A 243,793-nucleotide genomic window follows, 5' to 3' on the forward strand; every position below is an offset into this window, starting at 1 on the left:
TCTTTTTGATACTTCTTGATATTGTTAGATATGACATTTTGAAATGTAAACAAAATTGTTCATTGGTTTTCTGTTATTACTGTATTACTATATTAATAATATTGGTTGTTCTAATAATATCAGTGCGTTTGACTTCTAATATTGCATTTCTCCTATTGCAGGGGGAGAGATATAAACATATAATCTTTTTCTTTCATTATTGCTGTTTGTCATGACCAAACACTTTTTAAATAGATTTTCTAAAAATCTGTATAATAAATATCACTTTTTGATATTGTTAGCTATGACGTTTTGAAATGTAAACAAAATTGTGCATTAGTTTTATATTATTACTATATTAATAATCTTGATTATTCTAATAATATCAGTGCATTCTACTTCTAATAGTGGCCAATATTGCATTTCTCCTATTGCAGGGTAGAGATATAAACATATAATCTTTTCTTTCATTATTGCTGTTTGTTGTATATAATAACACCCACATCCAGTACATTACAGCTACTATTGCAGTTATCATATTGCACGGCAGTGTCCTTTGACTGCTAATATTGCATTTCTCAACCATCAGTACCCTTTCTTTTTTTCAATATCACTTTGGTCGTGGGCTTTATGACAGTGGAATTTCTAGTAATATATACCTATATGTTACAATTTATCTTCATTATATGTCATGGTTTTTTCCTGCGACATTTATTTTTAGTTGTTCACCATAATGCATGTTTTCCAGAAGCACCCACTCATTTCCATCAACTTTTACTGTCATTGGGATCAAGAGGCTGCGTCAACAATGATTCAAAACTAATCACCTTAAAGACCAGCATATACACTGTTCTTTGCAAAACAAAAGCACCGTTGCTGACGCCCATTAAGCACAGGCATACCCTGGCTGAGATACAGGACAAGTTTCCCTTGGCCTACAAAAATCCAATTTGACTGTCCTGGTCTTCACTGACCTTTTTAGAGCAAAGCTAATGCGACTGGTGAAAGTCTAGTCAGTTCCTTTCTCAACCCTTTTCATAGCCGCTGTCTGCTACCATTAGAGTGCAACTCTCATTTGTTTAACAATGGATAAAAAGTTGTGAGTGTTAGTTTTTGTTTAGTAATTTTGTGGTCAGAGACATACTTACTAAAACATTAATATACATAAATTCAATGACATCCGAGGAATTTCATTGCTAAGGAAATCATTAGGTGCCACAAATAATTACAATAAGTCTCACTTATCACAAACAGTTTAATATATAAAAGATCAATTTGTTATGTTATACCTCGTTGGTTGTTTAGTTCATAGCACAAGTTATCTGACTTGCCAACACCTGTTCCATTGTATAACATGGTACACTGTGAGCTATGACTGTTGCACTTGCCACCATAGCAGTAGGCCTCTCCTTGGTTGTAGCAGGAAGTGCCATCATGTTTGTGTTTATCTTTTGGACACCACTCTGAGCTGCCATCACATAACTCTTCCAAATCACACTCGCTGTCTTGTGAGGAGCGGCACAAAGTGGATGCTTGTTTAATGGTGCAAGTGTGTAAATTGCAGCAAGCTCCTGTTGATCATAGTGTAGAATTTAATAGACAGACTAGCTTGTCAAAACGATGTATATCATACTTAAAAAATAACCACAAATAAACTAATATACGTCTAGGTACATATAATATATAATTCTAGCAATATATACAGTTAAATAAATATACATGTATTTTATATACATGTATATTTAGAGTTGTGCGTACATGAATTTTATACATGTAAGCACAACTCTTGGTGAATCAAATTTTCCTTTTAGTTATGCCTGCACACAAACAAGCAGGCAAATGCATACTGTCTAGCTAGAATGCTAACTTAAATCTTTCTGATGTAACAAAACATAGCCTGGTACATAGCACACAATGTAACATAATATATAACATGGTACATAGCACACAAGGTAGCATAAAACCTAACATGTGACATAGCACACAAGGTAGCATAATATATAGCATGTGACATAGCACATGGCCACAATGATAAAATTGACCAGGCAAAAAGCACAGTATTACATGGGATTTCAGATAATGCAGATTAATAGAGGCATTCTTTCAGGGTAGTTAAGAAAGAGAGGAGCTTGCGTTTAAACAACAGAGCTAGTTTTGATTAACAAGTAATGGCCTCTGCTACAAGTCTTCAGACAGCTCAGTTTTTGAAATTCATCTGACAACTCTCCACATCCAGTTGATATTTCAAAGCTTCATTATTATCAATAGCATACATCTATAATAGTTGACATATCATCCTTTTGTCTATAACTATCACTACTGGAGAGGTTGACTATAAAAGGCGTGTCAACTCAAAGCTGTACCGACTATCCCACAAATTACACTATTATAATTTTATAATGCTATAAGATAGCTAGCAGTTTTGAGTTTGGTACCATGGTGAGAAAGAAGAAAACTCAATTAAAATATCTCTGCTACCTGTGAACGCAGATTTCAGTTCCAACCTTATTATATTAGTTAGACGATTCATTAGTTTTTTCATTTTGTACACAGCTTTTTATTTAGTTTACTTGTTGTGGTACCTTGTGGAAAGCATATAGTAAAGTATGACTATTGATTACCACAATAAATATTACTCATACATAAAAAACAAATTTCTCAAGAGTTGTCTTTCCATGCCACACGAATTCTCAAAAAGATTTTTAATGTTACCTGTAGCACAAGTAGCATTTGCAAAGAGATGACAAGTTTTTGCATCACAACATTTGCTCTGACACGAAACAGCTGGTCCGCAGTCACATTCTTCACCTAAACATGGCAAGCACCAAAACTGAGCCAAATAAGCGACCATGCTGATTTTTTCAAGATACGAAACTGAACAAAACGACCTGTTACAATTATTTGAATAACGTTACAATGGTGTTATCAATTCTTTAGGGCATGCAAGTAAGATGTTTAATATAAGACTATGGAAGATGTAACAATAGTTATTAGCCAGTAAGATCATAATTAAGCTTTTTAATGTACCAGAGTTCATACTAAAGCTGAAGATGCACCTTGTTTGGTTTCATAATTCTACAAGTTTGGAAACGCATTTGACCTCAACTGGTGAGTTAAACTTATTTCCTTACTACATTCTGGAGATCTCAGGGCAAGATAGGCTCAGAGTCATTTGCAAGTTAATAAAATGTATCAACCTATGCTGTGCAGGTTACTTTACCAACAGTATTTTGTTTGCTAGCGATGCTTAATGAGGCGTTCCAAAGCCTACCTGGTTCAACAAAGTAGTTGCCACAGCGTGTTTCTTCTCTATACATCTGTTCAAAATGTGTAGGCTTATTTTTGAGGCAGGAGTCTCGACCTCTAGCAAACTCTTGTGCGAGTATTTCACGAGAACACTCAGACCATTCTGTCGGAAAATTAGAACCTACAAACACAGTAATGGTAAAATGGGCGAGAATGAAATATCTTATTAGCATGTGGCTAGACAAACATAATGTTCTAAAATACTAAAAGTTTGAATAAGCGCATCAGATTATACAGTCCTAGAACAGCATAGTATTGTACCCTGAAGTCTGACAATACAGTCACTCACTTTGCTAACATAATACCTGAATTGGTATTGCAGATATAGCACAGACAGTAGGCATCGTTCTCTGTTCATTTATTACCAATAACTAAAGCGGTTAACTGTCTTAATAAACTGAGAGAAGGGCTTAAAACTTGGCAGTGAGAGTCATATTCAATTGGCATGAACAACTCTCCTAGTTTTAATATATAATCACTTATCAAATGCTAGCTGTATTTCGCTGACAGTTTAGTCAAGCAAGAATTAATAAGAAAAACCCCTCTGACCATGATGTAATTGAATATGACAATACTATTTTTATTCCCTGTTTAGTGTGACATTTTTTTAAAACTGTAATTTTATTTAGAGGTGGACTTGCAACAAAATTTACATTACAGTTATTTGATATCAAAAGATTCACCATGTCTTACTCTGTTGTGTTGTAGGTGCAAAATATGTGGAAAGGTGATTACAAGCTCTTAAAAGCTCAAAAACGAACAGTTAATCGCAGCCACACGAGACCCCCGTAGTTTGGAATCTCTTTCCAAAATGGCTCAAATGTGACGTAGTTGTGGGAGATGGTTTCTGTTTACACTTTCATGTAATCTCATTCGTCGAAATATTTTCACAAATAACTTCACGCATTCAATAAAACCATGTCTATTATTCTTACTTTCAGCACTGATATCTTTTAACTTACCGTAAAAATTCATTTAATTTTTTAACCTTACCTCGAAGGAGTACATATCACTGTCTGATAATCAAGACGAGTCTGTTGGTCACCTGTGATAATCAAAAAGTGCTGCAAAAATTTTTTGCGAAGTATTGAGCCACATGATCAGATTACGACTTGACGATTAGATCAAGCCAAAACAAAACTGTAAAGTAGCGAGCATTTATATTTGATATGGGGTTTTTGGTAAAACCCGAAGTGTTTGTCATAAACTAGTGTTACGATAGGTTTTATATTGAGCTTTTTATTGACCTTTCAATTCACGTGAGAACATCACGTGACAAGACCAAAACCAAACTGTCTACATCAGCGAAATAATAAGATTCCAATCTACGGCGGCTGTACATCTTTGAGCTTTTAAGAGCTTGTAATCACATTTCCACATATTTGGCACTTACAACACAACACAGTAAGACATGGTGAATCTTTCGATACCAAATAACTGTAATGTGAATTTTGTTGCAAGTCAACCTTTAATTAAAGTCTCTTTTCACCGAAACTATTGTTTTAATTCATACTTGGACTGTCCTTTAAAAATATGAGAAAGTTGCCAAATGTTTTCCCCTCATATCAAGTGTTTGAATTTAATATTTTTATGTAGCATTGGAAATATTTAGAGTATTTCTACTGACTAGAGTCTGCTCGTATACCAACACACCTCTCACTTCATATCACGCTGATAAAATTATATCTATAATGTTTGCTAGGAAGTTGTTTTCCCTTTATAAAAGTCAACTAAGGCATCATCAGTTCAGCAAGACAACTATGAGCAAGTGAGACAAAATGGTATACATAGCAGAGTACAGAAAATGCATGTGTCACTACATGGCTAGATAAGATAGAGAGAAATATATACTTACGAGTTGTGTATTCTCGCATGATGCAATCATGGAATCCTGGTCTGTCAGAATAAGTACAGCCGCAGCTTGGTGTACTATATGGGTCAACATGCTGCATTCCTAAGCTATGCCCAACTTCATGGGTAAAAACGGCTGAAACCCAGTCAACTAGATTATTATCTAAATCATGAATGATCACACTGCTGTCTGGCCGTGTGCAAATTCCAATTGCTTGGCCTACAACCCCATTACTGAAATTTCGAGCAGAAAATAATATAGATAGGTCATTCGCAGTATTGGAGAGTATTTCATTAGAACGATAATTATTGAAGGCGTCATGAACTAACGATATTGGTGACGTTCTATCACCAAATCCGCCCATCTCTTCATGATACTGTATTTTATCAACATCTGTCCAAATTTCAATGCCAACTAAAGCAAAGAATATGTTGAGTCTTTCATATAAAGGGCCTGCATAGTTTAGGATATTCATGACTCTCATTACTGTGTCATCTTCAGAACCAATACGTGTATATAGACTTTTGTCTATTACAACATACAACTCTATGTAACGGGTGCTTACATTGTGCCCCGTAGCCTGATATGTTGCTCTAGGAACCCGCTTGTTTTTGTGCGGACAAGTGTAATGCCCTGATATAGTCTCTCCTCCATCTTTCTTTGCCTCATAAGATTCTAAATGAAGTACATCAACAAGCCTATGCGTAACACTGTTTCCTTTTATTACAGGTTCTATTGAATATTTCTTTTTTTTACTACTCCAAGTGCCCCTAACTCCACTGCATAGATTTACTGACACAGAAAAGCCTTCCTTCGGAGTTCCTGCTGAAGATGAGTAATAACATTTTGGATTTATTTGTCTGTATGTAGCTTTAGGATTAAATCGCTTTATCATCACCATTTTATTGCCAATTCCCATAGCAGGTGCCAGTTGAACTGATGCTATAGTTATGTTTTGCTGCCTAACCAGCAAAACAATATGTCCAGAAAAACTTTGAAGAAATGTTTGTAGCTGGTCAAGTTGTTGTTTCGTATCCAACGGTAAGTCAACAGTTTGATTGTATTTCAGAGCTTTTAGTAATATTTGTACGCTATGATTTTGTACCTGACTCTCAATCCAAGGTTCCAATGATGCACTAGAGCTCATAGTCAATAACAGAAAGACTGGACCTGCCAGCCAACCGACACTCATGTTTTGGTATGACAGCATGTAACAGGTGTTAGCAGGTCTTAGATGTTAGTTATTTATCTTTCACTAGACTTACCATGTTACGTATCTGATATATTGAGCTTTCTAACGTAAGGATAACACAGTCATGAAATGTTTGAAACAGAAGAGAAATGATTGGCATGCTCATACAATCAAAATAGCTTAAAGTGAAAAGTGATTGAATAGTTACTATCAATTGGTGGGCGGTTTAGACCTGCTTTGTAAGTAGACGAGGATTCCTACTAGGAATGTGTGCATGCGTGTGTTTGTATGTTAACAGCGGAAAAACTATTAGCTATTAAAATATCGGTCCGGTATTGCATTAATTCGGCATATCGGAGTTGTATTGCCTCTTTTACTTCTAACCACAACTGCAGGATACAAGCTAAGTCTGTACTTTTAATCATTAATAAATATTGCATATGTTTGTTTGTTTTTCATTTAAATGTTTTAAAGCTTTATAATCATTACCTTTTTTATTTGCTATTTTTAAATGTGCTGTTTTAATTTACATGCCTTAGACTTTAAGTTCGACTTTTATTTGCATTGACCAGCAACGAATTCCGAGGTCAATCAAAATACTGTCAAAATTCACCTTCTAACATTTTGCTTATTGCATCATCAGTCGTATGTTGCATTATCTCAAATAGGAATGAACTCATAATCTTCCTCTGCTTGATGAGACAAAGAACATTGTTTACCCTCCTGCGCTTTTGTAAAGCATTTGATTGCGATATCTCATTTTTTATGTTTGTACCAATATCGTTGTATTCCAAATTTTGATGGATATTTTTTTCTGCGACAGTAACCTTTTTATTCATACAATTCTATGTATTCATTCTGATTGTAAATTGAACACATTCATGGCTTCATTTTATTTTTGTCAGTTGGCCTGATTGTATCAGTGTGAAATAATTTTTGATCGTAACTGTTGTAGTAGAACAGGCTTTATCTAGTCATTACTTGCGAGTTATTTCACATTTAAACACCTTTACAGCTGTTTCATTTTTTTCTAATTCTGGTTGAACTCCACAAAAACTTTTCTTTTGATTCGAAGTTTTAGAGGATTTGCATATTGATTTTCATATAATCAACTTTGTGCACAACAATCAAATTTTTCAGATATTACACATTGTTTAAAATTTCGGTGGTTGATATACCTATATTGGAAAACCCACCACTCTAAAAGTGGACAATGTGCAATTTGTCTATCTTCTAAGTGGTGCGGAAATGACTAAAGTATGTGTCAGCCAGCTCAAACATGCTAGCAAAACATTTAAAAAATCAAATGTATAAGTAAAGTAATAGAACTGACAAGCACTTCATTGCATATACAAATGTATGCAGACTAACTTAAAGGTTGACTCACAACAAAATTCACATTACAGTTATTTGGTATCAAAAGATTCACTGTGTTTTACTCTGCTGTGTTGTAGGTGCAAAATATGTGGAAATGTGATTACAAACTCTTAAAAGCTCAAAAACGATCAGTTAATCGCAGCCATCACGAAATCGTCGTAGTTTAGAATCCTTTTCCAAAATGGCTCAAATGGGACGTAGCTGAACAAAATGGCTTCTGTTTACACTTTCATGCAACCTCATTCGTCTAAATATTTTCACAAATATACTTCACACATTCCATAAAACCGTGTCTATTGTCCTTACGTGTCTATTGCATCATCATTGTAATACTGTCATTTTGAGCAATGATATTTCAAAACCTATCATAAAAATGTGTTTAATTTTTTAACCTTAGCTCGAAGGAGTGCATATCATCCATTGACAAACATGATGAGCCTGTTGGTCACCTGTGATAGTCGAAAAATCCTGCAGAAATTGTTCGCACTGTTTGGCAGAAAGTATGGGTCACATGATCAGATTACGACTAGATGATTAGACCAAGCTGAAACGAAACTGTAAAGTAGCAATCATCTACATGTATATTTGATACGGGCTTTTTGGTAACAATCGAAGTGTTTGTCATAAACTAGGGATACGAAGAGTTTTATATTGAGCCTTTTATTGGCCTTTCAATTGATGTGATAATATCACGCGTCAAAACAATAATCACAGTTCTTGAGTGTCTCAGAGAAATAAATTGATTCCAACCTACGGCATTTTCGTGAGAGCAGAGATTAACTTTTCGTTTTTTAGCTTTTAAGAGCTGTAATCACATTTTCACATATTTTGCACCTACAACACAGCAGAGTAAGACATGGTGAATCTTTTGATACCAAATAACTGTAATGTGAAGGTTGTTGCAAGTCAACCTTTAAGTTACTCAAATTCATTGAGTAAAGAAACTTAGCCAATATAGTATATTACCAGTATATTACCTGCTACTGTTTATCAGCTGTTTCAAATCTTGAGCAAACGTGTAGCGTAAGAAGAAAGAAATATTTTCCAGCAATCTGTTTTAGTATGCCTCGAGTTTTTAAATATTTGAATCGTGCATTGGTCGAACACTCACAGAAATAAACAAGTAGTGTACTTTGATTCAAAAATTAAAATGGTAAATGTTGTCAAAGTTAAATAAGAATAATTTTTTTATGCTAAAGATATCTTAGTATCCGTGCAATATGGGAAATTCATCTAGTAGCCTTCACCACAACTAGTATGAATACCAGATGTTGCTCTGGTCATTTTTATGAAATGAAATTTGCATGTGGTTTACTTTTCTACTTTATTCACCGATCCCATCATATTCTAGAATAATTTCTTACACAATCAACAATTTAACCTGACTATAAAATCATATTTTCTAATGCTATAACATTTTAAATAATATTTCAAATGTAAATCTAAGACAGTGATTTCTTATGGACAATACTTTGTTCCTATAGTGCTTAAGTAAATAGATACAATACAGCCCCGATGTCTACCAAATATAAACATACTTTTGCTGGTTGCGTACACTTGGCTTTATTCAACTCCTTTTTCAAGACTAACTTGCTACGTGACATACAAATGTTGCTGCTAAGTAGCTACAAAGCTGTAATAGCTACAAGCTGAATTCGGAACAAAAAAGGTATTAAAAAAGTACAAAAGACTGCATAAAGTAAACACCGAACACTGAGATATGCATACAAAAAGTTATTCTTTCAACACTCATTAATTTACTGTGAGTGAAAGCAACATTTACAGGTACATGTGAATGTTACTTTGTTAGATTGTTGGTGTATGTACCTATACAACAATATTATATAACAAAAGGTAATATTGGTCAATATTTTAAGGTCGTTTTATGATTGTGTGTAATCGTTTAACTCAGGTCAGCGTCATATAATCAACTAGAGCAAATGGCTATTATAACACATTGTCTGTGATGGTATTCAATTCTGTACTTGTTACGGTCAATTGTAGCACACAAACCTCCAGCAACTATCACTTCTTCAATGCTCAATAAATATTTTTAGATTTAGTACAAGAAGCATGTTAAAAACTTTTATCATCTCACACTTGATGCAAGGTTTTGTCATTTTATGTGTTCTGGCAACCAAAACTCTTCATATCCAACAGTTACACTCACTGGCTTTCTTGGTCTTTCAGAGTAGTAAACTCTGATGCTGCTCTATTCATGTGGTAAGTAGCACCTGATTCCATCACCAATGTGTGTAGATCTATCCTTAACCTTTTATTTAGACTTGGTTTTTCTTACATTTGATAGAGGTGTAGCTAGAGAGCAATTTTGTATAAAATGTTTCAGGCTGTCACAATGAAAACCTCCATTAGATTGCTGTTTGCTTCAACAAAGCCCTTCTCTCCAAAAATGCTGCTATTCTCATTTGTAAGCTTTGTTTCATATTGCCTCAGCCTCTTTGTAGTGACATACATTGTTGGTACATTTTCATTTTTATACAAGTTTTTTTATAAGTGAGCCGTAAGAGCTAAGAAAACTAGCAAAAAGCATAATAATTTGGTTCTCTGTTTCTAAATCTGCACTAATCAATGCCAACTCGTTAAACGTCCATGTTATATTTTTTAGACAATCATTCAGTCATCCTCTTTTATCAGTCTCAAGCTGTTTAAGTTCCTTCTCAAATTAATTCGTTAGTTCATGTAGCTGTCTGAAATTAATACTGAAGTATTTTCCACACAACTACTTGATCAACCGAATCACCAAGGGAATGCAGTAGCCTAGAAAAAACAGAATCGCCAAGGGAATGCAGTAGCCTAGAAAAAACAGAATCACCAAGGGAATGCAGTAGCCTAGAAAAAACAGAATCGCCAAGGGAATGCAGTAGCCTAGAAAAAACAGAATCACCAAGAGAATGCAGTAGCCTAGAAAAAACAGAATCATTAAGGGAATGCAGTAGCCTATAAAAAACAGAATGACCAAAGGATTGCAGTAGCCTAAAAAAAGCTGCAAGCACAATAATTGACAAATCTCTATCTGTTTAACAAAATACTTTGTCTGCTTCTTGCTAGATAGTCATAGTGATGCAATTAGTTTATGGCCAAGCTTCTGGCAACCAGAAAGTTAATAAGTGGTCTGAAAAAACATTGTTGTTCCCTTGAAAGTTGAAAGAACTGTCCCAGTTCTTTCAACTTTCGAGGGAACAACACCGTTCAACTCTGCTTTATATTTTCTTTAGCTTTATTTTCTCTCCTGAAAGCAGTTCTTCTAACATTTATATGTTGAAAAAAGTTTTTTCAACATATAAATAATGCATATGTTGAACAAAATTAATTTTCTGTACAAAAACCTTTTTATTACTCAAGCAATTCCAAGTGTTCACCTAGTATATGTATATATGCTATTGATTTGCCGGCGTTGCACGCGTAATAAAAAGGTTTTTGCACAGAAAATTTAATTTTAATCAACATATACAACATCTACCATTCTAACCTTTAAATTAAGGTGTTTGTTTATTTCTGTGTGCTGTGCTTATTTCTGTTGTAATTCATACTGTAGCAGCTTCAGTGCCTACTACAGCTCTATATTTATTGTAATAGTCTTGCTGCCCATGTGAGTTTATACATATTTCTTCTGATCAACAATTCTATGATATGCTAGCGGAAACAATTAGCGTGAAGCTATAAAAATATTGGCATGTCTAATAAGTATGTGCACAGTTTATTGAATAGTATAACCAGTTAGACATGCATTGTATTGGATAAATGCCTGTCTGCAGAACTGGAGGGTCCAAGTTCAAATCCAGTGCACAGTGGATTTTTCAATCCTGAAACTTTTTTGCTATAACCCGACAGACAGACAGACAGACTAACAAAAGACAAACACTGAGATCTATATATATAGATGAACGATGAATATCTATACTTACTACGGTTGTTGAACTCTTCATAGCATTTCTCATTGGCATTTTCAGCAGTTTCGCCCAATCCTAGCTTACATTAATATTTGTGGCTTCTACACTTGCCATTATAGCAGTACCCATGATCTTTGTTATAACATCTCTCTTCGTCGAGCTTGTGCGCATCTGGTGGACACAATTCTGAGATAACATCACAATATTCATGTATTTCGCAATGCCCATAATTATAGTCATCATAACTTCTGCGTACATTTCCTTGTTTCCGTAATGCGCATGAGTACATATCACAACAGGAGCCTATAGAACAGAAAGTATAGCACAGCAGCATAATATACAAAATCTTGACCACGGACTTGGTTGAACTAGAAGAAGACTGGTGGCTAAACCAGTTGATGACATCACTACAAATTTACCATAAAACTTCTATTTGACTACTGTGGTGCTGTAGTTTTCAATCCTTATTTTATTATCGTGTTCTATTGTTTATCTATCTATCATTTTTGCTAAACAGGTTTTCAGGTACGATCAAAAATTTAAAACCGAGTTTAAAGAAGGAACTACTTTGAGCAAAACATATTAGAAAGATACAGTTATTACTTACTTTGAAAGTGTTGCTTTCAACGTTTTAAGGAAAGAATGAAAAGCTTTGGAGTTGAAATGCAGACTTTGATACGCCGTAGTAATGGCTGCTATTACATTTTACAATGCTCCCGAAGAGTGTTTTCATAATTTATCAAATTTTTTGTAAGCTTTCAGATCGGATTGTGAACTACCATATGGACGAATCTGAAGACAATGAATCGGATTTAGACCATAGTAACTTTGAATCAGTGTGTAGTTCTGGTGATTGTGACAATCGATCTTCTCAGGTACACCATCACTAAAACCATGGCAACCACCACAGCGGCAATGAAGGAAATAATTGTTATTGATGTTAGCATAATAATACAGAGTCATAATTAGTACCATTTTGTAAACTATTATGGGTTCATAAATATCAAACACAATGAATGTCAAAGTGGCGGTCTAATAGAGGCGACGCTCAACTAAAGGGTGGTGCTGCATTTTTCGAACCCTTCTCTATATGGTGTTCCATGAGAGGTGGCGTTCTAATAGAGGTTTTATGGTACATACCTTTGTTATGATACATAGTAAAAGTGCCATACCTTTGCTTATGGTACATATTTTGTATGATTCAAAAGATATGTCATGAATAGATAGTTAGGTCTTTTTACGTTAGATGAAATTTTTGTACAATAGAATCTAACATAAATAGGTGTTTAGTTGTAGTTTATGTATCCTGTGAAACTGATGAAACTGACAGTATATGCAGTCCTCAGTTTTCACTAGCCAATATACTTCACTACAGATCATAAGTTCTGTAGGTGCTGTTGCATGTAGCAACTCGAGCTCCTAATTGCCTTACGCATGTTTTCAAAGTTATTTTCTGTTTGTCCTGTTTACATAGCCACCTGTCACTATTGTTCATGTATCATGTATGAGATGCAGAACTAGTAAAATTAACAAGTAGAAAAAGTTTAATGACTTTATTTATGGTTGCAGCTTTCCAATGTGATGAGCCTGAAGAAACCATGCTAGCAGCAGTAGCAAATGGAAGTTTTCCTTACATCTTTCGATCCGTGAGAACCTCTGAGTGCACATCGGGCTACAAGGCAGCACCTGGCAGCAGCCTGACAGCTATGTGTGGGGTCACATGTGAGTGGTCATCAGGGACAACCACATGTGAAGTTGGTGCGTCACAGTTTCTTTATTCTTTTAGTCTTTTATCATCTGTTGCCTTTCTCTTGAATGAAACAATATTTGAAATCATTCATGTGTTTCTACAGCTATTAATTCAAATTCTATTTATAGATCTGTGCACGAGCGGTTTTACCGTGGCTCTCTTGGAAGACCAGAGACTTGATAAAGGCAATGACATCAAACCAATAGATGACAACTACAACTGCGATGAAGAGTTGCTTGGCAGTGGTGCTTGGTTCATGTAATTCCATTACTAGCGCTAGTGAGATCTGAACACGTAATTCATTGAATTGAAATTGCAAACTCAACTTTTTTAATTTTTCGTAGAGTGCAAATTTTATTTTTCATATAATCCTTACACTAATTATTTAATCATTGATTTTACAATAATAATAAACACTAATCATCTGGGAGTTCCATCACCATGCAATATGAAATAATAACTCAGCTGTTACAAACTAAAGCTCTAGACAGAAATGCTATTTCCTATTTGTTGTTTGCTAGTTTTGAACTCGTTGCTCAAGAGGTTTCAAATTGAGAGTTATCGTAACAATACAGTGTACTTGGTAAAATGAGTTATTTGTTTGCTGTTGAGTTTATTTAGATTTTAGCTTAAAGAAAATTAATTGGTTAGTTGAAAATAAAAGGCAGTGTTGTTAAAGACAATGATCAAAAAAATTTCTTTGAACAAACTAATCTGGGGCGGAACAAATTTGCCCTAACGAAAAAAAGACAAAGACGCTCGTGTTGCATATACTTAGTTCCTAAAGTATTTCCTAACAGAGGCATCATAACCGTAGCATGTGGTCCCAATGCTAAAATAATAGTTATAGCTGAACAATCGCAACAATGAACAAAAATTCGATTACACGAATACACGCACAAACTTTGAGAAATATATATAGATTAAATAAATTTCATCTGTGTTCGGTTAACTGTCGAGAATGCTAGTTCAACTTGCTCAGGCTCACACAAAGTTGTTTAAAATTGTCATGTATCCTCTTTGATAGACTTTTTAATAAAAACAATAATAACGATTAATATATTAACATAACAAAATAATTTTCAAGTGGCATTATTTCCGACAAACACAAATATAACATGGGTTTTTTTTAATTTCAAGACAACCTTGATGATTTTTTTGTATCAAACTTGCGTATAAGTTTGCCTTAAAAGGTAATGTAAATGCAAATACCTTTGTTGACATTATATACACGCACTATATGACAACTTTTTGTGAATGCGTCATGATTCAACTCTGTTTACTTAATACCTGGTTTGCAATATTTAAGACTGATCTCTTTGATCTTAGGTAAACTCAACTTGAGTCTCATAGCTTCCGCCGTGTTTCATAACTTTAGGTATTTAAATCTTAAGAGAAACTTTAATGATTTTATAAGCTGATGGCCTTAGTTGACAAGCCTAGAGTTTCATTGATTAAGCGCGTAGAATCAGTCTACTCTCAATACCTCCTTAATCTGAAGTATTCTCGCTGAGTTGGGGTTGCTATGTAAAGTAATTCTATGCTCTACATACAATACTACTAGTTGTACCTACTTCTAACTCAGCTGGTGTCATCAGCAGTTTAACATTTATGTAGCCTATTTGATGGATACGTGCAAACTGGATTGAGCCAGACCCTTTAAATTTTATAAGATTTGGTGACGGAGATCAGGTCTACAAAATACATGAGCTACACTTTTGTCCGCTTAGTGTTTGTGGACTGGAAATATAACTGGTGTACTCCAACTCAAAACTACTCTCCCACTTCTTATTAGATTTCTAGTAAAACTTGTTCACTGATCTGAAATTGTATTCTATTGTTAGGCTTTGTTCACAATCATGAGAGTAGTAATTAAGTTTATTTTCAAATAAACTCTTTTAGCCGGTTATGTGTATATTTTAGGATGGGCCAATTTACTTATCTAAGTAGTTGCTGTAACAACTTGCAGTTAGCTTTAAAATAATATTATTTTCCTCAGACAAACTATAATTACCTGTGAACAAATTTTGAAACTAGTTCTCTCCTTTTAGGAGATCTATTCTAAATAGTTTGAAGGACCAACTTGTGCTAGTTAAGAGGGTCAACAGGATAGTTCAGAGGATCAGCCTAGGGTAGTTAAGAGGATCGAGCTAGGGTAGTTAAGAGGATCGACCTAGGGTAGTTAAGAGGATCGACTTATGGTAGTGTATATAGGATCAACCTATGGTAGTTCAGAGGATCAACCTAGGGTAGTTAAGCAGATCGACTTGGGTAGTTAAAAAGATCTACCTATGGTAGTCTGCAGGATCAACCTCGGCTAGTTCAGATGATTGACCTAGGGTCGTTAGGAGGATTGATTTATGGCAATTTATAAAATCTATCTATTGTAGTTCAGAAGATCGATCTATGTAAGGTAGTTCAGAGGATCGACCTAGGGTAGTTCGGACGATCTACTTATTTACATAATAGCAAATATTTGATAGCAATGAGCGTTATTTTGAAAAAAGGTTTTTTCAAAATGTTAAATTTATAGTTGATAAGTTTGTCAGATACTAAAGCAACAAAGAACTTGAACAATGTTGTTTTTAACAATACTTTAGCCTGTAACTAGTGTAATATACAGATATATAATTCACGCTTTCCTTTTTAGAATCTATTGGAAAGTAACCAGTGTTGAACTAAAGTTTTACTACTTAGTTAATTTTAAAGTTGTGAGAGTTTTGTTTTTGGCTCACTCTTATAGCTGAGTCTTAAATCATTGAGTTCATAATGCAATAAAGACTTGTGCAGTAGCAGACCCTAGGTGGTCATATCATTTTCATGGTTTGTGTTAGAGCAATCTTTAATTGGGCTGTCAGGCTTTTAGAGACAGTCTATTGAGTGACCTTTGGTTTGCTTCCGTAAGTAGTTAGTCCAGGATCATGTCGGTGATTTGATGTAAACCTCATGCACTTTAGAAGTGCAGTGCCACGACTGTTAATTGCAGCTAGCAACAGTTGCGAGTAGAGGTAGCCATAGGACCTTGACAGCAATGCTACAAGGAGGGAGAGATTTCCTCTAGTCACATCAGTTAGGATTGCCAACAGGCCCGTATTCCCTGGGGGGCTGGCCGGCTGAGCAACCCAACTTTTTAGAAATTTTCCACGGCTAAGTACAATCAAACTCAGATAACTCGCCCTGGGATAAAATGTAACATTTCATCTCGAACACGAGGTTAACTCGAACGGATTTGTTTGGTCCGTTCTCATGCAATGATGAATTGCTTCAAATAACTCGACCTCAACATCATTTACTCAACAGTTATTTGCCCAATGGCTTTGGAGACGGTTTTTATCACTGTAGAATATCACTTTATTCCAAGCCATAAAAACAAACATCAACTTTTAGTAGTTCTTAGGCATCATTATTATCATCAGCGGCAAAAGATTCTTGTTAACGACTTTTATAAAGGTTTGCAAAATGTCAAGTTTTACCAAACATCTGCTTGGCCGTGTTCCTTCAAAAGCGGTAAAACCTCGGGATGAACTTTTGCCTATTTTGATCTAAAAACGTCCGGGCAGTCACATAACCTAAAACAAAACAAATCTCACAAACTAGAAAAATGTTGATACTTTCCGATAATTTTTTTTAAAACTTCACACGAGAGGCCCGGCTAGAGGCCCTACATGAGAGAAACCTGTTGGGGGGGCTTATACCGCCCCCTCCACACCCCAGGTGTTCGTAACTAGTTGTCTAACATCAGCCACCCCAACTTGCGACTAGTGAATACATGCAGGCCTGATTGCCAAGACTGTTTGTTGAAACTTTTTATTTAGATTGTGGTTTATTCACTGTTAATAATGCAAGCAGGTATTTGGACAGCCAAGATCAACAACTGAAAAAATTTAATTTTTGAAAGTCATTGGGAAAAGCTACATAGTTCACGAAGTTTTGAAGAACAATAAGCTTTTTGTGTGGTTTTAAATTTGCACTTTAAATAACAAGAGCACACAACTACTCAAAATTCCAAACTACCTTTTCCACTTCAACTTTCACTAGCAGCTTTAGCAAACCTTGATGAGCTTCAAGTCTCATTTGGAACTGAAGGCAATTGGAAATAAATGAAACTTGGTAATTGAGTCTAATCACATATTGAGTTTAATCACTTGAGGCGCTTATTAAGTGTAAGCCTTGCTGAGAGAGCTTAAGCTATTACCTCTTTACCTCATGTAATATTCTATAATAATTCTAAACAAAGAACACTGTATACCCTTGTGAGCTGCAATGATGTATTTAATTCCGATATCTCATTTTTACCTTTTACTAGTATCGCTGTATTTAAAATTTTGATGGATGGTTTTTTCTGCAACACTAACCTTTTTATACACACTTTTATGTACTTATTTTTATTATTAATTCAGCAAATTCATTATTTTTATTTTGTTTTCTCAGTTTGTATTAATTGTATCAGTATCAAATCTTTTTTTGTGGTAATCATTGTAGTAGAACAGACTTTATCTAGCCAATACTTGCTAATTATTTCATATTTAATCACTTTTTGTTGCTTTATTTCTTTCTAAATCTACTTGAACTGCAGAAAACCATTTGCTTATAATGTGAAGTTTTAAAAGTTTTGAATTATATTTTCATATAATAAATTTCTGGTTTTTTTAACTAAACTTCAACTTTACTAAATTTCCAAATTCTTAATATATCACACTTAATATTAATATATTAATATATTACAAATTGTATATAATGTTTGTAGTTGATATATTTATTGAGGAACCCACCAGACTATTGGCCATCCCTCGGCCAAATATAAAAAATCAAATATATAAATAACAAACTACAAATGACAAACACTTTATTATATATATTTAGACTAGGTTAAGTCTAGCTCAAATTAATTTGGTAAAGAAAATTGGTCAATGTCAACTACATTACCTGTCACTGTTTATAAGCTGTTTTAAATCTTGAGCCAATGTGTACCATAAGATGTACAATATATGTTTTTTCAACAATCTGTTTAAGCTATGCTTCGAGCATTGAAATATTTGAATTATTTATTGACCGGACACACACAGAAATAAACAAACGTTTTCATATAAAAGTTAGAATGGAAAATGTTGTATATTTTGATGAAAAGCAAATTTACTGTGCAAAACTTTTTCTATTTTCTGTGCAATGTCAGGTATTCTATTCAGCTAACATAATAAATATGACAGTAGGTTAACATAAAAAAAAATGTGTACATGTGTGATAACAATAAATATACAGAATAAAACTAATTTGTATAATTTATAATACATTTTTAAAGTAGCAAAAGAAAACCAACGTTAATGAATTAATTTTTAGCAGAACAAGATGCAGCCTCTTTGCTGAAATCTTGTACATTAGAAAGACAATTCACAATTTGTAAATGAATATGTATGTAACACAATGTTTAATGTTTTATTTTTTAGAGTCATTTTAACCTATATTTTAAAGAAAAAGTTTGAAGTAAATGTTTGTAATTGCTAGTTTTTGCTAGATGTTATAATCAATCTCTCACCAGTGTCATCTTCCATCTTCATTGCATAAAGCAAAACAAATTACTATATATACCTATAACCATCAATGAAGGTCAGCTACAAAGAGTCCCCTGCAGTTTTACTTACTAGTATTCCTCATGAAGGTATGTTACTAGTGTATTCTTCATGAAGGTATGTTACAAGTGTATTCTTCATGAAGGTATGTTGCTAGTGCATTCCTCATGAAGGTATGTTACTAGTGTATTCCTCATGAAGGTATGTTACAAGTGTATTCTTCATGAAAGTATGTTACTATAGTGTATTCCTCATGAAGGTATTTTACTAGTGCATTCCTCATGAAGGTATGTTACTAGTGCATTCCTCATGAAGGTATTTTACTAGTGCATTCCTCATGAAGGTATGTTACAAGTGTGTTCCTCATGAAAGTATGTTACTAATGTATTCCTCGTGAAGGTATTTTACTAGTGCATTCCTCATGAAGCTATGTTACTAGTGTATTCCTCATGAAGCTATGTTACTAGTGCATTCCTCATGAAGGTATGTTACTAGTGTATTCCTCATGAAGGTATGTTACTAGTGTATTCCTCACGAAGGTATGTTACTAGTGTATTCCTCATGAAGGTATGTTACTAGTGTATTCCTCATGAAGCTATGTTACTAGTGTATTCCTCATGAAGGTATGTTACTAGTGCATTCCTCACGAAGGTATGTTACTAGTGTATTCCTCATGAAGGTATGTTACAAGTGTATTCCTCATGAAGGTATTTTACTAGTGCATTCCTCACAAAGGTATGTTACTCATGTATTCCTCATGAAGGTATGTTGCAAGTGTATTCCTCATGAAGGTATGTTGCTAGTGCATTCCTCATGAAGGTATGTTACTAGTGTATTCCTCATGAAGGTATGTTGCTAGTGTATTCCTCATGAAGGTATGTTACAAGTGTATTCCTCATGAAGGTATGTTGCTAGTGCATTCCTCATGAAGGTATGTTACTAGTGTATTCCTCATGAAGGTATGTTACTAGTGCATTTCTCATGAAGGTATTTTACAAGTGCATTCCTCACGAAGGTATGTTACTGGTGTATTCCTCATGAAGGTATGTTACTAGTGCATTCCTCATGAAGGTATGTTACTAGTGCATTTTTCATGAAGGTATGTTACTAGTGTATTCCTCATGAAGGTATGTGACTACTGCATTCCTCATGAATGTATGTTACTACTGCATTCCTCATTAAGGTATGTTACCAGTGTATTCCTTATGAAAGTATGTTACTAGTGCATTCCTCAAGAAAGTATGTTACTAGTGCATACCTCATGAAAGTATGTTACTCGTGCATTCCTCATGAAGGTATGTTACTCGTGCATTCCTCATGAAGGTATATTAATAGTGCATACTTCATGAAGGTATATTAATAGTGCATACCTCATGAAGGTATATTAATAGTGGATTCCTCATGAAGGTATATTAATAGTGCATACCTCATGAAGGTATATTAATAGTGCATACCTCATGAAGGTATATTAATAGTGCATACCTCATGAAGGTATATTAATAGTGGATTCCTCATGAAGGTATATTAATAGTGGATTCCTCATGAAGGTATATTAATAGTGCATACCTCATGAAGGTATATTAATAGTGGATTCCTCATGAAGGTATATTAATAGTGGATTCCTCATGAAGGTATATTAATCGTGCATTCCTCATGAAGGTATATTAATAGTGCACTCAAATAAAGCAATTTTTTACCTTAAATAAACTTTTGAGTAAAATATAAATTGTAGTAAAATAATATAGTTGGCATTTCAATTCAAGACAAACATAAGATGACATATAATTTTATCTTTAGAACGCATACAAATGGGTACACATTGACAGTTCTTATATCGTCGCTGTATAGTACATCCTTCAATCCTTATGGTGCAGGACAACCACTGATAGTAGCTGATGTCAATTCTGATGCTGTCCCTCAGGGCATCTCAGCAGACTGTTCCCTTCACCTTTCTCTAACACAGCAGTAGCTACATGTGGGCACAGTAATGTTAGCAAGCCACACGTATATATAGTAACTGGGTACCATTGATAATACTTGTATTTACTGGAAGGCCCTTACAGCCACCTACATTTTATTCCAGCCTCCTCAAGCTTTGTCTTTGCAAACTCTATTTTCTTTCTGTGAAAAAGTAAAATAAATTGAATTTAGCTAAAGTCAAAGTAAATATACGACAACAAGTAAATCTCAAATGGCTGTACAGTAGTTGGAAGCTTTTATCGTCATTGGCAGTAACTATCACAAATGGTCAACTTTGCACACACACCTTGATTTTCATTCAAAGTAATATACTTTTTATTATTTTTATTATTCATAAAATTATTTCTATAATATTTAGTTGTTTTTAATATTTATGCTTATGATTGGGGTTGCAATCTGGTGACAGGTCAGCCAGCAAATGTTTTAAAATAGCAAAGCAAAACGCTTTCGCTATAATTCACTGTTTTTATAGAGTTGTTGGCACCCGTATAAACTACATCAAAAGTTAGAGTTGTCATCACCTGTATGAAATACATCAGAGATTAGGGTGGTTGGCACCTGTTTAAGAAACATTTGAGAACAGTGTTGTTGGCGGCTGCTTAAAATACACAAGTGATTAGATACCTGTATAAACAGAGAAGAATATCTTTTGAAAGACCATCATTCTGTGTCTCCTTCAACTCGGAGTCAATAGAGCTGTTTAGATTTTCATATACTGAGTAATTATCCCGCCCTTGTCGAGTTCTGGTATTTGTAGATAGTAGAGTTTGGGCAGGGTATGAACCGAACAAACCAACACTTCTACCGAAGCCTGTGGTTTTATTGTCAATATAGCTATTTTGCTCTTTTTTTTCTGCATATCGGGGTAGCAGTTCTGTCTTGTAATACTGCCGAGCATAAACTCTAGGTTCATCACTCAGAGGCAAGGTTGCAGCGCAGTGGTTCAAAGCTGTCTCTAGGAGTGAGCTCAAGCCATACTTATCAGCCAGTGTAATTATTTCTAGTCGCGGGTTTTGCTGCTTCATCAACACATCAATGCACTTTGTCTTCAGGCCATCAATTTGGTACTCATCAGCTAAAGGTAGAAGTTTGGTAGCCATCTCATCTACAAATCATTGTTAAAATACAGCTCGTTATATGTTATATATAACAACTATACATTCAGCTTAGCAGCTCATTTGTTGGAAACTTTCGCTAAGTGTTTTAAAATATCATTGATCAGTTTAGTGATGCTATTTTATGATCATTTTCTGAATTATTTAACTTTTAATAGTTGGCTAATATGGTTACTATGACACCCTGCAGCTCACTATGTACTTTACTAGCTGTGCTATCCGGCATTGCCCTGGTAATAAAAAAGTCTTTAGACAGAAAATTTATTTGTATTTAACATATAACAACATTTGCCATTCTGACTTTTGAACTACATATCATGAAAAAAGTGTTTTGCGTAATTGCAACAAATTAAGAGAGAAAATATAAAACAACTGTAAAAGTTTTCAAACTTTGTCAAACAATTTTTAAACTTCCTATCATAAGGAAAGTGTTTTGTGCAAGTCAAATAAGTTATAAAAAATAACACGACTGTAAAAAGGTTTAGATGTAAATGTGAAATAATTAACAAGTAATAGCTAAATTAAGTCTGTTTTGCTACGATTACAATAATTGATGATTCGGTAATAATACAATTAATATGAACTGACAAAACAAAGTAAAAATCCTGATTATGCAGAATCAATAATAGCAATTTTTGCATAGAAGTGTGTGTATAAAAGAGGTACTGTTCCACCAGAAGCTATTCATCAAAACTTTGAATACGACAATACTGGTACTTCTCAATACCGATACCAATGTAAAAATGAGATATTGTACTGCTTTTGTCTGATCGAACGGAGAGATAATGTTGAGGCTTTTCCCTCGGAGACAATATAATTGTCCGAGTGATAAGAATTGGCCTTAACCCCAGATATAGTAATTGAACCTTACGAAAAATATTTTTAAACAGGGGCATCGTAACACGTGGCTGCAGCGGTAAAATAATCAGTGTGCGCTATAGCTACAGCTATAGCGCACACTGATTATTCCGTGGATCTGTGTGTCATTCCGGCTATAGCTACAGCTATAGCCGGAATGACACACAGATCCACATACTTTGAGAAATATATGTATACTAGATGAATGCAATGAATGCTAATAAAAAAGGTTTTTGCGCTGAAAATTTCTTTACTTAATGAATTTGAGTAATTTAAGCTACAGTAGTTAGTTAACTGAAGTTAGTACACTTAACTCGTTACTATAAGATAATCATCAGTCTGAAGCCAACTTGTGCTTATGGTTGTGTTTATAATCGTTACATTACGGATTATGATCTCTCACGCAACCATGATCTTCAAGCATACTAATAGTAACCAATAATATTTTCGAAAGTGGTTTAAGCATGCGTATTTTGACTGGTGTGATAAGTATGAGCACAATTCTTCATTAGTATGGCCAGGTGGATGGATAGTGTAATAGACAGTACGCTTGTCTGCAGAACTGGAGGTTTCGAGTTAAACAGTTAGCATATTTTCCATTCCTAAAACTTCTTCACTATAGCTGGACAGACAAACAATGACAGACACTTAAATTTTTATATACATACTAACTGTGCAACCCGGTGTTGCCTGGGTATGAAAAATCAGCTTATAAACAATGAGAAGGGATGAGAGTTGCCTACAACTTGCTATTAGCCTGGCACATTGTCAATGGAAAATGGTATTAAAAATCAGCTTATAAACAATGAAGAGTGATGAGAGTTGCTTACCACTTGCTTATTTGCTCACCTACCACTATTAGCCAGGCACATTGCCGTTGGAAAATTCCATTAAGCTAGTGAATAAGCGCTAGGCTTATAATGGTGGTAAGCCATGGCGTTGTGTAAGCATTGTCCAGCTAAGCTATTTTAATAATAGCAATAGCTGGAGGGATACACACCCACACATACCTTGAGAAATATATATAGATAGATTAAACATTTCTTTTTAATTTTATTCATACTAAGCATTCACAAAGCCTACTCCTCTGTATAACAATGTGATATGATATAAAGTAATGTAACATAGTATAATATGGTTGCCTATTATAATAATAGTAATTATATATTATGGTATACTACGATATGATTATGATTATGATATGATTATGATATGCACTATAATAATAATAATATAAAATGGTAAACTATGATATGATATAGTATGCTATGATACAATATGATACGATATTATACAACGTGATAAAATACGATACGATTTAAAATGATACGATAAAATGTGTTACGATATAATACGATTCGATATAATACAATATGATGCAAAACGAAATGATATAATATGATACAATATAATACAATAAGAAGTAATACGATATGATATAATACAATGTGATATAATACAATATGATATGATATAATACGATACGATATAATGCGGTACAATATTAATCGAAAAAATATAATACGATACGATTTAAAATGATATGATATAATACGAAACTATATAATACGTTATAATATAATGCAATGTGTTATAATATGATGCGATATATTGTGGCTTGTGGCTAATATGATATGATATAATACGATATGATATAATATGATATAATACGAAATGACATAATACGATTTGACACTAGACGATATGATATAAAATGAAATTATATAATAAGATATAATACGATACGATATAATATAATAGGATATAATATGACTCCATACGATACGACACAATTGAATGTGACACGATATAATACGATAGGATATAATGTAATACGACACGATAAAATATGATACGGTATGATAGGGTACAATATAATACGATACATTCTAATACGATACTACATAATACGATATGATATAATACGATACAATGTAATACGATACGATATCATAATATGACATAATACGACATGATAGGATACAATACGACACGATATATTACGATATAATACTACACGATGTAATACGATACTGTAAAGGTTTCGTGCCACCCTTACTTGCTCCACCAGTATAAGACTCGATGCATAAGTTTATACATATATTTTCTGCTGTTTTCATAAGAGTACAATATTAGTCAAGCACATGCAATGAACAGGCCCAGAGCACCTCTGCTCTCTAGCACAAATGTTCAGGCTTATATAGCGGGTAGGCCCTGTCTCTCGTTTTACTTGGCTGGGCTTGACCTGGCCCGGCTTTGGCTTGGCTCTACTCAGCTTGGCTTGGCTCTTTTCAGCTCAGCTCGACTTGGCTCTGACTGGCTTAAATCACTCTCACCCCGTTATTCTGCCTGAGTACAACCCGACTCGGCTTAGCTCAGCCCTAGGCTTAGCTCTCAGTGGATCACATTTCACAACAATCTCCCCTTCATTGGTGACCACGGTCTCCAATCTAGACCTTGGGAGAGAGCTTTTGGTAGCCACCTGGCAGACCTCCTCCTCTCCTGTCAGAGTTCTGTCCAAGTCGTCTGCATCCACGTCTAAGGCAGCTGCTCCTGGGCAGCTCATGCCGGCCTCGCTCGTTGCCTTCTCTCATTTCTGATCTCCCTTGGGTGCTGCCACACCTACTGGTTTCGGTGCATCTAGTGCTTCCTTGGCTTCTTTCAAGCTCCTGGTGACCAAAGCCAATAGTTTTGGTAAGGACATATCACACGCGTTATCCAGATTCTCCAGCAAACTGAGGGTGTCTATAGTGAGCGCGTGCTCCAACAGGAAAGCCCTGGTAGTGGACGAGGGAGGGTCGTTTGGCTGTTTTCTTTTTCCGCCTCTAGTTTGTTTGCCGGCGACTCTATCGAGTAACACACTCCGTTTCTATACCGGTTCAGCCTTCTAGTAGTCCGGGCCGGCCTTGGGTTGTGTTGGACAGGTTCCGATAAGGGTTCCGGTGTCGGAGCCGCTTCGTTTTCCTCCGGGTTTGATTCCAGTTCTCCCGGAACTTCTCTGGGTGTGACCGGCTCAGTTATTACTGAGCTCGGTCGTTGATTATCCTCTCCTCCTGGTCCGGCCGAAGTTCCTACAGGAATTGTCTTTTGCCCTTGGATTTTGTGGCTTCCATCAGTAGTTTTTTCCAACTGGGGAGCGGCATTACTGGCAAGGGGTTATCTCGGACTGCCGGATTTTTCTTTGGTCTGCTGTGTCGGGCTCCCTTCATGTTAGGGCTTCTTCTTGGCTGCAGAGTGACTGGGGCTTGTCCCAGTCTTTCTAGACAAGCGTGCTAAGGCTTCAGTCTCGCTTCGCTCTGGATTGAATACTAGCCCTGTCTCTCTACCAGATAAGTGTGGTTGCCCCAGGTCTTTAGGACTTGGTACGGTCCCACAAACTTTGTCTGTAGCTTGGAGTTTCTCCCCCTCCCGCCTCCGGCATTTGTTTGTGAGCTACACCCAGTTGCCTGAGGCATACAGCGGTGGCTCCTCTCAGTCATCCTGTCTCACCTTTATCTGGTTTCGCCGCAGTATTTTGTGCACGGTTTGCAACCTTCACTGCACTCTGAGTGCATGCTCGTGATTAGAAAAAAAACTTGGTGGGTGGGGCTGACTCTCCAGTGTGTCTGGCAACCCCAACTCCTGTCCCTACATCAGCATATTGGCGGTTTCTCTGGTTGCGGATTGGGGGGTGCCTTGGTATGCCCTCATTAGCTAGGGCAGTAACAGGTCCCACTCATTCTGTCTTCAGGCTAACAGTAACGCCCTCAGGGAATTCCCAAGTCCGTGGTTGTTCCGGTCCACCATTCCGTTGGCCTGTGGCTGGTACGGAGGGGTATGCGTCTTCTCCACGTTTCAGAGTTGGTACAGTTTGGTCATTAGTTGGCTTTCAAATTGCGCCCCCTGGTGTGAATCTGCTCCGGTAATCCCAGGTAACAGAACACTCGTTCGTCCAGAGTGTTCGTGACCAACGGTGTCGTGGCGTCGGGCAGTGCCAGTGTGTCCTGCCATCTGGTGAAGTGGTCTGGGAAGACCAGCACAGACTTGTACCCCCTTGGAAGTGCTGGCAGTTGCTCGAACAAGTCCACGGCCACCTTCTGCCAGGGTCTCCTGGCGTAGAGCCTTCTCTTTTCTTCAGCCGCCTTCGTCCCTCTATTCTTCACAGCTTGGCACACCTCACCACTCTTTACGAGCCGTCTGATCATGGATGTTAGTTCGGGTCAGTACCAGGTCAAATGGAGGAGGCTCATTCCGTCAGGTTCATACAGCGAGTGACGTCCGCTATATCTTGGGTTAGCTGTACCCAAGGTACAACAGACCTGTCCCTTGGGTCTCGGCTGATTCAGGCTACTCGCCACTGAGAGTCCGTTGGGGAACTTTACAATTAGCCCCATGGGGCAGTAATTTCGTGTAGTGATGCGACAATGTATTGCCATTTCTGTCTGGGTTGGTACCACCACTCCCCTGATCACCTGCACTTTATTCTGCAACAGTTGTCCATGCCTGTCCATACAGATGAGCTGCCTGCCATCCACTTGGACCATTGGTTGTCCAAACTCGAGAGAACATTGATGTGCCATGAAGAATGGCATTTCCAGTATGGCATTTTCATATGACGACTGACTACAAAAACTTCCTCTGTCCTTATGCCCCTCAGCCGAATCGGCAACCGGATTATCCTGTAAAAGAGAGCCGCGTCTCATCAGCCAACAAGCCGTGGCTGTTTTTTCAAGCCGGTCTCGTATGGCTCCCGGTAGTCAGTCAAAGACCTATTTATATATCATGTTTGTAGTGCACCCTGTATCTAAGAGAAACTGGATGGGCCGCCTCTTCACTTTTCCTGGAATAAAATAGCTGGTGAAGTAAGGTCGACTAAGGGCTTGCGCCATAGTGGTGTCTTCCAAAGCATCTTTCGTGAGGCCTAGAAGAGTCTCTTTCCGTGACAGGGTGAAGTCAGTCCTTTGGGCCGCTCCATGTTTGTAATAGACCCCTGGTTCCTGAGATTGCCACACCCAAAGCGGGGAAGGGGCGGGTCCTGCCGCTTTTAAGGCAAGCTTTCAACTGTCTCGTCTTGTGGGGGTGTTCCTCGGTGTCTTGGGTGGAGGAGATTTGATAGCCACCCTCCTTCATTTTGGGTTACATCCTTGCCACTCAAACAGAGGGTTGTAGGCGGTATCTGGAATCGTAAAAGCGTCGGGGTTGGCCTCACTCAAGGACTGATAGTAATTTTGTGTCTCTATAGGCCCTTCACGTGCATAAAATTCCCTCGGTCTAATCCTTGCCACCTAACGTGGGTGCTGAGATTCCCACTGGCTGATCAACATCTGTACAGCCACCAATAACAAAGAGCAAGACAATTTTATGAGGACAGCTGCCACTGGCCGGAGTTGGCCATGCATACCTTTAAACTGATCCGGGCAAGTAGGCTGGGATATTCCAACCAAGCTTTTGCTGAGCTGGAAGTCTGTCACCTCAAGTACGGGGCCTGACAGCATCGATTCTGGGCCCAGTTGATCTCTCTTTTTAAAGGTCAGTAGGTGGTTCTCAAGGACCTCCACTAGATAGAAGAGTATTGTGGCGGATCATTGGGCTCAGGCTGAGGGAAAAAGGACTGGCAAGAAAAGAGTAGCAAAGCAGACCGATGTTTCCAAGCCGAGCCTTGATTTAGTCAAAAGTATGGTCCTTGGTAAGGCCACCAAGTCGGCCATCAGGAGAGCTACTGAGTCAATCCTTATAACCAAAATACAAAGCTTACTGCCTCATAAAAGATATATAAAGAGGGAAAAGAGCAATGAAGAAGCAGAGATCCCCAGCGGTGTCCTGCAAGCAGCTGTTTGCATGCGCATATTGAATTGTCCTGTATTATATTATAATACATATTTCTGCTTTGTAATTGGCTTTGTGTTCTGCTTTGTGGTTTGGCTCTTGTAGAGCAGTAAAAAACAAGGCAGCTTTCTTTTTTAATTTTTTTCTAGCCATTACTTGTTAATTACTTTAAAGTTAAACTCATTTACAGTAGTGTTATAGTTTGCTTAATTTATTTGAACAGCACAACACACTATTCTCATGATATGAATTTTAAAAGTTACAATGGTAGAAGTTATATACCGTGAAACCTCTAATTGAACGCAATGGTGCTCTATTTTTTAACCCTAAATTTATAGTGGCGGTCAAATAAAGGTACTGTTCTAACGGAGATTGGTGTTGTAATTTTCAAATGGCCCATTAGAATTTTGATAAGATAAATTTAGCCCATTTTATGTGCAAAGCAAACGTCACCTATATTTTGCACTCTCTTTCCGATAGAACGACATTAACTCTTTTGGATGTAATAAATCTGATGATTCCTCTTCAACTTGTCAAAGATCTTTTAATAAATATGCATTCAGAAGCCAAGAAATATCTTAACTAGTTAATATATATTGCCTGCAATTAACCAGCAATGATATTATAGCTTGTGTCCTGCTTAGCAATTTGTTAGAGCTTTCAATTTTAGTTTCATTTTGAATTTGAAAACATTTTTTATATTATATCTATGTTTAAAATTGTTGCAAAAAAGCTCATTGCATTCATTGATATATTTGCTACAGTTTGCAGACAAAACTAGCTTTTTATGTAAAATAGAAGAGTAGTTGTAAGATCAGATTACCGTAAAGGATGCTATCAAATAATATGCAATAAAATAGCAAATTTATAAGTTATATAACAATAACCTATCAAATACTACAAAGATATATTTATGAACAGGTGACATAAACAAACCATACTCATATTACATGCAAAAACAAAAGTTAACATCTTTGAAACAAAAATATTTGCATCGTTTGCTCAGCCAATGTCATTGTGATTGTTGCTTTTGACGTTGTTCAATATTTTTCATGTCTTCTAACCTGAACTTTGCTTCTGCACTTCTCAACTAGTCAATTTGAGTGTTGAACTAATGAACACTCCACTATGAATACAATTTTGTCGACACTTTTTTACTGATCACTTGCTGTTATGGGTTCGTAAAGATTAAAGAATTTCACAGTGGTAGTCCAATTGTCATATTGAGGTGGCGTTCAATTCAAGGGTGGCGCTCTATTTTTCAACCGTTTTGCCATAGTGGTGGTCAAATAGAGGTCGCCTTCAAATAGAAGTGGTGTTCAATTAAAGGTTTTACGGTATGCCAAATAAAAATGATTTTTTTTGTACAAAGACTTTTTTATTACTCGGGCAACACTGGTAGGGAAATTCTGGGCAACTCGGGCAATTCAGGTAGGATATATATAAAAAGTGATATTATATAAAATGTTGACTCAACTTTGGGTCTTCTCCTAAAGACCTGGAAGTTTGAGTAGACCCTCAAACTCTTAGCCCTTCCTTATAGCGCACTGATCTACAACTGATTTTTGTTTATCGTTACTGTTAATTAGGCAAACCATATCTAATTTACAGGTGTACCCAATGCTCCAATTACTACTATAGTTCCAGTTGTTTTTGAATGCCAGCATGTTTCATCCTCTTCTTTAAGTGGGAGACATTTCTTCATTTATTCCTTTGCTGTTCTGGCGTAGTCATCAGGTACTGCTATATCTATTACACTAGCCACCTTGTGACCTTGCCGCCTTCCCACCTTGCTGCTTATTAATCTCTTTAAAAAAACTGATCAAGATTCCAAGCTTGTTACCTAGTTTTACTTTTTATGACAACTGTAACCTGATATTTTTTTAATGCATGCTCTATGAAAGTACTAACTTGTTTCAGTATCTAAGTAACCTTTGCTACACAAATTGTTTGATGTAAGCATATACCTGTAACTGTAAAATTGGTATTTGGGTAAAAGTAATCAAGCATCCATTCTATCTCAGTCAGTTTCTTTTCAGGAAGGCTTACTCTTGAGTCTTGTCTTTCTTTAAAGTTCCCTTCAAACATGGCTTTAAATACAGGAGACTGCATGCTCAGCAGCTGAAATAAACATAGTATGTATATTTTATAAAGCTATAAACAATTCATATAACAATATACATGTAAATAACAATGTATATAACAATATATAACAGTACATACATATATATATGCATATACATATACATATATATACATATACATATATACACACATATATATATAAATTTGGTAAGAAATTTATTAAAATTTGACTAAGCAAAAAATTACTAAAAGTTTCGTATTACACAAAAGGTGTGTAACACTCATCAGATAAAATGCTTAGTGAGGACTATACACAAGATTCTGCATTAGCTGGTAAGCTGAAATAAAAGCTCAGGTATTAAAAGCTAGATGGATAAGATCTATTATGTAATGCTATTTCGTAAAAGGTGTTTCTTAGCATGTCTACATGTAGATATAAGTTCACTACGTTTGTTAAGAGTTGCCTTCTCAGGTCTGTAAATGATGAAATATTTTTCTAATGTACATAATCTGCACTTTCCGGTGCTTTTAGAGTATGGCTTGGCGTGTGATAAAATCTTCCAGGCTATGTTGTAGTCAGCGCCGCTTTCCTTGAGTTCACATATATATATATATATATATATATATATATATATATATATATATATATAAATTGTTTCCTCACCCCGGATACTCCGTATGGGTGGTAAATTCTGCTCTAACTCGGGTCTCCTACCAGAGACCTGGGAGTTTGAGCACTCGCCTCAAGATCTTAGCTGTTCCCAATAGCGCACTTTTCTGCAACTCACATGAGTTGATTGATGTTGGTATTTGGGCAAGCCACATTTTATGCGCCGGTGTTATTGCGCCCAGTGCCCCAATGACTACTGGGATTACAGTTGTTCTTACATTCCAGCATTTTTCAATCTCTTCTCCAAAAGGGAGATATTTCTCTACCTTTCCTTTTTCTTTGCTGGCTATATTGTAGTCATTGGGTACTGCTATATCTATTATAGTAGCCCTCTTGTTCTCCTTGTCTACCACCACTATATCTGGTTGGTTTGCTAGGACATGCTTGTCAGTTCAGATGTAGAAGTCCCAGAGGATCTTAGCGCGGTCATTTTCATTGACCTTACCAGGAGCTTCCCACCAGTGTTGTGGTTTATTAAGGCCATACTCATCACATAGACTTCTATACACAACACTTGCGACATGATTATGCCGCTCAGTGTATGCGTTTCCTGCTAGCTGTTTGCATCCACTAATGATGTGTTGGATGGTCTCAGGTGCATCTTTGCACAGTCTGCATCTAGGATCATCTCTAGTGTGATAGATTTTCGTTTGGAGTTGCCTTGTTGGGAGCACTTGCTCCTGGGCTGCCATGATTAGCGACTCTGTATTGGCCGTTAGGTTTCCTTTGTTCAGCCACATATATGTCTGGTGAAGATTGCCAATCTTAGATATTTGTTGGTGGTAAGCACCATGAAGAGGTTTCGTGTGCCAGTCAATTTCCTCATCATCAGGGCGTAGGTCCGTTGTAAGAGCAGCCGATTGAAATTCAGCTAGCAACTTATTTGAAATGGCCATGGAGGCTGCATATGCTTTGATGCTTTGCTCCTCTTCTTTCACTGTCTGCTGTACACTTTTGAGTCCCCTACCGCCATCTTTCCTATCAAGATACAATCTAGTAGTGTCAGATTTTTGGTGGAGTGCTCCATGCATGGTCAGCAGTTTACGAGTTGCTATATCTGTTTCTTTGATGGCTTCCTCAGTCCACTTTATTATGCCTGATGGATATTTTATTACTGGCAGTGCGTAGGTATTTATTGCCATGACTTGGTTCTTGACATTGAGCTGGCTCCATAAGACCTGCCGAAGGCGTTTCTTGTATTCGGTAATGGCTTTGTGACATATCTCGGCTTCGTGGTTGATGTTGCTTTGCATAATCCCCAAGTACTTGTACCCTTCTTCTATATCTTTGATGGTACCATTTGGCATTCTTAGGCCATCTGTGAGCATAGAATGGCCTTTCTTAAGAATTAGCCTTCCACATTTCTCAATGCCGAAGGTCATTCCGATGTCCTTGCTGTATACCTGAGTGAGGTGTATTAGCGAATCAATGTCCCATTCTTTGTTAGCGTACAGCTTGATGTCATCCATGTAGAAGAGGTGGTTTATCTTAGTGCCACTATTAAACTGGCACCCACATTGAGTCTCCTCCAGCATATTGCTTAGAGGGTTTAGGCATATGCAGAAGAGCAGCGGTGATAAGGAGTCACCTTGATAGATGCCTCGCTTAATTTTGACACTCGCCAGCTTTTTGCCATTAGCCTCCAGTTCCGTCTTCCATTTGGTCATTGACATCTTGATGAATGCCACAAGAGCGGGGTGAACATTGTACATACTGAAACACTCAAGTTTCCAACTATGGGGAATTGAGTCATAGGCCTTTTTGTAGTCAATCCAAGCCATATCAAGATTGGTTTGCCTTTTCCTGCTGTCTTGACAGACCGTCCGATCCACCAGTAACTGATGTTTGGCTCCTCGGGTGTTGCGCCCAATTCCTTTCTGGGCACTGGTCATATAGTGACTCATGTGCTCTTCCAGTTTGTCTGCAACTATTCCTGAGAGCAGTTTCCAAGTGGTGGGCAAGCACGTTATTGGTCGATAGTTTTTGGGAATCGGCCCCTGCTTTGGATCTTTTATCAGAAGTACAGTTCGTCCTTTGGTCAGCCATTCTGGATGGTCACCTTGTTCTATTAGGCATTCCATCTGCTTAGCCATTCTAGTGTGAAGTGATGTCAATTTCTTTAACCAGAAGGCTTGAATCATGTCATGGCCAGGTGCTGCCCAGTTCTTCATACGCTGCACTCTGCACTTGATGTCCTCTTTGCTGATGGTGAGTCCTTGCTGAGCCACAGTGTGTTGATGGCTCTCTTTAAGTCTCTTCAGCCAATTTGCAGTGGTGTTATGAGTAGTCTCTTTCTCCCAGATGTCCTTCCAGAACTTTGAAGTGCTAGATTGGGGAGGCTCAGACATTAGCCTCTGCAGTTCACCTTTGAACTGGGAATACACTCTAGATGGATTATTGATGAACAGTTTGTTCATTCTCTTGTTATCCCGTTCTTTGGTGTACCGCTTCAGTCGTGCCGAGAGTGCTACTAGCAGCTGTTTGGCAGATTCTAGAGCTTCTATTGTGGCTTCCCTTTTTGGACGCTCTAAACTGTGGTTAGATCTTTCACTGAGCCTACTAACTTTCTTGCGCAAGTCCTTGATCTCATTTTGTAGCCTCAGCTGCCAGGATGGAATGGCTTGAAGCCTTGTTGGCAGTGGCTTAATATCCATCTCCTCCAAGATGACGGTTGCTGTACTGTAGATTAAGGCATTAGTCTCACTGATTGATTCAGTTGAGATCGACTCCAGTGCCAAGTTAATGTCTTCTAACAGCTTCTTAGGTATGGCCTTGCTAACTCTTCGTAGTGGTACCCTGCTTCCATAATCTTTAGCAGCTGACATTTTGTTGATGATATTTTCCGCAAGCTCTCTCACCCTTGGGTCAAGGTCTAAGTGCATGTCTTCTGCAACCTGTGAGTCAACACATGATCGTGTATGCGTGACAGTGTGTGTTGACATGCACTCCTCGTTGGTTGAGGTTACTTGGGTGAACTGTTCCCTAATTTCATCTACCTCAAGTTCCGATATGAGGGGCCGCTTGATTATGTTACTCCTCTGAGCTACAAGTTGCTTAGCGGTTAGTGGCAATTCAGGGCGCATGTTTATCCACAGTTGACGCATCCTTCCTATGTAGCCCCACTTTTGAGGTTCACTCATAAAGTAGCACTGCATAAGGTCCGTGTTATCAGTCCGAGTCCATTTCATCCGTCTTGAACCAGTAGCCCATTTTTCACTGCCTTGTCCTGGTTCAGCTACAGGCAGCGCGGACCTTGTTTGACCGGGCAACGTCCGAGCTGGCATGGCTTTGGTTATTGCACTCATCATAGAGGTTGTAGACGTTATACAAGCAAGAGTCTTGTTTAGGGACCACCAGAAAAGTGCAGTTGTTGGGGTTTGGACCGAGGACCTAATGATCACGGTCCCGATACCTTACCAACTGCGCTATCTGTCCTGTATATATATCACTCCCTGGGAGGGATATATATCACTCCCAGGTCTCTGGTAAGAGACCCGAGTTAGAGCAGAAACTACCACCTATACGGGTTAACCGGGGTGAGGAAACAATTTTATATATACATATATAAAAATTGTTTCCTCACCTCGGATACTCCGTATGGGTGGTAAATTCTGCTCTAACTCGGGTCTCCTACCAGAGACCTGGAAGTTTGAGCACTTGCCTCAAGATCTAAGTTGTTCCCAATAGCGCACTTTTCTGCAACTCACCTGAGTTGATTGTTGTTGGTATTTGGGCAAGCCACATTTTATGCGCCGGTGTTATTGCACCCAGTGCCCCAATGACCACTGGGATTACAGTTGTTCTTACATTCCAGCATTTTTTAATCTCTTCTCCAAGAGGGGGATATTTCTCTACCTATTCTTTTTCTTTGCTGGCTATATTGTATTCATTGGGTACTGCTATATCTATTATAGTAGCCCTCTTGTTCTCCTTGTCTACCACCACTATATCTGGTTGGTTTGCTAGGACATGCTTGTCAGTTCGGATGTAGAAGTCCCAGAGGATCTTAGCGTGGTCATTTTCATTGACCTTACCAGAAGCTTCCCACCAGTGTTGTGGTTTATTAAGGCCATACTCATCACATAGACTTCTGTACACAACACCTGCGACATGATTATGCCGCTCAGTGTATGCGTTTCCTGCTAGCTGCTTGCATCCACTGATGATGTGTTGGATGGTCTCAGGTGCATCTTTGCACAGTCTGCATCTAGGATCGTCTCTAGTGTGATAGATTTTCGTTTGGAGTTGCCTTGTTGGGAGCACTTGCTCCTGGGCTGCCATGATTAGCGACTCTGTATTGGCAGTTAGGTCTCCTGTGTTCAGCCACATACATCTCTGATCATGGCAAGCCATAACTGCCTAAGGGCAGCACTGCTGTTCACCTTTCAGCAAGCTCTTGCACGAGTATCCTGAAGAATGAGACATCCCTGACCACAGTGAGCAACAACTGCCCAAGAGAAATTCCGCTCCCCACCAATTGACGAGCTTTTCTAATGGCTGCTTTAAGATGAACGCCAGATAAACAGAGGTACCGACCATTTTGCGGAGGTATTTGAGAGAATGATGTAAGTGCCCTAGGCCTCAGCCCCAGGTAGTCAGAAGTGATAGAGGCTTGTCTGAGTAGACCTCTGTTTTCTGCCAGTTTTAACCGGCCTGAGTCAAACGGAAGCGTTGTCACATGGTGCTACAACCTCACGGACCAAATCCTTCACCTTCAAGTCATCATCATAGTTGGCACTTACACAAAAGTAAAGGACCATCAGATGGATGAAGAACCATCCTTCTCGACCATCCTTCCATCCTGGCTCGAGTGTTGCACATAAAAGTGTCAGTACACCAGCTGTAGGGCTGCTAACCCACATTAAAAACCACTGTTTACAGGGAAGTGTAAACAGTGGGCTGCCGAAAAAGGAAGCCGAGACCGAGCATCAAGTCTACGAGCTGTTGAGCAAGATACTCATCAGGTGGGCTGGTGGTGTCTGGAACTTTCTGGTGCTGTTGGTCTAACAGAAGGATGGCAAGTAGCGGCTCATTGTTGACTACTGGTGGCTAAATTCCGTCACTGAGCAGAATGCTTTTTCTAGACCACTGACAGTCTCAATGCCTTGTCCGGCAGCAGGTACACTAGACCTGGTCAATGGTTACTGGCAAGTACCCTTGAACATTAATGCACAATAGAAATTGGAGTTTGCTACCCATTATGGTCTGTAGAAATGGAAATTTTTGCCCTTAGGTCTTACCGCAGTGCCAGCCACCTTCCACAGACTAATGGAGCTGGTGCTACACATCTTGCATTTAAAGATGTTGCTGCTCTGCCCGGATGTCATTATTGTCGTCGCACTGACTTCAAATCCCACCTACAACAATTGAAGGAAGTGTTCCAGCATCTGAAAAAGCCGGGCTAAAGCTGAAGCTCTCTAAACGGGAGCTGTTCCAGTCGCAAGTGCATTAGTTATGTGGTTAGTGCTGAGGGTGTACCTATTGACCCAAAGAAATCACCGGCGGTACGAGAATGGTCGACCTCCAGAGGGCTGGGGGAGTTGAAAGGCTTCCTGGGAATGGTAGGCTACTACTGGCAGTATACACCTAACTTTGCTACCACATCACAGCCTTTGCACTGGTTGACTGGAAAAGGCGAGATGGGGACTTGAGCAAAGAAGAGCCGACTGCCTTGAAGTCGCTAAAGGAGCACCTATCCTCGACCCCTGTACTGGTTTACCCTGATTCAATGTAGCCATTTATCCTAAATACAGTTGCCAGGTGCTGTGGAGTGGGTGCTGTGCTGTCACAAGTACAGGAAGGGGAGGTACAGAAGGTGATCGCTTTTTTCAGCAAAACTCTAGAACCTGCAGAGAGGAATTACTGGGTAACCCGGAAGTAGCTGCTTGCTGCAGTAAAAACCATAAATAATTCCGGCCCCACTTTTACCATCGACTATTCTTTTTGCATACAGATCACACTTCCCTTTAATGGATATTCTTGAAAAACAAGTTTCTAAACCAGGTAGCCATGCAGCTAGAGATCTTATCGGAGTTTCAGTAGACATTGGAACACCAAGTTGAACTATGTCATAGGAGTGTATATGGGCTCAGCCGACAGACCTGTGAAGACTGCCATGCGAGTTCATCGAGCTTAAAAATGGAAAACCGACTCATAAGGAGCTTGCCATCAAAGGCAAGATTGCATTGGAGGGACTCTAAGAAAGCCTAACAGTTGTGACAGGGATTGTCAGGCCCGCGAGCAAGACCGACGATTGCATGGGGCCCATTCCATCAGGCTTTTCTTGCTGCTCGGCAGCAGGAAAAGCTGGCTCAGGAACAAACGAGGCCACTTTCAGAATCTGTGACACCGCTTGGGTGATGACTTAAAGAGACACTGAAAAGGAACATGCTCGGGTTTACACTGCTGGCTAGAGACCGGTTGCCACCATGTACCATGCCATCGCTCGAGCATAAAAATTGACACAGGATCAGCTGAAGCTGAGAGAACAGAATCTCAAGCAGCTACACAAGATCTAGTTATTCTTCAAGCAATGACCAAATAGAGTACTGAAGGATTAAACTTACTCCTATAGCCCGCCTCAGTTGTGCACAATCTATCCACCAGCCATCAGGAAAACAACTGTTTGGCAGACTCACACTCCTGTTCACTCTGGAGTGGGTAGGACAATCAGCCTACTGCGACTCACTTGATATTGGCCAGAAATGACAGCCATGGTGAAAAGACTGATCAAGAGCAGAGTGATCTGTCAAGTGAAGAAGCCTGGTGGCACCAAAACAGCCAGCGGTAAGCATAGACTCTGTGTCGAGGACCCCTGGCAGAAGGTGGTTGTAGACTTGAAAGGACCGATGCCAAAAACACTGATAGAAAACAAGTAGATCATGGCGCTCATGGACCACCTCAAAAAATAGCAAGATGCCCTGACTCTTTCGGAGGCCATCGCTCCAGTGGTTGCAAATGTGTTAGATGAACCGGGATTCTGCAATATAGACCTTATAGAGCAGATCCATACCAATCAGAGGGAGCACAGTTTGAGAGTCAGATGATGGCCGAGCTGTGTTAATTTTGGTGGTTAGAGAATACTCACACCACACCCTACTACTCACAAGCCAATGGTGTAGGCGAACCACTTTTTGCAAGCACTGCTGCCGACCCAGTCAGAAGGAATGGGACAGGTTCTTTCCTCAGCTGATAAGAGCTTTGGCAAAATAAAAGACAGCAGGTCTGTTAATGCTGGGAGGAGAGCTGCGCCTGCCTGACTTGCTGGAGTTCAGCCCACCATCCCAGAGACCCAGTTGTTGCACAAATACATGGTAGAGATGCTGAAGAAGCTGGAAGAGGTACATGCAGCCCTTTGAGAGAAAAAGATGGCCATCTGGCAGGAGAACTAAAAAAAACCTCCACTTTATGCACCAAGAGATCGGGTTTGGTTCCTGGATACAAAAAGGAAGAGAGGAGACAACAGCTTAAAACTCTATACCATGTTTGTGAGGTTGTATCAGATCATTAAGGCCTGGCGCGAACACACTTGTCTGATAGAGTGCCAAGGCCAGTATTTTGTGCAGAATGAGAAAATGCTGAAGCCCTTTCATGTTTGCCCGGAGAAGCTAAGGAAAGCACTGGTTACTATGGACACTTCAGAGAGGCCCTAGTATGAAACCATACAGGGTCAAAAAGCAAGAGGTTCAAGCTGAGTTAAGGGTCAAGTTGAAGTTGGCAAAACGTAGGGTCGAAGTTACCGCTGGCCCTGAGTTTAGTCAAGAACTCGAGGCCGGGCTAAAAAAACTCTGAAGGCAGATGGAAAGACAAAAGTGCAATGTTTCGGAAGAGTCAGCTGGTCCACGAGTCTTTTGCCAGCCCGTTATTGAGCTCGCAACAAAGAGCACGTGAAGTTACTTACACAACCCTTGGCCAGCTCAGCTCAGTCAGCAGCCAGATCGGTATGGAGAGTGAGTGTGGCTATCAGCAGTGGCACCCAATCCAGTCAGCCTCCAATGTACATGTAGTTATACAGAGGATGAGAAATTGGGTTTTCTCAGAAAATTAGTGAGCCAGGGCCATTTGCTTATGTTCCTTACAGTGACCAAGTTATTTCTTTGAGATACAGTGATATACACATCACAGCCACAGATACCGATCTACTTTCCAACAAGCCTGTTAACATTACTCAACCACGTGAGACAGTAAATTCTCTTGCAGATATGTTAAGCCTGTTAGTGTCTATAGAGACAAAAGAAGAAAAACATTTGGCGAGCTTGCTAGGCTCAGATGAGGAGTCTGCGCTCATGTGTCAGAGCATGGGCCCTGCTAGCTTGGACAAGGTAATGAGCTTCTCTAGTGAATAAGAAGTAGAAAGCTCTGGCCAGGCTGTCTCTATGAGTAAATCTGTCTCCCCCAGAGACGCTCATGGCGAGGTACACCTGGTTGAAACTCTGTTTGTGACAGGCCAGCCGATACCTGCTCAGATTATTCAATTTAAGTAGATTTTGAACAGCCAGCTAAATGAACCGAGTGAAGCACCCTTTAAGATATTAGAGCGTTTCGACTGAGCAAAGGAAGTGGAGAAAGCCGAGTTGTCCAAGCCGGCCCAAATATTTTGCTTAACAGAGGCCGGGCTCGTTGGGACAACAGCCTTTACTAAAACACCGACCCAGTGGTCTTCAGAGGTCTTTGGGCGCATCCAGATGTACAGGTTGTCTGCTAAGCCAAAGAGAAAGATCATTCCTGCAGGACGATACGTCAATGATGACACATGTACACGAGTGACCGAGGCGTTACGGGAGCCCGGTACTTGTGGCTTGTGTGACATTACAACTAGTGCCTTCAGAAACTGACAGGATGTCATCCAGCCCTTCACATTCTACATGAGTCTCTGCCATTAGCAGCATGTCTCTCATGATCAGGTTATGTCACATCGGAGGGCGTGTGGGGACATCGGGTGTAGAGACCTGGTCTACTTGATAGATGAGGCCAAGTGGCATCTTTTTCAACAGGCCATGAAAAGGCTGACCCACCTCCTTATAGTTGTGTACCTCCATGCTGATCTTGGCTGATCATTCCCTAAAGGCGGCAGCTAAGTCAGTCAGTGTAGACAGACATGTACCCAAGGGAGGCCGCCCAAAGAAGAGAGTGGACTACTGGAGCCCAAGCCGATTCAGATTTCGCAGGTTGTTTCTGTATGACCGAACCAACCTAGATCTCCTGAGTATCGTGCTGCAAGTCTACCTCCCAAAAAGAAGAAGACAACGGACTGGCTCCAGTGTCACCTTGTTAGACCAAAGGACCAAAAGGAGGGGCTCTAACAAAGGCCGAGTCTTGCACCAAGAGGTTGACATGTCTCTTAGGAGTGCCAACAGCTGATGAGCTTCCTATCACCGGCAGGAGAAGAGAGCCCGTTAGCTGTTGGAAAATATTCGCCGCTGGTAGAAGCTGGTTTTTTGCACTGCCGGTTTTTAGATGAGCCAGGAGGATGATAAAAGATGACTGAGCCTTTGCGGAGTCCGAGGTGCAGCGACTAGAGTTCAAAGTGCAACAACATTGGTTCTGGTCGCAGCTATTCTTTTGCTACTACACATGTATTTATATACATATTCATGAAATACATGCTTGTTTTATTGCTTGCAATTGGTTAGTGGAATTTTCTGAAAAAGTAAAAAGAGCCGGCAGTTTTCTTTACACCTGTTCATACTATTCTGTTCAATTAAGGGCAAGTCTGGTTAATTTGCGACAACATACCAATTTGTCAGATGAGTAAATGACAATTTTTGTAGCTTAGAAAGTTACTCTTCAAACTAATGCCCTATACTTCATAAACAGAGAAATTTGGTGATAGACTACTTCCACACCTTCAAAAGTTGGCAAAAGTCCCCCCATGTGATTTGTGGGTGAAAACACTAATCGTAAGTTGATGAGGATTAAAGAACATAGCTGAGTGTTCTTTTTATGTTTTCACTTACCTGGTGTATTGTGGTATATATAAAAAAAGTTGCTGCGATCAGCTAGGTTTATGGACTACCCTGAGATTAGTAATTATACACTCAATACACTGCACATTAACTCTAAACACAACCTTAATCCCTTAAAGGCAGCAAGAGAATCGTCAAATCAGCTGACATAAAGCATTATGCTTTTGTGTATTTGGCAAATTTGAACTGCCTTTTGTTCAGCAGTAAAAATAAATTTTTTGTATTTCAAGCATTTCAATGCATTCTCTATTAGAAATGTTACTGAACTGTTATGTTCATCTAGTCTTTCAAGTTCTAGCTCTACATATGGTTACACAAAAGGATACATATCTGATACATCCTTTAAACATACCGCTTTGATAACATGAAGTTCTTGTTCTTCTACAATCAGCACTGCATCAGTTAAATCATCAGCCACTGAATAAGCATTCATTTTCTCGGCTGCCATGACAGTTTAGAATTAGTAGTGATGGCTTGGTTGTCTTGAGCTGAGTGAAGAGTTAAAAAGACCAGAAATCAGTTATGTTATTAAGTGGGCTGATAATGTTACTGCAACATAAAACTGATACACAAAGAAGTGAACATGAGCCAACGAAAGTAAATAAATTTTGTTAAATCAGAAGTTTCTAACCTGAAGGTTATGATTCCCAAGGAGATTGTGTCCATAAGCTACCTTTAGGTTTTCAAAACGGTTTTTAGGCTATTCTTGTGTGATGGGAATGCACATAAACACATAATAAATTATTTTTTCCTCTGTATGTTATGTGTACTATAAAAAAGTCTAATCAAATATATAGCCGTGCAAGTTCATGTGTATCAAAATGCATTTTAATTTTATCAGAGCATTCTGGTGCGGACTCTGCTTAGCTTTTGAATTTGGATAACATTGTTTTGTAACCTTATTGAAGATATGCTATATTACTCTATTAGCAATAATTTCATTCCACATAACGAAAATTTCAAATTATGTCATACAAGAATTATAAAACAGAAAAAAGACAACATTTTAACCACTAAAATCATATAATGAAACAAATCAAATGATATGAACATCATCATGCAATTTCTTTTCTCGATCCAGTGATAAGAAGTAGTAGTACGAGAAAGTAGTACAAAGTAGTATGAAGTAGTAGTATGAAGTAGTAGTATGAGGTAGTAGTATGAAGTAGTGGTATGAAGTAGTGGTACGAAGTAGTAGTATGAAGTAGTGGTACAAAGTAGTGGTACAAAGTAGTAGTATGAAGTAGTGGTACGAAGTAGTGGTATGAAGTAGTGGTACGAAGTAGTAGTATGAAGTAGTGGTACAAAGTAGTAGTATGAAGTAGTGGTACGAAGTAGTGGTACAAAGTAGTAGTATGAAGTAGTGGTACGAAGTAGTAGTACGAAGTAGTGGTACAAAGTAGTAGTATGAAGTAGTGGTACGAAGTAGTGGTACGAAGTAGTAGTACGAAGTAGTGGTACGAAGTAGTGGTACGAAGTAGTAGTATGAAGTAGTGGTACGAAGTAGTGGTACAAAGTAGTAGTATGAAGTAGTGGTACAAAGTAGTAGTATGAAGTAGTGGTACGAAGTAGTAGTATGAAGTAGTAGTATGAAGTAGTAGTACGAAGTAGTGGTACAAAGTAGTAGTATGAAGTAGTGGTACGAAGTAGTAGTATGAAGTAGTGGTACGAAGTAGTGGTACGAAGTAGTAGTACGAAGTAGTAGTATGAAGTAGCAGTATGAAGTAGTAGTATGAAGTAGTAGTATGAAGTAGTAGTAAGAAGTAGTAGTATGAAGTAGTAGTACGAAGTAGTGGTACAAAGTAGTAGTATGAAGTAGTGGTACGAAGTAGTAGTATGAAGTAGTGGTACGAAGTAGTGGTACGAAGTAGTAGTACGAAGTAGTAGTATGAAGTAGCAGTATGAAGTAGTAGTATGAAGTAGTAGTACGAAGTAGTAGTATGAAGTAGTAGTACGAAGTAGTAGTACGAAGTAGTGGTACAAAGTAGCAGTATGAAGTAGTAGTATGAAGTAGTAGTACGAAGTAGTAGTACGAAGTAGTAGTACGAAGTAGTAGTATGAAGTAGTAGTATGAAGTAGCAGTATGAAGTAGTAGTATGAAGTAGCAGTATGAAGTAGTAGTATGAAGTAGTAGTACGAAGTAGTAGTATGAACTAGTAGTATGAAGTAGTAGTACGAAGTAGAAGTATGAACTAGCAGTATGAAGTAGTAGTACGAAGTAGAAGTATGAACTAGCAGTATGAAGTAGAAGTACGAAGTAGAAGTATGAACTAGTAGTATATGAAGTAGTATTAAGTAGAAGCTAACTATATTTGATCTACTAAAAAAGGCAAACTTTCAGAAGGATTTCGTAAATTAGCATTCAAGTTCAATTATTAATGATTGCTTAAAGCAACCACTAGTATAAAACATATTAGTTTATTTAACTTCATTTAACAAACTATAAAGCTGTCAGAGCAAAGAAACAAATGCAAAAAAATTAAAATCAAAGTTTTGTTTTCTGTTGTATTTAAAGCAGAGTCAATGAATCTATCAAACATAAAGCATCATAGAAACATAGTGTATCACTATGTTTCCATGGTGCGCAGTACTGCGAAGCCAGCCCCCTCCGAAGTCGAGGGGATTGTACGTTTCCATACTGCGCAGTGGATTTCAGCAAATACCGCAAATTAGCCAGAGAAGAGAAATTGTATAAATCGAATCGCCTGATGGAGAAATAGAAATGATCACGGATACCGAACATCATAAACGGTCTTTTTATGATTCTGTCGTCATTATACTTTTATTTACAATACACATTCACAAGGTTTTACAAATCTTAACACACTTTTTACCTAGTATTATATTTTAATAAGTATTTTTAAGTAATATATTATTTAAACGTTAATTTAGGACTTGCCACCTATTTTTCGAAAAGTGTTGGCATCGATAACAAAGTCCAGGAAAGTAATCACCTCATCATCGTCGTGAATGCAGATCATAATTAAATTTAGGTGAAAGAAGATCGAAAGAATAGTAAAAAACAAGATTAGCAGGACAACCTTTGTACTAGTTTATGGCTCTCGAAGAATCCGTCTCCACGACATTACAGCTATGCGCAGCCACTGCGCAGTCGCTGTTTCCTTGCTGCGAATTTGCACTGGCTTCGCACTGAGGTCAGATCTAAAAAAGATAACGATTTGTGAGTTTCTAGCTGCAATTCCTAACTCGGTTGCGGAATGTACACAGAAATAAATTTTGGCGCCTACAATATAACTGCACGTTGACAAGGTCGTTTCTACGGAACTGCAAAACTGCTAATGCTAGTTGTACTGCGTAGTTGTAGTAGGCCGTTGTTGTAAATGGTTTTTAGTATATTCTTGAATAGAGCTTGTACATTGATAATATTATTACAAACTATTACGTATGTACTACATTGCAAAGCAGTTATTTTATATGACTACAGCAGGTTTTGGCTTGCCCACAAAACAGTTATACTTTTTCTTCTAATTACAATACAGATTAGAACCTGACTTTTCAGCAATTATAAGCCTAGCTACAAAACAGTTATATTTCTATTAAATACATATTGGAACCTGACTTTTCAGCAAATATTAGCCTAGCTACAAAACAGTTATTTTTCTATTAAATACATGCTAGAACCTGACTTTTCAGCAATTATTAGCCCAGCTACAAAACAGTTATATTTCTATTAAATACATGTTAAAACCTGACTTTTCAGCAATTATTAGCCCAGCTACAAAACAGTTATATTTCTATTAAATACATATTGGAACCTGACTTTTCAGCAAATTTTAGCCTAACTACAAAACAGTTATATTTCTATTAAATACATGTTAAAACCTGACTTTTCAGCAATATTAGCCCAGCTACAAAACAGTTATATTTCTATTAAATACATATTGGAACCTGACTTTTCAGCAAATATTAGCCCAGCTACAAAACAGTTATATTTCTATTAAATACATGTTAGAACCTGACTTTTCAGCAAATATTAGCCCAGCTACAAAACAGTTATATTTCTATTAAATACATGTTAAAACCTGACTTTTCAGCAATTATTAGCCCAGCTACAAAACAGTTATATTTCTATTAAATACATATTGGAACCTGACTTTTCAGCAAATTTTAGCCTAACTACAAAACAGTTATATTTCTATTAAATACATGTTAAAACCTGACTTTTCAGCAATATTAGCCCAGCTACAAAACAGTTATATTTCTATTAAATACATATTGGAACCTGACTTTTCAGCAAATATTAGTCCAGCTACAAAACAGTTATATTTCTATTAAATACATGTTAGAACCTGACTTTTCAGCAAATATTAGCCTAGCTACAAAACAGTTATATTTCTATTAAATACATATTGGAACCTGACTTTTCAGCAAATTTTAGCCTAACTACAAAACAGTTATATTTCTATTAAATACATGTTAAAACCTGACTTTTCAGCAATATTAGCCCAGCTACAAAACAGTTATATTTCTATTAAATACATATTGGAACCTGACTTTTCAGCAAATATTAGCCCAGCTACAAAACAGTTATTTTTCTATTAAATACATGCTAGAACCTGACTTTTCAGCAATTATTAGCCCAGCTACAAAACAGTTATATTTCTATTAAATACATGTTAAAACCTGACTTTTCAGCAATTATTAGCCCAGCTACAAAACAGTTATATTTCTATTAAATACATATTGGAACCTGACTTTTCAGCAAATTTTAGCCTAACTACAAAACAGTTATATTTCTATTAAATACATGTTAAAACCTGACTTTTCAGCAATATTAGCCCAGCTACAAAACAGTTATATTTCTATTAAATACATATTGGAACCTGACTTTTCAGCAAATATTAGCCCAGCTACAAAACAGTTATATTTCTATTAAATACATGTTAGAACCTGACTTTTCAGCAAATATTAGCCCAGCTACAAAACAGTTATATTTCTATTAAATACATGTTAAAACCTGACTTTTCAGCAATTATTAGCCCAGCTACAAAACAGTTATATTTCTATTAAATACATATTGGAACCTGACTTTTCAGCAAATTTTAGCCTAACTACAAAACAGTTATATTTCTATTAAATACATGTTAAAACCTGACTTTTCAGCAATATTAGCCCAGCTACAAAACAGTTATATTTCTATTAAATACATATTGGAACCTGACTTTTCAGCAAATTTTAGCCTAACTACAAAACAGTTATATTTCTATTAAATACATGTTAAAACCTGACTTTTCAGCAATATTAGCCCAGCTACAAAACAGTTATATTTCTATTAAATACATATTGGAACCTGACTTTTCAGCAAATATTAGTCCAGCTACAAAACAGTTATATTTCTATTAAATACATGTTAGAACCTGACTTTTCAGCAAATATTAGCCTAGCTACAAAACAGTTATATTTCTATTAAATACATATTGGAACCTGACTTTTCAGCAAATTTTAGCCTAACTACAAAACAGTTATATTTCTATTAAATACATGTTAAAACCTGACTTTTCAGCAATATTAGCCCAGCTACAAAACAGTTATATTTCTATTAAATACATGTTAAAACCTGACTTTTCAGCAATATTAGCCCAGCTACAAAACAGTTATATTTCTATTAAATACATATTGGAACCTGACTTTTCAGCAAATATTAGTCCAGCTACAAAACAGTTATATTTCTATTAAATACATGTTAAAACCTGACTTTTCAGCAAATATTAGCCCAGCTACAAAACAGTTATATTTCTATTAAATACATGTTAAAACCTGACTTTTCAGCAATTATTAGCCCAGCTACAAAACAGTTATATTTCTATTAAATACATATTGGAACCTGACTTTTCAGCAAATTTTAGCCTAGCTACAAAACAGTTATCTTATTTCAACTTCGTGGACTTGAACAGCAAGTATTAGCCTGGCTACATAAAAGTTTTATGACTTCATACAAACTCAAGCTTAGAGTTATGAGAAGGCATTATCATTGTATGTTGTATGTAAAAGTTATATATTATTTAGGTTTACATAGCATCTCTCAACGAAATCTAATATGTACCAAATAGAAAAACCGTTGAAAAAGTTGAATACACCAAGTTGCAAAATTGTATAAAGAAAAAGTACACACTGAGTACAGCTGAGTACACACTGCCTTGATGCACATTCCGCTAATGCAAACAAACTGACTAGAAATACAGGATGGCTAAACTATATAAATGTATGCAACATAAAAGTTAATAAAACAGTAGTTACTACTGAATCAGGGCATCAGATAACAGGTAATACACGATAATAGTCCGGTGTGAACAAACAATAAAATTTTGTTTTAAAACATATTGAAGATATGCCAGTTATCCGCATACATGTGTACATTGGAAAGCATACCAAGAAAACGTATGTTTAGCTATGCGCAATGGATTTTTCCATACCATAATATGCTGGAGATGGCCTACTATTGTCATCTTCTGGAGTCAACTTCTTACACCATGACTCGTAAGCTTCTAGTACAGCTGGACTCAGTCTAATAAGTTGCCGACTAACGACCTGATAGTCAGAGCTACTCTCTTTAAGATAATATTAAATGGTCTCATTTACCACCTGAATATCATCATACATTCCAGATATATGCTCCTGTCGACAATGTTCGTAATCTTCGGCTGGAACTACATTAAATACACCATACCCTAGGACACTTATGTATTCGCGGCATCTAACTTTCGCGTTTTCGCGGTGTAATCCTTTCGCGAAAATTTAATGAGCGAAACTAAACTATCATAATGAACGAGCGAAAACGCGAAGTTAAATAGCTTTGTTCATTGATATCCACAATAAAATCGTAATATTAGAAATGCAGGCAACTTTCGTCTGTGGTTAGGATAAATGGGAAATTTCTGGTAAACTCATTATAGCTAATACACCAACTGAGCAGCATGGCAAAGCAATATCAGTTTAGTCACCGAATTTGTAACTGGTGAGAATGAAAGTCTGGTAGGTGAAGTCGTAAAATTGAAGAATAATTATTGAAGTGATGAATTTTATTACCATTCAAAAACAATATCAACCCTCATCAGGTCCAACCACATTATCTCTTTCACTGCCAATCATGTACAAATTCGTTACCGGCCTAGTGCCAGCCATTTTACCGAAATTGCCGATATTGCTTCATGATATGTATACAGTATTTTTCAAGTTCTACTTTAATTATCTGTATAATTACGAAAATCTAAACTGGCTATTATGTCATCAACAACTAATTACCTGTTTTATGACTCGCACGGGGTAGTTAATGAACTCACAGAAAAATGTTCGTTTTTAGATTAGAAATTCTCAAACAAAAGTTTAAAATTGCTTCGTTGTTTTAGGCTGATTTTATAGAGAAATCTTCGGACAACACAGTCAATTTCATAAAACACTTAAAGACCGTGGGTTATGTGGTCAACAAATAATAAAATCAGGTTACCAGACAATTGCTGAGAAAGTCAGAAAATGCGTTTGTGTCAGTGACCCCTAGAAAACGCATAAATACGTTTATGGCAACGTAAGGGTTATACAGTTTTGGTTGTGAAGTTGGTTGTTACCTATCTATTTTCTTCTTCTTGGGATTAGAGTGTGAAAGTCACGGCAGGAGGGACCTAGACGTCATTGATAGTCTAAGAAACAATTGGCAGCAAGTGATCAAATTGAATTGCCGATCTCACCCACACATTTCAACCTGTGGTTTACAAATACGAACTATTCCCGAATTGAATTTTTTTCTTATTAGTGAACTGGACCTGAGGAATGTAATGTTTTTCTACTGCATTTATTTTCACACCACTATATTTTCGCACTCATCAGAGCCACGAAATTAAGTTGCAGCGAAATTTTACTCTGTGTGCTACTCACGAAACTAAATACTAGCGAAATATAAGTGTCCTAGGGTAACTAGTATGGTGTGTTTTATAGCGCTTCAGGTACTTGATTTTATAATACATAAGCTGAGCATCTAGTGAGACAGCAGGAAATTCCACAGGGTTTTCTGTAAGCTCCTTGCCATTCCAGTTGGTAGCTTCATGATCTTCTGTTGTCGTGAAACACTTCACCGCTCCTTCTCTGGGGGATTCTTCCTTGGCTATTACACAAATAAATAAATAGAAACATTACAGACTACTTCACAAAGTTTTGACAAAGAGGAGCTGACTTACAACAACAAAAAATTACATTTTGCTGACAGCTTGGCAGGAGTAAGTTCGAATTTTTAAACAGATAAGTATTTTTAATATTAAAGCTTTTTATAACATCGGCCATTATAAATGTTATATTTAACGAAACGAATAAATATGGCCTCCAAAAAAATCGCGAAGCTTCGGAGCCTGTGGATGGTAAAGATATTTGGCGAGTTATTTATTTAGTTTTGCATATAAGTATTTTCAAAAAGCCTACCCTGTTGTCTTACTGGTCCACAATCCTTTATTATCTACACTGATTTTTAATAAAATTAAAAATAGAAAGAAAAATAGAAGCAAGTTTACTTTCTACTGTGCATTTTGCTGACAATTTTGAACAGCCTGCTAGCAATAGATTTTTCAAGTTAGATGTTTTTGTCATGATATGCGGCCAATTATATTCTGTTTTACTGCCTGGTAAATTCATATCTATAGATGAAAGCTTGCTGGCTTGGAAAGGACGACTTGGACAACCAGTTTCTTTACAAACTCTTGCAAACATATGACACCGTGCAGATGCTTATCATAAACCATTTTCACAGAGTTATTGCTTCCAAAAATGTATTTGTTATCGATGTTTTATGATAGAAAGGTGGCACCATTGACACATCACAATGTTGATAGAAATATTCACAGACGAATAACTTTGCAGGGACGATTTACAGGGAATAAATAGCTGCCTGTTGAGAAATTTCTAAGCTTTCAAATGCATATTCATTTATAGCTCTATTCCAATTTGCATGTAAGTTATAGCGAAGTTTAGGTGACATTGTCAGGCCTCCATTTTTCGCTGGTCTTTTGGGTCATGCACTGAGAATTTCGAGTGGCGCTCCCGCAATGCATCGGAGTTCATATTTCCACTTTCTATGCTCTCTGACGACCAATTTTTTTTGCAAATTGTTGAGAACCTATGAATCCGTGCAAGCATTATTTATACAACATTGTCAATTACCTTTATCAATTAGGAAAATACAATTGAAAATGGTGTATAAAAAATTAATAGCTTCAACAAATTAAGACTTGCTGGAAAGCATTTGCAAGCTATCTGCATAGAAAAAATATCAGCTTGTAGAGAAATTTCTCAGCTTTCCTATGCATATTAATTTATGTAACTATCAGAATTGTGATGTAAGTTACTGCAGTTTTTATGCAGTCATGTCGAAGGCTCAAATCGCCCTAGTAATTGCCTCCGTACCCTGGTATTTTCCCGGCTGTAAGCGCGTCGTAGCCAAAGGGTTAAGAACATGCATTAGATATATATAAAGCAGGTAATGTCTGTAGATGCCAACACTATACTATTTAAAGATATCAGAATAGTATTCTCATGCTCTAGATTGGTGAACACAGTAAAATAGGTTTTATGTATTAACATGATACAAATACACAACTTGTTAGCCTGTATGTGGCTTACATCTTCAACCTACCTGCTTCAATAGAGAGCTTGATATCCGCCAATGCTCGACCATCTTCCTAACATAAATAAAGACAACTGGTTAAAAACGAAATTCAATGCAAAAATGTTAAAAAGTTGTTAGTTCAGGTTGAAAAAATTAAACCAAATAAGTGAGGAAGTATCTTAACATCTATTTACATACAAGATATACAGATGTGCTAAATCTGCTGGGAATAGTTATTGTTTCACATACCTTTATACTTGCCAATAATTCTTTACGGTATGTGGAAGGATTTAAAGACATATCACCATCTTTTCTATTTTCTAGCTCAAACGATTCAACATATCGTTGTGCATGCTGAAAATATTAATAACATTGTAAAAATGGAGATTCTTAGAATTATTCTTTAATAAGTTAACAACAACAAAAATGTGCCTAATATCTAGAAAGTTCAAGATTATTGCATAACCCCCTACAAGGAATCACACTAATTTTGCTGAAAAAACATTGTGGTTAACAGTGAAAATTGACAGAATAGGACTAGGTTCCTTAGTAATAGTTAATGTGTAGATAAATAATTCAACTAGACGTTTCCTACTGATAATTGTTGAAGTCTTAAGACCTCTTCGAATGAGAGCGTCACTCACCTTGATAACATACAGTCCAAAGCTTACACAATCTTTCTGTGGCATAGCCGCCATCTCACTATCTGTCAAAGCATAATCAGCAAACCTCTCAACAGAAACAAGCTTCCTGCAAATATTGTTGCTAACAGTGAGTTTTTGGATTAAACCATTTATGCTAGAATGCAAAGGCAATAACTGTTGCTTTTTGTAAGATTTACCGACAAACCTAGTGAAGAATTTCATGCTCACCTTTTTTCAAAGGTCTGTTGTCCTTTGTAAGAAAGAGAGTCCATTGAATGAAGATTTCTAAGTTTCCTATCTACTAGCTGCAAACAAAGTACCATATACAACTTGGATATAAAGCTATGCAAGCTAATGCAAGTTGCATGTTATAGATACACGCAGAGCAAGTATTCCCGTGCCTACAAAACAGTTATATTATTCAAGTTACACGCTATATAAAAGATGTGCTGTTTTAAAATTTTAAAACAGTTATAATAACTACGCACAGCCATGCAACACTAATTGTTCTCAAAATTAATATCTTGACATAGTCTTTTAGTATAAAAGTGCAGCATAAGAATACTAACCATTAGAGAGTAGTGACTTCGCTCAGAATCATGTCTTGGTACTATAACAATGTCAGCAGGCTGGTCTAATCCGTTAGTGAGACTATCATGGATTAGTAGAGCATGAAACTGAAAATAAACATTTGATAAAGATAAAAAAAGTTAACGAATAATACAATATGGCAAAATCTGTTCTGCTCCATTAAGCGTTGCATAATATGTTTATAAAATATATATTTTGTTGATGTAGCAAAAATTATGATAAAATTAATTCCATGAGGAACTTTTACCGCTGATTAAATGAAATAGAGATATTTTGACTTTGATCAACTTTAGATCACAACCTCAAAAAGACATACCTTGATTGTTGATTTCGACTTGGAAATCGCCAGTTTTATGCCAACATCTACCACCTAAAATAAGTAAAATAAAATCTAAAACTTAGTCCAATATTTCGAAGGAAAATTACAATTAGAAATTTAACAGACTGCACTAAAAGATACTGTTGCAACACAAACTGTCATCAAGAACATAGTTGCTTATAAAACATATGTCTAGGATCTATTTTTAGCAGCGTAACATTTTAATAAGAGCAGTAAACCTTTGTGGTATTTTTCCAATGCATTGTTTTTATCACTCTTTTATATATATACCTTATATTTCTAGTATCTAGAATAAATCTAAGCATTTCCAGCACCAGCAAAGCACCAGTAACCATTCTTTAATGCCAGTAATCATTCTTAATTTTCAAGAAGAGTTTTGACTGCAAGCGTGCAGCACCATGCTGGCTCCACGATGCAGCTCGCTTTAGAAATGCAAAAAAGAAACAAATATTGCCCGCTAGAGCAGGACGTTTAACATTGATGTCAAAGGTTCTTTTTAAAGCTATACAAAACTATTTTCTTACGTCCATGGTACTACTGATCAAATATAATCGCCAACACAGCTACACAGTTTTCAAACCGAGTTAGGAACTGCGGTCTAGAAACTCACAAATCGTTATCTTTTTTAGATCTGACCTCGCAACTGATCAGTGCGCAGTGATTTCAGTGCGAAGACGCTGTTTCCATGATTCGGAGATAGCGCAACTCCGAAGCACTGCGCATCATGGAAACATAGTGTTACTGACTTAAGCTTTGCTAAGCGTCACCAAATAGGCCTCAAACATCAAACGGATTAGATTTTTTAGAAGTTTTAAACAGAATAGCTTTATCCTCCGGTGGTTTTTTATGAAACACACTTATAAAGTATTAAATAAAAAGCTGTTCATGATTGTTGAAACGTTACATAATGTACATTAATTATTCTAAAGCAGAAGATTTCGCTTGTTGTAGTTGGGTAGTAAAAATACAGCCGATATTGTTTTCAAATACTACAGTAAAACATAAATTTCTCTGTATGTCAAATAGTTGTTAACGAAATCAAATTTTATCAGAGTTTTCTATTTAACTTGAGTATTGTGTGTTCATTACGCTAGTTCATTTTAGTTCGTGTTAGTTCATCTTAGTTTGTGTTGGCTCGTGTTGGTTCATGTTAGTTTATAAGGTTAGTTCATGCTTCCACCTAATTTGTTAAGTAAACTATATTTTTGGAGATGACTTGAAAGAGGAATTTTTTTTACAAGCCACCATGAATGCAGATGATATTATGAAAAAGGAGTGCTTATATTTAGCACAGAATCTTTAGAATAGGCAAAGGTGTACTATGTGTGCTCTGATGGAGTTACAAAAACTATGGGTTTAAATTCTAGTTACCAAATCAAAGCAATGGAAATTGCTAGTCAGGAAAGTGAGCAACATTCATCCCACTAATCCAATGACACAAGGTCAGTAATTATAATAACGGAACTACAGTGAATACAGGAGGTACATGTAGGTTTATTCCATACCCATGTTTTGAGACGCTTTTTTACTTTATCACATATCCCCATGAACATATCACCTGAGCCAAAACTTGTCCACCTTAGAAGAACCAACCAATTAGTTTGGTTTGTCAGATCTACGATTCACAATCATTAAAATGGCTTCAAGATAAGATGTCAACCAACCTTCAACCTGGGATTATATGCTCCTTTGCAGCTTCCTTTGCAGAATCTCCTATCTAATGAGTTACCTCGCTAAGTATGTTACCTGCTGTTATTGATCACCTCTAGGTGATCAATAATATGATGCGCTTGAAATTACAAAGTGTTTTCAGGTGAGTTTTCATAAATAATAGCTTTAGCATAACAATGTATAAAAGCAAAGGCGGCAAAAAGATTTTCCTTTGTAACACTAATCTGTATGGTATATTCATATCAAGAGGGTATTGTGATTATGGCTAATGTGAACATGCCTTTATTAGCTATGCATTGTGTTCGCTGCTAAGAAACTTTGGTTTGTGTCATAATAACACAAAAACAATTATTACAGAAAATGCTGCATTTGTCATATCTAAAATGCTGCCTTTTTGCAGACCTAAAAAGGCTACTTTGCCGGTGCAGATTATGTAATTCAAAAGGTTGGTCAGTAAAGTTAGTATCAACTAATACTTCTTGTGTCATCATTATGAGTGCCTCTTCAATTGGCAGGGTGTGGATATTAATTTGTTTGCGGGACTAGCATTATACACCCTCAAACACGCGTGTCTAGAGTATAATTATCATTTACTAGTTTCTATAACTCTAAAAACGTAGAGAAAATCTTTATCATTAACTAAGTCTACTTATAAACTTGTATCAAAATTATAGGCTGTCGCAAGTATGTTTGAAGAACAACTTACAGAAGCTTTCCTAAATTATTGTACTTCCACTGTTTATGTGAGAATCGTTCGACCAAACAAGATCGAAGCGATTGATTGGGAGATTTATGATAAATGCACATGTGCACACAACTTCCGAAAAATTATCCGTCAACGGCCGTCACCAAACCCTTGTTACCAAATCCTATCAACAAATTTAACTAATTTTCAGTAAAGTCGTTTAAGTATAATAATGATACAAAATGCATATAAACCTATTAAAATATGTTACCAAGCCTGTGAAAGGTTACGGCAAGTTCCTAAAACTAACCCATCTGATCGGATTATACATAAATAGACAGATTAGTTCTGCCAAAAATCGCCACAAAACGCTTGAACAGCTTGGTTTATTAATAGTTTCGACCGACCTACGAAACACCAATAACGCCGTGTGACAGATAGTAGAACTATTTAGCAGTGCGCAATTCAGCACGCGAAAAACGTGCTCATTTCACCAGTCTATGGCATTGTTTAATTGCCAAGAAGGTTTGTGTAATTAACGTAGACTGTTTGAGGCATAGACCGGATTTACAGGTACGAAAATGTGGTACACAGTTTATCAGCCTACGTTTTTGTCCAATTACCGAAGGTTTTTCAAATTATCTAGAACATCAGCCAGATTTCTTTACATCTTATCTACAAGGTAGGGCGTTACTACAACGCCCTTTTATGACAAGAATATTTCTTTATTTCACTCCAGTTTGCATAAAACTTCTAGACGCGTAAATGCCAACGCTTGCTCTCTGTTACATATCGCTGTCAAAACCATTCTACATTCACAACACAACTAACTTTCAAACTGTATATTTCCCATCAGTTTGCCGTCTAACTTTTAATATTGCATTTCAGAGATATAATAAACATATTTCTTTATTGTTGTTGGTAATTAAATTATGTAGAGTAGGTTAGGTCTACAGCTTGAATTAATATTTATTTTATTATAGTAAAACATAAGTTTGAGATAGTTAAATATTTATTTTATTAATATTTATTTCTGTTACATATCGCTGTCAAAACCATTCTACATTCAACACAACCAACTTTCAAACTGTATATTACAATATATTTTACTTTTAATATTGCATTTCAGAGATATAATAAACATGTTTCATTTTTGCTGTTGTTAATTAAATTACGTACAGTAGTTTAGGTCTAGGTGCTTACAGTCTACAGGTCTAAGTCTCATTTACATTATACTCTTCAATTCCTGCTGAGAACTACTTTTTCAACAACCAACAGTACCCTTTCTTTTTTCCATTATTACTTTGGTCGTGGGCTGTATGACAGTGGAATTTCTAGATTTTCCTTTGTAACACTAATCTGTATGATATTGTAAAGGTTTTGCCCCGGTAGCTGAGCCAGCCTTACTTTCCTAACAAGCCTGTGCAGTCTGAACACTGGGCCTTCCCCTCGTCGGCCTGCCTGACACACCTAGTGGTCTGATCAGGCCGTGGCTGGTTGCCCTCAGTTCAGGCTCACTTGGAAAACTAACATAGCCTGCTCTCTGAGACGCTATCTTGGCTAGTCTAGGTCCCGGCTAGCTTACTGTAGGGCCTGATCTCTAATTCAATCGCATTTCTGATCAGGTCCGGTTGTAGCGTAGCCAACCTTTAGCCTTCCTTAGGTATCTCCCAAGCAGTTCGTACTTGAAACCTGCCTATATTAGCTACGCATTGTGTTCGCTGCTAAGAAACTTTTGTTTGTGTCATAATAACACGAAAACAATTACTACAGAAAATGCTGCCTTTGTCGTATCTAAAATGCTGCCTTTTTGCAGACCTAAAAAGGCTACTTTGCCGGTGCAGATTATGTATTTCAAAAGGTTGGTCAGTAAAGTTAGTATCAACTGATACTTCTTGTGTCATCATTATGAGTGCCTCTTCAATTGGCAGAGTGTGGATATTAATTTGTTTGCGGGACTAGCATTATACACCCTCAAACATGCATTTCTAGAGTATAATTATCATTTACTAGTTTCTATAACTCTAAAAACATTGAAATCATATTTACCATTAACTGAGTCTATTTATAAACTTATATCAAAATTATAGGCCGTCACAAGTATGTTTGAAAAACAACTTACAGAAGCTTTCCTAAATTATTGTACTTCCACTGTTCATGTGAGAATCGTTCTCTCATGATGAGGATCAATAACTCTAAACAAAGAAATATCACTTTATATTGAGCTCATTGATAAGGAAAGCTTTAGCATATTCTGCCACATACACCTACAGCAATTAAATGTAGGGCGCGTACCACATTGGCTTACAGTAGATAAGTCTCCTGCATGTGTAACATTGACTAACAGTACATAGGTCTTGTGTGTGTACAATGTTGACCTACATTAACTTAGTATTTTGAACAATCCATTTTACATGGCTAGTTGCTCTGCATCAGTGACAAACATTAAAATTTTTAGCCTGCAAAAACTAATATTTACTAGCTGGTTGCATTTATTTGATGGCTGCATGTATCTAATGCATGTGCAATAATAAAAGAACCACTGGGTATTGACTCAGTTTTGAGCTAGCAGGTATTTTTAGATTATCAAATGAATCTGTACTACTTTTATTATTACTATTCAATTAAACGCAGATAAACTTCATGTCAATAAAGATTACTGCTTTTATAGCGTTAATAGAATGATAGACCGGGCTCTTTCACTCACACTCATCTGTTTTGCTTGCTTGTCACATGCTCATCACTTGTCTATCACTTGCCTGTTTCTGGCTTGTTTGTTGCTTGTCACTTGCTTGTCATTTTCTTTTTACTTGTCTGTCACTTGCCTGTCACTTGTCTCCTCTTGTCGCAGAGAGTGTTTCGCTGTTTTCTATGCACCAGTATTTTATCTCATATTTGTTTTTCTAGTAAAATTAAATAATGCTGCTCCAAGGATATTAGCAAGAAATATATGTGAGTGAGGCTTAGATCAAATCAACCAAACGATATGGAATCACATAGCATTTACACCCACTGACAAGCCCACTGACAGAAGACCCACAGACATACACACAGACACACAGACAGACAAACACACAATAGGATTTATAAATAGAAATAAGACACTACAAACAAATTGCACACACAGACAAACACACAATAGGATTAATAAATAGAAATAAGACACTACAAACAAATTGCACACACAGACCGGCAAACACACAGACAGACAAACACACAGACAGACAGGCAGACGCACAATAGGATTTATAAATAGAAATAAGACACTACAAACAAATTGCACTAGTTTTTCTCATGACCACACACAATCTTCTAAAGATGATTTTGAATGATTTTATTAAACTTTAAAAATGCTTTAATTTTATAAAGTTGTCTGTAAGATGGGTATTGTGAAGCTGTGAAGGTATTAAAGAATAACCTTGGGTATTCTGAAGATGACTTCAACCCAAGCAGCTCGATTGGCAAGTTAATAATAAAGGCTAGCATAACATTGCCAAGAGGTTGCCTGACCTTAATGGTGCAGTCATATTACTACACTCAAGAAGATATCTTACTATGGGCTGATAACCCTAGCTTCTACCGTGTGAACTTATTATAGTAAAAGTGAGACTGAGTCTAAGACTGCTCCTAGTTTGGTTTGAAAGGATTTCGAGTTGAAATAACCTTTCTGTTTAAGCTTGGATCTGACCTCAGCCAGTTTTACAATTTTCTTGCTATAATTACATTCACAACCAAACAATCTTTAAACTGGTGTAGTGGCTGCTACAAATGTTATCAGCTAATCATGGTCTATCTCCTTTCACTATTTCTGTGTCTTTTTCTGGGTCGTGTGTTTTATATTTTATCAAACAAGATTTGACCAGCTAAAATAAAGAACCAGTTAATCATGTGCTGTCACTTCTGTCGTGAAAGATAACACAGTGTAATCTCTGATTCCCCAGCTAGCGAAAGGGCATATGCTCTCGTCATACTGCTCTCGCAACTTTGATAAGGTAACATCATATGATCATGGAATCATGTGAGCCTGATTCAATAGAAAGGAGATAAGTGGAAAGGTTAGCACACTTCATCAAACGATTGTCTGCAGTGCAGGTATGTTGTCCAGGTCTATCTTATACAGCTTTGGTTATAGCATCACAGAATCATAGCATTTGTCAACTTAAATTTAAGTTGTTTAGGGTAAAACAAGTGTTTTTATTGGTTACCTAATGTAAAATGAGCACTTAACTTAAAGCGCATATTATACTGTAAATAAATTTGCTCTGACAGTATAGAACTACTTCTAATATCATGAAAAAATGTTTAACAGGTTGTCATAACAACAACTAAACAAATTATCTTTCCTTTTTTGATATGGTTTCTCTCTGTGCTTTCTAGAAGCTTTTGATCTGAAGATGATTCAAAAGGCAGCATTTCCCATACTGCTGCTAGCGCTCATAGCTTGTAGCAATGCGCTGACTCAGTCAGCATACCTAGACGGACAAGAAAGGTTCTACATAGAATGGGAGTATAGTGATACCAATATCACAATCTTAACAAGAGTCAACACGACTGGCTGGTTTGGCATCGGTTTCAGCTCCAACGGAGGAATGGCCGGAGCAGATATAATTACCGCGTCTGTCGTCAACGGCACAGCCCTTCTTCAGGTTTGTACTCTAAGAACTTGTTTACTAAATTCTGTGGTCAATGTAGAAATAAATCACTTATTTTGACAAATTTCAGTTTTGTTAACACCAAGTTAAAACTGACACCATATAGGACAGGTATGCTGAGAAAAACGGATATCCAGCAGTAGACAACTCCCAAGATGTAGAACTTCTCTTTGGATCTGAAGTGGACGGAGTCACCACCATAAAGTTTACAAGGAAACACAACACCTGTGATAACAAAGACAGGATTGTTGGAGTAAGTATCAAAAATGCACATACCTACTATAAATCGTGTGTGTAATGCTATAGTGTGTCTATGAGTGTTGCCTAGCAGTACTATCATAAGCCAATATTATTACTGTAGTATGATTATGAATCACTGGTGTCACTTGACAATAATGTTGAGTCATTTTGTTGTATCATGACATTACCGATATGACAGCCACTTATCTTACCTTAAAATATTATTACATGATAATCTCAGCATATGTCCCATAACATCACCGCGCAGAGTCATGAGCTTCCCATTCGAATTTTTTTGTTACTTTCATAATTTGTAAACTGCCTGGCTAAACAATTTTTATGAAACCAAATCTTTTATCCTGATAGTAGATGATCTAATAATGTATTTAACTCATTATCAGCTAGATTAAAATAAGTTGGTGTTCTTATTTTATGCATGGCTTTTATACAACTGCAATATAGTAGAGGCTACAGACTAAATGGTTATGTAATGAATCATATAAACATGCCCAACTTTACTAATGTGACATAGTATTATGATATATCAACATTAGGTGGTAATATAGTATAATATTATTTTATAATGATATGATACAAAATATATTAATATGGTATAATATTATAATACAATGAACAAATGTTATCATACCTTAAAGTATGTAACTAGTTCATTGTACAGCTATTATAATATTATGTTATATTATATATTAATCTATTACAATGTAGTTTCTGCTGTAATTTAATTTATAAACACATTAAATCATGTTTCAGTTAAATATAATACAGTACTACTGTTTATAGCTATGAACATCGGGGAAAATGTAAAGATATGTAATAGTAATTAATTAATTAACATTAATCTATGAAATGCAACATGCAGCAGTGTCATGATAGTGCATGTAGTACAACTGATTCTCTACAACAGGCCACAAACACAATACAATTAGTTATACTAGTACTCGTGATGCCTGGTATCTGTTCCATGGTAAGGTTGACTTTACTTCTAGACAGACACTATGAGAGTAATCTATGCCATATCTCCAGATGGTACAGACAACCTTAGCTACCACACACCATACAGCAGAGGAGCTAAGAGCATCTACCTCAGGAGAAAGTTTGTCGCAAAGCCTGCGATGCCGGATGATGCGTTTACTTATGAGATAAAGGCTAATGACGTAGGTTACAGTCGCCGGCACTACATAGTTGATGATTATAGCGGTATAACAGCATGTATATGTTTTCTTAATATCTCCATGAAGTATGCGTTACAATCATCAATTGCTCTGACATATCCTCCACAGTTTGTATCATGTTTCATTTAAAACCTTTATGAGAAGTTTGAGTAACATAAGGATTTTAGCAGCTAGGTACAGTACTGTACTCATCACAAAAAGATGGTAAACTATTGTCCACCATTTGAACTGCAGATGGCTGCCTTTTTAATATCATTAAGATGTGATCAACAAGTAGGGTCAGCTGCTTCTTGTTTATGTCATTGTATTTTGTGTTTGAAAAATGGGAGACCTTGGCTGCTTGAGCTAATTTTTTACATTCCTTGCTTTAGATTTGCCCACCGGACACTCTTCATTGACTGATACAAGCTTTTTCTATTTAATCTGCTCGCAAAATTCTTTCTAATAATATTTTTATAACAGCTAGCTAGTGGCACTTCAAAAGTTAGAACCATTCATGAGGTAGTGTAGTTCTATAGATTTATATCCTGTATATTGATAGCTTTGTATGCACGTCTTGCAGGTAGAAATAGATGCTTACCATACCATGTACCACTGTCAGCTGAAGAGAGCCCCTAAATTTTCTACCAAGCATCATTTGATCAAGGTATATGTATACGTAACAGTCACCTTGTTACTCCACATCACTGTAACAGTCACCTTGTTACTCCACATCACTGTAACAGTCACCTTGTTACTCCACATCACTGTAACAGTCACCTTGTTACTCCACATCACTGTAACAGTCACCTTGTTACTCCACATCACTGTAACAGTCACCTTGTTACTCCACATCACTGTAACAGTCACCTTGTTACTCCACATCACTGTAACAGTCACCTTGTTACTCCACATCACTGTAACAGTCACCTTGTTACTCCACATCACTGTAACAGTCACCTTGTTACTCCACATCACTGTAACAATCACCTTGTTACTCTACATCACTGTAACAGTCACCTTCACTCTTCTACTACATACTTTTCCGATTAAAGATGGTTCTCGCTATGAAGATTTATCACTTGTTCACAAACCATTTTCACTAAACTATTTTTAGAATATTGCTTCAGACATGTCGTCAAACCAGTTCAGTGGCGAGTTAAACGATATAACTTGATGAATTGTATAATTTAATTCTAATTTTTTGTTAAAAGGGAAGAGAAAACAATTATTAATTTTGTGTTTTTGACTTTTGGAGTTACTCAAGCTTTTATTTTTTAAAAGCCATTGCTGAATATTCTAGGAACAAGAAAAGCTTTTTTGATTTTTACTGTACGAAAATAAATTGAAGTCAAAAAGTTAAGATTATTTAATACTTATTTATTGTTTAGTTTCTTGAGTTGATTTATAAAGTTATAATTTCCATCAGGTTGATCCATTAATAGAAGAGGAGAATAAAGGCTTGGTGCACCATGTGGTCATCTATGCTTGCTATGATGCTGTCGACAGAGAGCACTACTTTGATGGCAACAACACAAGCTTTGACTGTCTCGTGCAGGCAAACATGCCACCTGATGTCTACAGCTGTAAAACTCCCATCACGGTTTGGGGTGTTGGAGGAGGGGTAAGTTAGCTCTACCGGGCTCATAATGGTGGACATCTGTGTTGGCTTCACGGTAGAGAGCAGCAGGCATGGTGATATAGTTCAGTCTATAGAGTAGTATGAGGGCATTTGCAACTATCCGTTCCATCACCTCTGGCCATCCTTGCCGGCTTTAATCAATTTCGTAAACAATTGATCAAAATTTTCATATTCCATGTATCAGTTCTCAAATGAATATACTATAATGTAAATTAGCTGACAAAACAATAAAACTTGAAAAATTTCTGATCACATCTGATACTTTAGGATACATGTTTTCTTACTCACTAGTAGCAGTATTGAGGCTTATACTTTGCCCGCTTTTAAAACTTTCAAGATGCAAGTATAAGTTGATAGAATAATATTAAGAATGACAAAGACATTTTTAGTGAGCTCTGACAAGACAATATGCAGTATATATACAGTAGTTTTTATTGAACCTGGCTGACAGAACCAAATTATCATGTTGAATCAGTCAGCTCAACTTACAGACTGTCTTATCTTTTATAATAGTTGTCACAGTCATTAAGAGAGTGAATTCTAATTAAAGAGTAGGTCTGATGCATACACTTGTACATAGCCATAGTGTTGTGTATTATAAACTATGCCTACTACACTGTGGTATGTATATACATGTATGGTATTGAGTTTACACCTGTATATATTAGTGTACTTTGAAGAATAGCTCATGTATCATGGGTTTTATATACATGTACTTGTATAGCACTGAGTGTACATCTGTATAGGTTAGTGTATCACGGTGAATATCACATATAGCGTGTATTTTATATACTTGTATGGCACTGAGTGTATACATGTATAGTATAGTATATTATACAGAACATCTCATTAATCATACACTTCACACACTTTTATAGCATTGAGTGTACACTTGTGTAGTGTATTGAGGAGAATATCTGATGTATCGTGTAATGTGTACAGTTCATCTCTGTAGTGTATAGTAATACAGACTGTACTTAGTGTATGGTGTAATCAATATAGAGTTTGTTATGAAATGTACCTTTTCTTCAGGGTCGACCATGCATTCAGCTGAGCATGCTCCGGTAGTGGTTTCATGAGAAGTGCTGTGTTTTATTTAGAGCACTATATAGAATTCTTCTTGTGTATTTATTAGCCTTGTTACCTAGTTGTTAGTAGCGTACGCCACTATCTTATTGCGATTTTCAGTAGCTACTGTCAAACTAATTTGGAAACTCAACCTACAAACTTGGCTACATGAGTGAGTTATGGATGAAACATAACAATTTGGTTTCAAATGGATTTTACAGCCCATGTACTATCCTGAGGAAGCTGGTTTTCCATTTGGAGATGAAGATTCCCCCGACTACATTGTAATGGAGATGCACTATGACAATCCACAACTTTTATCCGGCCGAAGAGACAGCTCCGGTTAGTCTGAATGCCATCTAGTGTTTCTGTTAAACCATAGGCTATATAGAATAAAGGAAAATAGGTGATAGAATTATGGGCTAGCCTGTGATTCACAGCTTTTTTCTCTTATAATGATAATACAAAATTCCAATCAGTGATTCTCCCTAAATAACCACGTTACCAGCATGCCATGAAGAGGTAAGGCTCGCTAATTTTTTTTAAATGCACTTGTTTGTGTAATATAAAACCATACTTCAACTTGTGGCGTATTCATAATAGTCTTGTTCAGTCAATCAGTTTCAATAATAGAAAACAAATCAATGGTTGAAGTCATGTGGACACAAGTCATTTACAATAATCACTGAGAGCCCAGGTCGTATGGTTACAGGATTCCGGCTGACATTCACACCGACTCTGAGAAAGTATGATGCAGGAATTCTAACATTGGGTGCTGTGCATGGCATTGCCATTCCACCTAAGGTCAAAGATTTTACCAGCTCTGGTTTCTGTACCAACACCTGTACTCAGAGGGTAGGTATGAGCAAAGCTATAGTCAGTATTGGAGTAGCTGCAGCTGGCACATTTATAAAAACACAAGTTTCATCCTTAAAACTATTTTAGACTACAGTGAGACATTTCGTTTTAATTGTAATTTCTTTTCACGGTAATGAAGGTAGTGAATTATTTGCGCAAAGAGAAGCAGCCATATAACTTTTTAAAGATGTGGTTGCGTCAAATTTGAGTTGATTTTAAAAGAAAGTATCTTTCTTTGTCTATCAGTTGATATGTTGATTATGTTCTTTGTTGTGTTAGGCGATTTCATTGTCAAGATATTTGAAGATTAAAATCGAAAAAATTCGATCGCGGGAAAAACGCTCAGGAAAAAAACATGCCCAGACTTGACCAAAATGATGTACCACGTGATGCAACCTGTCTCTATCTCTCGTATTCACATCGGCTATTGCGATAAAAGTCTAGTCCTACGCGGCTCTATTGGCATATATTTTATCTTGTATTTGCTCGTGTTGACTAAAATGAAATTTTAAATCCGGCTACAGATAAATTATTACCAATGTTTCGAAGACCTCAAACAAGGAAAATTAAAAACTTGTCATATTAGCTTCTTCTAAATGCTGTGTAAACATCTTAGTACCGACTACTAATTCTACCGGTCTGTGGTAATTCTGTCAAGCAAAAAAATTACGCAGGAAATTGCGCAGGAAATTACATTATAACCTCAAACAGGGAAATATAATCTGAATGTAAACTCAACAGTATATCTGTAGGAGACTCGAAGTAAAAAATAAACATTATGCATTATATGCATATATGCATTTACCTCTAATCTCCTATCTTCCTCCATAGCACTTTAACCACCTGATGCCCAGAAAACTCGGAGTCACCTTCGCAGTAACTTTACAGTAATTTTTACAATTTTGTTGTTCGTCAATAAAATGTGTCGATCGAGTAATTCATGTTTTACATGTGTACTAATTGAATACTCGACATTGCACTAGTAGTAAAAAAGTTTATTACTTTTTTATTACTCAGAAAGTTCATTTTTGTTCAACATGCATTTACCATTCTAACTTTTGAATGAAAGCGTTTATTTATTTATAATTTAATTATTTTTGTATTCAGCCAGTGTGTTTAAGCTAGCTGACACCTTCTATTGTAATTTCAACACCACCAGAAGGTAGACAACTGTTGCATAACACATTTCTTGAGGTGGCCGGCTCCCCAGTAGTCATATTAACTACCGAAATGTTATACAATTTGTAATATCTAAAAGATTTAGCTGCTGTACACAAAGTTTATTATGTGTAAACGGAACAAAAATCTTATAATTCTTCATGTGATGGGAAATATTTTTGGTGCAGTTCAAAAAAAATTTACAAAACAATTAGACAACAGTAATGGTGCCTAAATGTGAAATAATTAGCAAGCAATGGTTAGATAAAGTCTGTACTACTATGATGATTGCAATAAAAATATTTGATACTGATACAATTAATGCAAACTGAGAAAACAAAATAAAAATTATGAGTATGTTGAATTAATAATAACAACTAGTACATAAAAGTGTGTGTATAAAAAGATTATTGGTGCTGTAGAAACTATTCAGCCAAATTTTGAATGCAGAGATGCTGGTACAAATGTAAAAGGAGGTATTGGCATTAAATACATCACTGAAGTGTGCGAGTATAAGCGATGTTCTTTAAGAGAGAACGTAGATGACGCAGGCGTTGTAGATAGCGTAGAAAACGTAGATAATGTAGATAGCATAGATATATAAATATATAGATAAATATATAAATACATGCATTGCTATAGAGATATAGATATATCTATGTATATTATATAAATTAACACTGTCTCTAAATGAGCAAAAATGAATCCAATTTTAGCAGTTGTTTGACTGCCATTGTTGCCACTATGTAGAATGTATGTCTTAGTTACACCATCGTTGTCGTTAAGCTACCCTTAATGTTATCCTTAACATTAACAGATTGCATTGAATACACATGAGAGCAAATTTGGTGAGTAGTTAAGCTTATTCACAGCCACCCTCACTTTACTTTTGCCTTTTAGAATCTAAAGACTGACTTGAACGTGTTTGGATCCTTTCTCCACTCCCATCTTACAGCCACTCAAGTTATAACCAGACACTTCCGGAACAACGAGGAGCTTGATATTATAGATGAAGACAGGCACTATGACTTCAACTACCAGCAGTATAAGACTTTCGAGGACCCAGTTGTCATCAAACCTGTGAGTATCTCAGACTTCCCAAACTGTAATAAACCAGTAATTAGGTAATTGACCAGTTGAGATTAGCTGTAGGGGAGAGCTTCTCTCATGTGTGTTTGTGTTACAGGGAGATGATATGCTGGTTCAGTGCCACCACAATACAGAGAAGAGAGTCAACATGACATATGTAAGTACACAATACAGATAACAGAGACAGTATAACATATGTACATGTAAGTACATAATGCAGAAAGCATAGCCAATGTATATGTAAGTACATAGTTAAGAGAATATGGTCAGTGTGTAGGTACATACTGGCTATACAGAGAATAGAGTCAGTGTGACATATATAAGTACACAATACAGAGAACATAGTCAATATGACATATGTAAGTTGTTGATTAGGGTGAAACATTCCAAATATTTCGTTGACAAAAAAGTTTTCGTCTGAAATTAGTGTATGGACGCCATGAAGAAGCAACTTTTGAAAACTTAAATTTCGCGTTACATGAAAACCTTGAATACTTTTTAACTCAAACTCTTCTATAACTATTTTATCTGCTAGTGTGAAGCACTGAAGAAAACACTTAGATCTCATGTAGGAATCCAGTAATTCAATCAATATAAACTGATTCTTTTGACATCGGGCTCAGAGAGACCTGGCCAAGTTCACAAATCGTCACATTGAAACGGGATCTTTATGCTTAACTTATGCTTGCTGCAAAAAAGTTAAGAGATTGCATACAAATATGCTGTTTTTTATTTGAGGCTCAAACACTACAAACTGCCTCAACATGCTTGACTGTTTGTTTAGTAAAATGTTATATGAGATGGAATATTAGAAAATCTCTTAAATTCAGGCTTAAATCGTAAATCTTACAACTCTGTTACGATTATCATGATTAAGGGTGACCTGCCTTCTACTTCCGAGATGTGCAATACTTTCTTGTCCTACTACCCTGCCAGCAAACTCGACTACTGCTACTCGATGCCAGGCTGGGTTTCTTTCACCCCGTATGATCCTGCAACAGAAATTTTCTTCAAGGACAATATGCAGTTCAAAGGAAAGCTGAAAAGGTACTGACATGCAGGCTATAAGTTAATACAATCTATAATCATGACCTCTTTACTGATCAATAGAGGATTTTTATGGAAGTCTTTTTGAATGTTTTCTAAATTGTGCAGTACTTAATGGGTGTGAGCTTGGTTTGCTAGTAATTGTTGATTGATAACAGAAACGGGAGACCTACTTGAATGGCTAAACAATTGTCTTCTTTCTGGTCACTGCAGGTTTAGACAGTCACAGGCTATTATTTAAGTTTAATAGTTTAAAGTTTGGTCTTAACAATATTTGGAGCAAAATTATCAAATCGTTTTAGTAAAAACAGCTGGAGGAACGGGTTTGACCAGATCACAAACTCTAACCTCTGGACGGAAGAGAGAATAGAAAATTTAGAAAAAGGCTACCTTGATGCCCCTCACACGGAGCTCTGCCTACGTAGGAACTTTGCTACATCGCCACAGGTGATCTTTTCATTGTTAGATATATATACCATTTGATAAAATTTATTCCGGCCTACTGCTAACATCTGTATGACTCACATCTGTATGACCAACATCTGTATGATTCACATATGTATGGCTCATATCTGTATGACTCACATCTGTATGACTAACGCCTGAATCACTCACATCTGTATGACTCACATCTGTATGACTCCCAGCTGTATGACTCTCTCCTGTATGACTCACATCTGTATGACTCACATCTGTATGACTCACATCTGTATGACTCATGCCTGAATCCCTCACATCTGTATGACTCACGTCTGAATCCCTCACATCTGTATGACTCACATATGTATGACTCATGTCTGAATCACTCACATCTGTATGACTCACATCTGTATGACTCCCAGCTGTATGACTCTCATCTGTATGACTCACATCTGTATGACTCACGTCTGAATCACTCACATCTGTATGACTCACGTCTGAATCCCTCACATCTGTATGAATCACATCTGTATGGCTCACATATGAATGAATCACATCTGTATGACTCACACCTGTATGACTCACATCTGTATGACTCATCTGTATGACTCACATCTGTATGACTCACATATGAATGAATCACACCTGTATCACTCACATCTGTATGACTCTCATCTGTATGAATCACATCTGTATGACTCCCACCTGTATGACTCACATCTGTATGACTCACGTCTGAATCACTCACCTGTATGACTCACATCTGTATTACTCCCAGCTGTATGACTCTCATCTGTATGACTCACATCTGTATAACTCACATCTGTATGACTCACATCTGTATGACTCACATCTGAATTACTCACATCTGTATGACTCATGTCTGAATCCCTCACATCTGTATGACTCACATCTGTATGACTCACATCTGTATGAATCACATCTGTTTGACTCACATCTGTATGACTCTCATTTGTAGGACAGCTAGTCAGAACTTAGCAATAAATATATATACCAAATCTTGACTTTATAATTTGACATTGTATCGTTCAATGGCGTAGGTGCCACTCTCAAGGAACTCTTGCTAATAAGAATAGCAGGTTGACTGGTAGTGAGATGCAAACTGTCTCATGAGTTTATGGAACTTTTATATGTGTAATAGGTCGTACGTAAGGCTAAGATATTAAACAAATAGAAATATTAAAAAAGGATTAAGGGTAGGTTGAGGCTAGGTTGCATTGGTGTCAAAAAAATTGAAACATTCGCAACCAAAAGATCAAGCAACATCAGCGGAGAGACCTATCTTTGTGTTGTGCATTGGTTTATCATATGCATTCTATAGTTTTTGTCAATCAACAGAAAAATTCGCTTTATAATAAACGTACTGGCAAATATTTTGCATGAATATCTCTTATAGTGGGCCAAAGAGAGGTATACGCCACCCAGCGCTAGCAAGGCTTCACCAGCGCTGAGAGGATATGAGAAAGAGTGCTTGACTCCAAGCGATCAACCAAATGTTGTGATTGGTTAAAGGATGCCAGGCTACCTTGAACTGTTTGCATTACTGCTGGAGTACCCAGTAATGGGACTGTTCCCTGGGCCAGTCGTCAAGGGAACATAACCATCACCTGAATCATTATTAGCTTTGTTTATTATTCTTTCTTTGTTTTGATTTGATTTGATTTGATTTGATTTTTATTGCGTAATAATAACATGACAATATGAGTAAAAAAATACACAGAGTAGCAATAGGACATGCCAGATAGCCAGAGGCTAGAGTCAAGGCAGCCCCAGCAAGCAGTAGGAAAAGAAACAGAATCAGCGATAAGCGCACACTCCGGAGCACCAGAGTCAGGAAGGACAGTCCCAGGACGCCCACAGGCGCTCTACCAACTTCGCCTTCAGCTGACCCGGAGCAGAGCCCGCACAATCACTCAAAAATTTATTATATAATTTCATTGCACTAAAAAATATCGATCTCTGTCCCTTAGAAGACAAACACTTTTTCAACTTTAATTGATTTTTACTTTTTAAACGGGTATCTTGACAATGATCTATCATAAAATCTTGCAACTCTTCCATGGGGAAAGAATTTGTTAAAAACATTAGCAGGCGATACTGGAATAAAATTTCAATTGGCATTATTTTTAAAATTTTAAAATTTTTGGAAACTGATTGATTTGGTTTAAAATTGAGTATTATTCTGATTGCCTTTTTTTGCATGATTAAAAGTTTGTTTAAATCAGTTTTGTTGCCGTGGCCCCAAAACTCGATTCCATAAATTAAAAGAGAATAGAAAAAACTGTAGTACAAATTGATCATGGTTGATTTGTCTAGGTAGGGGCGAATGAAACGTAATATTAGTAATATGTAATTAAGTTTTTTGATGAGACTTTGGATGTGTTTTTTAAAAGTCAAGTTGTTGTCTAACGTGATACCTAAAAATTGAGTCGAATCTTTGATTTGTAGTTGAGAATTGTTTAAAGAAAGGCTTAGATTATAATTTTGAGTGTTTTTAGACGGATTTTTGAAAACTACTTGAAATGTTTTACTGTTGTTTAAAATGAGTCTGTTTGATAGGCACCATTCATTAATAATATTTAATTCCTCTTGGAGTTTAGAATTATCTGTTGAAAATATATTGGTGTCATCTGCGAATAAAATACAATCCAAAGCAGGTGCAGCATTTACTAAGTCATTTATAAAAATTAAAAATAAGAGGGGTCCTAAAATTGATCCTTGTGGGACACCAATCGTAATTGCCCTCATTTGCGAACAATCAGTATCTGTTTTGGTAAATTGAAATCTATTATGGAGATAACTTTGAATAAGAGAGGAAGACTTTACACTAAAATTGTAGTAAAAAAGTTTGTCAATTTGTTCTTCTTGTCCAAACCGTATAATCTTTCCTTGTTTCTGTTTAACATCTTTGGCTACTTTATTCAACAACTGAGCAAGATAATTTGTCCTAAATTTAGGTTCGGCATTGTTAAATTACGTGATACAATAAATTACAAACGCACATCTGCTTTGAGCATGAAATATGCTGTCGAGTTGCTAAACAAAGCTATAGGCTGTTGGAGTGTTGGAGGCCTAAAGGTAAACGCTACAGATTTCAAAACATAGCCATTTATTAAATTACCATCTACTAATATTCAACTAGTCAACAATTGTTCATATTGATGATTTAGTTTAACATAAAAATGATTGTCAACATTCGCTTCATTGAACTCGGGCTTTTGTCAAAAGAAAAAAAAGATATGCCTCTGTTAATAACACAACGGTTACAACTAATTTTGTTAAACTTATTGTGAGAGTTTTGAGGCTTTCTAAAATTATGGCTTTATATAGAGATTAACTAAACATTGACCATAAATATGGAACAACAGAGAATGGCTGCACAAAAAAATGGTGGCATCTTTTTTTACGAAAATATGCCACACATTCGTTGTGAAACTAGAAAGTTATCTGCTAATTGTGTTTGCTTATCAACAATTTCAGATTAACAACTGTAGGTTTGTCACCTTTCAGATTATTAACACAGTGTGTGAAAGCCTCAAGCGGTCTCTTCGATTAATCTGCTGGGATCAGCTATGGAGATAGAACCTTTAGTTATTAGTTGGCTAGCCAACACGCCTGACAGTCTCCTTTTACGGTATTATACTTGTCATGCTGATTGAGAAGTCTCGCTGACTGAGTCTCACAATGAATTTAGATTAGGAAGGTTTTTTCAATTGCAGTTTAAGCCAGTCATTTTCATTACTGATTAAATAGCTTTGAAAATAACGTCTACATGTACAAAAAAACTGGAATTGTTTCTACATGTGAAGTTTCCTCCGCATGTATAGAAAGCTCGCAAAACCAATACAATAAGTAGAGACATAGGAGCAAGAACTATGAATGTTGGAGATGCATTATTGTTAAAAGTTAAAATCAATCAACACTTGAGTTGGCATCTACAATCGGAATCATCAGCTAGTTACATTGTAGAGTCTCTAGTGGCTCTTCTCTACATGATGTCTTCGTCTAATCACCTCATTAGCTTGCTCAGCTGCTTGTAGACATACTTTCTCATGAGGTCTCAGAACTGGGAGGTTCTTGCTGATACTTGTTGGACTGTACTTTTTAGTCTAGTACTGTAACAGTCGTGTTTTATATATCAAAAACCATCAAATCAAAAATACCATGAATGTGTATCTAACTACAAGTTCTTGACTTTCTCTGTATACAGTATTTGAAAAATATATTTTATTTATTGCAAAACAATTATGAAATGAGCGTAACAGAGTGAAAGCTAAAGCTTTTGCCTAGAGTGAGACAAATCCTGAATATATGTTTTAGTTTGTATTTTAGTTATATTATACCTTAAGATTTGTTGCAAAGTTTCTGAAGAGGCAGGTTTCTGTATGAGGGAAATCATCATAGGCAGACAATAATCGTTTCACTCATTCTGTAATCCAATGATTGATTTTAGTAAGTTGGAGGTTCTTGGTAGTTGGAGGTACTAAAATGATCAGCCATCTTCTGGATATATATTGTATAATGCAAAAACCATGGCATGGCAGCAGTAATATTTCATATTGAATTAATTAATTGAAAAGATAAGGATGTTAATCACACTATAAGGTGGAAATAAATAAAACTAAATAAAACTCATTGTTTATACTGACAACGGATGTAGCATATAATAATCACAAGCTATTGAGAACATTGTATCAGAGTAATATATAGCATAATAACATTTTATAATAATTATACAATGAACTAGTTGCATATTTTAAAGTAAGATAACGTTAGTTCATTTTATTATTATAATGTTGTACAATACTAATATATTTTTATATTATATCATTATACGATAAAATTATACCACATTATTATATCGTATTATATTAAAATATCGTATAATATTGTTATACCATGTTGTTATGTTACAGTAGTTCAACTATTTATATTGAGTTTGTGGCCTGTTTTTTGCACTACATGCACTATAATTATATTGTGTGCATTATAATCGTTACAATGCGCAATTCATTGTAATTAAGAGACATTTTTATCTGTATAAAAACTCAAGCTAATAAGATAAGTGTTTTTTTCTGAATGAGACTGTGGTCCAGCCAATAGATAAGGGTATTGTTAAGAATTTACACAAGTGACAAAACATGTTCCAACAACGATGGAATGACTCATAGTTTCTCAAGCTATTACCAGCAAATACATCAGCTAAGGAACCAATAAACTCCTATTGCTCCACCTGGTTAGTCAATAAGTCTACGTCCTTGTTACCATTACAAGCAGCCGAACCTCGCTGACTTTATTGCTACAAATATGAATATATCGGGGACCTAGTGATGAGTTATATATACATGTATACATAACGCATGTTATATATATATATACCTGTGTTATATACATTATTATGGTTGAGCATTGTATACATTATACATCTAAATACTGGTGAACTTGCATGTGTTGTGGGTCGACAAGTTGGTATTGAGAGTACCTCTTCTATTTCGTCAGCTTTATCAATCTACACCTCTGCCACCATCAACTAATTTTGATATAGTTCGGATTAAGAGAAGATAAACTGTACTTTGTCATCACAGCTGTTGTGTTTCCTTGTGAACTTTATGATTGTAACTTCATCCACTTGAGATCCAAAGAGAAGTTTTACATCTTGGGAGTTATTTGCTGCTAAACATCCGGTCTTTTCAGAGTACCTGTAATATGGTGTTAGTTTTAACTTGTTGTTTACAAAACTGAAGTTTCTCAAAATAACTGATTTATTTCTAAATAGACCACAAAATTTAGTAGACAATTTCTTAGAGTACAAACCTGAAGAAGAGCTGTGCCGTTGACAACAGACGCGGTAATTATACCTGCTCCGGCCATTCCTCTGCTGGGACTGAAACCGATGCCAAACCAGCTAGTCGTGTTGACTCTTGCTAAGATTGTGGTATTGGCATCTATATACTCTCATTCTATGTAGAACCTTTCTTGTCTGTCTAAGTATGCTGACTGAGTCAGCGCATTGCTACAAGCTATAAGTGCTAGTAACAGTATAGGAGATGCTGCCTTTCGAATCATTGCCTAAATATACAAAATGGTATTAAATGCGGTAATCAAAAGAATCCATAAAATGTTCACAAACCTTTGTCAAACCATTTTCAAGCAAATTTTGACATAAGTTTGATGAACAAATTGTAGATATGTCATCAATAGCTCTTAATTACAAACCACAAAAAAAAATTAAATAAAACTTGTTGTCTCACTTTTCCAAATAAATAGGAAGAATGAATAATTCTTTGTATCTCGGAGTCCAACTTTATTGTTGTTTGTTGAATGCTTGTACAACCAATACTATAACTAGGTTATTCAAACATTAGGTAAATAAAGCAAAAATATTCCTATTTATTAAATTTGAGTTCTATTCAGCATCGTTTTACAAAAACTTGTCAGGAAGATGTTATGACCTCAATTCATAAGGGAGGAGTTTAAACATTCCATCGGTTGTGAGACATGAAAGATGCTTGTTTGTTGAATGGTGTTTTCAAAATTCAATCCAATGACCCAAGAACCCTGTTGTCTTACCTGGTGCTTTAGCTGTGTTCAAGTGCGTTCAATTGTAACAATCTTTACTTTAATAAGAGCAGTGTCTGTTCAACTGTCCAAAGCTACGCTGAGAGCGTTAGAAGAAAAATTGTTTCCCATAGGAGTCGAACCCACAGCATCAGATTCAAAAAGCAAGTGCGCTGCAATTTTACTACTCAATCACTTCACCTTTTTATGTGATAATTATGCATATAGTGATTACTCATGACGATCTCTCACACCACACAGGACTGGCAAATGTACTAATGTGCATAATAGGGGTAGCAATAGAAGCTTCTAGAAGATCTTCCAGAATGTTCGATGTCATGCGATGTGAGACTAAGTCCACATGGTTTAGCAACTTTATAGAAACAAAAAAAGAGCAAGGGTACCATTTTCTCTTCACCTGTGGTTAACTCTTTTGCTGTTAAGACAGTGTATGTTCATTCTCAAAGGTCACTGTAAAGTTCTGCTGTCTGTTAAATTTCCTAATTTCATAGTGCACTGCAATGTCTAGTTACCCTGTATGATTCACTGCTCCTGTCCAGAATAAATGCCAATCGTTCTGTTGATCTAGGGTGGTCTAATGGTCTTGTGTGGTCTGTCTGACTTGCCACAGTCCCATACGTTTGATTAAGTGTGCTTAAAGTCGTTGTTTTGTCAGCCTTTGAGCCAACAACATGTAGTTTTTAAGCCTCATTTTTTTATGCTGATACTTTCTTTTATCTGTATTAAGTTTCATCATTACCGCAATATCTATCGCATACACATATAATCAAGAATTAAACAGAAGGAGAATCACATACTATTTAGCAATCTCCTGGATGTGTTATTAAGGTAAATATTATATCTTTCATTTTATGTGTTTTATTTTATATGTTTCCAAATGGTTTTGCAGATGACTACTTGTATAATTAGCACACTTTCAATAACCTTTATCGACAATCGAGTTATTGTTTTATTGTAGTTTCACGGTGTTGACAAGCATATATAATAAACTTTTAATAGAATATACACTATGCCTCATCACCCGTATGTGACAATATAACTATGAACCAGGGGATTCTCTACAGTCACTATTTTGCCTACACAACCTTTCGCAAGTTCTCTTTCTCAGGATAGTTATCATCAGTTTCTCAGACATATCTTAGAGCTCCAAGGTAGCTAGTAGCAAAACCTAAACTGCTAGCCAGCTGCAAACAAAGGTCTTTTTTATTCACTACTCTTTAGACATAGTTTAGTGCATATTGCGCATTAGCAAATAGGACTAAATGTTTTTAGGAGATTAGTCTACGCAAAAACTACCGGCTTCACTTTATAAAAAACTTGTATAATGACATCATGTACAAATAATTATACGTAGAAGTATTATTATCTGGCAGCTATGTAGTCACAACTCCCTATTGTTGCATCCACCATGTTTGAATTCTTGTAATGTTTGATTTACCGACGTACATGTACAATCTGTTTTGTTCAAGATTCCACATATTAGTTGGTCTAACAAATGTATCCCATAACCTTCCAACATCTGTTCGCACGTCCGCAGAGCAGCATGCTCGCCTAGAAAAAGGTAAACAAAGAGAGGAGTAGAAAGGGAAAAAAGAGAGAAAGAGAGAGGAATGAAAGGAGTAAAAAAGGAAAAAAAGAAGAGAGAAGGAAGAGAGAAATGTTAGAAAAAAAGAGAATGAAAAAAAGGAAAGAGAGGGTAGAAGGAGAGAGAGGGTAGAAGGAGAGAGAGAAAAAGCAAAGCGAGGGGGTAGAAAAAAACAAAAAGATAGGAAGAGAGATGGGGAGAGCAGGAGAGAGGGGAGAGAAAGGGGGAGAGAGGGAAAAGAGAACTGCTACATATTGTGTTTTTTTAATTTAAGCAATGAAACATTACACGCAGGACTGTCAACTTCCTTGTTTTTGGCATGGTTTTAGATTTTTTATCATCTGTACACTCTTCTTTCTCTAGCTTGGTTTCTTTCATGGCTTTTCTCGCTTATTTTTTTCTTCACGTTCACTTTATAGACCAAATAGCTCTACTGCCACTAGATAGCTCTACTGCCACTAGATAGCTCTACTGCCACTAGATAGCTCCACTGCCACTAGATAGCTCTACTGCCACTAGATCGCTCTACTGCCACTAAATATCTCTACTGCCACTAGGTATCTCTACTGCCACTAGATATCTCTACTGCCACTAGATATCTCTACTGCCACTAGATATCTCTACTGCCACTAGATATTTCTACTGCCACTAGATAGCTCTACTGCCACTAGATATCTCTACTGTCACTAGATATCTCTACTGCCACTAGATATCTCTACTGCCACTAGATATCTCTACTGCCACTAGATATCTCTACTGCCACTAGATAGCTCTACTGCCACTAGATATCTCTACTGCCACTAGATATCTCTACTGCCACTAGATAGCTCTACTGCCACTAGATATCTCTACTGCCACTAGATAGCTCTATCGGTGGAGTTAGAGGCGACACGTAGAGGCGACTAGGTCGGCTTACTCTACCGGTCTGCATTCACCCTCCACAGGGGCCGTGTAAGTATTGCTCGTAGACCAACACGCGGAGGCGACTAGGTCGACTTACACCACCGGCCAATCACAACTACCTACACCAGGAATTGCTCCCTGGGAGATATAATGCTCGTACGACAAGGTCGACCTGAGGTCGACGCGGGTCGACAGTGTATTTCTAACCCTACTCCCAAAGCACAGTCCGAAGGACTTAGGCTTGGAGTACGTAAGTGCTCAGTGTGTTTCTGTATTGCGCAAGGAAACAGAAGAGTGTGGGTCCAACTGCAAAGCATGTATTGAACAACTTCTAGGCCGATAGACACGGCCTTATATATAACAAAATATGTAAATGAGGTGGCTAGGGCCAACCTCCTCTAGGGGCGTGACTATATAAAATAACCAAGAGCACACAACTCTAATAATAATAACTAAAAAGGAGATGGTACGGCAAGTTTCCATCACACACGCCGCCCCTATAGACGGCTATCGGCTATATACAAAAAAAACAAAAGAAAAGAAAAAAATACAAGAAATATAGGAACACACCAACTAGCTACAACAAAACAAACAAAGAAAAGGGAATACAATAATATAAGAGACCGCAATTACTAAATACCAAGGGAAATACGGATAGTTATGTCGACCGGGTCGTCTGGGATGTCGACATACGATTTGCCAGATCCTCCAGGCGACGAGCCGCCCGTCGGAGGTTGGAGGCCTCTTCTCGTAAGGTATCCACTGTGACCCGGGGTCGTACGTCCCCCAGCCGGCTCTGGATGCTGCCTATTGTCGTCGACCTCCTAGGAGCTGGGACGGGTCGTTCCAGCTTAGGTGGGCTTTTCCACTTCTTCTTCGGGGGAGAGGGGAGAGGTGCCGGGGGTCCTCTTCGTATAGGTAGCTTAGTTTTAATAGGCCCGTAGGGTGTAGGCTTTTCAAAGGCCGGAGGATTGTTTAATCGTATCTTTTGGCTCCAGGCCGGGTAGCTGTCTCTGTCGACCTCATATATAGCAATCCCCTTTCCCCCGTGTGCCTTCCGTACTTCGGTATCCTTGATCCGAGCCTGGTGTTTGGCAATCGTATCTCGAGATGTGGAGTTCCTCCCACATTTGCAGAAAAATCGCGTAAAGTGCTGGGCGATATGGATTCTGCGTCGCCGAGGGGTAGAGATTAATTGTTGGCACAATGGACAGTTAGTACCTTTTTCTCGACATAGTTTCGAGATCGTTTTGGCTGTCTCTGCCGCAATCCATTTAGTTGGTAGTGGGGGGTGTGGAACGTGATTATCTAAAGACTCCGTTTCTGAGTCGTCCAGGGTTTCACCCGGTGCTGGGTGGAGCTCCAGTGGCAGAATCTTCACCTCTGGCAACAGGAAAAAGCTCCGATAATTGGTGCCGGCTTCTTTACGGTTTCTTTGGTGATCTCCATGTTGGGAAAAGATATGGGTGTGTGCGTCTCGAGGTTGTAACAAGTAATGAGCGCGTTCTGTCTGGGACCCAAAATGGCCGCCTTCTGGCCTTGAACTCCGAGGGTCCCTCCCGATTGGATGGTGTTAGTGTCGTAATCGGCCAAGTACGCGGGAGGCCTCCTGATTCGCTGGGGCCGTGGTGCATCTCCAGCCCCGGTATCCCTAGCCTGGGCTCCCATATTTTCTGTGGCGCTTTCTTCCTCGAGTATCGACTCGTCGCCAGGGTCGGGGTCAATCATCAAGGTAGGATTGTGCTCCCCTGGGGGAACCAAGGGGTCCCTCCCGGGAATCCGAAGGGCTTCTGGCCTTCCTGGCGACTGAGGTATTCGCAACTCCGTTAGTTGGCTAGGCAGGGGCAACTCTGAAATAACTACTTCTGGGTTATCGTTTCCTCGTGCGATTTGCCTTCTGGGTCGGCCCCTCATGTTGGGACGGCGAGCAGGCTCGACTTCCACTGGGGCTCGTCCTTGTTGCACCGGACTGGGGCGACAGAGTCGTAATCTTCCCTCCGCTTGGATAGATCGCTGTCCATACCTCTCGATCTCGTAAGTGTGGTTTTCGTGACTCCTCAACACGCGATAGGGCCCCAAGTACTTGGCCGCTAGCTTCGGGTTTTCCCCTCTTCTCCGCCGCTTGCTCAACAACCACACGAGGTCACCCTCATTGAATAACGGAGGCTCTCTCGTGTCGGTTGACACAATTTCTTTTTGCCTATCTCTGAGGAGAGTATGAGCTTGTACCAACCGGTCGTGGACCGTCTGCACATACTCATGTATGCTTGCGAATGATTCTAGTCTATTCCCATACTGCAATTGGTCAGGAAGACGTAGTTCCCGACCCAACATCAGATAATTGGGTGTTTCTTTAGTTGCGGAGTGTGGTAACCCTCGCAGCGTCCTCATGATTTGTGGCAGTAGCTGGTCCCAATCTTCCTGTCCTCTACCCAGCAAGAGAGCTCGCAGGGAGTCACCCAACACGCGATTGTTTCTTTCGACCACCCCATTCCCTTCGGGGTGGTACGGGGTGGTCCGAGACTTATCGACTCCCCACAAGTCGCATAGCTCCTGGAATAATGAGGATTCAAATTGGCTCCCCTGGTCGGTATGGATAATCTCGGGTAGCCCGAAGTAACTAAATACCCTTTCGTCTAGGATCTGGGCTACCGTTGGGGCTGTAGCGTCGGGGATGGCTAACGCATCTGACCACCTAGTGAAGTGATCAGTGAGCACCATCACCCAACTATTTCCCCGAGGAGTTGGAGGCAGGGGCCCCACCAAGTCTACGGCCAGGCGTTGCCACGGCCTCCCGGCGTACAGCCGTTGTCTGTTCCCGGAGATCCGCCCCTTTCCTATTTTGGCCCTCTGGCAAACCTCGCAAGAGAGGACTGCTCTCCGGATATCTCCGGCCATACCCGGCCAGTACCAGTCCAATTGGACGCGCTTCAAGGTCTTCTCCACCCCGCAGTGTGTTTGCTCGTGGGCTTTCCACAGGATCTCCTGTCTCAATGTTTTCGGGCATACCACCACTACCTTTTCTCGCCCATTCTGGGTAAGATGGAGAGTCAACACGCCCGACTCGTCGAGCTGGAGCTGGTGGAACATCCGGGCCAATCGTTGCAGCTCGGGGCTGCCCACTCGTAGCACTGCTTCTTCCACTCCTTTCCGGTCCCTGACGGCTTGGTAAACGACCCCTAGGTCGGTAGTGGCCCTCTGTTGAAGTGCCCGTACTTCGTCCAGCGGGGTTTGTACCACCGTCAGTTGTTCTGGAACCTTTTTGGCTACACCTTCACCAGTTCCATCCAAATTTTTGGTTTCGCCAGTTATCTTGACGGCCTGTGACTGAGGATCCTGAGGTCTTCTGGGAGGGTGGTCCAACACTCTAGGTGTTCCTGCCCCGCTCGGCAGCCGTACTGGGACCGGACTGGTTGGTATGGGAGTCGGGAGGCCGCGCCCTAAAACAGGTCTGTTGCCCGGTAGTCGAGGCCACTCAGCCTCGTCCAACTGGCGGGGGTTGGGACTGGATGTTCCGGTGCCTCTTGGCGGCTGTACCGGAACTTGGTCCACTGGCACCGCAGTTTCCCAATTCGTTCCTGGGGTTACTAGCGAGTCGCATACTTGCGACCTCGTTGGCCCTTGGTCCCGCCTCTCAATAGCAGCACACTGCCGGCAGTCGACGCACTGTCGTCGACTCAATCCATCGGCGTTCCCGTGTTTATCGCCTTTTCGATGGATGATTCGGTACTTGTGCTCGGCCAGACTCTCCAGCCACCGGGCCACCTGGCAAGAGGGTTCCTTCCTCCGGTGCAGCCAAACCAAGGAGGCATGGTCGGTTCGGATGGTGAACTCTCTGCCATATAGGTAGGGCCGGAAATGCCGGACAGCTTGTACCACTGCTAGTAACTCCCTTCTGGTTACGCAGTAATTGCGTTCGGCGGAGGAGAGGGTCTTGCTATAGTAGGCTATGGGTCGCTCCGTGCCCTGCTGGACCTGGGATAACACAGCCCCAGTCCCTACATTACTAGCATCAGTATCTAGTACGTAGGGCAAGGAGGGGTCGGGATATGCCAGTACTGGAGCGTGTGTCAGCGACCATTTGAGCCTAAGAAAAGCTTCCTGCTCCTCTTCTCCCCATTTCCAGGGGACCCCTTCGCTGGTCAACAAGGTGAGAGGTTTGGCGACCGAGGCATAGTCCGGCACATATCTGTGATAGTACCCAGTGGTACCCAAGTATGACCTTAGCTGCGTCACATCTTGGGGTGCTGCCCATCCACTTATAGCCTGAATCTTTTCAGGGTCGGTAGCCACCCCTGTGTTGCTGACTATGTGGCCCAGGTATTTGACTTGGGTCTGGAACAAGCTGCATTTGGAGGGCTTTAATTTCAGCCCGGCCTGCCTCAGTCGCTCCAACACCTCGGCCAGCCTAGTGACATGACTGGAGAAGTCGGCTGACATGACGATGATGTCATCGAGGTATAGCAGCAGGGTTTTCCAGTGTAGCCCTTGGAGGACACGTTCCATCAGCCGCTGGAAGGTAGCTGGGGCGGAGGTCAGTCCAAAGGGGAGCACCTTCCACCTCCACAACCCACTGCGTGTGGCGAACGCCGACCGCTCCTGGGCCTCGGCGGAGAGGGGTACCTGCCAGTACCCGCTCATCATGTCCAAGGTACTGAAGAACCTACTGCCAGACAAGGCGTCCAAGCTCTCATCAATCCGGGGGAGGGGGTAGGCGTCCTGGCGAGTGACACTATTAAGTTTCCTGTAGTCTACACACAATCGCCACGCCCCGTCCTTCTTCCTTACCAAGACCACCGGAGAGCTCCAGGCCCCGTGAGCGGGCTCAATCATGCCTTGCTTTTCCAGGGCCGAAACCTGTCGTTCGACCTCGGCCTCCTTCTCGTGTCCTACACGGTATGGGTGTTGACGGATGGGTTGTGCCTCTGGAAGGAGGGGGATCTCGTGTTGTACCAGGGTGGTACGCCCCATGTCCTCGCTCCCTTGGCTGAATACATCCGCATAGCGGGTCAAGAGGTCTTTCATTCTTCGGTGCTCGGTAGGGGACGAGCAATGTGGTGCCGCCTGTTGGAGCAGGTCCAGCATGTGGGGTGGTACATTTGAGACAGAAGGGGGAGTTTCTTTGGAAACCTCGGCTTCTCCCTTCGCTGTCCAGGGGGCCCCTATTTCGTCCGGCCCGACCCCAGTGTATTGCCCCACGACCGTTCCTGCCGTCACGCTGACGGGATGGTCGGTGGGGTTCATACAACGGATGGCCACTCTCCCCTTCTCACCGGGTTGGTGTAGGCTGGCGGCCACCATATATCCATCCTTCGTTCCCTCAATTAACCCGACTGGTTGATAGGAGGAGGACGTGAGACGTCCGGCAACCAGGACCTCGGTTCGAGGGGGAAGCGTTGTGGCTCGCATTATCTGCACGCTGCTTGTCAGAGGTCGACCCTCTCGGTCAGTGCACGTCAACTTCTGTCCATTTAACACCAACGTGGGTTGCTGGAAGTTCATCTCGCAGTGGTGGTCGACCAGGAAAGGCATGCCCAGGATGGCATCCTCCTTCAGGGCACACACCACGAGAGACACAGTAACCTGGACACTCCTGACTCTGACCGGGAGAGTGATGAGTCCGTGGAACTGTAGCCGGGTGCCATCTGCCATTCGCCCATAGTCCTCCCGGACCTCCAATTTGCTCTTGACGTCTTTGGGTAACCGCTCAAAGACATGTCGTCCCAACAAATTAGAGGTACACCCGGTGTCCACGAGGAATTGGACGGACTGACCTCCGATGCGTCCTGGCAAGAAGTAGCTGCTATTATGCGGCTTCCATGCTTCGTCTCCGTGGGTCCGTCTGGCTTTGCTAGTCCTCTGGGGGCCCTTCTTGGGAGGCCGAGACGGCTTAGGCCAGACGTAGGCTTCGTCCTTGGCTTCTGAGAGTGGGAGACCTGCACACTCAGGTAAGGGTTGATATTGGTTATGCAAGGGGACCGGTGGCGAGCAGGGGGGGAGCCTGCGTCGCCTAGTCCGTCGTGGCTGTTGCCACTGTCCTTGCGAGGGTAGATTTGATCCACAGTCAGTACTTCCCCCTACTGCTGTGGATGGTAACCGTTTCCCGGCCTCGTGACTTGAGGCTGTTGTCCTTGGGGGGCTTGGGGGCACCGGCGTTGGATGTGCCCTGCCTGGCCGCAACCCCAACAATTTGGTCCCCTTTTGTCCACTCCCCGTTGTCCCAACAGCTTCCCTTCCCTCAGTCCCTCTGCTAACCCCTTTATAGCCATCAGGACGTCGTTCAAGGTGGCTGATGGGGGTTCCGAATGGACGGGGGCGACTGTAGCGGGGGTAACTTCTTCCTCCTCCACCGTCATTATTAGGGGTCGGGCACCAGGTCGAGGAAGAGTGGGCTGGATTTGCAGGAACTCGTTCCCCGCCTGCACTGCTTCCTCCAAGTTCCGTGCCTTCATCGCTAACAGGTGGCGTTGGAGGGGCGTATTTCCCAGTGTCAGGGAAAACGCATCCATGGCCATACTGGACTGGTAGGATTCTGGGAGGTCAGCGTATGCTATTTTCACCAGACGCTCCATCTCTGTGGCATGCTCTTGGAGACTTGTCTTGGGTTCTCTTTTTAGGTGGAGTTTACTCCTAGCCTCTCTCGGGGAGAGCCCGTACTTCATGCGTAAAGCCGAGAAGATGGAGGCAGGTGAGTCCCCTCGACTGCATCCTCTGGCTCCCTCCTTCAGAGTCTCCCGCAGGTGGAGGAGCGTGGCCTTCTCACTCCACTCATTTGCTTCCGCGACCTCTTCGAACTGGGAGATGAATAGCTCTACATCCTCACTCCCATCGAACTTCGGAGGCTTGAAGTTGGCTCCCCCTCGGGGTATCTGTAAGGCTCTAGTGATAGCCTCTGTCAGTTGACCAATCTGGTCGACCTGGTGTAACTCTGCCTCAGCCAGATCTCTGGTAGCACTCCGTCGGCTGCTTGGCATGGTTACAAAGTTTATCTTAGAAGTTCGTGGTCAATCCCACTGCTGCCACCAGTGTGTTGGATCCTGCGACCAACACGTAGAGGCGACTAGGTCGGCTTACTCTACCGGTCTGCATTCACCCTCCACAGGGGCCGTGTAAGTATTGCTCGTAGACCAACACGCGGAGGCGACTAGGTCGACTTACACCACCGGCCAATCACAACTACCTACACCAGGAATTGCTCCCTGGGAGATATAATGCTCGTACGACAAGGTCGACCTGAGGTCGACGCGGGTCGACAGTGTATTTCTAACCCTACTCCCAAAGCACAGTCCGAAGGACTTAGGCTTGGAGTACGTAAGTGCTCAGTGTGTTTCTGTATTGCGCAAGGAAACAGAAGAGTGTGGGTCCAACTGCAAAGCATGTATTGAACAACTTCTAGGCCGATAGACACGGCCTTATATATAACAAAATATGTAAATGAGGTGGCTAGGGCCAACCTCCTCTAGGGGCGTGACTATATAAAATAACCAAGAGCACACAACTCTAATAATAATAACTAAAAAGGAGATGGTACGGCAAGTTTCCATCACACATAACAATGTATAAAAGTGAAGGCAGAGAAAAGATTTTCTTTTGTAACACTACTATGTATCGTATATCCATATCGAGAGGGTATTGTGATCATGGCAAAAGTAAACATTCCTATGTTAGCTACGCATTGCTAAGAAACTTTTGTTTGTTTCATAATAACACGAAAACAATTACTACAGAACATACTGCCTTTGTCAGATTTAAAAACGCTGCCTTTGTTAGACTTAAAAAAGGTCACATTGCCTGAGCAGATTAGGCATTTCCAAAGGTAGGATTGGTAAAGTTAGTATCAAATAATACTTCTCGTGTCACCATTATGAGTGCCTCTTCAATTGGCAGAGTGTGGATATTTAACTGTTTACGGGACTAGCACTAAACACCTTCATACATGTGCGTCTAGAATATAATTATCATTTACTGTTTTATGTAACTCTAAAGAGATTTTTTATTAAAAACATAAATAACATCTTTATCATTAACCAAGTCTACTTATAAACTTACATCAAAATTATTAGTTGATGCAATTATTAGTATTATTATTATTATTAGTATTATTAGTATTATTAGTATTATTATTATTAGTATTATTAGTATTATTATTATTATTAGTATTATTAGTATTATTATTATTAGTATTATTAGTATTATTATTATTAGTATTATTATTATTAGTATTATTAGTATTATTATTATTAGTATTATTAGTATTATTATTATTATTAGTATTATTATTATTATTATTAGTATTATTATTATTATTATTATTAGTATTATTAGTATTATTATTATTATTAGTATTATTAGTATTATTATTATTAGTATTATTAGTATTATTAGTATTATTATTATTATTAGTATTATTAGTATTATTATTATTATTAGTATTATTATTATTAGTATTATTAGTATTATTAGTATTATTATTATTATTAGTATTATTAGTATTATTATTAGTATTATTATTATTATTATTAGTATTATTAGTATTATTATTATTAGTATTATTATTATTATTAGTATTATTAGTATTATTATTATTAGTATTATTAGTATTATTATTATTATTAGTATTATTAGTATCATTATTATTAGTATTATTAATCTTTAAACAATCTTTAAACTGGTGTAGTGGCTGCTACAAATGTTACCAGCTAATCATGGTTTATCTCCTTTCACTATTTCTGTGTCTTTTTCTGGGTCGTGTGTGTTATATTTTATCAAACAAGATATGACTGGCTGAGACAAACAACCAGTTGATCCTGCGCTGTCACTTCTGCCGGGAATGATAAGACAGTGTAATCTTTGATTACACAACTAGCGAAAGGGCATATGCTCTCGCCATACTTCTCTCGCAACTTTGATAAGGTAACATCATATGATCATGGCATCATGTGAGTCTGATTCAATAAAAAGGAGATTAGTGGAAGGGTTAGCACACTTCATCAAACGACTGTCTGCAGTCCAGGTATGTTGTCCAAGTCTATTTGATACAGCTTTGGTTATAGCATCACAGAATCATATCATTTGTCAACTTAAATTTAAGCTGTTTAGGGTAAAACAAGTGTTTTTATTGGTTACCTAATGTAAAATAAACACTTAACTTAAAGCGCATATTATACTGTAAATAAATTTGCTCTGAAAGTACAGAACTATTTCTAATATCATGAAAAAATGTTTAACAGGTTGTCATAACAACAACTATACAAATTATTTTTCCTTTTTTATGTGGTTTCTCTCTGTTCGTTCTAGAAGCTTTTGATCTGAAGATGATTCGAAAGGCAGCATCTCTCATACTGCTGCTAGCGCTAATAGCTTGTAGCAATGCGCTGACTCAGTCAGCATACCTAGACGGACAAGAAAGGTTTTACATAGAATGGGAGTATACAGATACCAATATCACAATCTTAGCAAGAGTCAACACGACTGGCTGGTTTGGCATCGGGTTTAGTTCCAACGGAGGAATGGCCGGAGCAGATATAATTACCGCGTCTGTTGTCAATGGCACAGCCCTTCTTCAGGTTTGTACTCTAAGAACTTGTCTACTAAATTCTGTGATCAATGTAGAAATAAATCACTTATTTTGACAAATTTCAGTTTTGTTAACACCAAGTTAAAACTGACACCATAGGACAGGTATGCTGAGAAAAACGGATATCCAGCAGTAGACAACTCCCAAGATGTAGAACTTCTTTTTGGATCTGAAGTGGACGGAGTCACCACCATAAAGTTTACAAGGAAACACAACACCTGTGATGACAAAGACAGGATTGTTGGAGTAAGTATCAAAAATGCATGTTCCTACTATAAATCGTGTGTGTAATGCTATAGTGTGTCTATGAGTGTTGCCTAGCAGTACTATCATAAGCCAATATTATTACTGTAGTATGATTATGAATCACTGGTGTCACTTGACAATAATGTTGAGTCATTTTGTTGTATCATGACATTACCGATATGACAGCCACTTATCTTACCTTAAAATATTATTACATGATAATCTCAGCATATGTCCCATAACATCACCGCGCAGAGTCATGAGCTTCCCATTCGAATTTTTTTGTTACTTTCATAATTTGTAAACTGCCTGGCTAAACAATTTTTATGAAACCAAATCTTTTATCCTGATAGTAGATGATCTAATAATGTATTTAACTCATTATCAGCTAGATTAAAATAAGTTGGTGTTCTTATTTTATGCATGGCTTTTATACAACTGCAATATAGTAGAGGCTACAGACTAAATGGTTATGTAATGAATCATATAAACATGCCCAACTTTACTAATGTGACATAGTATTATGATATATCAACATTAGGTGGTAATATAGTATAATATTATTTTATAATGATATGATACAAAATATATTAATATGGTATAATATTATAATACAATGAACAAATGTTATCATACCTTAAAGTATGTAACTAGTTCATTGTACAGCTATTATAATATTATGTTATATTATATATTAATCTATTACAATGTAGTTTCTGCTGTAATTTAATTTATAAACACATTAAATCATGTTTCAGTTAAATATAATACAGTACTACTGTTTATAGCTATGAACATCGGGGAAAATGTAAAGATATGTAATAGTAATTAATTAATTAACATTAATCTATGAAATGCAACATGCAGCAGTGTCATGATAGTGCATGTAGTACAACTGATTCTCTACAACAGGCCACAAACACAATACAATTAGTTATACTAGTACTCGTGATGCCTGGTATCTGTTCCATGGTAAGGTTGACTTTACTTCTAGACAGACACTATGAGAGTAATCTATGCCATATCTCCAGATGGTACAGACAACCTTAGCTACCACACACCATACAGCAGAGGAGCTAAGAGCATCTACCTCAGGAGAAAGTTTGTCGCAAAGCCTGCGATGCCGGATGATGCGTTTACTTATGAGATAAAGGCTAATGACGTAGGTTACAGTCGCCGGCACTACATAGTTGATGATTATAGCGGTATAACAGCATGTATATGTTTTCTTAATATCTCCATGAAGTATGCGTTACAATCATCAATTGCTCTGACATATCCTCCACAGTTTGTATCATGTTTCATTTAAAACCTTTATGAGAAGTTTGAGTAACATAAGGATTTTAGCAGCTAGGTACAGTACTGTACTCATCACAAAAAGATGGTAAACTATTGTCCACCATTTGAACTGCAGATGGCTGCCTTTTTAATATCATTAAGATGTGATCAACAAGTAGGGTCAGCTGCTTCTTGTTTATGTCATTGTATTTTGTGTTTGAAAAATGGGAGACCTTGGCTGCTTGAGCTAATTTTTTACATTCCTTGCTTTAGATTTGCCCACCGGACACTCTTCATTGACTGATACAAGCTTTTTCTATTTAATCTGCTCGCAAAATTCTTTCTAATAATATTTTTATAACAGCTAGCTAGTGGCACTTCAAAAGTTAGAACCATTCATGAGGTAGTGTAGTTCTATAGATTTATATCCTGTATATTGATAGCTTTGTATGCACGTCTTGCAGGTAGAAATAGATGCTTACCATACCATGTACCACTGTCAGCTGAAGAGAGCCCCTAAATTTTCTACCAAGCATCATTTGATCAAGGTATATGTATACGTAACAGTCACCTTGTTACTCCACATCACTGTAACAGTCACCTTGTTACTCCACATCACTGTAACAGTCACCTTGTTACTCCACATCACTGTAACAGTCACCTTGTTACTCCACATCACTGTAACAGTCACCTTGTTACTCCACATCACTGTAACAGTCACCTTGTTACTCCACATCACTGTAACAGTCACCTTGTTACTCCACATCACTGTAACAGTCACCTTGTTACTCCACATCACTGTAACAGTCACCTTGTTACTCCACATCACTGTAACAGTCACCTTGTTACTCCACATCACTGTAACAATCACCTTGTTACTCTACATCACTGTAACAGTCACCTTCACTCTTCTACTACATACTTTTCCGATTAAAGATGGTTCTCGCTATGAAGATTTATCACTTGTTCACAAACCATTTTCACTAAACTATTTTTAGAATATTGCTTCAGACATGTCGTCAAACCAGTTCAGTGGCGAGTTAAACGATATAACTTGATGAATTGTATAATTTAATTCTAATTTTTTGTTAAAAGGGAAGAGAAAACAATTATTAATTTTGTGTTTTTGACTTTTGGAGTTACTCAAGCTTTTATTTTTTAAAAGCCATTGCTGAATATTCTAGGAACAAGAAAAGCTTTTTTGATTTTTACTGTACGAAAATAAATTGAAGTCAAAAAGTTAAGATTATTTAATACTTATTTATTGTTTAGTTTCTTGAGTTGATTTATAAAGTTATAATTTCCATCAGGTTGAGCCATTAATAGAAGAGGAGAATAAAGGCTTGGTGCACCATGTGGTCATCTATGCTTGCTATGATGCTGTCGACAGAGAGCACTACTTTGATGGCAACAACACAAGCTTTGACTGTCTCGTGCAGGCAAACATGCCACCTGATGTCTACAGCTGTAAAACTCCCATCACGGTTTGGGGTGTTGGAGGAGGGGTAAGTTAGCTCTACCGGGCTCATAATGGTGGACATCTGTGTTGGCTTCACGGTAGAGAGCAGCAGGCATGGTGATATAGTTCAGTCTATAGAGTAGTATGAGGGCATTTGCAACTATCCGTTCCATCACCTCTGGCCATCCTTGCCGGCTTTAATCAATTTCGTAAACAATTGATCAAAATTTTCATATTCCATGTATCAGTTCTCAAATGAATATACTATAATGTAAATTAGCTGACAAAACAATAAAACTTGAAAAATTTCTGATCACATCTGATACTTTAGGATACATGTTTTCTTACTCACTAGTAGCAGTATTGAGGCTTATACTTTGCCCGCTTTTAAAACTTTCAAGATGCAAGTATAAGTTGATAGAATAATATTAAGAATGACAAAGACATTTTTAGTGAGCTCTGACAAGACAATATGCAGTATATATACAGTAGTTTTTATTGAACCTGGCTGACAGAACCAAATTATCATGTTGAATCAGTCAGCTCAACTTACAGACTGTCTTATCTTTTATAATAGTTGTCACAGTCATTAAGAGAGTGAATTCTAATTAAAGAGTAGGTCTGATGCATACACTTGTACATAGCCATAGTGTTGTGTATTATAAACTATGCCTACTACACTGTGGTATGTATATACATGTATGGTATTGAGTTTACACCTGTATATATTAGTGTACTTTGAAGAATAGCTCATGTATCATGGGTTTTATATACATGTACTTGTATAGCACTGAGTGTACATCTGTATAGGTTAGTGTATCACGGTGAATATCACATATAGCGTGTATTTTATATACTTGTATGGCACTGAGTGTATACATGTATAGTATAGTATATTATACAGAACATCTCATTAATCATACACTTCACACACTTTTATAGCATTGAGTGTACACTTGTGTAGTGTATTGAGGAGAATATCTGATGTATCGTGTAATGTGTACAGTTCATCTCTGTAGTGTATAGTAATACAGACTGTACTTAGTGTATGGTGTAATCAATATAGAGTTTGTTATGAAATGTACCTTTTCTTCAGGGTCGACCATGCATTCAGCTGAGCATGCTCCGGTAGTGGTTTCATGAGAAGTGCTGTGTTTTATTTAGAGCACTATATAGAATTCTTCTTGTGTATTTATTAGCCTTGTTACCTAGTTGTTAGTAGCGTACGCCACTATCTTATTGCGATTTTCAGTAGCTACTGTCAAACTAATTTGGAAACTCAACCTACAAACTTGGCTACATGAGTGAGTTATGGATGAAACATAACAATTTGGTTTCAAATGGATTTTACAGCCCATGTACTATCCTGAGGAAGCTGGTTTTCCATTTGGAGATGAAGATTCCCCCGACTACATTGTAATGGAGATGCACTATGACAATCCACAACTTTTATCCGGCCGAAGAGACAGCTCCGGTTAGTCTGAATGCCATCTAGTGTTTCTGTTAAACCATAGGCTATATAGAATAAAGGAAAATAGGTGATAGAATTATGGGCTAGCCTGTGATTCACAGCTTTTTTCTCTTATAATGATAATACAAAATTCCAATCAGTGATTCTCCCTAAATAACCACGTTACCAGCATGCCATGAAGAGGTAAGGCTCGCTAATTTTTTTTAAATGCACTTGTTTGTGTAATATAAAACCATACTTCAACTTGTGGCGTATTCATAATAGTCTTGTTCAGTCAATCAGTTTCAATAATAGAAAACAAATCAATGGTTGAAGTCATGTGGACACAAGTCATTTACAATAATCACTGAGAGCCCAGGTCGTATGGTTACAGGATTCCGGCTGACATTCACACCGACTCTGAGAAAGTATGATGCAGGAATTCTAACATTGGGTGCTGTGCATGGCATTGCCATTCCACCTAAGGTCAAAGATTTTACCAGCTCTGGTTTCTGTACCAACACCTGTACTCAGAGGGTAGGTATGAGCAAAGCTATAGTCAGTATTGGAGTAGCTGCAGCTGGCACATTTATAAAAACACAAGTTTCATCCTTAAAACTATTTTAGACTACAGTGAGACATTTCGTTTTAATTGTAATTTCTTTTCACGGTAATGAAGGTAGTGAATTATTTGCGCAAAGAGAAGCAGCCATATAACTTTTTAAAGATGTGGTTGCGTCAAATTTGAGTTGATTTTAAAAGAAAGTATCTTTCTTTGTCTATCAGTTGATATGTTGATTATGTTCTTTGTTGTGTTAGGCGATTTCATTGTCAAGATATTTGAAGATTAAAATCGAAAAAATTCGATCGCGGGAAAAACGCTCAGGAAAAAAACATGCCCAGACTTGACCAAAATGATGTACCACGTGATGCAACCTGTCTCTATCTCTCGTATTCACATCGGCTATTGCGATAAAAGTCTAGTCCTACGCGGCTCTATTGGCATATATTTTATCTTGTATTTGCTCGTGTTGACTAAAATGAAATTTTAAATCCGGCTACAGATAAATTATTACCAATGTTTCGAAGACCTCAAACAAGGAAAATTAAAAACTTGTCATATTAGCTTCTTCTAAATGCTGTGTAAACATCTTAGTACCGACTACTAATTCTACCGGTCTGTGGTAATTCTGTCAAGCAAAAAAATTACGCAGGAAATTGCGCAGGAAATTACATTATAACCTCAAACAGGGAAATATAATCTGAATGTAAACTCAACAGTATATCTGTAGGAGACTCGAAGTAAAAAATAAACATTATGCATTATATGCATATATGCATTTACCTCTATTCTCCTATCTTCCTCCATAGCACTTTAACCACCTGATGCCCAGAAAACTCGGAGTCACCTTCGCAGTAACTTTACAGTAATTTTTACAATTTTGTTGTTCGTCAATAAAATGTGTCGATCGAGTAATTCATGTTTTACATGTGTACTAATTGAATACTCGACATTGCACTAGTAGTAAAAAAGTTTATTACTTTTTTATTACTCAGAAAGTTCATTTTTGTTCAACATGCATTTACCATTCTAACTTTTGAATGAAAGCGTTTATTTATTTATAATTTAATTATTTTTGTATTCAGCCAGTGTGTTTAAGCTAGCTGACACCTTCTATTGTAATTTCAACACCACCAGAAGGTAGACAACTGTTGCATAACACATTTCTTGAGGTGGCCGGCTCCCCAGTAGTCATATTAACTACCGAAATGTTATACAATTTGTAATATCTAAAAGATTTAGCTGCTGTACACAAAGTTTATTATGTGTAAACGGAACAAAAATCTTATAATTCTTCATGTGATGGGAAATATTTTTGGTGCAGTTCAAAAAAAATTTACAAAACAATTCGACAACAGTAATGGTGCCTAAATGTGAAATAATTAGCAAGCAATGGTTAGATAAAGTCTGTACTACTATGATGATTGCAATAAAAATATTTGATACTGATACAATTAATGCAAACTGAGAAAACAAAATAAAAATTATGAGTATGTTGAATTAATAATAACAACTAGTACATAAAAGTGTGTGTATAAAAAGATTATTGGTGCTGTAGAAACTATTCAGCCAAATTTTGAATGCAGAGATGCTGGTACAAATGTAAAAGGAGGTATTGGCATTAAATACATCACTGAAGTGTGCGAGTATAAGCGATGTTCTTTAAGAGAGAACGTAGATGACGCAGGCGTTGTAGATAGCGTAGAAAACGTAGATAATGTAGATAGCATAGATATATAAATATATAGATAAATATATAAATACATGCATTGCTATAGAGATATAGATATATCTATGTATATTATATAAATTAACACTGTCTCTAAATGAGCAAAAATGAATCCAATTTTAGCAGTTGTTTGACTGCCATTGTTGCCACTATGTAGAATGTATGTCTTAGTTACACCATCGTTGTCGTTAAGCTACCCTTAATGTTATCCTTAACATTAACAGATTGCATTGAATACACATGAGAGCAAATTTGGTGAGTAGTTAAGCTTATTCACAGCCACCCTCACTTTACTTTTGCCTTTTAGAATCTAAAGACTGACTTGAACGTGTTTGGATCCTTTCTCCACTCCCATCTTACAGCCACTCAAGTTATAACCAGACACTTCCGGAACAACGAGGAGCTTGATATTATAGATGAAGACAGGCACTATGACTTCAACTACCAGCAGTATAAGACTTTCGAGGACCCAGTTGTCATCAAACCTGTGAGTATCTCAGACTTCCCAAACTGTAATAAACCAGTAATTAGGTAATTGACCAGTTGAGATTAGCTGTAGGGGAGAGCTTCTCTCATGTGTGTTTGTGTTACAGGGAGATGATATGCTGGTTCAGTGCCACCACAATACAGAGAAGAGAGTCAACATGACATATGTAAGTACACAATACAGATAACAGAGACAGTATAACATATGTACATGTAAGTACATAATGCAGAAAGCATAGCCAATGTATATGTAAGTACATAGTTAAGAGAATATGGTCAGTGTGTAGGTACATACTGGCTATACAGAGAATAGAGTCAGTGTGACATATATAAGTACACAATACAGAGAACATAGTCAATATGACATATGTAAGTTGTTGATTAGGGTGAAACATTCCAAATATTTCGTTGACAAAAAAGTTTTCGTCTGAAATTAGTGTATGGACGCCATGAAGAAGCAACTTTTGAAAACTTAAATTTCGCGTTACATGAAAACCTTGAATACTTTTTAACTCAAACTCTTCTATAACTATTTTATCTGCTAGTGTGAAGCACTGAAGAAAACACTTAGATCTCATGTAGGAATCCAGTAATTCAATCAATATAAACTGATTCTTTTGACATCGGGCTCAGAGAGACCTGGCCAAGTTCACAAATCGTCACATTGAAACGGGATCTTTATGCTTAACTTATGCTTGCTGCAAAAAAGTTAAGAGATTGCATACAAATATGCTGTTTTTTATTTGAGGCTCAAACACTACAAACTGCCTCAACATGCTTGACTGTTTGTTTAGTAAAATGTTATATGAGATGGAATATTAGAAAATCTCTTAAATTCAGGCTTAAATCGTAAATCTTACAACTCTGTTACGATTATCATGATTAAGGGTGACCTGCCTTCTACTTCCGAGATGTGCAATACTTTCTTGTCCTACTACCCTGCCAGCAAACTCGACTACTGCTACTCGATGCCAGGCTGGGTTTCTTTCACCCCGTATGATCCTGCAACAGAAATTTTCTTCAAGGACAATATGCAGTTCAAAGGAAAGCTGAAAAGGTACTGACATGCAGGCTATAAGTTAATACAATCTATAATCATGACCTCTTTACTGATCAATAGAGGATTTTTATGGAAGTCTTTTTGAATGTTTTCTAAATTGTGCAGTACTTAATGGGTGTGAGCTTGGTTTGCTAGTAATTGTTGATTGATAACAGAAACGGGAGACCTACTTGAATGGCTAAACAATTGTCTTCTTTCTGGTCACTGCAGGTTTAGACAGTCACAGGCTATTATTTAAGTTTAATAGTTTAAAGTTTGGTCTTAACAATATTTGGAGCAAAATTATCAAATCGTTTTAGTAAAAACAGCTGGAGGAACGGGTTTGACCAGATCACAAACTCTAACCTCTGGACGGAAGAGAGAATAGAAAATTTAGAAAAAGGCTACCTTGATGCCCCTCACACGGAGCTCTGCCTACGTAGGAACTTTGCTACATCGCCACAGGTGATCTTTTCATTGTTAGATATATATACCATTTGATAAAATTTATTCCGGCCTACTGCTAACATCTGTATGACTCACATCTGTATGACCAACATCTGTATGATTCACATATGTATGGCTCATATCTGTATGACTCACATCTGTATGACTAACGCCTGAATCACTCACATCTGTATGACTCACATCTGTATGACTCCCAGCTGTATGACTCTCTCCTGTATGACTCACATCTGTATGACTCACATCTGTATGACTCACATCTGTATGACTCATGCCTGAATCCCTCACATCTGTATGACTCACGTCTGAATCCCTCACATCTGTATGACTCACATATGTATGACTCATGTCTGAATCACTCACATCTGTATGACTCACATCTGTATGACTCCCAGCTGTATGACTCTCATCTGTATGACTCACATCTGTATGACTCACGTCTGAATCACTCACATCTGTATGACTCACGTCTGAATCCCTCACATCTGTATGAATCACATCTGTATGGCTCACATATGAATGAATCACATCTGTATGACTCACACCTGTATGACTCACATCTGTATGACTCATCTGTATGACTCACATCTGTATGACTCACATATGAATGAATCACACCTGTATCACTCACATCTGTATGACTCTCATCTGTATGAATCACATCTGTATGACTCCCACCTGTATGACTCACATCTGTATGACTCACGTCTGAATCACTCACCTGTATGACTCACATCTGTATTACTCCCAGCTGTATGACTCTCATCTGTATGACTCACATCTGTATAACTCACATCTGTATGACTCACATCTGTATGACTCACATCTGAATTACTCACATCTGTATGACTCATGTCTGAATCCCTCACATCTGTATGACTCACATCTGTATGACTCACATCTGTATGAATCACATCTGTTTGACTCACATCTGTATGACTCTCATTTGTAGGACAGCTAGTCAGAACTTAGCAATAAATATATATACCAAATCTTGACTTTATAATTTGACATTGTATCGTTCAATGGCGTAGGTGCCACTCTCAAGGAACTCTTGCTAATAAGAATAGCAGGTTGACTGGTAGTGAGATGCAAACTGTCTCATGAGTTTATGGAACTTTTATATGTGTAATAGGTCGTACGTAAGGCTAAGATATTAAACAAATAGAAATATTAAAAAAGGATTAAGGGTAGGTTGAGGCTAGGTTGCATTGGTGTCAAAAAAATTGAAACATTCGCAACCAAAAGATCAAGCAACATCAGCGGAGAGACCTATCTTTGTGTTGTGCATTGGTTTATCATATGCATTCTATAGTTTTTGTCAATCAACAGAAAAATTCGCTTTATAATAAACGTACTGGCAAATATTTTGCATGAATATCTCTTATAGTGGGCCAAAGAGAGGTATACGCCACCCAGCGCTAGCAAGGCTTCACCAGCGCTGAGAGGATATGAGAAAGAGTGCTTGACTCCAAGCGATCAACCAAATGTTGTGATTGGTTAAAGGATGCCAGGCTACCTTGAACTGTTTGCATTACTGCTGGAGTACCCAGTAATCGGACTGTTCCCTGGGCCAGTCGTCAAGGGAACATAACCATCACCTGAATCATTATTAGCTTTGTTTATTATTCTTTCTTTGTTTTGATTTGATTTGATTTGATTTTTATTGCGTAATAATAACATGACAATATGAGTAAAAAAATACACAGAGTAGCAATAGGACATGCCAGATAGCCAGAGGCTAGAGTCAAGGCAGCCCCAGCAAGCAGTAGGAAAAGAAACAGAATCAGCGATAAGCGCACACTCCGGAGCACCAGAGTCAGGAAGGACAGTCCCAGGACGCCCACAGGCGCTCTACCAACTTCGCCTTCAGCTGACCCGGAGCAGAGCCCGCACAATCACTCAAAAATTTATTATATAATTTCATTGCACTAAAAAATATCGATCTCTGTCCCTTAGAAGACAAACACTTTTTCAACTTTAATTGATTTTTACTTTTTAAACGGGTATCTTGACAATGATCTATCATAAAATCTTGCAACTCTTCCATGGGGAAAGAATTTGTTAAAAACATTAGCAGGCGATACTGGAATAAAATTTCAATTGGCATTATTTTTAAAATTTTAAAATTTTTGGAAACTGATTGATTTGGTTTAAAATTGAGTATTATTCTGATTGCCTTTTTTTGCATGATTAAAAGTTTGTTTAAATCAGTTTTGTTGCCGTGGCCCCAAAACTCGATTCCATAAATTAAAAGAGAATAGAAAAAACTGTAGTACAAATTGATCATGGTTGATTTGTCTAGGTAGGGGCGAATGAAACGTAATATTAGTAATATGTAATTAAGTTTTTTGATGAGACTTTGGATGTGTTTTTTAAAAGTCAAGTTGTTGTCTAACGTGATACCTAAAAATTGAGTCGAATCTTTGATTTGTAGTTGAGAATTGTTTAAAGAAAGGCTTAGATTATAATTTTGAGTGTTTTTAGACGGATTTTTGAAAACTACTTGAAATGTTTTACTGTTGTTTAAAATGAGTCTGTTTGATAGGCACCATTCATTAATAATATTTAATTCCTCTTGGAGTTTAGAATTATCTGTTGAAAATATATTGGTGTCATCTGCGAATAAAATACAATCCAAAGCAGGTGCAGCATTTACTAAGTCATTTATAAAAATTAAAAATAAGAGGGGTCCTAAAATTGATCCTTGTGGGACACCAATCGTAATTGCCCTCATTTGCGAACAATCAGTATCTGTTTTGGTAAATTGAAATCTATTATGGAGATAACTTTGAATAAGAGAGGAAGACTTTACACTAAAATTGTAGTAAAAAAGTTTGTCAATTTGTTCTTCTTGTCCAAACCGTATAATCTTTCCTTGTTTCTGTTTAACATCTTTGGCTACTTTATTCAACAACTGAGCAAGATAATTTGTCCTAAATTTAGGTTCGGCATTGTTAAATTACGTGATACAATAAATTACAAACGCACATCTGCTTTGAGCATGAAATATGCTGTCGAGTTGCTAAACAAAGCTATAGGCTGTTGGAGTGTTGGAGGCCTAAAGGTAAACGCTACAGATTTCAAAACATAGCCATTTATTAAATTACCATCTACTAATATTCAACTAGTCAACAATTGTTCATATTGATGATTTAGTTTAACATAAAAATGATTGTCAACATTCGCTTCATTGAACTCGGGCTTTTGTCAAAAGAAAAAAAAGATATGCCTCTGTTAATAACACAACGGTTACAACTAATTTTGTTAAACTTATTGTGAGAGTTTTGAGGCTTTCTAAAATTATGGCTTTATATAGAGATTAACTAAACATTGACCATAAATATGGAACAACAGAGAATGGCTGCACAAAAAAATGGTGGCATCTTTTTTTACGAAAATATGCCACACATTCGTTGTGAAACTAGAAAGTTATCTGCTAATTGTGTTTGCTTATCAACAATTTCAGATTAACAACTGTAGGTTTGTCACCTTTCAGATTATTAACACAGTGTGTGAAAGCCTCAAGCGGTCTCTTCGATTAATCTGCTGGGATCAGCTATGGAGATAGAACCTTTAGTTATTAGTTGGCTAGCCAACACGCCTGACAGTCTCCTTTTACGGTATTATACTTGTCATGCTGATTGAGAAGTCTCGCTGACTGAGTCTCACAATGAATTTAGATTAGGAAGGTTTTTTCAATTGCAGTTTAAGCCAGTCATTTTCATTACTGATTAAATAGCTTTGAAAATAACGTCTACATGTACAAAAAAACTGGAATTGTTTCTACATGTGAAGTTTCCTCCGCATGTATAGAAAGCTCGCAAAACCAATACAATAAGTAGAGACATAGGAGCAAGAACTATGAATGTTGGAGATGCATTATTGTTAAAAGTTAAAATCAATCAACACTTGAGTTGGCATCTACAATCGGAATCATCAGCTAGTTACATTGTAGAGTCTCTAGTGGCTCTTCTCTACATGATGTCTTCGTCTAATCACCTCATTAGCTTGCTCAGCTGCTTGTAGACATACTTTCTCATGAGGTCTCAGAACTGGGAGGTTCTTGCTGATACTTGTTGGACTGTACTTTTTAGTCTAGTACTGTAACAGTCGTGTTTTATATATCAAAAACCATCAAATCAAAAATACCATGAATGTGTATCTAACTACAAGTTCTTGACTTTCTCTGTATACAGTATTTGAAAAATATATTTTATTTATTGCAAAACAATTATGAAATGAGCGTAACAGAGTGAAAGCTAAAGCTTTTGCCTAGAGTGAGACAAATCCTGAATATATGTTTTAGTTTGTATTTTAGTTATATTATACCTTAAGATTTGTTGCAAAGTTTCTGAAGAGGCAGGTTTCTGTATGAGGGAAATCATCATAGGCAGACAATAATCGTTTCACTCATTCTGTAATCCAATGATTGATTTTAGTAAGTTGGAGGTTCTTGGTAGTTGGAGGTACTAAAATGATCAGCCATCTTCTGGATATATATTGTATAATGCAAAAACCATGGCATGGCAGCAGTAATATTTCATATTGAATTAATTAATTGAAAAGATAAGGATGTTAATCACACTATAAGGTGGAGAGGAAATACTAAATAAAACTCATTGTTTATACTGACAACGGATGTAGCATATAATAATCACAAGCTATTGAGAACATTGTATCAGAGTAATATATAGCATAATAACATTTTATAATAATTATACAATGAACTAGTTGCATATTTTAAAGTAAGATAACGTTAGTTCATTTTATTATTATAATGTTGTACAATACTAATATATTTTTATATTATATCATTATACGATAAAATTATACCACATTATTATATCGTATTATATTAAAATATCGTATAATATTGTTATACCATGTTGTTATGTTACAGTAGTTCAACTATTTATATTGAGTTTGTGGCCTGTTTTTTGCACTACATGCACTATAATTATATTGTGTGCATTATAATCGTTACAATGCGCAATTCATTGTAATTAAGAGACATTTTTATCTGTATAAAAACTCAAGCTAATAAGATAAGTGTTTTTTTCTGAATGAGACTGTGGTCCAGCCAATAGATAAGGGTATTGTTAAGAATTTACACAAGTGACAAAACATGTTCCAACAACGATGGAATGACTCATAGTTTCTCAAGCTATTACCAGCAAATACATCAGCTAAGGAACCAATAAACTCCTATTGCTCCACCTGGTTAGTCAATAAGTCTACGTCCTTGTTACCATTACAAGCAGCCGAACCTCGCTGACTTTATTGCTACAAATATGAATATATCGGGGACCTAGTGATGAGTTATATATACATGTATACATAACGCATGTTATATATATATATACCTGTGTTATATACATTATTATGGTTGAGCATTGTATACATTATACATCTAAATACTGGTGAACTTGCATGTGTTGTGGGTCGACAAGTTGGTATTGAGAGTACCTCTTCTATTTCGTCAGCTTTATCAATCTACACCTCTGCCACCATCAACTAATTTTGATATAGTTCGGATTAAGAGAAGATAAACTGTACTTTGTCATCACAGCTGTTGTGTTTCCTTGTGAACTTTATGATTGTAACTTCATCCACTTGAGATCCAAAGAGAAGTTTTACATCTTGGGAGTTATTTGCTGCTAAACATCCGGTCTTTTCAGAGTACCTGTAATATGGTGTTAGTTTTAACTTGTTGTTTACAAAACTGAAGTTTCTCAAAATAACTGATTTATTTCTAAATAGACCACAAAATTTAGTAGACAATTTCTTAGAGTACAAACCTGAAGAAGAGCTGTGCCGTTGACAACAGACGCGGTAATTATACCTGCTCCGGCCATTCCTCTGCTGGGACTGAAACCGATGCCAAACCAGCTAGTCGTGTTGACTCTTGCTAAGATTGTGGTATTGGCATCTATATACTCTCATTCTATGTAGAACCTTTCTTGTCTGTCTAAGTATGCTGATTGAGTCAGCGCATTGCTACAAGCTATAAGTGCTAGTAACAGTATAGGAGATGCTGCCTTTCGAATCATTGCCTAAATATACAAAATGGTATTAAATGCGGTAATCAAAAGAATCCATAAAATGTTCACAAACCTTTGTCAAACCATTTTCAAGCAAATTTTGACATAAGTTTGATGAACAAATTGTAGATATGTCATCAATAGCTCTTAATTACAAACCACAAAAAAAAATTAAATAAAACTTGTTGTCTCACTTTTCCAAATAAATAGGAAGAATGAATAATTCTTTGTATCTCGGAGTCCAACTTTATTGTTGTTTGTTGAATGCTTGTACAACCAATACTATAACTAGGTTATTCAAACATTAGGTAAATAAAGCAAAAATATTCCTATTTATTAAATTTGAGTTCTATTCAGCATCGTTTTACAAAAACTTGTCAGGAAGATGTTATGACCTCAATTCATAAGGGAGGAGTTTAAACATTCCATCGGTTGTGAGACATGAAAGATGCTGGTTTGTTGAATGGTGTTTTCAAAATTCAATCCAATGACCCAAGAACCCTGTTGTCTTACCTGGTGCTTTAGCTGTGTTCAAGTGCGTTCAATTGTAACAATCTTTACTTTAATAAGAGCAGTGTCTGTTCAACTGTCCAAAGCTACGCTGAGAGCGTTATAAGAAAAATTGTTTCCCATAGGAGTCGAACCCACAGCATCAGATTCAAAAAGCATGTGCGCTGCAACTTTACTACTCAATCACTTCACCTTTTTATGTGATAATTATGCATATAGTGATTACTCATGACGATCTCTCACACCACACAGGACTGGCAAATGTACTAATGTGCATAATAGGGGTAGCAATAGAAGCTTCTAGAAGATCTTCCAGAATGTTCGATGTCATGCGATATGAGACTAAGTCCACATGGTTTAGCAACTTTATAGAAACAAAAAAAGAGCAAGGGTACCATTTTCTCTTCACCTGTGGTTAACTCTTTTGCTGTTAAGACAGTGTATGTTCATTCTCAAAGGTCACTGTAAAGTTCTGCTGTCTGTTAAATTTCCTAATTTCATAGTGCACTGCAATGTCTAGTTACCCTGTATGATTCACTGCTCCTGTCCAGAATAAATGCCAATCGATCTGTCGATCTAGGGTGGTCTAATGGTCTTGTGTGGTCTGTCTGACTTGCCACAGTCCCATACGTTTGATTAAGTGTGCTTAAAGTCGTTGTTTTGTCAGCCTTTGAGCCAACAACATGTAGTTTTTAAGCCTCATTTTTTTATGCTGATACTTTCTTTTATCTGTATTAAGTTTCATCATTACCGTAATATCTATCGCATACACATATAATCAAGAATTAAACAGAAGGAGAATCACATACTATTTAGCAATCTCCTGGATGTGTTATTAAGGTAAATATTATATCTTTCATTTTATGTGTTTTATTTTATATGTTTCCAAATGGTTTTGCAGATGACTACTTGTATAATTAGCACACTTTCAATAACCTTTATCGACAATCGAGTTATTGTTTTATTGTAGTTTCACGGTGTTGACAAGCATATATAATAAACTTTTAATAGAATATACACTATGCCTCATCACCCGTATGTGACAATATAACTACGAACCAGGGGATTCTCTACAGTCACTATTTTGCCTACACAACCTTTCGCAAGTTCTCTTTCTCAGGATAGTTATCATCAGTTTCTCAGACATATCTTAGAGCTCCAAGGTAGCTAGTAGCAAAACCTAAACCGCTAGCCAGCTGCAAACAAAGGTCTTTTTTATTCACTACTCTTTAGACATAGTTTAGTGCATATTGCGCATTAGCAAATAGGACTAAGTGTTTTTAGGAGATTAGTCTACGGAAAAACTACCGGCTTCACATTATAAAAAACTTGTATAATGACATCGTGTACAAATAATTATACGTAGAAGTTTTATTATCTGGCAGCTATGTAGTCACAACTTCCTATTGTTGCATCCACCGTGTTTGAATTCTTGTAATGTTTGATTTACCGACGTACATGTACAATCTGTTTTAAGACTCCACATATTAGTTGGTCTAACAAATGTATCCCATAACCTTCCAACATCTGCTCGCACGTCAGAAGAGCAGCATGCTCGCCTAGAAAAAGGTAGACAAAGAGAGGAGTAAAAAGGGAAAGAAGAGAGAAAGAGAGAAGAATGAAAGGATGATAAAAGGAAAAAAGAAGAGACAACGGAGGAGAGAAATGGTAGAAAAAAAGAGAATGAAAAAAGGAGAGAGAAAGAGGGTAGAAGGAGAGAGAGAAAAAGCAAAGCGAGAGGGTAGAAAAAGACAGAAAGAGAAGGAGAGAAAGGGAGAGAGAGGGAGAAGAGAACTGCTACATATTGTGTTTTTTAATTTAAGCTATGAAACATTAGATGCAGGACTGTCAACTTCCTTGTTTTTGGCATGGTTTTAGATTTTTTATCATCTGTACACTCTTCTTTCCCTAGCTTGGTTTTTTTCTTGGCTTTTCTCGCTTGTTTTTTTCCTCACGTTCACTTTATAGACCAAATAGCTCAATTGCCACTAGATATCTCTACTGCCACTAGATATCTCTACTGCCACTAGATATCTCTACTGCCACTAGATATCTCTACTGCCACTAGATATCTCTACTGCCACTAGATATCTCTACTGCCACTAGATATCTCTACTGCCACTAGATATCTCTACTGCCACTAGATATCTCTACTGCCACTAGATATCTCTACTGCCACTAGATACAGCTATAATCAATGTTACAATTTACTGTAATCATCCAGTGCCTTCAGTTTTTTATAACAACTTCAATGAATAATTTGATGTAGATTTTGAAATAAATCAGAGGTCACTTGTAATGACATAATGAGCATGTCAGCGCTATCATTATTGAGAATTGATCATAAGAAACATAAGATAGCATTGACATACTTGCTATGTCATAATGTGACTTTATGTTTCATAATGCGACATAGCATTACATTATATAGCATGTAACATTTTCCAAAGCAAATAGAATTTAAAAAATTAAATTACTATGCAAGAAAAAGTTAATTGCATGCACAGCTCAGATGTAAATTAAAAACTGCTGGAACTCACTAATTTTGAAGAAATTAAACATGTACTAACTTGGAAGTACGATTGCCAAAGGAGATGCCCCCAACCATGCTCTCAAAATTCCGTGTCTTCTGATCACATGTCTTAGCATCATTCTCCAAACTCAAAATTATTTGGACAGCAATGTTAGCCAATATATAAATATAAAACTCAGGGTTTGTCTTTGTTTTCTGTCTGTCCGTGTGTAGAGTTATATTGGGTAAAATCTATCAATGAAAAATCCACTCTGCAGAGGATTTGATCTCGGAACCCTAAGGTCTGAAGACCAGCGATCTAGACTACTATATTATCATTATTCAACTGACTGTAACGATGAATGGGTGGGATGACATTCATTACATCGGTTAACATACTCAAGCTTAAAGTGCTTGGGGTTATTAACTAGTGCCATTACATTGTAACGATGCTAGTAAATAACTAGCACTGTGATGCTAGTTATTTACTACCAGTGTAATAATCTTTGGTATATTGGTTATCTTGATATTGGCATCTTTGGTATATTGACAGATATTGGTTGGTATTTATAGGATTATGGGACCATGTGGGATCATGGGACATGTCCCACAACTCAGATTATGTCAACCGAACATACTTCCATGTCCATCAATTCAGATCATGTCAGCCGAACATACTTCCATGTCCCTCGACTCAGATCATGTCAAATAAACATACTCCATGTCCCTCAGCTCAATTCATGTCCACTGAACATACTCCATGTCTCTCAACTCAGATTATATCAACCGAACATACTACTTCCATGTCCCTCAATTCAGAGCATGTCAACTGAACATACTTTATGTCCCTCAATTCGGATCCCATCAACTGAACATACTCTATGTCGATCAATTCGAATCATGGCAACAAAACAGTTTCGATAAAAGTTGTATCATGTCACTCTGTGAATAGAATCCGCACTTCAACATAACTACTTATGAGAGGCTTAAAAATGACAGTCTGTAAGATGTGGTGACGTAATAACATTAAATTTTTGTTTGTGAAGTAGTGTCCGAAGCCTTACATGTCCTTTGCTTTCAAACTCTTTGTAAACAATCATTGGCTAGCATCGAGCGAAAAATATTGTCACATAGGTCGACAAATCATCGGAGGACCACATTGTTGATTTGCCATAGTTATAATCTAATGTATAATTTTAAATGAATTTAAAATTTAATAACAATATGATTTTCCTACGGTTACAGTTATACCAATTAAAAATCAATCTATGAAAACATGTGTTTAAATAGCTGTTGTATAAATCTGTTCAAACACACCGTGTTTTATCAATACCAGGTAGTCCGTCTCTGCAAGTACAAGAGCATTAGGCGATTGTAACACTGAGGCAGTATTTGAGTAGAACAAAACCTGTATGAACCATGTCTATGGAAGTCTGCTAATAGCATATAATATCATATATTGACAGCTTCTTGTTGTATTACATAGATAAATCAAATATAGACACTTGTTAGTAAGACGTATAACAAAGTTTGCATATAAATAATAATTCAACTGCTCAAAAATGCTAATATAATCATTAACAAATGATGTTATTCACTGTCTAAATCTAACATTAATTGGACGGAGTACATCGTCAACTGTCAGTTGCAAGCCTTTTTTAATACCAGACAGTGATATCTGGAGCACTTATAGTTGTAAATAGCAGGAATGTACGAGTTTCGCAAGCCTCTGAGTTATCTGCTCTCGGATGGAATCAGCAATCCACACAAACCGTTTTGCATACGGAAGCGCACGGCGACATAACATATACATCAATATAGATAAAGGTAGGCTAAAAACAAGTGCAATTTACACGACTAGAGGAATATAAAAAAGCTACTTAATCTTCCCCCATAGAAAAATATCGTTATGCTATAATAAAGTATATATAATCTCCAACAAAAGAAAAGAATGGGTGGGCAATAGAATTCTCATATATGACATTGCTCAAGCATCTCTCCTGTCCGAAAAAAGTCACATGGTGCAGCATATCCTTATCAAATAGTTGATATAGAAAAAATATTATAATGGATAACTCTAGCCGCAGGCAACACATGTTCATGAGACAACTTCTATACTGTCTGTCAGAAATGCCTGCCACATTGAAGTATTTGACAGATTATAACGCATGTACCTTGACATAAACCAGGATAGACACTGAAGAGAAAATTGAGCCTGCAGGGAGTCAATAAGTACAGCCAACATAAGAGACTCTCCTAGCTTTCAGCCGGTTATCATGGAGTACTGTCAAAACACACCCCCTCCTCACCAGTTAGCTATCCTTGTTGCTCCGTCTTTGAAAAAAACTAAACCTTCTTTTGTCTGACCGATTAAATGCAGTCTTTTGCTTCCCCTCGAGATTGCCAGCAGCGGGTGTATGAGGCAGCGTTGAACTGCTGCCGGCATTGGAGGGTGTGTTGGGAGTGTTAGGAGTGCTGCCAACATTTAAAACTTTAGAATTGTTCTGCTGCTCTAATAAAAACATGCAGCGCACCTGGTTCTCCACCATCTCCTCCATGTCAAGCTACAACACAAAACAATGGTGTCCCATACCTAGTAAGCGATATAACATGCATGGTTTACAGCCTATGCCATTGTTTAGCACAAACAAACTCTAAACTGCAAATGAGTTTTACATGAGGATAAGATAACTCCTAATAACTCCATGAAATTCCCGCGATGTTGAATTGCACATATCAGATTTAAACAAATATACTGTAAAACTTCTATTTGAACACCACCTCTAACAGAACGCCACTATAGAAGAAGGTTTGAAAAATGCAGCACCACCTTTCAATTGAACGCCACCTATTTGCCCGCCATTTTGACATACTGTGATCTTTGCAAACCACAAATCTTTGCAGAAAGTGATCTGTAGAAAACTATCCACAAAATGGTACTAATAATGACTCGGTTACAACAGTAACAATTAATTGATTTATTGTTGCTGTAACGGTTGACATTATTTTTGTGACGGTGTAACTGAGAAAATCGATCATCACAATCATCAGAACTCTCTGATTTGAAGTAACTAAGGTCTAAATCATATCTGCTGTTTTTAGATCCATCCATAATGAGGTTTACAATCTGACCTCAAAACTTTAAAGCGTTTGATGAATGATAATAATACTCTTCAGGAACACCGTACAACGTAAATTCAGCCTTTGTTATGATGTATTCTAACTTTAAAACGTTAACAAAGTTTTAAAAAAATAAAAACGCTATGTCCATTTTCTAACTCCAAAGCTTTACGGCTTTCTCCTTTAAAAGCGACACCATCGAAATAATTAATAACAGTGCCACCCTAATGTATCGAGCAAGAAACGGTTAAAGGAATCTACTTACCTGCCATTGCTCAACCTGTTGAGATAATTTTACTTTCTTCTGTATCGTTTCCAGCAACTCCTTTTCCAATTTTCTGTTATCAGCTTTTGTGGACTGGAGCTCAGTCTTCAGCTTTGTCACAGTTGCATCATGTTCTTCCCTTTCCTACACACGCGTGGCGAGTACATAAACAGCACCATTTGCATCAACCGGTTTCATCACAGAACCAACACCGGATTCACAAAAAACAGTTGAATACTAAGAAAATAGTTGGTAGGAAATAGGACTAGCATGATAGTGCATGCATGACATGAGAAAGATAGTGCAATCAGCAGACACATTGTGATACAACAGAAAACATGCTGACCAGGAAAGAGATGCAGGGGCTATATCGTCACGTCTGATACAGTTGGCCAAAGTCAATATTACCACCTAGTAATGCCAGGCTTTACAAATATCCATTTCCTACCTCTTTTAGGCAAGCTTCCAACTCCTCTGTTTGTTTAGCAACCTGTGTGCGACGTGCTAGCCCCAAATCTGATTCCAACATTTCCATCTTAACAAACAAACAAAGAACAGCAACTCATAAAGTAGTTGCATGAACAAGCCATATACACAGTGAACATGCTAAAAGCAGATCATTCTAACTATAGAGGACACGACTCCAACACCATTAATACAGTGTTCAAGATTAACGTTTTGCATTGCTTCTTGAGTAGCCTATTCAAGAAGGTGCCAGCTAAGGATTGGTCCACGACAAACAAATCACCTCACAGCAATCGGGTAGAGTAAACACACGTCTAGCGAAAAGGAAGTGGGTCGAGTGATGAAGGAAAGTGTGTTAGTTTGCACCTTTTTCATGAAACGGAAACACTAGAGATAGGTAGCATAACTAAGGCCAGAAGAAAATAACAGCCTATAATATCATAACAAAACATTTACTGCCGTCATTAAAATCAAATCAATTTTGTGTTTGCTCTGAACACTACACGAAGCACGAGTTATATATAACATAGTCCATTAATTTCACCCAAGTAATTTTTTACCAGGACGTAATTGAATACTGAGTAAAACCTAATATTCATAATGGCGCGTACAAGTTGTCATAAGTTTGAACCACAAGATCTATGAAAGTATGAATAATCACTGTCACTCTTAATAAATAGATAATCATAAAAAATCTACCGAGCTACGATTTGTGGAGCCTTGGTAGCTGTAACATGTCTGACGCAGCTGGTCATTGCGAAGAAGAAATTGCGATAACATTTTAACAATTTTGTAAAGAGCAATTCAGCAGAGTGAGCTGTAAACATGTTTTCCATTTGCTCAACATGGCCAGCAGACCATTTCCTTTTGTTTAAGTACAGACAGATAGATAGATTACTTAATTAACTACTCGCCAATCTGAATCATTTTCTACTAACCCTACTAAAGCCACACCACGTGGCTCTTTGCAACATGTAAATGGTGTGCCGAGGTGCACTGAGCGGCTCGTGTTAAGAGATTTATGCATATGAGAATGTACTAGTTGACGGTGAGGTTGAGCAGTAAAAAGCTAGATATGAACTCTGGGTGCAATCTGCAGTAATCACAAGGATACACAGACAGCCTACCATGCTCTGAAAACAGTTCAAAAAGTTTAAATTAGTAGTGACAAGAGAGAGCAGGTGCTGGCACATACTCGATCAGCAATGTCATAACAACAAAAGTTCTATGAAAGCCTCGCGGATGCGCGTGTAGCCATTGTCCAGTTAAGTGCCATGCTTATGGTTAGTAAGTAGAAAAGATGGGTGAAGGTAAGTCACCCCTACTGATAGTATAATACTCGGGTTAGCAACCAAATGCTCATACCTGAAACTGTGTGTGCGTGAAAGACAAGGTATAGACAGAGTTACACAAGCGACCATGTACCTTTTCAAACTGATATATATATATAGCATGCCACAAGCACTTTAAGACCACAAGCTGCAATGTTTTTCTGGTTCCAGTGAATAAATCCATTGCGATTGCTTAAAGATATCGTACTTAAATTCAAATACAGGAACTGCTTCAAAACCCATGGCATGGCCGAGGAAAAAAGCTACCCCTACCTTTTCAGATTGTGAAGCCAACGAGCTCTTCATTTCAGCTATCTGTGCCAAAAGAGAACCCATTTGATGTCTTCTTGTGACAAGATATCGGACATGCTTGGACATAGATATTAGCTCTCCGTTGCTGATGTCTTTGCTAGTTGTCACCTTGACCCTTGGTGAGCTTGCAGCGCATTCACTCGCCTCCAGCTCATCGACTATAGCCTGCAGTTCCTGGTATGTCTCTAGCACTTCCATCTTCAACTATCCAAGAAACACAAAAGATGACATTAACATTTGATAACTTTGTGTTTGTCATTATGCGTGAAATATTCCTAACAAAATGGTGGTACAAAGGTTGAAAAATAGATCTTTTTGCATTGCTGATCTAAAAATACATTCTAACTGAGCATCATAGAAGTGAGTCCAACTGGTTTATGTATTAAGTATGACAACGGACTACAACATCGCAAAAAGGACGACTAATTAAATTTAGTGCAAGCTTTCACGCTGAGGTAAAGTTCAAACGCAAATATAAAATGTGATCGAAGCGGAATAACTAAACGCAATCAAAGTACTTTTATCACAAAATAAATCAAAGTCGTTAGGACTTGAGTACTCATAATATTAGACACTGAGGGTATGCTGCTGGGAGTTATACAACCTATGTTGTGAAGATAACTCTGCCATCAACTGCTTTAGATTCAACGACAGGTTAAGGTCAAGTTTGGGCAGTTCATATATGATGAAAGCAGGTATAAACCAACTTTTAATAAAGTAAACATATTTTGTTAAAAAATATGCAAGTCAGAGATATTAGGTAGCAAATATCTATGAAAAAAAGTGATCCATTTAAAAAAATGGTTACTATTAACTCTCTTACTTGTTTAAACCAAAACTAAAAACCCCCAGGTATAATACCATCAATGCTGTGTGAAAAGTATCGCATCACAAGCACAATATGTTCGTTTATAAGTAATATACCCTAAAGTTTGTTCACTTAAATCTGCCTTTACACTTCCTTCAAACATTCTGAAGACAAACTGTGATACAGCAGAGCTGCCACTTATACGCTGACTCACTGAATTGCTGACTCACCTGACTGAAGTTGTCAACAGGAAGTGTCGAAAGCGCCTCGTCGCTGTCGAGCTCATCGAGTAGACTGAGATTAGAGCTATAGCCCGAGGTTAGAGATTTCTGAGAGTATTCAAGCTCCTCAAAGACGGATGGAGAGGTGATAGCAGAACTATGGGCCAGTTCCTGTAGCTGCTCAAACAGCTCTGTGTTCTTCTCCTTGAGCATCTCTATGTGCTTGTCCGCTACCCTTACCTGTGATAACATATGCATAGCTTTTGATAGATAAAATCATAATACGTAAGTGTGTTAGTCATCAAATGCATCGCTAGTTTACATGCCAAAGCTTCCTGTTTACCATAACCTGTGACCTACACGCACAGCGCACACGCATGACCTGTACATGAGAAATCTATGTTTTATTTTTTATATTGTATAATCCACTGTCATGGTCCATCTCAGTGAAAATCAGATTTAAAAAGACTATAAATTTTGAACATTGTCTAATAAACTAAATGTTTAATAGATAAGTTCTGTAAGTTCATGGGTCAGCATGAGGTCATGGGTCAGCATAAGGTCATGGGTCGGCATGATGTCATGGGTCGGAATAAATGTTAACTGGTGTGCAGTTTGTATATAATTACCAGCATTAAACAACATACATCTTAAAACGTTTATCAAGCTACAGGCCGTTAGTGTATCACATAACCAACACCCTAACAGCAACATAAAGTATGACATTTAGGTAAGAACATGCTATGTACAAAAAAGATTTGAACCAGTTTTTACAAAATTTGATTCAAATCCCAGAATGGCCTTTGTTATCACCTTACTGTACCCACTAGACTTAGCCAAAACTCTGAAGAAGTGATTTGGAATTTAAAGAAAAAGCAGAGCTGCAAAACACAGCGTTTCTACAGCTGTTTAAAAATAATATAGCAGCCAATTAGGTAGATAGTCTAGTCATTAGTAAGTTTTCACTTGTGTCTCTGAATGAAACAAGCAAGAATAAGAAAGTCAAATGTGATCATTAGTATCCACCTGGTCTATGGCTTCCTGTTTCTCTTTCTCCAGGCAACTGTTACGATATGTAAGCTCATCACACTTCTTGTTGTACCTGTCATTCAGGTTGTTTAGCACCGTCACTTTCTGTTCCGCATCTTGGCACTTGCGTCTCATCACCGACTCCTGCGAGTTTATAGAGGAATGTGAATGGTAATCCTGGGACTGGCATCTCAATGTATCTAATGCTTTATTGTTAGTATGAGTCAAAATAAATCAAGTAGTGAAACAATGATATTGCCATTAATTTGGTAGCGCTCATGTAACTTGTGCGTGTTTCATTTAGAATTCTTTTCAATTTTTACTATAATAAGAGCCGTGTCTATCTGTCTGAAGTCACGCTAAGAGCGTTGGGAAAAAAGATTGCATCAGACTGGAAGGAAACCCTGATATTCGGATTTCAAGGCAGGGCGCTACCAATTGCGCCATTCGACTACTGTTACTACATCTAAGAATAATTGTGCACGTAGCTATTACACAATAAAATTTCTCACGGTGCACGGGGACTGCCAGCGTACTAGTTATCAATCATTTTTCAGTTGTTTAAAATTTGAACTACAATCTATCTTTCCTCAAGTGAAATGCTGGGAATCGAGCGTCCTGGGCGTCACTCAACCTAGTGACTTGGGAATCCCAAGTCACTTGGTTGAGTCAATCAATAAATATGCTAATAATTGAAAAGAAACTACAATTCTATTTTTAAATCGAATCATTTTTTCACGTTTAGTTTTTTACATCCCTTTTATCAGAAAGGCGATGAAATTCTCGAAAAAAGCGATGGTTTAGTTTTAGAGTTGCGGTTTCATTTAGAAGAAAGACCCGCTCCAATTAGTCAATAAAATGTTTCAGGTTAAACTAATCTAATATTAAAATTAACCCTTCAGATATTGAGCATTTCTAGAGAAAATTGTCTCAAACTACGTTTATGACTTGTAACACGTTCAATTAATTTAATTAATTACACATTTTAAAAAAATAGTCTTGCGTTTGGGAGTTTATAATCCAGACACATAGAACTTCCACTGCAGAGTTGTCTTCTCATGTTAGTATAGCACTATTTCATTCAGCCGCAACACAGCCCGTGATTCTCAAGACAGCAACACAGGTTATTTCACGCTTTAGAGCTATAAGTTATGTAATCAGGAGAAATTCCTAACAAGACTACAAAGTTCATGGGGCTTTTAGAGAATATATCCAAGATCAGACGTTCAACTATGAATGTGCAATTTTAAATTTGAAAATAGCAGCTCATTACTTTGCATTAGAATAGAGATTAATTGTTCACATTCGTCTGCCAGGCTAACCACAACTGCACTTTTTACACACAGAAATGCTTTTCTAGCTTTTATATTAGTAAAAAGACGGGGAGGTAAACCACATCTGACAATATTAGCTAACCGTGACTATGTCATTCCACATACTCTCACTCTAGGAACATGCTGAGATTTCGTTCTCTATCTCTCTTTGTTGTAATTTACACAGCAGTATCTTGATTGGAGAAAAAGAAACAGCCGATGTTTGAATTTTTCATGCAGATTTATCACTTCCTGAGCACAGGTATTTCTACCAACTGAACTACTGAGTAATTAATTAATAGCTTTACAAGGGCGGTTAGAGTGAGGCCTTATAAACTGAGGGTCTTTACAGCGGGGCGTATCGCGTAATGTACCACCCCTATCTAATCAGTGATCTAGCAAACTATAACGTAAATAGTCAAAACACGTAAAAATAACAAAACATTGAACCTTTTCAATAATATACACAGAGTAAACTTGGAGCTCTCAACAAGTGTCTTTCATAGACTAAAGTGCTACAACTAAATGAGTTGCCAGGTGAATCTCTGAATGTATTTAAACACATTCAAATGAATGATGTAAGTACATGTAAATATAGCTACCTTTTCTACAAGAGTATCCAAATCTAGAGCTAGTGATGCGTTGGCCGTCTTGAACTCATCAATGCTCCGTCTTAAGTCCTTGTTTGCCGACTTGACAAGCTCCTCCGACTCGAGCACCTGCAAACACATGTCAAGCAGTTTATGACAGATGTCAGAGAATCACTCAGAACCTCGCTGGAAGGTTAGCTAATTTGATTGCTAACAGGGACCGGTAAAGGGCGAGATTATCAACAGTTTTACTAGGGGATTAACAGAGTTTAATAGCTAATACATATAGCTAATCATCAACCCTGCGCTGCTCCACTCTTCCAGACAAACACCGTCTGCCAACGCCAACTCACAAACGTAACCACACGCCTGGAGAAATAACTGCATAAGCATTGTTGAGCAATGTCCTCTTTATTACCATAGAAACCAACTGACAAGGCAAGCCAAAAAAACTATAAGAAGACAAAGCAATTCTACTAGCTAAAGTCTCTGCGACATACAAAAGGGCCTATTCAAATCTATCTGTATTTAAACTTATAATAGTCATGTAGCCTATGATCCTATGAGATAGTAATGGCAATGGATTGAGTTATAGGAGTGGTTATATAGTGCAGTAGTGATTTAGTGAGCCTGAATCCTCATCCTTCCTTGGCCCCCATACCCAACTCCCCTGAAACATTGTATGGTTTGAAAGTATTCAGTGATGTAACCTTATTGTGTAACCTGTAAGCTTTTCTCAAGAGGCAGCAAATTCAACTGTAGTACTGATTCGAACACATTCCTAATTCTTGTATTATCATATTGCCGATAATAAATTAGTGTCAAGAAAAACCCCAACGGAATCTTTATAAGAATGGGTAAAATCATTATGCTTGTACGAGCATTCATATTTACAAACTCCAAAAGTGATATGTCTATAATATATATTATATATAAACATATATATATATATTATTATTATAAACATATTGTATAGGCCTATATGTTTATTATATGTATATAATAACTATCCTTCATACAAGACAATTATACAAAACCTCTGCTATATGTGACAGACTCAGCCAGTGGTGATCAGTGGTGTTCAAGGGCATAGGTAATGGGGTATAATTACAGACCACGGGTTAAGTATGTCACAGCGAGTTAAGTATGTCACAGCGGATTAAGTATATCACAGCGCATGAGGTGAGCCACACAAATGTATTACAACTGTACATTTCATTATATAACTTGTTACTTTCAGAACTAATTTCTGTGTCCACTGTGTAATAGCATGCAGATAGGTAAGTGTCATAAAACAACTAGAGGATATTAGGAAAGCCTTCATAGCAAGTAATGGGTGAAATATAATACAACAGAGGATGTGTACCAGACAATTACAGAAGATATCAGCAAGTATATTTCAAGCAAACTGTCGCGTCACCATCTCATGTCATTCACCACTTGTCATACTTATCAGTTGACAATCTACATCTGCACAATTCACATGCTACTAGCCCAAATAAACTTCAATGCCATTTTGGGCTCTATCTATATATTGATGCTGGAAGCACCTGCGGACACTGGACTACAGCTCTCAAGACAGTCATAACATAGCTTCTGCTGACAATAACAAACATCTTATCATCAGCCATTGTATTCTGTAATCATACACTTTCCAATAGCATAAACGCTCTCAAAGAATGGATAAATGAGCAGTTACCACGCTACGGTGTAAACAAAACCAAGTCCATGAATGGCATCGATGCCTTGCATAGCATCACTGCATGCCTTATACATGTAATAGCCTTAGATCTTCAGCAAATCTACATAAATCTAGAACTAGAAAAGGTCAGCAGCATGAACCCACCTTTTCTAGCTCCTGCGCGAGTCTTTGGTTCTGCTGTGCCAGCTGAGTTATTTCCTGCGTCGTCTGCGATTGAACAGCAAATTGTTTAGCCTTGGCACTCAACTGCTCTCTCAGCTGCTGTATATCTTCATTATGGGTCTTCATGACATCGTCCCACTCCACAGAATGCTTGGAGAGTTGATTCTTCAGCCAGATGTTTTCACTCTTCATTTTCTAAATAAAAACAGTTTAATATGATAATGACTTACAGGAATAAATGAACAACATGGCAACTAGAGAACTTCGTAAGCTATGGATTAATAGCCTAAGGTCTTACCAACCATTGAACGTGAGATGCTGCTACTAGTATGTGTATACTAGTGGCAGCATCTCACAATGAGAGTACGATGACCTAACACTGCAACTTTCAATAGGCCTATCATGGAAAGTGTTTGTGCATATAGTGAGTTGAGGTCAAACTAAACAATCACAAATACTTACCCTAAATCATTGTAGGCCATATCAAACTTAATTCAATTCTAATTGACTCTAATTACACTTGGAGAATCCAGGAAAACTCATAAAAAATCGACCTGAAAGGACTGCCCAGAAAAAAACAGATGTAAGTATATTTCAGAGTAATAGTGAGTAAGAGAATGATAGAAATTTAAGTTGATTCAGATTGATGAGAATGTCTAGAAAAGAATAAGAAATAAATGAATAGTCACTTCAGAAAGAAGATAAAGAATATAACCTTTTCACTGGCAAATCGCAAATGGCGCACGAGTCTTTGATAGTTAACTAACGGGGAGGGGGGAGGATGAGATCAAGCCATGAGGAAAGTTGAGTGATCATTCAGCCTACTTGCGTAATGGCAAAACATGTGTCATACCATAAGATTTTGTGGTGTAGTTTTGCACACAAAATACATTACACAAAACAGCATGATGGTGGTGAGGACTGTATGATCCGTAGATAAAAATCTAGGAGGGGGAGGGAATAATTGATACATCAGATATTGTACTGAGGCTCAAGTAACATCTGTATCACGATAAATGGAAGTTATGCTAAAGCTACTGGCTGGATCAGCTTAGAGCTTTTCAAGCATTCTCACAGCCAGTATACCGGTAGAGCGGAGTCCCCTCAGGTAATAATGCGAAACCTGCCTCAGTTGTTACCTAGTACAAACACACTGCTCAATACAGCATTGGATTACTATAAACATTATGTAAAGGGTGGGGATATATTCTAACAAGAACTAGATAGTCTCAAATCTGTCAATAAACTTGTGTAACGGATATGTAAGTGCCTCCCCATTGAGCAGGGCCTAGCCTGAGGTCCTACTGGCGTCATTGCGTCAGCTGAGTAATGAGGAACATGAGAGATGATTATTCACAGGACATAGCGGAGTGATGAACCTTAGTGTAAGATTATATCAACTCGCGGAAATGATTGGCTCAACTCATGACCTGCGAAAATGTCTGAACTCGTAAGAAGATCTCTAGATTGGCAGCGTTAGGAACAATTAAGACAGCGAGTAATCTAGGTGACAGCGAGTGTAAACCCTGTTGTCAGCATGAAAAATAGCGGACAAGCTGTAACCGTAACGTCCCAACAAATGATTGTTTATCTACATAAAAACCACAAACTAACGACAAGATTACCATGGAAGTGATGGCTTAAAAGACTAAACCCTGGATCCAGCTCAGAGCAACGAGACAAGAAGTGTTTCACCTTTAGAAGATAGCCGAGTGCCATAAAACGGTCACAACATCGACCTTGTTATCTTCCACCAAACCCTTACTCATCACCAATAACCTGGAATGTCTGATAACTCTGACATGGCTTACTAGAAACAAAGACTATATTATAGTCAACACATACATATCTAGTAGCCTAATGCATTGAAGGATTGCATCTATAGAATGTTGCCCTCACACTCTAAAACCTGTGTATGCACAAATAACTGACTGAGAGGATTTTACTAAAATAATGAATCAGCAGATCAACCCAGAACATTTTTTATTATTGATCAATCAGAAACTCACTGAAAAATCAGTCAAAATTCAGCTTGCTCGTTTTCAATTTTTAGATAATTATTCTAATACGATATTCAATTGGAGAAAACATAAGGAAAGTGGTTTTGTTCAATCAGGAACAATGGTAAGTTCTATTTTGAAGAATGTTCACCATAATTGTAATTATGACAAATGTACCACAAAGCGCAATAGACGTCTATCATTGTAAAATACTTGCAGTTCTGATTTGGAACAGCTGTGAACTCTTAAAACAATGAATATTCTATCAGGAGCAGATCGCTGCCAATACCATGAAAGTTACAGTTGCGTGGCTCTTGATGCTGATTGGTTAGCTCCGATGTGGCTAAAAGTAGCAATAACTTTCTTTTCCTCGAGTTGTTTATTGCCAGGAAACTCTTGTGTTTAAATAACACACAATAAGAATAAAACAAATTCACTAAAATTGTAATGTTCATTGTAGTGCATTAGAATATATTAATAGAAAATGTCTGTCTATAGAATTAACTGTTCTCGCATGGCTTTGATATCCGCAACTTCTATAATCCATGAATCGCTAAGCTTAAATATTATAGCAAATATTTACAATAAAGTTTAAGGCTTGCTATTTCATAGCAACAACTAATATTTCAGGATGAATTCATTTCTCTATTACACCGCTGCTGTTGAACACCATTCAAATGAAGCTATACTGCAGACCTCTAAACTGGACATCATTCATTGCTTTAAGTCAAGAACTTTTGTAACGAGCAATAATAAAATTGGTTGTATTCTCGCTTACATTAAATAGCTTTGGGCACAGAATTTGGCTAAACTTTAATAACAAAGCTTTAGTTGATGTACACATAGCTTATCTTGTGCATGAGAGCTGATATCATTACTCAGGTCATATTTTCCATGGAACTGCAGTCTGGCATCGCCTCGCTCTATACACCATAGACCACTGGTGCGTTGGTAATCATGTACCCACAATCCTTAGCATGATTTGCATTACTGAACATGAATGATTGCTTTCATCTCGAGTAGGCAACATCATATGGGTCTGGCTAGTCTCAATTGGCATCTTTTATCTGTCCCCATCAGTTGATATGGCTCTTGCACGGATCATTTGTGAAGCAGCACACGGCAGCAGTATCATTAGCGGCAGCACAGCTTATGAATACAAGGACAAGAAAAGTTGACTATTATAGTCAGAGGTGATTTAGCGAAGGTTAGCCTTGTTGGGTTCAATGAAGCATGAGTGTCATAACTGCCTAAGTAAACCTTTGCAGTCAGCTTAGAATGTGACTAGGGAAAGTAGGACACGAGGACATGTTCTATGGTACAGACGTGGCTAGCTTCTCTGGGCAACTGGAGAAATTCCATCAATCAATTGCACTTGATGCGGTGAATACAATCAGGGATTCACCAGTCCACATTTCTGTTTGCATCCGTGGGCTGGTTCTTCACAAGGATGTTATAGTCGACTATGAGATCAGCTATGCTCAACTGCTATGCCCAATTGCTATGCTACTGTGATTAGAGGAAAGGACTGGCCACACGCCAATCAAAGCAAAAGCTTCCTACCTAGCGGGCATATCTGAACTACAGTAACGTAAGCTTGCAGGGAGTGCCTAAATGAGTCAGAACCAGAAGGCGCTTTCAGTAGAAAAAAACAAAAGATGGAAAATTGAGGGTAAAATACCATTAATGGGAAATCGTCTAAGTAAACTCACTAAAAGATATTGCCAACTCAAAAAATTAACGATGTTTTTTCAAGTGATTCTAATTTAAGCTAATACATAATACGAATAAACTCATAATGAAAAACTAACGCAAGAATTTGGTTCATTAGTACAAAACTGTACAATCAAATGTGAGCTTCAGTTATGCCTGACCATACTCAATTGAGCATTCTAGAACCTAGCTTTTTTAGCTTTGGTTCTTCCCTTCCAACCAAAGTGCTCAGTGTCAAAAACCTTGGTTCGGCTGCCACATTGCCACTCAGAAGACGCTCACCTTTAGTAGACAAGGGGCCGTCTGCGTTCCCACCCGACACACTATGGTGTTAGGTAGTCGGGCTATGCTTACCTCAAGCTGTTTCTGGTGATCCTGGTAAGCTCTATCAGCATCTCTTGTCAGCTCCTCATTCTTCTCTAGTAGGACTTTACCAAGTTCTCCAGCCAGCTGGAGGTCATTTTCCTTCTCCTCAAGCATACGCCACACTTCCTCTATGGTAGTCATGCCTGCGTACTCTATCGCTATGGCATGGAGTAGCTCAGATGAGGGGTTGGTTGTTTACCTGCTATACAATTGTAAGGACATTTGATGCACAATTTGGGCGTGTGGAACGATGAATTTACGAGAATGACATGAGATAACAGCCCTAATTGTCTGACAGTGATAGCAAGTGAACAAGATTAGGCAAACTGAAAGAATTTTGAACGCTGTTTATACCAGTGTGAACACTTGAAAAGATACCGAAAATCATAAAATCCGTGGGATGTATGGCAGGTGGCATGCATGGCAGGTAGCACCATAGAATGCGATGTAATATCAAAGCTATCGGTATATAATGCAGCAACTAAAGGTAGAAACTTGGTTAGTAGCTGTATGACTCAAATGGCTGATTAATGGCCATAAAGAATGATGAGATAAAGGCAGGTTACAAGTGATCCTTCAAAATGAATCACTCCGCAACTCTAGACAGAGATGTTCTCCATCATCTTAGTTCACAATGGCTAAACTAATGAACCACCTATTCAAGCGTGTCGCTTACTTCAAATAAAGACTGGTGGGCAAAATGAAATGAGTGTACAATAATTAAATAGCCTGTATAAAATTACATAACATTTACTAACTCAGGCTACAGCTCTTGCTTGCTATGGAGAAGTTTCTATACAAGTAAATCCAGCTTGACCAGCTAGTTTTAGCTGGCTAGTCTACCTTAGCCTTGGCACCCTGAAGTATCTGGGAGTCTAAGACAAAAAAAGAACATGTGTCTACTCGTCTAAGGATGACATCGCACTGTTATAGACAACCATGAAGCATGTATGTTTGCTCACCAGATAGCGAGTACAAATTGAACTAAATCATGTCATCGGTTGCAACTACTAATTGAGTTGCATAATTTTACTTCAGCAGTCAGTGAAGCAGCTCTGAAAAATAGCCTTGCTTTTCTTGCTATGGGAACCAAATAGGCCTACTAACAGTACCAGACTATAATCTCGGTTAATCCTCTCCTTTATACATGTGATATAGGTTCATTCATCTAGTCCAAGTTGGTACAACCGGAAAACATTCAATTGCTGATCACAGGTTGTGTAGGCAGTACATTCGTTTATTTATCGTTAGATTCTGCTTAGATTCATAAAAGCCTAAACACCAACTGGGTAGAGAGTAAAGTTAGTCGGTGTTATTACATATCGTAATTTTCCTATTCAGTTCAAACACTCAACCGACATGTTAAAAAATTGGCTATTGTATTTAGCTAAAACATGTTGCTAATGTTTATCTATAAAACGAGACCTTGATTAGGCAAACTTTTTGTCAAATATGTGGTAAAACTGGAAAATTCCTAGCATTTATTATGATTACACCCGGCGATGCTCTGAATTTTTCTCATTATCAATCAAATAGCCTGCAGACAGGTGTTTAAGATTAAGAAGATGGTTCGAAGGGAACAGGTAGAGTTTTGAAACCAAGTATTGTTAGCGACCTGTCAGTAGGTACAGAGCATATGTGTTTGAAGTTTGGACGAAATCAGCCAAAAAATATGGAAACACAATGATCAAATGATTTTTTTTTAATATACTGTAGATTATACTGGCATTCGATTGATACACAGCCAAAAAGATTTTCTAAAATCGTTGGATCTAGAAAGCATGCTGAGGTGAAGTTATAATCACTGGCCTGATAACAAATTAAGTGAATACAATTTTCAGAGAATAAACTACTTATCTTTGTAAGTTAACGTAATGACATTGTCGTCACCAAATGGCGATGAAAGCTAGATATACTACTAAGAAGATCAGTGTAATTGCTGGTTATCTAACTGATTAGGCCTAACACTTTTAAGTCTTGCATCAAGGGTCATGTAGAAACATATTTGTGTTAAGTGATAATCTATATCGTGTCAAAGTTGCTCCTACCTCCACTTAGAATCACCTTAGAATCACATTGGTTACTCATGTGGATGATAGCAAAGACAGAAAAAAACAATGCTCTTTTCCTAATTTTCATGCATTGTTTCTAGTGTTCTTCAGCAACAACGTGTTAGAATGCATGATTAAATAGGCGAAATAGATATGTCCTTGTCTAGTGACATGTCACTAATAGCCGATGGAACGGTTTCTAGCAGAACTAGACTCTAAGGAACTCTAATAGAGCTCTAATATCACAAGTTTAAAACTAGACACTTTTGATTATTATGAACACTTGGTTATTATCTGTTGCTTTCAAAATCTTCTACCCAGAAAATGACGAATATAATCACAAGATTTGGAAGAACAGCTAAAAAACCATAATAGAGCGATGATGATCCGATTTCTGTACTGATTATCGAGGATCAGCTCTAAGATGCACGGGTGAAAAACTTACAGATGTTACCCTTACCGATTTTATATTTCTGCCTCATTAACCTTCTCTCACACAATCGTCATTGACTTTTCTGCTACTACCCACTTCCCTTAAAACTACGGTTAATGTTATTCATTATAGCTGTTTAGCACAAAATTTGCATTTCTTCAACTAATTTTTGCGTCATTCGAGAGACTTCTTGAAATTATTTCCTTGCGTACTTGTCAAGTTCCGCAAGCTTTAGCATCAGAAGCAGTCTTTTCTTCAGATGCTAAAGCTTGTCTTTTCAAGACTGGCTTTCGAAGATGTTGAACGAATTTGGTGGTCGTGTTAAAAATAGAAAGTAAAAAACTAAAAAATATATCTAAATTCATTACCTCCAAAACGGCTGCGATATAAGAATAAATCGTAATCCAGGTAAGAGCTAAGTGTACGGTAGATGATAACCGCAGCCTGTCAGACTCGCAACTACGGTTCTACATGAGTCACTGAACTTGTGGATCTATAGTAAGGAATAATTTGCCTCTTTACCCTTAGCATTTTATTCTGACGAATGAATGCTATCAAACGCCCCACTATTAATATTAAACGCAAGCTAAACATAGGCCAAGTAGATAACTACTTGAGAAAAGACAACTCCGTGTATATAAACAACTAGTATCAGTAAAGTATGGCTCCACCAACAACCTTATGCTTGGACAGTTTTAGACTAAAGTATGCATAAACGTATTACCATTTTTGACATACGATGAGGTCGGTAACTACGTAATTTAGCTTATAGCAAGGTAACCAAAAACAATTAAGTCTTGAACAATGTTTTGAGTCAACAACTAGAATCCTCAGCCAGTACATGTACCTCGATGGTTGGACAATAAAAAATCAACCATTCAGGCGAGTTCATAGATTAAAAAAGAAAATCATGAAACTAAGATGATTGTGAAACTATTGGGCAAATAAAAGTATAAAAATCAATAAGGCAGTAACCTCCCAATACTCCAGAACCATTTATGATTTAGGCACGTAGCAGCAATTACTCCTTTATGTGATTAACAAATAGTATATGCGCACAAGGAGAGGGTTGAAGTGTCATCACCTATTCTTCAAGTTCATAACATTAATTTCTAGAAAAGCTTCTGGCACACACATGAAGATGCAAAATGCCTGCATGAACAAGGACCATACTTGACGCAGCCTTGTTAAGTTGAAACACTGATGAACTGTTGACACAGCAAACGTAGGCCGGAACTTCTGTGTCTAAATATGACACACAAGCTAAGCAATCCGACAATCTTAAATCAGAATTTCAGGAATCAATTTATTAAAATAATATATTGGAAAATGTAACGAGCAGCGTAAAAAAGTATTCATATTAGAGACAGAAAATTTATCTGATCAAATATTTAACATCAATAAAGTAATCATGTTATAGCAAGTACAACAGGAAACAGACTAGTTGGTTAGTAGTAGTGATGATACAGATTTGTTACAAGCTATAGCTTAGCTTCCTGAAAAAGGTTTCCAGCAGCAAATATATTCTGAGGGTCGAGATGAGACTTAACAGCCTCTAAGGCTCCTCTTCCAACCAGGGATACAGTGTCTGTGTACCACTTCTGCCTGATTTTGCCCACTGAAATGGATAATCAACCGGATGCTTCATGTACCAAGTAGCTAACACCCTATCTTTGGTTTGTAGCGCAAATATGTAGCAAACGCAATAACTTTATAGCTCTATATACCATCCTTAGTAGACTAGAAAATCTAATGAAACATGTTATAAAGAAAGCTATTCCTATTTGCTATTGAAACAGGCTAACAGAAGTACATGTATGTCCAACATCCTTCTGTTGGACATACATGTACAGGTCCTTTGTCCAATACTCATTACTTGAACATTCAAACTTTTCAACATATGCAAGATGTGAGCAAATATTTGACAAATCCGAAGAAATTTTCAACACACAAGCTCTTAAAGGTTGACTTGCAACAAAATTCACATTACAGTTATTTGGTATCAAAAAATTCACCGTGTCTTACTCTGTTGTGTTGTAGGTGCAAAATATGTGAAAATGTGATTACCAGCTCTTAAAAGTTCAAAAACGAAAAGCCGCCATAGATTGGAATCTGTTTATTTATCTGACGTAGTAAATCCAGTTTGGTTAACGTCTTGTCACGTATGTTCTCACGTGAATTGAAAGGCCAATAAAAAGCTTAATGTAAAACTTATCTTAGCACTAGTTTATGACAAACACTTCAACAAATATATAGATGCTCGCTACTTTACAGTTTTCTTTCGGCATTATTCAATCGTCAAGTCGTAATCTGATCACGTGACCCAATACTTCGCAAATAATTTTTGCAGCTCTTTTCGATTATCACAGGTAACCAACAGGCTCGTCATGATTATCAGACAATGATATATACTCCTTCGAGGTAAGGTTAAAAAGTTTAACAATTTTTTACAGTAAGTTATAAAATATCAGTGCTAAAAGTGACAGCATTACAATGACGATAAAACAGACGCGTAAAAACAATAGACATGGTTTTATTGAATGCGTGAAGTATATTTGTGAAAATATTTCGACGAATGAGGTTGCATGAAAGTGTAAACAGAAAACATCCTGTAACAACTACGTCCCATTTGAGCCATTTTGGAAAGCGAATCCGAACTACGGCAGTCTCGTGTGGCTGCGATTAACTGTTCATTTTTGAGCTTTCAAGAGCTTGTAATTACATTTCCACATATTTTGCACCTACAACACAACAGAGTAAGACATGGTGAATCTTATGATACCAAAAAACTGTAATGTGAATTTTGTTGCAAGTCAACCTTTAAGTTTCTCAAAATATTGCAGTTTTTAAATCAGGGCATGGAAGCACCCAGTTACATTCCTCGTAATTTGACTCTACAGTGTGTGAATGAACTATAGAGTACTTCTTATTTTTCTCTTTCAGTTGTCAAAGTTCCACAGATCAATATATGACTAGGGCGAGTGTTAGCAGAGGTAAAAAAGGCTATCTTTTTCTTAAATTAAAGCCTGAAATTGCAGAAGATTATAGAAATCTTTAATCTACTTTTCATAGAAATCCTGTATAGCAGTAATTGTAAGGAAAGATAAAAGTGATGTGATGAAATGAGAGCCCAAAATGAGAAAAAGTAGAGCAGCTACACGCAACAATTAAATATAAAATTTTAAAATTCTAGACAAAAAATTAAATTCAAACATGTTATGTTAACTTAAAATTCTAAGTTTGACTAGTTCCTTTTTTATCACCACCTCTACCTACGTAATGCCCCACCTCCTGTAGCGCTCCACTTCCTGTATTGCCAATACTCAACCCTGTTTACTCGCCCCTATATTGGCATTTAATTTCTTACATATTAAGTCGTTTACATATACAGTGAAACATGGATAACTTGCCCTCGGATATATCGAACACATGGTTAACTCGAATGGATTTGCTTGGTCCGTTCCCACACAATGATAAATGGCTCTATATAACTCGACCTCGGCACCGCTAACTCGAACAGTTTTTTGCCGAATTCACAAACGTGGTTTCCGTTCAATTTGTTTCGAAGGAGTTTCCACTAGTCGCGGAGCTGAGACCACTCTGCTTTCTTAACGAAAGCGCTTTTTATACACGTATAGTGTACATATAATTTCCCCCGTACCGTATAATGGAACCGAAAAAGAAATCGTATAAAAATGATTAATAGGGTCGCTAAGACGTTCGCTTAGTTACGGCCAAGCTATAAACGTTAGAAGGTATTAGCGATAAAAATTTAATAAAGATAGACACAGCATGCAAAATACATATTGTAACAGTGATTATATGCGGATACATAAAGATAAAATGTCACAAATAGGCTCGTGGCTTGGCGTCCACTACAACAGACATCTACTTTACGATGGCATCACGCAAGCAAAGAAAAGCGTAGAAACCTTCTGACAAACTTAAAGTACTCGAGGAAATCGAAGCAGAACAAAAGCTATCAGCATTATAAAAAAGAGAAAATCTTCCAAAAAGTACAGTGTCAACATGGATTAAACAAAAAGAAAGAATAAGATCGTTATGTGACCAAAATTCATCAAGGCTAAGAGATCGTTCAACGTCGCACGATGATTTGGATGGTGTATTGACTTGGTTTAGACAAGCGCGTAGTGAAGGCGTACCTATCGATGGGCCAATTTTGTTAGAAAGGACTAACAAGTTTTTAAGGACTATAATAACTGTTTAAAATCTATTTCTACAATAAGTCACACTGTTGATCTTTGTCAAAAAAATACCTTGTCACAGACTACACTCGATAAGTTTTTTAAATGAAACAACTGATCAGATGTAAAGCATGCTTTTTTGCATTGGTCATAAATGTTTACTTATGTCCAGTTTTAAAAATTATCAGAAAGAATAGATATTTTTCTATTGGGCTGAGATTTGTTTGCAGTTTTAGGTGATGTGACTGACAAGACGTTTTAAGATTAAAATTGGCAAAATTGATCTCGAGCAAAACACTCAGAAGAAAAAATGTCTTCTGAGCGTTTTAACCGCGATTAGGTTTTGCCAATTTTAATCTGAAAAAGTTCTGGCAGTCACATCACCTAAAACAACACACAAACCTCAAGTGTATAAAAATATTTATATTTTCTGATAAATACTTTAAAACTCTATATCAGATGCCCTTTAACTTACAACAAACAACCTATACTTTAGTTTTATATATACATGTAGTTTGTATATGTATCTACTGATAAATACATTCACTTGTGACTGTGCTCTGATAACTCAAACACTTTCGCTCGGTCCCGTGAAGTTTGAGTTATCCATGTTTCACTGTAGTTTTATATTAAGCTGTATCCAATTACTGGAAGTATTTATTTATTATTAAAATTTTGGGTTGAAGAGCAAATGGAACGAAAGACAGTGTATTCTCATATCTAAATTTGGTCTGCCGTGCGATGTTTGGACCAATCTTGGAATAGATCGACTCCGATGCCAGGATTTGGCTGTATGTTTGTTATAGCAAAAGTTTGATAGATCATTTTAAAAGCCTTTTGATATATTTTGAAGGCAGAGGGCAAGTGAATGCTGGTAGATAACTACGTATATTAGTTGATGAATGGTAACTATAGCAATAGCAAACGTATGTTAATGCTGCTTTTCTATGGCGTCTGCACACTATTTTAAAGACCTTATGCAAATCAAACCCCGAGTAGTATTTTCTGAGTATTCATACTATTATGCATTCCTTAGAGGAGTAATCTACTAAACTAGGAGTTGTTTTCTCTTTTATTAGCAATATTTCGTTTAGTTTGATGATTAAGTGCTTCTCACCTCCATGGTGATGCGAAAGGCTTCCACCATTGGCTATCACTTCATCTCTAGCAGAATTTTCTATTTCTTCATACACCTGCACAGGGTTGCGCATCCCTCGGTAGTTGAAGCCAAAATAGAAATACACGCAAGCACCTGAAACGTAGCATGTCAAAGTTAAAACATATCAGTAATACTTATTTATTCTGATAATTTCATAATGTGACAACTCCAAAAAACTTGGATCTCACTATTCGGTTTACTCTAGAAAATGAAAAACTTTGATACTTTTTTGGCCAATTTGCTAGCAGACCTGGACAAAAAGATAGCCAACTTCATTGATCCATTTACTGATTGTGTGTAAAAGCAAAGCTATGATGATAGGACAAGGCAGGTGCTTTAACTATTGTCAACAATATTACTAAGAGCAGTGGTAGGTGTTCATCAAGGCAGTCCATGACCATCTCCGATGAATAACTCAAACTAGAACAAGCACCTGCGTCATATGTCTGAGTAACTCGACACGAAACATATGGACTGAAGTTGACTCCTCGTTCCTTACACTCCCTCAGTATTCTGTCTTTAGTGTTTCTACAGAGGTCCAGAACTCTATCCCACGGCACCGATGTCTCAAATGACTCAGCAACAACTGAGTACTCCAGCCCGAGATCTCTAATATAAGCTATGACATAAGTAAGCATGTAGCCTCTCTTGCCATTGTCCTCTCCACCAGGTATACCTCTGCAAGTATTCATTGAGAATAGACAAACAGTTAAAATGCCAGTTGATGCCTCTTGTGAACCAATATAAAAAGACATGAAAAAGACGTATGTACTTACAGTGGACACTATTAAAACTAAAATACAATATTTTGTATGTAAAAAAACTGAGTTAGCAAGGCTAAACAAACTTAGTTACTATTGAGGGTGTTGAATAAGACCACCGACACAAGTTGAGAGCAGAAAACAGTATATCATGGAATAGGCAACTAAATTTTATATATTCCTCGATGACCACACAAGAACGATTATGCATATAGCAACAGACGTGTCATCCAAACAATCATATTCAACTCTCCAGTCATCCATATTTTTTTAATACACTTTTGGGATGGAGTTGTCTCTCCTCACATAATATGATACTATAACCTACATAGCAAAGGACATTCAAGTAGTTCATTAAACTGGATATGTCACATAAGGTAAAAGATTCTGACAAGACTGTAAAAAAATTCATTGCAGCTAAGATATGGCCAAAGACTTATTAGTTCATTAGAATTGACGGTGAATGTTAATTTGTCTTTAGCCTTGAAAAACCTCAGTCTCTGGCAGCGCTATCCAATCTGTTTTGTTTTTAATAGAATGCATATGTAGATAACCATAGAAAACTGTAACAACCCAATCTGTAGGCTATCAGCTTTTTGGCGAGTAGAAACACGCGATTGTTTTTTAACGGTATTGAACTGAGCTCAAGATAAATTGGAGTCTTGTATCATCAGTAGTGAAATGTTTACAAGAACAATTGAAAATTTATAACAAAAATAATGACATAAAAAATAAATTGTCTTCTCGATATTTTGGAATTTCTGGCAGTGAATATCTACTTCTTGCAAAAGACAGTCAAATTAGCAAATATGCAGCCATTGTTGTGTAGTGGTTGACACAAATACGCAGCCATTGTTGTGTGGTGGTTGACACAAATACGCAGCCATTGTTGTGTAGCGGTTGACACAAATATGCAGCCATTGTTGTGTATTGGTTGACACAAATACGCAGCCATTGTTGTGTATTGGTTGACACAAATATGCAGCCATTGTTGTGCAGAGGTGAAGGCATCAACTTATGATCAACAGACCAGTGATTCAAGTCAAACAAGGACCATCAGTGGTGTTAAGAAAAGCCTACAGACACAATTCCTCTTGTGCTACATCATTTCAAACTCTGTAGACCCACCATCCTTGAAAGTCTTCCAAAGCTTGTCTACAGAGGCAACACACTATGCACAATTTGTGAGTTTTTGTGTAGCTATTGTGATGATCTGGTAAAAAATACCAGATATCCTACAAGCTCAGGAAATCAAAGAGATTTGTCTTCTCTCAGCCATATTCTAAAATAATTAGTGTAAAAATCTCACATACCCAAACCTGGAAGCAATTTCATATACTCGTTTTTCTTGAGCAGCCACCTCCTCTGCAGTTCCCTCAAACACCAGAGTGGCCACGCATATCTTATACGGATCAAATCCCTTCACGCGCGTCACATAGAACTTCTTCAGTCCATCCACAAATGACTGTATGTATGAGGAGACCTCCGGCTTCAGAGCCTGACCTGCAGCAAACAAGGCAATCAGGATGTTTACAGATAGAAATTGTATGTCTGGAACAACCTAACTGACCTTTCAAGTGGTGTCTCCCTGATTAGTTATCACAAGTAGAGTTAGCAGTCAGGGCATGATAAGCTCTCAATTTAACTTCACACCTATTGAGTGTAGCTCATATCGCAGTGAAGACATGTTTTCTCTTTACCAATAGCTAGAGAAATCAAGCTAGCTACTAACAGTTCGAAAACAACACGTCTTTTAAAAAAATGCTAGCAGCAAAACTATGACAGGTTCAAGAGCTACCGTATGTTAAAATGCTGCCAGATTTTCTTGTTCACCTTCTCCAATAGCAAAACCACGTGAATGTGAGAAAATACAACTTATCTCTACACAAATGCAATGATTGTACTTTTCTTACATAAATGACCTTAATTTAAGAGAGTAAACCGACTTAGTTGCCAGGTCTTCAAAGAGTTCAAGCAAACCCCCAAAGGTGCCATACAGGTACCTACCAAACTGAAACTGCTCATTGTCAACAAGTCTAATGGAGGACGGGGCGCATCGCTGCTTTGCGACCTCACGCATACAGGAAACTCCCGGCTCAAAGTCTGGGAATACTACAGAGCCATACTTCCGTACTGGGGGAAGAGGTCTGATCTTCAAGGTAACTTCGGTGATAACTCCATACATGCCTAATAAAACAACGAAGGAAAATTCATGCTGGCCAGTAGTCTGTATATATTCAAAATATCCTAAAAGGTCAGACAAAGGTCAGTGAAGAGCATAAAAGGACAGCTAAACAAACGAAGTAGGAGCTTTACAAAACGTTGAAAGCCACTTGAAAGCTTAACAAAATTGTCCTTTATAAACAAACCAACAGCCCATACCTTCTGATCCCATAATAAAATGATGGATATCAGGTCCTGTAGACATCCTTGGTACCTGGCAACTTTTCTGAACCACTCCCGCTGGTGTTACCATAGTGACATGGACTAGCTGTGACATAACAAGGAGCAAATAGTAACCGCGAGCTGTGCGTACAATGCGCAAGGCTAACTATGCATAATTCTGCCAGGATATAATGTCCCCTACTTTATCTCACACATGTACAGGAAGTAAGATATCGACTCTATATACACTGTAGTGAGCGGCATATATACCAGTGAGACCGCAAAAGAAATATTCTAAACACCTAATTGTTTTACGAGTTGCTAAATGTATTATGATCACAGAAACCATGGTCAAGTCGTTATTATAAGATTTAGAGTTATCTGCATTAACAGAAGGAGAAAATTCTCACAGTTATTTTGCAAAAAAAATTTTGATTCTAGCTTAAATACAGCAGATTTTATGGTCAATAAACTGAATGCATGTTTACCATCAGTGCGAAAACATAGTTTCGAGAAAACTAGTGTTAAAGTCTGAGAAACTAAAACCGATGCACAGTTTTATTTACATTTCAAAACGTCATAGCAACCAATATTAAGAGGTTGTGATATTTATCTAGATTTCTGTCTTTATATCAAAAACATTATGCTGAATTTAAACATCTAAACAGATTTTGGCTGGTTGTCATAGAAATGGCTGTATATCTATACGAAAATGTATTACCGTACCTAATTTTGCAGATATTAAAAACGGCTTGGCAGTGCCGCGATATTGAGCACAACCTTAGTATGATCAACAAAATGTTTAAAAAAATAATAACAGTAACATATGGCACATCATCGGTCACTCTATACTTTGATCTTGCAAATTCGAATAATTTTTCTTATAATCAAATCTTTTAAAATCGAATAATTATTCTTATAATTAAATATTGTAAAAATCTTATAAGAATGGTTAGGAATATATCATGGTTATTCCCTTTACTTTCCTTACTTTTGGCATCAGTTGGAATGCCAAAGTACTCATTATAAGTGTCCAAAATGTCAGAATTATCCTTCAAATCGGCAAGAAAGAAACGATTACGTTTTTCGGACGCCATTTTTTAGTACTTCCTGTTTAGCTTAGCAACGGTTTTAAGGGTTTTTTTCTGAGGTTTTAAGACATTTATTATCTAAACTGACTTTAGATTCAGAAAAATCACTCTTTGATTGGTCCAGAAGCACGTGTTACAAAAATCCTTACCAAAATCATAAATTCAGTTAGTGCAACTTTAAAGTCGAATAACTCAACTTCGTGATTTGCGACTTAACCATGGTTTCTGTGACCGCGACCCAAATACTGAAATGGCTATGATAGTTTTCACTCCAAAGCTATATAGAACACTCTCTTATCAATACCTTGAAAAAAGACTAAACTTTGAATCACTGGTGTAAGAGATCAACCTCTTGAGCCACTTGACTGCAACTACTCGCATAGATAATTCGTCAATAGCTAGCTCGAACCTACCATCAGTTCATACAATCGCCGCCTGACTATTACAATGCACTGACAGAAAGGTTCAAAGGTCAATACGGGAAATGAATTAACTAATGCTCACCAGATCCTCAATGTTCCCATAAACATTTTTCTTCATTCCAGAGGCTCGGGTGGCCACCCATCCTCCCAGAGAACTGAATTCCATAGAATCTGGTTCATGTCCAGTACAGAAGCCTTTTTCTGCAAGCTAAAAACACAGATGATGTGCGACAAAGAGCCCATGGGAACTCTCAAACTGAAGTCACTAACTCAACGGATGACTATGTCCCGGTAAGTATTTCGATAGCCAAGACACTCATTACACACTAACCTGCCTTTCTAATTCTTGTCCTATTATTCCACTTTGGACCCTGGCTGTCATGTTCTTCTCATCAATCCAAAGGATCTCATTCTGAATTACATATGAACAAGCTACTATTTGTATAGGTTGCCGGAACAACTTGGAACTGACTAACAAAACTTAATGTTAAGACGTATATAACAAGATTCGATGTGGTCATCCGGTAATCATAAACTACTCCTACTTCTCTCTTGCACTATGGCCACAAAAGACAGCACTAAGCGAGTTGCTTTATGGTAACTTTAATAGAAAAGGAAGTACATCCAAGCAAGGTCAAGTGTGAAGAAGAACGCACGCAATGCGACGGCTATCTCCAGTAACCCTCGGTTGCTTTAAAATACAACATTGACTAAGCGCATCACGTACCATCACAGTATAAGTGGCAAATAGTGATCGTCTCCTCATGCAGTGATAGTAGATTATCAATCCCATTTTAACAATCTATATATAATCGCAAAACGTTTGTTTGTTGTTTGGTTGTCTGCTCTATCCATGGGCCCTAAATTTAGCTTTAAACTAGGAGCCAAAAACATAGTACAAAACGAATCATAGGTGTCTTCTGGGAAAAATGTCTGTCAAATGTACTGAATATCACGCACTTCACTGAAAAAGTGAAACCCTTCAAATTTGTAGCAAAAGTGGTAAAATCTAACTGCAAGCTTCAACTCGAAATATTCCACCTACTTTGACGTCCCTTGTCTAAGGTAGCCATTTTGATTAAAAGCAGTTTCTTTTTCAAATTCAAAAATATAACAGCTGCTTTGCGCTAACTTCATTTGGAACCAAAATAGTTGATCAGCCTGAGTTTCTGCCAACGTTTAAAGTTCAAGGCCAAGTTTCCCATTTAATAGGTTCTTTACTTCCATTACCAGGTGAACAACCCCAATTTTTTCAAATTTATTTTATGAACGATCAGCAAAAGCAAGCTGAGCACAGATGCAACATTGTTAAATGAGGGCGAGCAGAAATAATCTTGCCCTTCAGAAATTGCTACATGAACATAACAAATATGTGCAAGATTTTAAAACTGCTATTAAAAAGGTGCAGATAGGTTTAGGACTGTTGTTAGTGCAGAAAGGAGACCCACTGGAAAGCATAAACAGAGATATAATGCACCAGTGGTGAATGATGTTGTCATTCAAATTTTCTTTACCAATCATCACAAAATAATGCAATGTACAGGCAAAGACGGGTACCACAGTTAGTATATCTAAAAACAACATCATACATTAGATATGAACGTGTATCAGCTGTCGCAGACATACCATTTGGGAAGTGTCCAAGGAAACAATCATGCGGGACTCATGGGACGGGCACTGCACTGCCCCAGATACACTCGTCCCTCCTGCAAAAACATATTCTTTCTATGCCCAGACATTAAAACTGTAAAATAGCTACCGATGGAAATGAGTTGAAATAGTGGGTATCTAGTTACTCGTTTGCTATTGCCAAAATGTTCAGAGTGATGCTTACAAACATGAAGCAGATTGTCATACAACATACAACAAGACTGTGTGGAGTGTGATGTCACCAAATACACAATCATGATCGATAAACATCCTTAGATGAAGACAGACATAAAGCTATCGCTGACTAGGTAATAGTAAAGTGAGTTGAGCCATAAGTGAGGAGCATAAGCTAGGTGCTAGGACCTTAGGCAGAATGACTATCAATAATCCATCGTTATCATATACTTGCTTATAGGCAGCAACCAACGGGGCAGCTATTCAGATACCAGCATACAAACAACAATCACATTTTATGTGTTCAACTAATGCGGTACAGATTACCAAAACAATTTTTTTAATTTGTGGAAAACGCAACTTAATTTGACATAATTTTAGAACATAGCTTTATAAAAGTTAATTATTGGTGTTTTCAAGTTTCTTTAAAGTATTTCTACCATCTTAGTATTTGGTATGACACCATAAGCCTAGACTAACCTGATAGGATAAAATGGGTGCCCATTAAAACAGATTTTATTACTAGACTGCACCTTTGGTGGTAGACAGAATGTCTAAAAAATTTATTCTTCAAATATGTATAATATGTATTGTCTGAAATAATAGGGATAAGAAAGTTTATGCCATAAATGAAAAAGATTATCATGAAATTACCCGACGGTCCCATTATTATGATCACCACTGCATTTAAAGTTTTTTCTGGTGAACCAGCATATGTAATGGAGAGCGCAAGCAACCTTTCAAATGTCCCTAACAATAACTTCAGCAACTCATCACCATACCAAGGCACCTAACACTCACCACCAAATGGAATAATCACTACATTGTGTAGCTTGGCAAGTTCTACCATCTTCTCCACCTCCTTTTGATTGTCTGCAAATATTTGAACAGCATGCCTCAGTCTCCAAAATAAATTTAATTGATAAGATCCCTTATTAAAAAATTAATGCACTTTTATCAGGAGTTTCTTTTTATACAACCATCGGTTGGATTTATAAACTAGAAAATAACGCTTGCTGAAAACCATAACAAAGCATGTTTTGAAGATTGACCTAAGCCAACTAAAAACTAAGCCAACAACATACTTGGCCACATAACAAGGTCTGGTATTCTCTGGAATCTTCCCTCGCGTAGCTGGAATATTTCATGAAGCGTGTGCCCTACAAAAGCAACGCAACATGGAATGATGACATGACAATTGACGACATGACATGATGGAGCTAATGTGAAAGTGGTCCACACATGGTACATCGGACACAGTATACACACTGCCAATGATCAGGTCTGCAGATATTACACAATATGTTCTATCTGATGTCATGGTAACATTCACAGACGGTGAGAAAGACATGAGAGTTGCAAAAATGGAATAGTTACCATGTGCTCTAAAGAGTCTGTCTTGTGGGTCATCACTGTGCGATAGTCTAATTTTCCTCACATCAGCTAGGAAGGGCTCATTGTGTGTAGGTGTGGGGATGTCTTTAGCAGTGAGCTCAGGCTGAGAAGGGGTCTGGTACTGCATGTCAATACCAACCGTGTCTAGCACCCATTGCTTCAATGATGGCATTTCTGTACCACTAAGCTGGTATCTGAAAAGTAGCAGTTAGGAGTTACAACATTATTGCACTGACAACTCCAACCACATCCTCTCATTAAACCAATAATCTTTATTGTATATTAATGAAAGTATATATCAAGCTCAAAGAACAAGCAATTTTTGGAAAATTAAAAAGGCATCAGTAATCTCAGCGATAAGAGAATTGATTTCACATATTTTAGCCAGTTTTTCAAAATAGGTGACTTTAATTATAATATATATTATAATATAATTATATATATTATAAATTTATAATATATATTATAATATATATTATACATTATAAGGTATATTGTCCTGTCAGGTTCAGTTACAAACTTATAAAACCAAGCAAAACGGACAACTTCACGGTTTATCGCATGAACGAAATATTTTCCAATAAATTCAACTCATATAATTCACTCAGATACAATAAGCCAACATTAAGATGAAGTATTTTTACAGGAAACACAACTATTATCTTCTGTTGAGCCACTGTGTCCCATGAAGCAGCAAAGATAGTTGTGGGGAAAAAAGATTCCTTTTACTTTTTTCATATATAACACAATATAATTACATTTAATTAATGAAAATGATAAAAGTTTAAGATATTTCAACGGAGATAGGTGCGAGAAAGAGAGTAAGGTACATTACCTTGAACCTGTAAAAGTGATGTTGCCATTTTTGTTGACTGAAAACATGGAGTCTTTATACCCCCAGCCATTCCATTTGAGCAGGTCCTGCCTGTAAAATACAACGAGCTGTGCAGAAGGAATAAACCAGCCTTTCCGTTTCAAACTAGTTTAGCCGCTAAGTAGCCACAAACTTAAATTGGTGGTGCATAAATTACTCAACAATTAATGAAAAAACAATCTTTTCCTAATAAGAAATTGAGCATATAAGCAATTTGTAGATGTCATCGAAATTTTAATGCAGATCGCTACATTATAAAATCTGATCCACAATGTAATTATTTTGCCTTAGAGGTAAAAGCCTAAACTAAATTGCAATGGCCAATGAGCATAGACAACATAAGCCATAAATTTGATCTTGCATTGCCTACTAGCTTCAAACGCTGATATTAAAATGCCTTGTAAAAGTGTTAAAACTAATGTACGGTAGTTCATATACCAAAGACGATGTGACTCCAACACACAGGTAGATATACAATAATTCATATTTCTCTCAAATGAATATTAAACACAAACAGCTATTAACTGCAAACTGTTGTTCACAACCATTGCTACACTATACACGATTGTAGTAATTGTACAAACACCGTTTTCATTTGAAAGCCGACTTGTGGCGGCATTGCATTGAAACGGGGTCAAATTGTTGTAGAAAATTCGTTTTGACAGCAATGTAAATAGTGCAACCATCAACCTACCTCCTTAGAGGTAAGGCTCCTTTTTTTGCTGTCATTTCAGTCCTGTATTAGCGTCCCAAACCAAATTCCTTACTGCTAGATAACGTTTTTTTCTTTCCCCAATGAAACAGAATTGGAAGACAATCGTGAAAAATGAAGGGATCATGTAAGTGGGCGTCACCAAACGTTGAAGAGCCAATCGATGCTGCCGTAGGATGGTGCGTTGTATCGGCCCTTTAATATCGTCGTTTCTACTCGGACCTATTATAATGCACCAAAGGCGCGTTAGGCTATTACATCCTTAATGTCAAGGCAATCGCTTAGTTTTGTTGAAACTGCAATCTGTTACCTACTGCCGACAAAGCCCCACAAAATACATTTGCTAAGGTAGTGCCGTTTATCCCGGGCCATATATATATGTATAATAAATTTGGACAAGCGTGTATGGTTCTGTAAAAAAAAACTTATACGCTAGTTAGAGCATAATACAGTTTTTACGCTCTGGAACATGTATATCCGTATATCAAATTTCGATGGTTCTTCAAAATGGCGCCAATTTCTTGGAGCATTGAAAATGATCTGGTAAAATACGCTTGCCTTATCTTTTACAAGTTTCTAGAAAAATAATACTTTTCAGTTTGATGAACTCCACTTCGATAACCATGTTTGCCAAAATTTTAGTAATTCAGTGAATATTGTAAATTATATTTAATAATTATAATAAGTGCTTCATGCTTATGTAACAAAGTAATTTTTGTCATAGGGTATATGTACACAGTACATAACACTCTGTTTTAGTTTTTTTCATGTATTTGTAAAACATGTACAATACACTTCTCCATATACGCTAGTTTCAGTCATGAAATTTCTGTATGAGATACCATTAATTTTCACTGTAGTTCTATTCCGTCTTGATTATATTAGAAAACATAGTCAAATCATGGACATCCTTTACATCGGTGAGAAAGTGGTAAATGTAGTCTGCTGTACTTAAGCAGAGACATTGTTATTTGATGATATGTATAAAAATAGGCTGTGAAATTTCATGCCATTTAGTAAAAAGGGCTGAGCCCAAGAACTACTCATGGGTTAATATATTGACGCATATGTATCAAAATGTAAAAAGCATACTCTAAAAGGTTGGGCCTTAGTGTAAGCTTTACTCTTAATTTGTGCTTTCCGAATAATACAAAAATTTTCGGTATTTTCAGTGTCTGTGCAAGCCCTAATCATTTATTGTTCTTCGCACAGTTAACGGATGAAAAATATTATGTAGTAATGAGCATTTGTATAATATGACTACAGGTTTCTGCTGGTAAAGTATGGCCAACGTGAAGGAAGATGAAGGAGAAAGAGTTTACAAGTGTGGTCACTGTGGATTAATAAGTGGGTCCATAGAAGAGCTCAAGTTTCACATGCTCAGTGTTCACCTCAATGAAGCAAGCGGTCTGAGTTCTGGAGGTCATGTTGTGCAGGATGATGTGAATGTAGCAGAGTGTAAGTCGCTTTGCTGCTTGCGAAACCTCATCATTGGTTTTATAGAGTTGTTACCAGATTTTTTGCTATTTGTACACTGCTGAACCGTTATACTCATCCCATCAATCGAAAATTATGTTTAGGTTTCACACAAGAAATGTAGTGTGGCCCAAAATCAAAATGACTGATAATGTTGTTCTAGGCAGCGTCAAGCTGACTATTTCATAGTTTCCTTTTTCAGTATAATTGCATCGATGTTGTGGGCCTACTACTCATTTATAATTGTTGGAGTATATTTCTTAGAAAAAAGACTCTTTATATCATATGTTAAACTGTGGCTGTTATAACACTGCTCTATAGATATGGTAAACATACACAGCCATTTGTTACAGTTGCAAATGCAGACAATGGGGTAGATATACTTGAGCAACTCTCAGCATCACAAGTGCATGTCGAGCCCAGCATAGAACATCAAATAGAGCAAGACCATCAGATGGTTCAGGAGCATCAGATGGTTCAAGAGCATCAGATAGGACAAGAGCATCACATATCCCATCAGAATGAAATTCATCAAAATCAAATGGAGCAAGAGCATGCAATAAGCCAACAACACCACTTGGTGCAGCGACATCAAATAGGTCAGCAACGTCAACTGGATCAGGATGTGCAGACACCTGCAGCACCTACCCGAGAGGTACAGAGGGTAGATCCAGATAAGCTGCCAGGTAGCAAGTTGGACCTGTCATTCCAAGCTCATGTTCCAGACACGGAGCTCCCCATGTTCCCTCGTCATGTTAAACCAGCTCTCTTCTTCACTTGCGAGTATTGTCAGTACAAGCATCCCAGTTTCACTGTAAGTTTTACAAACTTGCACTGATCTTAGATTATATTGATGCTTTCCTTGCACAATTCACTCAAGCGTAATATTGTGTCAGTAGTGTCAGGCCTTTTCTCAATTAATATGCCTTGTCAAAATTACAATGTTTTCTCACTTTCATAATTTTAGTTATTCCTTAAGCGATTTTGTAAGAGATGGTATTTCAAGTTTGTTTTTACCTTGTAGAATGTTGCCAATCATGTGACAGATGTGCATCCTAGAAAGATCTCTGAAGAACTCAGACGAAGGCCTAGGATAGAGAATATTTTCGGTATATATTTTCTTATTCATGGTTGAGTTGTCCTGTCTCAGTGATAACCTCTATGCTGACTGTAGTTGTCTTACAGAGGGCCCCAACAATTCTGCATACACCGATGGGAGACAATACAAATCCGAGAATCTTACTGGACGAACAAGGAGGGCAGATCCAAGCAGGATGATGCAGGTTTTCAGCTGCGATATCTGTCCAATGTATGTTCTCTCCTCTTAATAATGATATTCGCTCCTGTTCATTTTACATTGTAGTTTAACTATAGTGGTTTCAGCTATGACCAACAGAGATCTTTCCATGACATGATTGCAGGAGGTGTGCTAATGAACAAGAACTAAGAGTGCACAAAAACTGCCACGTAAATGGCACGGAGGCCATGCGCTGTTCTGTGTGTCACAAAGACGCACCAGGCACTAAGCCTTGGTATGCTCTCATGCGTCACATTCTTTCTAAGCATCCCGGAGTTGTTCCTCCTCGTATCGAGTGCTCCATATGCAGTGAGTGTGTATACATGTTGTTTGATTTGTCATTGTTTGCTTGTGTTAGCTGTAGCTATGTACTTTTTATGTATTATAAACAGTGTAGTGTTGAGCTGTATGCGGTTGTAGAAAAAGGATTTGTCAAAGAGTACGACCTTGAAAAGCACATTCCTGTGCACAACACACACCGACCCTTCATGTGTAACGTCTGTGGAGATGCTTTCAAATCTGAACTGAGGCTTAAGGAGCATGGCATTATGCTCCATGGACAGGGCACCGAGGAGCAGAGGTCTGTCTCTACATCCTAACATCCTTGATTTTGTCATCTGTTTTTACTGTTAGCAAGTGTCGTCTGTTACCAGCTATAGTCTCTGATTATATCAGAGACTACAACAACATACCGAGAACCTGTGAGAGAACTCTCACAGGTTCTCGGTATGTTGTTGTAGTCTCTGATATAATCATCAGTTTGTAAATAGCCCCCAGTGACCATGAACCTTCATATGTTCAAATTTATTCTACAGGTTAAAGTTAGAAGAGAGAAAGGAAAAGAGGATTCTAGCCAAGAGAAATAACTGCCTTCCTGTGCTCATGTGCAGCCAGTGTGGATACAAGACAAAGGAGAAATATCAGTTCAAAGTTCATATGAACAATCATAATGGAATTAAAGATTTCAAGTAAGGTTTTTTATCCTTATCTGAAGTTTTTGCACTGTTTGTTCTATACATGTATTTGTTATCAGTTGACTCTTAGCTTATTGTTCTTTATTGTTGTGTGTAGGTGTCTGCATTGTGAATACAAAACTGCTGACAGCTCGTCACTCAATCGACATATGTGGAGACACAAGGACCAGAAACCATATTCCTGCAGGCTGTGTAACTTCAGCTGTATCCAACGCACACAGATGATGGCTCATTACAAAAACAAGCATTCCCTCGCTCCTAGTGATGCTCGTAAACTTATCACGTAAGTCGACTAGAGTGAATTGCTTTCTGTATATATATGTATACAATGCTCTTCTATATGCATATTCCATTAGCCAGGGCTGAACTGCATTGTGTGTGGGATAGGTGTTGAGAAATCAACACCTCCACTAGTTTACATGCTACAAGTTTTTGTTGTATTTTTCATCTTCGTAGCATCTAAATGGTTTCAAACATCGCATATTTAATTCTTCGAAGCAATTCAAACTTCTGTTTCAAGGGATGGTATTTTTGAAACCATCGTATTAACAACAAAGTACTGTGTATCATGTAAACATCAATATTCGATTATTACACAAATCTTTGCGATCAGAGGTTGGATTTTCTTCATTGATGACGTCCTTACGGCATTCCTATGCAGCTCTGTTTTTAACACAAGTGTTTTAAAAATATTGTAAAACACATTTATTTTAAAACGTCAAAACATAAATATTTTATAAATTTAAAAAAACTATATTTTAAAATATCAAAATGTGTGGAAAATTTTTCTTTCAATTTCTGTGTTATTTTTTAAGATGGTGAACGCTCTGTTCTCAGACAAGTAAGTTATCAAAATGCCAGACCTAATGGTTCCATTAAACAGTTTTTTTAAATAGATGGCCGAAGAGAAAAGAATACGGCTGTGTACAACCGACTGACAGATACCGTAAAGAGTCATTGTAAATTGGAAGGGGACGATTGACCTTAGACGCAATTTAATAGTGTCAGCCGCGATATGAAATATGCGCCCCGCTGTAGCTAAAAGCGCAACAGGCTAATATAGAAAATTTGGAGTTGCACGACAATTTCTTAGTAGCATGTACTCTTCAGTTACGAACAGTTGGGAGTTGTGCGACCACTCCTGTGTATCATGTAAATACGTCCTTCTCATTCCTACGATCAAAACCACAACTTCGAAGCTCAAATATTCGTAGCATGTAACGCTAGGGATTACTACTAGTGTGAGGATTACTAATACTGTTTAGCCAAAGGCTGAACTGCACTGTGTGTGGGATTGGAGGTGATGAGAAACATTACTACCATTGTCAGCCTTGCAGAGCATACTGGGAGGCATATCCTTTGTCCTTAAAGGTTGACTTGCAATAAAGTTCACATTACAGTTATTTGGTATCAAAAGATTCACCATGTCTTACTCTGTTGTGTTGTAGGTGCCAAATATGTGGAAATGTGATTACAAGCTTTTAAAACGAACAGTTAATCGCAGCCACACGAGACCGCCGTAGTTTGGATTCTCTTTGCAAAACGGCTCAAATGGGACGTAGTTATGAGAGATGGTTTCTGTTTACACTTTCATGCAACCTTATTCGTCGAAATGTTTTCACAAATATACTTCACGCATTCAATAAAACTATGTCTATTGTTCTTACGCGTCTATTTTATCGGCATCGTAATGCTGCCACTTTGAGCACTGATATCTCAAAACCTACCATAAAAATCTGTTTAATTTTTTAATCTTAGCTTGAACGATTGCATATCATCCTCTGATAAACATGATGAGCCTGTTGGTCACCTGTGATGGTCGAAAAATGCTGTAGAAATTTTTCACGCCATATGGCGAGAATTGTAAGTCACATGATCAGATAATGTTAGTTTCAGTTCAAGTTTGATCTATTGCAAATGGCAGACACGCTTTCTCATATTAAAATTGTTAATGTTGTCATTCGAGAAAAATATGTAAGTATTTTTTCGCAATATGAAGCGATAATTATCATCATTAAAATCATATATATATAATAATATTCGTTCTATCACTCTAGCTATAACTATTACTACTAGCTAGCTTGGCACATAAGAGCTGGCTAGTGGCGGTGCTTACTCGCTGGGAGGTTTGATTCTGTTGAGGATCTTCTTCAGATATAGCGTCAGGCTCGAAACGCCAGGGTCTTAACTTTTCTGAATTTGACATTTTTTATGATCGCAAGTCGTACACGTACTTCGAATTGTTGGACGGAATGGCCAAGCTGAAACTGTAAAGTAGCGAGCATCTATATTTAATACGGGGTCTTCGGTAAAACCCGAAGTGTTTGTCATAAACTAGTGCTACGATAGGTTTTATATTGAGCTTTTTATTGACCTTTCAATTCACATGAGAACATCACGTGACAAGACAATAACCAAATTTCATGGCTATGTCACCGTAATAAAGAGATTCCAATCTACGGCGGCTTTTCGTTTTTGAGCTTTTAAGAGCTTGTAATCACATTTCCACATATTTGGCACCTATAACACAACAGAGTAAGACATGGTGAATCTTTTGATACCAAATAACTGTAATGTGAATTTTATTGCAAGTCAACCTTTAAGATTCATAGAAATCCATTTTCATTATGATGTTTGTAATATGAATTATAGCTTTTTAGTGTTCATCGCTAATGATGTTTTTAGCGCATAGTTTTAATGAGAATGACATATTATTTTAGATCGAATAAGCTTTCACTTTTAGTTGAACTTTCTTACAGAGATTTCTAAGTTTTTTTTAAAGCATTCTCTGATGATCAACAAGTCTATTATGACAAAGCATTGGGCAACAATATTAAAGCACATAAATTATATAATTTTTTTATTATATAGTTCAATACATCATAGTCTTGGCTTTCAAATGAGCCTATATTCAATACACAAAGAATAATAGATCTATGAAAAACGGGGTGTCTAAAGTATGTCCTGCAATAAAAAAACACTTGGTTGCGGTTCCCACGATGTGATGTCATAATTATTATTTAGCCTTAGGTAGTCGATCCCTTTTGCTGCAATTGAGGCTGCGCTTTTCTGTGATAATCGGTGCTGTTAAACCCAGAGAGCGCTAATAATAAACTAGGATTCTAGATAATCAACAGTGCCTGGGGATCGTGTTAACGCCCGACCAATACAAACACATGTTCTGGGTTAATTAATTATGCTTCAATAAATGTACTGTCGTTGATAAAAGTAATGAAATCACATTGATTAAATTGTGACCTGCAGTTGTGTAGCCCTAGGGCTATATGTCAATCGCACTTTCGCGAGATCACCCAATGCTTGAAATTAATTAGTCTCGGTCGTGTCCTTTAAAATAAGCGGTGAGAGCACACAACACCGAATATGAAAATTGTGACGTAACAATTTTCGAGCCTACACCATTGAACATTTCTGCGGTAGAGCTCTGGGGAAATCCTATAAACACCAACCAATGTCTGTCTCACCATGTCAAGCAATAGCTCATTCGAAAGCCAAGACTCGGATGTATTGAAATATATATGATAAAAAAATTATGTAATTTATGTGCTTTAAGTACTCCTTAGACACACGAGCTCTCCAGCATTCACTATTATTATCAACCATAGGGTAAACGCCCTTCATCCATAAGCATTCCTCGCTGATCTATGACAGTGAGACTCACCGAGAAAGTTGGTTCTAGCAATACATTTCTTTAGTTGTTTAGTGCTAAAAATGTATAACCTCACAGAACAGATGAATGTGACCTTAGTTCATAAAAGTGCATGTGTCATCTTGTTGGCTCTTCATCTGCATAGTCAGTTTTATCAGCTCATAGTTCAAGAGATATAGATGTAAAAAATTTGGACATGAACGCGTTTAGACTCGTGATATAAATTAGCTTCAGTGATACCTACCTCCCATTCTTATGACCATTATCACTGTGTGTGGGTGTGGTGCCATGACACCATAGTTAATGTCATTTTAACAGGTTTTTCCTATCCTATTTGCTATGTCTGTCTATGTGTTAATGTGGTATTCTTCAATTACAATGCAGACATATCAATGGGCCAAGGACTTCTCTCATGCCCCGTCTTCTTGATGATGAACCACAGACCATAGAAATTAGCCAGATAAGTGACCAGACTGGACAGGTGATCGCTGCCCATCCAGGTAGCATAAACATAATTGGGCAAGATGATGGAGGCAACCCTATTGACATTCATTTGGTGTGTATTTTACTACGCGTATTCCAGATTGCTATTTTGTTATCCCGCAATTTGAAAATAGCCTACTCCTAGTTGGTCAGTTTTATCTCGTTCTAATATGATCGGTACATCGCGTAGCATATCTCGAAGCGGGTAAAAAAGAGGGTTTGTTAGTTCACACGCTTGAACTACAGCCAGGATTTAACTTTTTGAATATTGGCAAATAATTCAGATGTTAATGTGATTAAGTGTCAATAGTAACTTATTACATAAATAATATTATTTCTCTGTTCACCGTAGCCAAGTTATCTGAATGCATTTTCAACTCTTTGCATATACAAGTTCTTGATCATGTCTATTGTAATTTCTTTGGTAAGAAATTGTTGCACGAATTAGAATATTAAAACCAATAAATTTACAAACCAAATGTCCCATTGAAACTAAGAGTGAAGTTTAAGAAAGGTTTTTGAAAACTTCAACCAGAGAGCTTAATAGATTTTACCAGTCGTGAATCTTGACAGAAAGAATAACTTGAAGGAAATAAATTACATAATTTTTTTATTATATATTTCAATACATCAGAGTCTTGGCTTTCGAATGAGTCTATATTCAATACACAAAGAATAATAGAACTATGAAAAACGGGGTGTCAAAAGTACGTCCTGCAAAAAACACACTTGGTTCAGGTACTCAAAATGTTGCGTCATAATTCTCATTTAGCCTTAGGTCATCGATCCCTTTTGCTGCCATTGAGGCTGCGTTTTTCTGTGACATTCGGTGCTGTTAAACCCGGAGAGAGCTAATAATAAACTAAGATTCTAGATAATCAACAATGCCCAGGGATCGTGCTAGCGCCCAACGAATACAAACACATGTTCTGGGTTAATTAATTATGTTTCAATAAATGTACTGTCATTGATAAAGGTAATGAAATCACATTGATTAAAGTATGACCTGCGGTTGCATGGCCCTAGGACTAAATGTCAATCGCACTTTCGCGAGATCACCCAATGCTTGAAATTAATTAATCTCAGTCGTCACCCTTAACATCGCATTAAAAATAAAGAGCTAGTGCATAATATCATCGGGAAAATATAGTATGGTTCTTGGAGTTTGAGGTACTTATCATAGAAATAATATGTACATGGAGAACTAATGACACTGATTTTTTTGTCATCTTCATTCGTTCTCTTGAGTTGTCCTACCTTCACCTGCCACTAGCGTCATTATCGTCACTTTCGTAGTTGATAAATAAGCGGTAAGAGCACACAACGAATATGAGAATTGTGACGTCACAATTTTCGAGACTATGCCAGTAAACTTTTTCGCGGTAGAGCTCTGGGGAAATCCTATAAACACCAACCAATGTCTGTCTCACCAAGTCAAACAATAGCTCATTCGAAAGCCAAGACTCTTGATGTATTGAAATATACAATAAAAAAATTATGTAATTTATGTGCTTTAAGTGATATGTTTTAACATATTCTGTTGTCTCTTCAAGCATGGCACAAAGTGTACGTAAACTATGGCTTTTTACACATAGTTGTAGCTGTTCGTAATTCACGAAGCACTAATATTCATCTACATAACTGTGCGCATAGACAAGTTTTTGGTTTGGGTATCGCGGATGACTAACTTATTTCCCACTTCCATTCGGTTCATGTTCAAGGAAAAACTACTAAGTGGCTAAATTGTTGTTCCATTGGTATATAATTATGGTCTCTTGTGTACATGCAGTCCTTGTAGTCGACAAGGACTTGACAAATTATTCTAATGATGCTTTGGGCTACTACATGAATATTCCTTTTCCATTCAATTGAGCTATTTGGTTTTAGATCACCGAGGCAGCTGAAGGACTATTGGCAGCAAGCCAAATTGAGATTCACACAACCTAGTTTTTCAGGTTCTTTTCCAGTATTCAGCCATTCCTGTCAGGTTTTCTTTTTCAGTTCCTTATGCTTTCAATCGGCAAGTTTTAGCATCTATCCCACCATTCATTTATATTGCAAATTGGTTCTACCAATGACTATTTATTTAGTCTGTTTGTGACTGCTTGTTAGTCAAATATCCCTAGACTACAATATTAACTCCTAGGAAATATGAGTCTGCAAACTTGGAGTCATTATTGTATGTGTCCAAACCGGCAAACTTGCCTGCGATTATATAGTAATTGGTTGAAAAAGACTTCACCCCAAACTGTAAATGTTTCTAGCATCCGAACGCTGCCACAGCACAAATTCACTCTTCAACTTTGGTCATGAGTAACTTTTTGTCAGCAATGATGACTTTTTAGATTGTCATTCTTGGTTATTGTATTGTTTACGATTTTTTGTTCCTTTTTCAATAAATATTGACACACTAATCTAGATTCTACAAGTTTTCAAGTTCATTTTTTTGCAACAATAGTTCCTCAAATGGAATTCGATTAAATTGCCTAACGGTAAGTTGTATGGGAACATAGAAATGGCTTCTTGTACAATATTTGTGTTCATTGACGTTTAATGCTGTGAATTCCCTCTATGAAAACTAAACCATGATCACTGGCTATACCTGGTGCGTTAGTCTCGCTGTAAGTCATTATGAATGTACACACAGCCAATTTTATAAAAACATGTGGATTGATTCGACTTATAACGGTGGGAGACAATTTCACATACATTAGCTGTGAGTTTAATTTTGCAAAGCTTTGTGAATGTTATGAGCACACTAAATTTCATCATGGTCCGTTAATTCCAATCAATCAAAAATTTAAATCTAGTAATTTCAAGAGAAGATAAATCTTGTAAAAGAGAATGCCTGAACAATCAATCTCAATGCAATGTATTAAATTGCCTCCAATGGTTATACGGTATATTCGTATGAATTACATTGACAATATCATGGCATCACAAACAATATTCTGTAGGGAAGAGATGCTAATAAGACCGGTAAAATAGTGTCAGCGTAAGTTGGTGTCCCATAAGTGGAAAAGCCTCATCAGCATGGTGTATCACGCTTTCTATAGGTTTTATACTGGACAGGTTCTGTGTGCTATCCAAATGTGTAACTACATCAAATCCATTTGTTGATTAACGGCAAATCTGATAATATTTACTCTATAATAAATATAACAATGAAAGACTGACTATTCGCAGCAGGTGATATGTTGAGAAGTGGTGTATAGAGCAAGCAGTCAAGCCGGGTCAGGAGAGGAGTAAATCGGCTCGTGTCAAGATGTATGCAACTCAATCTGACTAGCGGCTAACAAGCCCTCCGCTGCTTCTGTAAGCTGCAAATTAGGTACATATCTATATTGCCGCCATACAATGATATTGGTCGGTAAGGTCACACAGTAGTGTATGGTGACTGCTTTAGTTTATTGCAAGTGATGAAAGAAAGCATCGGAGACGGGAATGCATGTCAGGGAATTGGAATTATAAATAGGGTGGTCAATGGAAAACCACGGAAGTCAACTTTGAATAAAACCTGAAGAACATGGAACATAGAACCTCATGGACAACTCTATGGAATCTGGATAAAGATGATTAATGCTACACTATATAATAATACTATCGTGTACCTCTGGGCATTACAGGAATTTGGTTGTGTGGTAAAATCGTGTTTGCTTGATTATGTAAAATGTTGAAAGAGTTGTTTGAAAACAGAGTTGGAGTTAATGTGATAACCAAGTACAGACGCTGGTGTTAGATTGCGTAGGAAGTCAAAGCTGTATATATATATAGGTACGAACTAAACTCAATATAATTTCTCACCAGGTAAATGAGAAATGTAAGGTCTGCTGACAGCACTAAAAATACCACTAAAGATTTGTATAATAAATAAATTTAACAGGAAATGAGTCAGCCACGGTTTCCAGACCACAGTGAATGAAGACCGAGTTCGGAAGAGATGCGCAACATATCTTACCAGATCAAGGTCAACAGCTGTCGTATCTCCATCAACCTGAATATTGATAGTATTAGGGTCTGCCACGACTATTTGCTGAAGTCCAATACTAGGGTCCGGTTCTAAGTCAAGGTCAGAAGGGTTGTATACTCTCGGACCATTGATATGCCTGCAGCAGAGGCAAGTAAGAGAGTGCAAGTGAGCGGGAATAGAGGGCTGCATCAGCAGGTATGCTCAGTACAAATAAGACAGCTCGCTGCCTGTGGCAGCAGAAGACAACTGCAGTCGCAGGCTTTCATGTTACAAGAACCAATGAGATTGCCCGAACCATATTAAAATATGAATGAGAGGATAAATAATAAAAAGGGGACTCACTGCACCAGCTTGACAGCCTCTGTTGGTAGCAACGAGTGTTTGTTTTTGTAATGAGCATGAATCTGGGGCCTCTGTATACAAGAGAAATCACAAAACTTGCAGCTGAAGGGCTTCTCAGTACGGTGCCTCCACTCGTGTCGCCTCAGAGCTGACTTGTCGTGGGTCTTGTATTCACAGTAAGAGCAACTGCAAGGGAATATGCAAACTGCGACTAACCAGAGCTGCCATATTTATTGGCGTATAATGCACACCCTTACTTTTTTTTAATTGCTATAAACTATTTCTTTTATTTTTTTGCATTCGGTCTTGTCTACATTTGGACTGCATCTCGTCAAAGCGTGAGCCCGTATTTTGGATGCCATTAGATAATCTATCATGAATACATAACTAACCGGAATAACGAAAGGTTGCGAACATCTCTGTATTCTTTTAAATGAAAATAAAAAATTTCAAATGATCAATAATCTCTCAAATGTACAATTTTTTTGCTTATTAACGAAATGTTTACGATTTTGTTTGCCTGCAACCCCAACCTTTAATGACCATTTAGGGTGCATTAATATCGAAAAACAAGGTGTTTTGCTCCCAACTGATGCAGTTGCAAAGCAGTTATTTGACAGCTTTAGAACATGAAACATCCGTTTTGCCATACCAACTATTGCTAGTTGTAAAACAGGTCCTACGAAAATTGTTAAAAATGCTTAGGCAAATCGTTTTCAGTAAATCCAGCAACAGCGCACTATGTGACTACCAGTATTTACTCTTGTGCAATGCGCACTCTTAATTTTTGACTAAAAATTAATACAGACGATGCACATTTTAACTCCGATTCAATATTCCAAACAGGCTCTTTAGGACTTCAGCCTGCAGTTCAACCAGACAGTTAGAGGCAAAGTTAATTAATGATGTTTTCTACCTTGCTTATTTACTTTCAAACTACCGCAACAAAATACAAAAAAAGAAAACAAACAATGAGTGCTGCTTCCACATGTAGCCTAGATTCCTAGAGTAATAATTCAAATTCTTATACAATCTGATTGAAAGCAAACTAATTAATGATATGGTAACTTAAGTTTAACAACTACAACTCGAACCTTAGTAACTCAACTTTATTAATAAAATTAAAACAACAATAATGGTTATCACTATAATTAACTCTTTTGCTACCAAATAAATTTTCATGGAGACAAATTTTAAATAAACCCAATATTTGACACTAGCGCATGTAAGTTGTTATAACATTTGACGAGATTAATTGGCACAAAATTGTACATCATCTGATGGCATAAAAAGGCCACATATGTGTCGCAGAATCAGTTGGGACATTTTCTTTTGTGCAGTCCATATTATCACTGTGGACAAGTTAAACATATTATCACTGTGGACAAGTTAAACATATTATCATGGTGAACAAGTTAAACATATTATCATGGTGAACAAGTTAAACATATTATCATGGTGAACAAGTTAAACATATTATCATGGTGAACAAGTTAAACAGGTTTCGAGTCAGACAAGTTCCCAGCAGCAATTATATCTTACTGCATTATAATTACTGTTTAAAATAACTGTCACTCCCTATCGGCTATCACTATTGTCCAATAGATAATTATCGGAAGTACATTGATCTACAATTTGTGAAACCTACATAGCTGTAATGCTTCTGATCATCACGAAGAAATAGCTATAAAAATGGGCTTTTAAAAAGCGAAACGTGTGATGGCTAATGTGTAAGGTAAACGTGAGATGTTTTCCATTGGCTCAACACAAACATATGATTGTTTCCTTTCGTTTACTGGAAGGAAACTTCCACGTAACGACACGATACGCTAATTATACAGCTCCTTACCAATCAGAAATGTTTTGTACTACGCTTGCAAAAGCCACTCCATTTCCACAACATTTTGCTTTGATAGATACGTATGGCATGTTACGATTTATGACGTCCGGTTATATTCAAGATAGGCTTAAATGCTGGATATACAGTAGTTTATTTCGAACCTTGTATTTGGTGGACAAACTGTTGAGGGATAACAAATTATGCTTACTTACACAATGTCCTTGACCCCGCTGTGTATCTTAGAGTGTATATTAAACTTAGACTTCACTTTAGTTTTATATGAGCAGTTGGCGCATCTCAACCAAGGCAGTTTCTCATCGAGCTCAGGTCTCGGACGAGATCTGATTCGCTTGATTAACGCTTCCCTGCAGAATTAATGTAAAAATGAGTCATACATTACAGCCAGTGGATGTTAGAGCACTTTGTAAGAGAAATAGGACAAGGTAAAGGAGGAGATGTAAACAGATCTTAAATTTAGTCAATAACTGCACTAAGCAAACCTAATCTCTTCCACACGCCAATGATTGTGTTTCCAAGGCTACTTCTTTCTACATGTAACAACACCTATGTTTATTTATTTATGAAAACTAGCTATAGGACTGCCAGCTTCTAAAACAAACTATTTATTTAATGTCAAGGCTGTAAAATAAAATTGCTTTATTGAGATAAAATATGAGCTCACAAAGATGCGCAATTCCACTTACTATCATAATATCAGCCATTACAGGACATGAATCATATTTCATTAGGGCAGATTGACAGGTAGCTCTTGTTCTAATATTCAAAATGAGGTGTCTCAACTTACACCGCTATCCTTCATTAATGGGCCATAAAGCTGCGCTATATAGCTAAGAGGGCGGGATTTGAATGAAAGACATAAGCGATGTATTCTTTGATGTTTATATCAGCCTGGTTCACATTGACGCCATCCACCAGTAAAGGACATGTCAGATAGACTGGAATGTTTGACCAAAGCAAACATTTTCATTTTTATATTACTGTGAAAGCTCTACTTATCAAAGACTCCACATACGAAATTTTAAAGTTGTGAGTATAAAATTGTTTCTAGATACGAAAGGCCTTTCGTATTTTGGCCTGTTTGTTTGTTTCATATCTTGGGTAGTTAATTTGTTTCATACTTTTGTCTGTATGCTTCCCATGGGTACGATGTATAACGTCCCTGTCTCAGTTTCATTTGCTAGCGAGAGTCAGTAAACGATAAGTGTTAATTTTTCATTCGTTGTATAACTTCGAGTTATCATATGTCACATGACATAAAAGGTAGAAAAACTTTATAGCAATTCAAGTTCTGCATTTATGCATGATGAGACTGTTTTTTGGAATGTGGTAAATATATTTCTACTTGCTTTCTTAGAGCATTTATTCCGAGAAAAAAGCTAAGACAACATCCACCTGCTCTGACCTCTGACCTGCGTCATCCTCCCACTCCCTGGGATCTTCACTAGCCTTCTCTAAACAGTCAATATCAAAGCTAAAGAAGCTTACTGTTTTTAGTTTTTGTTTGTTATTTCTCTTTATTTATTGTGTACTTTTTCTTTTCATTATTTGGTAATATAATAATAAAATTCTAACGTGTGTTTGTTAGAGGTTTTAACCATTACACGTATTTATAAATTATACAAATAGCATATCCGAGTTTTTACGGAGGCTTGGAACTGATTAGGGCATTTAAGGTAAAATCTATTTCTATTTACAAAAATTTTTATTTAGAAAATGGCTTCCAGAATGAATTACTTTTGTAAGTAGAGGCTCCACTGTACTCTTTTACGCATGAACAGCACTGATGTGAAGCAGGCCTTAGCTGCATGGTAACCAAGGTCCAAATGAATCAAATGCAAAATGGCCGCAAGGCAGCAAAAGCACCTAAGCCATAGCATAACAAATAGAACTGTGCAAAAAACTCTCATCTTCGGAACCTACCTCTCTTGCTCAGTACCAAGTTTGTGTTTGAGCACTTCATGGTCATGTAGATTTTTCTTGTTTTTGAAAGTGTAAGTGCAATACTGACATGCATATGGCCTCTCCTTACTGTGACATGACATATGCCTCTGTAAGTCAAATAACTTCACAAATCCTTTGCCTGTAAATGATGCAAGAGCTATATGAAATCATTGGCAGCGTGACAGCATAGCAAAAACTACAACCAGAACAGGAATGGGGAGCAGGCATCTGCATGGGGTGTTTGTTCACCATATGTATGCAGAGTCTGCAGAGAGCCCCAGCTACAAATACTTACCGCATACAGAACAGGAATTGGGAGCAGGCATCTGCATGGGGTGTTTGTTCACCATGTGTATGCAGAGTCTGCAGAGAGCCCTAGCTACAAATACTTACCGCACACAGAACAGGAATGGGGAGCAGGCATCTGCACGGGGTGCTTGTTCACCATGTGTATGTAGAGTCCATACCAAGCTTTGGCTATTGGTGCTGCCTTCCCACAGAAACAACACTGGAGCTTCTTGCTGTTGCCTATGTGACACCGTTTGTGTATGTCCAGCACCAGTTGACGACTGCATTTCCTGTTAAAAACCAGAAACCCTAGATACTGAAAAGATGACACGAATATTACGCAGTAAAGTGAATAAATGAGCAAATATTGAGCAGTTTAACAACTTGTACTTCAGGTAGACTAAGCAGGTAAATATTAGAGATAAAGATAGACAGACTTCACAATTGTGCTTCACCAATGCTGCAATTTCAGTATGGGACAAACAGTTCAAGCAGTCATATGTGTGAGAGATCATAAAATAACTGTACTCGGATAACAAGGTACCTAACAGTAATAAAATTAACGCTTTCCTTATGCAAAAAAGTAACTGTTGTACTTATGTTGAAAAAATAAACATTGTAAACTACATCAAGTTGGAAACACCATCTCTAGGTGCAATTTTACAATTCTGTTCTTATGTGTTTCTATGGAAGAATGTGCCAAATCATGATAAGAAAATACTGTACCTACTTGTGACAAAAAATAGTATACCTACTTGTAACAAGGAAATACTACACCTACTTGTAACAAAGAAATACTGTACCTACTCTGACAAAGAAATACTGTACCTATGTGTGAAAAGGAACTACTGTACTTATTTGTGACAAGATGATGCCAAAAAATTTTACTCATCTTACCCATGTAAAAAAATTAGGTCATTTATGGTATATGATAAAATCCCTTACAAGAAAAGTGAAACACTTTGACACTGACGCCAAAACACAGAGTGTCAAGGTAACAGAAATACTGTACCTAAAAGTTACAAGGTAACAGAAACGCTGTACCCAGAGGTGACAAGGCAAGAGAAATCCTGTACCTACGTGTGATGAGGTAACTAAAAGGCTATACCTACGTGTGGCGAGGTAACTAAAAGACTATACATACGTGTGACGAGGTAACTAAAAGGCTGTACCTACGTGTGACAAGGTAACTAAAAGGTTATACCTACATGTGACGAGGTAACTAAAAGGTTATACCTACGTGTGACGAGGTAACTAAAAGTCTATACCTACGTGTGACAAGGTAACTAAAAGGCTATACCTACGTGTGACAAGGTAACTAAAAGGCTATACCTACGTGTGATGAGGTAACTAAAAGGCTATACCTGCATGTGACAAGGTAACTAAAAGGCTATACCTATGTGTGACAAGGTAACTGAAAGGCTATACCTAGGTGTGACGAGGTAACTAAAAGGCGATACCTACGTGTGACGAGGTAACTAAAAGGCCATACCTACGTGTGACGAGGTAACTAAAAGGCTATACCTACGTGTGACGAGGTAACTAAAAGGCTATACCTACGTGTGACGAGGTAACTAAAAGGCTATACATACGTGTGACGAGGTAACCACAAGGCTATACCTACGTGTGACAAAGAGCACAACTGAAGGTTCTATGCTGTTCACTTCCTTCAGGTTCACAAGTCGACTCATATAGGAGGGATTTAGTTTTCTTCAGTGTTTTCCTTTTCCTTGTTATATAGGCGGTATTGTTGATCACCGAGACATCTGTGTAGTAAAAACTCTATGCAAGGGAGAATATCTAATAGCAAGTCAATATTTGCATATGTATTGATCTGCAATCCTTTCCATAAGCATGATCTGTAATTGTTCCCATAAGCAATGCAAGTTTGAAAGGGGGAAAAATAAATAGTTGTTGTCTTCTCTTCGGATAAAAACGCATGAGACAACTACTGATACTCAGTTGCTAGTTTATCAATGCCCATTTATACCTGCCGCTTAATATAATATCAACACAAACTAAATACAATAAGTATAATAAATACAAAAAAAATCAAATTACAAAAAATAAAAGACTTAAAAAACAAGGTAGCCGAAGATAAATATTCAGGTTTTTCATATTATAAAGCAATTTTAGAAATGCGGAAGTAATATTTTACTATCAAAAAACAATGCACAAAAGTATTGAAAATTGATAAGAGGCATGAATAGGTGCATTCATAGGTCTAAGGAGGTCGAACTTGCACATCTGCATAGGTTACAGTATCAAATCATCAACTTGATATCCCTTACGGTCGCCAACTATATTGTATACTTAACAGAACACAACACTAGTATATATGTACACTAGTCATATACATGTTACATAGCAGTTACATTGCCGTTAAATGCTTCCAGCTGCGGTGCCTCAGATGTTAGCCCTTTTATCAGACAAGCAAGATTTTTCAGAACAATAGTACCCAAAATAAAGTTTACCTGACCTTCACCTATTGGTAGGAGTAACTACATTTATTTTAAAGAAGTGCATTTCTCAACTGTATAAGCATAGAAGCGCAGAGATTTTAATCAGTTGTCCGCACGCATAGATATCTTTGAGGAGTTTAGACAAGAAAGCTAGTTATAAGAAATATGGTGAGTGCTAGATCAGAAGAGCCATGCGCGGCTACCAATATGAAGTAGAGAAACACAGGCTACTGATATGAAGTAGAGATACACAGGCTACCAATATGAAATAGACTGACACAGGCTACCGATATGAAATAAAGATACACAGACTACCGATATGAAGTAGAGATACACAGGCTACCGATATGAAGTAGAGATACACAGGCTATCAATATGAAATAGACTGACACAGGCTACCGATATGAAATAAAGATACACAGACTACCGATAAGAAGTAGAGATACACAGGCTACCGATATGAAGTAGAGATACACAGGCTACCGATATGAAATAAAGATACACAGGCGTCTTATGTATTAAACTCTCTAGTGACTAGAAGACTGTGGATAACATTAAAATAGTCCAATCCAAGCTCTGGCTATTGGCGCTGCCTTTTCACAGAAACAACACTGAAGCTTTTTGCTGTTGCCTACATGATACCGTGAACCAGCTATTTGAACCATTACATGTGAAACCATTACCACATTTTTTTTATCCAGATTAATATGTCACGCTGTAAAACCAAAATATGCATCGTCTAATGACTGCTCATATTGTCATTCAGAATATCAGAACATATCGGGTGTCAATCAATCCAGCAACGGTATGTGCATACGGCATGTGCATATGGCATGTGCATACGGCATGTGCATATGGCATGTGCATATGGCATGCGCTTACGGCATGCGCTTACGGCATGTGAATACGGCATGTGCGTATGGCATGCGCTTACGGCATGCGCTTACGGCATGTGAATATGGCATGTGCATATGGCATGCGCTTACGGCATGCGCTTACGGCATGTGAATACGGCATGTGCGTATGGCATGTGCGTATGGCATGTGCATATGGCATGTGCATACGGCATGTGCACACGGCACGTGCACACGGTGAATGATTTGACAGAATCGAATGAAAGATCTGAATTAAAACCAATGGCATGAAAACCATGCTAGCCAATTACTTTGATTTTCACAAGAACTATATTTGGTGATGCTATACGTAACGCTCTCTCTGAGCCTGCAATCTAGTCTCAGTGGAAGTAGCGCCATCAATTAAACTCCACTTTAAGGGAAGAGTATTGTTGGTCCTTGTTCACCTGACCTCAGTACCGCAATAGCTCAAACCTATGCTAAGTTTTCATACAGCGATCGAGTAGCGACACCTGGGTGTGCAGGACCGGAGCGCTACACTGGGCCGACAAGCAGATCATGTTTCTATAGGGTGCTATAGTAGAGCGATGGTTGCACGACGCCTCATGTCAAGGTCGTATCTTTAAAGATGAACTGACACAAAATTTAAGTTGATTTTATCAAAAAGTATCGAAACATCAAAACATTCTTATATCAAAACATTCTTCTATGATTTGCAATTGTTTTTGATGTTTGATAATTGTCTGACTGCCAGGATGTTTCAAGATTAAAATTGATAAAACATGTTCTCAGTTGAAACGCTCACATCAATCTATAGTTGCAAAGAGACAGACAGAGTAGAGACGCATAACGCTCCAAGTTGAACACAATAGCCGATATTAACTGTAGCAATGATAACAACTAGTTACATCGCACAAACTTTTCTTCTGAGCATTCAAGTCTGATGAAGTATTGTCAATTTTAATCCTGAAACAGCCTGGCAGCTAGATCAACCTAAACACCAAAACATTCGCAAATGATAGAAAAACACTGATACTTTTTGATACTTTACTAGCACTAACATTGATACTGAAAAAATTCCAATACTTTCTACTAAAATTTACTAAATAAAATCTACTAAAATTTTGCGCAAGTTCATGTTTAAAGGGTAAAGAGGTAAAGGTCATTTACCTCTGTAAAAGGTAAAGGACAAATGACGCTATGAAGCAACAGGGAAGCAAGACCCAGAGCCGTATAGTTTCCCAGAGTCCGGCATCAAAAACCGGAAACAAAAGCACTTGTTTCCAAACAAACTTGATCGACATACTGATCTCTAATAGAATATTCATACCTCGCGCTCAAACCGCTCTTTTTTGCATTTACTTTAAATTTTTACAAAAAGTTATTAGTAGCTTTTTGTAGGGAATTTTGTTCCCTTTTAAATGGTGTTTGATGCAACAATCGATTTTAAAGCAACTGCTAATGGGAGTAATTTTTGTTGGTTAATGTTGCGGCCACTCTCCATTATAACTTATATAAAATAGTCAGCGCGATCTGTTTGTTTGGAAACGAGCGAGCTCCCATTTACGCTTCCGTTGGTCGCAAGACTCTGTGAAACTATACGGCCCTGGCAAGACCTATGAGCATGCAAAGGTGCGGCGTGGTTGGTCGCTAAAGCTGTTCTCATCACACAAAGATGGTGCATCACCCAGTCGTTTTATTTCCAAACAGAAACACTGAATCACGACAGAATGAGATCTTTCCATGATGACATTGCAGTATCGTATGAGGGCGTGTCGCTACAATATCGCTCAATAAAAACTCAGTATTAAAGTCATCTGGGATGAGTAACCTGAAACATACCTTGAGAGGTTGATGGAACTTTTGCTCTAAGCCTCTGGTCCAGCTTCTTTGGATGGTTGGAAGATATGTGTATTGAGACATCCTACAAAATTCAAACAATTGATGGTCAGACTCGAGAAGAGAATGGAATCCAATCAGGTGAATGGTGGGAAATACTAGAAATATGAAGTTGGACGCTACCTTGAAGCTCTGGTGTTTGTAGTCACAGTAGGTGCAAGTGAAGAAAAGTGCTGGCTTTATGTGCTTTGGAAACATTGCCATGTCAGTGCTGGGCATCTTCACCTAAAATAATGTATCTTAACATAGATTAAACACATGCCTTTCCTGCCTTCATACATGTATGTGTATACTATATGTACACCTTTGCGTAGAAACCTACATGCCTCTTGAGGTATCCAGCCAGTCATCCTATAAATGAGGGTCAGTAAAACAGTCTTGCACCCTACTAAATTTTTCATAACCCGAGTTTTACAAATGTGATCAGTTTGGGAAAATCACCATTTTAAGAGTTATCTTCCCATTTCTCCAATTGAAAAATTATCTCACTTCCAGTTTTGTCAGCCATTTTAAAAATGGTCCCTAGTGCACCCTGCAATGTGAGCTGTGATAGAATTTTTCGTTTGTAAAAAGAAAGCACCTGTCAACATCAGTAGGAATATTCATCAAGTCAATAGTGATGACTCATTTTGATAAAAACTCAATAAAACACTAGGTTCAGAAAATTAAAGCTGGTGCATGTGAGTCTGACCAGAGATATCAGGGACCAGAAACAAGGTGACAGACCTTCATCACTGAGAAGCCTGACAAAACACAAATCAGATGATGGGAATGAATCGGCATATCAATATTGATGACATCACCTAATGTTTCGACATGAGTCATGGGAGTAGAGTTGAAATTATGAGTCACCGAGGGCTTCTGCAAAGTCACGATGATGATGAAATCTTAAACTGAAGAGCAATAAGAGATGAGACATGGGTATGCAACTTCAAATTTCAATCATAAGACCCTTACCTGGGTGGCGTCATTCCCCTCACAAAAAACTACAAAAATCTAAGCCCAGCAGTCGGCAGGCAAGATCATGGCAACCGTATTCTAAGATGTCACTGGACCAATATTGGCTGATTTCACACTAACAGGGGTCACTATTAACTCTGATACATATGGTGAGACACTTGAAAGGCTAGGTTAGGCTTCGCTTGGCCATGTCTAGAGTGTTACCACAACTTGGAGATATCAGACCCAGTTTTATGGCCCATGAGTTAATCGCCAGATTTAGCTGAATGACCTTGATCCCACACCATACCCAGACTCTCCCTCCAGACTGGCCCCTCCAGACTATCACCCGATACGCTCATTCTCCAGAAACTCATCTACATGTATTTGGTCGACTAAAGGAGAGGTAATAAAGGAAGCAGATGTGAAGCTGTCAAAGCTTGTAAAAGCTGTTGTGAATACATGGTCAAAAGATCAAACTGTTTGCTTCAAAGTGGCTGAAATACCTGTTCTTGTTACACGGTAAAAGTCATCAACTGAGAAAGAGGCAGATTACAGTGAGCATTAAAGTCTGATATTTACGCATTGAGCAGATTGGTTGTATATCATTTCAGGGTTATACTTCAATAAAATTTGTTGCTTGAGCGCATTACTTTTAGACTGCACCTCATCTATCTCATACCTATTCACACACCTCCTGCATATATATCATACCTACTCACACACCTCCTGCATGTATCTCATACCTATTCACACACCTCCTGCATATATCTCATACCTATTCACACACCTCCTGCATATATCTCATACCTATTCACACACCTCCTGCATATATCTCATACCTATTCACACACCTCCTGCATATATCTCATACCTATTCACACACCTCCTGCATATATCTCATACCTATTCACACACCTCCTGCATATATCTCATACCTACTCACACACCTCCTGCATATATCTCATACCTACTCACACACCTCCTGCATGTATCTCATACCTACTCACACACCTCCTGCATATATCCCATACCTATTCACACACCTCCTGCATATATCTCATGCCTACTCACACACCTCCTGCATATATCTCATACCTATTCACACACATCCTGCATATATCTCATACCTATTCACACACCTCCTGCATATATCTCATACCTACTCACACACCTCCTGCATATATCTCATACCTATTCACACACATCCTGCATATATCTCATACCTATTCACACACCTCCTGCATATATCTCATACCTACTCACACACCTCCTGCATATATCTCATACCTACTCACACACCTCCTGCATGTATCTCATACCTACTCACACACCTCCTGCATATATCCCATACCTATTCACACACCTCCTGCATATATCTCATGCCTACTCACACACCTCCTGCATGTATCTCATACCTATTCACACACATCCTGCATATATCTCATACCTATTCACACACCTCCTGCATATATCTCATACCTATTCACACACCTCCTGCATATATCTCATACCTACTCACACACCTCCTGCATGTATCTCATACCTATTCACACACCTCCTGCATGTATCTCATACCTATTTACACACACCTGCATATATCTCATACCTATTCACACACCTCCTGCATATATCTCATACCTATTCACACACCTCCTGCATATATCTCATACCTATTCACACACCTCCTGCATTTATCTCATGCCTACTCACACACCTCCTGCATATATCTCATACCTACTCACACACCTCCTGCATGTATCTCATACCTACTCACACACCTCCTGCATGTATCTCATACCTACTCACACACCTCCTGCATATATCTCATACCTATTCACACACCTCCTGCATATATCTCATACCTACTCACACACCTCCTGCATGTATCTCATACCTATTCACACACCTCCTGCATGTATCTCATACCTATTTACACACACCTGCATATATCTCATACCTACTCACACACCTCCTGCATATATCTCATACCTACTCACACACCTCCTGCATGTATCTCATACCTATTCACACACCTCCTGCATGTATCTCATACCTACTCACACACCTCCTGCATGTATCTCATACCTATTCACACACCTCCTGCATGTATCTCATACCTACTCACACACCTCCTGCATATATCTCATACCTACTCACACACCTCCTGCATGTATCTCATACCTACTCACACACCTCCTGCATATATCCCATACCTATTCACACACCTCCTGCATATATCTCATACCTACTCACACACCTCCTGCATGTATCTCATACCTACTCACACACCTCCTGCATGTATCTCATACCTACTCACACACCTCCTGCATGTATCTCATACCTATTCACACACCTCCTGCATATATCTCATACCTACTCACACACCTCCTGCATGTATCTCATACCTATTCACACACCTCCTGCATGTATCTCATACCTACTCACACACCTCCTGCATATATCTCATACCTACTCACACACCTCCTGCATGTATCTCATACCTACTCACACACCTCCTGCATGTATCTCATACCTATTCACACACCTCCTGCATATATCTCATACCTATTCACACACCTCCTGCATATATCCTGTACATATTCACATATTTTGCAAAACATTTTGCAAAAACATGCTTTTCACTAGAAAACTCTAAAGGTGCGGCCACACGTAACGAATTATTCGTTCAATCTGACAGAATTTACGAATTTCACAGAATTCACAGATTTATTCGGCCGAATATCACAGAATCGTCTGAGCTGTGCATGCACACCGAATTCGTCAACGAAACGCTTTTAATTGGCTAACCAATCTTTTTAGCGAGCACAGTTCTAGTAGCTTTGACAAGTGGTATAGTCCAAGACACGTACGACGACACACAATAAAAGTATCACCGCGATATGACTTGATACATACGATGTAACGGCCTATATGCGCTATTGTTGGTTCTCGCTCGTTGGGTCACCATGGCAGGAACTTCTCATCGTGTATCCAGAATTTTCTTTTAGATGTTTTAGAAGCTATGAATTATTTCTTTTTCAATAATAATATTTTCTTTTTATGCAGCAAAAGCTCCGTCGCAAAAACAGTCGCTATCTCTAGCGCATATAGGTAGTTGCATCGTATGTATCAAGTCATATAGCAGTGATACTTTTATTGTGTGTCGTCGTACGTGTCTTGGACTATACCACTTGTCAAAGCTACTAGAACCGTGCACGCTAAAAAAATTGGTTAGCCAATTAAAAGCGTTTCGTTGACGAATTCGGTGTGCATGCACAGCTCAGACGATTCTGTGATATTCGGCCGAATAAATCTGTGAATTCTGTGAAATTCGTGAATTCGGTCAGATTGAACGAATAATTCGTTACGTGTGGCCGCACCTTAACAGTTCTCCATCTTTCAGAGAGTCAGCGCCCATGTTAAACTCAAAGCACTTTAAATACCTTAAAATTCAGATCAACTTCTTGGTCATCAGTTGGAAGCTGCTTGTCTTGTGACTCGACAACCGGCGTTTCTTGGTTGCTGTTGGTTGGTGAGGTCTCTGGTCTATACTCTGCAGTCTCATCTTGTTCTGTGCTAAACTGCCCTATAAGCAAGATCACCGTCTTAGCAGAGAACCTTTTCTCTAAGAAGTGCTTGGCATCAGTGTAGACTGACTGAAACAGCTAACACTAATGACACTTCATAAACTAAGTAATAAGCAATGAAAAGCCTTTCAAGTGTTACTGCTCTGAATGGGAGCGCTGAACCATTTTTATTATATCAAGAACAATTATTTTCCAAAGAGCGAGAAGTCAAGGTAGGCATAAAGGTCAAGGTCACAACTGTGGCTCTAGGGCTAACCTACAGCATCAAGATGAAAAGCTATGCCCTACACAATTAACTTGAAGAATCAAGGTCATACAGCTCTTGCTCCTTCTGTTAAACTCAAAGGTCAAGGTTACAACTATGGCTCCCTCTGTTAACATAGAGAGTTAAAGGTTGACTTGCAACAAAATTCACATTACAGTTATTTGATATGAAAAGATTCACCATGTCTTACTCTGTTGTGTTGTAAGTGACAAATATGTGAGAATGTGATTACAAGCTCTTAAAAGCTAAAAAAACGAACAGTTAATCGCAGCCACACGAGACCGCCATAGTTAGGATTCGCTTTCCAAAACGGCTCCAATAGGACGTAGTTGTTGCAGGATGGTTTCTGTTTACAAATTCATGCAACCTCATTCGTGAAAATATTTTCACAAATATACTTCACGCATTCAATAAAACCATGTCTACTGTTCTTACACGTCTGTTTTATGGTCATTGTAATGCTGTCCCTTTTAGCACTGATATCTTATAACTTGCCGTAAAAAATCGTTAAACTTTTTAACCTTAGCTCGAAGGAGTACATATCATTGTCTGATAAACATGACGAGCCTGTTGGCCACCTGTGATAATTGAAAAGTGCTGCAAAAATTATTTTCGAAGTATTGGGTCACATGATCAGATTACGACTTGACGATTAGATAATGCCGAAACAAAACTGTAAAGTAGTGAGCATCTATATTTGATACGGGGTCTTCGGTAAAACCCGAAGTGTTTGTCATAAACTAGTGCTAGGATAAGTTTCATATTGAGGTTTTTATTGGCCTTTCAATTCACGTGAGAACATCACGTGACAAGACGATAACCAAACTGTAATGACTACGTCAGATAAATAAACAGATTCCAATCTACGGCGGCTTTTCGTTTTTGAGTTTTTAAGAGCTTGTAATCACATTTCCACATATTTGGCACCTACAACACAACAGAGTAAGACATGGTGAATCTTTTGATACCAAATAACTGTAATGTGAATTTTGTTGCAAGTCAACCTTTAAGGTTACAATATCTTTCCCTCTGTTAACCTAGAAAGTCAAGGTTACAGCTATGGCTCTCTCTGTTAACCTAAAAAGTCAAAATTACAGCTACAGATTCCTCTGTTAACCTAGAAAGTCAAGGTTACAGCTGTGGATCCCTCTATTAACCTAGAAAGTCATGGTTACTGCTATGATAAGTCTGTACCATGCAGCGGAGTATTCAAGTAGTCATTCTGATCTGTGAGTGAGTTTGTAGCCAGATCAGACTCCCTCTGCAGATGACTAGCTAACATGTGGTTCTTCAGTTCCTCGATATCTGCGGACATGAGACCACACACCCCACACCTATACAGTCGGTGCATGTTTAGGTTAGTGTCTGTGTGCTCTTCTGTCATTTTCTAATAAAATAACAGCAAGATTATTAGAACTTAACATGAATAATACTTTACACATGAATGTAGAGCTCGGGTCAATCATTAGAAATTCTTACAAAATATTAAAAAAGTAAAAGATGAGATAAGTGAGCAAACATTAATTACCAGGACAGTTATCATTAGATATGTACCTTTTTACTTCTTAATCTAGGAATGACGGCTGTTGATAAATTTGAATCTTCTCAGTACAAAAATATGTTACATAGAAACAGCAAACATCCTGTATTTATGAGTGTTTTACTAGGTTGACCAACAATGTTCTAATAAAAAATACAGTTCAGAAGAGTTATGTTCAGAGCGCAAATGAGATGCATTTGCATAAAATATTCAGTTTAGAACTATACATATTAGTATAGTTGGTAAAACAATATATTGCCATTTTAATAGGCAGAGCTTTTTCAAGTTTTAAATCTTGTCAGTGCTAAGTACTTACGTTTGCATCAAATACATAAAATCACAGCGCATTGCCAATAACAGCTCGTCCTAATGCAGCAATGATTTTATCACCTCAATAAAGGAGTATGACAGTCCTACAAAAGAGCAAGGTAGAACTGTGTTCTCTGCAGCCACCAGATCATTATTACAGTTATGAAATAGCTTCTCTTTGCAGAGCAAATAGCCAAAGTTGAAGTCAAATCAATGTGATCCATCGTATAAGAGATATAAATCATTTGTAGATCTTTGGATATTAGTGATATGAAGATTTTGAAGCGAAGATCAACTCAACTTGATTTGTTAATTATCTTAGAGGCTTGATAGAGATGTCTTACATGTTGTATATTGGTTTGAGCATAAACACAGCTTTCATCTCCAACTTTGTATATATCATGCAGCAGAATAATATTTTAAAATACTGGTAATAAAAAACCAAACTGCTGATAGTTTTATGATAAAAAACATCAAACGGTCATAAGCTACATGTGATTTTCCTGCATCACAATATTGATATACTTATCTTAAAATTGAGCATAAGGTGTTTGCTCAGTAATAAGATAATAGGCTTTAAAATCACTTCAATGAGACCCTCAAACATGAAAATAGGACCTCAATGAGTGGCTATGAATCTCTATAATGTACCATTTTTTGTTGGCTATTTTTGCACGGAGATAGAGATTTCATATGTTTGATGCCAACTCTGCTTGCTCAACAAGTCATGTTCTCAAAGACGACTAAGCATGAAGCTCTAACTACATTTATAACATATACCTTGAAAATAAAATAAACTTGTCGGTTTTGCTGTATTCAATCAGAGCTAAAAAAATGAACTTTATTTCAGTTTTTAATCAATTATCGTGCACTTGGGCAAAATCTGTTTCAGTTTGTCATTTTTGAACAGGTACAAATGACAATGATTGATTTGGCTGTGCATATTAAATGACTGGTAGTCGTTGAGTTTTCTGTATTGCAACAAAGATTCTATATGGATTACGAGTTGTTTTAACTGGCACTGATTTAACATTTCGATGATGCTGCCAAAGGCTCAGATATTGTTTGTTTTGATTATTTTAAACCATGCGAAATTTGTGAGCAAATTTTGTTTAATCAAACTTTTTACTTCTAACATGTTCTAACACGGTTTTTTATAATGTGATTCATATTAAACTGTTTAGGCCTCTTTTTCCTACGTCAAAATATCAGTTGTGATTTCAATAACAAAAGACTACACTAAATAGTTTTTAATATTTTTTTATAATTTACTTTTATTATTTTATTTCAAGATCGAAAAAAAGAAAGTCTTAACAACTGCGTAACAAGCAGTTGACCTCACTCTTTACATGATCTAATTGAAGCACCAACTTTACAGCAACAAAAACTATCCTGACACATTCTTTCTGATTGATATCATATCATTCGACATTAACAATACCACGGACTACTAAAGCAATCAATTGTTTGAATAATCAAAGGTCTTACATTTTGTGTCAGTTATTTAGCACTATGCGATGAATGGTTAGTGAGATCAGGTCTTTGTCAGAGTTAGTATTAAATAAGGTATTTAACTTAAATAAATAGCTGAAATAACAAAATATAATGCCGGATATTTGAAAAAGATTTCAAATCATATTTTCATATGATACGTATTTAATTTGTAAAGCCGTGAACATAATTTGACATGGAGCACTCATTTGTATGATTTGACTTGATGTAACCAGGAACTTTGTGATTTAAAATGTGCCCTTAACAATGCTCGCAGGCCATCTCTTTATTTGAATAATAAACAACTGATCTGTTTAACGTTCTACTGGCTCTAGACACAACTGAAATTTCAGTTTCATCATTACGCCTAAAGACATATAATACTATTTAGTCTTTATTTGCTGTTTTATTGAGTAGCCCGATATGGCTATTTGCTGAAGCTTCTTATTCTTGAAGTATCATCTCCCATTGAACAACGTTAGCCATCGCCATAGAAAAAGATCACTTCCAATAAAACTACAGGAGATAATTACAGAGCTAGTTTGGTTTATGCTTGAGAACTTTATGACAAATCTAAGCAGTACGAGTTAGGCCGGCTAATAAAACTAGATGTACAGTGTATAAACATTGCTGCAATCTACAAAATATAACAATCATGTAATACGCCAGATGGGCACCACTGAGCAAACGGGATGCTACTTTACAGCAGCCAACAACAAAATGGCAGAAATCAATTAGTTTTTTATAGGTAAAACTTTGAATTAGAGCAAATATGCAAGGAAGCTTACTAACCCTATATAAGCATTTAAATATGTAAACATTCCTTGGTGTGCTGCAACAACAAACACTTGGACCTGTTCTTTTAGACAATACTTCTACGAATAATATCCAACAACGGAATAAGTAGCATAAAACATCACCCAGAATCATGACAACATCTATAAAGATGTAAGAGGTTGGAGGGCCGAAGAAACCGATAACATTTTCTAGGCGTTGGGCTTTTTTAGCCTGCACATCTTTCATTAAAATTGAAAACCACCCCTTCAGTACATCTTAGAGCCATAGCTATAGAGCGAGATTCTGATTTCGATGTTCTGCGGTGATTGGCTAGACCTTTATTTATAGTCTAAAAATAAAATAATTATTTGTTAAATAACTATTTTTTCATAAAATTAAAACACTTTTAAAACGCAAAACTTTAAATTTGTTATTAAAAAAATATTTATTATGTTATCAAACGTTGATTCACTACTATACTTGAAGCAAACTTAATACAGCATTTTGGTTATCGGTCATAAAGTCCGCAAAGTTGAGGAAGAAGACGCTGTTTAGATCTGCTAACCGCCAAACCGAGAGACTATTTTGAATTCCAAAGCTAGAAGTGTATAGCAGCCACTGAACAGTAAAGGTACGCATTCTATTTTTAATAAGGATAAGCAACGATAAGTTTTCAAAATTTTTTGCGCTTTGGTTTTTATGTTATTATCATTTATAATTTGGGCGCCCGCGCTTTTTCTTTAGACTGAGCTGAATCAGCTGGAAAAGAAGGCTATGGGGCGGGCAAAATTTGTAGTGACTACATAGTTTAATTCTAAATATATAGTAAGTGGTTGAATATCTTGACTTACCGTTGACTTTATTATGCGTTTTCTTTTTTATTTTGTGTGTGTTTTCAGCTGGTAACTATTGTTGCCATAGCCCGGTAAAGAGCGCCAACGATTTCAAAATGGCGGACATTGCATTCAAATTGTAACTCATCGCCCATCGTGGTTTAAGTAAGTTGGTTTCATAAACGGTTTTCAGTTTGTTTAATCGAACTTTTTACTTCTAACATGTTTTTTATAATGCGATTCATAGTAAACTGTTCAGGCGTCGCGCTTTACGTTAAAATATCTGTTGTGGTTTTAATAACCAAAAAACTATTATAAATAGTTTCTAATATCTTTTCATAATTTTATTTTATTTAGGTTCTAATCTGCCATCATGGCAATGGCAACTGAGAAGATCTATAAATGTGGTCACTGTGGAACAACTAATGATTCTTTGGAAAGCTTGAAGCAACATATGCTGAACTCGCACATGACTCCACAACTGGAGCCTGTATCTGCAGCCAGTGATTCTCTTTTGCCACAGCAGATTGTGTCACAGGTTGTGCCTCATATTGTTCCTGAATCTACTAGTTCCGTTATCGCTCATACAAAGCTTGATGAGTCACTCCATGTAAATCCATTGCATATGGCCCCAGCGCCAAGCCAACCAATAACCAAGCCTCCTGGGAAGTTCAAGTGTGGCCATTGTGGCATTATTGTTACTACAATGGATAAGTTAAAATCTCACATGCTGACAACACATGTAAACGACCAAACTGGTGAATATGCCGGACAGCGCCAGCAGCAAGTAGCATCACAGCAGCCTTCAGATGCTCAGGCCGCAGTTCAGGCTGCAGCGAAAGGTATGTGACTGAGTAAATGTTCTTGACTTTTACAAGGTGAAAAGTAGTCTAACACTTGTTTTCACTATTTAAGTTGTTCAATTTAAGTTTTTCAATAGTGCTGCAGAATCTTTTAAATATTAGTTATAAGTACATGCTGTAGTGTTTACTTACATTATTCACTAAGTTTATGTTGCAAAAATGGAAATTGCAAAGATTGTTTATAATCAGCTGTTTATCATTTTGTCGATTATTTGCTCAGTGTTGTCTATGTCGTCTTTATCTTTTATGCATTGTCTTCCATGCAATTTGTAATCTTACCAAACACCAAGCGATTAATCAAGGTGTGAATCAATTTAGCGCATTACTTTCTGTTATATGCTACTGAACTTTCAGTCTTGTATTAAATTGTGCTAATAATTGTTTAAATCATCCGTTCGTTCCTCGTGAAAAAAGAGCTTTTCCACCTTTTCATTTTCAATAATTTTTAATGCTACGCAGCATTTTCTTATATTAAAACATTGTAATTCTGTGTGAAGCTAGCCTGTTAAAACTGTGGCCTTAATAAACAATTCTGTTTGTAGCGGCTATGTCTTCAGATAGTGGTATGGATGGTTCACTCGGTGTAAGAGGAATGGATGAGAATGAAGAAGCCGAAGATGGAGATTTGGGCCCTGAGATTCAAGCTAACAAAGTTGAGCTCAATTTTAGTGTAAGTATATCAAGAATGTGGTAATTTTTTGTTAGATATATATAATATAATTTATATACCTTGGCTCTCACAGGAAAAATCAAAATAAGTTTCACAGACAGTATCCGACATCAAATGATTAAATCATCTTATCATCAAATGATTTGTTGTTTTTTACTTTTCTGGTGCCATAATATTAAGCAATGTGTTTACTAGGTGATGATTCCTGACTCTGAGCTGCATGTCTTCCCCAGACATGTTGAGCCTGCTCTCTACTTCACTTGTAAATATTGTGACTTCAAGAGCAAACAATACAAGTCTGTATCCAATCATGTTGCTGCTGTGCATCCTAAGAAACTAGCACCCGCCGTGCGTGCCCAGCGTCAAGGTGGGTGCTGTATATCACACCAAACTATTCCAGACTGGTCAGTCACGGATATGCCACTGCATTTAGTCAATTATTCGCAACATCGATTGTTCTCCCATTTTCTTTCGTGATCTATTTATCGCAGAGACCAATTTGGCGTTTGTGTAAATATGCGTAACACCAGTTTACTTGTTCTTCCCTTGCAATTGTGCGTTAGTAACCAGGGTTTCACCTATAGTCTTTGCACAGTAACGCATAAATATATACTGTAGAAGAGTTAAAGGGGCTGGATATTTCAGAGCTACAGGCAGTGTCTGCTGAAGGTTATCCAAACAGGGCTAGGACTCGAGTTGTCAAGCCTCTCCCCTACCCTTGCGGCTTTTGCAATCTGTAAGTAACCATGTTAATATTCCTTTCATTTACCCGCGTGTCGTTATGCGAAATCGGGTATTCGAATTAGACATCGGTAAAAGTCAATAATCTTACCTTCTCAGGTCATTTGAGTCGCAAGTGGATCAAAGCGTACACCAACGCTGTCACATCGCCGACAGCAAGATGATGAGGTGTTGTTTCTGCTCTCGAGAGGCTCCTGAACATCGACCCTGGAAGATGCTCTACCGGCATATTGTTACAATGCATCCTGGCAATGTTACGCCTAAACATCTCTGCAAATATTGTGGTAAGTGTTGATCGTTACAGACGTTTATTACCTTTTGACCATTATAGGTATTCAGGTGGGAAGCTGGACAAATGTTTTTGTTTACAACTGCATAGTTCCCTAGTTCTTCTTGTGTTAGGTTGTCAATGTTAGCATTGAACAATTCTTTTAAGATGATAAGTTATGAGAAAGCAAGAAGCTACGCTAATGCATACATCATCCATAAAATAGGGTATTTACATGGTACTTACTTTTGGAATTTTATACTTTGGCTGCCGGTACGAACTAATTTAGTAAATAGATATGTTCTATTGTATAGAAAATAGATATGTTCTATTGTATAGAACATATCTGTTTTCTATACAATAGAACATATCTATTTACTAAATTAGTTCGTACTGGCAGCCAAAGTAAAAAATTCCAAAAGTATAAAATTTCGTAAGTACCATGTAAATACCCTATTTTCAAACTCCCACAAACCTAGGATGTAATATTTTAATTAATTATATGTAATTGTCCAAACCTGTAGCAAATACATATTAGAATTATATTACTGCATAATAAATAAATAAAAAGTACACATGGGAAGATGAACAGAGAAATAACGAATAAAGACTGAGCGGTATGTTTGTATGTTTATCTTTGACACTTGCCATTTAAATGAGGCTAAGCGAAGATGGTTAGGAGTGGAAGAATGGCAGTCAGAGGAGGTGGGTGTTGTATTGTTCTCTTGGTTTTGGCTTGCTCAGAATGATTCTGGAATGTAAGTAGAAAGATGTATTTACATCAGTATGAACTGAAAAACTGTCATCATACGGAAAATGCAGAACTTGAATTGTTATAAACTAAAGTTGTCCTCCTCGCTATGTGGTACATGATAACTCCAGATTATACCGCAGTGGGAGGGAAAGACAGCTAATAAAAACGTGATGTATGAAAATGCATACACGCACTCACTAAATTTAAAACATACAGTAAATTAAAAATGAATTTTTACACAGTAAAATTTGAGTTTCTTGTTTTCCATTGTTTTCAAACCAACGAAACAAATAAACGGGAATTCTAAATACCTTTCGTATCTAAAAACATTTGTCGTAAGTCTAAGCAATATTTCTACGAAAGAATATTCGTAACTTGCAATTTCCATAAGTAGTCGTTCTACTGTGTACACATTGTAGTCTGGATAATTTAGACCTGGATAATTCATATTTCTGCCTAATTCCAACATTTTTAGGTCCTGTTCCTTCTATTTCACTTACCATAGTAAATAGTCTGACTACTTCGAATTAACTTTGGCTTATTCAAACTAAAATATGTTAAAAGTGTAAAAATAAACCGCGCCAAATACCTGAGTATTAGTCGCAATCATAGAATCACGCGCAACTGCTGTGACATATTCAAAAGTAGTATATGTAATCAAAAGTAGAAAAAGCTTTTGAATACAAAAGCTTTTTGCTTCTGTATTCAAAAGCAATTGAAACAGAATTACAAAACTAAAACATACCATAAGGTAGATTCTATTAATGTAATTCAAAAAGAAGTAAAGCCAAAAGGAGTAAAGTTCTGAAACAAACTCTGCTACCACAATTTACAAACTTTTCCGTTCAGTAAGTCTGTGTCTGTAAATCTTTTGTACATCCATCGTACAATGATATAAACATATATGAGCAATAAAATGCATATGTTCTTACATTCGTGATACCTGAATAGTATTTCTATTATTGGGTAAATCATTAATACTTAGATTAAAAACCAATTCAACAATCAACAACAAATCAATTCTACACGTGCAAATATAGGATACATTGAGAACTAACTGGAACAGACTGTCAACAGTATTAATTGATGTAAATTACAAGATATAGAATCGGTTCTTATAGTTCAAACTATTTGACTCGGTCCCTTCGAGTTTGAATTATGCAGACTCCGCTGGAGTTTTATATTTGAGGCTTCAACGAGTCACTCATTTCTTGTATAATCATTGTAACTAACAGCAATGAGAAATAATATCTTCAATATAAAGTTTCTGAATAGCTAGGATGTGTCCCGTGTATTAGTCACTGCGTTGTGCGCGGACTAGATGCTCACTTTCATAAACTTCAATGTTACATTCTGTTTATTGGTCCCAGCGAGTCTCTAGAAATGCTAGCCCCTTGCAATTTTCTGTGCTCAATAAAGTAGCACTTACAAAGTAATACTTGGTAATAAACAAATAGTACTGGTGCCAACATTTTACCAGATTTACCCTGAGAATGCTGGTCTTGGCTCCATCATTTGGATGAGCTTTTCAACGTTTATGCATATACATTTGTATACAATGTAGTATTTTTTCAACTCATATAATCTGTCTCAGGTATAGCATATTAATATCCACTCACTAGAAGTTGGTCATTGAAATGATGAGAACTCTGCCTTGTGGTTTTTTTTCTCTCATGTTTTTGTCACTCAGTTTCCTAGATGTTAGTATTGTAAATTTGATATTGTTCACTCAGTTTCCTAGATATTAGTATTATAAATTTGATATTGTTCACTCAGTTTCCTAGATATTAGTATTGTAAATTTGATATTGTTCACTCAGTTTCCTAGATATTAGTATTGTAAATTTAATATTGTTCACTCAGTTTCCTAGATATTAGTATTGTAAATTTAATATTGTTCACTCAGTTTCCTAGATATTAGTATTGTAAATTTAATATTGTTCACTCAGTTTTCTAAATATTAGTATTGTAAATTTAATATTGTTCACTCAGTTTCCTAGATATTGGTATTGTAAATTTAATATTGTTCACTCAGTTTCCTAAATATAAGTATTGTCAATTTAATATTGTTCACCCAGTTTCCTAGATATTAGTATTGTAAATTGAATATTGTTTCCATTGAAGGAGTGGCCTGCATGTTCCCGCATAATCTGAAGATCCATCTGAAGACGGAGCACGGAGTCGAGGAGGACCCTGCTGATACTGGTGATGGCGTAACTTGTGAACATTGTCAAAAGTCCTTCAAGCACGCCAGCTACCTCAAGTACCACCTGGTCATTCGTCATGGCATCGGCACCAGCGAAGAAAAGTCAGTCCCATTTTCTTCTTTTCTGAATGTAACGATGTTGATTATAGCTCTATGGTGTAGTACTTAGTCATGCTATGTTCTATGGTGTAGTAGCTCATGTCATACTCTGCGCGCAGGGCTAAAATAACAGCGCAGAGCCAGAGAAAGAAGGAACAAAAGATTGAAAACAAGAGGCATAAGCCGATGATGACATGCAAACTTTGCTCATACCAGACTAATGATCAGTACAGGCTGAGGACACACACTGAAGTCGTGCACCAGGGAGTCAAACGACACAAGTATATTATTATACTCTGTTCTCTTTATTCTTCTTGGGCGGCTTCTAACCAAACATTAAATTTTTATATTTGGAAAATTTAAATTTTAAGTAGTTGGATGATTTTGATTTTATATGTTGAATAAATTTGCTATTTTTATATTAGCCTATATTGGAGCAAAAGCTTATATACAAAATATATTGTATTTTGTTTAGTTTATACCACAACCCAAAAAGCTGAATAGTAAATATTTCAGTCATTGCAAATAACCTTAAACTAAATGTATTATATAAAATGAAACATTAAACTAAATGTATTATATAAAATGAATAACATTAAACTAAATGTATTATATAAAATGAAACATTAAACTAAATGTATTATATAAAATGAATAACATTAAACTAAATGTATTATATAAAATGAAACATTAAACTAAATGTATTATATAAAATGAATAACATTAAACTAAATGTATTATATAAAGTAAATAACAACAAGCTAAGTGTATTATATAAAGTAAATAACAGCAAACTAAATTCATTGTATAAAATTATGTAAAAACTTAGATTACACACAAGAAGCTGAACAAAGTTATAATCAAGGTGTTTTAGTGTCACCTAACTTTTATCCTGCAGACGCGTTAAGCGGTATCCTTGGGGGTAAAGGAAATATGTTGGTGCACTGAGGGGGGTAAAGGAAATATGTTGGTGCACTGAGGGGGGTACAGGAGATTGATGGTGCACTGAGGGGGGTACAGGAGATTGATGGTGCACTGAGGGGGGTACAGGAGATTGATGGTGCACTGAGGGGGTACAGGAGATTGATGGTGCACTGAGGGGGGTACAGGAGATTGATGGTGCAGTGAGGGAGAGATACAGAGCTAGTCTAATTTAGACCACAATATTTCTATATATTTGTTTTTTTTTATAATTTGTTTTCTATTCTTATGACCAGCTTTTGTACTTCCATTTCTGACTTTCTTTTTTCTGCATCACTTTTACCGAGCATCGTAAGACCAAATTATGTGAAGGAAAACCGTACATTAGAAATAATTTCAAATATATTTACAAAGTAATTATTACTTTGTTTTTTAAAATGATTATTTGCTCAAATTTTACGTCCTATGTTGAAATATTCATAAGTTGAGGTTTGACCGTATTCAATTATAATTGCTGCAGTAGGATTTCAAACAGCTTCCTCATTGGTCAGTCATTATCTTTTATTTAACTTGGTTGTAGCGGTGTTTAGTTAGGGTAGTAAAAGGGATTAAATGCTGATCTTCCAGTGCATTCTTTTTGCGGTAAGGATGAAACTATGTATCTGCTGTCTCCCTCAAAGATAGATCATTAATCATTCTTGTTATTGTAGGTGTGGGGTGTGTAATACCGCTTTCTCTGACTACTCAACCTTGAGAAGACATATGTGGAGGCATAGGGATAGTAAGCCCTACTCGTGCCAGTTCTGTGGTTTCACTTGCATCCAGAGTACGCAGATAAAGTCCCACTACAAGAACAAACATGGCATGAGCCCAGCTGATGCTAAGAAACTAATCAGGTATGTGGCTTGAAGAAGTTATCTTGTGAGTTGATCTTATAAGGTGATAGTTACTGTTTTTGAGCCCAAATATACATTTACATTTAAAGCACATCAATTATATCAGTGTTGTTTCAGCTTATTCAGGTTCTTCAATATCTTGGCTTTCAAATGAGCCATTGTTTGACATGGTGAGACAGACATTGGTTGGTGTTTATAGGATTTCCCCAGAGCTCTACCGCAGAAATGTTCAATGGTATAGGCTCGAAAATTGTAATATAACAATTGTCATATTCGGTGTTGTGTGCTCTTACCGCTTACTTTATTGCTTACCGCTTGTATTTATCAACTACGATAATGAGGCTAGTGGCAGGCGAAGGTAGGACAACTCCAGAGAACAAATGAAGATGACATAGGAATCAGTGTCATTAGCTCTTCATGTACAGATTATTTTTATGATAAATAACTCAGTTTCCAAGCACCGTAGCATGTTTTCCTGATGATATTATGCACTAGCCCTCACTTTTTATTGTGATGTTGAGGGGCACAACTGAGACTAATTAATTTTAAGCATTGCATGATCTCCAAAAATGCAATTGCCATATAGTCCTATGGCCACGCCGCTGCAGGTCACAATTTAATCAATGTGATTTCATTATATTTATCAACTAAAATTAATTAACCCAGAACATGTGTTTGTATTGGTCGGGCGTTAGCATGATCCCCGGGCATTGTTGATTATCTAGAATCCTAGTTTATTATTAGCGCTCTCTGGGTTTAACAGCACCGATTGTCACAGAAAAGCGCAGCCTCAATGGCAGCGAAAGAGATTGACTACCTAAGGCTATGAAAAACAGGGCTAGTGCATAAGATCATGGGAAAAACATAGTATGGTGCTTGAAATCTGAAAATAGAAATAATATGTACATGGAGAGCTAATGCCACTGATTCCTTTGTCATCTTCATTGGTTCTCTGGAGTTGTCCTACCTTCACCTGCCACTAGCGTCATTATTGTAGTTGATAAATAAGCGGTAAGAGCACACAACACCGAATATGAAAATTGTGATATTACAGTTTTCGAGCCTATACCATTGACATTTCTGCAGTAGAGCTCTGGGGAAAGCCTATAAACGCCAACCAATGTCTGTCTCATCATGTCAAACAATGGCTCATTTGAAAGCCAAGATTGTGAAGAATGTGAATAAGCTGAAACAGTACTGATATAATTGATGTGCTTTAAGTGTAAATGTATATTCCAGCTCAAAAAACAGTAACTATCACCTTTGGATGATGTTTTGGATGGTGTTTAGAAAATGTGCATTACTCGTTACAAAATGCTAGTTTAAGTTCCCATGTTGCTGCAACCAATCGTGATCTATTTTTGGAGCAAATATCCTTTTTTTGCAGAATGTACAGAACATTTCAGTTGTAGTGTTTAGCAAATGCTAGCTTTTACCTATGTTTTAAGTAATGCTAGCTCTAACCTTTCACAACTAGTTTCGCCCACACATTGCTGGAATATTTATATTTTCAAAAGTCTACAAATTTATTGAAAGTGTGTTATTATTAGAAATAATGGAAGGATTTGTAATTGGTGATAGTCCGTTATTTACCTCAGCAATAAATTGGCTTCATTTAATAGAAGAACCAAGAACTTAAGCTCAGTTAGTTTTCGAGCGATTGTTCTACAATGTAAGGTTCAAACATTGCCAGCTCATTGGTCAACTGTTTTAAACAATAACTTGGTGGAAAAACGGATGCTTCACATATGATGCTTCACGTTTAGAGATTCTACTATACAGTACACCCTCAGGATACCATTACCCTGATATTCGTTTTTTTCACCATACGAAGTAGAAACACTTCACCGTTCGAATCTTATTTCGCCATACATATTCAGCAAAAATTTCGCTCGAGTTCAAATTTGGCAGTTGGTGTGCTTATTACGTACGTCAAAATAACAAAGACGCCAAAGTTCTGTTCGCTGAAACCTTTTTCACGATGCCTGAAAGAGACACAATGACTGATTTCTCTCAGTTCAGCAATCTTCGTGTGAAACTAATATTTTCCCTTTAAAACCAGTACCAAAGTTAGCGTTGCAATCCTTTCAAGCAGGTCAGTGATAAGACAACTTCCCTTAACCTGCTAACATAATTCCATTTCATTACAAAAATACTATTGTTTAGGCTTTCTTGCTGAAATGGGTTGAAAAAGGTTTTAATGAGATCGGCTAAAGTTATATTAAAAACAAACCCAGAAACTAACAGGTTAAATAATTATTGCGATAAAAAGTTGAAAAGACCAGTAAAATAGTTAAAATGCATACTAAAGCTTAGCTTTAATTGTGTGTTTAGTAAGCTAAACTTTATTAAGGTGAATCCAAAGTTTATGTTATACGTACATCTGTCTTGAAGGTAAGAACTGTACGGTATGCATTGCACATAGTGCGTTGCATCGTTACATTTTAATGCAGATCATAACCAATGAATGCACTAAAGTCACTGGAGGTTACTATAGTTACTAAGGTTGACATATTTTGTTATTAATTATTAATTTGCACAGAACTTGTATAAAATTTTGCTGATTTTTACCAGGGAATGTTTGCATTATATAATTACTATGGTTTCTATACTCCTCCATATGATCTTTTCACCTTACGATGCCAACCCTGGAATGGATTAACATTGTATCCTGATGGTGCACTGTATATAAAAACAATACGCTTAGCAACACACTCTTGACAAATTGTTCCATCCAAAAATGGTCCAACAGGACTTTACAATAACAACGGCTCTCTAAGAGTCGAGAGTTATTTACAGACTAACTAATAAAAAAGTGTTGAGTTGTCATTCAGAATGGGTTTGCTCATCAAGACTTTCGAGAGTCAACCTCGATTGATTTTCTATTGTTAAGTTTTATAAACTCATTCAGCTTACATGTTTACATACAGCTTATATGATCAGCCTCCAGTAAGATAATTGTATTTATATTGTAGACACATCAATGGTCCTCGTCATAGCTTGTCAGCGAATGAGACCACAACTCAGGCGATGCAGCAGCCAGCGCATGCTCAGCAGGTAGTGATCACACAACAGCCTGCCCAACAGCAGCACCAACAAAATCAGCAGCAGGCCACAGTAATACACCAGCAACAGATGGTGCAAGTGCATCACCAGCAGAATATGCAGCAACAGACCCATCAGGTTAGTTGGCTATATTCTCTCTCGCTCCTCCCTTCTGATTTTCCTCTGAGACCCTTTTGTCTCTCAATAATTTCCTCATTCAATTTATCTACTCTTACTTCTTTTTTTCGGCTCTCTCACTGCTCTCCTTGTTTTTATTCTCCAATATCTTTTATGTTTGAAGCTGTTTATGTTATGCTTGTGATTTCTTTAGAATCTCGAGAAATTCTTGTTAATGTATAATTAGCAACAATGCTCTTTATATGAACATTTTACAACACTCTTCTCTTTAGGTGCACCAGCAGCAGCCACAGAGAACTGTAGATGTACAGATACAGGGACCTGGCCAGCACAACGCCAGAACTTACACTGTATTCAATGATGGCCATGGAATGGAGTATACAGACATTCAGGCGGTGAGTATATCCGTCTTCTCTATTCTAGAAATGTCTGTCATCTTTTTTGTAAATATATTTCTCCTCTCTAATCTATGCATATCCATTCTAGGAATGTCCATCTCTATTCTAGACATGTCTATCTCTATTCTAGGCATATCTAGCTCTATTCTAGGCATATCCATCACTATTCTAGGCACATCCAGCTCTATTCTTGGCATATCTAGCTCTATTCTAGGCATATCCAGTTCTATTCTAGGCATATCCGTCTCTATTCTAGGCATATCCAGCTCTATTTATTGCAGTTTACGTTAAGGCTGCATGATCTAGTCATGATCAGTTGCTGAGATTCTCGTACTTGGCATGATCTTTCAAATGTCAATGAAAACCTGCTGTCCATAAATATATCATCTAGTACTTTGTAATTGGTTATTACTATAAAGTCTGAGTAATGCCTTTTCCACACTCTGAATCATACATTCTTCAAATTAAATAACTCAAAATAAACACTTCATGTCATACCCAGAGCATCTGCTCATTGGAACTCACCGATCATCTATTTTTAATGTTTTATTGGTATTGTCAGGCCACGTGTGTCGATCTAGTGTGTATTTAAGTGAGTGATTGATTGTTTCTTATCTCATAACATGTATTTTTAAACCGATGTGAATCTGAAGCATAGCACTACCTTGCTATGCTACAGACTCGCAACGCACTGTTTAAGGCATATTCTATCTCTCAAACACTCGTATCCCTTGACTAGAAATTTATAAGAGTTACAACAACTGTGCCTTTACAAAGCTTTGTTCTAGATTAACTAATTGAAAACCAAAGCGTTTTTAACGGTGTTATTTTTTGTTTTGTAAAGGCCTTGTAATGTTGTGTTATTGCGTTGTGTCATGGACATTTTCTAAACCACTCACTACAATAATAAAAATGTGCAATTAATATTTGATGTAGTTTCTATCAGCTAACATAACTAGTAACCATTGATCTCATGTCATCATAAGCTTTCACTCATTGTAAAGCCATAATCTTTGCAAAGCTGTCATTGACATCTAATACGTATTATCATTTATGTTGTAGTTGGCTGACGCTGCTGAAGGCTTGCTCGCTGCCGAACAGATAGTGATAGCCACATCCTAATCGTCTATTAATATATGATGAGCAACAGTATAGACTTCAGTACCTAGTTCGGCCGCTGCTATGTGTATATAATTTTTATTTGGTGTGTCTATTTGTACCATTTGTTGTCTCGGACATGTTTTCATCTTGTCTTTGATTTCGATAATTTTCTTTTTTTCAGAACACATCACTTAGATACTAGTACATACTTTATATTAGTAAATGATATGTATATATGAATTTCAATGGTCATGCTGACAGCCATAGATAAACATGCAGTAGGTCTGCAGATCGAGCGCTCAATTCATTTCTTTTCGTAATGTTGTAGCGCGGTGTATACGAATTGAGTCAATGGTGGTTCATTATACAGTCACTAATAGCAAGTTACTCATACATTACATGCATATTGATCAATTCATGTGCGCACACTGTTTTCGTAGTGTTATTATCTTTTTTTATTGTATTTTTCTTGCTTATGTAGTGCATAAAGCTTGATTCGACTAATCAAAACCGATGCTAACTAGTGTGGCAACGTGTTATATGGAGCCAGAGTTGCTTGTAGCTTTCGTGTTGCATTATTGTTTATACCGTAAGTCGCTCTTGTGGCACCACCTACACCTCACTATAATAAATATTGATTCCTATTGACATTGGTTGTAAATCAAAGCTTGATTTGATAAGAGGATATCTGAGTGCTTCCACATCCTGTCAAGCTGTATGAGTTTGCTTACAAATGACTGCCAAGACTTCTAAATTTTGTCAGAAATTATCCTCCCACCGAGCCTATTTGCTAATAGATTCGCTGCTCGTAAGACTGGCCGATAGAATAACTAAGAGACTCCAAGTTGACCAATTGCAACGCTGGTGTTATCAAACTACACGAATTTTCTGCAGGCGTTTTTGGTCAATGCTGTATTGGGACGCTTTCTTGAATGTTGGTAAATATAGAACCGCCATTGCGGAATTATAGCTTTTAGCCACCAGGCAATTAAGGTTTCTTTTTGTTCGTGATCATCTTTATGTACACTTTATTTAAAAGACAGTTATCGTTATTAAGATTCGAAAACTCTCACGTAGAGTGTAGTATTTTAGCATCTATTTCGTAATAGAAAACTTCTATTTGTTGATGTGAAGCCTTTGTACATTCTATCCGCGTTCATGATAGATAATCGCGACTAAACATGAGAAATGTTGACGTAGCTCATTGGTTTTCATTTGGTTTTAATCTTTTTTATTTGGTAAACTTATAAAAGAAAAGCAAGCCATACAATAGTCAGCTGCTGCTGGTCGCTTTACAGCATGAGACAACATGTAGTATTATGTTTCCTCTTAGTTTTCCATAACTTTATAATAAATACAATTATAAATTTATCGGATGACACACGAAAACTATACTGTTAACGCGTGGCGAAAATCTTTTACAGCAAAAAACGTATTTTAGAAGATTAGTCCATTTTCTCAAAATAGTCGGCCTGGTAAATTTTTGTACTCACGTAGTTGCAGTCATGGTTAGTCGACTTCTACATTGCGTATGCTTCTTTAAGAAGTGTTTGCATCTCACCATTTTTTGAAAATTATATTTAGCTGCAGTTACTAGTCTGATACCGCATATCATTAGGAAAGGACAGAGTGGACATAATTTTTATGCTGTCAGAGTCTGGTAGGGCTATTTTTAATAGGTTTCACAAACTTAAAACTTTAGCATCACAAAACGCTTACCAACAGCGAACTCTAAACGGATACCGAAATTACAGCATTTTAAAACATGCCCTAAAACGTCGGCTATAATTTATAAGTATAAAAGGTAAATCTACATAGGGCCTACAGTAAGTTCAAAACATAGGAAGTAAGGTCGTTTGAGCATGTTTAACATTAGACAAATACTATAATTGAATAAATATCTATCGATTATTGGCTCAGTTTTACCAGACATCATTATCAATACAGTTGTTTATTGCTTATAAATTTTATTGTTCGTGGCATATTCTTCAGTCGCAATCTCTGTACTCAACTATTCCAAGCGCTCGTTTAAGATAACCCTCAAAGGACAGAATATACATGAGCCTTTATCAAGAGCTGGCTAGATGTATCCAGCAGGGTCCATATTTCTGACATAGGGCTATGTCCAAGAATGAAAACCGCTGCACCATTTGTAGATTCTGACTTGCTCTAAAGTTCTTTGCAACTGAAGCTCCTTTCTATGGTTACATCTACAATACACATGCTGCTGGGTAAAATTTTGTTCTTCACATATTCCTCGCAATTAATGTTCTTGAAAGCACCTTTGTGTTATGCAAGCTTACCTTCTTTGTATTACCTCTCTAGAATCCTATGAGGTATTTATTTACCTGAACTGGCGTCGCGGTTAGCTCTAGTAGCCATTCAATTTGCAGTTGCATTGGAATGTTCTGCACACATTAGATCCTATAAGCCTGCAATGACTCCCCATCCAATGGCCCTGTTAAGGACCATCACATTATATCAGTATTTGTGATCTATTTTTTTATGCAATTGCCAATATATTTTATTTAAAAAATCTGCTTATTACCTATTTTGAAATTTTCCAAGCTTTTGTCTTATTGTTGTTAGCTTGTGTAAATTTATATAATATTTGACCTAATTTTTAGCGGTTGGATTTGTGAGTTCGCTGTGTCAAGTTTTCCTAACTGCCTGGGTTTTCGTACAATTCTCAGTGTGCATTAGTAGGTGACTGCAGCAAAATCTATACTCAGTAGGATGTGTTACAGAACTCAAGTCCTATTGCTTACGTAACTTGCCAGTTTTCAGTTGACATCTTCTCGACTTATTTTTGTTTTTCAAGTCTGGTCTTTGGCAGCTTGTGTGCGTATCAAAGGTTTGGTGAAGCACCAATCTTTAAATTAGTTTTCTGCTTCGCCACTTTTGAACGGCATATCACTATCAGAGTAGACCTCTTTCAAGAAGACTTTAAATGTGATTTATTACCTAAGTTATCTCCCATTGCACAATGCAAACCTGCTTGACCTTCATTTCACTGCAATATATACAATAGTGATCGCAATTATGGGACCACTTGAAATAAACACATTTTTTGTTGTTAATTCATTTATTGTTCCGTCAATATTATGTGAATTAGGACAACATGCACATCAATGGAAAGCTCAGAATTTACTGGATAAAAATATTATGTAAAACTAAGTGATATTTGCTTTATTAGTTTGATTTTGGTACAATATGCCATTTTTAGCATAAAGCGGTACAAAAGTCCAAAACAAATTTTTTGTTAAACTTATTGAAAACGCAACATAATTTGACATTATTTCTGAACATAGCTCTATAAAAGTTAATTGGTGGTGTTTTTAAGTTCCTTCAAAGTATTTCTAGCATCTTAGTACTTGGTATTATAACACCATAAGCCTAGACTGACCTGATAGAATATAATGGGTGCCCATTAAACAGATGTTATTACTCGAGTGCATCTTTAGTAGTAGACAAAATGTCTAGAAAATTTGCTTTTCAAATGTGTATAATATGTATGATCTCAGATTATAGGGAAAGGGAGTTTGTGCCATAGATGAAAAAGATTATTATGGAACTACCAGGCGGTCCCATTATTATGATCACCACTGTTGGGCTCTACCCATGTGTGTTACATTTACTACTATTAGCTTTCTACTTTGTGCCCATTTGAAATGCTACCATGTGTTTCACTTGATTCTTATCCATTATCATCAGCATTTTTGTCAGCGTTTGTGTTATTCACATCTTACTGAAGTTCATTGAGGAATGCTTTCCATTTGGAATAAACCCACTGCTACCACTTTTTTTTGCTTTTGAACCACTAAATGTGCCATTTTCATCATCAATTAATTCTTCATAACACCAGTTAAAGTTGTCACAGATATTTTCAGCTAAAATTGGTTTTTTATTAGTTGGGCTACTACATCAGCTGATTGGTATTTTCAAACGTATTTTCAATCACCATCTATCTCATTCAAACAACTCTCCATAGCCTCGTGTGGTCACGTCAGTCGTCGTAACTCTGCTTAAATCAGCCATGACTCTGTTTTAAACGCTTTCTGACGCTGTTTCAAATATATTTGATATATTGTTGCTTCAATTTCCAGTACATAATTTATAAGCTGTGGCTTTGCGCTTAATGCTCGATCCCTAAAGAATCTTTGAAATGCTAACTTGTAACTTCACGGCTGACCTACCTAAATAATTTTGTGCTGAAATAATTCACCTCTTTATTTATAGCTTCAATTTAAACTTATCAGATTTCTGCGAACAAACAAATGCAAAAAGAAGTAACGCAAACTATAAAAACATGACTTTAGGTTAAACAGTAATATACAACCACCGTGTATCAGTCTGTGTAAGTTATTTAGTAATGGCAGATGATAGTTACACATTCATTTAATGTTTGTCCAACTAAGTATCATAATCATTACTTAATGTTTATTTTAGTGTTTTTTTTAATTCCGCTGTTTATATCAAATTGTCTTCGACAGTATTCACATTTTTAAATTGTAGGTTCCGGCAAATCTAGTTCAAAAGATGTAATCAATATGGCAGTGACATCTGTAGATGTGCCAGATGAATCGGACAATCCCCCTGTTTCAAGTAGACCCACAACAAGATCTAGCCTTCGTTCTGATCTTTTTGCAATTTCTCATCCGAGCAACACTGCGGACATCTTTAACCTACTACATAATTGCAATTTGCCACCCGGTGTAACAATCGGGGCTAGAATGCCTGCTGAAGATGCCGCGCCTAGGCTGTCTGAACCTGCTGTATTGCCTAATGCTACTTTGACACCCAGGAAAAGGGCGAGGCCGTGGAGTTCGACATCCAATGTAAGAGAATATTTTTAGACTTCCTTTTATCTGGTTTGAGATATCATTTTGGTTTGTTATCATTTTTTGTTATTGTGAAAAAGTTAAATGAAAGCTGCGGTCTGAAGCAGTAAGAACGATTAAAATGGGTCTTCGTTTTAGGTTAAAAAGCCAGCTCGGTCAAAGCCAGCTAGTCCATCTGTACCCACACCGGATCAGCAGGAAAATACCACGCCCCCTGCTGAACCCGATCCCAATAGGTTTACACCAAAGCAAATCATAGTTGGCACTTACTATGCAGACCCGACTTCATATGTAACTGCAAGTGATGAGGGTCTTGTTATCTCTTTGCAAAGTAAGCTATGCCCATCGGTCACGCCTATTGGAGGCAAGTTGCATGCTCATTGATTGGAGTCATAGAAGGCAAACCAATCGCTAAAACCTTTTCACAGGATTTCTTTGTCAAAGTTTATGGCTTTGTTTCAAATCTACACCCGCTCATTCATGTGTAAGAGATTGGTTGTTGGGCTCCTATCTGAGTTTCCGGATAATTATGTACAAATCTGCTTAGTTCGTTTGGGCAGTAGTAGAGGTGTTTCATTCTTTGTTACAGCTGACAAAACTGGCTCCAAATCCATTTGTCTCCCATATCAGTCCTTCGCAGACTATATTATTTCAAAATCTCCGCAACTACCCGCAATGATTCTGCGAGGAGACCACAATTTTGGGGACAAAGTTCGAAAAGCTATTCCGTGCCTCAAGAGTTCAGATTCCACGCTTATGAGCAGCCGTGTCTTTGATCCTCGCTCATCAGGTCTATTATGTAAAATTGTGCAGATATGTAATAAATATTTGTGTGGACGGTTCTGTCAGTCAATATTGTCATCTGTTAGTTGACTAATAACATGAGTTCAATCTGCTTTTAGACCATGCCCACTGGTATATCATACTGGAGATGGACTCGGCAGTTAGTCTTATCAATCTGATGCATCAGGTCACACAGGCCACCCTTACACTCAGGTAGGAATTACTGGGTAAAACTGACTACTGGTCGATCTATAAAATGGTGCAAGGTGCGCTATCTTTATGTATTGTAGACGTCCAAATGGTTTCAGCAGTGAATGTCTTGGTACATAGACTACCGACTTATTAATACAAGTTTAAAAATCAAGGTTTTCAACAAGATGGTGGTTAATGGAGATTATTCTTTGCGATACGATATATTTTTATTCAATTGAGGTTTAATTAATCAATTTGTGAATTTTTTTCAATTTAATCTCAAATTAATAGATTTCTTTACTTGTTTCGCGATTTTGACCACTTTTTTCAAAAGGGGTCTTAAACTTTTTCAAAATAAAAATGTTTTGTGATTCACAACTTTTTTATTGGTGTTTTATTTACCATATGAATTCGCAGCTACAAACTTTTTTTAGTTTATTATTATTATTGTCTACCGCTCTTTTCTTTTAAACTTTTATGAAACTTAAACAAAAAGACTCTTAACTATTACAAAGGTATTAGTTTTTCTCTTTGTGATCACAGTTTGCCATCATCACATTTAATAATGTATGTCGTTATATTTTATACATTCACCGAACTACAAATTAAACTCATAAAACAGGCGCTGCGATCAAGTCGAGTACACCTGGCATAAATACCTGTACATTGTATATACTTCAAGTGAGATAAAAACATGAAACTTGGAAAGGGACAAAGGTATACATGTAGGTGAAACTAACTGATCAATTGCTGTCACTCGCCAGCTCGTGCTATATGTACCACTAACCAAACGCAAGACTCTCAGACTACGCCAGGCACTTTATTGTAGAATAACCCATCACCACTCATATCAACTCCTCTTCATGGAATAACATGTCATCGCGCTTAACTCTTAGAAACTGTTTCGGGTTTCCCTATAAAAAAGCTTGTCAATATTTTGATTTTCTGCATTGCCCTTACCTGCTGAGTTTTGGGTTTATAATTCGCAGCTCTATCTACAAGTTTACCACATTAGCTTAAGGTTTAAAATCGGTATAATACAAAGAATCACTTTGAAAGTTCAATTGCAAATCGTTGATCAACAGAGAACTACTCAGCGAAATCAACTTTTCTCTGGTGGACAGGAGTTGTCTTTTTTTGTCTTGTTTGTCAACTTATAAATATCAATGATGCAAGTAGAGATAAATCTTATATAGATAAACCTTAAGAGATATATAATTGTCCAGTCAATTGAAGAAGGAATCACGGTAGTTGCAATCGCATGCGCCTGCGCAGTCATGCTATATGACCTGCTATTGGAATAGCGAGTCTGGCGGTCTCCGTCTCATCAGTATATTGACTCCGCTGCATGGGATATTGCAGTGAACTTCCAGGTGGCTGTGAGCAGCTGCAAGTGGCTAGAACTATCTCATTGGAAGAAGCGAAGAAGAAAATAACAGCGACCAAAACAATAACGCTGAAGTGGAACCATCTGCAGCTAGGCTCTTGGAAGTCGAAGCCATGCAGAGACCAGACTATACTCATCTCAGGAAACAGAATACGGTTCAAGGCTAACAAAGGTAGTTGTTAAATTATGTTGTAATCTAACACTCATGAGTCAAATCTATTTACTGGCATATTTTGTATGCTTATCCCTGGCTTTAGTCGCCTGAGTCGCCTGAGCATGTTAACCTTTTATAATTGAGGCTCCTCTAAACCAACAATATTTCGTAATGGTACCTTAGCAAGGTTGTTCAGTCACAACCTCGTGTTCATTTGAATTGCTGAGCTTTGAGTCAACTCCATAGGTGTTGTGTCTGCATGTGATCATGTTAGCAAGTATGAGCTGGTGTTTGTATAATAGTATCAAGTGTAGTGCTACAGTGGAGGGCATGTACTTTAGTAATCAGTGTTTTACAAATTGTAATGAGCTCTTTTTATCATAGCTTCATTTTAGTAAGATGGTAAGATTTTGGGTCGAAGTCTCATGCATAGTTTTAGTGGCTAGCAAAAGTCACAGTATGAACTATGTTGAAAGTGAGCCACAGGTTTTGTTCTGGCTGTCCTAAGGTTCGATAGGTCAATCAGAAAGTACAGAAAATTCAAAGCTACTCATGGAACAACTATTGAAGTCTACGCTAACAAGTTATGACCTATATACCTATATATAATTTAGTACACGAAATGATTTCAGTTTTTTAATCATGTCTTTAGATGAGGTCTGGTTAATTTATTAGTTTAACATTGTTTCGAAGGCTTTATCTAGCGTTAACGTTGAAATTCATCTGTTGTCATCACTATGTTTGTGCTGTTTGCATTGTGAAACCTTTTGCTTTTGAAAGATTATTGCTTAAACTACAGTTTTGCCTAGTTTTTAAGCTCTCAGCGGTGAAATCTTTATCATCAGCGTAAATGATTTCAACAATTAGAAATGTAAATATTAATTCAGCTTTTCTATATGCTCACAGTTATTTTCCTATCCTACTTATTACACTGATGAGACACACTGATGAGACATGGTATGTGAATAATTGGGAAAACATCAATTGTTATTTAGTTGATTGATGAGTAGCGAGGCAAGATGTCTGCAAAATAGCTTCCTGTTGTTTGATCGCTTTTTCAGATGGTCAATCAACAGATGTTATACTGACAATAAATTTCCCCGAAGTAATCTCACTGCTCATGTGCATAGAGAAGGGTTGTCCAGTGATGTTCATTCGCGCCAGTGAGGGTTTTGGCTGGACGGCCAGAGACCGGCTCGGTATTCCTTCCACCTTCCAACAGGGCAAAGATTACTACAACTCGGATAATCCAGGTTTTTCATAACATTTGTTTAGGTCACTGAAAGTCCTGTCTGAGGAAAATATGTTGCCCATTGTCACTTTACAAATGTTTTTATAACTCTCGTCCCGTTATAGAGACGAGATTCAAGTACATCACCTTTAAATTGGAGCCAGAGAATTTAACGGAAAGCACATGGGCGCAGCTACGCGATTTCTGCGAAGCAAGGCTATCTTCTCTCCAGCTTCTTGACACTCGAGAAGCGCAAGAGATGGTGCACAATCTCCTCTATCGTCCAATCAAATGTGACTCGGTTCGAGTGGGTGCCAATGAGATTGATGAGCTGCGGGCTGTCACTATTTACTCGGACAGCCTTTATATCTGTGGTTTGTCTTTTCATTTTACTTTCGTTTTTATGCTTCATTTCATTTGACATGACGTGCCACACTGTGATGCATAGAAACATGATGTCTATGTGATCTGTTGCGAGTGATCTCCGTTTTTAGAATGTTTGGGTCATATAAGTGTATATATGGTCTTTCCATACTTTGTTCTTTGCTTTAAAGGTTGACTTGCTACAAAATTCACATTACAGTTATTTAGTATTAAAAGATTCACCGCGTCTTACTTTGCTGTGTTGTAAGTGCAAAATATGTGGAAATGTCATTACAAGCTCTTAAAAGCTCAAAAGCGAACAGTTAATCCCCGCCATCACAAAACCGCCGTAGATTGGAATCAATTTATTTTTCTGACGTACTCAAACGATTTGGTTATTGTTTTGACACGTGATGTTCTCAGGCGAATTGAAAGGCCCATAAAAGGCTCAATATAAAACGTTTCGTAGCTCTAGTTTATGACAAACACTTCGGGTTTTACCAAAAAGCTCGTATTAAATATAGATGCTTGCTACTTTACAGTTTTGTTTCGGCTTGGTCTAATCGTCTATTCGTAATCTGATCATGTGACCCATACTTCCTGCCAAACAGCTTGAATAATTTCTGCAGCATTTTTCGACTATCACATGCGACCAACAGGCTCGTCATGTCTATCAGAGGATGATATGCACTCCTTCGAGCTAAAGTTAAAAAATTAAACGAATTTTTACAGGGGGTTTTGAGATATCAGTGCTCAAAATGACAGCATTACGATGATGATGAAAAAGACGCGTAAGGACAATAGACATGGTTTTATTGAATGCAAAAAGTAAATTTGTGAAAATATTTCGACGAATGAGGTTTGCTTGAAAGTGTAAACAGAAGCCATCTTGTTCAGTTACGTCCCATTTGAGCCATTTTGGAAAGGGATTCTAATCTACGGCAGTTTCGTGATGGCGGCGATTTACTGTTCATTTTTGAGCTTTTAAGAGCTTGTAATCACATTTCCACATATTTTGCACCTACAACACAGCAGAGTAAGACATGGTGAATCATTTGATACTAAATAATGTTGAATTGTAATGTGAATTTGTTGCAAGTCAACCTTTAAAGGTTGACTTGCAACAAAATTCACATTACAGTTATTTGGTATCAAAAGATTCACCATGTCTTACACTGTTGTGTTGTAGGTGTCAAATACGTGGAAATGTGATTACCAGCTCTTAAAAGCTCAAAAACGAAAAGCCGCCGTAGATTGGAATCTGTTTATTTATCTGACGTAGTCATTCCAGTTTGGTTATCGTCTTATCACGTATGTTCTCACGTGAATTGAAAGGCCAATAAAAAGCTCAATATAAAACTTATCGTAGCACTAGTTTATGACAAACACTTCGGGTTTTACCGAAGACCCCGCATCAAATATAGATGCTCGCTACTTTACAGTTTTCTTTCGGCATTCTCTAATCGTCAAGTCGTAATCTGATCACGTGACCCAATACTCCGCAAATACTTTTTGCAGCTCTTTTCGATTATCAGAGGTAACCAACAGGCTCGTCATGATTATCAGACAATGATATATACTCCTTCGAGGTAAGATTAAAAAGTTTAACGATTTTTTATGGTAAGTTATAAGATATCAGTGCTTAAAGTGACAGCATTACAATGGCGATAAAACAGACGCGTAAAAACAATAGACATGGTTTTATTGAATGCGTGAAGTATATTTGTGAAAATATTTCGACGAATGAGGTTGCATGAAAGTGTAAACAGAAACCATCCTGTAACAACTACGTCCCATTTGAGCCGTTTTGGAAAGCGAATCCAAACTACGGCGGTTTCGTGTGGCTGCGATTAACTGTTCGTTTTTGAGATTTTAAGAGCTTGTAATCACATTTCCATATATTTTGCACCTACAACACAACAGAGTAAGACATGGTGAATCTTATGATACCAAATAACTGTAATGTGAATTTCGTTGCAAGTCAACCTTTAAGCAAAGATCTTTGCGGGTTTGTTCCTTGTCAACATGAAATTGTTAGCGTACTCCATGTCAACTGGTTGCTAATTTACAAACGTTTTACTGTTGTAGGTTGCATGCTTGATTCTGTGGTCACCATGCATCTTTGCCTCGGAGATATAACCGACATATCATTTTGCTCGAATGAAAAGCTACCAGTGATATTTATAAAGACATCTACAACCATTCGTGATACTCTTAAAGTGAACATGGCGAGCAGATCTTCAGATGTGTACTTCGACCCAAGTTCTCATGGTTAGCTGCTTGTTACTACTCTTGCTATTACTACTATTACTATCATCACTACTATTACTACTCCTACTACTATCACTCCTACTACTCCCCATAGCACTATTACGGCCCCAATTGTTACTACCTCTATTACTCCCCCAAACCATACTTCTATTCTGCTAGGTGATCCAATCATGGCCACCAACAACGCTGACATGTTCGTACATAACATTTAATCAGTACAGTGCACCCTCAGGATACAATTACCCCTAATATACGATTTTTTACCTTACGAAGGGGAACATGATGATTTTTCACTTCGCCATACGAATCTTATTTCACCACACGAATTTAACAAAAATTTTGCCAGAGCTCAACTTGGGCAGTTGGTGTGCTTATTAAGCATGTCAAAATAACAAAGATGCCGAAATGCTGTTTGCTGAAATAATTTTCACAATGCTTGAAGGAGACACGATGACCGATCTCTCATAGTTCAGCATTTTCATGTGTAAAACGGTAATATTTTTACTTTACAATCAGTAGCAAAGTTGGAGTTGCGATCCCTTTAAACAGAAGGTCAGTGGTCAGACAACCCTTCTTAACTTGCTAACAAAAATCCACCTCATTATGAAAACAGCATTGTTCAAGCTTTCTTATCGAATTAAATTTAAAAAAGTTTTAATGAGATCGGCTGAAATTATATTGAATGCGAAGCTAGAAACTAATAGGTGGTAAAATTGTGTTGATAAAAAGTTAAAATTCAATCAAATAGTTAAAAATACATACTAAAACATTTGAAGTGAATTCAAAGTTCATGTTATACGTACGTCTGTCTTGAAGATAAGAACTCTCAACGGTACGCACTGCACATAGCAGCTGGCGACATTACATTCCAATGCAGATCGTAACCAATAAATACACTAAATATACTAAAGTTACTGTAGGCAACAATAGTTACTAAGGTTAACATACTATTTGGTTACTAATTTTTAATATGCACATTACTTGTATAAAATTTTGATGATTTTCACCAGGGGATGTTTGCATTATATAATTGCTATGGTTCTATACCCCTCCATACGACTTTTTCAAAATATGATCAACCCTTGAACGTATTAAAATTGTACCCTGAGTGTACACTGTTTCGCCTCTGCTGACTTGTTCTTAAACACGATTCAATTGGGGTCCCTCTACTTTCTGGCTTAGTTGCAGAAGGCCCTGCATGCTTGTTCATCTGCATGATCCATGCTTATTTGTCCTTAGAAGGCTCCCTCTCATAATTGAATGTTTGAAAAAATTCTAAATGGCATACAACAGGCGAAGTTGCTATACAAAATACAAATGCTGGGGTTTTTCAATGTAAATCTCTCAGCTATCTATCTCTAGATTCTAGAAGGTTGTTGGTATATATATGTTTGTAGATGTCCGAACACAGTACATTGTCTTTGAGTTGGCTAAGGGTACGAGCAAAGTGGTTCTGCTTCAAATATTCACCACTTTACAGAACATCCTTGCTGTCTATGCCAGGAGACCGAGTGGGTGGGTTTTGATCTTATCATTGCCAATTATTATATAGTTGTTCAGCTAACCAAAGTGATGTAAGTATGATGAGCTGGTGCTGGTATGATACCATCTTTTGTCGTCGCTGTGTCCCGCTATAGCTGGTTAATATCTAGCAATGACAATTTCCCACCATACTAGACTTGAACTCACGACGATTGCAATTGCAAGTATGCAAACTACCACAAGGCTAAACCGTTTTTATCTTATTTAGCTCTTCTACGATATTCTTATCGCGATTAAAGCTGAATATGCATGTTTTATTATGAATTAATATTATCTTTTGTGTTTGTTCTTTTAAATTTATTGTTAAAGCTATTTCAAAATTCTTATTCATTTTTCTTTATTTGTAATTTCCAATTGTTCCATTTCAATTTCAAATGTTCCGTTACAGTGCAACTGTAGCGGCACAATTTCGATCTCCCATTTTCAGTTATTACAACGGGCAATCGCTACAAACTGTAAAACTAAATAATGTTCACATGGATTTTCTCAAGTAAGAATCACCTCTACATTCTCCCTTGATTGGGTCAGACAAGGTACCCTCCTGCGCTTTACTGATGTATTTAATTTCAATATCTCATATTTACGTTTGTGCCAGTATCGACTATCGAGAGGTACCAGTATAGTCGTATCCAATACTTTGTTGGATAGCTTATGCAGTAACAGTAACTTTTAATACACACACTTCTATTTACTCTTTATTATTATTAATTCAACATATTCGTGAATTTTGTTTTGTTTTCTCAGTTCATTCTAATTGTACCAGTATCTTTTCACTTTTCTTTGTAACCATTGTAACAAATCATACTTTATCTAGCCATTGCTAATTATTTCACATTTAAACACCTTTACGGTTGTTTTAGTTTTTTCTTAATTTATTTGAACTGCACAAAACACTTTTCTCATGATAGGAAGTTTAAAGTTATGATGGGAAATGTTGTATATGTTAAATAAAAATAAATTTTTTGTGCAAAGACCTTTTTATTACCTGGGCAACGCCAAGCATTCACCTAGTATTAGATAAAGTTTGTACTTCAAGATTGATTCTTGTTCATAGCCTAAACATCAATTATGCAGTTGCTCGATGGTTACAATTGCAAAGCATGAAAGTATAACACCAATGAGTTGAAATTAAAATGTTGTTGCATGCTAAACTGCACTTGATACAAGGTGTAACCGAAGAGTTTTGTATACCTTTTTGCAGTAATATTAATGCAAAATTTAGACTTGTCTCCCTCGGTATGTGCTTTACGAGATCATGAATTTAAATGCTGCTGGTACTCATTTTAACTGCTGCTTTTGCAATAAATTGTGTAAGATCATAAAGCAAAACTTTTAAAAAATTTTTGTTTTTCCGTCTCTAAAACAAATAGAGGTATTAGATTTTACATGTTTTGTTTTTGTAATATTTGAGTAATAACAAAGTAACTACAAATACAGGAGCAATAAATTTTGTAGATATATGATCTATTGTCATATTGGTATATAGATATATGATCTATTGTCATATTGGTATATAGATATATGATCTATTGTCATATTGGTATAAAATCGCTCATAACGATAATAGCAGCGTATAATAAGCCTTTATTCCTTAGCGAGTCGTACCTAATAAAAATCTATACAAATTGTCCCATAACTATGATGATAGCATTTTGTATGTACAACAATGTACATGTAGATATGCCTTTTATATAAGTAAGTTGTGCAACAATGTTGCAGGGCCCATAGTATAAAGTGTTTCACTTAGCTGAGTATCAACAGATATAACAACAATAATTCACATTTGTTCTTTACCTACACTACTATTGATGTGAAATGACTGAACATTATTAGACAAGGAAATTACGTCTGACTGAAATAATGTGGATTAAAATAAAGTTTCAGACTGTTCATTTAAATTATGCAAACTGTGCAGCTTTCACACTTACGAAGTTTTCTATTGTCAAGTTCACGCAGAATGACAATATATGTATACTTGTTGAGAAGTCTATTTAATGGTGATTGAGCACCCTGGAAAGGGTTACTGTTATCTCAACAATTCATACACAACTCCAAATCAACTAGTAGTGTAATAGCCTAGTTTAACTATGTGTGTCCACTCAAAGGGCTACCTCAAAGTTCACTTCAAAATTCGCCTTCCTTGGCATAATATGACAGCTGGGACTGCCTTAATTGTTGAGTTTCAAGTTTTATGAAAGGAAGGTCGAGTTTGCCTTCAGTTAACCCAACATTCTAATCTGCTCAAGCAATGAAATATTATGGAATTGAGCTGAGCTGGTGATTGTAAGATCATGAAATGTAATTTTTTGTGTCTTTGTTCAGCTCTAAAGATAGAAAATCTACAGTCATGAAAGAAGTATCTGTGAAAAAATCAAAGGACTTGTTGAGGGCGATAAAGGAGCCACTGAAAGCAACCGACTGTTCTTGTGGTACGTAGTACTTGTTTTACATTGCTATTCATCACCGCAGAGATTGCACTATCTGAATCTTTTCTTTTGAATTTGTCACCGCGGATTGCCGGTTTGAGTTATGCTCTCAGTATTTAGGAATGTTATGTTGACATGAGGCGAGGTTGACCTATTTTACTCAGTGTTTGTTGCACTATTTGCATGTATACAACATAAATGTCAAGAAATGTACATTTCTGTTTGATTAATGGTAGAACGGGTGATGATTTCCTAATGTTTTTGGTGTAGTTTTACGGTTCCATGGTTCCGGTTTTCATTTTAGGAAAGAAAGTGGATTGGGAACGCAAGAAGGTACGTATGTCACTCGGACGATGTTGTGTATATGCATATACATGAAATGAATTGCATGCATTGAATATATGTTTCTGGTTCTTCTGGTCTTTTACTGATTGATTTACTTGGCAATATTTTTTATCTATTTGCAACTAACACCAAACCAAGGTAGACTGTTTACACAATCACTATGTTTCCATGGTGCGCAGTACTGCGAAGCAGCCCCCCTCCGAAGTCGAGGGGATTGTACGTTTCCATGCTGCGCAGTGGTTTTCAGAATTTCAGCAAATTAGCCAGAGAAGAGAAATTGTATAAATCGAATCGCCTGATGGAGAAATAGAATCGATCACGGATACCGAACGTCATAAACGGTCTTTTTATGATTATGTCGTCATTATACTTTTATTTACAATACACATTCACAAGGTTTTACAAACCTTAACACACTTTTTACAAAGTAATATATTTTTAATAAGTATTTTTAAGTAATATATTATTTATACGTTAATTCAGGACTTGCCACCTATTTTTCGAAATGTGTTGGCATCGATAACAAAGTCCAGGAAAGTAATCACCTCATCATTCTCGTGAATGCAGACCATAATTAAATTTAGGTGAAAGAAGATCGGAAAAATAGAAAAACAAGATTAGCAGGACAACCTTTGTACTAGTGTGTGGCCTTCGAAGAATCCGTATCCACGGCATGAGAGCTATGCGCAGCCACTGCGCAGTCGCTGTTTCTTTGCTGCGAATTTGCACTGGCTTCGCACTGATCAGTGCGCAGTGATTTCAGTGCGAAGACGCCGTTTCCATGATTCGGAGATAGCGCAACTCCGAAGCACTGCGCATCATGGAAACATAGTGATTGAAATCGTGTTGCCTAGGTTACCTGTTACCTAGGTAATGAATGTTGATTAATATTTAATTATTTGTGTAAAAAATACAGTAGACGCTCGTACAACGTAAACTATTCGTTCCATGAATGTTCAGGTTGGAGAAACTTCAAGTAAAATACATGTAAATTGTCTAATTCATTCCTAGATCTTCCCAAACTCTTCCTTTCGGTCGTTCAAAAAGACCAGACTTAATGTTTAAATTTAATGACTGTACAGTAACTGTAGTATTATTCGTGGGCATCGGCGACTTTGTTCGGTGCAAATGGTTTGTGGCTAATTTTTTTTTCATCACCTTCACTCTGTTTATAGTCTATTACGGTAAAATTACGATAAGTTAAGAGAAGCACTCGCTTGCCATTGATTCTTTCACCATTTTTCTTCTATACAACAATTTATATTCAAAAGAAAATTATAGCAACATTTTATGACTAAAATAAAGCAAAACACAATATATTTTGCTATCATAAGCGCGACATTTGTTGTTCTTCCATCTATTCATGCTAGGGTATCGACACACTAACACCAATTGATCACCTTTATGTATTTCTGAATAGTTGCGCAGCTACTTTTCTCTCTGTTTTATCAACACGCCTGAAGATCTCGTATGGCGAACTAGACTGCCAGGATACTAGTATACATAATAGAGATACTTCTATGGACTGCCAGTGTACTAGTATATATAATAGAGATACCTCTATGGACTGCCAGAATACTAGTATACAATAGAGCTACCTCTATAGCCTGCAAGTATACTAGTATATAATAGAGATACCTCTATAGCCTACCAGGATACTAGTATATAATAGAGCTATCTCTATGGACTACCAGGGTACTAGTATATAATAGAGATACCTCTATGGACTGTCAGGGTACTAGTGTTTATTAGAGATACCTCTATGGACTGCCAGGGTACTAGTTTATAATAAGATACCTCTATGGACTACTAGGGTACTAGTATATAATAGAGCTACCTCTATAGCCTGCCAGGGTACTAGTATATATTAGAGATACCTCTATGGACTGCCGGGGTACTAGTATATATAATAGAGATACTTCTATAGACTGCCAGGGTACTAGTATATATTAGAGATACCTCTATGGACTGCCAGGGTACTAGTATATATTAGAGATACCTCTATGGACTGCCAGGGTACTAGTTTATAATAGAGATACTTTTATGGACTGCCAGGGTACTAGTATATATTAGATATACCTCTATGGACTGCCATGGTACTAGTAGATATTAGAGATACCTCTATGGACTGCCAGGGTACTAGTATATATTAGAGATAACCATACACACCACTTTTTCTCCCAAGTGCGGCAAAAGAGAAATCAATATTTTCGAGGCTAGCTACGATATTATGTTATTCAATCCGAATTTGAGAACGTTCACCGACTTAGCACTTTATGTTATACGGGATTGTTTTACATAGTACAAAGGAACAAATTTTCAAATCCTTTACGTTATGTGAAATTTACGTTATAGGAGCATCTACTGTATCTAGTTTTACGTTGCTCAACTCAGTATCTTGCAATGACAATTGCAGGAAGTTAAACAATATGTGCAATCTATGGTACAGAAGCATGGCTGCGATGCACTGGAAAAAATGGCCAACAGAGTTGTGGATTTGGAAAAAAAAATTTTGTGCTCTGTATGTCTCGACAAGGATTGCCAAGTCGTCTTCTCATGCGGTCACATGATCTGTGAGAGTTGTGACCTCAATTTGAAAAAATGCCACATCTGTAGATTGAAAATTTTGCGGCGTGTCAAGATATTTATATAGCGAGAGGTTGAGCAGTGCCTATTTGTAAACCATTACATTCTTTAGTCAGCTTGGAGCTAGCAGCCTGTGTGAATGCATGGCATCTTTCTTATACTGATGAATTTTTATGCTTGTCTGTAATATTTTTGTACCACACCATAATTGTATAGAGCAAATTATAATATAACCAATATAGTAATATATAGTCATCATGCATATCATACAGATGCACGAGTTGCTGCCATGTTCCTACTACAGCCATACAAGCATCTCTGTTCAGTTTTGCTCTGCAAAAGTTTAATCTACTTTCGCTAGTTTTTTAAATTACGTGTAGACGTAACATGTGAAGTGAAGGAAAGCCTTAGCTGCACTGGTTGTGTAGTTTCTCATTTTATTTTAATAATACAAAAAGCTGATGGAAAATTCTGAATAAAATAGCGTGGATGCTAAATGAAACATGTTGCATTATTTTAAATGCGACGCCTGACGTCATAAATTGAACATGTGGTCCATCTATAGGTGTACAATACAACTATATATTAAGTAAATCATAAGCAGTGCTACATTATTATGGTGAAGTTCACCTAGATCAAGATCAAAAGAATTTTACACCATCATTTCCTTGCCCTAAAGATATGAGTTCTGCCTTCCCAGTCGCTTGCAAAGTTTTAAGTGCACGGATAAGCAGCCAGTGTTCGATTCCATGAAACTCTAAAACGAATAAAGCATTCTGCAGTGCTACAATCATTTCCTTATGCCTCAAATTTCTACTATATTCACAACGATCCAGACAAAGTAACTAAAGCAGTCATAAAAGCAGTTTTCTAAGATGAATACGTATTACCTTGCCCTTCCGAATCATCGCCATTGGTTAATTCGTAAAGAGTACATACTGTGTTTAGCATTCCAAATCCCTTGACCTGCATGAGAAGTGTCAGTAAGATACAGGGGAATGCAAAGGGTTTAGCGGCCTAAAGTAAAGGTTTGCCAAATTCAATCATTTTCTTCCCTATCATCTAAGAGCAAAACAGGAAAATTGGCTGATTAAGCCTGAACAAAATTCATGCAACACAACAGCCAATTTTAGAACATATATATTATTGAGAGTTATCCATCCTTAGCCAGTTGACTGATTTCTGCATGTATTTACATGTAGATTTAGTATAGGTCTAATTATTAAACTAGTATTAAGATTATATTAGGTATTTTGCGCCATTCTTTAAAGTTTGCCTATAGGTCCAAGAATAATAAACATTTAGAGCTGAACTATTATCAACCTACAGTTTTTTGTCATATCTCTAACGTAAATCTATGGCCAGGTTTATGCCCAAACATAAATAATTGCATTCACTCATTGCAATCATCAACATGGTAGTTCCTACATAGCCAGTTAATAATAAGGTTCTTTGGTTTAGTATGGAGCAATAGTTTTGTATACTCATAAAATATTAGTAATGAACAAGGAAATGAGGCTATTAAAACTAGAAATTTCATCTGTTACAGTCAAGTAATTCAATTACTCATTTCGGCATCAAAAATGTTTGTGATGAAAGGTTCCTGTTGTCATTTTAAATATGTTACTACCCTGGGAGTCTCATACGTCGTGAGAGATCGTCATGTGTAATAAATATGTGCACATTTATTATTTGGAAAGGTGGTGGAGTGGTGCAAATGGTAGCATGCTCAGTTGGAAATCTGAACATCCGGGTTCAATTCTAGTGCAGTGCAATCTACTTTCCTAAGGCTCTTAGCGTAGCTTCGGCTTATAGTAATACTAGATGAATGCCCGGCCTTAGCCAGCTAATAAAAAAGTTTGGGCAGAAATCTTAATTTTATTTGAATATATGAAATTTACCATTCTAACTTATAAACTTCATATCATGAGAAAAGTGTTTTTGTTCAGTTAAAATACATTAAGAAAACAAACAAGAGTACATGGAAGTGTGTGTATAAAAAGGTTACTGTTGCAGCAGAAGTTCATAGCATTCAAAGTTTTGTGGAACGATACTGATACCTCTCAATACTGGTACAAATGTAAAAATGAGATATCGGACTTTCTTTGTCTGATGCTTTATTTGACCAAACAGGGAGAGAATGTAGAGATAATTCCTACTTCAGATATTACAAATTTCCACGTGAAAAGCATATAGTTTTCACAGATATACCAAAACTGGAAATATAAGTGTAACAGAACATTTGAAGTGAAAACGATACATTTGAAAATTACAAATTAAAATAATAAGCGCAAAAGGTAATATTAATCAATAAGCAATGTGCACATTTGGTGTGTGCAATCGCGAAAAGGATATACAGTATGTGCTAAGGGCGATGGGAATGATAAGAACAGCTTGGCCTTGAGGTTAAGTGCACGTGTTTGCATACTCGCAAATGCAGACATCGCGAGTTCCAATTCCAGTACAGTAGGGATTGTTCATTGCAAGAATTAATCGCTATAGCTGGACATATCAACAAAAGAAAAACGTTGAGTTTGTTAATATGTATATAGTAAATTATAAAGATTGGCAATCACAACTAGGACTCCTATATTAAGTCCAATTCTGGCTTCCTGTTAGCTTGCTAGAACAAAAAAATATTATCGCATGCTGCCGACATGTATAGCAGATGTGCTGTCAGCGCGCTACTCGTTGATTATAAGAATTCATTAATTTATAGCGGAGCCTACTTTGTTAAAACAAAGGATGCAAAGAACACCGATGCAAGATCAGTGTTCCTTGCATCCTTTGTAACATTGACAAAGTCAGACAAACTGACTAAAGATTAAAACATTACCAAACTACTGCGTCACACTTTCAACACTTGAGAGTGAAAAGGAAGTTCCTCAAAGTGCATTTTGATGTTCAAAAAAGAAGCCTATCTTGCAACTAGAAAAAGCGAGCTAAAGCAAAAAAGTAACTTAAAAAAGGGGATACTGTGATTTGATAGACTGGTCAAACTTTCGTTTGCAGCTTTAAAAAGTGGCATCACAAAAAGAGCAGATTATTTCAGTGTGTTAAAGCTACACTAGACAGCAGATCAGCTAAGAAATAAAAGATTAACAAAACGATCAACTAACAGCAAAAGTTTGCAGATTCAGCTCTGAAAGCAAAAAAGGAGAATATAGAAAGATTAAAAAGTCATTCTTTTATCAGCTAGTTGGCCTACTCACCCAATCATAGATTAGTTTTCCCCATTCGGCTGGAGTTCTCCACATAACAAGGCAGCCAGTCTTAGACACATCCTGCCACTCTACATGACCTTCTTTTGCAAGTTTGTCAAGAAGTTCAATTATATGCTCTTTGGCTAATCTACCTACAAATTCTTTTGCTAAGGAAATAAACAATCAAGTGTTTGATCACAGTTAGCAATTGCCCAGCAGATTCGTAATTATTAACCAATAGGTGAAGGTGGCAAGACCTCTTAGCCGTGTGACTTACAGAGCTGGGGGTGTTTTTATGATGCTGGCTAACAAATAATATGCATACTTCTAAAGAATAAAACTCAGAAAAAGTAATTTATAAATGCATTTTATCCTAATGTAGTCAAGCTATTCATGCATTTGTATAAGGATACGTTCAATTGATTTATTGTGAAACAATAAACTAGAGGATATCTCCGCAATGTCTAATTGGTGTGTTTTCTTATGCTTGCAATAAGAAAGAATAAGACTGCACCACGCTTCCTGTTGCTTTCTTCTAGTCTCTGCATTCGGTTGAATTCTACAAAGAAAATGGTCTTAAAGAATCAACAACGCATTTGTTATGAAGAGTTTATTGATGTACCAACAGATCATGCTAAGAAGTCGGCTGATAACTCAGCTAAACTATTACATTAATGATTGTATTTTTACGTGTAAAATGGTGGAAAATCGTGTTGCCACGGCCATGCAAAATCTGAAGAATCTCCTTCCATGTACGAGGTCGCTACTTTTTACGTATCAATCCAACATCTGACCGAGATCGCTGATGTAGCTCGTGAACCCCATATCTATGTACGTGTTCCGTATTTGTTTCGAGTTCAAAACGTAACGCTTTAGACTCGAGCTTCACAGAGGTCAAGACTAAAATAGCTTGTTATCCTTGTTAAGGTTCAATTCGTTCTGAAGAAAGTATTATTGGAGAAACAGCAGAACCGAATTACGTGCTATATTATGTATGCTTTTGACTTACGAGCTGAAAGGTTTATTGCAGCTGTCCCAAATTACTGTATATCAAATGTTCTATTGTAGTTATTCACTCGAGTGTGCTATCGTCAAATTGCAAATAAATCTGACGTTGATTTCACCATAGTTATTACAAAATTACGATTTTTAGTGCTTTTATATCTGGGAAATATGGCGGTGAAAGATGGTGTCCTACCTCCCAAACGAGATAAAACATCCGAGCAACCTTAGTCGAGTCCTCGATAAGCTTTTAACGTGTAATAAATATTTTATTACAAATGGTGCATGTGTACCAATAGGTTACTGTTTAGCACAATTCTCCTGCGTCCACACAAACAAAAGGTTTGAGTTTGCATTGTTATCTTATACTATTATTGACTATGTTCAGTTTGTGTATGTTTACTTAAGTTATATGAACTAATTGATCATTACTGGTTCAGACACTAGTTGCCACTAGTGAGAGTGTTAAGTTATAATTAGTCTCAATAGTTACTAATAAAAGATGCATCTTTTTTTCTACAGGTCCAACATCTTACATTCATAGAAACCAACAAAATTTTTAAATAATTATAATGGTTGCAAAAAGTTAAAAACAGCCAATCGAATTTACATGCAAGCAGCTGTCCTTGCGTTCATGTCTAGTTCTTTGCACATCTGCCAGCATTGAAGGATCAAAAGAGGATGAACAACCAGAAATGGCTGTTTTTTGTATGTTCGGGATAGCCTATGGTGTGGTCATGTGTTTAAAATATAATATTTTTGATGTTGTAAAATGATTTATTAAGTAGAGAAGATTATGCTTCAATGTGGTTTTGTAGTCTAGGTATACTCTCTGCATGTTGGAAGCAAAAAGGGAAGCAGTGTGGCCATTTCTAATTTCTCTCCTGTTATCTCTAGTGATTGGTACAGCAGGTGCAACAAATGAGTCAATATCTGCTTCTTAGTTGCATCTTTCTCCAGTCTTGGTTGCAACTCTTTCTAATTTGTTATTGTTGGTATGGTTTTAAAAACATTTTTGTCAGACAACAGGTTTCTGGCTGTGGCTATCAAATTAGGGCTTTTTTATACAACAACAATGCTTGGTGTTTTCGACAAGTCAAATATTGTACAAAAAAGGAAGCTTTGGTGATGAATGTTTTTGTTTGTGACTAGGAGTTTGGTTTTTCCTAACCTATTATGATTGGTCTATAACCAATCAAATTAGGCCTTTAAGTATATTTTTAGTACGCCTTCTTCAATATTGTTGCAATGAGAACACAGCACTGAGCACTGTTCATTCCTGTAGCAGAATTCTCAATATTTTATCACACATTGTGTAGCTTGCATTTTGAAGCTCCTGTTGAAAAATCTAATGTACATGTATATATTTTTATTGTCTTGAATATTTTATTTTTGCTGTCTTGAATCAAAAAACAGGCTTGGTAATTTAGACCTCTTGTATTGCTCAGTACAGACAGCTCGATACGCTATCTACTACACGAGTTCATTGCTTGATCCCTGCTTATCAGCTTAATCAAGACTGTATCAACAGGTTAAGGCCAGTATTTAGTGCTTCCGATTTACTAACAGAATCAGACATAGCAAACCATTTAAGCAGCTTCGGGCAGCGTGTTTACCAATGTTGAAACAAAATGTTTACAAAAAAGCATGGTGTCACAAGAGTTGTCATCCTTTCACAGCAGACACAACTCCAAACTGCTTCAACCCGCCAAAATATTATGCATTGCTTTGCTATAAAAAGCTTGCGTCTATTCATGCGATGTCCACATACTATGGTTAGTTCTGAGTACCTTCATTCCGACAACATGAGTTATTGATTGGCTAGAAAATATCAGAGAATTGATGTTCGCAAATCCATGTACTTTAGAGATGCATTTCATGTGTGGCAAAATACACATCACTGTGCTAGATTAGAATTTGCCTAAACAACACACCCGCTGATATTCTGCTACAAATGTATTAATGATGACATAATCTGTGCTAGAGGCCCACGGAATGACTGGTTTGCTAGGTTTTTGTCATGCTCTGCTGTATAGGTAACAATCATCTTCCTGTTCACATGTTTTCTTATTTGATCTGAACAAGAAGATGAAATAAAAACTATGTGCAACTTTTGCAGTTTTGCATAGTTAATAGATAAGGGGCAAGTCAATCAATAGAACAGTATGAGCCGATGATTCCGAATGAATCACATTGCAAACTCATATTTGGTGAACAGCTGCTAGTTAATTTACAGGTGAGGTGATCGTTTGACTCAATGTAACCTCATAATTAGGACTAGGATTGGGGTAAGTTAAGAACCGAAGCCAGAGTACATAAGTACAAATGCTCCATCCACAAGAGGGTAACTACCACTAAGTACCTATTTGCTGAGCACAGATTGGATGAGCGTCACCCAACTCGGTTCATGCAGGCATGGTCATTAGTCTAGTACATTCAAGCAACAATGAGTTCCCGTCTGACCTAAAAAAACTGCACAATCTAGGTTTTATATCAACAACTGGTTGATGTTACAGGAACCTGTTTTGCACAATGTTTGAGCACATTAATTCTTAGGTGGCTTTCAACTTGGCTTCCCAATATCAGTGTAAATTTATAATATGAAAAAGTTGCTCACTTTTTTGATATAACAAATTTAAAAGTTTTTTGGTGTTCTCTTTCACAGTAAGACTTTTTGTTTTTACTCACACGGTCAATACTTTGTAGTTTTCATGACTGTTGTAAATGTAGAAATCATGGCTGCAATGTGTTTTATTTTTAAGATATACGTATGTTCTGTTTTTGACTTATGCGTAACTGCACTGCAGTTTTAGTTCAGGTACCGCTCCTTGGCTGTCAAAAACACTTTTATAGTGTTGAATCTTTCAACCTTACTGATATACATGTATTTTTAACCTGCATGAATGTGCAAGCATGTTCTAAGTTAGCTCTGATGCACGTTCTAGGTCTAGCAATAAAATTAAGATACAGTACCAGCTTCTTTTAACCAATCAGTGACATAATGCTCCACTTACTGTAGATTTGAACTTTTACTATTTGCATGTAGTTGGGCTAAGATTGCTACAGTTGTAGGATTTTTTGTGAAGACCATAATCACAGCCACTTTTCAGAGCTATAGAAACGCCTATAGGTTCTGTTTTGTTCAGAAGACTTTCTCCTTTTAGGTTTTTAAATGTGAAAATAAAAAAAGAATTTGAACTGGTCTCTTGATCAAATGTAATCAGAAAAGCACAAAATGGAAGAGTTGAATGAGTAACATAGAAAATGGGAAGAAACTGCTGTTCAGGAGTTTCACATGTCATTTTTTAATAGAAAGTTATTATAGGAGACACAGAATAATCATTGACTAAGATGGCAATTCTACTAATCACAAATACTGTGTTACTAAAATCCAAATTTTCCTCATCGGTTTATTTATAGTCGATTGTCACCTTTTCTTTTTTTTGGCTTTTCATTTATCTGCAATAAGTTTTGTCTACATTATTGTAGACTCTGGATGAATTGCCTCTCATATGCTCTGTGTCCAACCATAGCATTGTCTTCGTGTTGAAGGTAGCCGGGCAGACCATGTATAATCTCCAGAGAAAGATTCGAGAGCAAAATTCTACAGAGCCAAAGCCAAACTCAGGTGGGACTGGTCGACTTTCCATAAGGGATTATCTTCTAACTCAAGGTATGCAGGAATGGCAGAGAATGAGTTCTTGACCTTTTTCCTTTGGCGTCTGGTGTCCTTTTAGAGGTGAACTCTATGTCAAAGGTTTCGCTTGTTGTGGTATTTAGGAACTTAGGCTAGTTATTGTTACTGCTTGTGTCTTTAGACTGAAGTTTTTAGGAGGCAAAGTAAAAGGTTTGCACAATGCAAACAGTACAGGGCGGATTGGAGGCATCAGATACAAGCATAACCTTTTGTCCTTGACATTTATTTAAATCATTTATACGATGAAGTTTTTGATATGTTCTCTATACTAGTAGTAAGCCCGACGATGCCCAGGGCTCTTTTCATTATCTGATAGCCTGTAGGTGAGAGTTTAAGAGGCTGTTTCTCAGGAACCAGACAGTTTTGAAACCAAATATTGTATCGATCTGGTGGAAGGCACGGAACATATGCGTGTGAAGTTTGGAAATCAGCCAAAAAATTCGTTCGGATGGAATCAGCCAAAAATGTGGAAACACGCAGCATATAGGCAGACTAACAGACAGACATAATGACAAAGTGGGATTTATTAATATAGATTTTTAGTGTTTTTTCAATAGTTTTAATTTTAGAATAATTTTTATTCCAAGTTGTCTTACACATCTTAGAATGACCAGGTTTTATTATAAGCTCTTTTTGATAAGTTCCATGTTTCATATTAAAACATACTGAGCCTCGACTGGCCAGTCACCAGGAGGTAGATGCGAATATCACACACTCCTCAACTGAGAGTCCACTGGCCAGTCACCAGGAGGTAGATGTGAATATCACACATTCCTGTTACAATTTAAAACACTCATATCCTTTCATGGTGACCAACAAGTTGGCTCGATATTTCTCCAGTTTGCTGTGTACACTGAGACTGGCTAACAAAGCTGCCTTGACTGTCTGCTGGTGGCTTGCCTTACAAGAATTCAATTTTCATGCACCGAAATGACCGTAGAGTTTTGGTGATCTTCTAATACGTATTTGTAAATATTTTATACAAAAAGATGAAATCATTTGCCGAATATGTCTAGGCATTTCTTTACTATCAATTTCATCGTTTTCATATTAAAATTAGTTAAGAATAAAGAATAATTCTAATTAGGTTATAACTAAAGACACCTGTCATTTTGTAAGATTTTTTAAGTCTCACAAAATAAAAAAAATGCTCTCAAATCTTTCTCTGGAGATTATACATGGTCTGCCCGGCTACCTTCAACACGAAGACAATGCTATGGTTGGACACAGAGCATATGAGAGGCAATTCATCCAGAGTCTACAATAATGTAGACAAAACTTATTGCAGATAAATGAAGAGCCAAAAAAAGAAAAGGTGACAATCGACTATAAATAAACCGATGAGAAAAATTTGGATTTTAGTAACACAGTATTTGTGATTAGTAGAATTGCTATCTTAGTCAATGATTATTCTGTGTCTCCTATAATAACTTTCTATTAAAAAATGACATGTGAAACTCCTGAACAGCAGTTTCTTCCCATTTTCTATGTTACTCATTCAACCTTTCCATTTAGTGCTTTTCTGATTACATTTGATCAAGAGACCAGTTCATATTGTTTTTGAGGGCACATTTAAATGCCCTCATGTTACTGTACTCTGGTGTATTACCATAACTAACCATTTTATAGTCTGTGATTAGTTATGATAGATACTTCGATTCATTGGATATACAGATTTATGTTTACTAAAGTTGTTTATAGCTTTGCTATTGTAGCGTCACCTCTCAATATTTGCACCTTGACTATGCGAGTGAGAGCGCTCTATGCCCATATTATTCCACTCACTAGACAGACTGTATCCAATCTATGTTCGCTGCCAAAATTTTGATTGGTACCTAGACTCAAAGGGGTTCTGTATGTCTTTAGAAATAGCAGAAATCAGGGAGCATTTGCCCTCAGGCTGTGCAATTGATATCGCTGATCCAGACATTCTGCATGAAATCGTTCTAAGAATATCACCCCAAACGGGGTATTGGAAGGAAGGCACATTTGTTTTTGCCATATCTGTCCCTTCCGAGTACAACATAATGGTAGGACTTAAATGTTTCCTTGCGTTCATTGATCTCTCACATTTTTTCAATGTTTATCAACATGAAAGTTATGAGGATCGTCAGTGTATCACACTTGTCAATTATGTCTCATACTCTGCATTGCATATCATTATGATGTAGGCTTTCTACAAATTGGGGGTTGCTTTCTCATTGTCAGTTTAAAATAAGTGCTGCCACCTGTCCTTGTCAGTGATTGATGTTTGGCAAAATGGCTACCATTTACTCTAATCTCTCTTAGTTGCTACTACTTAGCTTTTATTTCGTAAGTCGTCTTCTCTTTCAAACGGTTTCTTTTATTCATATACGGTACGCTTTAGACAAAAGATGTGGCCACATTGTAACTGAAATGCGCATATCTCAACCAAAGCACTATAAGTACATAAGAGCAGCCACAGGAGTTGAAACTTAACTCAGGAAATTAAAATTGTTCTGGCCATTTTTTCGGTCCTCCAACCACCCCTTTACAGCGCATTGAGTTCTGATCTCTGACATTCTCTATAAGCAGTCTCAATATGTTCATATGTTAATTTGTTTGTCTAGACAGCTCGTAATTACCCAGCATCATCCTAACTTGTTGGCATACTATTATGTCATGCCTTACTACCAGCTTTATATGCTCTCCTCAGTCTTATGAGAAGGGAAATGTTAGGAAAAGCGTTGAACCACAAATGTTTTGTGTCCACATTTTTAGCCTTTGATTACACGCAAAAGCTTAATTTGGAGTTAGCAGCTCCTGTCAGTGCAAGTTGCATGTGGTCATCGTGCTGTGTAGCATGTGTAATGAAAGAATATAGTCCTATTCAGAAGTATCATTTGTATAATCTTATCAATTAACTGCAAACTTTTCATATTGTTCAAGTTGTGAAATGTTTTGAGGTATCTAGTTGTGGTTACAAGATGTTTTAAGATGTTCGTCTCTAAGCAATTATAGTAGGGGCGAGCATATGTAGTAAGGGTCAGACGACTCTTACTTTCTGAAATAAAATTTCAGCCACCCGCGGTCTCCTGCAGAACTAAGCTCTGGCATCCTAATATAGATATGGAGGGCAACGTATGTCTTAGTATACTCCGCAGTCGCTCCATAGACTCAACGGGCTGGGCACCTACCCGCACCTTAAAGGATGTGGTCTGGGGTCTCAACGCCCTCTTCGGTGTAAGTAATTGTAACGTTAGTTTATAAGAGGATCTGTGGGAGATTATTATCTTTGGTATGGAATGCTTGTTCACTGCCTTGTTTTATTGGGTTATCATTATTCTTTGTTAGTGAGTTGATCGTCTGGGTCAATGTTTGTCTGTATTCTGAGGGAAAAAGCATTCTGTTGTTTCCTTTTCACATAATTCAGCCATGCTCTATCTAATTGTGCATTGCCATGCGTGAGTGTTGGAGGAGAGCTAGTCTCAAATACTGTCAAAGTGAGTTTCCAGCATATTACACAACAATGAGAATATAAAACTGATTAACCTGAGACAGCTACACCTGGTCCCACATTAGTCGATCATAGATTCATGTTTCATAGATTGGTTTTTCATAACATTCCTCAATATGTCTTGTTATTATTTCTATGAAGAAGTAATGACCATAATGGAAGATATCTGTAAAACATGAAAACCCGGTGTATCTTTCCTGTTAATGTCAGTAATAAAGCATCAGTTTATATTGTCATTGTATTACTTATTATTATGTATTTTATAACAATAGGATTTGCTGAACTTCGAAGACCCTCTGAATGTGGAAGCAGCAGAGCAATACACAAAGGACAAGGTAATAAGAACCTGTCATGAATTATCTTGAATTTAATTAGGTTTGTAGAGAAGGGGTGGGAAAGGGATGCATGTAGCTGTCAGGTAGGTTAGTTAGGGAAGGGGTGTATGTAGCTGTCAGCGAAGTCAGCGTAGGGAAAGTGAATGCCAACACTGAGGAACAAGTTCTCATCATTTCATAATATCTTTTGAAGCAGACACGGCATTTTCACTCGATGGCACGCGTAGTGCGTATCCATCGTGTTTGACTTGAAACCTTTTCACTAATTTATTTCCAACGATTGAACTGTTACAAGTCACTCCTTCATCCTTATAAAGGCTGTAGTCACTGTGAGCCAGTGGTTTGTATGGCTGACACTGTAAGTATGGGAGGGTTCTTTCTCTTCTTTTCTCGGATCACTGTTATCTCTATAGGCCCGTGTGACGGTATATACCTGTCCTCTTGTCAGCTTCAACCACGGTGTTTTGATGGCGCGAATTATTAAAATTTGGAGTTGTGCACACGTTGAGTTACTTTGTGATAAGTGTTTTAGTGGACATTCTCATGATGCAGACTAGTGTGGGCACTTTGTTAAAAAAGGATTTTTATGCCAGATGTCATAGCGGCACATCCGAAACTGCTCAAAGCGAAACAAGAATGATCGAAGTGTGGAATATGTTTGAAATGGAATAACTGGCGAAGCATTTTCTTGCGCGTCATTCGTGAGTGGCGTTTTCATCTTTCACAAACATGAAACATTTAATAAAAATTTGCGAGTAACGAAACCCGCTTGATTGGCGGATTTTGCCGTTTGCATTTTGCGGACGCCGCAAGTTTGTGGATTAATTGCATCATGGAAACACAGTGAAACACTTTTCTCAGATCACCATTCTACCATCTTGGCATAAATATGATAGCGCACACCACTGTCGGCATTCCTTCGCTATCGCTCTAGCCTTAGAGAAGGAAATACCATCAGTCTGTCAGGTCAATCGTGTTGAAGAGAGTCAAGCATCTGCCCAGGTACAACGGGTATGACCGGTGTGCTTGATGGACTGTCAATTTTGTGGAATTGTCCGTGTCTAATCTTGTTAAACCATCCATAAACTGGCCTGACATGTTTGTCTTGCTTTTTATTCACACGAAGGAATCGTTCCTGAATACCAGCAGACACAGGTGAATGGATGGGTGAGAGGGTAGCTAGACTTATCAAGCTATCTTGCCTCTGTTTTACTGGTGGGCTAACCAATAACCACCTGGAGGTAAGATGAGATGTCATCATTCTTTTGACAGCTCTATGCAAGTGTATGTTTGACAGGAGCTTTTCATAAGGAAGGTGGAGCACTACGTGACTTGCTATGCGAGCTGACAAGTATGACACGTGTCAATACCTCAAGATTCTGCTGCTCACTGAATGCTTGCTCACCCTCTCATGCATGTATTTTTGTAAATCTCAAGTCTTGAACCCGGTCTTATGTAGCTTTTCACCTGCAGACTTATTAAGATTTGTTTTAAATTTTGGTGATATTTGCAGCTGAGGTTTTTGCTTCAACTAAAACAGACTTGTTTTGCATATTGGCAGCTAGAAGTGTCTACGTATGCACCAGGCTATGAGTATATTACTTATTAGTTATATATGCGCTGCCGATTTGTATATTCTAGAAAATAAAAAAAGACAAGGAAGTTATATGGTGGTTTCTTATCTTTCTGTTTCTATCGACATATATATAGAATAGATATCCCGCTCTATTTGCACTAAAGATGTAATTTCCAAGTTCATGCAATAGCATATAGCCAATCATCAATTGATGTAATCATTTGAAATAAATTAATATATTTTATACTGCGAACTTATTCCTATGTTCTGCAAAGATAACAGTTGGTCTAGCATTAGCAATAAGCAGTTTAGACCAATCTTTGGCTCAAAGTTTACCTACGCATGAGCTGAAATTGTTTACAGCTTCAAAGTATGATTGCGTTTGAAAGGCTTCTTAATCTCTGATATCCTTCCATTAGGATAAATCGCCTTTATTACTTTCTATAGTAGTATTATTGGTGGATAAATTACGTCTGCCATCATTATCGTGTTTCAGAAGTTCTGAGCCGTTACAGGTTTTAGGAAGTTATCGTCTGCCCAAGCTATGAAAGCAAAAGATAAGGAACCGAGTAGGTGTTTCAATGCGTTTGATTTCGGTCTCTCAAAACTAATTTGATGATGCGGCAATCAACATCATAACACGTAATCCATCGTATTTAATGTATAATATGTGATTAATTATTATCCCAACCCATTTGCTCGCATTATAAATGTTTATCAACTTCTCTAACATCACCGCTTTGGTTTGGTTAGGTACATTTTTATGATAATTCACTTGTCATTAAATAGGCACTCGGGATTGGATTAGAGCTAAAATACGGCTATCATGTTTGGCTGAAAGTCAATTGTTTGAAGGATTACTGTTTTTCTACAACACATTTGGCGACAACGAGTAGAGATAAAATCGTAGTCTTGTATAGTTGCTCTCTAGCTATGACTAGAGCAGGTTCCTCATCACTGTCAATGATCTCTCAGCATAGCTAATTACCTACCTATATCTAGTGGTTGCATCATCTCTCATAATGCTATTTATTTGTTTGTCCCTCAATCTTGCAACTGTGAATCAACTATTTATGTTACAGCTATGACCATGTGTAGGCTATTGTGGCATTCACTCAGCTTGGGTGGTTATGTGAAGAACATTTAAATTTGCTTATCGCTTCCAAGTAGTTATGTTTATTGAATTCTGAACATCTTGAGCTCTAATCTGTTAAACGTGTCACCATGCTCTGTTAATATCATTTAGTTGTGTTCCTTGAAATGATTATACAGCCTTCAGTAGAGGGATTGGCACAACAATCCTTCGCTCAAGGCCTCCAAATTCATTCCTTAGCTAGACCGACGTCAAGTCAGACATCTTGGTGGAGTTGCTCCTGTGTCTTGTACAGGGAAGACCAAACCCACCCCTATGATGTTAGGGGATGGTCTTGCTGTGAACTGATTATGTTTTGTACTTCAACTCAACAGTGGGCTTGAGCTAAACATGAGGGTCTCGTCTAATAGGTCTCAGTAGCTAAACTAGTTTATTTACCTTGTTTACATTAAGTTGGCTGATGGCTGACTATACAATTTGATTGTTGAATTATGACTCGGGCTGGCACTTGCTACATGTCCTAAAATATACCCTTCTTACTAAGCTGAGGTCTTCATTAACTAGAGCATTGTATTTCAGTCATTCCTACCTGCGTAACCTACGTAACTCTATGAAGAGCTACTTGATTGCTAGGCAACCCAACAACAGCACTCAGACTAGGCACGCTGCAGACAGTAGAAATGCAGCAAATGGTCTCACTCTCATTTAATCATGCACTTGCAGGATTTTGTTGTTATTGGATTTGTCAATTGTTGAACAACTTCTAATGAGTCTCAGACAGACCAACATAAAAGTGTTATTTTTATTTAACTTGAAATTCACTAGTATCTAAGAATACCATGTCCTTTCAGCATATTCAGTGCCGCCAACGTAGAGGTATGCACCTCCAATAGACGTGTCACTGAGTTCATCTTGAAGTTTGTTTAGTACACATAAAAAACACCGACATATTTGTCTTAGCTGGATAGTTTATACCCTAGGACACTTATGTATTCGCATCTGACTTTCGCATCTAACTTTCGCGTTTTCGCGGAGTCATCCTTTCGCGAAAATTTCATGAGCGAAACTAAACTATCATAACTAATGAGTGAAAATGCGAAATTAAATAGCTTTGGTCATTAATATTCACAATAAAATCGTCATACGTATTAGAAATGCAGGCATTTTTCGTGTGTGGTTGGCTCATTGGGCAATTTCTGCTAAACTCATTATAGCTAATACACCGATTGAGCAGCATGGCAAAGAAAATTACGATAACAGGTTTTTTGGAAAAGCCAAGACAAATGAGGAAGATGATGATATTAGTTTAGTAACTGAATTTGTAACTGATGAGGATGAAAGTCTGGTAGGGAAAGTCATAAAATTTAATAATAATTATTGTAGTGATGAATTTTATTACCAACCAAAAACAATAACAACCCGGAGCCATGGCCACCGCGTGCTATAAATACTTGAGATCTCATATTGGTACCGCATCAGTCACAGCGGGAGGGACCTTGACGTCATTGATAGTCCAAGAAACAAATGGCAGCAAGCGATCAAATTGCATTGTCGATTTCGTCAACACATTTCTACCTGCGGTTTACAAATACAAACTAGTCGCAAATTGAAAACAATTTTGTAACAGTGAACTGGAACTGATGAATCTAATTATGTTTGTTCCACTGCATTTATTTTCACATCACTATATTTTCGCACTAATCAGAGCTGCGAAATTAAGTTGCAGCGAAATTTTACTCTGTATGCCACTCACGAAACTAAATACTAGCGAAATATAAGTGTCTTCGGGTAATCAGGAGATTACATTGGTACGCAATACGACATAATCTCTAATACTTAAATAACCAATATAGACAAATGAAGGTCGCAAATAACATTTTAGATTGTACTGCTAAGCAACTAAAAGGGGATGGTTGTTCATCATCCGGCAAATTTATATACAAGCAAATCCGTAAAAGAATGAGGCAACCTTCAGATGAGCCAACAGCTAGTAGTAAAAGCTTATTAACACTAAAGACTGGTTCATACTATTCCGCAGTATGTCGGCGTTAATTCCACAATAGATCAGAGATTGTCTGTCTTAAAATTGTTCGCGCTATCACAAACCCATCCGCGTTTACATCGACAAATTGTCCACAACACAGTCTTTACACAATACAGTCGCTTAACCGATGAAATACTAGACAGCAATTATTATGATTATTAATGTAGATTAAGCAATCTGCAATAGCCAATCACCCTCGCCGAACTGGTACACTTTGTACAGGATGTCGTGGATGCTCAGCAAAATATCGGGAAATCTTGACAGCAGCAATGTTTACCACATGACCTCGACGATGCCACCGGTTTATTATGCACATAGTCGACTACAGTGCCGAGAGGACAACACCAACAACATGTGGTTATGTATTGTGAACCGGCCCACCTGCACCATACTAACAGGTCCACAACCCGCCCACCTGCACCTTACTTACAGCCTATAACCTTCTAAGTTTATACAAGTGTGCTACGGTTTGTTATGCTAATATCTATATACACATGTGACAGTTTAGCAGCTACATGTACGATAATTTATGACTTTAGTATTTACGCAGACCACTTCACGATTGTCAGCTTCGATTGTCAGCATCGCATAAGCTGCCATCTAGCCTATAAGACACATTGTATACCTGTAATTCTATCGCAGGCAGCCAAGGACTCGTTAAACACCATCTTATCATTTACTTTTACGTAAAATATTTATAAATAAATCGAAAGGAGTTTAGATGTCATCGATAGATAGACGTCATGGATCTGATAAACGCTACAAGTAATATATTTGCCGGCATCGATCCTGAGAGGCTTTATTACTTGCTGACTAGGATTTTGGTCAGCCAGCAGCCAAAAAGGTTGTGCGTCGATAAAATTATTTTATAGTTGGATTTATCACCGGTCATACCCGTTGTCCCTGTATATATAGTATACAAATATACTATATATACTTCGTATATATAGTATATTTGTATATACTATATATACAAAGTATACTAGATATACTTTGTATACATGTATTTAGTATACTTTGTATATACTAAATATACTTTGTATACTAGTGGGCCTATAGTGCTTTGTATATATAGTATATTTGTCAAATATACTTTGTATATATAGTATATTTGTCAAATATACTATATATACTTTGTATATATAGCATATTTGTTTATATATATACAAACTATTAGACCATTACAACCCATTTATATATTACAAACATATATGTATATATATATTTGTATATCATAATATACAAATATATGAATACTTGAATATCCTTGTTTCATACCCAGGGCTGATACTCTGAAAGAAACACTCACCTGGATAGGCCCAGACTTGGATATTGTACCCCCAATCGCCTGGTTGGTCAATTTGGATATTGTACCCCCAATCACCTGGTTGGTCAATTTGAAATACACCCCCTAAACGCTGGGAGTTCCCTAGAGGGCGCCCAGGTTCCACGCCCCACGAAACATCCAATATGATTCATGCATAAATAAATAAAACAGAAAAAACCTACAAACAAAACTCCAACTTTATTTAAATACCTTTTTATTTCGGACTTTTCGTTTGTTTAGTATTGCAAAAACGATCGTTTTTTCTTTTGCAAATGGCTTGTTTTTTGTTGTGAACAGAGACCAATATATTGTAGTTTACTATTTGTAAAAAAATTAAACAAAAAAGGCAATTCGCTAACCATAAATCAATTTATAAAAACCGTTCGTGTGGCGACATAATAGTTGCTCTGCCCACTAGCGTCGGTATTGCAAAACGACAAAATGTCGCTATGCCTGCGAAAGGGTTAATAAAACTGATTCCAGACATCAACCATCAGATCATCATTTTCATTTACAAAGGAAAACATAATGAATATCAATGAAAGAAATATCATATCATTCGTTCTGAGTAAATTGCTAAAGGGTTGCTCAGATGGTGCAGTGTCGACTGTCTCTTTTCCCTTCTTTTCCCGTCATCAAGCATGCAGATTTTAATGCAATCTGCATTAAAATGATGACTTGAATTTCGGTGCAATTTCTTGGTATTACTTTGGCTGAATAAAACCTTAATGAGCATGGGCCCTTTTACTGGCTTGGCTGTGGAAAACCCCCTAAAGTAGCAAATTCACTGACAGTGCCCCATGATCTGAAACCCCCCCCCCCCCACTAAAACGTGATTTTGGGCCGAGGCTAATGGGTCTTTGAAGGGGCAGTATCAGCCTTGGGGTTTCATATATCTCTCATAGAGTTATTTCCATGTAGCCTAGAGTTGAAGTACTATTAACTCTGACATGAGCAGGTGGTTTCACCCTCCCTATTGTTAATCACCACCAATGCTTATAATGACCTAATTTACCACTCGAAGCACTGATGAGAATACTAGCTCGGGAATTTGGCAAAGTGGATGAAGTTGAGACACCCTTCCCTCTAATGGTTTAGAATTCCTAATTTTAACAAGTACAACAGACACACTAGGAGAGGCCATAAGGAGGAAGTGTGAGATACTGTAAATAATACTTCATATAAAGTTTATGACAACATCAGGAGCTATGGTTTTTAATGTGAAATAATGAGAAAAAATTTTTGTTTCAGATTTAGGCTTTTTCTTAAGCAGAAAATAAATGTTTGGGTTATCTTACGTGAACTGGCTGGGAGTGTAAAAAGACTACGGCTTGTAATGACCTGTCCTCTTCTGATGAAGAATAGATAAGTTACCTGTTTATACCATGTATCCGGTTATTACATCTGGTACTGGTTGCTCATTAATTCATTCATTCAGGTACAACATTTAACCTTATTGAAGCCCTCCACTGATTTATAATGTTGTCTTGCCAAGTGCTAATACGATTAGCCTTCTGATCAGAAGCAAACAAGCTAATTCTCATGGCAGATTGTGGCACGGATCTACCTTATTACCTGATTAATAATGTGTACAGTTTGATTTTTATATCTTCTTATCTTTTTATGACCGAAGAGCATAATCCACATGTACCACCTTGCAGTATCGTTTTACCCATCGGATCTCACCTTCGTATGGGATGCCTTTGTGGTTGAGAGGCAAGATCAATGTTAGGTTATGCAGTCGCTATTCTGGATCGCTGGACTACAAAATCACTCGCAAAAAGCAACTGTAATATTTGTTACAGGCTTGTTTGCTGATATACATGCTCGCGACTTCTCTTACACAATTGCCTTGTTCACAAATGAACTGCAACAACTTTCATGTAGGTTATGACAACTCCTGAAGGTCTATTAATCGATCTCACCACTCATGGGAATAGAATATTAACTGAGTTGAGATTTTAGGTCATCAGAATGGCAGCTGAGTATGCAGCAACTAGGATCAGGCAAAACAAAGTTTTTCTAGATTCATAAAAATAAATAAATTTAATACATTAATACTAGAAAAATATTATTTGATAGCCATTAAAGAAAGCACAAATTCTTCCGACTGGAAACAGTAAAGTGCAAGGAAGCGTACACATTAACGGCTGTAGCAGCCAAATAATTTAGTATGTAATATCTGAAAGCTGAGATGATTGAAGACAATCTAAAACCGAATGTTTCTATTGCTTGGAGCTAAGACTTGAAAGCGACTTTTTACTTCAGACTTTACACATCACAGGGCAGACATTGTATATTATTCACCATCAAAGATATTCTAGAAATATCAACCTAGTTGTATCTCTTCTTGCTGTGATTGGCTATCAGAGCTTTTATTTAGCCTCATCGACCTATAGAGAGGATCAACTGCGGGTGGCGACTTGGAATGTCTTACCGATCTAAACATCGGTGAGTCCGCGAGGGGTCGTAATGCCAAACTGTCCGGTGGGGTAGGCTGCCTACTCTGAGCAAATAATATCCTCTCATAAGCGGTAGGCTCGTCCGTTAAGGCTAGTTTGGACATGCCTTTAGTCAGTTTAGTTCCATTCGCAGTCGAACTAGGATTTAAGAAAGTTTTTGTACTCTGCTTGGAAATCTTAGAAAGAGTTGGAGACCCTTGTGTTAGTTTCGCCTTGCTAGCTTTGAGAGAATGCGGGTTGTGCTTTCTATGTGACTTGCCACTTGACACAGGAGATGCTTTTTCATGTCTAATTTGACACTTAGCCGGGATTTTGGAGTCTGTGGAAGGATTGACTGGGCTAAGCTTTGGTCGGACGTCTCTCTGCTTTTGGACTTCCTCTGGAGGCAGCTTCATCTGTACTGTGTTATTGTTCTCGGTGACTAACAGAGTGCTGCAGTAATGGTTCTCGGGCAACGGTGCTTCCCTCGCCTCCTCCATTTCTCTCTCTCGAGCCCTGGCTTTAGCTCTTATAAATATAGCTGCTTCTCTCTTCTCAAGTCCAAGCAGTTCTGATTGTTTCTGTCTTAGTAGCGCCTGCAACACAGAGGGAAGTCATCATACCTGGTAGGGGCTATAGAATCTTTGCATATGAACTTCAATACATATGACAGCTTTATAGTGCATCGGGAGAGCCAACAGCAGCCATCATGAACTCTTCGATGAGTGGGATCTGCTAAAGCGACCAAAGCATTCAGTCAGACTCAATCTGGTTTGACCAGATGGAAACGAAGCTCGCATTTGATTGAACAGTTAATTTTAGTGAATAAAACAGTCATGTAACTTTCTTGCTACCTGTTTAGGCGTGTTATTTACTCACTAAAGAAGGAACTACTCAAACACAGTTCAGGAAATTTAGAAATGATACGGTATGTTCGAGATTGTGACAGTTTTTCATTTTTTAAATATATAGCTTGTTAGCAAATGCAATTTTCCACTTTATTTTATCACAATTGGTCTTTAACCACTGCATGTGGCTACTCATTGCAAACTCTAGTCACTAAAAACTTCCATCTAGTTGTGCAGCGAGCATTTTAGTTGAAACAACCAGACATTTAAAGCAGCAAAAATATGATTTTGCTTTTCACATTGTTAGACAATTTCTACTTCGTCAAATCTATCAAGGTGTGTTTGTGTTGTAAATATTTTACAGTTTGAGTTTCATGTTGTTATCAGTCAATTATTATCAGTTTAAAACAGTGTCCTAAAATCTGATAAATAATGCTATAGGTTTTTTGGTCTCTAATTTTTGGGTGCATTAACTTAAAAGAATTAATGACTCACTTGCGATATCTATTTCACAATGAATAAATATGCATTAGAATGAATCCTATGGTATGCGGTGGACATTTAAATATCTGTCAAATTTGGCATGACCAGGTCGGCAATTTGTCTTCACCGAACTACCATATTAGACCCGAAGCAGTCCTGATGAGATTTTCCAAACCTTTTTATGTAGCGCTGAAACACCAACAATCAAGTCGTTGATTACTCATAGAGCTGATTAACCAATCAGAGCTGAGTAATGAGTGAAAATATTTAGTGATCTTTAATACAAATACAGACAAACCTCTATACACAACAGTAACTTATTGTAACACCTAATTTGTATGTCAAAATTGTTGTATGTTGAAAAAAAAGATCTCCATAAGTATTTGCTGTAATTCATTTAATTTGTTCTACAGTCTGAAAACGTACAACATAGAAACTAACACGCAAAGAATCTAAAGAAACATACCAATAATGAATCTTAGAGAAGCATTAACAGAAGTGAAGGGGTGATGATTCGTAGATAAAAAAAATAAGTGATATATACTTTAATTTAATCTTTGTACTCTTTTACTTTGTTTTACTTTCAATTATGAAACTGCAATGTTTAGAAAAAGTTTGAATGTTGAAAGGTACTTAAAGCGAGGAGTCCAACATTTGCTCAATCCGCAATTAGAGTATGTTAGACACTTTGTATGTTTAGACGATTGCAAGAGGTTTAACTGTCATTTGTTTTTATTCAGCATTGCTCAGCTGTAACTTACCGTGACAGACTGACATCTACCTAATCTCATGTCTATTGTGCTCATTCTGTGACTCGAATCCCGCTTTATCAAAAACGTTTTTTGGCTCATTGCATCTCGGCACAGTACAAGCTGATGATCATGAAAAGGTATGGAAATGTTATTTTAGACGCTTATAAGAGATTGAAAAACAGGTACACATCGGTGAATATTTGCGATAGATGGTCGCATTTCATTTGCTTTCTCAAATAACGAACAATCTGTGTTATGGATGTTTTAAATAACGCTACAAGATGCATGAAAAATATGTACTCCATAAGTCGATGTTTTTGCTCACTTTTGCTATAATAAGAGCCATGATTGTCAGTTCACTAGTACGAAGCCACGGCTCGATTTTGAAAAAAGATTGCATCATACAGGTTTAGAACTCTGGACGTTTATCGTTTCAGCTGGCGCACTACCACTTGTACAATCAACCACCACTCTGCATTTTGAAATAATTGCACATGTTTTACACCCAACATCTCTGTCGGCTCACATGCCTGCCAGGTTACTAAGCTCATATAACAACTGGCATTACCATGGGCTATATTTAAACTCGTTGCCAGGCAGCAAGATGACTGAAGGCCAAAAGAAAGGTATCAGAATCTAAATTCACCAAAACTGCAAACACCTTAGTTGCCATTGCACAGCCGAAATTTAAAAGAATAATGGTTGGCTGCCAATGGGCAGTCGCGTGTTGCAACTGCATGGCAGCGGTTATAACGACAGAAGGTGTTGATTGGACACTCTCCAGCAATTACCTCAGCTATAGATAAGCAGCCTTAGGTGAGAGCCCTGGGCAGCAGCCAGAGATGGCTCACATGGGTGGAGCAATGCTATCACCTAGAATCCTAGATTAATGATGTCCTCCGGCGCAAATGAGATAACCAAGTTACAACTGACGCGCTACTTCCTGCATAATATATTAGTTGAGCGAGGGATAGAGTGTCGCTTGCCTTCCTGTCAACTACTGGCAACCTAATTATTAGTTCAATTGTGAAATCAATAACAAAGTAACCAACCTGTAGCTTTTGACGTCTCTGATGAAGTTCCACTTTCTGACAGATCTTAGAATTCACTAGAACCATCCTAAAACACGTAATAGGGGAGTAATGAGACGAGCTACCACAACAGAGGTATACAAGAGACAAATACCAAGCTTCAGTTCACTGTAAAAACAGTTTACTGTGAGACCAGCAGTTTTGAGGCCAGACAAGTTGGCAGCTGATGAAACTAACACTTTCCTGTCCTCAGTGCTAACAACAATAAACACCACAACTTCTGTATGACTACTAGGGCTTCTGTATGACTACTAGGGACTTGTGGGGAAGGGTGAGCCAAATTTGATCAATGACTGAGCATGCCATGAGATGAGAAGAGGTTTATGGAATGCTGCCAGAGTGAGCCAGTATCCAGGGTCTGAAAAATTATCCGATCAAAAGTTTTTGGTCCCATCTGAGAGAAAAGGTGATGCTCTATTTCATATGACAATTTTGTCGATAATCAGATGCCAGTTTGGTTCGTAATCGCAATCAAAAGACTAAAATCCATAACAGAAAAAAAATTGTAAATATAATGACGCTGTGGTATTACAATGTTAAACTAAGGCACATCTTCCCGCAACACTGAATATTTCCAATATGAAAAGCTCTAATTCACTCCTTGTGGTGTATGTTTTAAATATTAGTGACTTGAGTCACACAGAAATTTTTTTATAATTTTTTTGACAAGAAATGTGATAATTGGCAAATCCGAGGGTGCTAGGTAGTCGCAGTAAATGCTTGTTATTCCGGAGCAGCTGTTGACGTGGCCTTATGCACCGTCCATTTACATATTCTTGTACATTTCACTCAACATCACCGGAGGAATATGTTAGTATGCAACATTCCGATCCTCGTGAAAATTAATGAGGATGATTAAGCTGTTTGACATTTGCATCTCCTTACGTTATGTATGTACAAGTAGTATGGAATTTTGGGTAAAAATTAAGTTACGAAAGATGATTTCGGAATTTTTATGACTTGACAAATGAAACGCCAGATCTACCATCCAGTCGAATGACCGACTCACCTCATTGTGCTCTTGCAGACTTTGATCTTCTCTACGAGTTCTTCATGGGACAAATTGTCTGTTGACTGACCATCCACCGCGAATATGATGTCTCCTGCGATAATGATCAAATTAGTATTAACACTGATCACGGATTTACACATCAATGAACAAATGGTATTAGACTGCGGAATTTATGAAATGATTGCACACCAGCTTACCAATGCTAAGTGTTCTCCAAGCGAGAAGTTTTAACGCCATTATAGTATACAAACTACTCTAAGTTCAATAGCGCAGCACTAGAGTCTGGTTCGGGTCTCCGGCAGCAACCAAATGAGCATGGATTGCCAGATCTTTGTTACAATCAGCTATAATCTCTGATTACAGATTATCATGAAGTGTGCCAAGGTCTATCGCATGAAACATTTTACGCAAGATGTGCGCATCATTCAGAGACAATGAAGCCGAGATAGGCTATGTTGCATTAGAGCTAACATTAACAGAGGAGAAGGTCAGCAAAAAACTAACGTGAGAATACTGTGGTGATCGCATCAGTCTGTCATGGTGTATCTACAAGTTCATGGAGATCAGTTGCATGGGCAAGAGACATATACCCAAACAGAAAACTAAGGCTACATAACCAATTCCCTAAAAATATTTCACGTGCAGATGGCATAGTACTTTATTTTTACTCTATATAGGAGAACAATTTGATGTGGGGAAACTTGATAGCAGTTTTACCCTTTTGGGGAAATATAGTTTCCCTACACTCTTGAGGTACAAAACAAGGGTGGCACTGGAGAATGAAAGATGACATGCATACTGAGGTCAAAGGTTAGTATCCGGTTTCAAGGTGTCAAGGCTGCATAGAAAAAAAGCAGAAAGGTTACTAACAATACAGATAAGTCAAAGATAGATAATATGGAAGGTCAAGGTTATATTTTTATATACCAAAGCTTGAAGTCTGCTATGAACAAACAGCATGCATCAAAGCATTTTACGGATAATTGTATTTCTTCTCAGAACCAATTGCCACGTCTACACATTATAATTTTAAACATTTATGTAAAATTACATTCTTGTTCACCTTTTGAAGCCTGTTTCTATGCGACTTCTCATGTTCGTTCGTTGAATATAAATACAGGCTTTTATTCTGAGCCAAACAAAATTGTGACACTGAATTGAAAAGCAATAAGCTGTCATTAAATAGGAAGAGAATACACGAAGTCAATACTTGTAGCCATCCGTTTGACTCATGAGAGTCATTCTTCAAAAATCTGTTTAAATACCGACCATTTTATATTTCTGCCAAGGCCAAATGACTCATGGAGTTACTCATGTTAGAGACGGCCATCAGAAAAAGCTCAGCAGCTAGCAGTGTTCTAGGTAGACCCATTTTTTGAGCAATCGTGTCCATAGGTAATTGTCTACTCTTTTCGCTCTTCATGCCAATGTTTCATTTTACCGTCGACTATTTCGAGCGACTATTTCAAGCGACTATTTCAAGCGACTATTTCAAGCGAATCCTTTGAGCGACTATTTCGAGCGACTATTTCAAGTGACACCAGTATAATCAATTCCATTGATAGATATAAACAGATGAATGCACTGTGATTGACCATTGTACTAGCGAATTCACAAGATCACTAGTAATAAAAACATTATTGAAGGCATTGGTTGCAGTTTGTGGTAGATTTATTTACCTGGCTATTGCCTATTTGTTTGCCTACAAGGAAATGTTGACAACTGAAAGTTTAGTTTTGAGTGGTGTGACTACTTTATTCTCATCAACATTATCCAGATAACTTGTGGTGCGGTATATTTTATATTGACTGGGATTTCCTTGTAGGTTTCATTACATAGATAATATTGAAACTCAAGTTTTCCGTATTAGGAACAAGTATTGTTTTGCATAGAAATAATCCTAAAGTACATATATATACTAACCACGTTTCATTCCAGCCAGGTATGCAGGGCTCTTCAGTTCCACATAGTCAACATAGGTATAGTTCTCGATACATCTTTTAGTACTGTTGTATATGCCGTATGACTGCAACATATTTCATATGACTGACTATAAATATCATCCCATATGACAAACAATAAGATTTCAAGCTAGAATATCATATGACTAACACAGCATGTCTTATCAATGTAATGCAGCATGCCATATTACTAACACAGTAGGCTATATCACTGTAACATATAGCAGCATAGAGGTGTACAACTGCGTTGCTTTGTATGTCATGGGACTACATAGTAACATGGCTTTAGAAGTAACCAACCAATGACATGACTGTCCTTATACCGTATTTAAAGGCTGGTTCTTCGTATGTCAGCGTTCTCCTCTGGACGATGTGTACGATCTATCGACTATATGTACCATAAACCGATGGATATGTCAAGAAAGATTGCAATTATCCCGGTAGTTTGCCGAGCATCCATGGACAGACTGCAGTAAACACTACTTTGGTGATGACTCGCCGTTGATTGCTCGATCTATATTCTATTTTATAACAGTTGCTGCGGGACTAGTATTCCATCGTTTCCACGACCGCACTGTATAATGAGTACACTATACCAGACTATTCGCTGATGTAAACAGGGCTAGGTTTGTGATAGCGTGAACATAGTTGTTACAGACGATCACCGAAGTATTATGTGACTAACAACGATATACAGTATGAACCAGCCCGAAACACACCTCTGCTGTCTCTCAGCATAATTGCTATCTTCTAATTCAACAACTCCAGTATTCACAGCGTCTCTGGCTAGAGACAATGACTAAAAACAGTTTCTACATAGAAAAAACCAATTAGGTTTGAACCAATTTTTACACAACTGTAAAACAGATTTCTGTATTGCGGTGAGATTGTTGTAATAATGTTATATACCGTCTCTGCTATTTTGACAGTGCCTCTCTAACACATTTCATATGACTACGAAAAATGGTAACCGACAGGTAGATGAATTCGATGAGCAGAATAAAATTTGGGACTGCGCTTTTCGAGTGCCTGGATGAACCGTCTGTTCCCACAGTTCTTGGCGCAAAAATGCCGCTAATAGTTTTCAAAGAATCAGCATCAATGAATCTCCCTGTTTGGGGAGAGTTAAGATATATGTTGTCATTTCCTTGGCTGATTCACAGGAATTTATGAGGTGCTCCTTGGCTATCGTTGGCACACCAACCAGGTCAGTGTGAAATGTTGCGAAGCTGTGTTTTCCAATAGCTAGCTACAATCTACCATCAACTATTCTAGCGATGTCACTAGCTAGAACATTCCTATCATCTGTTGAAATATTGTTTGTTTTCAAAGTATTTTGCTCGTTTCCAATAATCTCGTTTCTGCACTAGCTGAAATGATTTTCATGTGCGTCTATTAAACACCCTCAAGTAACCTATATATAAACAACTTGACTCACACAAATGTTAGACATTCTTCAATACAATAGACTGTGGAGTTCAATAACATGCTCATATTTGTCATCTTTTCTTCCTTATTATTGCATCGAACACTGAAATATATGAAGGTGATACTTGAACTCTCCGAGTGTTGGGTTTTCTATTGAATGTTTCTTCAACACAAAGCAAGGCTAAAGTTATGCAATCACAAGTATGTTATTATATACTCCTCCACCTAATCCTCATCTCTCTTGAGAAATCATGTTGGGCTTGTCTATCGGCTCTGCCTATTCTCTCTCTCATCCATACAATTCGTAAAGATTATGTTGCCTTCAATGCCCCAGAAAAGTCAACACAACTAGATCGATACAATTTGAATGTCGATTCTGTAGAGAGAACAGCCGAAAAGATCGACCCCCTTGAGTCAAAAGTAGCTGTAATGTCGTAAAACGCTATAATGACCGAGTATTCTCAAATACATGAAGATAACTCATCTACTGCTGCCACTGACCTTAATTGCTATGTTGGTACTTTGACTTTCATCAACATACTAAATGTGATGTCGATCAGATTAGAAAAAATTTGATATTGTGAAGTGCTATGACCAACTGGCAAGTCTCCCAGCTTCACATTTCATTAAAATCGACCTTATAAAAGATCGTTCAAATTTCGGTCATGAGCAGAGGCTAATGGGCGACTTGTCAAGTATTATCAAGATATAATCTCTACGAACTCATTGTTCCTCTTATGTGTATGAGCGTTGTTCTATTGACTATCTCAGCGCTATTCTAAACAGCGAGTTTAGCGCAACATTGTGTAGGTGAAGGTCATCATCATGACTTGTTTTTGATATAAATAATTTTTTTCGCAACCAGAACTCACAATTACGGCAAAGATTACGACAAAAAGGTACGGTACTTACGGTACTTACTAGTGGATGTGGTTTTCAAAGCAAAATAAACATCTACACAAATCGTATTATTTATATTTAACACAACCAGCTATGAGACTTCTTTGGTATATTTTAGGCATGCAAACAAACATTAATTTATCCTGATGTCTTCCTCTACTGACTGCAATGTTTATTTAAACTGTGCAGCAGATCTGGAAAAATTAAACTTCAAAAAATCTGTCTGTAAAAGTTTTCAATACAGTGTGAATGTTGGACATCCATTTTACTGGAAAAGTACTGCCAGATGTCATCACAATCAACATTGGTCGAGACAGAAAATTTATACCCTAACAAACATTTCAATTTGCACTGTACGGCAGACGCACATGTATCTTTCATGTCTTTCATGTTCTTTCAGAACAAGACACGAACCCAATCAGCCTGAACCGGGTTTAGCTCGTCACATGCCTCTAAATGCACCTTGCCCCCAAAAAGGGCCAGATGTAACCCTTTAACTAGTTCTACTCATCAACATATTACTGTATTTTTAAAAATTGTCATTGTCAAGCAAAACCTGAATCAACTGTATGACCTTGACCAGTTTTTTATGGGTGGAGGTAAAAAGAGAGGGTTATCATCCTTGCGAAATCATGGATATTCATGGTAAAGAATCAAAGGAGCTGCTCGAAGTTATACGAGTACTAGTTGAACCTAACAAAATCAATTAATAATGTGTTGCGCTCAAGACTGGGTCCCTTTTTATAAATCTTGTCTTTCTCTTGTGGGTTGAGAGTGATAGCTAACACTATACATTAAAATCTTATTCTTACTGATCGTACTGAGGAACTCAGACATGATATGATAATCTCCTAACCTAATTTCCATTTTTTGTTATCTATTTGTGCCAAAACGGGTCAAGTTATGCAATATGTTATAAATATAATATGTTATAAAGAATGTCACTAAACGTTTGCTTCATCCTTATAATCTTAATTCATAATGGTACACATTGGTGACAATGCATAATATCACTTCTGACTAGCTACTAACTGATAGACTGACCAGTCGCTAAAGCAGACATTTCTACTCGGCGTATAATAGAAAACGGGTGAAAAAATCAAGAAAATGTTTAAACTCATTTAAGCTTAACATGTACTTACACATTGTCATCACTATTGTACACTTAGTGTCATCACTCTTATACACTTACACAGTGTCCTCACTATTGCATACTTACAGTGTCATCGCTATTGTACACTTACACTCATACCTACATGTAGATGCACACTTACACGCAGCTGCATTAAACCTTAGAATATTGAAGTTGGGGGTGAGCATTGAGCCTGCAGTTTGCTAGCATTTGGGTAACTTGTCTGGTAACTTGTCATGTTTCTTGTATAGCTTCTGTTCACCAACTGTTTACAAATGAATGCTACATGAGGTCAGGGTGATGCGATTGTCGATGCAATTTGTTAACACGATTATCATAAAGTATGCCTGAGAGAGGCTTCTGCAGAACATCAGTGTCAGTCGACACGAATCCCAAAGCAGTGCTCGAAGGCCTCAGTTCAGCGCTGATGAGCCGTGACTGAGCGAGTAATTGGGTCTCTGATGACAATACCAACTAATTTCTGTTATACAAGCGCACAACAGGAAATCTATTTTCTCTGAACTGTTTTGCATGAGCACAGTAACTCAGTAAATGGTCACACGGACATCAGCTAAAAAGGTGCCAGACGAATGCATCATTCCCGTATCCCATAGTTTTGTTCTAGAAAGAGCCAGGGTGGAAACACCCAATGAGTAATATCCAAACTTGCTGGATGAAGCCAATTATAGTCTGCTTAGACAAAAATTACTAGATATAATTTTCATTGGCATACTTATTCAAACCCAGTGGCTTGCATTAGAGAGTCAATAGAGGCACATCTGTTCGTGTTACTTTTTCTAATATATGCACAACTACAGCAACTCACCTGAAGTGTGAAGCCCCAGGAGCTGGTAAGCTTTCCTCTCTCCAATCGGACGGATCGTCTTTTGTCATTGTCTGTACATTTTGAGCTGATGGCCTGATCGTTTTCAAAAGCTGCAGTCTCAGCTCCGTGTGTATTGATTCTCACTACCTATAGTAAACCAACATATCGGATAGAAAGTCTATCAAAATGGGAAGATAACGATAATACAGTTATTACATGTTTCCTCTACACATAATACCCCATGTGTCAGTTTTTAATTAGTCCACTTCCAGAAGCGGCATACGACAGCCGGTGATACATGACTATATCCATTATAATTTAATGGTATGAAGTCCAATCGAAAGAGTGTTTCAACATCAAAGCAAATATAAAAATGAAAAATAGTATGCAAAAGAGTTATAGTGCTACGGAGACGCCGAGAACTCTGAATGCCAATCATGTTGTGGTAGTGAATGTTGCGCTATAGATATTATGATGAATTGAGCTCAGAGCAGCTCATCTCGTCCTAAGTATTAGTAACTGCGAAAATATTGGGAACTAGAATTTGTATCTATGAGGGCTTCTTCAATCAGATTATCTGTGTTAAGATGTCAAGGCGTCCAGATATACTACTACTGTTTTCACTGTACGGATGATGAGGGTTTGGAGTTGTGCGCCTGTTGGGTTACGGTAAGTGGTTCAATCAACATGCACATGGTGCGGATTAACGCTGGCTCTTTGTTAAAAAGAAAGAATTCTACGCCGAATTCTAAGCAGAACGCTTTCGAAATGTGAATAAGTATAGAAAATGTCTAAAGTGGAATAAGTGGATCCTACGCGGAATTTTCTTGCGCATCATTTGCAAGTGCCGTTTCTATCTTTCGCAAACATAAAACGCAAAATAAAAATTAGTGAGTGACAAAATTTGTATGACTTGTGGGACTTCGCCGTTTCCATCTTGCAAATGACACAAAACTTATAAATTAACCGCAACATAGGAACAGTGTATGGAAGTGAATAAAAACCATCCTTCATGAACAGTACGAAAAAAAGCTTTAGTCCCACAAGAGAACACTTCAACTGTTTCAGTTTCCACGGTACCTACGTGTACTCTAGTTTTGCATATTAGTTGGCATTGTTAAAAATTACTAATCAAACCATGGATTTGTTTTTGCTAAATAAGTTATGATTTCAAATCTGTATGATCATTATTATCGCAGACGATTAGATAGGAATCTGACAAAACAGAACAACATTAAGGATTCTATGAACTAAAATTCTAAAACACACACTAGAATCAGCAAGTCTGACAAAAGAATCCTTTGAGCCTGATGAATATTGTATTAGATGATAGGAGGCTGTTTGTGGGCTGGGAGCATAATATGGTACACTATCTATCCACACAGCAGACACTCTACCTCAATGTACATAACCTTTGTGCTTACAATGATAATTTCTAGCAGGTTTTATGGGTAATTAAGAGCATTAAAACTTGCATCAAACTCATAGCGCTGGATATTGCAACCTACCACTAAAATGCAAAAACTGAAAGAAGGGACGACACTAGCTATATTGGAGTAAATCAGAGCACACTTACAACCTCCCTATCCCATATGATCTAAAGAAGAAAAGTGCTAGCATACGCTGTTATCACCAACAAGGAAGTGCTAACAGGTGGCCATCTGATTTCAGACACAAATACATCAGTGAAAGCAAATTACAAACAGCTCCGGAAGTTTTCTAATGATCTTTGACCTTAGACTATAGTCAACTCTGTGGTGAGTGAGATGCATGGAGGGCCAGCTCCAGACCTGCCCTGATAATGGAAAAAAGATCTCTTCCTGTGTTGAAGCAGTCTGCTACTGTGTGGGTGGGCCAACTATGTGCCAAAGCTGACAGCTGTGGAGATGGTTACTATAACATGCTTATACACATAGCAACTGGAGATACCACAACTGTCTGGAGACTACCAACAACTCTGTCATCTGAATCACCGTGCTAAATTATCGACCCCGTGCAGTGCCAACCGTACCAGGAGATTTATGATCTACACACATTTCCATAATGTGATTGGTGAATGTTGGGGTTTGTTTACTTCATGCGAATTCCTTTTATCTCACGGATTTATTAGCCATTTTGCAATGATTCAAGATATGCTACTCATAACTTGGCTATAGTATTGTGTCCTCTCTCCGTCGTTAAAAACCGATCTGCAGATTCATGCTTCACTTAGCTATGCTAAAGTTGTCATCGGTGTCTCCAAGCATACTTACCCTCTGATGTACAATGTCTGAACAGAAGGGCAGCTGCGTTGCTAATGTAGGTTTATAAACCCATGAAAGTAGTTGGTTGTAGAGATAATCTTCCCTGAAGCACCAGCGATATGTCTTGACGTCAATCAGTCAATCATTATAAAAACATACCTACTTGGACATATATCTTGATCTTGTCAATTTTCTAGCTCAAACTCATTCCACAACTAGCAGTTCACTATTTTATAAGCAATCGGAGTTTGCTGCAATGCTATGACCAAGTTACCTGAAGCAGCACACCTTGCATTTCTCCCACACGGTACATAATGATATTCAGTCCCTGCATTGAAGACACTGATATGCACCAGCCGGGAGTATCAAGTGTCAGAGTTCATTCAATCACGCGGCCACACGGTAGCTCACGCTTTCAACAGATTAATGGCACAGCAAGTACCACCCTGAATGTAATATACCTACCAAACGTGTCAATGGAAGCAAAAGAATAACTGTGAACACTATTTTATGCAACCAGTCTAAAGAAACAACTCAACTCAAATTAGCTGAATCTCCTAAATCTACCTATATTAAAATACCAGCAGTCATGATAACGCTTTCATTATTGTGAGCTAAACCGCATTTTTGTAGATGTAAATCGCTGCCAATGGAATACATTTTTTCATTCGAGGTATTTGTAGCTTCATAATCTTCAGTCTTCATAGTTTCAGAACAAATGATGCTCTGCAAATATTTTGTAATCTCTAATAATTTCTAATAAAGCAGGTTTAAGAATATTTTAGTTTTGATGAGTCGACTACCTTGATGTCCGGTGGCTCACGGCAGCATCGTTTTTCAGTTCCAGATAGTATCACGTCCTTTGTATCAGAGGAAGACATGGTTGAAGCTTGCAGTTTACCCATCATTTGAAGCCAACTGAGTAGCTATGAACTACCTCAGAATACAAACAAGATAATCCAGAAGCTTTCTAGTGTTTGGCAAATTATTTCTTCAAAAGTAATAATTCCACCTCTCGATGAATTGGAACGCTTGGCAAGAAGATACTGTTTCAGGATGTTTGCACTCCAGTATGTTGTCGTGCGAGGCAATAAGTGCAGGCTAGCGCTACCCGACTTTTACGAACGCGACTGTTCCGAAATAAATCATGCTGTACTAGCTGGTAGATCCTCCTACAGAAAGAGTTCACCACCACATTGGTAGTGCGCGAGAGACAATTGGTGTGATCATTAATTGCAAATGCAACAGCTAAATTAATCTTTAACTTTAATCTTTAATTGTTTGAATAAGCTAGTTAGTGCAATTTAATGACACAACATTTAGATCATGTAGTGTTGTCCACTCACTTATAATTGTACTAAAGTTGACAGTTAATAAACTGTGAGCCGCTATATAGCTTGCTTTAACGTTTAATACAGACTTTTTGATTTTTAACAGAGCGGTATGGTTAGCTGAATGCATACATTATCAACAATTTTATCTCAAAAGTTTTGGTGAACACGTTGAAAAGGCACAAAGAAACTGTGCCTTGAGTCTTGGATGACCAGCCATTTTGTTATTCAGAACTAATTTCAGCAAAATACACTAAATATGCATTTGTTACAAAAATGTTAATATTAGTTACGTTTTGCTGTTTAACATCACTAAAATATTATAAATCTCATTAATTTTTTATATCGTTCTCTCCTGCATGAATTTTGATCCGTTTAATATCGCCGAGTTAACAAAAGAAGGTGATTCCTTTGTTTGTTACAATTTCTTCTAGTTGGAAACTATCGAACACGCTATGCCAGATAAATGTCAGAGCGGGTCACGCTAGAGTTGTCGCGCTTCAGTGGCTGGTAGACTGGCTTTTTCTGAATACCGTATTGACATTAATATAAATTGCTTTGTCATATTGTTAAATTGTGATTAGGGTTCTGTATTTTTATGAAAGCACTAGTGCCTTTTCCTCATTCATTTCTGTGCGCCGAACATACTTATCTATGATATTTATATTGCCACATCTCCTTACAGACACTGGGAAGGCAGCACATGTCCATATTCAAATAGAGTCATTCTATCATAGAATCGTTTTTTTATGGTTTTGTTGATCTAGACCAAAAAAGGGCTATGTCAACAAGGACAGTTCACAACTTCCGTGTTGTGCAATTGAAACAAACTTTTTTGATAAAGCAGCAATGATGTCTTCTGGCTAACTCGTTAAAAAGAAATTGTCAAAAACGGTACACTGAATAAGAACCAAACAGCAGAAGGTAAGTGAAGGCTTGTACAGCAAGTTTGCTTCAATTTTTCTGTCTAAAGCTCTCATAGTTTGCCTAAGATCAGCCAGCTTGAGAAATCAAGCCTAAAGCTCTGAGTACGACTCCCTGCAGCCAGGCAGGTGCAGACCCTGCCTGGCTGTATTAAGATGGTGCTATTGTTCCCGTAAATATGTAACTTGCTGGATTAGCAGTGAAGCGAAGAATAAACCAAAGCAAAGCCTGAGGCAATGAACAGAGGTTAAGGGCTTATTTGGACCATTAGTGAGAGATTGAGTGCTAATGGTTTGGGACATCGTGCCAAACAAAGACCCGCAAAATAACCATAAGTACAGAAGAAAATATTATGGAGAGGAAGTGAGTTTCCTCAGCGTAAGAGGTAATTGATGTGTTACGAAACTGAATGATGACAGACGAGTGCAACATTATTAGCTAGTTGATATTCTAACATGACAAAGTGAATCTCCTGTTTTTTCTCTTTGTCTCAAAAGAACTTTGAGTTGGAGGTGAAACCTTAATTACATCTGTTTAGTACTTGCTGCCTTTGTGTTCCTCCAGGTCTGCTGACAATGGAGTAGCTAGAATGCCGGCAGCAGTTTCACAAGCTGCTGCCGGCATCAAAATGAGGCGGTTTATACGTAGGAATGGTATACCCTTAATAGATTAAGCATCGATATAAAATGCACATCGTACATGTACGTATGTACATATGCACATACGTACATACGTATGTATGTATATGCACATACATACGTACATATGTATGTGCACATGCATACGTACACACGTAAGTATGTATGTACGTGTGTACGTAAGTATGTATGTATGAACTTAATATTTGCATCAATAATCATACACAAAATGATGTTTTCAGTTACATACCAAAAGAATGGGGATAAAAAGTGAAAAGACAGAAATCAGGAATCATTGAGAGAGGTGAACAAATGTGTTTTAAAAGTTAGTAATCTAATAGTATTGTGAAGGAGTCGGGATAGTGAATTGTAGGTTGCAGTAACAGATAGTTCATGAACAGAAATGTAGTATGTTGGTGTCACAAAGTAAATAACGATGTTTGTCATATATGTGGAAGGACAAATAAAATATTCTATAAATACAAATATCCAAGTCGTGTACACGACTTTCTCAGTGGTTCCGACTCACCATCGTCTCCAGATCGTCTTCGTTCTGGCTCTGCCGTACGAGATCCAACATACTGCGCCGTTGATGCTTCATGAGGAAGGAGAGTAAAGGTTGCCAAGCATTCAATTGGATAGTAGAATCTACAAGTGTTCACAGCACAGCCGACTCTTACATGGTGTGGCCGTGGGAATCAGTTTCTTCAAATAGCTAATACAAAGCTTGTAGTTTCTCGATTGTGTTATTGTCAGAGGTAGAGCATTCAAATTAAAACAAAAGTAATTTGTTGAACTTAGGTAATCAAACTTCTAGCGCTAAGCTAATCCTAAATAATGAATAGGCATGGAAACAATGAAGCTGACTTGATACGCTGTTAGCATTCTTATTTATATAATGCTGCCGATAGTAACATACCAGAGACATTAAAGGCATCGTGGTAAGCTTCTTAACTCTGAACATTTTATGTTGAGACGTACACACAGAGTCTGAACTATGCATTTGGTTCTACAATACCGTAACCATCTCTGTACATAATTGTGTTTGATCACACAGCTGTGACGAGACCCTCCTGTTACATTAAGTTATATTATCTTTTTTTTATTGATAATATTGCCCTCCGTCTAGTGAGTATTGACACCTGACAAATGACACTAGTCTCATGTGCCATTCGTCATGTGTCAATAGGATAAACCTTTTACTGAACTGTTTGTAATAATTGTATTAAACGCTGTAGGCACTGATAGTTTGATGATGAATAGTGATAAAACATGATTCATTATAAATCTAGACGCTTAAATTGAATTTAAGCGCCTAGCCTAGATCAATTTAACTTTTAAAATCAATTTAACACGATTGGCAAATACTTTATATTTATGGGATATTATTTAATTCAGGCTGCTGACCAGAAATTTTATAAATTTGTAACATCGAGTAATTTATAAAAAACATTTTTATAAGCATGGCTTTCCAATGCTGTTCTTAGATTGTTCCATAACATGATGCCTGCCGCTCTTGTCAACAATGATTGGCTAGTCGAATTACACCCTGCCTTTGTAATTATAGCCAATCAGATAACACCCAACCAACTGATTGATCTTGATTTCATAGCTGTTTAAAAGGTTTTTTTAGTGCTTTGGGTACTACTTAGACAACATATTAATGCTTATTGCACCAATAATACAATGTGTTAATGCTTAGGGCACTACCAATATAGTAGTAAGTTTTGGCTATGGCAATATTAGTTATTAATGATGCTTTTTGCATCACTGAAAAAATGCTGGTGTGTATTGCACCACTACTGTAACATATTAGTACTTATTGCACCACTACTGTAACATATTAGTACTTATTGCACCACGGCTGTAACATATTAGTACTTATTGCACCACTACAACATCATATTAGTACTTATTGCATCACTACAACATCATATTAGTACTTATTGCACCACTACAACATCATATTAGTACTTATTGCATCACTGACAACATGCTAGTGTGTATTGCACCACTGATACAAAATATTAGTGCTTAGCACACTACCACTGCAACACATTGATGTTTATTGCACCAATAATATGACATGTTAGTGCTTATTGCACTACTGCTGCAACACATTAGTGCATATTGCACAACTGCTGCAACATATTAGCACTTATTGCACCCCTACAACATCATATTAGTACTTATTGCATCACTGACAACATGCCAGTGTGTATTGCACCACTGATACAAAATATTAGTGCTTATCACACTACCGCTGCAACATAATGTTTACTGCACCACTAATATGACATGTTAGTGCTTATTGCACTACTACTGCAACACATCAGAGCTCAATGTGTCATTAGTATAAAATATTAGCTCATTGCACTACTAAAACAACATGTTAGTGCTTATTGTACCACTAATGTAGCATATTAGCGTTTATTGCAGTACTAATACAACATATTAGTGCCTATTTTGCTACTTGTATGAAGAGTTGTTTCACCTCGGCCAATGCACCACACTTTTGTAATTTCTATCTGCATATTTATAAACACTGTAGAAAATGAGGATATAAGGGTAGCAACTTTACTTGCACACTTGTAACTGAGATATTAATAATATACCTCTTAGCCTGTATTCCCAATAAATAAGTAATAAAAACGAAGGGAGCCTTGTGTACCACAGTAAACATAAAAACAAGATATTAACATAATTACTGACCTAAGGCTCTAGTTTTTGTTTAACAGCAATATATTCACTCCTTACTATATGACACATTAGAACATTTAGAGTCGTTAGATTTTTAGACCAAAAAAGTTAGGAACCATATTATTAGAATTCTTATGACTACAGTCATAGATGATTGATAAGGTCACTGGTCTCTAATTATATGCAAATGTGTAAATTTGGTTTTTTGGGATCCTCTGTTTTAGTTTCCCAAGCCTTCTAGCTTTTTCATTAATATTAACACTTGATTCTCAAAACTGAACAGCTTAAACTCTATTTAATTTTGTAGGAGTTGTCTGCTGTATGTAAAAATAACTCCAAGCTATTTGCAATGTCGCTGCTATGTTCAACTCAGGGATCAGGATGTATTGGGTTCTTGTTGAGAGTCAACAGGTTTTCAACTTTGAAGTAATCACTTTAAACATATTAAGTTATGATGCAAGTCCTGTGTAGTTTAAATGATATCCCCTAACCAGTCAATCGGCCATTTATTGACACTAATTTCAAGCATACATTCAAGACAATGGTTGCTTCAGTTTTGCCAAATGAAGTATTTGGAAAGAAATAATTTTTGCGTGTAAAACTTGAGTGATTTATTTAAATTTGAAAATGCTTTTAAAACACATAATTATTTTGAATAATATATGTCAATTCTTAAGATTAGTTCAATTCCGTTTTTTTAGTTTTTATGTCCATTACATCAAGTTTTTAATATTTATTAAATTGCTATTGGAAATTATAAAATTATAAAATGACACATTTTTACTATTATAGTTACAATTCTAACAAATGTTTTTTGTATAAACTAACATATTCCAGACTTTATTTATAACTTATTCTTTTTATTTAATGAGTATATTAATGAGTTTAGTTATTTACAATATTTTCCTTCCACTTACTTCTGTCACAAGATGAACCTGTCTAAGTTGACTAGTAAGCTAAAATGTCTGTAGTCCTGGCAGGTCACTCAGTGTCATGGAGTGTAGAGCTTGTGATTGCTGTACAATAGTCAGCCCACTTACAGCTGTTGTTGAAGTTGTTTATTTTTCAACTAGCAAGGAAGTTTTTCTGTCCTCAAATATGTTGAGTTGGTTGTAATCACTGTTGGGCCTGAACACTGTTTGAATGAGGAAAAATTCTTTGTTTTTTGCGTTTGAAGAGATGTTTTGCAATTTTCAGATAAGCAGAAACTATTAACACTACACTTTATATAGCCTTGAGATAAAAAACATGTATTCTTTGAAAGTCTTGCATCATCTCATAAATTCATTAGTTGGAGTTCATCTGATGAAGTTTGTTTATGTTCTCATTCCTATATGTACTCTCACAGTTGACATATAACAGGATGTTGCAGCCAACTTACATATGTACCCTAAAAATCATTCATACTACTGTTATCTTTAACCAAATGAAATATTATTTATTATTGAGTCAACCATTAAAACTTCTGATGGAGATGAGTGTTGGCAAAAAGTTTATATATAAAACTAACTGAAGGCCAGGCGTTGCACGGGTAATAAAAATGTTTTTGCACAGAATATTTTCTAGATCTGGAGGTCTGGAGATCAAATCCAGTATCGCGCGTATTTTTCATTGCTAGAATTTAATCACTATAACGGGACACAGGGTTTAACAAAAAGACAAACACTGAGATATATATATATATATATATATAAATAGATATACCTGGTCTGCATAGCCAGACAGACTCAAATTTATAGAACATTTGAAGTGACCTGCGCTTGAATACATACCACTCTGTAACACCGTAGTCACTAGGTTAGTCATGATTTGCAGTCTCTTCTTGTTTTTGAGTGAAGTCCAAGATGACTTGAAACTGATTGTGCGTGCTACTAAACCAAGACTACGTTTATCAATATTTTGGCAGCATGTTTAGAAACTTGGGCTAGTAGATAATAGGCTGATAGTTTGTTCAGCTTCCCCCCTTTTATCAGTTTATCACTCATCTACAGTTGCACTAGATGGACCTACATGACTTGTAACATTATTATGATCTAGTAGTAACATTTGTATATTGGGGTTATAATATTGCTAAATGCCCTGTCTGAGTATTAGCATACAAGTAAGCAACAACATTCCAGTAAATAGAGGGTAGCAACACAACAGTAAGTAGTGGCTAACTATGCACATTTAAGTAGGTAGTAGCGTATGTGTAAGTATGTAGTAACATACATGTAAGTAGGTAGTAACATACATGTAATTAGGTAGTAACATACATGTAATTAGGTAGTAACATACTTGTAAGTAGGTAGTGCCATACATGTAAGTAGGTAGTAACATACATGTAAGTAAATAGTAACATACATGTAAGTAGGTAATACCATACATGTAAGTAGGTAGTAACATACATGTAAGTAGGTAGTAAGATACATGTAAGTAGGTAGTAACATACATGTAAGTAGGTAGTAACATACATGTAAATAGGTAGTAACATACATGTAAGTAAATAGTAATATACATGTAAGTAGGTAGTAACATACATGTAAGTAAATAGTAACATACATGTAAGTAGGTAATACCATACATGTAAGTAGGTAGTAACATACATGTAAGTAGGTAGTAACATACATGTAAGTAGGTAGTAACATACATGTAAGTAGGTAGTAACATACATGTAAGTAGGTAGTAACATACATGTAAGTAGGTAGTAACATACATGCAAGTAGGTAGTAGCATACATGTAAGTAGGTAGTAACATACATGTAAGTAGGTAGTAACATACATGTAAGTAATCAGTAACATACATGTAAGTAGGTAGTAACATACATGTAAGTAGGTAGTAACATACATGTAAGTAGGTAGTAACATACATGTAAGTAATCAGTAACATACATGTAAGCAGGTAGTCACATACATGGAAGTAGGTAGTAACATACATGCAAGTAGGTAGTAGCATACATGTAAGTAGGTAGTAACATACATGTAAGTAGGTAGTAACATACATGTAAGTTGGTAGTAACATACATGTAAGTAATCAGTAACATACATGTAAGCAGGTAGTCACATACATGGAAGTAGGTAGTAACATACATGCAAGTAGGTAGTAGCATACATGTAAGTAGGTAGTAACATACATGTAAGTAGGTAGTAACATACATGTAAGCAGGTAGTCACATACATGGAAGTAGGTAGTAAAATACACATAAGTAGGTAGTCACATATGTACCTGCGCAATGCTGTCTCTAGCTATATGTATATATATATATATGAATGGTGAACTTCTACAAGCTTGTATTTATTTTAGTTGAAATGATAATTATGTAAGGTTTATATGAGCCATTAGCGGATACTGAATGGATTGAATTCAATAGCCTATTCAATATTGGATCAGCAACTGATCGAACATGTATCAATAACACTGACCAATGACACTGGTCAATAGGCTTGAGAAAATAATTGAGTTGGCGCAACAAGAGAAGAGATTTATCGCTTAGCTCACTACAGACCACCCGCTTAGCTCACTACAGACCACCCGGGGACCTCCTATTACCATTGCTACATGACCTACCCTCGGGCCGAGCTAAACTAGCGAAGGCCTCTGAATTTGCCGCGCAAGGAGAAACATTTATCGAACGGTATAAAAGTGAATTAGTTATGTTTATGTTAAAAGGCAGTCATGTCAACAACCTAGTAACTTTTTTGTAATAAAGACCAAAAAACTGAATTGCTTGTAGCTGAAAAAAAGTAAAAATATCGACACTGTGTTATTGCGACAGAAAATAAACGAAAGGCTATCGAAACCAAAATGCCTAACAATTATAGCAAGAATAACTTGAGATGCGTAACTTTATTTGCTTAAAATTTAATACTGGCTTGTACCTTGGAAAATTTCCTGTTTAGTAGCCGGGCCTTACACATTCCTTGTAATAATGGCATATTTGGCAATGACAATTCATAGACTGTACTCCCAACTCACCTGTTTGCCCTGGACCTCCTATATGACAGTGATAATACATACACTCCACTCCCAACTCCCCTCTGTTTGTCAGGACCTCCTCTATGACAGCTACTCTCACCGAGACCCCATGATGACCGATAGACTGGGCCAAAGTAATCTCAGAACCTCTCTACACTGTTTCGACAGATAAGATAATGCTATCAGCTGTTCAAAATATTTCAACGCCTCTCTTGTCATAGCCTTAAATCTGGTTGGGGACATTGAGGGAGGAGTGCGGAACAGCCATTAAATTAGCATTAGTGGAAATTACAACATGACAAGGAGATAACGGGTAGCCAGAAAGGAAAGCTGCTGAACAGCAGTTATGCATTCTCATGTCACACTATCACAATAGCCGCAGCATCTGGAAACAATTTTTATTAAACATAATCATATTAGTTGTTCTGCTTGTTTGTTAGCGCAGTAGATGAATAACAAATATGGTGATGAAATAAGTAAATTAGGTCAAAGCATCTTTATTTACTTTTTTGGGTTCTTGAGTGAATTATAGTGGAAGCACCGAGAAGCAGGTGCACTTAGCTACCAAATTTATCTTCTGCAGGCTACAAGGAACACATCGCTCAGTAACGTGAAATAATTTTTTGGAAACATTACTTAGTACAGTAGAATAATTTTATGAGAACATCACCTGGTACAGTTGGATAATTCTATGGAAGCATCACTCAGTACAGTTGGATAATTCTATGGTACATAGCATGGCTTGTAGTGTGGTAGCTTTATAGGTATATCGCTTAAAGCAATGGGCTAACTCTATGAAACCATAGGATATGCTGAGATTCTCAAATATCCTACTGCCTGCTCATTGCTGCAGGAGTCTTTGAAGCTCTGTTCCTCAACAGCGCGCAACAAGCTCTTTCTGCCGTAGTGGGTTACACAGCTACCACATGGCTGGCCGTACTGATAATAATATTAACAGACTTCCCTTTATCATCTGGTAGAGACCTTAGTAGTTAGTTGAACAAAAAATGACTATATTTTATAAAAATGTCAAAAATAGGACTTGATAAAAATTAAATTATTTTTATACCTTTGTAGGCAATCTCTGAAAAATTCTCAGGCTATGAAAAGCTAAAATAAAAACCTAAAGAAGAAATGTTAGCAAAAATGTAACAGGTAATGTCATACTAGTTTCGTTAATTCAAGCGTATAGATCTTTGTGCAAAGTTGAATTTACTGTGTTGGCAGCTAAGGAGTCCATGTTGGTCCAACAGCTGTCTAGAAAGATGAGGACTTGTATGTGTTATTAGGGTATGAAATTACTTTTGCAGATGCTTAAAACTGTTCGCATTTGTTTACTGACAGCAAATAGCGAGACCTTCGCATCACCTGTACATATCTTCATGAACAGTGACAAAACATCCAAAGTGTTTATTTCATTATTATCTTTGTTCTTTTTCAGCTCCCGGCAGCTATTAAGCTTGGCTCACTCGCATAGCTAAGACCCTTAGAAACAAAAGACAAGGGAAAGGGCTTATTAGATTAGGCAATCTTATCCCTACAAGCTGCATTCAATTTACGAGTCGTTGCTTGACTGCGCTTTTCGCTGCCAATTAGTGCTGACTATTAGCCTTTTCGTTTAGCCTGCAGCACGAACGAAGTCACATGAACAAATTTACACCACCAAAGGTTGCTGCTACTGAATTACGGCAGGATTTTATGTAATTCATGCAGTGTAATAAATCTTGGAATAAAGAATTTGTAAAGCAGAAGATTCGATCTCGTAGTTTGTCATTTGCCAGTCCAACACCTTACTAACTAAACCACACGAGCTTGATAGCATTTGCTAGGCAATATATGTCGCTATATGGGCGCAAATAGGCTACTGCTTTCGGTCACGACGCAACGTGATGGCGTAACATCATGTGAAGCCTAAGCTCTTATTAGTAACCTTACTCAAATTATCCATTAGCAAAGTGCCAGGCTAATAGCAAGTGGCAGGCAACTCTCACTACCTCTCATTGTTTATAAGCTGATTTTTAATACTCGGTCAATGCCGGGTAGCACAGCTAGTAATGGTATATGGGAAAATAGTCTATAAGCTGTAAATAGGTATATGGTCTCATTTTTAGCCGATCATCTGCACTAAAGTTTTATATAGGCCATGATAAATGTCATCATTTACAAACTGCTTGTCTGTGAGCTCGAAGATCGTCATTGGTAGGGAACCCACTCATTTACTGAATGACCAAGACACGAAAGGCACCCTATTCAACTAAATCGTGTGAAGGTCTCATGCTGCAGCTACTGCAATTCCAACCATAATCAACAACTACAGTAGCTATGATGTACATGTACTTTTTTCTGAAACTAGATAATGGATAGTTTAGTATTATAATTGTAATTTTTGCCTTTAAAATTTTTTATATAAAACTTTTCAAAAAATAAATCACTTGAAGAAGTTAT

General features: G+C 37.2%; 12 protein-coding genes and 1 long non-coding RNA gene across 19 annotated transcripts; 7 read left to right on the plus strand and 6 right to left on the minus strand.

Moving 5' to 3' along the window:
- Positions 1-20,991: 20,991 nt before the first annotated feature.
- LOC137390894 (kelch-like protein 2) lies at positions 20,992-41,884 on the minus strand. The gene is made up of 4 exons (XM_068077210.1): positions 41,765-41,884; positions 30,660-30,813; positions 21,539-22,019; positions 20,992-21,055 (listed from the first exon to the last, which is right to left on the minus strand). Exons 1-4 carry the CDS (start codon positions 41,858-41,860, stop codon positions 20,992-20,994), a joined length of 795 nt encoding a protein of 264 aa, XP_067933311.1. The 5' UTR covers positions 41,861-41,884.
- Positions 41,885-59,786: 17,902 nt separating this feature from the next.
- LOC137392134 (uncharacterized) lies at positions 59,787-61,611 on the plus strand. The gene is made up of 3 exons (XR_010978215.1): positions 59,787-59,855; positions 60,850-61,017; positions 61,598-61,611. It is a non-coding gene; the product is annotated as an uncharacterized lncRNA (long non-coding RNA).
- Positions 61,612-61,621: 10 nt separating this feature from the next.
- Positions 61,622-66,596, plus strand: LOC137390895 (dopamine beta-hydroxylase-like). Its single transcript, XM_068077211.1, has 5 exons — positions 61,622-61,681; positions 62,444-62,638; positions 63,946-64,066; positions 64,437-64,579; positions 66,558-66,596. The coding sequence occupies exons 1-5, from the start codon at positions 61,622-61,624 to the stop codon at positions 66,594-66,596; spliced, it is 558 nt and encodes a 185-aa protein (XP_067933312.1).
- Positions 66,597-84,595: 17,999 nt separating this feature from the next.
- On the plus strand, positions 84,596-93,948 carry LOC137390896 (DBH-like monooxygenase protein 1 homolog). Its single transcript, XM_068077212.1, has 9 exons — positions 84,596-84,695; positions 86,682-86,950; positions 87,061-87,207; positions 88,202-88,369; positions 88,950-89,033; positions 89,796-89,990; positions 91,298-91,418; positions 91,789-91,931; positions 93,910-93,948. Exons 1-9 carry the CDS (start codon positions 84,596-84,598, stop codon positions 93,946-93,948), a joined length of 1,266 nt encoding a protein of 421 aa, XP_067933313.1.
- Positions 93,949-106,181: 12,233 nt separating this feature from the next.
- On the minus strand, positions 106,182-123,107 carry LOC137389879 (bicaudal D-related protein homolog). 3 transcript variants are annotated; one of them, XM_068076031.1, is made up of 10 exons: positions 122,991-123,107; positions 120,127-120,337; positions 116,042-116,254; positions 114,208-114,324; positions 112,290-112,436; positions 111,273-111,503; positions 110,190-110,438; positions 108,575-108,661; positions 108,127-108,270; positions 106,182-107,305 (listed from the first exon to the last, which is right to left on the minus strand). In XM_068076031.1, exons 2-10 carry the CDS (start codon positions 120,277-120,279, stop codon positions 107,054-107,056), a joined length of 1,593 nt encoding a protein of 530 aa, XP_067932132.1. In that variant the 5' UTR covers positions 120,280-120,337; positions 122,991-123,107; the 3' UTR covers positions 106,182-107,053. The 3 variants fall into 3 exon arrangements, with proteins under 3 accessions (XP_067932132.1, XP_067932133.1, XP_067932131.1); XM_068076032.1 differs by having other exon boundaries at positions 110,196-110,438; positions 120,127-120,340; positions 122,991-123,088; XM_068076030.1 differs by having other exon boundaries at positions 120,127-120,340; positions 122,991-123,088.
- Positions 123,108-123,908: 801 nt separating this feature from the next.
- Positions 123,909-137,570, minus strand: LOC137389912 (alkyldihydroxyacetonephosphate synthase, peroxisomal-like). The gene is made up of 14 exons (XM_068076085.1): positions 137,433-137,570; positions 136,700-136,789; positions 135,847-136,058; positions 135,555-135,629; positions 135,271-135,342; positions 134,272-134,351; positions 132,977-133,057; positions 132,728-132,853; positions 131,130-131,238; positions 130,755-130,934; positions 130,061-130,250; positions 128,420-128,664; positions 127,945-128,079; positions 123,909-124,240 (listed from the first exon to the last, which is right to left on the minus strand). The coding sequence occupies exons 1-14, from the start codon at positions 137,465-137,467 to the stop codon at positions 124,104-124,106; spliced, it is 1,767 nt and encodes a 588-aa protein (XP_067932186.1). The 5' UTR covers positions 137,468-137,570; the 3' UTR covers positions 123,909-124,103.
- Positions 137,571-137,865: 295 nt separating this feature from the next.
- Positions 137,866-147,403, plus strand: LOC137391296 (uncharacterized). The gene is made up of 11 exons (XM_068077723.1): positions 137,866-137,993; positions 138,717-138,908; positions 139,280-139,740; positions 139,951-140,035; positions 140,112-140,235; positions 140,348-140,532; positions 140,644-140,803; positions 141,039-141,191; positions 141,295-141,480; positions 145,249-145,420; positions 147,235-147,403. The coding sequence occupies exons 2-11, from the start codon at positions 138,734-138,736 to the stop codon at positions 147,292-147,294; spliced, it is 1,761 nt and encodes a 586-aa protein (XP_067933824.1). The 5' UTR covers positions 137,866-137,993; positions 138,717-138,733; the 3' UTR covers positions 147,295-147,403.
- Positions 147,404-148,180: 777 nt separating this feature from the next.
- Positions 148,181-168,025, minus strand: LOC137391416 (zinc finger protein 64-like). 3 transcript variants are annotated; one of them, XM_068077882.1, is made up of 13 exons: positions 167,891-167,985; positions 165,615-165,711; positions 164,953-165,145; positions 163,350-163,492; positions 159,088-159,189; positions 158,908-158,989; positions 155,374-155,515; positions 153,855-154,039; positions 153,441-153,600; positions 151,712-151,864; positions 149,660-149,845; positions 149,306-149,453; positions 148,182-148,667 (listed from the first exon to the last, which is right to left on the minus strand). In XM_068077882.1, exons 3-13 carry the CDS (start codon positions 165,140-165,142, stop codon positions 148,608-148,610), a joined length of 1,551 nt encoding a protein of 516 aa, XP_067933983.1. In that variant the 5' UTR covers positions 165,143-165,145; positions 165,615-165,711; positions 167,891-167,985; the 3' UTR covers positions 148,182-148,607. The 3 variants fall into 3 exon arrangements, with proteins under 3 accessions (XP_067933985.1, XP_067933983.1, XP_067933984.1); XM_068077884.1 differs by lacking the exon at positions 165,615-165,711 and having other exon boundaries at positions 148,181-148,667; positions 167,891-168,025; XM_068077883.1 differs by lacking the exon at positions 167,891-167,985 and having other exon boundaries at positions 165,615-165,759.
- Positions 168,026-168,399: 374 nt separating this feature from the next.
- On the plus strand, positions 168,400-181,442 carry LOC137390259 (zinc finger protein 101-like). Of its 3 annotated transcripts, none has more exons than XM_068076592.1 (12): positions 168,400-168,506; positions 169,066-169,550; positions 170,114-170,241; positions 170,437-170,608; positions 170,860-170,977; positions 171,082-171,266; positions 174,128-174,311; positions 174,428-174,589; positions 175,940-176,125; positions 179,101-179,308; positions 179,581-179,703; positions 180,769-181,442. In XM_068076592.1, the coding sequence occupies exons 2-12, from the start codon at positions 169,082-169,084 to the stop codon at positions 180,826-180,828; spliced, it is 1,995 nt and encodes a 664-aa protein (XP_067932693.1). In that variant the 5' UTR covers positions 168,400-168,506; positions 169,066-169,081; the 3' UTR covers positions 180,829-181,442. The 3 variants fall into 3 exon arrangements, with proteins under 3 accessions (XP_067932693.1, XP_067932695.1, XP_067932694.1); XM_068076594.1 differs by having other exon boundaries at positions 170,887-170,977; XM_068076593.1 differs by lacking the exon at positions 168,400-168,506 and adding an exon at positions 168,760-168,873.
- A 287-nt stretch (positions 181,443-181,729) lies between these two features.
- LOC137389621 (uncharacterized) lies at positions 181,730-199,195 on the plus strand. Its single transcript, XM_068075680.1, has 13 exons — positions 181,730-181,745; positions 185,323-185,645; positions 185,787-185,979; positions 186,238-186,438; positions 186,551-186,644; positions 187,986-188,182; positions 189,226-189,417; positions 189,521-189,769; positions 191,847-192,029; positions 193,427-193,544; positions 195,894-196,000; positions 196,302-196,330; positions 198,759-199,195. Exons 2-13 carry the CDS (start codon positions 185,358-185,360, stop codon positions 198,993-198,995), a joined length of 2,088 nt encoding a protein of 695 aa, XP_067931781.1. The 5' UTR covers positions 181,730-181,745; positions 185,323-185,357; the 3' UTR covers positions 198,996-199,195.
- Positions 199,196-199,348: 153 nt separating this feature from the next.
- Positions 199,349-202,929, minus strand: LOC137389622 (vacuolar protein-sorting-associated protein 25-like). Its single transcript, XM_068075681.1, has 5 exons — positions 202,822-202,929; positions 202,545-202,690; positions 202,141-202,283; positions 199,819-199,894; positions 199,349-199,685 (listed from the first exon to the last, which is right to left on the minus strand). Exons 1-5 carry the CDS (start codon positions 202,881-202,883, stop codon positions 199,570-199,572), a joined length of 543 nt encoding a protein of 180 aa, XP_067931782.1. The 5' UTR covers positions 202,884-202,929; the 3' UTR covers positions 199,349-199,569.
- A 354-nt stretch (positions 202,930-203,283) lies between these two features.
- On the plus strand, positions 203,284-212,309 carry LOC137389900 (NEDD8-conjugating enzyme UBE2F-like). Its single transcript, XM_068076065.1, has 6 exons — positions 203,284-203,475; positions 206,686-206,806; positions 208,697-208,860; positions 209,873-210,034; positions 210,581-210,643; positions 211,941-212,309. Exons 1-6 carry the CDS (start codon positions 203,419-203,421, stop codon positions 211,989-211,991), a joined length of 618 nt encoding a protein of 205 aa, XP_067932166.1. The 5' UTR covers positions 203,284-203,418; the 3' UTR covers positions 211,992-212,309.
- Positions 212,310-218,716: 6,407 nt separating this feature from the next.
- Positions 218,717-242,588, minus strand: LOC137390897 (uncharacterized). The gene is made up of 8 exons (XM_068077213.1): positions 242,565-242,588; positions 241,349-241,472; positions 235,219-235,341; positions 229,558-229,700; positions 225,234-225,336; positions 223,308-223,401; positions 222,260-222,326; positions 218,717-219,720 (listed from the first exon to the last, which is right to left on the minus strand). Exons 1-8 carry the CDS (start codon positions 242,586-242,588, stop codon positions 219,013-219,015), a joined length of 1,386 nt encoding a protein of 461 aa, XP_067933314.1. The 3' UTR covers positions 218,717-219,012.
- Between the last annotated feature and the right edge of the window lie 1,205 nt (positions 242,589-243,793).

The sequence above is a fragment of the Watersipora subatra genome, chromosome 3, assembly GCF_963576615.1.
Source record: "Watersipora subatra chromosome 3, tzWatSuba1.1, whole genome shotgun sequence".
In the NCBI taxonomy this organism is placed as follows: domain Eukaryota; kingdom Metazoa; phylum Bryozoa; class Gymnolaemata; order Cheilostomatida; family Watersiporidae; genus Watersipora; species Watersipora subatra.

Coding starts and splice junctions, on each gene's coding strand:
- LOC137390894 (XM_068077210.1), bottom strand. CDS start 41,860: ATGGCAGCCGAGAAAATGAATGCTTATTCAGTGGCTGATGATTTAACT. Junction 30,814..41,764: donor AACTTCATGTTATCAAAGCG/GTATGTTTAAAG, acceptor TGTTTATTTCAG/CTGCTGAGCATGCAGTCTCC. Junction 22,020..30,659: donor TACCAATTTTACAGTTACAG/GTATATGCTTAC, acceptor AATGATTTGTAG/ATGAGATGGCTACCAAACTT.
- LOC137390895 (XM_068077211.1), top strand. CDS start 61,622: ATGTACCACTGTCAGCTGAAGAGAGCCCCTAAATTTTCTACCAAGCAT. Junction 62,639..63,945: donor TTTGGGGTGTTGGAGGAGGG/GTAAGTTAGCTC, acceptor TGGATTTTACAG/CCCATGTACTATCCTGAGGA. Junction 64,067..64,436: donor CGGCCGAAGAGACAGCTCCG/GTTAGTCTGAAT, acceptor GTATGGTTACAG/GATTCCGGCTGACATTCACA.
- LOC137390896 (XM_068077212.1), top strand. CDS start 84,596: ATGCTCGTACGACAAGGTCGACCTGAGGTCGACGCGGGTCGACAGTGT. Junction 87,208..88,201: donor ACAAAGACAGGATTGTTGGA/GTAAGTATCAAA, acceptor CTTTACTTCTAG/ACAGACACTATGAGAGTAAT. Junction 89,991..91,297: donor TTTGGGGTGTTGGAGGAGGG/GTAAGTTAGCTC, acceptor TGGATTTTACAG/CCCATGTACTATCCTGAGGA.
- LOC137389879 (XM_068076031.1), bottom strand. CDS start 120,279: ATGACTACCATAGAGGAAGTGTGGCGTATGCTTGAGGAGAAGGAAAAT. Junction 112,437..114,207: donor TGGATACTCTTGTAGAAAAG/GTAGCTATATTT, acceptor ATAAACTCGCAG/GAGTCGGTGATGAGACGCAA. Junction 108,662..110,189: donor CACAATCTGAAAAGGTAGGG/GTAGCTTTTTTC, acceptor TTGTTTGTTAAG/ATGGAAATGTTGGAATCAGA.
- LOC137389912 (XM_068076085.1), bottom strand. CDS start 137,467: ATGACAGCAAAAAAAGGAGCCTTACCTCTAAGGAG. Junction 136,790..137,432: donor GGAGCCTTACCTCTAAGGAG/GTAGGTTGATGG, acceptor TGTATTTTACAG/GCAGGACCTGCTCAAATGGA. Junction 133,058..134,271: donor CCTTGGACACTTCCCAAATG/GTATGTCTGCGA, acceptor TATGTAATTCAG/AATGAGATCCTTTGGATTGA.
- LOC137391296 (XM_068077723.1), top strand. CDS start 138,734: ATGGCCAACGTGAAGGAAGATGAAGGAGAAAGAGTTTACAAGTGTGGT. Junction 140,533..140,643: donor TATCGAGTGCTCCATATGCA/GTGAGTGTGTAT, acceptor ATGCGGTTGTAG/AAAAAGGATTTGTCAAAGAG. Junction 141,481..145,248: donor GATGCTCGTAAACTTATCAC/GTAAGTCGACTA, acceptor ATTACAATGCAG/ACATATCAATGGGCCAAGGA.
- LOC137391416 (XM_068077884.1), bottom strand. CDS start 165,142: ATGACAGAAGAGCACACAGACACTAACCTAAACATGCACCGACTGTAT. Junction 158,990..159,087: donor ACAAACACCAGAGCTTCAAG/GTAGCGTCCAAC, acceptor TGAATTTTGTAG/GATGTCTCAATACACATATC. Junction 155,516..158,907: donor AGTTCCATCAACCTCTCAAG/GTATGTTTCAGG, acceptor TTTACTACACAG/ATGTCTCGGTGATCAACAAT.
- LOC137390259 (XM_068076592.1), top strand. CDS start 169,082: ATGGCAATGGCAACTGAGAAGATCTATAAATGTGGTCACTGTGGAACA. Junction 174,312..174,427: donor ATCGGCACCAGCGAAGAAAA/GTCAGTCCCATT, acceptor CTCTGCGCGCAG/GGCTAAAATAACAGCGCAGA. Junction 179,309..179,580: donor TGCAGCAACAGACCCATCAG/GTTAGTTGGCTA, acceptor TCTTCTCTTTAG/GTGCACCAGCAGCAGCCACA.
- LOC137389621 (XM_068075680.1), top strand. CDS start 185,358: ATGGCAGTGACATCTGTAGATGTGCCAGATGAATCGGACAATCCCCCT. Junction 186,439..186,550: donor CTTTGATCCTCGCTCATCAG/GTCTATTATGTA, acceptor ATCTGCTTTTAG/ACCATGCCCACTGGTATATC. Junction 196,001..196,301: donor AGCAACCGACTGTTCTTGTG/GTACGTAGTACT, acceptor TTTTCATTTTAG/GAAAGAAAGTGGATTGGGAA.
- LOC137389622 (XM_068075681.1), bottom strand. CDS start 202,883: ATGGAAGGAGATTCTTCAGATTTTGCATGGCCGTGGCAACACGATTTT. Junction 202,691..202,821: donor GATTTTCCACCATTTTACAC/GTAAAAATACAA, acceptor TTTTCTTTGTAG/AATTCAACCGAATGCAGAGA. Junction 199,895..202,140: donor GAAAACTAATCTATGATTGG/GTGAGTAGGCCA, acceptor CTTCTCATGCAG/GTCAAGGGATTTGGAATGCT.
- LOC137389900 (XM_068076065.1), top strand. CDS start 203,419: ATGTGTACCAATAGGTTACTGTTTAGCACAATTCTCCTGCGTCCACAC. Junction 203,476..206,685: donor TGCGTCCACACAAACAAAAG/GTTTGAGTTTGC, acceptor TTCGTGTTGAAG/GTAGCCGGGCAGACCATGTA. Junction 210,035..210,580: donor GTCTCAACGCCCTCTTCGGT/GTAAGTAATTGT, acceptor TTATAACAATAG/GATTTGCTGAACTTCGAAGA.
- LOC137390897 (XM_068077213.1), bottom strand. CDS start 242,588: ATGGACTCCTTAGCTGCCAACACA. Junction 241,473..242,564: donor ACTCCTTAGCTGCCAACACA/GTAAATTCAACT, acceptor ACTTTGGCCCAG/TCTATCGGTCATCATGGGGT. Junction 222,327..223,307: donor GTCTGCAAGAGCACAATGAG/GTGAGTCGGTCA, acceptor TACGTGTTTTAG/GATGGTTCTAGTGAATTCTA.